We start from the raw sequence: 288358 nt of genomic DNA on the forward strand, positions 1-288358 counted from the left end.
CAGGCATCTGAGGCAAGCATAACATGGGTTCCAATGGTAATTTAGCCACACATCTATGCCTGCTTTTGCTGTTGTCCAAATCAGTCATCCCCTGTTAGGTGTTTCCCCATGGTGAGCTACTACTGGACAAGTGGTTTGCTGTCCACCAGAGTACCTGATGATGTTGAAACCCTTTCTTTTGCCATCAAGGAAGCCTGTCTCTTCTCTGACTGTAAGAAAGAAAATCCAAATAGGCCAATGTGTAACTACCCAAAGGAAATATACTCTCCTTCACCACCTATACCACATACTTCAACTGAGTGTCACCTATTTTTACCAATTCTAGATTAGTACCCCCCCTCCCCATTTATCTGATGCTTCTAACTTCAGGGAAACACCTGAGTGGGAGGTAAAGCAACTGGTGCTACTGACTTTCAAGAACCAGGTAAAATCAGCAACAAGAAAAAAAGCTGCTACTATCTGTTCTTTCTGCAGAAAAGCTATGAAAGACACAGTTGAAACACTTTTGGGCACTTTCTAAATCATTTGTTGTGTGCTTTTAAAATCATGCACACTTCTGGATTCATTGCTAGTTGAATATGGACAGGATACTTTCTCTGTTCCATAGCCCCAAAGCCCTGGTACCATATGAATTTTATGACATGTGCTTTTGTCAATTATGGTCACTAAAAAAAAAGTCATCTTGCATCCTAGAGGACTGTTGTGGTTGGGGCTAGTACTCCACTAAAGTGGCCATCTGCTCAGGGTTTACTTATTTTTATCATTGGTGGTTAATGGGACATAAGATCTTTTAATCATTTAGACAATATTAATAGGCTTAGGTGGAATGACAAGCCCACAGCATGCTTTTTTATATCATTAGTGGAGAACTCAATGGTCTGGATACAGTTGAACTTCTCTAATCACACTCCACCTACCTAAATTCTTCCTAATTCCAGCATTTGCTCTTCAGATTTCATGCCCCACTGGCCATGTTTTGAATAGCTCCACTGCTTCAGAGGGCCAGCATGGTTGTGTGGGAGGAGGCAGTTTCTCTCTATAGATGGACATTGGGTCATCAACATGAGCTAGAGAATGTGCTTGGAGTCACCAGCCAGCCAAGCTGGTGAATGACTAGCTGCCTTCCCACTTTCTGTAGCTCCTGACTGTAAGAACTGAAACCAGTGTGGGTTTGGGTTGGTTAAACTGATAGCTGCCCATCTGGCAAGGCTTTTCATTGCCAAGAGGGAAAGCTAAATGAGAATGAATGCAGCTCAGGCAAAGCCCTTGTTAAACTGATTTCAGCTGCTTCATTAAAAGGACATCTTGCATACTGACAGCACTGTGGCATAATCTCATGTTCCAGACATGAAGCTTGATAGAAGTGCTTCTGAGAAGCTAGTCTACTTCCTCAATCCATCTTTAGGACCTTCTTTAAAAGTGACTAGGGCTGAAGGTAGTAGAGCATTTGTTTAACATGTGAGGCTCTGGGTTCATTTCCTGCCACCAAACCCCAAAAATGACAGTGTCTCATTCTCATTCCTTGTCTATTTAGGTTACATTCCAAGCCTCCCTATGGATGCCCCAAACCCAGCTAGTCCCAAACCCTACATATACACTGGGTTTCCCTCTATATGTACCTATGATGTAATTTTGGGGGTTGGTAATGGGGTGTGAGTTGAGACACTTGTACTTGCTACCAAGACACTGTTCTACTTTGAGCAACACTTCCAGTCCTTTTTTTCCCTTGAGGTTACTTTTTAGGTAGGGTCTTGAATTTTTGAACAGGGCTGACCTCAAATAAAGATCCTCCTACTTACTGCCTCATGCTCATGTAGCTAGGATGACAGGCCCATCCCTGGCTTGTTTTATTGTGACTGGATCTCACTAACTGTTCTCCAGTCTGAGCTCGAGCTGTGATCATCCCATCTCTGCCTCCTGAGCAGCTGGAATTATAGGCATGAGCCATAGTGTCCAGCCCTATGATATAATTTATAAATTAGGCACAATAAGAAACTAAAGGCAATAATTAATGATAAAGCAATAAATATAAACTAATAAAAATGCTAGTGTCACTACTTTTGCAATTTGCGACCATTATTAAGTACAATACAAGTTACTTGAACACAAGCATTTTGATATTGGAACTGTCAATCTGATAGCTAAGACAGCTACCAAGTGACTCATATAAAGTGTGGATACGTCAAACAAAAGCAGTGATTCTCATCCTAAGAAGGACGGAGTGGCAATAGTCTGAGATTTCATCATACTACTCAAAACAATTTGCAATTGCTAGAATTTTCCATTTAATAGTTTTGGACTGTGGTTTACTGCAGGTAATTGAAACCACAGGGAAAAAATCTATAGTGATAGAAACAAACAAAAAAAAGCTATAGTGTTAAGAGTCTTATGTACCTCAAAAAGTTTTTTGAATGGCCAGGCATCAGTGATTCAGGCCTGTACTCCTAGCTACCCAGGAGGCTGAGATCTGAGAGTCAAGGTTCTAAACCAGCCCAAGGAGACAAATATTGAAGACTCATCTCCAATTAGTCAACAAAAAGCTGGAACTGGAGATATGGCTCAAGTGGTAGAGTGCCAGCAGTGAATGGAAATGTTGAGCAAAAGTCCAAGTTCCTGAGTTCAAGCCTCAGTACTAGTACATGCACATTTGTGTGTGCATGCACACACACGTGTGTTTAAATATACATTGTGTTTAAAACACAATGTGTTTAAATGAACCCATACAGACTGGTGGCAGTCCTGTACTTTATCTAAATAATAAATAATGATGATTACTTAGTTCAACAGGGTGAAATGTAATGTGCTCTCTATGTTTGCAGGCTGCAGCTGGGTAGTGAATGCACTGAATCCCCTTGTGGCATACTTGACTTTGCTCCATTTCTAACAGGACACGTCCAGGTTCCAAAATGAAGGTAATTTGTTTGCCCAGAAGTCTCCTTTTATGATGGAAGAAGGAGTTCTCTTGGTTTTAAATCAAAGTCGGAGCTGGCACCTCATTATATTAAAAATATTAAATCAAAAGCAGTACTTCATTGCTATAAAGTACCAAATGCATACCAGCTGCATATAACCATTAAGAACACACAGCTGTTTTAATGATGACTATAAAGAAATTTTAATTGAATCAGGCATGGTGTCTCACACTGTAATCCTAGCTACTTGGGAGGCACAGTAGGAGGATTATGGTTTGAGGCCAGCCTAGCAAAAAGTTAAGGAGACATACCCCTCATTTGAATAAAAAAAGCCAGAGATGATGACACTTACCTATACTCCTAGCTAAGTGAAGTGTAGGTAGGAGGATCACAGTCTGAGGCTAGCCCTGAACAAAAATAGGAAACCCTGTCTGAGAAATAACTAAAAGCAGAATGTGCCTCAAATACTAGTGTCTGCCTAGCAAAGCCCTGAGTTCAAACCCCGACACCAATAAAAAAGAATGTAATGGAATGTTGGATGGCAGTTTCAGATCTAGTCTAAAACTTAGTTTATTTCTGAATTTTGACTTGGCTGGGCAACAGCAAAGTCTTAATTTCCCCAGAGGAAAGGGGAGATGTTACTCATTCTATTTTATGACAATGGGTACTCTAGATCTAGATTGTAAAAAGTCAGTGAAGTCACAATCTTCTGAACCAAATACTCAAGGCTTACAAAAAAGTTCAGCAGGAGAAAGCTTCCTTCCCACGGGCTGAAGCTCCTGCTAACCCACTGCGGGTCTTTGGTTGCCATTCTGGATGTAACACATTGTTTTTTAGGTTTCTTCTCTGGCTTTTAAAATAGTATCTATTTAAACACAAACACACATGTGGGTTTTAGATTCCATCTTTATGAAACTTGGAACATTTCTAATAGAACCCCAGGATCTCACAGGATAATGTGTAAACCATTGCCAGAGCCCCCAGCGTCACAAGTTATTTTGAGGGCCTTTGGGAAGGAGTTATTTGATGAAACGACAGCCTTTTTTTTTTTGGCCTTTTCCTCCCAAATGTCAGACTCAATGTGATCCATCAATATTTATTGAGTGCCTGTGCCCCTAGAGGCATAGCAGCGTGCTTGGTTTCAGAATGAAGGTCATATAATTTTGTAAGACAAATTAACAACCCAGTCTAGATTAAGATTTGGGAGGGGGCATAGAAGTTTAGTCTCAGAAAAAAGTCCTTGGACCTAGGCTTCAGGCAACAGTGGCTTGTGTTTATAGAATCTCACTAAATAGCTTTTACCTCAGAGTGACATTAGAGCATAGTTCTAACTGCCTCTGTTGGGGAATTGCTTTTTTTTGGGGGGGGGGGGTCGGTCATGGGGCTTGAAACTCTGAGCCTGGGCGCTGTCCCTGAGCTCTTCAGCTCAAGGTGAGCACTCTACCAGTTAAGCCACAGTACCACTTCCAATCTTCTGGTGGTTTACTGGAGATAACAGTCTCACGGACTTTCCTGGCCAGGCTAGGGTTGAACCACAATCCTCAGATCTCAGCCTCCTGAGTAGCTAGGATTATGGGCATGAGCCACGGGTGCCGGATGGGAATAGCTTTTTTGGGGGGGAGGGGAGTCTTCAACATGTCAGCCTCATACACAGCCCCACACTGAGCAAAATTATGATTCTATTGAGTAAGGAACGGATTCATTTTCTTCCCGTAACTTGGCTGTTTTGATCCTAAGCAGGAATGCAAGGCAACTGGTAAGTACATGGTCTCTAGCAAATTGGCTTCTGAACTTGGAGAATGGCATCTGGTGGTTCCTATAAAGCTAAGAGGTACCAGACCCTTCCAGTGACCAGGATAGAGAAGGGGCACAGACAGAGACTACCATTTGCTCTTAGAGACTGCCTGAAAGGGAAGCTTGCAGTAAGTTATTGGTGGTGACACAGTTTTCTTAGGAGGAGAGAATGCTGAGCAAGCCTCAAAGACAGAAAGGGAGAACAGTCACTTTTCGAATCACAGGCTACGTAGGAAGGGCAAGAAGGCAGTATTAAGTTGGAATACTGTAAAAGAGGAAGCAATCCTGGCACATAATTAAATGTTTAAATCACATTTGAACTGACAGAATGTTGCTAAGCGTTACAGCCATTGCCTGAACATCGGTGGATTTGAAGCTAGGAATCATACTAGTGTATATTTCCATGTAAGTGGTATTTGGGAATGATCTAAGTATACACAGTATACACAGTGGATTTGTGCATTACTGCATAGAAGATACGGGCTGGCCAGGCAGCTGGATGGAGCAATCATGTTTTTTCTCCACTCCCACATATCCTGGTAGCATAAAAAGGGTAATAACTTAAGACTGGAAAGAGTGGGAAACCTCATCTTTTTTGAAGTCGGTGCTGGTTTTTATTAATACAAACATTTCCCTAGACTTTCTGTACTTCAAATATCCAAATGTATTCAGAAGGAATCATGACTGAGGTTGTTTCCACCACACTTCTGTAGAATTCGGCAGTGGCTTCTTCCTCAGAACTGTGGTCAGAGACAAAGGTGAGTAGCCTTAGTGGTCTGTGTGTACTAAGGCAGATTTGATTCTTGTTGGGTTTGTCTAGTGTATCTACAGATCCATGGTACTAATGAATGTTGGGTCTTTTGAAAGTGAAACACAGGGCTGGTATGCTTGTTGTTTTTGCTTTTGTTTGGGTTGGTTTTGAAATAGGGTTTCACTGTGTAGCTCAGGTTGGCCTAAAACTCAAGATCTTTTAGCCCCAGCCGTTTGGGTGTTATTATAGCCATGGCTATAATCAGCCAGTTGGTCAAATATAGGATAGGATTGCTTATATAGATAGGTAGATAAGTCTAGGTGGCCCCTTCACCCCCATTTGGTTCTGCTCTACTCCAACATAATGAAGGTCAAATAGCCATTGTTAATAACCTGTTTTTTCCAAGGTTATACGGCAGGTCTAGTGAGAAGGATGAACAGTGCACTTGAATGTGAAAACAAAACTTTATTTCCAATCCCCTTTTTGCAGACATTTTCTTTTATTGAGGTGAAATTCATATGATATACAATTGATCACTTCGGAGTGTACAATTCCAGAGGTATTTAGTGCATTTGCCGTGCTATAAAACCACCAGCTCTTGTTTCAAAACATACTCATCACTTCACAAATACACACCATACCCAAAAAGATGCCATGCCCCATACTCCAAGCCCAACCCCTAAATCACCTTAAGTCTTCTGTCTCTGGGTTTGCCTGTTCTGGACAGATATTAATGGAGTTATAGAATATATAACCTGGGCTGGGAAGGTGGCTCAGTGGTAGAGCGCTTGCCTTGCATGCTCAAGGCCCTGGGTTCGATTCCTCAGCACCACATAAGCAAAAAGAAAAAAGCCGGAAGTGGTGCTGTGGCTCAAGTGGTAGAGTGCTAGCCTTGAGCTGAAGAGCTGAGGGACAACGCCCAGGCCCAGAGTTCAGGCCCCATGACCGGACCCAAAAATAAATAAAATAAAATAAAATAAATAGTATATGACCTTTTGTATAAAACTTCATTGTACAATGTTTTCAAGGTTACAGCATGTTTTAGGACTATGCACCTGTTTTTATTTTTGCCAGTCCTGGACTTGAACTCAGGGACAAAGTGGTGTCCCTGAGCTCTTTTGCTCAAGGCTAGTGCTCTGCCACTTGAGCCACAGATCCACTTCTGGCTTTTTAGTGGTTAATTGGAGATAAGAGTCTCATGGATTTGCAGGTGTGCATGTCAGTCCTGCAGCTTGAATTCAGGGCCCGGGTGCTGCCCCTGAGCTTTTTCTGCTCAAGGCTAGCACTCTACCAATTGAGCCATAGCTCTACTTCCAGATTTTCTGGTCCTTAGAGACAAGTGTCTTACTGAGTTTCTTCCCTGGGCTGGCTTCAAACTATGATCCTGAGACCTCAGCCTCCCGAGAAGCTAGGATTTCAGGCACAAGCCACCTGTGTCTGGCTCATTATATTTCACAATGTATTTACCCATTCTAAGGACATCTGGTATTTCTACTTTTTGGCTCTTAGCAACAATTTCACTATAAAGAGTCCTGTATAAATTCTGTGTGGACAAAAGCCTTCATTTCTTGTAGGATTACTAAGTCATATAGTTCGGCTGTGTTTTAACATTTGAAAAATCACTAAACTGTTTTCCAAAGTGGTTACACAATTTTATACTCCTTCCAGCAATGTACACAGGATCTTTGTTCTCATCTTCTCCATGATTTCCTTTTCTCACATTAAATCCACCTCAGTAGCTATGATCTTATATCATATCAATATGTGTCACTGTTATGGTCTGGATAAGTACCTGCCAAAGTGTCTGCTAAAGGCTTAGTCTCCAGTTCATGGCACTGTTGGGAAGAATGGAACCTTTAAGGGGTGACCATAATGAAGCAAAGTCCAGTTACTAGGGAGCATGCCCTTAAAGGATTTATGAAACCAAGGCTTCTTTCCTGTCTTTGTTTTCCAGATGTCATGAGGTAAGCAGCTTCCCTACCCACTCACTCCCACTATGATGTGCTGCCTCACTACAGGCCCTAAACTATCTGAAAATAAAACTTCCAAACTGTGAGCCAAAATAAACACTTCCTTCTAGAAGTTTAAGATCTTGAGTATTTGTTACATTAACAGAAAGTGAATATACTCATTGTGGATTTAATTAGCATTTCTTTAATGACTAAGAATGTTAAACACTAATTCATGTGTTTATTGGCTGATTATGTATCTTACTTGGAGCAATAGCTACTCAAATTCCTTGTCCCATTTTTAACTGGATTACCTTTTTGCTGTTGTGTTTTAAGTCTTCTTCATATAGTAAGAATATTAAGTCATTATAAGAAATGTGACTTAATAAATTAAGATTGAGATAAGATACTGATTTGATCTCTGTTATAAGTTTCCTTAGAATTTCTATTTCTTCTTGGGTCAGTTTTAATAATTTTTGTTTTGAGGAATCTGTTCAATTTCATCACAATTATCAAATTTATTGAACTACAATTGTTTATGTTACCTTTTTTATTTTGTAAGGTTTTTTTAAAATAATATCCCGGCTTTCACATCTGATTTTGTTTTTTTTTAATTAATTTAGCTGAAGATCAAAGAAAAAACTATTTGTTTCACTGATTCTGTTTTTTCTATTATCTTTTACATTTGCCTCTGTTCTAATCTGCATTTCTTCCTTTTGGCTTAGTTTGTGTTTCTTTTTTCTCATCCCTTAAGTTTCATGCTTCAAGGAGAAAGTTTATGGGGCTTAATTTAGGGATCTTATTTCAGATTCTTCTCTTTTAATGTAGGTATTTTCAAGCTATAAACTTACCTCTAAACACTGCTTTCACAGTATCCTGTAAGTTCTAATATGTTGTGGGTTGTTTTGTTTTGTTTTTTTTTTTTTTTTTGGTCATGAGGCTTGAACTCTGGACCTGGGTGCTGTCCCTCAGCTCTTCAGCTCAAAGCAAGTGCTCTACCACTTGAGCCACAGCGTCGCTCCCAGCTTTTTCCATTTAAGTGGTGCTGAGGAATCGAACCCAGGGCCTCATGCATACAAGACAAGTACTCTACCACTGAGCCACCTTCCCAGCCCTATGTTGTGTTTTTGTTTTGATCTACTTTAAAGCACTTTCTAATTCCGCTAGCAATTTCTTGGACTTGTTGATTCTTTTTTTTTTTTGGAGGTCCGGTCGTGGGGCCTGAACTCTGGGCCTGGGCGCTGTCCCTCAGCTCTTCAGCTCAAGGCTAGCTCTCTACCACTTGAGCCACAGCACCACTTCCAGCTTTTTTCTTTTTGCTTATGTGGTGCTGAGGAATCGAACCCAGGGCCTCAGGCATGCAAGGCAAGCACTCTACCTCTGAGCCACCTTCCCAGCCCCTGTTGGTTCTTTTAGATTAGATCAGTTGTCTAATTTCTAGATATTTGCTGATTTCCCAGTTACTTCTGTTATCGGTTTATAACTTTATTCCATTTGATTGTAGAATATGCTTTGTATGATTCCATTCTTTAAAAGGTTTTTGAGAATTGTTTTTTGTTTTGTTTTTGTTTTGTCGGTTGTGGGGCTTGAACTCTGGGCCTGGGTGCTGACAATCAGCTCTTCAGCTCAAGGTGAGTGCTGTACCACTTGAGCCACAGCGCCACTTCTGGCTCTCTGGTGGTTTATTGGAGATAAGAGTTTCACAGATGCTCCTGCCCCAGCTGGCTTTGAACTGCGATCCTCAGATCTCAGCCTCCTGAGCAGCTAGGATTACAGGCGTGAGCCTCTGGCGCCCGGCTCTTGAGAATTTTTTTTTATGGCTTAACACATGATCTATCTTTTGGAAAATTGTATATTCTTCTGTGGTCTGTATATGTTGTAAGTATGTCTGGTTGGTCTAGTGTTAAGTCCCCTGGTTCATTATTAATCTTCTGCTTATTTGTTTTATCCTTTACATTGTAGGTCACTGAGGTTTCTAACTATAATTGTGGAACTATTTCCCTCTTAAATTCCATCAATGATTGTTTCATATACCTTAGGGCTATGTTGTTCTGTGCATACATGTTTCTAATTATTATATCTTTTTAATGAATTAATCATCAATAAAAATGTCCTTTACTTCTTGGTATAATATATTTTTGGTGCCAGTCCTGGGGCTTGAACTCAGGGCCTAGGCACTATCCCTGCACTTCTTTTGCTCAAGGCTAGTACTCTACTACTTGAGCTTCAGCTTTTTGAGTAATTTATTGGAGATAAAAGTCTCATGGACTTTTCTGTGTCATCTGGCTTCAAACCACAATTCTCAGATCTCAGCCCCCTGAGTAGCTGGATTACAGGTGTGAGACACCAGCATTGGGCAAGAGTTTTTGACAGAAAGATCTATTGCATTTGATATCATCTTACCACTACCTCAGCTTTATTTTTGCTACTGTTTCAATGGATTGTTTTCATTCTTTCAAGTTGAAACATATTCGTGTCTTTTGGACTGAATGGGCATGCAATTGCTTTTTTAAAAACCATTCTGCCAGTATTTACCTTTTAGTTTTTGAGTTTAATTTGCTTATCTTTAAAGTAATTGCTAATAATTAAGGACTGACTTAATTATTAATTAAGTTTTCTGTTTTCTATATATCATTTTGCTTCTTAATTTATACAATGGTGCCTTTCTTGTGATTGATGTGTATCATATCCATTTGATTCACTCTTCATTTCTTTATATTTTAAAGTTATTTTCTTCATAGAGATTTTTAGTTTACATTTTAAATGTATAACAGTCTACTTTGGTTACTTTCTTTACCATTTTCCATTCAAGTAGACTTTATTTTTTAGAGTGGTTTCAGGTTCACAGCAAATTTGAATAGAAAGAATGAAAAATCCCTCCACACGTAATCTCTGCTATGTCTCACACCAGAATGATACATCTGCTACAACTGGTAAACCTCCATTGTCACATCCTTATCATCCCACATTAGGGTATTAATACTCTTAGTATTGTACAATGGGTTATGAAATGTATCTACCATCATAGTATCATAGAGAATAATTTTGCTGCCTTAATAATTCTGTGCTTAGCCTAGTCATCTCTTCCTCATCCAAATACCCAGAGACCAATGACTTTGATTAACCTTTTGAAATAACAACAGTCAACATTTATTGAGTGCTTACTATGAACAAAGAACATTTTAATAGCCTACAGAAATTATCATTCTATCAAGATTAGCCAAGGCCACTTAGCTAGAAAGTGGCAAAGTCAGGATTCAAACCAAGTTTGTAAGCTCTGGAGGCTGAATTTTTACCATTTGCTCTGTGTTTTGATGAGGATGAGGGTGGTGATTATGGTGGTTATGATAGGAGTGATGGTAGTGGCGGTGTTTAACATTGATGGAAGCAGTGCTTATAATGTTTTGCCAGGCACCGTGTCAAGCATCTTCAGTATTTTATTTACTGTTTATTCTTGTTATCTGACACATAAACAAACTGAGGCTCAGTTGAGCTTAGAAAACCTCTCTCAAATGCACAGAACCTACTGAATGAAGGCTAGTGACTATCACTGAAAAATTATTACCCATCCACTCTCTCTCTCTCTAGGGCTAGAGATAGCCGATCTATATGTAGGCCTAGGTCTATTCCTGAAAACTGATTAGTTGGTATGGTTTTTGCAATTCAAAATACAGTGGCTTACCCAGATATTATATGGGTGTTTCTTTTATAAGAGCACATATTAAGGTCTGATGACAGTGCTGTCCCATGAGCAGGGCAAACTCTGCCCTTGGCTGTCCAGCCTTGGTTACTGTTTTTCTAGTCAGGGGAAGACTGCCCTCAGGCTTCTGGGTGCATGAGTATTGCTCAGAAATAGCCCCCTAATCGGCCTCATCAGCTTTGAAGGAGGCCACAGCAGGAGGGGCCTAAGTAGGCCAACACTTTAACCTAGTTACGTGAGGGCAGCTGTAATCTGGGCTGATCATGTCTTGCTAAGCACTCTAGGGGAAAATTTCCAAAAGCAGTTTCTTGCATCCAAGTATCCCTGGATCATAGTACAGATACTCCTTTCTTTTTCTAGAAGAGCATGGCCTAAAGGTTACAAGGGCCAAGCTTCATTAGCAAGGCCGCCAAGACTGAGGGAAGGCTGGCTGCAGTTTCCACTTACAATGGAGAACTCCTGGCTTGGGCTTCCTGCCTAAGCCAAAGTGCTGCTTTTCCTTGAAAGGCCCCTGACTCACCTACTCCACCTTGTTTGCAGAAGCAAGGAAATCATCGCCTTCCTGTGTGGGGTCCTGACAGCTACTCACATCAAACTAACAGGTTCTGGACTGGCTGGGCTCTGCTGCCTTTGTGCCCCTACTGCCATCCGCTCACCTCATATCTGGCAATGCCTAGCTTTAAAAGTTCCTGGGGGAATTAGCCTGAGCTGTCTGGCCAGACTGTGGTTGAGAAATAAAGAAAGCAGAGTTGTTGGGGCTGGCTTGGCCTGGCCTGTCTGGCTCCCTTCCTGTCTTTTGGCATGATGGGCTTCCTTATGCAGGTGCATTCTCTCTTCACTCTCATGTCCCACAAACCATCTGTCTCATGAGACAGCTCAACAAAGTGGGCCCCCTCTAGGCAGGAAATAGAAAGTACGCCTCTCCTAATCTTCCACAGAGGACAGAGTTAGGTTTGTGTTTTTTTTGTTCTTTGAGACAGGGTCTCCCTGTGTTGCCCAGGTTCTCCTTGAGCACCTCATTCTCCTGCCTGACCCTTTTGAGTGCTAGGATTATAAGCATTTAACCACCCTCACACTCTTTTAGAACAGTGTTCGAATGAGGTCAAATGCTAAAAGTTGAGTTTGTAATTTTTTACCCCAGAGGCATTTCCTAGGGGTAGATGAGGAAGAGTCCAAGTTAACAATTCTAGTATTCCATCAGCTCTAAGCTTAGGTCATAAGATGCCCCTTATTTTTTCTATCACTGAAAGAGAAACACACTACTGATTAAGCTGTCATGACACTGACTATAAAGTTTATCCAAATTTTAGAGATGTTAAGACATGAAAGAAACATACATCTTAAAACCAAAAATTTACCACTTCTGCCCCCCCCCCCAAGGACATATGGCATATCAGGGCACAAAGTTGAATACAACCAAAGCCCCAGCAAGTGTCTGCTCTAAGAACATGTTTGGTAAGCTTGGTGTGTGAAAATCAGGGGCCCTTGTACTAGACTGACTTTATAAAGTCCCTCATACCTCATCCCATTGGATTTGGCCCAGCTACCTGTGGAGCAGGCAGGGCTTGAGGAATTTAGTACCATTTTCCAAATAGAGACCAGAGAGCTCTCATTTGGCCAAGAGCAGCGGGGACTAAGAAAGGGAGAATCGGGAGCAGAGTTCCCTGACTTCTACAGAACAGCCACTATCGTAAGTGGCTTTTAAAAACTTCCCTGATGAAACAGATATGACTGGAGGTGTCTTAGGTGAAACAAAGGAAGGCCAGAGAGCCACCCACTCTGCTCACATCGATCTGCCATTCCCAGAAAGGGCCTCTAAGGCATCTCCCATAACTCCTGAGGTGCTAAGGAACAACTTCTAACCCTCTGGAGAATGTCTTATTCTTGTCGTATCAAGGTGTCATTTCATACCTTTCAGTGTATCATAACTGTTTCATTTTGGACAAAAGCACTGATGTAGATGGCCAGGTCAAAGATATGACTTAGAGTCTGTAAGCTTAAAGTAAGAGCAAAAAAAGGAAGAAAAAGTTTGGGATTATGATCTTGGGTGAGGCCTGGGCATTAAGATTCTAAATGTTTTTTCAGATGACAACGGCAACAGTTATAAGCTTGTTTTACCAGAGGTGTGGTGACCTGGCCCTGAATGTTTATTTTACATGGGGCACGATGCTAGAGAGCTCAAGTCTTTCTAAAAATGCAATAGCTGAGAGCTCAGAGCTCCTGAGCATGAGAGAAAGAGATGCTGAAGACAAGGCAAAGGTAGAGACCTCTGTAGATTTCTGGGAAGAATTGGCGGGGTGGAGAGCCAGCAGGGGAACTGGTGGCTGGCACACAAGTGGAGCTGGAGTTGGATGGTTATATGGTAGAAGAGATCTGTGGCTCATACTATTGCCCCTGTTACTTGGCAGTGATATATTAAGACAGGATACACCCTCATCACTGAGCCTACGTTGTGAAATGCCATGGTTCCTGACTGGCTGTCACACAGGAGGGGCAGGACTGAAATTAGGGAGTCAGCCACAGAGAACATCCATTGCCAAAATGAATGATCTCTGCTATTTTTCTATCTAGGAGGCTCAAAAGTCCCTGTGTCCAGTGGCTCAGATACCAACAGTGAGGAATTTCAAGGCTAGGCAGAATGGTGATTGGGGGCAGAGTAAGGGTAGGCAGTCACAGGAGTCTTTAAATTTGGATAAGGTCTTGCCTGTTGCCAAAGTTAGGGAACCACATATATCCGATGGATAAACCATTCTGTTTGTCAGATTGATATCTGTGGGTCTCTCTGCTCCTTTGCTGGCCCTAGCAAACCAAGCCAAATAAAAAACTCACTAGTAACCTGGTTATTATCATTCTAAGCTGCTTGCTACCCTACACAGAGGTGAAGGACAAAGTCCATGAACTGGTGAGGCTTCTACCCTGTCAACTCTGGCCACGTGTGGTGGTGTATGCCTATAAGCACAGCACTCAAGAGGTTGAGACAGGAGGATCATGAATGCAAGGCCAGCCTGGGCTACATAGCAACGTTCAGGCCAATGTGAGCAACAAAACCAGACCCTGTCTTTAAAAAAAGCCATGAAGTGCAAGTATGATTCAAGTGGTAGTACAGCAGCCTTGAGCAGAAAAGCCAATTAAGAACATGAGACCCTGAGTTCAAGCCACAGTACTAGGGCACACACACACACACACAGACACAGACACAGAGCCATAAACAAGACAGTTGCTGATGGTTACCATCTGTAATCCCAGCTACTTAGCAGGCTGAGATCTGAGGATCATGGTTCAAAGGCAGCCTGAGCAAGAAAGTCCATGAAACTCTTATCTCCAATAAAACACTTGAAGGCTGGAGTAGAGCTGTGGCTTAACTGGTAGAATGCTAGTCCTGAGCAAAAAGAAGCTCAGGGACAGAGCCCAGGCCCTGAGTTCAAGCCCCAGGACCAGCATAGCATACCCAGAAAAAGCCAAAAAAAAATTCTACCTACATAGTATTCCCTGGAGAAGAAGTGAGGTCTCCTGGATGTGAATATACTGCTACTAAGGTGATAGAAGAGCAACTCTCACCCCTTAGCCAGAGGGCTGGAGAAAGGTTGGGTAAAACAGTTGGGCTTACTGCCCGCCCCCCTCACAAAAGCATCTCCTGGCCCAAAATAGCAATTACACAGAGCCCAGAAGAAAAGCAGGAAATATGTCATGAGTAAAAAGCCTGGCATGAGAGGAAAAACAATAACATCCCAGGCATACACAAGAGAATTCAAGGGAAAAGCAATGGCTTATGTCTTCCTTGGTGACAATGAAATCTCCAACCACTTTTCATGACTCAGTTAGATTCTTGGTTGCCGAGTACCTTCATCTGGCCTACAGTGGATACTGGGGATCAAACCAAGAGCACTGGGCATGATAAGCACTGGCTCCACATCTGAGCCACACTTCATGGTCTTCTAACAATACTTTTATGAAACAAATGCCTTAGACCTTGAATCAGAGACCATCTTTCCCTCAAGGACTCAAGACAGATAGAGCCCAGCCATGAGAGACCTAAGGAGGCAAATGGCGCTTATAGGGAGCACTGGGTGCTTTAAGAGCAAAGTGGATACTGGACTGAAGCTCCATGGAGACCTGCACAAAATGGCCAGCATTGGAGCTGAGACTAGGATGGAGATGGAGAATGGGAAACTGAGAAAAATGAAACAGTTCAAAGGCTAAGTAAACAAAGGAGTTACAAAGTAATGAAAAGGGTTGGAGCAAGAGGGCTCTATGCATGCTTCTTTGGGGGAGTGTGGGAGTAAGAAAGGAAGCTAAAACTACCGATAGCCTGTGTTCTAGCCTCCATATGAGAAGCTCAGATTAGTGAGGAAGTCAGATTTGCATTAGAAAGGCTGGGACATGCAGGAGGCAGACCAAACTATAGGAGGAATGGACCACAGGGCCAGAAGCCCCAGTCTTAGGGAGGGATGGCAGTGGCCTTTGGCAGGCCTCTCTCTTAAAAAGGAAATTCTGTGAAGGCCAGAAATAAACTTCCCTCATTACGTCTTTAGTAGCTTCTTTCTCCCACCCTCTCCCACCTATTCTTGTCTGGCCCCTCATGCCGAGACCACTATACTCCCAGCCTCTGACTCTGTCTTGACACTGTGTAGGGTCTTTCCCATGGCCTTGACTCCTCTGCTTTGCAGTCATAGATTTCACCTTCTCTCTGCCTTCTACATTACTCCCTGGCGCTCCTGCAGTTTCTCTTAAGAGTGGGGTCCCTTCCCTAGCAATCCCAGCAAAGGAAGGAGTAAGGCACACAGAGCATGGAGTCTAACAAAACTCCTTTCCATCTGTAGCTCCTCCATTTCTAGTGAGCCTAAGTGGAATCTGTGTTTCCTAGTCAAACAGACATTAATTAGCAGTCAACTCTGGGAACAGAGCATCCATGGTCGCTGTGGAGGGAATGTGTGGAGAAAGGACAGAATACCATTCCTGGCACAGTTGGAAGTATGGATGAGCAGATGGAGATCCTGGGGTACCAAGTGATGAATGGCTTTTCTCAAGCTGGTACTTTCTAGATCATGTTTACAAGGCCACTCCTGGCAAATGGGAAGATCCACCCACCTTGACTGCCCTATGGCTTGCTGCGTCTCATCTAGAAGCTGCAGCAACTGGCAAAAGATGGAGTGGGACCTCTATGTTGTTGGAAGGCAATGGGTACTATGGGCAGCCTTGGGAAAGCAGGGCTCACTTCCCTGAAGGAAAGGATAATCTTGCTCACACCCTTCCCAGTCCCCCAGCACACGCTGGCAAGGAGGATACTCAGGGGCTGTGGGCCTGAAAGCAACATATTTGGTTTCAAAGTTGTCCTCTTGACCTCAGGCATGAAATGTGGCCTAAAACACCATGGGGCCTAGAGAACCCAAAAATGACCTGCTGAGCCACTGGCAACCCATTGCGAGTAGGCAGAGCATTCAAACAACCATACTGCTCCTGGGGCCAAGCCACTCTTTGAGGGTCCTCCATGGTGTATAAGGCCAACAAACAACCCCTTTTGTTTACTTATCAGGCCTTCTGAGATGGAGCTGGAAAGCAAGGCCAGGACTCTTGCATGTTTTCATAACAGTGAGTGAAGAGAACATTGCCATAGAATGTCCCACAGTGACCGTTTCTTTTCATTCAGGGATATTCGGCAACAGAAACACCTGAGACTAAAATGCTAAGTCCACAAATGAAGGACCATTTATTTCCAAAGGTGAATGCAGAGAGTACTTTCATACAATCAAAGATTTTTACAAAACACATTACAAAATACCCAAAGAAGAGAGCAAACTGGGTGGGAGGGGGGCATAGAGCACCCAAGAACAAGACTGACAAAGAATACCTAGGTCTAGGGGCATTAGAGACTGGTTCTGATGGGAGCCACTGTCTGGAGGGAGGAAGGTACAGAGGGTGGTTGGCCCAGGGTACAGCCATCCCAGCTTGGGGAAATAAGGACTGGGGGCAGGCAAGAGGGACAGAGGCATTGCCAGTGTCCCAGTAGGAATAATTATACATCAGCCTATCTAGTTCCTTTAGCTACAATTCTATCCATGGAAATGAAGAAACCTTTCACCACGAAAACAACACTGACACGCAAAGTAAGCAAGAGTTTCCAAAGTAAATCTCTGCTTGAAATGACTTTTGTGTTGTTGGGTTTTTATGTCATGGTGGGGGTGGGGTTGGGTTGTTTGGTACCAAACCACTTTAGAAAAGTGTCCCAGAAAAGAGCAATTGCAAGTGACTGGGTTGTCCTGAGCACGAATCGGCTTATTCTATCTATGTACAGAAGAGAAGGCTGAGTCCTTTCACCAATGTCCACCTCAATGAATGCAGGGCAGCAGGGAGGAGACCCCATACCAGTCTGGAGCATTGCCAAGGACCTGCAGGCTCATGAAAGACCAAAGGCAATACCACTACCTTGTCCTACCATACCTTCCCAGACCTTCCATGTAGGTAAAACCATGAAGGAGTTCCTCTTTTGAACAGTGTAGATAACAGTGGAGAGTCTTTGTGGCAGAACAGGACATTCTGCCTCCTAGGAGCCCAGCTAACCAAGCCCAGGAAACTGACCAAGCCAGTTCTGGCGCAGAGAGCCCTGCCACTACTGTGAAATCTATGGGGGGAGTGTGATCATGACTGTCACAGGACACTGAATCATTAATAATCACATTATTTCTAAACCCTGGTGAAGGCTACTTCAAAACAGATGGTATAACAGCTAGGCTAAGGTCTTGTAGGGCACAGGGCACCAATAGTTCAGGTGAGTGCTAGAAGTCCACCGAGACAGAGAAAGGGATGTTGTGGCTTCAGAACTTCTGTAGTGCCTCATAGGCTGGCAGAGGAACATGTCACCATGCCTCTGAGAGGATGCTAGGCAAGGTCTTGGGCATAAGAAACCAAATACTAGGGTGAGAAAGACTTTAAGTAAGCGTGACCATCTCTCTGCCATTCAGAATGAAGCCGTAAGTTGGCCAGCTCAGGAAATTGTGCTCATTGGCCCAGATCATTGACCACAGCTGCCCAGGGGCATATGAGAGCACTCCTTTCCATTCCTGTGGTTGTCTGAAAGGAAACTGGCTACCTCTATGAATACTCTCTCACACACAGAGCCATCACACACTGGCAGATGGCAGATAACAGATGGAAACAGGGCTGAGGTGGTTTGAGAACAGCCTTGGTACTGGCAGGAAAACCCTCAGGAATTGGGAAGCCAGGGCCCATTGGTCCCCTCAGTGCTCCTATACCAGAGCCAGTAGCAGACTGCTTGTTGGACAAATAGGGGGGCCATCCCTAAGGCAAGCTTCCATGTGTCTGGCCAGGTTATCTCTTTTCACACGGGCTTAGCCCAGGGTAAGAGTGAGTCTCAGAGCACTTTGGATGCTTGCTGCTTCCAATACCCCTAAATCCAGGCCGACTCACTCTGGAGCCTGGGGAAGGGGTACACTATCTGTTCCCTTCAGCTTCCTTGTTTGGGATCCAACCTGTCCTCCTGCATCTCCCCTTTCCCCTTCTCCTGACAATGTATCTGACTCTGGCCTGGCCATCTCAGGAAACATGGCTTTCCTTTTTTCTCTCTTGTTCACTAGAAAGTAGCTGCCCGGATGGGGGTACTGAGCTGTAGCCAGGGCAAAGGCAAGATTTTGGAGGCATGCCAGTAAGAGAAAGTCTCATGACTAGTCATCTGTGTTGTGCCACTGAGATGAGGAAGAAGAGAAGACCTATACCCCAACACCACCAGGGCATTCTGGAGCTGGTCCCCAGCTCAGACATAGATACTCCAACTGTAGAAGCTCCATATTTTTGCAGAGGTCAGTCCAGGACCCCCAGGGGGTCATCTTCCCAACCTCTCCTACAGAGGGCCAGGGTTTATTACAGTCTTACACACAATTCTTCCCCAATTGGACCTATAGGCTACAGCCTGATAGGAAGGTCAGTCAAATATAGCTACTCAAGAGGTACCTCCTCTGGCAGGCAGTCAGTCCTAGGGAGAGAGGCACTAAGAAAAGCTTGGCAGGGCCCTTAGAGAGGACAGAAAATCCAAGTGTCACAGCCCAATTTGCTCAAGGCAAGGCCAAGGTCACATGATGTTCTCTTTTCCTCTCTCCGTGCCCTTGGGTGAATTGCTTCAATGCCACTAGATCTTGGCTCCCACAGTTTCCTCCATGGGTTTCCACTTACTCAGAGATTTGTACAGCTACTGCCTCCGATAGGTCCATTTCTAAAATTGTGCCACTGATCACCAAAGTTCAATCTATATCTGACATTGGCACTGGTCCAGGGCAACTGGGTAGTCACTGAATGAACTTTTCTAGTCTTAAACAGATCTGTTCCTAGTAGAAGTCTGTCTCCCTTCTTGAGGTCCATGTATAATTGAGTGAAAAGTCCCCTCTTTCAGAGTACTTGATACTCCCTCCTCTACTTGTAGGAACTACATAGTCCCTTTGGAGTTCCCTTTCACTCTAGATGTGGGCCTTGGGGGAATATCAAGTAGGAGGTATGGGGTGACCACCCCTGTGTTGAATCTAGCTGCATTGAAGAAACATGGCCCTAGGGAAACAACAGGCAAGAGTTATAGCCTCCCAAACCAGAGTGTGGCCATACCCTGTAAGACCCTATAGAGCCTATGCAACCTTCCAGAATAGGGCCCTGATGAAAGAATTACTCCAACTCAGACATACAAAACCATACAAACACAAAAGAAAAGTAAGCCCAAGCCTCAATCCTAGCACACGCTTCCTTGAAGCTGCTTCTGAGACACAGACAGAAGAAAGACGGGTGGAGGGTCACATGCTTATTATCACCATGAACATGGAACATGATTTGAATCACAGTTTGCTCAAGTTATCACTTGCTTTGATTAATTTACTTTTGACACTCAATTTTCATTGGGATATGTTCAGTTCTCAGCTTTCGTGGGCAGTTGTTAGGGTCCTGCCTGGTGTGGCATATATGGTTTGTTTCGTTTTTGCTTTAGATTTGCCAGTGCAACAGATCTCTAACCCCCTCAATGGGATCTCAAACTTGGGGTGCATGACATTCTCACTCCCCACTCTAGGCAGTGTTTTGATGGAGCAAGGCTGAGGGGCTCCCTGCTTTTGAATCATGGGACAGTAGTGGGAAGAATCTGGCCAATTCTATTTTGGCCATGAGCTGGGAAATCCCTTCACTCTGGACTTGCTGCTGGTATATAAACAAGGCCTCAGTCCCCTTAGGACGGGGACTGTGCTGGAGACAAAAGGGGATCCCAGCAAGAGACTGGAGGTCCCTGGCAGTGGAGAAATGAAATGCCAACTAAACTTGTCACTTGGATGCTGGAAGAATTACTGCTTGTTGTTCCCTGTTTCCTCAACCAGCTGTTGTTAAAGCACCAACAAGCAGGGTGAGGGAGCCAAGACTACTACCTCCCTGTGTAAGGCCACTCAGAGCAGAGCAGGAAGACAGAGCCAAGGAGAGGGAAGGGGGGGGGATTCCTAGCCCCTAGCACCATGCCTAGGCACAAGGAGACATCCTAGAGGGATAGGAGCTGGGGAAGGAAGAATGATGGAAGAAAGGGACAGAGAGGAAGAAAAAAAGAAATACACCAAACATCCTACTGCCCTCTCCAACAATTTCATCAAGGACTGAGTATTCTCCAAGTCAAGTCAGGATTTGCTTCCTTAGAGAGGAAAAAAAATCACCAAAAAAAACAAACCAAAACAAAACCAAAACCAAGCACCTTCAGTCTATTTTCTTGGCTGGAAGCCGGAGCAAATCCAGCAGATATTTACACAAGGGCCCAGCCATGTATGAGAACAGGATGACCAGCTTCCCGTGGGTCATGGTCATGAGAGTCTGGTGTCCCGAGGCCCAGATGCGATACCAGGGGCCGTAGAATGGGTCTGAGATGGCCGGACACAGCATGTTGTTCAAATTCACTTCGGTGACCTGCAGGGACAAGGGAGGGAGAGTGAGCGTTCGCCATCCTTTGGCTTCTCTGGTTTCTGCCAGTTCAGCCATCTTTACCTAGTGGGGGACTAGACAAGGCGGGATTGACCAATCTCCACCTGTTCATAAAGAGATTTCTGTGCCCTAGGTTTGCTGAGTGGGCTGAGACTAAAGCCTTTTGGAGGTGTTGACTGGGTTGTCTGATGGAAAAGCCGTTAGGTTTGGCTCCGTCTTGCTTTCCGGTGGGGGAGAGGGGGTGGGCTCCAAGGCCTTCTCCATTCCTAAGAATCACTATGTACCTAGTCCCTGGAGAGACATTATGGGATAAAAGAGCAGTTAACAACACGGTCCCTGCCTCCACATCCTGTCAGTCCATCAAGTGAGGATGGTTATTTACTGTATCTGACCTCAAAGCAGATGGTGCCCACAAGCTTTTCATGCCATGGGGAGGTCTGAGGAGCAGATGTGACGGACAGAATGGGGCTGAATACTGAGAGGTTCCATGAGGGACGTAGCACCTAAATGGAATCATGAAATGAATGGAGTGGGGTGACTGGAGCCTTCCCTAAAGGAGGCATGGCTGGAGCATAGTATTTATGGTAACATGAGCCACTGATGCCTCTGGAATCCAGGTTATCAATGGGGTCCAGCAAGAGGTAAGGAGGGGTGTATGCAGGTTTGAGTCACATTGAGCCCTTCCATAAGCATGGCAAGCATCGATGCTATTGGCAAGGAACTCAGACCACTTCTGGCCAACCAGAGCAGAGCCGTTCACCAGGGTGAAGAGAAAGTGACCACTTTGGTTACATATTCCCATCATGCAAAGTCGCGCAAGGCTCCACATGGCTGATGCTATATTAATGCCACCTACATAGAACCAGACATGCCACTCTGCCCCTGAAGATGGCCAAGCCACCTGCTTTGCAGCACCCTTCAAGCCTTTACATGTTAAAGACAAGTCCTCACCACCTCTCAGGGAGTCAGGCTGCACTTGGAGACCATGTTATCATGAGGTAGAAAGCGCTTTGCCCTCAAAGGTGAGGTGACCCATCCAGAGCAGTGGTGGAGCCGATTTGAACTTGGGTCTCCTGACCCCATGCTCAGTCCTGATCTCTATGCCACTGGCATACATCTTCATAATATCGGCGATTTGGGGCTTTGGATAACTCAAACATTCTCCATGCTCCAGGCAGTTCAAAACCCCACAGAATGTCATGCTTGTTCCCCAACACCACGTTTTACTGGCCATACTGCTTAGGGCAGTGCCTGCTAAGGGATGTAGGAGAAGGCTCAAAATGGACCCAAGGTCAGAGGCTTCCCCATGAAGTATACAGCAAACCACTGCCTTATTGCAGCTCAGTATTTCCAACCCAAGTGGCTATGATTGAAAAGCATTCTTGCCTCTCCAAGGATGGAAGAACAGCCATTATTGAAGTATTCAAAAACTCTTTGGAGAGGCCAAAGCTGTGGATCATAAATCAGCATCCCAGACACAACAATCTGACATCCTGGCCTTTCACATCTTGTATTTTCAAAACAAAATGATACACTAGCGCCAACTGGGATTATCAAGATTTATGGAGAACTGCAAACAGAGGGGAGAGAAGGGGCTATAACCAAACTTACCAGGCCGAGGATCTGTAGGAAGCTGAAGTGGTAAAAGAACATGAGGCCAGTTGAAAGAAGAGCCCACCGGAAGCTGCTGAGGGGCTCTGGGGTATAAGCACCTGGAGGAAGAGCAGAGATGGTGAGATAGGAGGAAGTTACCCACTTCTTTGCCCACACAGAGGGCAAGGGTTGAAGTCATAGCTGCAATCTGCTCATGGCTCCTTTCAATCCATCAGTAACTGCTACTATGAGAACCTCATTGGGTACATGAGGCCACCTCTTCCTGTGTTCTGCTAGTCCATGCTAGGCCATTACAAAGAGAAGATTTTTGATTATAAAAGTAATACATGCTCAGTAAAGGTACTGTAGAATGTTACAAAGTAGGAAGAAGAAAGGAAAAGTAGAAAAAAATTCCCAATATTCTACTATTGGAATACAAGCCCTGCTAACACATGAGTGTGTCTGCATGCTAGTTATGCCTCAGGATTTTCCTTCCTTTTTTAAAATTGATACTTGAGATAACACTGCTTGTAAAATCATGTAGTTTGCATTAATACAGTTTTGATCCGGTGACATTGAGGATGTATATTATAGTAACTAGGAATGTGAACTTTATTATTTTGATGGTACTGTGGCTTGAAATCAGGGCCTGACCGCTGTCCGTGAACTTTTTCTTCGCTCAAGGCTGGTGATCTACCAGCTCCATTTTTGGCTTTTTCTTGGTTGGGCTGGCTTTGAACCATGATCCTCAGATCTCAGTTTCCTGAGTAGCTAGGATTACAGGCGTGAGCCAGCAGCACCTAGCTGGAATGCAAACTTTGAAATTAGACAGATTTGGGTTCGAATTGGCTCATTTGACTGTGGAAAAACTCCCCAAGTCCCATTTTCCCAAAAGCCTGGCTCAAGGAGCACGTTCAATGATTGTTAGATGTCTTGTGTCCATTATGCCTCAAGTAGAATATCATTTCCCAGCCACTGAGTATCTCCTTCCCAGGAACCACTGAGACAGCTGCATTCCCTCCATCACCGCTGGGAACCACCATTCTGGAGGCCTGGCTGTACTCCTGAGCTTACAGAGCAGGGATAAGGTTTAAAGTGTACTATCACTCTAAACATAGACTTGAGGTGGTTATCTGAGGAAGTTAGAGACCTGGAGCTAATTCATCCCAAGGAAGCAGGGGTGACATCATATCCTAGAGCAGTGTTTTCAATTCACCCGTGCATCCTATAGTTATTAAGTACCATAGTCTGAAGTAAGCCTTCTGCAATCTAGACTCACAACAATGATTACAATACAGTGGAGCTGGGTGTTGACTGACGTCTGTGACACATGTTACAGAAAGACAAAATTCAGCTTGAGGGGGGCACAGAGCAAGAGATGTATCTTGGTGGAAGTAATATTGCAACAGAATCATGAAGGACAAATGGGACTTCAAGAAGAGCCTTCCAATGCAGCCACCTGTATACAGGTAGAAATGAGTTGAGGCCATCCCAAAAAGAATAGGTAAGAATTCAGTGGGGCCACAGAAGAGAGCAGAAGGCACATGGGTGAGACACGGGGATTGCCAGGGCTGCTCTGCCCCTGGATGGGCCTTGTGGGACCATAGGAATCATGCTGAGGGCTTTGGACTTCATGACATACAGCAGGATTGTGAGCTCACCTCAAATCTAAGCAGATGATAAGAAGCAGGGACATGGCCAGAGTGTAAGAGACACGGATGAATATGAACACTGGCAAACCAGAAAACCCAGAACCCTTCTAAGAGGCAGCTACCACTCACCTCCACCAATCACTGCCCTGCAAAACTGCAGAACAAGAGGTGCTTAGTTTTATTGTTGTGTTGTTTTGATTTGTTTTTTTTTTCAAGAGAAACTAGAAATATGAACCTTTATATGGAATTTCCTTTTTTTAAATGTCAGCAACTAATTCCAAATATTTTAAGAATGTTCAGTAGACCAAACAAAATATATCTTAAGACTGGATGGATTTCAGCCCTTGGGTGGCCAGCTTTCAGCTGTACTGTAGAGCAAAGAAGACAGCAAGTGGCAGATGAGTGCTGGGCTCACACATGTGCTTGTATAAGATCACCCTACACAAATGTGCAGGGGATGACTGGAGCAAGAGAGAGTAGAGGTCCAGTGGCAAAAAGATAGATATAGGAACCTGGAGAGAACAAAATGGCTTCTGAAGACAAGAGTAGAGAAAATCACCAATATGGTACAAGGCTGGATGTTGAGAGTAAGGAAGAGGAATCACAGACATTCTCAAGGCCTTGGCTTGACCCTTACTGGGTTAGTGATACCCTTCCTTGCAATGGAGAAGAGGCAAAGGCAGATTGCAGCTAGAGGTAGGGAAATGGTGAAGTCCACTTTAAACACGTTGAATTGAGGTGTGTGTAGAAGAATGTCCATGTGAAAATGTGCCTATGGTGTCCCATAGGAAACAGGGTGCAATGAATAAGTGTAGGGACTGGAACCTGACCAACTTTAGGACCTTGAGAAATCTCAGCCTTTCTTGAAATCACCTTTACTCATCGACAAAATGGAACAGTACTACCTAATTCACAGGATTGTTGATCAGACGAGATACTAGGTTACAGTGACATGGGATTTAACAAATGCTGCTAATAGGTCATGGTGTATCTGGGATTTAATGGATTTTGATTATTTTTATAATGTGAGTCACAAACTCAATGAAGAGGATGAAGTGAACATCTAGATGTGGATGATGCAGCACACAGTGGTAAACAAAATCATGGGAACTTTTGTACTCTGATATTGGAAGAAGGCCAGGTATACAACACCAAAGTAACATCATATAAAGCGGGGGAGGTAGATGGGAAGAGAGGAAGGAGATGGGGTGACTAAAGCCAGGAGAGTCTTCTGTGCAGGAAGCTCAACTTGCTTTAGGAACAAGAGAGAGGCTCGTGGAACATGTGAGTCAGAAGGGCCTCTGAGGACATAGATCTTGTTTCTCCATTTTATAAATGGAGAAATTGAGGGTGGGGGACAGGCAATGTGACAGCCAATCATGACAACAGAGCTCTGGGGAAATGGGCTCTCAGATGTGCTCAAAGGCCCTGCTGCCACGTGTCTAGACCTCCAAGTTGAACTGTCTCTTTTCTTATCTGCCTACTCTCTAACCTTAGCGTGCTTTGAGACCCAGTTCCTTGTCACACTCTTGTCTTCCCTGCATCCAGCACAGGCTTGATTTGCAAAAATGCATTGAGGGGTTCACCAAGAATGTATGCACTTGCCTGTCTACTGAGTGAATATTGTCACCTTTGCTGCTAGGGACACACAGAAGAAGATGGGAGGGACCTGGAAAGCTGGCAGGTGCTCAGGTTACTACTGCAGGCACAACCCATTGCTAGATCCACCAGCTATTATTCCACAGGCTCCCTTCCTCCCCTAGGCTCCTGCTAAGCTTCCACTAGTGGCATCTGGGCAGCACTGCAGGCATCATGAGCCAGGAGCAGGCTTCAGAAGAGACTTGAGAGTAGATGCTGTGGGATAGTGGCCTCAGCCAAGAGGTAGCTCAGCAGACCTTCCTGGAGAAGGCTTCAAGTGTGGGACAGCCTTTCTCTCACCATGCACCATCTCTGCATCACTGTGGCCCCTGACCCTGCCATGCATCATGCTATGAGGGAAGAACACTCAGAAACTAACAGAGGACATGTTGCTCAGCACTCTCAGTACACCTTGCCCAAAGCCCCACATTCACCCCATTCCTTCCATGTTGCATCATCTGCCCAATATCACGCTGAGAGCTCAGAGGAGGAGGGGCGGTTCTGAAACTCCACTTCACCTCAGCAACGAGTACATGGTAAACATGCAAAAACAATTCTTGTATTGGCAAATAAATGGTACAGGCTTGTATAACTCCATTTGGCTCAATACTACAACTTTGAAGACTGTGATCCTATACCTTAAAAAATAATATACTGTCCATATTTGCACAAAGAATTTTATGTCTATATTGTTTATAGCACTGGAAATCTGGAAACAAAATGAAGAGGTAAGTAAACTATGATGCCTCAAGATTGTGCAACAGCCTACTACCATTCAAACAATGACCAAATTATGTAGGTGTGCAGAAATCAGTCCTGGTTAGCAACAGCTAATGTAAGGCAATACATGGAGCAATACAAACATAAAAACAAATAAAAAGCCATGACTAGTGGCTCATAACTGTAACCTTAACTACTCAGTAGGCTGACATCTGGAGGATCTAGGTTCAAAGCCAACCCAAACAGAAAAGTTTGCTACACTCCATTTCTAATTATCTAGCAAAAAGCTGGTTTGAAGGCATAGCTTAAGTGGTACAGCACCAGCTGAGCAAGAATACAAGACTTTTGAGTTCAAGTCCCAAAACTGACTAAAAAGGAAAAAAAAAAAAAACTACAACTCAGTAGCTTACAATCAAAAGCCTTGAGGGGGGCTGGGAAGGTGGCTCAGTGGTAGAGCCCTTGCCTTGCATGCCTGAGGCCCTGGGTTCGATTCCTCAGCACCACATAAGCAAAAAGAAAAAAACTGGAAGTGGCGCTGTGGCTCAAGTGGTAGAGCGCTAGCCTTGAGCTGGAGCGCTAGCCTTGAGCTGAAGAGCTGAGGGACAGCGCCCAGGCCCAGAGTTCAGGCCTCACGACCGGACCCCCCCCCCCAAAAAAAGTCTCACAAAAAAAGCCTTGAGGGTCAGACAACATTGGGTTTGGGTTCTGCCTTTGCCACTACCTACAGGAAGGTACCTGAGCAATTCTTACTCCTTTTCTAAGTACATTGTCCTGTGTGTGACCTCAAAGTAGATCCATGTTTCAGGGATAAAGAATGGAATATAAGAAATGTCAAAAAGTAGAAGTGGCAGTTGAATGTGGTGGCTTAGGCCTGTAATCCCAAGTACTCAAGTGTTGAAGATTGGGAGGACTGCAATTCCAAGGTCAGTCTAGACAAAGAATTAGCAAGATCCCATCTCAGTCAACAAGCCTAGCTTTTTGGTGGTGGTTCATATCTATAATTATAGCTATGTCAGAAGTACTACAGGAGGGTCACACTCTGAGGTTAGGCTCCAGGAAGAAATGAAAGACCCTATTTCGAGGGGAAAAAAAAACAAAGCAAAAAGGCTGTTGGCATAGTTCAAGTAGTAGAGTGCCTGCCTAGCAAGTATGAGGCCCCAAGTTCAAACTCCAGTACTATGAGAAAAAAAGGAGTCATGGCAGCTTGGCTGTCACAGAGACAGCAGCTGTTATTTTTACCAGTGACCACAATCATCCGAAATCTCATAAAGATGGGAAGGAGGAAGGGAATCTGGGGAAGAGGTGGCCTTTGTCTATGAAAGGAGACTATGGCTTCCACTATCCTATCACTGCTGTTAGCTCTTTTTTTTTTTTTCTGCTAGCAAGATAAGATATTCAATTTCATTGAAAAATAAATAAATACAGAGAAGCAGAAGCCTGAGCACAGATAGTCAACTTGATATATGCAAATTGTACTCAACTCATATCATTCTCTTTGCTGGATACCTGGATATGGCCCGTGAGATAATTCTAGTAAAAAACCAGTTTCCTTCAAAAGGAAAAGAAACTTAAACGCTTCCAGAAATATTAGACACATAAAACTTTCTGTTCTACTTTAAGGGAAAAAAGTGACATTTTCTGCTAGTATCTGCTATCCCAAGAGTATAGAAGCACGTTATCTAGAAAGGTACCAATGTGTGGGAAGTGGGGGCAGGGAAGGGAACCAAGAAAATAGCTTTCTCTAAGCTCCATTTCTGCCAGAAGGAAGTTTTTTGAGTGTTAGGAACCAAGATGATTATATTAACCCAAGAGGTCTCCTTGGGGACCTTTCTCTCATGCTACATGACCACTCTGGGAGGACATACACCAAAGATAGAGACTGGTCAGAGTAGCATCTCCATTCTCTCATTTTCTTCCTGCTTTCTTTGACTCATTCACTTGTTTGCTCTAGTCACTCATTGGACATCTTTGATGGGCTGAGAGTCACTCTGCTTGTTACAAGTGAATGGAGACCTGCTGTAGCAAGATCAGCATAGTCAGTATCATTATAGATGCTGAGGAAAAAAAGCTGGAGGAAGGGATGGTTGAGGTGAGATTTGAAGAGCACTGGGAGTGGGAGTGGAGCCATGGAAAGGTTTTCAACAGGAGAGTAAAAAGGTCAGGTTTCTATTTCATCCACCTGGATTGCTTCAGCAGCAGCATGGGCTGGAGGGAAGTGGGAATAAAGACAGGCCCAGACACTGCTCCAGTGACAAATAATTTGGTAATTTGCCGAGCATGAAGAGTGACATCACTGGTGATTTCCAGGTCTGTGGCTTCAGGAACTGAGAAGAGTTCATTTGGGGGAGAGGTGAGTTCATGCTGGGGCATGCTGTCACTGAATGCCCCAGAGGCTACACCAGCACGTCTCCATTAGGCTGTGGCTGTCTCATGTAGCACTTACGAGAGAGGCATGGCCTGGAAACAGTCATGTGAATAAGATTAACAAGGAAGAGTCATTGGAATGTGATTACAGGATCAAAGATGGGGCTTGGAAAATGGCAACATTTAAGGGGTTGGCAGACTCAGGGACCCATAGGAGAAGACTGACAACAACAAAATTCAACATGCAACCACAGAACTAAGAGAGAGGTATATGCTAGAAGATGAGAGAGTGTCACAATTCAAGAACGACAAATGAAGGAAGGAAGCAGAGGAGAATGCAGTCATAATACTCAGTATATGTCCTATGAAGTTAAGAAAATTGAGGGGAGTGGGGTTGGGAGGAATGAGGAGAATGATGGAAGGGGGCGACACTGATCAAGATGCATTATACTTATAAGCTGATTGGTGAATAGCAATTCCTTTGTACAACTACTTAAAGACAATAAAATATAATTTTTAAAAAGGGATTGATAATGTTAATTGTTCAATAGCTGATACCAACCAATGAATCAGGGTAGCCAGTAGCCATATGTGATCATTTATATTTAAAGAAACTATAATGAAAGTAAGCAAGTATTTGGGTCCTCACTCACATTAGAATCATTTCCCTCTACAGATCCTGTCCTCTCAGCTACCCATTTACATGGTCATGCCTGATACTATATACTTACAAGTAGCTGTGGCCCCTTCCTAATCTGGAACCAAACATTCCTCTTCAACCATCACTACCCTCTCTTTCTTGTTCAGTTACTCTGTGGCCTCCACACTTCTTCCTCACTGGGGTATGTGAAGCTATTGGTCCTACCCATTTTTTTTTTTTGCTGTCTTCTTCCCACCATAAATCCCATGGCCCAGAAGACATCTTTGATGCTACTGTTCCCCTTATCCGCAACCCCCTCAGCCTTGGCTAAATCTCAGGTTCTCTCATCCTATTGTCTATCCCAACCAAGCTGAACATGGCTAGAGATAAACAATAGCTCTGACTGTTCTCCCCTCAAATTCGTGAGCACAAACCTCAAGTGCACCATTCATGTTGCCAGGCAATCATACTCTGCTTCCCTGGGTCCATTCACTCTCTCCCTCTCCTAGGCCACGATTTAATATCATCCCTTTCTTTCCTTTAATATTTCTATCTCAGCCACACTCAAATGATGACCTTGCTTTGGCTTCCTGCTTCACTGAGGAAAAAAAAAGAAATCAGATGAAAACTTCTCCAGCGCTCATGATCACATTTAACCTACTATCTGCATCAGTAGGTGCCCAATGTTCTCTGCTTCTTCCCTGTGGCCATGGATGAACTGCCCAGGGTCCCAGGCAAGGTCAGTAGCTCCTGTTCCCAGATGCTATCCCAAGTCTGCTACTCAACCAGTCCATTGCAGTCACTGTTTCTCTTTTTCTTAGATCAACAATTTTCTCTTCTCTACTTGATTATTTCTATTAGCATATAATCTAAATGTACTGCAAATGCCGCATTTGAAAACAAACATGTGACCTCATTTCTGCCTCCTGCTGCTATTCCATTGTTTTACTTCCATTTATAGCAACACTCCTTGAATGAATTATCTATAGGGGTACAGGCCTAAACGGTGGCTACCAGCACGTGTGGCCATGCAATGCTTTCCATGCATCTAGGTTCAAATGTGTAGTTAGTGTCAAACCCACCCTAGGTTTCCAAGGCAATGTAGAGTTAAATATCCCAAGAATGATTTCATGTGGATTATATTAGACTGATCATATTTTGGACCACATGGACTAAATAAGGTATACTACTAAAACTGATTTCACCTGTTTGTCTTCCCTACATTAGTGTGGCCCGGAAATACTTAAAATGACACATCTGAGTCACTTGGTGTTACTGGACCATACAGTGGTCTATTCTTTCTATACACGATTCCTCTCTTTCTATATTTCTCAAGCAACTTTGCCCCTTCCATCAAGAGAGCTCCCATCAAGGCCTCAAATGACATTTTCATTATGAAATCCAATAACCAGTTCCTAAGACTTGTCCTATGTACCTTTTCATCCTTGAAACACTGACACTTGGCTCTGGGATATATTTTCTCTTTGTTCCCTTGCCACCTCTACATCTGCTCTTTCTCTTGTTCCTTCTCCTTTCTGGTTCCTCTCCATGGCTCTGACCTCTAAACAGTGTGCGGAAAATTAGGCTGCAGACTTCAGGGCCTTATTCTATCTACTTTGATTCTATAGTTGGCATCCTTCAGTCTTGTGGCTTTAGTATGATTGATACGTCAGTGTCTACAAAATTTACATCTCAGCCTGGACCTCTGTACTGAATTAATTCCAGGATCATATTCTTCATAGCCTATGGATAAGATTTACTGATATTGAATAAATGAACCAAGCTTCTTATCTTGGCTCCTGTGGTAGATCATGATAGTTGAGTGACTAACTCTAACTCCTAGTGACTAACTCATACCTTCCCAGAACCTACAACCTTAATGTGCTTCCTTCCCTGATTGATTTGGCCATGTGACCCAAATGTGACTTGTTTTGATCAATGAGACATCTAAAACAATTCAAACCAGGTTCAGGCATTAGGACAGTTTGTTTGTGGTAAGGACCACTTTCTTTCTGTATCCTCTTTACATGAGGGAGAGGGCACCAGGGTAGGGGAAGAAAGAGAGAAAGGAGGGAGAGGGAAAGAGAGAGAGCACAAGCTCTCTGATGTTACTCCAATAAGGGCATTATATTCCATTGCTAGGTGGTTCCCCTGTGATTTCATCTAACCCATTTGCAAGTAGCATCACACACTGGGTGATAGGGCTTCACATAGGAATCTTGGATGGGCACAAACATTCAATGTATAGCAAAGAATAACTTAGTCATGCAACAGAGAACTAATGTCACTGTTAAGTCAGTAGGTTGTAGGAATGGCTGTATGCAACAATAGTTCATTGAAATAGCACCCTCTACTTACAGCACAAAAAGCAATCAACTGCCACAAAAGCCCTTCATCTTTCTTCTCTCAATAAATGGCTATCCATGTAATGTCTAACGTTGCCTCTACCACCAGCCACACCTAGACTAAGCCAACATCATCCACCTCCTTGATTTTTCCAGAAAGACCTTGCATGTCTCCCTACTTCTACCCTTGCCCCTACAATGTAATGTCAGCATTGCAACCAGAACCTTAAAAACTTAAAGCACAGCATGCATTTCAGTCTTCTGCTCAAAATGTTCGTTTCTTCCCATCACTCAAGCAAGTAAGTGAAAAAAAAATCCCTACAAGGGTCTACAGGGTCCTCATGATTTGCCCCACCTCACTAATTTTCTTTCTTTTTTTTTTTTCCGGTTGTAGGGCTTGAACTCTGGGCCTTGTCACTGTCCCTCAGCTCTTCAGCTCAAGGCTAGCGCTCTACCGCTTAAGCCACACCACCACTTCCAGTTTTCTGGTGGTTTATTAGAGATAAGACTCTCATGGACTTTCCTGCCCAGGCTGGCTTTGAACCGCGATCCTCAGATCTCAGGCTCCTGAGTAGCTAGGATTACAAGCGTGAGCCACTGGCGCCTGGCTAACCTCACTGATTTTCGGTCCTACTACTTTCACCTTTTATGTGCTTCTGGTCACATTGGCTTACTTGCAGTTCCTGGAACAGTCTAGCAGAACACTTCTGCCTAGGGCCATTATACTTATTTCCTCTTCTTGGCATATCCTTCCCCCTGAGAGCAAGTGGCAAGCCTTTGCTCATATGCCACATTTGGAATAAAAATTTCCCTGGAAATGAAGTGACCTCACTCAAAATTGCAGCCTTCTGTATCCAACTGGCAACTCTGCCGCTTACTCTGCTTTCTCTCTTCCTCTTGGGCACTAGTCATCTGACTTACTACACTGCTTTGCCACCTCTTTGCTCTTGCTCTCCTCCCATGTGAAATGTCAGTTCTTTAAGAGCCTGGATAGCTGTTGTGCTCATGGCTTTTTCTCCCTGGTAACACTGCCTGACACAAACAGGGACCTGGTAGATACTCATTGAAAGAATGGCATGAGCAGGCCAGCACGCTCTGGAGCTTCATACAATTCAGAATTGCTGATTTCCCATGTGGGAGAGAGGGCAGGGAGAGGGTGAGGGCCAGTTCCAGAAGAATTCTGGTTATTCCACTAGATATCTTGGACATCTCAATTTGCCTTTGGATCTTGTTAAAATGCACATTTGAGCCAGGCATTTGTGGTTCACATCTGTAATCCTACATGGGAGGCTGAGATCTGAAGATCACAGTTTGAAGCCAGCCTGGATATGAAAGTCTGAAACTCTTATCTCCAAATAACCACCCAAATGCCAGAAGTGGAACTATGACTCAAGTGGTTAGAGAACTAGGATTGAGTAAAAAAGCTCAGGGGCAGCTCCCAGGCACTGAATTCCAGCCCTAGTGCCAGAAAAAAATATTTAAATGTGGGCTTGGATGCAGAAGATCTGAACAGGACTCAGGCCTGTGCATTCCCCCTCCCCCACTCCACAGCTCTCAGAGCATACAGTGAACAGCACAGGCCAGAGTTTGCCATATGGCTGCATACTGAAAGACAATGGTCAGGAGAGCAGCGAGGAGCTGCAGGTAATGAGTGGGTGGTGATGATACTCAAAAGAATGGAGAACACTGGAGAACATTCAGGTTTGGAGACAAGGGGAAAATGCCCTGTTTAGCTCCTGGTCATGAATCCATTCCATTTTTAGTACTCTCTAAATAAGACATCTCTATTTATAGCCTTTGTTATGGTTTGTCCCCCATGACGGCTTGATAGCAGCTAATGAGTCCAGTCACTAAAAGATGATTGGAACACAATCAATGATTGGACATAATCAATGGATTACTCCACTGATGGATTCACAATCTGATGGCATGATAGGAAGGAGGGAACTAGTTGAAAGAGGTAGGCCACTAGGAGTGGGTCCTGGAAAGACATACCTTGTCCGAGCCACTTCTACCAGTCTCACTGCTTCTTGGCCGCCATAAGGTAAGCAGCCTTGTTCCAACCTGTCCTTCTGCCATTTGCTCTGCCTCAGCAGAGACCAGAAAAAATGAAGTCAAACTTGACTTTGGAGTGAAACCTCTGAAATCTCCTTTTCAGTTTTGTCAGGTACTTATCACACAGAAAAAACTGACTAGCAGAGATTTAGTTATCTAGAAGATATTTCTGTGTGGCATAACCCCAAGTAGCTCGCATCTACTTGACTCCTTGTTCTTGATTACTGAGTGCATTTTCATGTTAACTTTCCCTTCATCCAGGCATTGGACCAAACAACCCCCAGGCTCTTTATCGCCTACCCAGATAAAGAACGTTGGGTGTTTGCAATGGAGGTCCATCTAATCAACCTCCTATCCTGAGGCACAGGAAACTAGTGGAAACCAGGCCACGTTTCACCACTAAAATACCTAGTTAGAGCACTAGCCACTCAGCCTCTGACTAAAACATCTCAAAGGTATACCTTCAGCCCACGAGGGTCACAGAGCTAGCCTTCTGCCAATGGTGCATAAGGTGAGGGTCCTGGGATGGCAATAAAAAAATCCAACAAGTGGGCCTGGCATAGCGAAAGTACTGAGGTCCAAAGACCCAACTGCAAGCTTCTGCTGTTCCCAAGCTGCTAGGTGACTTCTATATGAATCAAATGCTCTCTAAGCACCAGTGGCCCTCTAGTAGGAAAAGCCCAGGTCCTCCCTATCATGCAGCAGCAATGTAAGAATAGAAAAGCTAACAGAGCATGAAGATACCCTGGAGAGAAGGGCTATTTAAATGTAACACACCACTGTACCACAAGCATGTGATATACTTAGTATGAGCAGAGTCCCTGGTGAGCTTTAAGCAGGGAGAAGCCAACCCCTGGATCATTTGAGGCAATGAGGCTTAAATTTCAGTCTATACCAGAATCCCTGAGGATGGAGCCTCTTAGACTTGAACATGCACCAAAAGCTGCCAAGCAGCTTGTTAAACATAGCTCAGAGGACCCTACCCCAGAGGGTCTGATTGAGTCAGCCAGGGGAGGGGGCCTCAAATTTAGTATCTTAGAATCTGCATTAACAACAAGTTGCTGAGCTAAGCTGAGGCTGCTGGTCCAGGGAACACACTTTTGAGAATCACTGACTGCTCTTGGAAAGTAGTGGGCCCTCTCATCTGATATTGGAATCCTGAAGATAGGCATAGATTCTGGAAACTCTGAGCCACAAGCACCCCACAGTGATCCTGATAGTGAGGTTTCCTGACAACACAGGAGACACTGATTTGTAGGAAAGTATTGCTGAGCCCAGTAACTTCTTCCTCAGTAAGCAGCCTAAGACCTCAAATACTCACCTACCCACCCCCCTGCATAATAAGGCTCAGCCCTTGGCCAGTTTGGTGGTTTTATGTTTGTTTTGTTTAATTATTTATTTATTTATGTCTTTCGTGGGGCTTGAACTCTGGGCCTGGGCACTGTCTCTGAGGTCTTCAGCTCAAGGCAAGCACTCTACTACTTGAGCCACAGCACCACTCTGGTTTTCTGATGGTTAATTGGTGATAAGAGTCTCATGGAGCCAGGTGCTGGTGGCTTATGCCTATAATCCTAGCTACTCAGGAGGCTGAGATCTGAGGACCACGGTTCAACGCCAGCCTGGGCAGGAAAGTCCATGAGACTCCTATCTCCAATAAATCACTCAGAAAACCAGAAGTGGCAGTGTAGCTCAAGTGGTAGAGTGCTAGCCTTGAGCTGAAGAGCTGAGGGACAGCACCCAGGCCCAGAGTTCAAGCCCCACAACAGACACACTCAAAAAAAAGATTCTCATAGACTTTCCTGCCCAGGTTGGCTTTGAACTGTGAGCCTCAGATCTCAGCCTCTTGAATAGCTAGGATTGTAGGTATGAGCCACCAGTGCCCGATCTTTGCCAAGTTTTTAAAGGTCTCTGGCTCATCTCTCACACACTCACCTCTCAGGAGCCTTTAGGTTTTAGTTTAGTTCCTTCACTTTTCCTCTGTTCTCACCTGTCTACAGCAGGGAAGGTGATGTAGGAGGAGAACTTTCACAGCTCCCTTAACACTAGCTAGACAGGAGAGATAATGCAATCTCCTGGGTGGAGGAGAAGTGGGATGGCAACCTGGATGTTGAGGTCACTATGACCTCAGGGGCCGGTCTTGAAGCTGTCCATATCCAAAGTGCTTTGGCTTTAACTGCTCCGAGAAATGAACAGGGCAGGGGCTCCAGCCCAATTCTTCTCCTGGAGAGAAGCTGAAAGCCCACTCAAGAGAAAAGTGGTCTGCCCATACCAAACCACAGTAGGGCTCTCAAACCCTAGTTTCCCGAAAAGACCCCCAAGGACAGCTGAATTGCGTGTATTTCAAAACAACCTTCCTTGGTGTCTAGGGTAGAGGGTTGATCACCAATTCTGAAACTGGAGCGCCGTCTAGTGAAAATGAGAGGGATTTTCCAGAAACCTCCAGTCAGAAAGAGGCTAAATGGATGGAAGGACTCTCTTCTTATTGTATGCACGTATGTCTCAAACACATAAAATGAAAGGCAAAGAATTGCAGAGGAAGCACAGTTAAAGCAGTTATGAAAATACTCAAACCTTTTTGTAACAATGTTTCTTTCTGTTTCATGAGATCTGCCAGCAAATCCTGCCACTGCCAATTTCAGAGCACTGATGAACATAAGCGGTATTGAGGGAACAGGAAGCTGGTCGTGGTTGCTAGTGATGACAAAGTCACAGATATGGCTAATGGAGCTGCTGCCACAGCCTGCATTCGTGTGTCACATTTCTGTTGGGGGTTACTAAAAATAAGAAGGTGGTTTCCCCTGCCTAAGTAAAAACAACCACAACTAACCAAGCAGCATTATGAGAACAGAGTGCTCGGTAGCTCGCCACTCTGCAGGTACTCTCTCTTCCCATCCTGCTAAAACCTGAAAAACCAGTGTCAGCATCAAGAAACCTTTCAAGACCTTTCCCCTCTGCTGACCTTCTCAACTCTCCACCCCACTTCACCGTCATGGGAGCTGCTTTACTTCCCTAGGAAATCACACCACTCTGCACAGAGGCTGCTTTTTCTGATCCTTCTATATCCACTGCAGAGAGGACAAGAAAATGCCTCTAGCCATCCATTCTTGCTTCCAGATTTTGACATTTCCCCCTTTCTCCTTTCAAGATTTACTTCTCCAAGTGATCAGTGTTAATGTTGCTGACCTCCAGGTCCCTATCAGATTCATCTAAGACTGTCACTTGAATTACAGTCTTCCTTTCCACATTGTACCTGCCTTTTTCCACCAACATTATGGAGGAATTTCCTCACACATGTGGGCTCCCTTTCCAATGTGCTGACCTCATAGTCCCTTGGACTTCCTCCATTCTATGGGTCAGCTCTACCACACTACATACAATGGGCCACCTGTCATCACTCCAAGAAGCCCCACCTCGGTTGGGATCATCTGACCACAGCTCCCACATGTCCATCCTTCACATTCTCATTTCAACAGTGGGCATGCTCCTAGACCTCCTCATGACCTCTGACCCTCACATAATCCCTTTGTTCCTCGGCTTTTCTCCAGCCTTCTGTCTTTCCACACTAGTTAGGACCCCTTGACCTTGAATTCTAGCACAAGCCCCCTCAATTTCCTGATGGGTAGAAGGGACTTTTCCCCATATCTCCACACTTTTACCTACTCCCTCACTAGCTCAGGTGGCTTGTTGAAGATGGGAACCTAGGAAACTGCTGAAACCCATTTTATTTGAATAACAGACAGGGTCTTGATATCTTGGTAAGCAGAAGCTGTACACAGTGCCCCCTTGTGTCAGGAAGTGTACATCATCTCACTGAATGCTCATTACAAACTTAGAAAATGCTGCTTCTTTGTATTGTACAGATGAAGAAAGTGAAACAGAGAAGCTAAGGAACTTAGCCAAAGTCACACAGCTAGTAAGGAATAGCACAGAACTTGTGAGCAGGGAGTCTAGCTTCATAGGAGGCAGTATCAGTACTTATTACATATGTCGGTAGGGCCTGGATCTTTGGGCAGCCAAGCCTATTTATCTCTCTCGCTAGCTCCTCAACAACTTGGACAGGATTGGGAACAGGTGTAGCCTGCTTTACCACAGGCCACCTTAGATTCTCTTGAGTACAGAAAAGAAAGCTCACTTAGATGTCCACTCCAAAGCTGTAACCTGTATCCCTGGGAGCTCTCAGCTGATAGTCAAGTAAGTACCTCTATTCCATTCTACGTCATAGTTCCTTGGACAACTTGTCCTTCATCAAAGATGAAAGCAGGAAAGTGGTGGCACAATTACAAAACTCTGTCACAAACCTCAAACATTCCTCAACTGGTAGATCATGAAACATTATAGGTTATACTTAACAAAATCCTCACACTGAATGGTGCCTCCAAGCCACATTCTCTGTTCCTCCACTCAGGCTGCTCTACCAGACATGTGCGTGCATTACCTATTTACAATGGCCTACCATGTGACTATTTTCTTCTTCTCTTCCTTTCCCTTTCCTTCCTTTCGCCTCTCTCCTTCCCGCTCTTTGTCTCCCTCCCCCTTCCCTTTCTCTTTCTTTCTTATTTTTTCCTCTCTCCCTCCTTTCTCTCTTTCCATTCCCTCCTCCCTCTAATTTTTTTTAATTCTATGATCTATTTAGTCTAGCCTGAGTCTCAAAAGTTGGAATTACAGGCATGTACCACCACTCCCAGCTCAAAATATAGAATATTTCCATCATCATAGAGAATTCTACTGGACAATACAGACTCTAGATTCAACAAATCCTATTTCCACAGTACCTTTCCCCTTTGTCATCCTTTCATTCTCAACATCTGTCACCACCTCATAATATACTCACTCACTTGCTTTCTCCCTAGTTCCTTAAAATTTCCCACTCATTACTGGCCTGCATCTTAGTATCAGAATGTGGCTGACCCTAAGACAGAAAGGAAAGGGAAGAAGAAATAAGGTAGAGGGGAGGGAAAGAGAAAACCTCTTCTCTGGGCCCACAATGCTCCCTGACCTGGGGACATCATCCTTAGTACTTGTCACATCTTTCTTTTTGTCCCTACTTCTCCAGATGCCTGGTTTAACTGCTTTCCTCAGATCCCATATGGTTTGGTAACTACTTCGTGGGTGAAAATTTCTGTTGCCTTCATTTCCAGGACACAGTCCTTCTATTACTTTGTTTCTCCAAGTCCTATTTCTCTCCCACTTACTCCAAATCATGTATCCCCAACTGATATATCAATGATACTGAAGTTGGCTTCTAGATCAAGACCCCATGAACAGCTCCAGAATATTCTATCCTGCTGGACATCTTAATCTGTATAAGTTAAAAATACTTCAAACTCAAGTAAAACAATTTCGCCAGTACTACAAAAAAAAGTTGGTTGAGGCCATGATCTTGGCCTTCATAACCTCCAGAACTGTGAATAATACAAGGGTTGTTCATAAGTTATCTAATTTTTTCATTTTTAAATAATATCCAGAACAGATGAAGAAGAAATTTCCTTAAACAGGCTCCTTTTAGTGTGCCCTTCCTTCTGTTAGTGATACTCTATCTCACCCTGTCATCCAGGCCCAGGGACTTCACTGTCTCCCTCATCAATACACACTACCTCATTATAACAGTAATTATTAATTTAATAAACAGTTGTTATTAATTCATTTAATTAAAATAAAATATAAACATCCCATTTTAATTGTTATCTTCTGCAACTAACAAGATTAAAAAGATGCAACTACTGCCACCTAGTGGGCAGACACAGACAATGCGTTATGGCAGTTGCTTTACTCCAGGCATTTAAGTATAAGGAAAAAGACACAGACACATGAAGAACTACTTCAGGCTGCCTAGGAGAGTTGAAGGCTTCCAGACAGAAGGTAACAGCTGTGAGTTAACTGGTCAAGGAGATACAGAATCAGCCTGATCCCAGGGAGAGAAGTTAGTGTGACCCTGGAGAGGGCAAGCTAGAAAATGGGTGCACAAATTTGTTCATTCAGAAGGTAAAGTGATGGAGCTGGAGTCCAAGTGATAGGAAACCAGGTCAGAGACAGACATACACAAAAGTCACACAATAAGTGGTCTTGAATTGCATATAAAGAAGCCTGATCTGCTTCCTGGATGGGATTTTTAAGAGGTGGAGAAAAATCTAATCAGATTTTCTTTCTTTCTTTCTTTTTTGTTTCTTTCTTTCTTTCCTTTTTTGTTTCTTCTTTCTTTTTCTTTCTTTCTCTCTTTCTCTTTGAAAAGTGGCTCTGCAGACATGCAGAGATGACTGAAACAACAAGCACAGGATAGAGGAGGTAGGGTGCAAACTAAGGGCTAAATCTGTTAGCAATCTTGAGAGTTTGACTCTTCAGAGTCAATAGTCAGTAGAGGGGATGAAGCAGAGAAATGAATCCCAAATGCTGCTTAGGTCTATAATTGTGGTTCTAGATGGAGAGAGAAGCCACCAAAAAGAAAAAAGAAAAAAAAAAGGACATGGGAAGAAAGGAAAAAGGACAAGTTGGAAGAGGTAGACACATTACTTTGAAATACCTATGGTGGTACTCCCACCTGTATTAGCTCATGCACCACACCACCTCCTATGCACCAGGCAGAGAAAAGGAACCCAAGGAGACTGTTCCAGAGATCTAAAAAAACCAGGAGTGTCCTAAAGCCCAAAGGAGAAAGGGGTATCTGAAAGAAAGGAAGTCAGACTATAAAACCAACTGACAAGCATGCAGTCAGTATATCCAGGTGCTGTGGTTTTAGAACAAGCAAGGTGTAATCCCAACATTGGCACCCCACAGTCTAGTTAGAAGACACATGTGCCATTAATGAGAGGCAATAGGACAGTGGTTAATAGTAACAATAGGATCAGGTGGTAGTGGCTCATGCCTGTAATCCTATCTACTCAGGCTAAGAGCTGAGCAGAGAAGTCTGCTAGTCTCCATCTTCCATTAACCAGCAAAATATGCTAGAGTAGAAGTGTGTATCACACTTGGAACATCAGCCATGAGCAAGAAAGAGAATGACAGTGTGACAGTGTGAGTTCAAGCCCCAATACCAGCCAAAAATAACTGTAGTAATAACAATAAGGAAACCAAAATATAAGTGCCAGGCCTTGGTCTATAATGTCATGTACACATTGGCTCCATGATGTTCAACATGCCTCACTTTTACAAGAGACCACAGATGCAATGAAATAAGTGCAATGACTAGTTGGCAATTGGTAGAACCAAGTGTGAACCCGCAGTCTATCTAAATCTAGCCATTTTATGGCATGATGATGAAGCCAGAATGCCTCATTTCATATGCCAGGATGAATTCCTGATCAAGTGATCCTGACCTTTGAGGTACTGAAGATACCTTGGGCAGTTTGAAGTAGAGACCCACTCTTAACATAGAATATATATATATATATATATATATATATATATATATATATATATATATGATTACAAAAGAAAAACAATTATGTCAAGATACAACTATCTGTTTTTTTGTTTTTGTTTTTGTTTTTACTGTCATGGTGCCTGAACTCAGGGCCTGGGTGCTGTCCCTCAGCTCTTTAGCTCAAGGTTAGCACTCTACCACTTGAGCCACTGCACCACTTCCAGCTTTTTTCTGCGTATGTGGTATTAAGGATCAAACCCAGGACCTCATGCATGTGAGGCAATCGCTCTACCACTGAGCCACCTTCCCAGCACAACTATCTGTTCTTAAATGTGGAGGCAAGTATATTTTGGAGATTTCTGCACGGTAGTAATGCAAAAAAGAAATTATCCGTACTGTCAGCATTTGTAGCAAAGAGAATCCTGTATTTCAGTTGGAGTAGATTAATAATGTAGATGAAGATGTGATTTCTGTTTACTCATTCAAAGTCAAGGACCCCAGTCAATGTACTCCCATCAGTCTAGGGATTGAACGAGATGGAGATTTTCATGTAAAATGCTTACCCAGTACCTAGGACATGTAACATGGACAGTAACAGCTGGCTTAGAAGATGTTGAATTGGCCGGGTGCCGGTGGTTCACGCCTGTAATCCTAGCTACTCAGGAGGCTGAGATCTGAGGATCACGGTTCAAAGCCAGCCCAGGCAGGAAAGTTCGTGAAACTCATCTCCAATAAACCACTCGAAAACCAGAAGTGGCACTGTGGCTCAAGTGGTAGAGAGCTTACCTTGAGCTGAAGAGCTCAGGGACAGCGCCCAAGCCCAGAGTTCAAGCCCCACGACCGACAAAAAAAAAAAAAAGATGTTCAATTGCATACATGCAATGAGTGGTGTTTGAATCCATCTTGGAGCAGAAGGTCTTTCACTGCTTCATTCAACCCTACATAGCATGCCAAGAACAAAAAATAAATTGATGTCCTCAGAAACTTAAATACAGAAACACATGATCTCTGTGAGAAGGACAACAGGGGTGATCAAGGCAGCTGGACAGGACAGAGCTTCCTAGAAAATAAGTCTGTTGAGGTTTCTTTGGAGAAATGACTGTTTGCTAAGCCCCTGCCTGGAGGACATTCCTGGGATAAGTCAAAGCATTTTAAGGGCCCAAAGGCATGAAAATCACCCCTGAAAACTCAGGGAGCCTAAGGATCAGAGTATCTACAGAGTGCAGATGACAAGGAAGATACAGCAAAGAAAAAGAGATTACAGGAGGGACAGAGGTCTTTTTGTTCACTGATGACAAAGAAGACCTACTAGAACGTCCCAACCAAAAAGTACTATGGTCCTACAGAACTAGCTTTTGGAAGGGCTCAGTGGTAGATAGCACACTTGCTTAGCATGTGGGAAGCCATGGTTCCATCCCTACCATTTCACAAAAAAAAAATTAAGAAAATAGCTTTGAGAGCTAACAGAAGCTATTAGAATTGATCATTAAGGCAAGGGAATGATGCAGGCTAGAGATAGGGAGACCACAGGGAACTAATTGTCATCATGGAAATAAGAGATGGCAAGGAAGGCTTGACCCCAGACAGTAGACCTAGAAAGTATAGGAAACGCTCTAATTGATATAATAACAGAGGACTTTTTTTGTGTGGAATCTGGAGCTTGAACTCAGTGTTTGGGAACTGTCTCTAAGCTATTTTGCTCAAGGCTAGTACTCTAACACTTGAGCCACAGCTTCATGTATGGCTTTTTTAGTGCTTAATTAGAGATAAGATTCTCATGGATTTTCCTACCCAGGCTGGCTTCCAACTGCAACCCTCAGATCTCAGCATCCTGAGTAGCTAGGATTACAGGCATGAGCCACTGCCTCTCAGCTAAATATCATTTTATATAGTTAATCTATTTTTGTGAGTCTGATACAAGAATGAAAACCAGGATCTCCTTTATGCTAGATACAGTCTACTACTGTGCTCCAACCCCAGTCACTCTTTTTTTTTGGGGGGGGGGGGGTCCGTCATGGGGCCTGAACTCTGGGCCTGGGTGCTGTCCCTCAGCTCTTCAGCTCAAGGCTAGCACTCTACCACTTGAGCCACAGTGCTACTTCTGGCTTTTTTCTTTTTGCTTATGTGGTGCTGAGGAATCGAACCCAGGACCTCATGCATGCAAGGCAAGTGCTCTACCACTGAGCCACCTTCCCAGCCTCCAGTCACTCTTTTTATTTCTAAAATTTCCACTTGCTTTCCTCTTCCTCAAACTATGTACTCCTCTCATGTGCTTATTTGTCTATTGAATAGGTCTTTTCAAAAAAATTGAGCTGGGCACCCATGGCTCACACCTGTAATCCTAGCTACTCAGGAGGCTGAAATCTAAGGATTGTAGTTCAAAGCCAGCCTGGGCAGGAAACTCTGTGAGACTCTTAGCTCCAATAAACTACTCAAAAAGGCTGGAAGTGGTACTATGGCTCAACTGGTAGAGCACTCACTTTGAGCAAAATAAGCTTAGGGTCAGTTCCTAGACCCAGAGTTCAAGCCCCAGGACCCACAAAAAATTTAAATCTCAGGATGGGCACCACTGGCTTTGTTTGTAACTCTAGCTACTAAGGAAGGTAATATCTGAGGATTGAGGCTCAGAGCCAGCCCAGGCAGACAAATCTAAAAGACACTCATCCCCAATTAACCAACAAAAAGTTAGAAATTGAGGTATGGTTCAAGTGATAGAATACCAGCTGTGAGTAAAAAAGACAAGCAAGGGTATGAGCCCCAAGTTCAAGTCCGAGTACTGGCATGAAAATAAATTGAGTCACAAGAGGCCTTTATACATAATATCATGAATAGAACCTTATATACTGGTATTTTCCCCTAGTTTTGTTGTCTTGTAGCTTTGTTCATGATTTATTTTTACCATGCAGAATTTTTACATTTCTATATAATTTATGTCTTTTATTTTATGGTAAGCCAAGCACATACCATCACCACCACTGAGATAGTCAAGTATATGCTTTTTTTAGACTGTCTTAAGAAAAGATAAATAACATTTTACTTATATAGCTGTTCCTTTGTAATCTGTGAGGATACTTCAAGGAATCCATGTGGATATCAAAATTGGAAATGTCCCATGCCATTGCCTAAAATGGACTAGCATTTACATATAACCTTCCCATAACTTCCCATATAATTCATTATCTCTAGTTACTTACACACTGAACTATTATAATGCAAATGTTACATAAATAGGTGTTACAGTATATTGTTTAGGGAATAACAAGAAAAAGTCTGCACATGTTCAGTACAGACACATTGTTTTGAATATAATCAAGGTTGATTGAATCCAGGAGCCAGGGACTATATGCACAGTGGGGGAACACTCTATATGGGAGGATACCCAAAAACAAAAAACAAAGTGAGGGCTGCCAGGAGTTGAACTGCAGGGAGGAAAGCTCTGTTAATGGAAGAAATAGGGGCTGGGAGGGGCATTTCCTTATTATCATTTTCCTTGTTACCTTTTACAGTTTGAACTAAGATTTATAAAATTTGTAAGTGTCCTTGGATTTACAAGAAAGGATTAAACTTTTCAACTGCAAGCTGAAGTTGAGCCCTTTCTCAAAACCTTCTTTGGCTTTCAACTGCTTTAGAATCAAGGTGACACTCTGATTTGGTTTCTAAAGCCCTTCAGATCTCACTTTGTGGCCCCCTCAGGCTCAGGCGCACCTCCCACATTTCCCTTACTTGCTCTCTCCCTTGCTCCAGTACATTTTCCCCATCTAAGCAAGTGTTCACCTACCCTAATTCTTCTAATCATTCTTTTAATCTCATTTAAATGTCACTTCCCCAAAGTTCCCAGGCTAAGTTAGCTTGTTTTGATCTAATCTCTCACAAAAGCCTATTCTTTTCCTTTAGAGTATTCCTCTCAATGGACCTGTCCATTCCTGTGGTTGGTTCATATATTTCTCCCCCATCTGACTTAGCAAGTACAGAGTGGTATCTAACATTTATTCATTAGAGTCCTCTAGTGGCCAATGCTGAGCCATGCAGAATGGTAACACAGGATGTGTCTGTGGTGTGCTATGGACATTCAGGTAAAGATGGTGAGTGGTGGAGTGGTGATCAAGTAATAGATGGATAGTTAAACCATGAAAATACAAGTGACTGTCAGAGAATTTTGGGCTGGAGTGGTGAGCATACTGCAGAAGTCTGGGGAAATGGACACATCTTAGACGACTTCAGAAAAACTTGCAAAGGAGACTTGTAGTCAGGGAAGCAGAATCAAAAAGGACCTGGCCTAGAAGCAGAACATCTCCAAATGGAGTGATCAGCAATACAAGACAAGCAGAGTTTCATATTAAAGACTGGTTAGTCTGGTGACATGGACTTTGCTGGCAATTTTTAGCAGGCCATTTGTATTAAAGTCCTAATGGAACAGGGGAATGTCAGACTGCAGCGCTGTTCCCAGGAAGGCAAGGAAACTGAAAAGAGGGTCGGTCACATGGAGGATCTACACAAGTGTCTTTCACAGTTATACAATGGTTATGAAATGGTTTACTATGCTAAATCATCTTTAATCACTATGTTCTTAAAGTGTGTTAAATAGCCAGTTCTTCAAAGCCATGATTTCATGATTACAAGGTTCTCTAAAGAACAAACCTAATTTGTGTGTGTGTTTGTGCCTGCATGCGTGCTTGTGCATGCACATGTGCACACACACCCGTACTGGGGCTTGACTTTGAGGCCTTCAGCTCTTGCTTACCTTTTTGGCAGGTGTTCTACCATACTGCTATTTCTGGCCTTTTGCTGGTTAATTGGAGATAAAAGTCTTGTGACCTTTTTAGCCTGGGCTGATTTCAAACAGGGATCCTCAGACTTTAGCCTCCTGAGTAGCTACAATATATTCCATACATAATAATACAGATGTCTACACAGAGAAGGCAAAAATCATTCTGCTCAAAGAGCTGAACTTTGGGAGGTAGCTCTTTTAAGATATTTGGTTGAGGAGAAAAAAGGAAGACAGCATTGTGTGGGGTTAGGAGAAAAGTGTTTGAATAAGAAGGACTGAAACATCTTTATAGTCTGAAAAGGAAGTCATGAAGAGAGTTGAAAAAAGCTAATAAACAAGAGACTATGTGATGGATGGAGATTCCGAAGGAAGTTGAGAAGGGTGAACTTAGCCCTGGATGGGAGCACCATCACTTCTTTGAAGTTGGAAGGGAGGAAGCTAAAAATATAAGTGGGTAAAGAAGCTCATAGATGGTGAGAGAAGTACTGAGGGAATTCCCACCTGAAAACTGCTATTTCCTGTCATTTGTTAAGAATAGAGGGGACAGCTGGGCACCAGTATCTCATGCCTGTAATCCTAGCAAATCAGAAGGCTGAGAGTTGAGAATCACAGTTCAAAGTCAGACTGAGCAAGAAAGTCTGTGAAACTCATCTCCAATTAACCACTAACCGCCCCCCCCCCAGGAAGTGGAGCTGTGTCTCAAATGGTAGAGAAGTAGCCTTGAGCATAAAAGGTCAAGTACAGAGCCCAACCCTTGAGTTCAAGTCCCAGGACTGGGAGAAAAAGTAAAGACAGGGAGTCTGTATACAGTGGTCAGGAAGCTTAAAGTGTGAAGAAAAGGCTTATACCTGACTTTTGAGAGCAAAGTATGTGGGAGTTGACCAAAGATGAGAAATAAATGATCAGTCATATTAACAATACTGATAATAGAGGACATGAAGATTTAGTGGCAGCCTTAATCACAAAGACTTGAGAGATTTTCAAATAGGCCAAAAGTAAGTACATTACAAACTGATGAAACATTGATTCCAGTTGGAGCTACTGAGAGGAAAGTTACAGTAACTGGTCACAGAGGCAAAAACTGATTGTGAAGAAAGGAAAGGTAGAAAGGAAGCTGAAAGGAGTGGATATTTGGATCCAGGAAAGGACACAGCAGCTTATGATCTTGGGTAGAGTCATCTTGAGGGAAGATGAGGCCAAGGAGAGTGAAGAGTAGGGTACTGATGCTAATGCCATGAAGAAGCATGAACCTTGAGAAGCTAGGGGTGGACTACAGAGCTTCACTGCAAGTCTCTCAGTGAAGACAGGTGCTGGTTGACGTATAATGTAAATATTGAGAAGAACAGGCTACAGACTTCTAGAAGTACCAGAGAAGTAACCAAGAGGTCAAGTGACAGTGATAAGAAGAAATACTGGTAGAGAGAATGGTGAAAGAGAAAGCACTGTCCCATGAAATTGAAGCAAAACAATGGTCTAGGAGACTGTACAGCCCTGGGCACCCTGTAAGACAGAAGGAGCAGACTTTTGGTGAGACATAGGAAGGACTGTGTTCTGTAGAGACATGTTGGTGAGGATGAGGGTGGTTTCCAAGAAATATAGCCTGTTAATAATCATTCTACATTGTTTACTTTCTAATATCGCTATGCTCCCTGTACATAATTAAAGTGTAATTTGTCCAGATCCAATAAAAATGAAAAAATAAATAATGTGATAATACAATGCATAAAAGAAATCCAGATCTACACAGCCAAAGGCAAACAGTTGAAAGGAAAGAGAGATGGGGAACAAAAGCCAAGGTAGGTAAAGAAGAGAACAGTGTGGATAAGAGACATCACATGGCCTGAGGTCACATGTAGGGGGCAAGGGAATGAAGAAGGATTGGACTCCCATTCAGCATCACTCCCTCACTCAAGCTACTGAAATAAACAGGCACACAAGAAGACCAATGAGATATCTATGACACTTTGTCGAAGCCATCTGCTTCTGGAAAATGACAAGAGTCTTCTAGAAGATAGAACTTTCAAACTATTAACTTTCTTGGTTTATGAAGGAATTATCTTTTTACCTCTCACTTCAGACTACTTCATGGCAGGATCCAAGGCTTAAGACTAAAGGTGAAATTTGCCTTAGGAAGAAATCTAGATTATTTTCTCCATGTTCATCATTTCTAAATGAACACTAGATGGTAGCAAAGAGCTAGAAAGAGAAATAAACCCTCAAAATAACTGTAAGCTGGCCAGATAGACCAAGATGGGGGCCATCAAGTTCTAGGGCATAGTGTATGCTCCTACCCAGGGTCTAAAATCAAAGATCCTCTCCATGAGATCACTCTACCTTTCCTGCCAGCTAATTCCTCCCCTGAGCTTGGGTGTGGATGTGATATTAGTAATATAATGTCTCTCATCTCTCTCATTCCTGCTGCTATTTCTCCTCTTACCAGTTGGAAACCTGGGTGACCAGCAGGACCTACTCTAAGAAACAATTATCTTCCTACAAATAGTAATGAAAAAAAGGAACATTAGGCTGTGAAAAATGATATTCCACTCCCACATTACTCTCTGCAGTGCTTTCCCTGCTGCACTATAATTGCTTATCATCCCCAAGAGACAGAGAATACTCATGGAAGGTCTATGTCTTTCAGGTTTTCCAATTCCCTATTGCTACAAGTGCCTGGCACAGAGGAGACAGGAGTTGTTCAACAAGTAAATGTTGAGTGAATGGTTTAATTGGTGCAGTAGATGAGGGGATAGGGAAGACTCCTGGTCTGATATGGTTAGGAGACAGCTGTCTGGCCTTCCTGACGGTACACATATGTGAAAGGACACTGATGTGGGTAGGAATTTAGCCTGTACTTTGAACTCAGATCTGTTACTCACAAGCCATGACTTTCTCCTATGTAGAGAAAGATTTTTCCAACAGGCTATTTGGGACAGTGAAGGAGACAAATCATGCCTAGTACACCTATTTCACACATAGCATACTCTCTATAAAAAGTAGTTACTGATATTTACTGTGGTTTTCATTTTTGCTCTGGATCAGGCAGGGGGAGGAGAAATAATCACTAAGAGCAGGGAATAGTTTGAAAGGAAGACAGAATCCCAACTTCATCTCCTTTCCCTCCATCCAGCAGAATGTTGCTGAGGAATTAGCTGTGTTTAGAGGCTGGAATCAGCCTTGTCTGGAGAGTATTCCTTCCCAGAGAGTTTTGGAGGGGGAGGAAGATGGATGGCTACTTGGTATTTTCCATGTCAGACCAGTCTAGCTCAATTATTGGAGAGCTTTTTATGGTGACCTCAGAGTAGAAACAGGTTTAAAATGACAGCCATGCAGATCTGGCCATAATTCCCATAACACAGATCAGAAACCAGGAACAGGTGAGTGGGAGGGACCAACCTGGCCACTTGGGTCCATTCAGAATGAGTGTATCTTGGAGACCTGACTATTACTAGGAACAGCCCAACTCTCTCAGATGCTAGACTGTCAGCTTCTCGTTAAAGCTCAGGGGAAAGTGCTTTTAGAGCAAATTATAGGAAAGTGTTCTTTGACAGCATGAGACACTCTCCCCCCCCCCACACACTCCTCCCCCCACCATGACCATGAAGGGTAAAAAGTAGTGTTAAAGAACATTTGGAAACATTTATAGAAAAGAAGCCTGACAGGCAAAATCAAAGCTAAGCAAAACAAAACACTAGGAAGTAGGTACTTTATAAAGGTGGTGTGGGGGTCAAGGGGAAAGGGGTGGGCAAATGAAGAGTAGAAAAGGGAAAGAATGCAGTCAAGAATCCAATGTATGTCCTACAAGATTAAGAAGAGTGAGGGAAACAGTTGGTCAGGGAGGGATTGGTGAGAATGTTGAAAGGGGTGACATTTATCAAGATATATTGTATTCATAAACTTTTGTTAAATGGCAACCCCTTTGTACAAGTAAAAGATAGTAAAAAATAAAAATAAAAACAATAAGAGTCCTGACAGAAACCAGGGCACAGGACGCAAATCTTCTGAATAACCAGAAGCAGAAGAGCCAAACTGTATTCCAATGAGTTCCAGGGCTGAGGCACCTTCATGTCATTTTGTAGAGAGATTAAAAAAATAATAATAATGAAACCTTACTGCATAGAGTGAGTTAGAAAAAAAGTCCCCCAGGAAAGTCCCAGGGCAGAATGATTATTAGGAAAGACTGTAAGAGAATGTAGTCAATTTATAGGCCCTCCAAGAAGCAGAAAAGGCACTCTCCTTCTTTGTCTCCAATGGCAGAAGAGGAAACTCACAGGGTATTGTGATGTCACAAACAGATCAGCTACCTTTCCAGACTATTTCTACCACTCAGTAGTCTCTATCTCTTGACAAAATGCAAGTTTGCAGTGGATTATTTTTTGTGGAAGATACTGCTCTTCCATTTTGTTCTTTCCCCAATCCCATAATCCTCCAGTCCTCACAATTCTTAGCCCTCCATTAACCTCTCTATTGTCTGAGATAATAGAACCAATGAATAAGAACACAAGGTCTTGTTCCTGAAGGAACTGAGTGCTTTACTGTCACTACACCACACTGTACACTAAGGCAGGGGGAAGGCACAGGCAAAACAGAGTGGCACAGTAAAAGGGATACCATGCAAACCTCAGGTTATCACCAAGAGCTCAAAGCCAAAGCCTTATGACAGGCAATCAGCAGTACTATGGTCATCCCTAAGAGATTGTTCTGAAAAGTGCCTGGAATCTTCACAGTTGGTATCAATGCCCATATTTCCCCAGTGCTGGAGTCTACATCAAGCATGCTGGAGATACCCACCCAACACAGCAGCTCAACTTCTTGGTACGCACACAAGGGCTTATGGTGCTCCAAACAGAGGCAGAGGTGAGGTGTGAGAGAGAGCCATAGGGAAGTGGTTTGCTGGCCTTACCTCCTTTCCAAAGCAGGTAGATGGGCACCACATAGAGCATGACATGCTGAATATAGTAAACCTCCAGTTCAAAGGGGAGCTGTGGGGACAAGATGGAGAGATATATCAGAGCAGGACTCACTGAGACAGACTGTGAACCTCAACGCCTTTTATCAGACCTATGTTGTAGCCACCCTAGGCACTGGCTTTCACCACTAAAGAAAGAAGGACCCACACTGGCATCAGGTAAAGTATATCTTACACTTATCAAACTTGAGAAATACTCTGCTGCAAATGTTTGGTGAAACACTGAAGGAATGTTGACAGGTATGGGGGTACATCTATAATCCAAGCATTTAGAAGGCTGAGGCAGGAGGATAACAAGTTCAAAGGCAGCCTGGTCTACATAGTGAGACCCACCCCCCCATCTTTAAAAAATAATCAAGAAAAGTCTTGTATACTATATCCTTTTCATGGTTTTCCATATGCTTTATTGGTATAGTAATGATGAGTGGTCTCCAAGAAAAGAAACCTACTTAATATTGTTTCTCTGGGGTTCCCAAAATTATTGAACAAGTGACTTTCTTTGTATGTGTGTACCAGTCCTAGAGTTTGAACTCAGGGCCTGGGTGCTGTTCTATAGCTTTTCAGCTCAAGTTCAGTGCTTTATCACTTGAGCCACAGTTCCATTTCCAGTTTTTTAGTGGTGAACTGGAGATAAATGTCACCCAGACATTTCTGCCCAGGCTGGCTGCAAAACATGATCCTCAGATCTCAGCCTCCTGAGTTGCTAGGATTACAGGCCAGGGGCTTGATAAGCAAATGACTTTTTAAAAACATTTACAGCCAGGCATCAGTGGCTCATACCTGTAATCCTAGCTACTCACAAGGCTCAGATCTGAGCATAACCATTCCAAGCCAGCTTGAGCAGGAACGTCTTTGGACTCTTATCTCCAATTCATCATATACACATACACACACACACACACACACACACACACACACACACACACACAAAATAACAGAAATGGAGCTGTGACTCAAGTAGTAGAGGACTAGCATTGAGCACAAAAGCTCAAGAACAGTACCTAGCCCGTGAGTACAAGACCCAGGACCAGCAAAATAATAATAGTATTTTACAAAAACTAAAACACCATCTTACATTACTTCTTGTTCTTGGCAAGCAGACAGAGGACTATTTAAGTTTATTTCTAATTTGACATGAAGAACATAGGAAGGAGAGTTTATTATCCTTGTTTTTCAGATGGTAAAATAACGGACCACTAAATTCAATCAGGTCTAGTTCTAGGAATGAAAACACTTGTGTGTTAGTCTAGAGTTTCTTGGTCTTCAAGTGAAGCCCAGCACATAGGCCAACAGAAGCATTGCTTGCCAAAAAGAACTTGACCCTCACAAATTCACACCAAGTCCACCTCACTCACCTCAAGTTTCAGCCACCTCAAAATGGAAGCCTGGTCTACCAAATCTGATGAGTGTTTTGACCAGGCTTAGGATATCCTGTTAATTAACTCAGCTGCAGTCTGAAAATAGCAATGGCTGAGTGGCTAACTCAATTCTGTGGAAAAATAGGAATCTGGCAGCTGCCAAGATACTGTCCTTATGAGGAAGACTTCATCCTGTAGTCAGACACACACACACACACACACACACACACACACACACACACACACACACGAGATCCCAGGCAAGTTCAAAGAGACAGGACTCCCAAGAGAAAGCCATCCATTGCCTCTCTTTTCACCATGATGCCAGGGGGATAAAGACTGTAAGCTGATGAGAGGAGGTGGTTACAGGCCTGCAAGCACAGGAGCCCCAGCTTTCCTCATACCCAGGGTTGCAACCAAAACAAGCCAGAGACCCTGGAATGGGATAAGCTAACTGTGGACCCTGAATATAGACCGTGGCTCTGGCTCTTGAAAACAGAAATCCACATATAATGAAAAATTTCCAGGGACCCAGATGATGCTTAGTGGTTTCTTTATTTCTACGGAGGGGAATCTAAGAACCCAGACAAGGAGATGGCCATGATTCCATCTGTCTCTGTGGAATATGTCAGATTTGCATGTGGGCTCTGACACTGGGCTCCAAAAGGAAGTAAGGACCCTTAGTAACATGGTCAAGGAGGATTCCATTATTTTCAATCTAGATACAGCTTTTATGCTTTGCAAATGTATTTACATCTATGGCCTATTTGATGTCTCTCATTTGACAAATGAGCAACCTGAGGCACAAAAGGGTTCATTGCCTCCACTCAGGTCCCCTAGCAAAACAGGGAAGATGAAATCTCAGGAATGCTCAGCTCTCTAGTTGATCTCTTCCTGTAATAGGCCTAGGAAACCAGGCTTCTGTCCACAGACACGACTAAACTGGGCTAAGGGCCTGTGGTCCCTAGTCCCAGTGCACCCTTATGTAGTCCATCTGTCCCGCACCCCCTCTCAGGTTCTGCTGGTCAAGTACTGACCTGTATTCACAGTCCTACCTGCCTTTCCCTCCCTTCCAGCTCTTCTAGCAAGCAAAGTATATGCCTCAGTTAAGCATGGAGTGGCAGCTGGGATTTTGAAGCCTGTCACACTTGTATTCAAGATTTTACTCTGCTACTCAACAAGCCTATGGCCATTGGCAAACCATATAACTTCCCACCATAGTGTTGCATAAGTAACATGGAAATAATGATGTCATTATGAGTATTGTATAACTTTAAATGTTTACACACACACACACACACACACACACACACAGCTGAGACATATAGTGGAAGAATATGTGCCAAGAATGGTCATTAACATTTTGAAACTATTGAAGTATACTATATTATCCTGATTTATCTCCATGCTAGAGATGACAAACCTGGGTACAGAGAGGTTAACCAACACACTGAGGGGGAACATAACTCATTGGTGACAGGCTCTGAATTCAAATCCAAGCAGGCTGCTCTAGAACTTATTAGCCAGTCTACTGTTGGCCCTCCTAGGTATCTGTGGAGAATTGGTTCCAGGAGCAGCTTTGACCCAGGTATAGAGATATGCAAATGTCCTAGACCCTTAGATATAATGATACAGTGCTGTGTATAACCTATGCACATCCTACAGCTTGTTTTTAGAATATGTAAAACAATCAATACACTGAAAATACTATGCAAATATTGGTGACAGTGAATTATTTAGAAAATTGTAACAACAAAAATTTATGCATGTTCAACAAAGAAGGAATTAAGTATTTTGAATCGAGTTGCTTGAGAACATGGATATGGATGGCATCTGTGGCTATAGAGCCACATGATAACCCAAGGCTCACTACCCCTACAAAACCACGAACATATAACGTGTCGTATGGCATGGAGCCACTGCTATTATAAACCATTTGATAATGGGTGGTAGCAGGATCAAGACTGGCACATGTCCCTTTTTGTCCTTCTGAATGATGACTTAGTCTAGTCTCGTCCAGTGTGAATAACTTTTGCCTTTGTAGCCTGTTGTGCCCACTGTTGCTCCAACCCAACATCAAACTGATGATGTCAGCCTCCCAGCTTCTGGACCTCTTATGACAAATCTCTGTACCTGTGTCAAAGCCTTAGCCACGGTCTCTTTTCTATCCTCATGAGTGTGTCCTCTGAGGGCTGCTCTGCCTATTCTGAGTTTTCTACCTGAGGTGGGCAGGGTGGGAGTGGGGCTAAACTGTACTAAAGTAGGTATAGGTGCTTATGGCAGCCAGAAACAGAGAAGAGAACAGGTAATGAGGAAGTGTGGGAGGCAAAATGAGACTAAAGAGAGGCAAAATAAGATGACTAAAATAACAGGAAGAAGGTAATCAAATGGGGCTAAGAATCCACATTTGTCACTTAATATCCAATGATATTAATGACTTGTGTTATGCACAATGCAGTACGTTAATATTTAATGATTTCAGCTGTACTGTGAAGTAGAAGCTATAATTGACCTGAACTGACAGATAAGGAAACTAAGGTACAGAAGTTCAAGAACAGGCATGGAATAGGTACAATGGAGTTCCAGCTGTGGAAAGGCACTTATTTATTCAGGCTGGATACAAAGAAATTATTAGGGAGCCCATGGACTTCCTTTTACCCTAGTTCATAAAACATGTCTATGAAATACCATAGCTCTCCCAAAAGAACTGAATTTCTACCCTGCACAATTAATGGCTAGCACTTAAATGTGCATAAACAAATATCTTTTTAGTGAGAGGTATCCTTATTCTCCAAGGAATACTTCAGACTTTGATGCAAATAAAAGTCAACTCTTTTCCTGTCCAGGATCCAGATTGATCTGACAACAGCTACCTCAGCATTCAGCCCAAGTTCAAACCCAATAGCTCAAACTCATGTACCTGAGGCAAACTGGTGGGTGAAGTTAGCCTCACATCTGCCCTGGCCCCCAAGACTGGGGCCCTGTGTCTGTCTCAGGAAAAGCTGGTAATGACATCTCTAAGGCAACAAGTAATAGAAGCTCTGAAGATTATGATGAAACTTCCCCTTCAGAATAAAAAGGTCCCCATTCAGGTGGTACCTTCTGCCTCTGTCCTGATCAGCAAAGCCTCAAAGAGCCACCAAAAGACATAAAAATATTTAGCATAGTGAAAACATTGTATCTCATAAGATCATCAACATTGCCAGGCAGAATTCAGCACTGATCTTGAGCCAGAGAAATTTCTGGAACTATTAGAGAGTTTCTGGGCAATGCACACTCCATGGACTATCATGTTGATGGCTGTCAACCTTATAATACCATAGATGACATCAGTAGTGGTACCGTGGAATGGCCAGCAAGGTAAGAAGTACAAGAGAAAATATTTCAATAAAACATCCTCTAACAAAAAAAACCTCAAAAGCATTCAAAGGTTAGATGTTTCCTCTCATATGTGGAAGCTAGATATAAATTATAAACATGTATGACAAAACATACGGGGTCATATACATATATACATATATATATATATATATATATATATGTAATATGCAGTGGGAGATTCCAGTGGTACAACTCCTTTAAAGAAACAACTTACATAAACAACTTACAGTTCAACAAAATGAATACCAGGAAGCTGGAACATGTGTTGTCTTGGGAGGTAAAAGGGAGTAGAGCCAGATGAATGGAGATAGTAAGGCTGGGTTAATGCAGTCCTATGTCATGTATAGATGTGTGTAAAATGGAACCAGGGACTTTGAGAGGGTGGATGGAGTTGGGAAAGATGAGGAATAATGGTGGAGGGATGTCATTGATCAAGATGCCTTGCACTCATAAACTGACATGTTGAATTTAAACTCCTTTGCACAACTACTAAAAGATAATTTGTTTTAAAGTAGTAGTTTTGTTGAAAATGAACTACACAATGTGTCGGTGGGGATGGGAGGTGAAAGCTGGGAGAGAATGAGGGAAGGGGTAGCACTGTCCAAAAGAAAATAATCTACCTGACTTAAGAAACAGTAATCCCTCTGTATATCACATGCATAGGAACAATTTAAAAGTTCTTAAAAGAAAAAGGAGTAGTGATGGTGGTGCATCCTAGTATTCCTAGCTTCTTGGGAGGCTGAGATGTGAAAATCCTGGTTTGAAGCCAACCCAGGGAGCAAAGTGCGAGAGACCATTATCTCCAATTAACCACTAAAAAGCTTTGGCTCCAGGCATGGAGTGCTAGCTAGCCTTGGGTATTGAAGCTCAGAGACAGTCTAGGCCCTGAATTCAAGCTCCAGCACCAGCACACAAAAAAGTAGTAAAGTATACTTCCTTTGCCCCAACAAATCCTTCCAGATGCTTCTCCTTCTTTCCCCTACATATGCCCTCAATCCCACCCCAACCGGGGTCAGGATAGTGCTTATGATGTGGGAGCCCCGCCCTGGTCGGTGATTGGCTGGCTGGGAGTGGCAGGCTGACCTAACAATGACTAGGGGCGTGGCCACCTGTCCTGGGGAGGGAGGGCGAGTATATATAGGAGTGGCCCAAGGCCTGGAGGTCAGAAGGCTTCAGGCAGAGAAGAAAGGAAGATGGCCAGAACCAAGATCCCACAGGGAATGGCTGCTGCCACCTCTACCCAGGAGGGGTCCTCACTCCTGCGAGGGCCACTCAACAAACGCGGGAAGAACAAGAAGAAGGCCTCGTGTCCGCGTGGGTCTAAAGGGAAGGTGAGGTGACCCACACAAGGTCGGACCCTTGTTCCCCTTGACCCCTTCCGCCCAAGAGGCTCCTCCCTGGCCCCCCCTGGCACAGAATGGTCTCAGCCCTCACCCCTTCCTGTGAATGCCCTGTTCCTATGTCCCCTCCACACTCTCCTCTCCATCAATGCCTGTCTAAGGTTCCTGTGGTCCTTCCAGGCCCCGACAACACCTGCTGTGGTGGGTCGTCTCAGGCGCCAGGGCCAGCGTGGAAAGTGGAGAGCAATGGGCACCAACAGACCTGATACAACCGAGTCCAAGACAGAGACAGGACCAGCACCAACCTGTGGTCCCCTCCCTAATAAGCGCCTGTGTAAAAGCAAGACGTCAAAGGACCAGAAGAACAAGAAAAGTCACTCCCCTTAGACTCCATCTAGGCAGTCACTAACGTGAGAGCCAGGCCAGGGCTGATCCTTGGGACCATCTCTAAGGTCTCCACTGCCCTGGCAACTGGCAGGTGATCTGCCTTGTCCCAGCACATGTTATTCCAATGGGGACACAAATGAAACAAAATCCATCCAGATCATCTCATATGCATTTCTAGGTGTTCTGTGCTGGTGGGGAGGGGAAAGGAAGGAAAAGGGGAGAAGGGGGTCAGTGGGAATGGAGGGAGGTGAGTCCTCTGTAGGTGATTGTGGAATCGACAGGTACACAGTGAACCAGACATGGAGGAATAGGACCCATAGGAAGGGAGAGGAAAAAGGATTTTCTCCCTTAGCACTTTGCCCCATAAAAGGAAAGGATGCTCCTGTGTGTGTGTGATGCTCGTGTTTGTGTGTGTGTGTGTGTGTGTGTGTGTGTGTGTGTGTGTGTATGAGTGTGTGTGCGTGCACGCGCCCGTGTTTATGCATATGCGTACGGAGTGAGATCCATGTGAACAGAGCTGCTAGAGGTGTGATAGTGGCGTTCTTCCACAAGTGGGGTGAAATGTCTTAAAGAGTTCCCATACATAAAGATGAAACAGGTCCTGTCTAGGATGTGGACCTAGTGGGATGAGCGAGGACAAACAGAGAGGATAAAGTAGGTTGACTATGATCTCAATATCTTATGTACATCTGTGAAAATGGAACAATGAAACCTAGTGAGATTGCTTTGGGTATAGGAGGGTGGAGAGAGAGAGAGAGAGAGTGATCTTCATCAAGATACACTGCACACTATCTGTATATATGCACGTCACAATGAGCAATGAATGTTCTAAGTGTGGTGGTATGTGAGGGGACAGGTGGTTTGTGTGGTGGTAGCATTTCCCATGAAATAGCACACAGTCAGTGCCCCAAGGCACCTTCCTCCAACCTAATGTTGTAAGCAACTAAAGGCCCTCAAAAGGACCCAGGATGTTTTGCTGGGGTAAAGGTCAAGGGGGAGGAGGATAGATGAATAGAGAGGAAGAGTGGCCAATTACAGTCATAATGTATACATAAATTGAGGGGACGGTAGTGTTAGGAGAGATGGAGAGACTGATGAAAGGTATGACATTGATTTACATGTATTCATAAACAACTGAATGTTGAATGGAAACCCCTTTGTACAACTACTTACAGTAAACTTTAAAACTTTTTAAAGAGCAAAGTCAAAAGCAATACAAATGCTTTAAACTACAGAGGGTTATTGGTTTGTTTGCTTTTATATTTCTTCACACATTCAAGTCAATGTCATCTTTAGAATGGAAAGAAATAGTGGTTAAGTTATGCTGAGTCAGACTGCCCGGGTATTAGGTATATGAACCTTGTTTCCTCCCTCTTCATAACCCTGAGAAACGCTTCACCATACTCTGCCATGGGGATCACCAATACCATTGTGCCCTGGAGTAGTAGCAGTCCAGTCACCAGAATAAACCCAGATTCACCTGCCATACATTAATTCAAATTCCTAAGGCTCTATATGTTTGGCTTTTCTTTCTATTTTTTTGGTTTTGGGGGCAATACTGGTGTCTGAACTCAGGTAATATGCTTGCGAGGCAGGTACCCTACCACTTAAGCCTACATGGGGAGATGCATTTTTCTGTTGTTTTCGGATAGGGTTTCTCATTTTTGCCCTGGTCCATGATCCTCCTATTCATCCTTCCTAATCACTTGGGATAACAGGCATGTGCTACCACACATAGCTCTTATCAGGCGACAGAGATCTTGGAGTTTTTTTGTTTTTTTTTTTTTTGTTTTGTTTGGGCTAGCCTTAAACCACAATCCTTCTTATCTCCACCTGATGATTAGTTGAGATTATGGCTGTGAATCATCCCTTATGGTCGCTTGTGTGATTATTTTTTGAGACAGATTCTTACAATGTAGGCAAGGCTAGTCTCAATCTTACTATTTTCTTACCTCAGCCTCCCAATTGCTAGAATTACAGGTATTTAACACCATGCCTGAGGTGTGTCTGGTTCTACATTCTCTGATTGGTCTACTCCCATCCCAGTCCTTGAAATTTTTCTATTTTCTGGATCCTACTGGCTATCTCTAGCAAAATCTTCTGGTCTTTAAACTCTTCTCTGAATATGCCTTTTACTCTCTTGCTTTAACACAAAGTTTGCTTGACCTCTGAGGATACTGCCTTCCCCAGAGTTCTCCTTTCAAGGACTGGGTATTTTTCTTTTCATGTCTCCTTTATGATACTTTGCCAGAAGGCCTCTCCTTTGATCTTTAAGGTTGCTTTTAAATGTCTGTCTCTTCTAGAGTATTCTCTCCACTTTCTTGTAACCACTGCCCTGATAAGCATCTGAAGTCATTAGGTCATAGCACTTACTCTATGTCTTTTGCTCAGTCACATATTCTCCCCCATGCACATGTGCAAACTTGCTTCTTACCTTCTTGTCACCCCTTTCCAACAGGCGCCTGTCAAAATCCCCATGTTTCTGTTATTCAGCAACAACCTCGCTTCTTCACTGCCTTCCATCTTCCTTCAGGTCTCATCTCTATCTCATGTGCATCTTATTCCCATGGTTAGACTTGTGATCACTCTCCATAACCCCACTCTCCAGCTACATGAATCTAAAAATTCCTTTTCATATCCCAAGACAAGCATTTTTGCAATTTCACCAGTTTCTTGGTCCTGATGCCTTCTCTTTCTTTCTTTTTTTTTTTTTTAATTTAATTTAATTTTATTTGTGAACATACTGTACAGAGGAGTTACAGTTACATGGGCAGAATAATGCATACATTTCTTACCAAGCATTGCAGCCTCCTCCTTTGTTTACCCTTCACATCCCTTCCCAGCCTCCCCCCTCCCCCCCAATCCCAATCCTTCTCCTTTCCCCCCCCCCCCCGCCCCCCCCCACCAACGTTGTAAAGCTCGTTTTGGACATGACAACTTGTACTTCTCATTGTGATGCCTTCTCTTTCTGATCCTCACCTCTCTCCTGCCACCTCTTCTGTATTCCCCCAGCCTCTATTTCAAGATTCAGTACTTTCTTTTCTCTACCTGCTTCCTTTTGTCACCTGGCACTTCCTTTCCCATTGCCCTGGTAATTGCATTCATAGTTAACCACACTTTTTCCACTCCCTCAAAGTGTGGCTGGAGAAAACCAGAAATAGCCATGCTGTTAATTCTGTAAACTCAAGAAAGCAAACTTGGGAGTGTGCTGTTCATATTGCTGAATGTCTGACTCCATTCCCTAGGTCCTTCACTCTCTTCTTTCCTCAACAAGTACTTCCCAACTCCCCATTTTGCCCCTACCCCCCCCATCTTTCCTGTTGCACTGGGGGAAAAGAGCAACTATTGGCAGAGAGCAGAGAGCATGTGTAATCTTCCTCCTCTACATGTCCTTCCTTTGGACAATTTTCAGGCTTCATCTTACTTGATTACCAGCAGCATCTGATACAGTTGATCATTCCCTCATCCTTAAAATGCATTCTATACTGAATTTCTAGTACATCAATGGCATTCACTCTCAATATTCCTTATGTATATCATCTCTAAGTACAAAAGGGGCTCAGAACCATTTCATTGGTTCTTTTCTCTTTCTATTACATTCACTAAGTAACCATATCCATGTCTTGGCTCTAGTTACATCTATACTACACTGATAACTCCCAAATAAATTTCTCCAGCCTAGAGTGAGTCTCTTAAGACTGTGAGTGATTCTGTGGCTTAATTGTTGACTTGTTACGCAACTGTGGGCAAAGCACTTGATCTTGCTGACAATTTATCTGTCAAATATGAATGATGATACTCTTATCTCAGACAGGTGATACTCTACATCATTAGCGTGTGGTGAAATTAGGTAAAATAATGTATGTGAACTTCTTGGTCCAGTATTGATACATAATATGTACTCAATAATATATACTATATAATATATATACTATATAATAATATATATAATAATATGTACTCTCATAATCATTACCCTCTGCTTCAATATCAGTCCTGCCAAGTATAAATAAAACTAGACTTTGAATCCCAGCCCTGCAAGGCTTAATACAGGAAAGTTGGAGTGGAATGTTGGAGCTTACAAAGTCTCTAACATCAAATGCTGCTGGTAATCAAGCATTGTTCACTGGAATCAGGAGCTGCATGCCACACACCAGAACATTTAGAAGATGATCTACAGAGTTAATAGCTTCCTCATTCAATCCATTCTTGTCCATTTTGAGATAACAGTTTCTCTCAGGAAGACTCTTGATTTCTTAAAGGAAAATCAACATTGTTCACCAATGGTATTTCTATTCTGTCTTCTCATCAACAAGAAACACGGAGGCATAGCTGGGTGCCAGTTAACATGCCTGGCTCTTGATATATGACAATACTGTATGTTAACGTGATATGATAATACTGTATGTTAATGATAAAGACATACTGGTGTGGGATTTCTGTTCAATAATCCATAGGCTAGTTTGGGGGTCTAGCACAAAGAAAAGAACACAGATGTAGCAGAAGATCATAGGGGGGCCTGTGGGTTCAAAACTGACATTGGTTTTATTTTTCTTTCAAAGAGAAGGAAAGGCATGTGTATATCAGGACAGAGTTCTTGTAGACAGGGGTAGAATGGAGTCTGAGAGACCAGGGAGTGGTGGCAGAAAGTTTTATGTCAAGCTCAATGTCCAGGCAGTGAGAAAAAGAGGGATGGGCCACACTGGGGAGCAGGAAAGGAAGGTGGATTGTATGAACCAATAAACTCATTGGATCAGGACTCATACAGAAACAGGATAAGATGACTTTGAGGCTGATTGCTTAGGTGGCCGTAAAAATGTTGGGCCTATTTCCTAAATTAGGATCAAAAATTAATAGCACAGATTGGAGGAGGTGAAGTATAAGAAAAGATGCTGAATTTGGGATGCCAGTGTGAAAGCCTAATGTCTCAAAAGTCAATAGGAATGTGGGTCTGTACTATAAGACAGATGGAGATGAAAAAAAAAACCAAGCAAATAATGCAAATGATACAATGTATGACTAGGCTACAAAACACATACCAATTCCTATTAGAAAACACAAATAAAGCCAGCCATGTTAGCTCAAGCCTGTAATCCTAGATACATGGGAAGTTGAGTCTGAGAGGACCATAGCACAAAGCAGGAAAAAGTAAAACATTTGGGAGACCCCATCTCTACCAATTGAGAACAACGGCATTTACCTATTAAATCAGCTATGCAATATAGGTGCTGGTGGCTTACGCCTATAATCCTAGCTACTGGGGAGTTTGAGATCTGAGGATCATGGTTCTCTGCCAGCTGGGGCAAAGGATATATATATATATTGAATATATTTTTATTGTAAAAATACTGTACAGAGGGGTTACAGGTAATGAGTACATTTCTTATCAAGCATTGTTACCCCTTCCTTTGTTTTTTCCCTACCATCCCTTCCCTCCCCACCTCCTCAACTTCTCTAGCTCCCCACCCCCAAAGTTGTAAAGTTCATTTTCAACATAGTGTCTTGTACATCTCATTGTTACAATGGGTCAACTTGTATCCTTATTTCAGCATTTTATTTCCCTTCCCCTCCCCAAATTAGAAAAATGTATACACAAGATGCAAGGTACAAATCAAATACAGTGACAACAGGAGTTATACCATGGGGTGAGAACATACAAAAGAAACAAAAAAAATCACACAATACATTATAATCTACAGCAAGAAAGATAAAACCTCTTGTGTCCATATCTTGAGGTTCATTTCGCTTAGCATCATCTTATATGGTCATATATACATAGCTTTTGACCTTTTCTGCTTGACTCAGACATATACTAGTTATTGCAAATAAGGGAAACCATGGAACCTATGTTTCATTGGGCGTGGCTTACTTCACTTAATATAATTTTTTTCCAAGTTTTTCCATTTCTTAACAAATGATGCGGTGTCATTCTGAGGAGGCATAGAATTCCACTATATGTGTGTGTGTGTGTGTGTGTGTGTGTGTGTGTGTGTGTGTGTGTGTGTGTGTGTGTGTGTATACATACACCAAATTTTCTTGATCCATTCATCTACTGAGAGACATCTGGATTGGTTCCATATCTTAGCTATGGTGAATATTGCTGCGATAAACATAGTTGTGCTGGTAGCTTTAGTATGGCCTTGTTTGTGATCGTTTGGGTAAATGCCAAAAGTGGGATTGCTGGGTCATAGGGGAGCTCTCTAATAAACTACTCAGAAAAAGCCAGAAGTAGGCCAGGCACCAGTGGCTCATGCCTGTAATCCTAACTACTCAGGAGGCTGAGATCTGAGGGTGATGGTTCAAAGCTAGCCCAGGCAGGAGAAGTCAGGAAAGTCCATGAGATTCTTATCTGCAATAAACCATTCAGAAAACCGGAAGTGGTGCTGTGGTTCAAATGGTAGAGTACTAGCCTTGAGCTGAAGAGCTGAGGGACAGCACCAAGGAGCAGAGTTTAAGCACCATGACTGAGAAAAAAAAAAGCCAGAAGTATATTATGGCTCAAATGGTAGAGTGCTAGCCTTGAGCAAAAAGCACAGGAATAGCACCCCCAGGCCCTGAGTTCAAGCCCCTGGACTGACAAAAAATAAAATAAAATAAATCAGCTATGCAAGAGGTGGTAACTGCACTCCTTGGGCAAAATGCAAGAGCCTGCATTGTATTCATAAACTGACATGTTAAATTGAAGCTTTTTTTTTTACAACTACTTAAAGATAATAGAAATAAAATGAAATCCCAGAAATGGAAACATGGGTGTTTTTTTGTTGTTGATGTTGTTCTTGTTGGCTCTGGTTTTGCTTTTACTTTGAGTTGTTTTTCTTCTGTGAGAGGAAAGGGGTGGGGGAGAAAAGGGAGTGGTGCAGAAAGGTAGAGAGGAAGGGTGATCAAATGCAATCATGTTATTCAGTATATACTATGTGGAAAATGACCTGTGTAACTTGTGGGCAGAGATGGGAGGGTGAAACCAGGGAAAAGTAAAGGAAGGAAGGCTGTACTAAAGTTACCAGCACAACTATGTTTATCGAAGCATTGTTCACCATAGCTAAGATATGGAACCAACCCAAATGCCCCTCAGTAGACAAGTGGATCAAGAAAATGTGGTATATATACACAATGGAATTCTATGCCTCCATCAGAAAGAATGACATTGCCCATTTGTTAGGAAATGGAAAGACTTGGAAAAAATTATATTAAGTGAAGTAAGCCAGACCCAAAGAAATGTATGTCTCATGGTTTTTCTTATTTGCAATAACTAGTATATGTCTAAGACAAACAGAAAAGGTCAAAAGCTATGTACATATGACCATATAAGGTGATGTTAAGCAAAATGAACCCCAAGATAGGGACACAAAAGGTTTTATCTTTGTTGCTGTTTTTAATGTACTTATAATGTACTGTGTGATTTTTTTTGTTTTTTTTTTGTATGTTCTTCCCCCATGGTATGACCATCATTTTCGCTGTGATTCCAGTGCCCTGAATCTTGTATATACATTTTTAAAATTTGGGATGGGGAAGGGAAATAAAATGATGAAATAAGAATACAAGTTGATCCATTCTAACAATGAGATGTACAAAACACTATGTTGAAAGCGATCTTTACAACTTCAGGGTGGGGGGAGAGGAGTTGGGAAGGTGGGGTGGGAAGGGATGGTAGGGGAAAAACAAAGGAGAGGGTAACAATGCTTGATAAGAAATGTACTCATTACCTTAGTCATCTAACTTTAACCCCTCTGTACAGTATCATTGTAATAAAAAATATATATTAAAAAATGATGCAAAGTGAAATGAACCCCAAGATATGGACACAAGAAGTTTTCTCTTTCTTGCTGTTGTTTTTAATGTACTTATAATGTACTATGTGATTTTTTTTGTTTCTTTTGTATGTTCTTCCCCCATAGTATAACCCCTGTTTTCACTGTATTTGATTCCGGTGCCCTGCATCTTATATATACATTTTTCTAATTTGGGGAGGGAAATGGAAATAACAAAATGTTGAAACAAGGATACAGGTTGACTCATTGTAACAATGAAATGTACCAGACACTATGTTGAAAACAAACTTTACAACCTCAGGGTTGGTGGGGAGGGACAGAGGAGTTGGGAAGGTGGGAAGGAAAGGGATAGTAGTGGAAAAACAAAGGAGAGGATAACAATACTTGATAGGAAATGTACTCATTACCTTACTCATGTAATTTTAACCCCTCTGTACAGTATTTTTACAATAAAAATATTTTTTAAAGTAAAGAAAGGGGTAACATTGTCCAAAAAACATAATGTACTCATTACCTGACTTACGAAATAGTAGCCCCTCTGTACAGGACCTTAATAACAACAATAACAATATTTTTAAAAAGGAAAACTAAAAAGAAAATAATAGAAGTGATTTTAAAAAGACTTAAAAAAGGAACAACCTGACTCACACAGAACAAAAAGGGCTGGAATTGTGGTTCAAAAGGTAGACTACTTGTCCAGCAAGTGGGAAAGTCTGTGTTCAATTCAAATTAATATATATCATTTCTGTATAGTTTATGATCACAGTCATATAATAACATGAAATATTTTGTAGAGTTGCTAATAAAATGGTCCATATTTTGGATTATCTGTTTCCTCTTATTAGAAGGGGTAGTTTTCATATTCTTTTTATTTTGGGTGGTGCTATAATTTGAATTTAGGGCCTTGCTCTAGGGGTAAACAAGCACTCTACCATTTGAGTAAATTTTGCTTTATTTTTCAAGTATGGTCTTGCTTTTGCCAAGGCCACATGGCCTATGATTCTCTGATATACTTTGGCATAATTGGATGATAAGTGCATGTCACTACACCTAGCTTTTTATTAGATGGGGGCAGATTCATGAACATTTTGCTTGAATTGGCCTCAAACTTTAATCTTCCCAGTCTCTGCTTCCAGAGTACCTGGGGTGACAGGTCTGAGCCACGGTGCCTGGTATAGTCGTATGTATTTATAGTACAGGAATTTTTAATCAAGAGATGCATACAGCTACTAATTAAAATTAATGTTAATGTTTTCCACTTTCCACATGCTCCACATAGTATCTGAGCATATTAAGAAATCAACATGGCCGAGCTTGGGAATGTATCCCAATGGTAGTGCATTTGCCTGGTATGCACAAGGCTCTAGGTGTATGAACCCCAACATTGTAAAAACATAACTTGAAATGGAGCTTTCTTAGCCTCTACCTTCAAATCTAATGTTCTTATTTTATCAGCTCATGGCATCCATTCCAACACCTTGAGTTAGGCCTGAATCCATCTTCCTGACAGGAACACCACCATGGCCAAGTCTGTGGCTGGGGGTGGGGCCACAGGTCTTTGCTGATGAAAAAGATCCTATCAGGGCTACTATTCACCCACTTCCTCTCTGCCTTGTAAGAGCAGGTAACAGGGTTGTGTTTGCCATGTGTCCACTCCCTAATGTCAAACAAAGCATTTTCCACAAATAAAAAAAATACAGCTATTCTAGCAAGCATATTTTCTGTTGTAAAAGACAGCCACCCAGACCTACCCACCTCATTCATATAGGCCCACAGACCTGTATGGAATAGCAGTTTTGGGTGTGTCAGCTACTAAAGAGTCTTTAAGGCCTTGCTTAACTGTCTTTTTGAAGCAAAATTAAACTGAAACTTCAACCTCTTAGATTCTCTCATTGTTTACTGACTTTAGGGGAAATGCTGCCAATCCTCCTGAAAAGCCACAAAGCACAATTCTAAAGTCTAGTTGTCGGTGACAAAAGTAATTTCTGGCTAGGCACAGTAGCACACATACGTAATCCAAACTACTTGGGAGGCAAAAGGAAGGGGGTTGCAATTTGAGATCAGACTGGGAAAAAAATAGCAAGGTGTATGCTACCCATCTATAGTTCCTGCTACACAAGAGGCAAAAAAATAACTATGTCAGACCCACATCTGAAAGACAGACTAAGAGGAAAATAAAGCCAAATGCTAGTGTCTTAACCCTGCAATCCTAGGTATTTGGGAAGCTAAGAGCAGAACTATCACAATATGAGGCCAATCTAGGCCTTGAAGGAAAGTCTGAGGCACTCTATGCCAAATAATCGGGACAATAATAGAACTAGAGGTGTAGTTTAAGTGACAGAATGCCATCCCAGCAAGCTTGAGGCCTAAAGTTCAAGACCTAGTATCACCAAACAAAAGGAAGGAAGGAACAAAGGAGGGAGGGAAGGCAGGTGGGAAAGCAAAATGATAGGAAGTAAAAGGGCTGGTGGCATGGCACTTGCGTAGCTAATGTGAGGCCTTTAGATCAATCTCTAGTACTACCCCCCGACACACACATACATCATTTTTCTTTTTTGTTTTTTGTTTTTGTGGGTCATGGGACTTCAACTCTGGGCCTGGGTGCCGTCCCTCAGCTCAAGGCACTCTACCACCTGAGCTACAGCATCACTTTCGGTATTCTTGTGGTATATTGGAGATAAGAGTCTCACGGACTTTCCTGTGTGAGCTGGCTTCGAACTGTGACCCTCAGATCTCTGCCTCCTGAGTAGCTAGGATTGCAAGCATGAGCCACCAGCTCCCTGCACACATCATTTTTTTTTTTTTGTCGGAAGTGGTGCCTGAACTCTGGCTGTGGGCTCTGTCCCTCAGCTCTTCATCTCAAGGCTAGTGTTCTACCCCTTGAGCCATAGCACCACTTCTGGGTTTTTTCTGCTTATGTGGTGCTGAAAAATCGAACCAGGGCCTCATGCATGCAAGGCAAGCACTCTACCACTGAGCCACCTTCCCAGCCCCACAAATCATTTCTGATAGAGCAAGAAAATAATCTCTGATGTTGCAATAATTATGCTTAATAATACTTATCCTAATAATGTTGATAACTATATCAGCAGCTGATATATAAGTTTTCTAAGGGCTACAGCATAACTATTCTGTGTATTCCTGAGCGTCAGTGGTCGGGAGAATGAGAAAATGATGGTCACAATTTCTATTATTTGCCAACTTGAATGGGCTAAAGTGTATGTTTCTTATTAGGAGACAGACTTTAAAAGAGATAAATGCAAAATGAAATGAAATTCAATATGGCTAATGTCCTTAAGAAAAAGAAAAGTTACGATACAGAGACACATGGAAGGCCCTAGGAAGATACTAAAGGAATAAATGGCCTTTGCCAAGGGAAAGAGGAACAAAAAACCCTGCTAGCACCTTGATTTTAGACTTGTAGCCTCTCAAAACTTTAAGGAAATAAATTTCTACAATTTAAGAAACCCAATGTAAAGTACGGTATGTATTACAACAGCTCCAGCAATCTCATACCTTCAACAGCCATATACTATCGGCCAACCCCTGTTCTAATTGCCTTACCGGTATTAACTTTACCTTTCTTCATACCACCCTATGGGATACCTCCTATTGTTTTGACCACGCTGACTTCCCCAGTAGCCAAGACAACAGATGTGGCCTACCATGCCTGGCCAGCCCCTATTGTTTGTTTCAAATGAAGAAACTGAGGCACAGAGGTTAGAAAAATACTGGAAAAAATTAATGCCTATCCCAAGGAGAAACACTATGGTGTACTTACAGGAAGAATGCTACACCACCATGAAAATGAAAGTATAAAAAGCAAAAGTGAACCATATTAATACAATGTTGCATAAAACAAGCACAAGCACTAGAGGAGAGGATCCAAGATGGCGACAGACCAGTAGGGAAACACCACAGCTCTCTCCAAGTAAATAAGAGAATTGAGGTTCCAACACGCAGTTCCCCCAAGAAGTTGATAAAAGCAAAAAGGCAAACACCAAAGAAATATAAGAACTGAAAAAAGAAAAAAAAGACATCAAAACTTGCTCAAAAGCGTAAAAAACGTTAAGACCCCCCCCCCCCTCCTCCACCTCTGGCCAGCTCCATGCTGCAAAGCTCCAAAAGCCACCCAGCCCACAGCTGCCTGGGACCTCTGCGCAGAACCACGAGCATACTATAGAAGTCCAGCGCAGAAAACTCCCATAGCACAGGACCCAGACAGTGTAGACAGCAACAAGAGACCAGAGACAAGGTACCATGAAACTCAGTCCTGGAGCTCCCAACGCCACCCTGCTCAGCCCACAATCTTTGTAACACAGTGCAGTGGCAACCAGCATTGACAGCACAGAGATACAGCGATCTGCCACAGCACCGGTGGACAGCCCCTAACCAGTTCCAGGATTAGTAAGTACTCTGCAGGGGACACCTCTCCCCACGCCTGCCATGGGAACCACATGCAGGATCCAGAAGCCTGTGAAGCAATTCCCACCTGTAACTGTGCAAGGGCTCCAGCAACCCCGCATGTGTGCCCTAGGCAGGGGAAAGAGCAGCCTCTGCCTCCAGTCCCTGGCTCAGTGCAGATGGGAATTGTGCTTAAGTTCAGAGTGCCCCCAACCGGCTTGGAACTGACAAGCAATTGTACCCCAACGGGGATCCTAAGCCACCTAAGCCACCTAAGCCACCAGTACCGCGAAACACGTGTGTGCTCCAGAGGCAACCCAGGAAAGAATTCCAGTGAGAGCAAAGAAGAAATGGAGAACAGACGGTTAAATAAAGAAACGATGGGGATGGGAAGGTGGCTCAATGGTACAATGCTTGCCTTGCATGCATGAGGCCCTGGGTTTGATTCCTCAGCACCACATAAGCAGAAAAAGCCGAAAGTGGTGCTGTGGCTCAAGTGGTAGAGCCCTGAAGACCTGAGGGACAGCAGGTCCAGAGTTCAGGCACCACGACCTGACCAAAAAAAAAAAAAATAGAAGAAGAAAGAAACGATGCCAGAATTGACCAAAGTAATAAAAAGAGTTACAACAGCAACTTCAAGAGTACAAAGAAGAAATATCAAAGGAATTCCAAGACCTAAAAAAAAGATGCTGTCAAGAATATACACAGTATATGCCTCCTTAAAAGATGAAAACACTTTGAGAATCCATATAGAAACCATAATTGGATCAATTTCCACAATGCAAACCACAATGGAAGCCATAGGTAACAGAATGAATGAGATGGAAAGTAGAATATCAGGAGTTAAAGATAAACAGAGGAGCTGGAGAAGAAAGTCATACATCTGGAAAACATATTCAGCAATTACCAAAGGGAAGTCCAAGAACTGGTGGACAATGCCAAGAAATTTGATCTTCACATAATTGGGATTGATGGAGAGGAATACCAGAATAGAGGGATGCAACACTTATTCAATAAGATTATTACAGAAAATTTCCCTAATCTCAAAAGAGAAAACCTCACATAATAGAAGCATACAAAACAGCTAGAAGACAGGATCCTAGAAGAAACACTTCTAGACACATAGTGAAGACACTAGACCTAAATTTCAAAGAGCTGATTTTAAATGCTATAAAATCAAAGAAGGAGCTATACTACAATAGAAACAAAATTAGAATCACTATGGACCTCTCCATACAAACACTCAACACAAGGAAAGCCTGGAAAAATACCATCTAAGCCCAGAAAATTTACTGCCAACCCAGACTGGTATATCCAGATAAACTAGCATTCACATTCGATGAGAAACTACATTTTTTTGTTTTGGGTTTTTTGGGTTTTTTTCCCATCAGTCATGGAACCTGAACTCTTGGCCTGGGCACTGTCCCTCAGCTCTTCAGCTCTACCACCTGAGTGATAGTGTCACTTCCAACTTTTTCTGCTTTTGTGGTGCTGAGGAATCAAACCGAGGGCCTCATGCATGCTAGACAAGCACTCTACCCTGAGCTACCTTCTCAGCCCTAAAATTTTTAATAATAAAAAAATTAAAGGAATTCATGAGCAAGAAGCCAGCACTACAAAATATACTAAATGGAGGAATATTGCCCAAAGAAAAAAAGACCAGGGAACCACATCAGACAGAAACCGAGTGGAGATTTCGCTTTATTGATATGAAATGCCCTTCTTTGTTTTTTCTAACTGTAATTTGAAATTTGTTTTATTTTACATTAGTGTTACTACCACACCTGTTTATGAGGGCCATTTTCTTAGAAGACTTTGTTCCAGCCTTTCACTTGAATAGTTAATACTTGAAAGCCTCAAGGCCATAGTTAATGAAAGACTAGGAAAGACAGAGGAATTGTTGCAGATTCGGTAAGCTAAGTAGACAGGATAACTAAGCAGGCTAGAGTAGATTCTGTGATGGAAATAGAGTATTAGTGAAAAATGCTGGTGAGTATAATTAAGGCCAATGAACTAAAGCAGTTTAGTTTAAAGCATTACATCTCTTGGTAATGATACTAAGGTTCTGTGGGTTTTCAGCCATAGGAGATGCTGATATGTAACAAGTAGCTCTTTGAAATATTTTTGTAATTATTCTATAAATCTAAACTTACCTCAATATACAAAGTCAAGGATCTGTGTTTCTCCAAAGTCCCTTAAGTAGACTATAAGAGGGCACAAATGTCACAAATTTGAAATGTATTATGGTATTGAAATTAGTTATCATAATCCTTACAGAATTCCTTTTACCCTGTTACTGTACATTCTTCAAAGTACATCTATGCCTCAAACTTGAAACCAGTTAGTGGTCAGTGGTCTTTGCGTCTTGGCAGATACTTATTTAGTATATGGGAACAATTTATCCCAGCAAGTATACCTTTAGGTTGTTATGTTCTGCTGCCTCTATTTATTGAATTTGCATTTTTGTTGTTATCTTTGTGTTATTGCATACATTCTTTTCACAACCATGCATCAATAGCTTCAGAGATTTGTATAGGTATAAAATTTGAGACAGAAATGTTAATGAATTATCTCAGAATTGCTAACATAAATATAAACTCAGAAGAGTAATCCAAGAGTAATCCATTAAGTACACACTTGCAATTTTAACAATTTGTTGCATTAGTATGAAACTCTGTAAAGAGTAGCTGCAAGAACTATGATGTTTTTCTTAATGGCATTTCCACAGAATGTTTCAGGACATATTTAGTAAACTAAGGGTATGGATTTTAAAAAAATTACTACCACAGACTTTGTGTCCAGAAACCTAGACTTTGTTGTATAAATTTGGAAAATAAATTAAATTCTAAAAGACTTAATTTGCTCACTAATAAAGCGGAGGTAATGAAATTCTTAAATCACAGCAGTAGTGAAGATTAAAATAAATACTTAGAACAAATACAAAAGTTTCAATAAGCATCTTATAAGAAGTAGTTATTGCTTTCATTGTCATTGCCATTGTATTATTGTGACATAATGAAAAAATTACCTGTAACAATGTGCATAATTAAAAAAAAGAAAGCGCAAAATAAAGTACTAGAAAATAACACAAACTATATGCAACCTTTGTATAAGGGCCAACGAACATCTAAAATGAAATCGCCTATTTAAACCTCTATATCAAAGGGGAGCACCGTGGCTCATGCCTGTAATCCTAGCTACTCAGGAAGCTGAGATATGAGGATCGCAGTTCGAAGCCAGCGTGGACAGAAACATCCTCATGAGACTCTTATCTCTAATTAATCACTCAAAAACTGGAAGTGGTGCTGTGGCTCAAGTGCTAGAGTGCTAGCCTTGAGCACAAAGAGGCTCAGGGACAATGCCCAGACCCTGAGTTCAAGCCCCACAACTGACCCAAAAAAATCTCTATATCAATATCTACATAGTCATACCTACAGAGATATAGTTAGGCCTGAAAAATAAAATTTTATTTATTTGTTAACAGCAAAATTCACTCTAGTGGTAATCTCTGGGCAGGTAAGGAAGTACGCAACAGCACTCAGGGTTGTCATGAAGTTACTGGCAATGTCATGAATGAACACTTTAATCAGATTAAAAGGAACATATGCATAGACCAACAGTGAAATATGTTACAAATCAAGGATGCTGCATGTTATTATTCTACGTATGTGTACCCAAGGTACATTTAAAAAGCAGGTAGAGGGCTGGGAAGGTGGCTCAGTGGTAGAGCACTTGCCTTGCATGCTCGAGGCCCTGGGTTCGATTCCTCAGCACCACATAAGCAAAAAGGAAAAAGCCAGAAGTGGCGCTGTGGCTCAAGTAGTAGAGCGCTAGCCTTGAGCTGAAGAGCTGAGGGACAGCGCCCAGGCCCAGAGTTCAGGCCCCACTACCGGACCCCCCCAAAAAAAAAAAAGCAGGTAGAGGCCCAATGAAACAATATGCCCTTGGTCTCAAGGCTTATTAACCATATGAGGCAGGACTTAAAGCTAAGGAATCCAGAATGGAAGATCTTATCCAGTGCTGTCTCTCACTACCTGCATTCTGTTCCACTGAGTCTCCTCTGAAATCTGAAGCCTTATCCTACCCAACTACCATAATATAGGCACTACCACACCATGGAAGTGGATACAGAGGCCCTAAATTTGCTAAATCTCTACCCTAGGCAGAACCACAGGTTGAATATGGTGAAGAAGGAGGGTGTTTGAGTATATAAGGAGGTACTTCAAGATTATGAAATTCAGCTCGGAAATAATTTGACTTTTTACACAAGGAAGCAAAGTCAGTGTTTGCCAACTTTCATCACAGAATTCAAAGAAAAGGCTAATGATTGAGGTTGTTCAGAAGCTTCCAAGGGAATCAGGACAGCTGAAGTCAAAGGACCATAGTGTGTGTGTGTGCTTGCAAGCATGCATGTGTGTGCATCCATGCATGTGTATGTCAGTGTGCACTTGAGCCAGCAGATTGACCTGCCTCTACAGAATGATGTGCCCTAGCCTGGCCTTCCTGTTTAGGGACTTTTCACTCTTCTTGTTTCTCTGCCTTATGGGTTAGAAATTTATCATGGCAATTTAAACCACATGGAACGAGAAAATATGAGAAGGAAGGTATAATATTGGCCTGGTGCTGGTGGCTCATGCCTGTAATCCTAGCTACTCAGGAGGCTGAGATCTGAGGATCAGGGTTCAAAGCCAGCCCGGGCAGGAAAGTCTGTGAGACTATCTCCAATAAACCACTAGAAAACCGGAAGTGGCGCTGTGGCTCAAGTGGTAGAGCGCTTGCCTTGAGCTGAAGAACGCAGGGACAGCACCCAAGCGAAGAGTTCAAGCCCCACAACCGACAAAAAAGACAACAGAACAAAACAAAAAAAGAGAAAGGTATAATATTCCCAGTTCCTGCCAGGTCAGGCAGTATATGCCTCCTCACACCCCCCCCCCCCCCACACACACATCTTAATGCCTTCAAAGGACTTGAGCAATGGATGAGTGTGTAGAAAAGCCAACCTCACACCGGCATGAAGGCGAAGACAAAAAATAAAGCCTTTGATATTTGGTGCTCAGCCCAATGGACACAGCTGAAGGGCTCTCAACTTACCCCCATCCCACAGTTCACCAAGAAGGGTCTCTGGCTAATGTACTCCCTGCAGGTCATTGCTTTATGACAGTTAGTGGGCCAGGAAGTCATTGTGAGGCACCCCCCTCCAACACACAAACACACACTGCCCTGCTACCTCCAGAGTCTCCCCACTGGAGGAGGCTCAATGTGAAGGTAAACAGCCTATAGCCCCTTGAATCCAACAGATATGGATGCTAACTTGACCACATCCTGACCAGAGTACACTGTTTACTTCTCTACTTCTTTTTTTTCCATTGAACATTTTATTCTCTATCTCTCCCAAGCTTTAAGCTTTCTCTCAGCTTCTCTCAGAGCACAGATAAACTTCAGCCAGCAGCAGTTTTCAGTAGACCCAATCCAGGCAAAATATACAGAGTCTTAATTTATATCAAATTTACTAGAGAAAGAACCTTCTTGGCCCTTAGGGCCTAACACTTTACATTTTAACAAAGCTCCCTGAGGGTGTCTGGATGCAGGGACATTCAGCTATACCACAACTTGGTGCTGGTGTCTCACACCTGTAAGCCTAACTACTCCAGAGGCTGCAATCTTAGGATCAAGTTTGAAGCCAGTCTGGGAAGGAAAGTCTATGAGACTTCTGTCTCCCATTAACCACCCAAAATTAGGAAGTGGAGCTGTGGTTCAAGTGATGACTGCTAGCCTTGAGCAAAAAAAACTCAAGGACAGCACCCAGGACCAGAGGTCAAGCCCCAGGACTGGCACAAAAATTGGAAAATTTCTAACCAAATATTAAATAAAAGTGGCAAACCAGAAAAATTTATGGATACAGCATCATCCACTTGTTTCTTTTTTACCAAAAGTAGATTTGTGATTTGCTAAGTCAGATAAATGTGAAATTTGATGTATTATATTGTATTATATGTATGTATGTAGCCTACTAGGGCAATGGAAAGGAAGTCAAAGCCCAAGATTTCTCAGAATCTAAAGAAGGTAACTTTCATAAAATACATTTCAGTATAAGGGTATACAAGAAACAAATTCCCTCCTCCCCTACAGTAGTAACACAATCCAATCTCAGATACTGACACTGAGTTAGGGCAGAGGGAAGAAAATAGGTATCAACTAAAATCTTGGAACCACAAATCAGCTCTCATGTGACTTGAGTAATCAAAAAATCATACACTGAGAATTTCATTTGACATGACTCCAAAATGGCAGCCCTCAAATACAGGAATCTAAGATTCAAGACTTAATTCCTATGAATAAAATCCCAAGGAAACCAAGCGTCAGCAGCTCATGCCTGTAATCTTAACTACTCAGGAGGTTGTCATGTAGAGGATTGCCATTTCAAGCCAGCCTAAGCAGAAAAAGTCCATGAGATTCTATCTCCAATTAACAAGCAAAAGCTGGGCTGGAGGGCTGGTACTGGTAGTTTGTGTCTAATCCTAGCTACTTAAGAGGCTGAGATCTGAGGATTGTAATTCAAAGCCAGACAGGGAAGAAAAGTTGTCAGAGTCTTCTAAAGTCCATGAGACTCTTATAACCAATAAACTACTCAGAAAAAGCTAGAAATGCAGCTGTGGCTCAAGTGGTAGAGCACTAGCCTTAAGCAGAAGAAGCTCAGTGACAGTACCCAGGCCCAGAGTTCAAGCCCTAGGACTGGTAAAAAGAAAAGAAAAAGATAGGCTGGAGGCATAGGCTCAAGTGGTAGAACATCCACAAACAAGCAAGCTGAAAAAGCATGAGATCTTGAGTTAAAACCATAGTACTGCAAAAAAAAAAAAAAAAAAAAAAGGAGGAGGAGGCAGATGGTGGCACATGCCTATAATCATAGTTCTGGGGAAGTCAATGCCAAGTATAGAGAGATTGAAGACAACCTAGACTATATAGCAAGACCCTGTTTCAGAAGGCAAAAGAAATGAAAGAGGAAGACATCTCCTGAACAAAGAACAACCAAGAGTCCCAGCAGACCATCACTAAAGAGAATGCTAGAGGATGTATTTTCTAGAAAGCAGAACATAATGCCAGAAAAAGGTCTGAAATGGCAATTTAAAAAACCTGTAAGTATATTAGTTGTTATTACCATAATTGCCTGGCACTGGTAGCTCACGCCTGTAATCCTAGCTACTCAGGAGGCTGAGATCTGAGGATGATGGTTCAAAGCCAGCCTGGGCAGGAAACTCCATGAGGTTCTTATCTCCAATAAACCACCAGAAAAACTGGAAGTGGCATTGTAACTCAAGTCGTAGAGCACTCGCCTTGAGCTGAAGAGCTGAGGGACAGTGCTCAGGCCCAGAGTTCAAGCCCCATGACTGACCAAAAAAAAAAAGATAGACTGTATTATTTTTCAAAAAAGGTTCATTTTCTACAATTCTAGATGTACAAGTGGAAGAAGACTCGACCTTGGTGATAGCATTCTTACTGGCAGACTCCCAAGACAGTACAGACATCTAATGGCAATAGTCAGGGTATGCAGTATATATGTGTGTGTTTCATATCTCTGTGTGGTCTATCCTGTTTTTTTGTTGTTTGGGGTTTTGTGTGCGTGAGTGCGTGCGTGCATGTGTGTGTGTGTGTGTGTGTGTGTGTTGGTTGGTTGTAGGGCTTGAACTCTGGGCCTGGGTGCTATCCCTGAGCTCTTCAGCTTGAGGCTAGTGCTCAACCACTTGACCCACAGTGCCACTTCCGGTTTTCTGTTAATTGGAGATAGAGTCTCACTGGACTTTCCTTCCTAGACTGGCTTTGAACTGTGATCCTCAGATGTCAGCCACCTCAGTAGCTAGGATTACAAATGTGAGCCACCAGCACCTGACTTCTATCCTGTTTTTATAAACCAGTGATAATCAATCATGGTAGCTCCACTGTAAGGAATTTACTATTAATCATTTTCCAAAGGCCTCACCTCTAAACACATAGATTAAGTTTCTACCTTACTACCTTGCAATGAGGATTAAATTCAACATTGAAGCCTGGTTTGTGTCAGGAGGGACTTTCAAAATCAGATCATCATAAAAAATTAAGTGATACACATTTAGGAAGATACAAATAACATTCTATGAAGTATTATTTTAATCAAAAACTAAAACAATGAAATTGTATGACAAAATCACAGTTAAGGGTAATTACAGTGTCCACAAATAAAAGATTGAGCTCATACCTCTACCTGAAACAATATATTACTTCCCTAGAGATATATCACAGTGAAATAAGAAACATGACAAGCCCAAAACTTATATAGGAAAATTTATAACTGTATTATTTATAACAGCTGAAAAGTAGTGATAATCAAAATCTACATCTACTGATTAGAAAAAGCAATATGGCATATTCAATGAAACTGAATAATATTAATAAACAAAAAGAAATAAAAGACAAATCGATGCTACATACCACTAAACCTTGAAAACATGCTAAGTAAAAGAACCTTGAAAATATGCTAAGTAAAAGAAGCCAGTCACAGGAAGACAAATACTACCTAATTGTATTGCAGGCCAATTCAAAGATAGACATTTGGTGATTACTTAGAGTTGCTGGGAACTGTTGGACAGGGAGATGTTCACTAAAAGAAATGGGTTTCTTTTAGACTGACGAGAAATTTCTAGAATTTATTGTGGTTTTGTTGGTACAACTATCCACATACTGGTGGCTCATGCCTATAATCCTAGCTACTAAGGAGCCTTATTTCTGAGGATCTAGTTCCAAAGCCAGCCTAGTCAGGATAGTCCGTGAGACTCTTTATCTCCAATAAACCACTCAGAAAACTAGAAGTGGCACTGTGGCTCAAGTGGTAGAGCGCTTGCCCAGGCCCAGAGTTCAAGACCCACAACTGACCAAAAAAAAAAAAAAGACTACGCATGGTTTAAAAAAGTCTTAATAAGAGAAACTTCAAAAACAAGAGTTTTAAGTTCCCACATGGGAACTTGACTTCCCTCCTTGTCTTTTCCCCTCCCTCCCTTCCTCCTTCTTTCCCTCCCTCCTTTCCTTCCTTCCTTCCTTTGTTCTTTCCTTTTTCCTTTTTTCCTTTATTAAGACAATGGCTTAATAGAGACCACTGTATTCATAATGTAATTTCTGTAATGGAAACCCCTTTGTACAACTACCTAATAAAATAATAATAAAAGTTCAAAAAAGAAAACAAAAAATATCTCATTATGTAGTCCAGGCAGGACTCAAACTCAGTCCTCCTGCTTCTACCTCCCACGTACTGGGATTATAGGTGAGAACCACCATGCCTGGTCCCTGGCCTTACAGTAGCATGGTGTTATATGAGATACATGTTTCCACTAGCTTGTGCTAGCTATTGGAACTAGTTTGGTGGCCAAATTGTCCAGGGAAGTGAGCTCCTCTATTCTGGTTGGAAAGTGGGAATCCTAGCTTTCTCTCTCTCTCTGTCTCTCCTTTAACTCACTGTACTTCTTGCTCTCCTGTGTTACCAGTGTGTAGCAAAGTAAAATTAAACATATATGGTGCCAGGAGTCAGAGGCTCACTCCTGTAATCTTGGTTACTCAGGAGACTGAGATATGAACACTGCAGTTCGAAGCCAGCCCAGGCAGAAAAGTCTGTGAGACCCTTATCTCCAATTAAGCACCAACAAAGCCAGAAGTGGAGCTCTGGCTCAAGTGGTAGAGCACCAGCCTTGAATAAACATTCAGGGACAGTGATCTGTCCCAGACTTCAAGCCACAGGTCCAGCACAAACACACACACACACACACACACACACACACACACGCCCCCCAATATGCGAGAGGTGGGGGAGGGAGAGCAACCAAATACAATAGCAATGAACATCCTTATTTACTCCATTAAAGAAAAATATCCTCTTTTTGTTCTTCCTGTGAACCTAGTTATTATCTTTAATCATACTAAAACGCCTTGCCAATCAAACACTGAAGATGGCATTTTTCCAGAACAGCTCTGTCCATGCATCTGTCACTGGTAGCTCCTAGACCCTGTTCCACAAGGAAAGCTGCCATCCCCTTGCTCCAGTCTGGAAACAGAAGAAGGCCCATCCTTATGGCCCTGATACATGTGACCTTCAGCCTAGTCTGTAGACTAAGAAATGGCAATTGCATAGAGGGAGTCTGGCATAAGACACAAATGGGAGTTGGCCAGTTATTTCAACACCATGGAGATGACTTAACAGCTGACCTTTTCACTCAGTCATATCTTGAACACACACTCCAGGTATAACCTTGCCTGCATCCTCCTCCCAAATACAAATGGCATATATATATACATCTACATCTATCACCACCCTCTTGATGGATTGCTACAGTTTAAAGTATTCACTCTGTCCCTCAGAAAGAGGATATGGGAAGCAGTAATTAATGTCTGCTAAGAAAACAACTCTAGAGGCAAACAGCTATGGACAGATCATCATCTTGGCCAAAACAAATCACCAACTTAACAGATACCCATATGACTGATGACACAAAATATGCAAAACATAGCTAAGACAAGCTTACTATTAAGGTTTCCTCCTGGTCTGGGATTCATTGCCTTTGGTGGAAGAGTAAAGAATGCTGCCTGGTAACCAACAGAGCCAGAGGCAAGATTTCTCCACCCTTCTGTCAGCCCTATTGTGTCCCTACAGGAGGCCCCCAGTGGGCAGCTTGTTGGCCAGGCTGGAAGCAGAAGAACCAACCAGCACCTTCTTCTCAGTCCACCAAACAAAGAGCCACATGTAAGTTGTCACCAAGTGTGAAAAACACAGCTTCAGCCAGCCTGGGCAAACTCAGCTTCTTAGAGCTAAATGCCCCCGCCCCCGCCCCACCATCCATTGCTGCTGCCATTTTGAATGAACATAATTTACAATTCCCAGAAATACTTGAGAAGCCATCTACTCACTTCTGGTGCCAAGCCTGGCCAGTTTTACAGATTCTCATTTAGCAGGTGTCTGCTGCTAAATCCGTAGCAGCTGCTAATTGCTTTTCCACCTTACAACCCTCAGACAGAATGGAACATCTGCTGTTCCCTCACTTCAGGATAAAATCAAATACGTTATCATTTTTCCTTTAGGTTTCATTTTTTATTTAAATGTTTTCCCTTGATGTCTGGTGGGCCAAGCCAGAAGAAAGGAAACTTCTAAGGACAACACAACAGAATGAGCCTGTTCTGTGTCCCATACTTCATGCCAGGTTGCAAGGTGTTTCAGGCTACTCCCCAGAAAGTAAGGCTTTAAGCCTGTGACCACTCAGGGACTGTGAGATTTTATCTACAGAGCCAGGACTCAAAGAGCCCCAACCCGTCAAGAGCTGGGAGTCTGACAATCTGAGTGCTGATCTGAGACTGCCACTCACTGGTGATACTACAGTTACAGTTTGGATAAATGTCTCTCCAAAGCCTTCAAATTGAAGGCTTGGTCCGCAGTTGATGGTGCTACTGGAAATTGTGGGACCTTTAAGAGGTTCTACTTGGCCTACTTGGAGCATGTGGGTCACTGAGGACATGCTCTTCTCCTCCTGCTCTCCTTCTCTGTTTGCTGGCTGATAAGACATAAGCAGCCTCTTTCCTATACCCATAATGCACTCCTACCATAATACAATGACAGGCCCCAAAACAACAAGGTCAAGCAACCACTGACTGAAACCTCTGAAATCTTTACTCTTTTTAAGTTGATTATGCCAAGTATTTTCTCTCTGCAAGAGAAAGCTGGCTTAAACAGGATATAAGCCCTTATAAGAAACAACTCTATTCCCCTTTCCATGACTGTCTAAAGACCAAATTTGAACAGTTACTTGTAAGCCACAGAAAGCCCTCAATATGCTAGCATTCTTACCTCAAACTTTCAAGCTTCTAGAACTATCAGAACTAAATTATTATTGCTTATGCCACCCTGTTCATGACATTTTGTTACAGCAGCCTGAGCTGATTAACATATCTAACTTTTTTTTGATTGTTTGTGGGTCTTGAATTCTGGGCTTGGATGCTGTCCCTGCGCTCTTTAGCTCAAGGCAAGTGCTTTACCACTTGAGCCACACCACCACTTCCATAACACATCTAACTCTTAAGCATACTAGCCATGCAATAAACATTTTATTCAGCTCCTACTGTATATCAGGCCTGAAGTATTTTTTTATTTCCTTCTAATTTCCTGAATGCAATACATTATCATTGTAGTTCATTTAAACAATTAGTTTTGATCTTTTAAGTGTGTCTAAAATTCTATATTTTTAGACAGTCTACCTCTCACTTTCTCTCTTTTCATCCAGATGGTCTTGAGATCCTCATCTCTGCCTCCCAAGTGCTAAGACTATAGGCATGTGCCACTATTACAGAAAGAGACCATCTTTATTACTGGGGGAGGAGGTCGGTCATGGGGACTGAACTCTGGGCCTGGTTGCTGTCCCTCAGCTCTTCAGCTCAAGGCTAGCGCTCTACCACTTGAGCACAGTGCCATTTCAGGCTTTTTCTGCTTATGTGGTGCTGAGGAATCGAACTCAGGGCCTCACATATGCAAGGCAAGCACTCTACCACTGAGCCACCTTCCTAGCCCCAGAGACCATCTTTTAATTTTAATATAACTAGCTTGGAAGCCCTGAAGCATCACAATGCTGCCTTGGAAAAAAGGGATATTTTCCTACCCCAAGCATTCTAATGTATGTCTAGGTACCTCTATATTAAGCAATATCCTGCTACCCTCAGTTCCTCTATTCTATAAGGGCATCTACAGAACCCTACAACTAACAACATGCTTAATGGTGAAAGGCTATTTCCCTTCTAATGAAGAATGAGACAAATGTCTGTATTTTTACTTTTTTTTTGTATGTGTCATTCCTAGGGCTTGAACTTAGGGCCCGAGCCCTGTTTCTGAGCTTTCCTGCTCAAGGCTACTGCTCTACAACTTGAGCCACAGTTCCATTTCTGCTTTTTCTGAGTGTTTAGTTGGATATAAGCGTCTCGGGCACTTTCCTTAGATCTGTTTTCTGAGATCTAAGGATCACAGTTTGAAGCCAGCCCTGGATGCCAGGCATGAGCCACCAGGCCCAGCTTGCATTTGTTACTTCTATTCAATACCATACAGAGGGTCTAACCAATTTAGCTGAGTAAGGAAAAGAAATGGCTCCCACAATAGAAGGGACTATTCTGATTAAAATATAACACATGGGAATCTGAAATACCATGGTGAAATCCCTTGGTATAATTAGTATACGCTTAAAAATAAAAAGAGAATGACAGAAGAATTGAGGGGCAGGTAACAGCAGTTTCAGGAGTGTGAATAGAGAGAGGGAAGGGCAAATATGATTGAAGTATATAATATGCATGTGTGTAAACAGAACAATAAAACTTGTTGAAATTGTTTCAAGAATAAAAGAAAGAGATGAGAGAGTTTGATAAGGTACACTGTAGGCATATATGGAAATATTACAATGTAACTCCCCTGTACAATTAGTATATGCTAAGAAAAAAGAAATAAGAAAAGAAATGCCTCCCAGATCGAATGGGAGAAAGTAAAATCATCTCTATTCAGAAGCGATATAATCTTTTATATAGAAAATCCTTAGAGGCCCGCATACCATAAAAATTACAGTTAATAAGTGAGTACTAAAAGGTGATGAGATACAAGATCAAAAGAGAAAATGAACTGTATTTCTAGAGAATAGCAAGGAATAATCTTAGAATGAAATTAAGAATTTCATTTACAATACCATCAAAAAGAATAAAATGCATAGGCACAAATATAAAAGAGCTGAACAGCCTGTACTGTCAAAAGCACAAAACATCACTGAAAATTAAAAGAGAACTGAATAAATGGATAGACATCTTATGACAGTAGATTGGAAAATTTAATACTGTTAAGATAGAAAAACTCAAATTAATCTGCATTCAATGTAATTCCCATCAAAATCCCACTTGGCTGCTTTGAAAAACTAATAATACAAACCTGCAATAGGTAGGGAAAACATAAGGGTCCGAGAACAGTCAAAATGATATTGATAAAAGAGAACAAACTTCAAGAACTCATATTTCCAGGGGCTGGGAAGGTAGCTCAGTGGTAGAGTGCTTGCCTTGCACTCATGAGACCCTGGGTGTGATTCCTCAATACCACATAAGCAGAAAAGGCCAGAAATGTTGCTGTGGCTCAAGTGGTAGAGCGCTAGCCTTGAGCTGAAGAGCTGAGGGACAGTGCCCAGGCCCAGAGTTCAGGCCCCATGACAGGAAAAAAAAAAAAGAACTTCTAGTTACATGTGTGGTAGAACATACACTTGCAACCCAGCACACAGGAGGCTGAGATCCAGAAGATTGAGGTTCAAAGCTAGATTGGGTAAAAAAAATTCATGAGACTCTATCTCCAAAAACTGGCAAAAAGCAGGGCTGGAGGTATGGTGCATGTGATAGACTGCCAACTGAGTAAGCATGAGGCCGAGTTCAAACCTTGGTGATGAAGTGACGAAATCAAAAATTTGATTTCATTTACATAACAGCAGTGGGAAATGTAGTGGGTTAACTGAGTCACAGCTATCCAGTTCCCGGTCAGGTGCTGGGGGCTGCTGGTTTCACAGACATCCTGAAGCCTAGCCATGAGATGGGGGGACTGTCCACCCAGCTCCAAGGCCAAAATGTGAGATAAGCCATCCTCTGAATTGCAGATGCAAGGCTCAATGGGGAGGGCCAAGAGGGCCCTGCCTTGAGAAAATGTAGCTATATCTTGTTGTTTAACCCCAGGGTAGCTCTGGAGATGCTGTGTTTATATATAATACTTTGGTTGGACTCCACCCAACATGTGACCTTTGTCTTTAGAAGCTTGGTGCAAGCTCTGTTCTGGGCTGCAGAGCTTTGTAATTGGCCTACTGCAGTCTGCTAGTGCTAAAATAAAAAAAGACTCCAAAATTCGACCTTTCAATGTAGGTTCTCTATTTTCTCGTGGCTGGCTTATATCTGGTTTAAGGTATAATTTTACCGCACAACAGTATTACTCTCCCCCCAAACGAGTATCTCATGTTTGAATGCAGCTTGGGCAAGACCTTGCTTCAAAAACCAAACCAAGGGCTGGGAAGTTGGCTCAGTGGTAGATCGCTTGCCTTGCATGCCTGAGGCCCTGGGTTCGATTCCTCAGCACCACATAAGAAAAAAACCGGAAGTGATGCTGTGGCTCAAGTGGTAGAGCGCTAGCCTTGAGCTGAAGAGCTGAGGGACAGCGCCCAGGCCCAGAGTTCAGGCCCCACAACCGGACCAAAAAAAAAAAAAAAAAAAACCAAAACAAAAGCTTACAGAAAGCTACAATAACCAAGACAGTGTAGTGCCAACATACAGCGGGGAGTCTAAAAATAAACATTTATGTTTTCAATTTTTTTTATTAATTTCAGTAAGAATGCCAAGATCCTCTAATAGGTCAGTAGTTGTTTCAAAGAATAGTACTGAGGCTGGGAATGTAATTTAGTGGTAGAGTGCTTGTCTAGCATGCATGAAGCTCTGGGTTTGATTCCTCAGTGCCACATAAACAGAAAAGGCCAGGAGTGGCCCTGTGGTGGGAGTGGTAGTAGAATGCTAACCTTCAGCAAAAGAAGTTCAAGAACAGTGCTCAGGCCCTCAGTTCAAGCCCCAGGACTGTCAATAACAAACAAAACAAATCAAAGAATAGTACTGAGACAACTGGATGTCCACAAGTAAATAATGAATTTAAGCCAGGTGTAGGTGGCTCACACCTAGAATCCTATTCACAAGGATCAGATCAGAGGCTCACAGTTCAAAGCCAGCAGTAGCAGGAAAGTCCATGAGACTTTTAACTCTAGTTAACCACAAAAATCTGGAAACGGCTGTGGCTCAAGTGGTACAGAAAAAAGGCTAAGGGACAGCAACCAGGCCCTGAGTTCAAGTGCTAGTACCAGCACAAAAATGCAAAAGAAAACCCATAGAATAGTTAAAGTATTAAAAAGCATGTAACTGATATGGTACAACATTCAAAATACAGGTACATTTCTGTACCTGTTTGTTCAAGGACAGGTGTTCAAGGACAGAAGTTTAGAAGTTACTAGGGAAATACAAATAAAAGCCAATAAGAGTGATATTGCCATCCCTCAAGAAAGGCTACTATAAAGAGAACGTATAAAGCTTCAATACTAAGAGATTGCTAACCAGATATAAAATGCTATCACAACATAGAGAAATACTCGGGCAGTTCCTCAAAAGATTAAACATATATTATCATCTAGCATGTTCCCTCCTAGCTATGCAGCTAAAAGCAGACATTCAATGAGGCAATGTTATTCACAGTCACCAAAGGCAGAAATAATTCAAATGACCACCAGCAGGTGAATGCTAAACAAAATATTATACGTCATATAAAGAATCTAATGCACCCTTTAAAAGGAATGAAGTACTGACCTATGTTACATGGATGAACCTTGAAGCGACGCAGTAAAAGAAGCCAAATGCAAAAGGCCACATAGTATAGGACTCCAATTATATAAAGATGTCAAAAATATGCAAACTCCTAGAGACAGTGGATGCTGGAGACTGAGGAGGGAAACAAGGCTGTGACTGCTAAGGGATACAAGACTTCTTTGGGGGATAAATGAAAAAATTCTAAAATTAAATAGTGCTAATGGGTGTAAAGCTCACTAAATTGTATACCTTAAAACAAATTCGTAATATGTAAATTAAATCTGAAATTCCCTTCCAAAAAGTGACTGAATAAAGAGGGAAGAATATTCAGAACGAAGGCAGAAGATGGGAGGATGTGAGGAAGTGGAAATAGAGGGACAGGCATCCAAGGCTACATTTAAGACACTATCTGAAAAATAAAAGCAGGGGTTAGAGGCATGGCTCAGATGGTAGAGTGCCAGCCAATGAGCAAAATCAATAGATACCCAGTTCAAGTCGTGGTCTCGGACAAAATATCTAAAAGCAAAAAAAGGACTAGCAGTTGAGGTCCTGAGTTCAAACTCGAATACTGAAAGAGAGCTCATGGGCTGGGAAGGTGGCTCAGTGGTAGAGTGCTTCCCTTGCATGCATGAGGCCCTGGGTTCGATTTCTCAGCACCACATAAGCAGAAAAAAAACCAGAAGTGGTGCTGTGGCTCAAGTGGTAGAGCACTAGCCTAGAGCTGAAGAGCTGAGGGACAGTGCCCAGGCCCAGAGTTCAGGCCCCATGACCGGCCAAAACAAACAAACAAACAAACAAACAAAAACAGAAAGAGAGCTCAAAGACAGAGACAGAGGGAAAAGATCAGGGTCAAAGAGTTTCTTTGTGTGGTGAGATTAACTTTTCAAAGCTATCTCTACAAAGTTACCCCTTTGACCGACTTCCCTTATCTCCCATCTTCCTTCAAAACCAGTCAATGAGCAGATATTACTAATCCTATTTGGCAATCTGTTACAAGGTAGGGTGACTTGAACTCATTAAAACCCCAGGTCCTAGCCAGAGGCAAGATGGGATTATAGCAAGGTGTTCACAGTGGAGTTGCCTGAAGTCCTCCGTAGAAATAAATATGTTTTGAAAGAGGCTCTGAGGATTTGTGCAGTCAAGGTTGAGAACCCCTGGTTCAGAGACTGGAGAGAGTGAAATCACTCTGAGATAAGACTACACGACTTTTATTACATAAACAAATATCCCTTGGGATAGTGGCTTGTGGTGCCTAGGGACCATTTTTCCAGAACTAAGGCAAGCCACTTGCTAGTAATAACTAGCCAGCTTAGGGGCAAACAGGCTGCCAGGTGGCACTCACTACTCCCACTTGCTAAATGGGCTCAGGGGCTTGGGCCTCTTGAGAAACTCAATAGTCTGCAGATTTTACTTCCAGAAGCAAATGAAACAAGAGTAGGTCTAATTCTCAGGTCAGGAAGGAGGAGAAGGGACTGGCCAGTTCCCTAATCAAACAGACTAGGTGTAAAACACAAAAAAACAAGGGCAGTATTAGTCAGTGTAGGCAAGAAAACCTGCCATGGAATTTTAATCTTACTCAGCAAGGTTAATTAAGAAACAAAGCCCACTTCATGTCACCCAACAGCTAAAGGAGCTGGGGCCAGACTCTGCCAAAGAACATCAAAGAGGGCATAACAACAGGAAATTCTTGAAACTATTTAAGGTGATATTAGTAATAACAGTAGCAACAGCATGTGAAGGCTGGCATGGTTGTGCATGCCTGAAACCCCAATACTTGGAGTCTGAGGAAAGAGAATCCCAAGTTCAAGGTCAGCCTTGCTAAATAGTGAGAACATGTCTCAAAGACAAACAAAAAGCAGTAACTGGTCTATGTGACTGGCAAAGTTTTAAGTGCTTTGCATACATTATATCCATTCAATACAGATAAGCAAATGTGGACAGCAAGTCAGGTACCTTATACAAGATAACATGCTATACACTGAAGATGGACCATGTAACCACAGACAGTGTGGCTTCCAACTCATAGCAAGCAGAGACAAATGTCTTCCAGAACATGTAGAAAATAATAATAGTTGGTACTGTTCTATGCTTTTGGTTTTCTTCTTTCTTTATTTTTAAATGTTTTTATTATTAATATATATTATTTTCATAAAAATCATGCATATTTATAGATATACATGAAAGTAAAAGGCATAAAAGCCTGCTGCTTCTTGTTGTCTTTTCACTGTGTAGAAAAATAATCACCTTTGAATGGGCAATAGGTTTTGTTTGTGTTTTTTTGTCAGTCGTGGGGCTTGAACTCTGGGCCTGAACGCTGTCCCTCAGCTCTTCAGCTCAAGGCTAGTGCTCTACCACTTGAGCTACAGCACTACTTCCGGTTTTCTGGTGGTTTATTGGAGATAAAGAGTTTCACGGACTTTCCTGCCCGGGCTGACTTTGAACCGTGATCCTCAGATCTCAGCCTCCTGAATAGGTAGGATTACAGGCGTGAGCCATCGGCGCCCGGCAGCAACAGGTTTTTAACAGATGATACTTTATTTCAGAAATTTTCACTACTATGTCTTTTGTTGTTGTCAAGAAATCAACAGTATTTTAAGTGGTTGGAAACAATAATTCACTTGGAAAAATACCTTATGATCCCTTCTTCACACCCAAAATCCCAGGACAGATTGAAGAGGGACCACTAGAATTTCCCTGAACAACATGGAAATCCAGGATGGCAGAAGAACTCAGTTGTCCTTTTATTTTGGTGAGAGAACAGAATGAATTCAAGTTTGCTTGTTTGACTTGTGTTCTGCCTGTTGAGGCATTCTTCCAGCCCTGCTTTTTGCTGGTTTAGAAGACAGTTTCATGGACATTTCTGTCCCAGCTGGCTTCAAACCATGATCCTCCATCCAGATCTGAGCTTCTTGAGGGGCTAGGATTACAGGTAGGAGCCACCAGTACCTAGCGATTCTTTTCTGTGACTATGTATCATCTCCTACATGGTAGACCCTGCAGAGTGTCAGTCTCAAAGCAAGAGTCAACACCCACAAGCAAATAGTTAAGATGCCCAAGAGAGCACTTGGAACATAGGTTGAATGTAACACCCAGCCAAACTATGGAATGTTAAGCAGCTAGAAGAGAAGAGTTGTCTTCATGTCTAAAGAGATTTCAGATTGTCCACTTTTAGGTTAAAGGGAAAGCATCCTGAAATAATGTTTATAGTAAACTTTCAACTGTGTAAGAAACTTTCATGTAAATAAACCAATGACAATAAATATGAACATCTTTATCTGCAGATAGGAGCAAAGTTAGAGAAATGTGGAAATATACACAAACCTTGAACAGAATTTGCTAATAGATATTGTGTAAAACTGATCACAAGAGTTCATGTGGCTTAATACAGTGACATACTGAAATTACAACATAAATTCCCTTAGATTATATTGCCTTAGGATGCTGTGGTCATCTTAGGTTGTGGGAACGCTTGCAATTCTCATAATACAGCCCATCCTTAAGCAGTACAGGACGAAAATGTGTTTGAATATCAGCCTGAATAATTAAGAACAAGTAGCTGGGAACACCGTGACTTTTAGTAAGAGAAAGACTGAATTCCAATTCATTGCGATTCTGTCATTTCCCTAGAAATTGGTTTGGACTAGAAACCCCAAACTTCTCAAAACAGCCTTCCTGTACCTACAGACATGCTGCATTCATCTGATCAGACACACCAAGACCTTTGTAGAAGACAGAAAAACCATTGTGTCTCAGTCAGTTCTTCAGGAAGTTAAGGCCTCTTTTGAAACCAAAATTTCTCTATTTGAGGACCCTCAGGAAATCAACGGGATATTCTGTCCCCAGCTCAAGTCCAAACTCCAAACTATAACTTTTTAAAATAGCTCAATTTCCCAGTCACAGAAATAACTTTTCTAGGTCAATTAGCACATTTCAATGTGCCAATTAGCAAGGAGTGAGTTTCTCAAGGGTTGGTGACAGCAAAGTTTTCCCTGCAGCCCACATGGGGACAAGGTGTGTACATTACAAAGATGCAGGCCAAGAATATGAAGATAATGTTCTTGAATGGTAGACAGACACCAAATAATGACAAAGGCATTACTAACCTCTTCCATTTGGGCTGAAAAAATTGAGATATTCAAAAGAACCATCTGACAGGGAAGAAGAACTGGGCAAAGACGGAAGGGTGGTAAGAGGAGAATAAAGGAACAAATGTATTTGATCAACAAGGACACACAATAACGGGCAATTTCAATAATGAGATAATATACTGAAGTCTTGGAGAAGAAAGAAGCTTGATAAAAGCATCATTATTACTCCTCTTAAAATTCTAGTAGAAGACAGATGGCTGCGAACATAAATACAGGCTAGGATAGTGTGTTCTGTCTGAGAAGGGGGCTGAGACAGTATCGTCTTTCTTCTTTTTCTCAGAATACTTTATTAGGGTTAGATGACAAAGGGTGAAAATGACAGGACGAAGGAGGCAACATGAGGCCAGCATCACACATCATAGCCAGATGTATATGTATATATACATACACACATGTATATTTAAATGCATGTATATATTTGTGTGTGTATATGTGTGTGTGTGTGTGTGTGTGTGTGTGTATATGTATGTATATGTATTTTTTTGGTTGGGTCGTGGGGCCTGAACTCTGGGCCTGGGCGCTGTCCCTCAGCTCTTCAGCTCAAGGCTAGCACTCTACCATTTGAGCCACAGCGCCACTTCCGGCTTTTTTCTTTTTGCTTATGTGGTGCTGAGGAATAGAACCCAAGGCCTCATGCATGCAAGGCAAGCGCTCCACCACTGAGCCACCTTCCCAGCCCCTATATATGTATTTTTTTGCACAGTCAAATGCACCGATATGAAACTCAGTATAACCATCTAGACGAAAACCTCATGACTATAACAATGAACTCAGAGTATACTGTACATCTGATTTGAAAGCTATGAACTATTGACAGCTGGACTATGGAGACCTTAATTTCCAGTCCATAGATAGGCTTACAACAAGCAAAGTAAGAGGGAAGGGAGATAGTCTGTGTCAATCCTGAGACTGTATACAAAATTATATATTTGTGGGGGTGGAGATGTAGCTAAGTAATAAATCACTTGCCTAACATATGTGAGGCCCTTGGATCCATTGTTTGCCTCAGAAAAACAAAATATGTTGTTATGTAGTTTTCTGCAGCTACTCCAGGAGCCTATGAGCCAGTACTTACAGAGGGAATCTACAAATGGCATACAAGCTCCCATGACTCTGTCATGGAAGAAGAAAAGGGCTTTGATGTCACAGGAGACTTAGGTTCAAGGCTCATCCACCCAGGCTTCTTCAGCAACTCATTTGGGTCAATTAGATAGTTGTTGAGCTCTCTACTAATTTAATAATCAATGGACCTGTATTGTGTTTCTCCTCCTTTCCTTCCAACTAAGAAAAGGACCCAACGTTGGAAATCAGGTTGAAGACACTTCAGTAGAAAGAGGCCTCAGGCATCCTGACTGTAAAGGACATTTGTAACACTAAGGCCATTGAATACATGGGTCTTCTTCAACCTAGGGTGTTAGTTTTAAACACACAGAACAAGGAGAAACTGAAACCTGGGTATTTTCTAGCTGGTCTGCAAATTTCAGTGGTAATGGGTCATAGGGAAAAAAAAAACACATATGGAAATTGGAGCGATGGCTCCAAGTCTTTTAGCTAACTGCAGCAAATTCTCTAACTCCTTTTACTGTTTTTGCATATTCGAGTGTATGTGTGAAGTTTATGTATGCTGGTGGAACTAGCACACCAACTAATTAGTTTTATTTTTCTGGCTTCCTTATGACTACTAATTAGAAAAAAAAGGATTAAAAAGGTAAAGAGCCAAGAAGGAAGGGCAAAAAAATTCAAAAGCTGCCTTCTTGCTTAATTGGATCATGAGATTTAAAAAAAAATGCCTATCTTCCCTGTCTCATTTTAAGTAAACCTGAGCTCATCAAGAAAGGAAAGAAAGCAATCTAGAGTAGCAAGAGAGAAACCATGTTCTCTATGAAGTAGTACAGGTGCTTAAGGAACCTCTAAATTCAGTGCTCAAGTCCTATTCCCAATATGAATGCCTTTGGAGATAGGGTTTTCAAAGAGAGGATTAAGTTTAAAAGAAGCTATTAAATGTGCTCTAATATAATGTGATAAGTATTCTTTTGAGAGAGAAAACTGACCACACAATAAATAACACCAAGGTGTGTATGCAGACAGATGTTGGGGAGGAGGCAGTAAGTAGGTTATCTCTATCAAAGAGAGAAGTCTCAGGGGAAGGCAATCCTCTCATATAGTCTATTGTCTTAGAGATATTAAGCACTGCTGTACCTTACTTCAGAAGTTTATTATTATTTAGTAAAATCATCTATAAAATATTTAACAGCATGTGGTACAAAATAAACATTCAAGAAGTAACAGGTGAGCTAAGCATGGTGGGCATACCTATAATCTCAACACTCGGGAGACTGACACAGGAGAATCATGTGAGTTCAAGCTAGTCTGGGATACATAAAAACGAAGTGGCAACTGATGATGTTGCTACGGCCATTAAAGACCCAGGGCCTAAGAAAACACCAGTAAATCCAGGGAGATATGAAAATGTAACCATCAGCTCCCTAAATGACTAAGGTATGAGACCACACCCCCTGGGGCCTTTATTTTTTGTATTTATACAACTGGAATCTTAACTCCTACTTCTATGCTCAATGGCTATTAAGGAGAAAGTTACTTGGCTTTCACTGGGGGGAAAGGTTCACAGTAATAGAGGAGAGAAGGCAGACTGTCCAGAGGAACTGTATCCTCCTCAACCAATGGCAGAGACTGTTCTGTCAGAGTTCTAGGCTGGAAGCAATCATATTCTTAATCATTGGCCAGTCCAGGAAGTGATTTTCTGCTAGGCCCCCTTACCTTGAATCTGATAGGGCTGCTGAAAATGAAGAAAGCAGCTGTACTCTCTGCTGAGTAAATGGGAACAAAGTGAGTGGAGTGATAACACAAATAGCAGGTTGCCTCCCCAGGCAAGAAAGGATTCATGTCTGCTCGGACAATGCTTCACAGCCCTAAGCCAGTAAGAAATACTGCTGAGCTGTGTGAAATTAGCCAGTTTTTTTTTAAAGTGGAAGTTTATTCAGTCAATTGGGAGTTATTTGCACCATTCTGTGGTATATTACCCCTGCTGCTCTGAGATCAAGGCAAGAGTGCTTGTAAGTTTGTCCATTTCTTTTGTGCTAGGGATGGATTCCAGGCCTTTGTACATGCTATGCATGCTCTTTACCCTGGAGCTGGACCTACCAGCCCTAAGGTGGTTTTCATTCTGCAGTTCAGCAGGAGAATTCATGCAGGTCACATTATACAGGATGTAGAATGAAGAGCACTGGGGGCTATAGTAACTGCCTGTGACTGGTGATGCCAGTCCTCAGAGGAACATTGGCCAGAACATATCCTGCCTATTAAGACAGGGACAGCATGTCCTTCCCTTTTCAACCTGACAATGGTCTACCTAGAAAGTAGAACCAAAGGCTCTGGGATAGAAGTTTCCAGGCCTTGTAACCTAAACCTGGAAATCCAAATTACCATACACAGGGAGTATGGGGCCTGAAATAATGCATTTCTAGCAAGTAGTACCCACGTTACTATCCTTGGGCCACACTTGAAGTTACATACTTAAAGTAACAGTTATTAGTGCCTGATACACTGATTATCCAGCAGCAATCCTAACCCCCTCCCCCATGGCACCACATGGTTACAAATGTTCATTCTGTCATCATCCCACACCATACCAATCAAACCCTCCAAGTTTGGGATTTGGCAAGCCTCTGGGTTTTTTTTCTCTTTGTGGTGCTGAGGATGGACTTTGGGCATGCTACGCAAATGATCTATTTCTGAGCCATACTCCCAGTGAAGCAAATTAGTTGTTTGAAGTCTACTGAGGGTTCAAAATCACTGCTCCATATAAATGCTTTCTCTTTTCATTCCTACTGTCAAGGCACATGAATCTATAGAAGTACAACTGCTATGAGGACATGGCTGGTGTATGTAGGGGAGGACATGAATACATCCTTCAGAAGGAGCAATGCATAGCTGTCATTTTGGCATCAAGAGGCCCAGGCTCTAGTTGTGTCTACCACTTAGAATTGCCATGATTCCCCAAACAGTGGTATTGGGTTTTTTTTTCCCTGTGTAAAACAAGCAGCCCTAATACATACCTGTTATATGAAATGACCTTACAAAGTATAAAATGCCATGTAATGAAAAAGATTGCCATTTCGAGAGCTAAGCTATGAACTTTGTGTATGAGGCACATTTAAGTCACTGAAGCAGAAAGCTGTAGTTAGAGGTGATTTCTTTCCCTGAGCTTTCTAAAGTGGCCTGTTTGTATTTTCTCAGCCCCAAATAGAGGAGTGTGAGAACTCACCACCTCAAGCTTCTAAAGCCAACTTCTCAGGAAGCTGGTTTATCACCTGCACTCTACCACAGTAGGATTCTCCCTGCTGCCATAGGATATGAGTGGATGTGTGGCCCATGCTCAAAGGTACCCTTAGGAAAGTAAACAGCTTTTGAGCCTGCTGCCAGATTATCCTAAGCATAAACATCTGAAAGTCTCTATTATAGGACCTCAGTCTATTTTCTTCCAACCAAACTTCTCCAAGAGCTTCTGAAGATTTCTTTGATCTATACTAGTTCTGATCTAAACCTTAATTGCAGTCCCAGAATTCCACCACTGAGCTTGCCTGTACTCAAACAAGACTGGGTCATTAAAATATAAAAACACACTAACATATGCAAATAGTCATGTTTGCATTTGGACTAAGAATCACTGGACCACAAACCGGGTGAGAAAATCCTGTTTTAGATGTCACTGATAAGATTCTAGAGGAAGCTACTCACCAGTCGGGTGTTTACCACAGGAAACAGCAGTGCCAGAAGAGCTCCATTCAACATGTGCATCTGTAACCTAGAAGATAAAAGTAGATCAGGTTCACATATCATGCTCAGACTCTGATGTAAATATAGCAGAACTGCAGGTTAAGCCAGACCATATGGGAAAGAGCTGTGTATCCATGTGACTGTCTGAAAAACAGTCTTAGAGTTTGCACATCTGCCAAGTCAATTCAAAGCAGCATCGTTTGAATTCACTGAAATGTTCTGAAGAGCCCTGTCACTGCTTCAGATAGCCCAGAACACTTCCTGAACACAATTTAGTTACAGCACCTCATTGCATAACAAGTTCTGTGCTCCCTAAACACTCAGGCAAACCTAATCAGCAGCTTCAAGAGCTAATGCATTAGTAAAGGGTGATACAGAACTTCGATGCTCCTTGGTCACAGCAGAATCCAGTTTCTTAGATTACCCTTGTCCATTTACAAAGCTTCAGCCAGTCCTCTTCTCAGACAAAGCACTGGACAGAAAAGGGCTTCAGAGTTTTGTGAACCTTGTTTCCCCACAGGCCAGATATGCCAGCAAGAATTGCTGCTGGTGATAGGGCCATCTGGCACCCCTCCAGGCTTTCTTGGATCTGTTTTATATAATGGGCTCTGTAGCGTAAAAGCAAAAGAAAGCTTAAGACATGGTTCAGTGGTAGAGAACTTGACTAGCATGCATAAGGTCCTGAGTTCCATTCCCAGCATGGGGTGAGGGAGAAGAAGGTGAAGATCATTACGTAGTGATACTGTTTCCTAGATCCAATATCAGACTACTAAAAACCCATCATAAGTCAAGAGCTATTCACTCAGGAACACAGTCTACTTCTGAGAAATTAGAGGAGGGATTTAAACAGCTTTCTTCATCATTCAAGGCAAATTGGTCTTTATTATTGATGGAGACAGAAAGAATGATAGTTTTGTTCCAGCTGAAGAAAAGCTGATTTGATGGTTTAGGACAAAGTCAACGTGCCTCTCACATGATATACAATACTGAAGACATAGTGCCTCACATAATGCTCTCTCTCTCTCTCTCTCTCTCTCTCTCTCTCTCTTTCTCTCTCCTTCCCTCCCTCTTCAACCCTCTGATACACAGAAGTCCCAGCAGAAAAGGACATGCCCTGATGAAGAAGGCAGGCAATATAGTCCTCTTTTGTAAGACTAAGACATTATACAAAGACCCCCAGAGAACTGCCCAGAAGCCCCAAGGCTGCATTTGATATTCCCCAGTGTGTTTGTTCCAGCTATTCTTTATCACCAAGGCCTCTAAAATGGTGATACTGTGTACTTAATATATTCAAGGACAGTATCTAATTAACTGCTTCATATGAACTAGCTCAATTAATTTTTACAAAAATCATTCAAAACAGGTAGAAAGACTCTTCTCACTTTGTTGATAAGGAAATCTAGTTCAGAAAAGTAATTATCACAAAATATCCAAGATCTTCCCCAGGCCTCAAACTCTTACATCCCTCCTTCTGCCTTATAGCTGAGTCACTCTCCTTGTCCTCAGATAGCAAAACACTGATGATCTTTGCTGATCCTTTTAATTGCAGGTTCTCCCCACCTCCTCCTGAATTCCCTGTCCCAGTCTTTTGGATTTTTTTTTTTTTTGGTCAGTCATGGGGCTTGAACTCTGGGCTTGGGCAGTGTCCCTGCACTCTTCAGCTCAAGGCAAGCGCTCTACCACTTGAGCTACAGTGTCACTTCTGGTTTTCTAGTGGTTTATTGGAGATAAGAGTCTCACGGACTTTCTTGCCTGGATTGGTTTTGAACCATGATACTCTCTGCCTCCTGAGTAGCTAGGATTACAGGTGTGAGCACCGGCGCCCGGCTGTCCCAGTCTTATTTCCACTAAAACAACTCAGAAAAAGGTGCTGTGGCTCAAGTGGTAGAACACTACCCTTGAGCAGGGACAGCTCCCACACCACAGTTCAAGCCCCAGGACCCACACACACAAAAGAAAGTAATGAGAAGGCATAACGAAGAATGTCACTCTGCTACCTAAGGCTACTGCACAGCTTCTGGAAGTTCATTCAAGGGTGTACCCAGTAAGTATTGCAAGCATAGGGTGAAGTAGAGGCTAACCTAACCCTGACTCTGGACCCTTCTCTATGCTAGTGACTGCATCAACAGTAAGCCTGGGAGAGAAAAATAATTACATGGATATCCAAGGTGAAGCTGGATTCTGGTGCCACACTTTGCCATTAACCTCAAAGGAATGTTGGCATTTGCACAAGGCCAACTAGATACTTGGGTACGAAAAGTTACATCTTGCAGATGGTGGAATTGATCCTGTTAGAACTAGCTCAGGATGTTGAGGTGTTGCATAGGAATTAGTACATCAACTCAAAAGGAGCTCAACAAGGCGAGGTTTACTTTTGCAGAAGGGTGCACCATCAGCTAAAAATCTGGCAAGCAAGCACACAGAGCAAGGAGGCTGCTCCTTTTTTATCCCTAACCCTGCAAGCCCTGCTCTCTGCTCTGACTGGCTGAGCTCAGGTTCACAATTTGCAAAATGATGTGGTTTAATGAATAGAGTATAACTAAAATTTAAGGAGCGTCTAACAGGATGTCTTAAAGTGCAGCAGGAAAAGGATGTAACTAAAATATAATTAACAAGGGCCAAGGCACCTGGCCAAAGCAAGAAATTTTCCGAAAAACAATTCTAATAAGAAAGGAAGCAAACTATATTATAACTATATTATAAAAAAGACACTTTTCTCATAGTCCAATAGCAATGATAAAGAGGATAAAATCAGTATCAACATTAAAAACAAGAAAATTCCTTGCTGGTAGTAGAGTGCTTTGCTAGCATGCATGAAGAGAAAAAGCTAGAAGTGGAAGTGTGGATCAAGTGGTAGAATGTTAGCTGTGAGCAAAAAGAAGCTCAGGGACAGTGTCCAGGCCCTGAGTTCAAGCCCCAGAACTCACAAAAAGAAAATTCCTACATAAAGGCAACACTTGGCCCACACATAGTACTCATGCCTGCAACCCCAGCTATTCAGAAAGCAAGACCACAATTCTGTAATTATGGGATATTGCTATTATCCAGCCTGGACAAAAAAGGGCAGAAGATATAGCTCAAGTGGTACAGCGTAGCAAATACAAGACCCTGAATTCAAACTTAGTTACTGCCCCCCCCCACAAAAAAAGAAAAGAAAAGTCAAGCCTATTTCTGAGTTCTCAAAATTCAATTATGCCAGCTCCATATATGCCAAAGGGTAGAATGACTGTCTTTAATACGCAAGGAGGTCTTGTATATTAGTCATTACAAAATACCTAACAAAAGGTTGAGGGGTGTGGCTCAAATGTTTGCTTAGCATCAACTAGTCCCCAGCCCTATCACATTCAAAAAAATCTAACACATAATGAACATTTCTACATACAAATCACTGGGCAGGATATTCAAATGTATCATCTCATTCAATTCTCATCATTTTTTATTACAATGATCTTCATTTCATATGAAATCCAAGATCACAGATAATAAGAGAAGGAGGGAAGAAGGAAAATGAATGAATGGAACAAAAGAAAAAACATAACAAAGGAATCATGCCAGAGAGACAAACTTAAAAAGGAGAGAGGAAGAAGGGAAAGGGGAGGGGAAAGAAAGGGATGGGAGGGGCAGAGATGGGAGAAAAAGGCTTTAAGTAGACTTGCTAGCCTTTCAGACTGTAGAAGTGTGCTCTTCCCCAAAGGGCTACTCATAGATAGCAAGGGCTAAGTTAGAGTTGTGATGTTTATATGCAAACTAACCAGCCCACAGCCAGACTTCCTCCACCTGACCTTACACTAAAAAGGCAATACTCCTCTACATTACTCATCTCAGAGCCAGGTACCAGGTAACTAGGAATATCTCCCTGAGTTTAGAGCCTATGGAAATAATTCAAACTAGACAAGTATGAACTCTTTACCCAGCCCTACTTCTCTCTCATGGAAGCTTCAATAAGGATGGTGGCCTAAACCTTCCCCTTCTGCCTCCAGTCTTTCCCATCTTGATGTCTTTCCCATATAACCCTGCTTAGAGTTCCAGATCCCTGTGAGTATAACCAACTTTGTTTTCCTCAGCTTTACTTCTACCACCTCTTAGGGATATACCTAACTGATCATCACATAGAAGAATACAAAACTGCCATTACTACTCTCACAAATATTTCCTGTAAGTAATTTTAGTTTTATATAAGCTACTGTGCTCAGTTGGCTTAGTCAGTAAGAACATGTAACTTCAAATAAAGATATCAATTCTCATGAATATAATCTAGACTCAGAACAATTTAATTTTGTCTACAGAGATAAACTGAATCCAAAGTGTATATGGAAGGGCAAAGAAATAGGAGTAGCTGAAGTAATTTTGAAAAGAAGATAGATGAAAAAATCATACTACCTGATTTTAATGCTTACAGTAAAGATAGAATGAGCAAAGTAATGTGGTCTTGGCCAAGAATTGACACATCATTCAATGGAACAGAATACTATAGTCAAACCAACACTGATAGGGTCATTTGACAACAGTGCAAATGATATTGTAGAAATTAGATATCCATATGTAATATAGTGTACACACATAAGCTAAACCTCACACCTTATATAAAGGCTGTCATAAATCTAAATAAAAATGTAAAGCTATACAATTTTAGGAGAAAAATCTTCAATCTTAGGAAAGTAATTCTTTGACATAACATAAAAAATGCATACAGAAAAATACAATAAACAATCAAAATTTAAAACTGAATCTGAAAAATGCTTGTAAAGATAAATAAAGCGAGAGAAAATGTGTACACTTGAATCTTCAAACTCAACAATTAAAAAATCAATTTAAGCCGGGTGCTGGTGGCTCACGCCTGTAATCCTAGCTACTCAGGAGGCTGAGATCTGAGGGTCATGGTTCAAAGCCAGCCCGGGCAGGAAAGACCGTGAGACTCATATCTCCAATAAACCACCAGAAAACCGGAAGTGGCGCTGTAGCTCAAATGTTAGAGCGCTCGCCTTGAGCTGAAGAGCTGAGGGACAGTGCCCAGGCCCAGAGTTCAAGCCCCACGACAGACAAAAAAAAAATCAATTTAAAATAGAAAGATGGGACTGAAGGTTGTAGCTCAGTGCTTGCCACATGTACACAGCACTGTGTTCAATTCCCCACCACCAAAAAGTGGGGCGGGAATGCAAACTAAAACACAATCAGAAGTCATTCCTCACCTACCAATAGAATTGCTAAAATGAAATAGTGACACTAGAAATGGCCAGGAAGGCTGTAGAGAAACTGGAACTCTCATACATTTTCAGTGGAAGTATAAAATCTAAGAGCAATTTAGAGGAATCTGGCAGTGTCTTCTACTCCTGGAGGTTTACCTCCTGGAATGAAAAATTGTATTTCTCCCAAAACTGTACACAAATGTGTACAGTAACTCCATTCATAATAGCTAAAATGTGGAATACAACTGTAAGTCCATATGTCCTTTCCTCTCGTGAATGAATATACAACTGTGGTACACACATACTATGGAAAATCAGTAGCAACATAAAGGTTTAGAAAACTGCTTCATCTAACCACATGGACGAATCTCAAAGGCATTATGCTGCATGTACAAAACCAATCTCAAAAAGACACATGAAGTAGTGTTCCATTTATATTCTCAGAATAACAAAACTTCAGAGAAGAAGAACTGATATGTGGATGCCAGGTTTTTGGGATGTGGCTATATGTATGAGGAATTTTAAGAAGTGATAAAATGTGGTGCTCATCATATAATCCACACGCATGTTAAAACTCAAAGAACTGTTGGGTTCAGCTCCATTCTTTTAGTCAATATTTAGGCAGCACTTTTTAAAAAGTGAACTCAAATATTGTTCTTCTTTCAAATGTTAATTGGCTATTGTACTGTATAGTTTTCGTATTTTGACTGAAACCCTCTAACAACTCTGTAAATTTTAACTCATTTTAGTTGATTTTCAGTACTATTTACATAGGATTGATTTTTATGGATATAGTAGAAGAAATGTTCTGTATTTTAATAAAATTCACTTGTATGTGTGTTGTAATCTCTAAAATAATGACAAGGGGCTGGGAAGGTGGCTCAGTGATAGAGCACTTGCCTTGCATACCTGAGGCCCTGGGTTCAATTCCTCAGCACCACATAAGCAAAAAGAAAAAGCCGGAAGTGGCGCTATGGCTCAAGTGGTAGAACTCTAGCCTTGAGCTGAAGAGCTGAGGGACAGCGCCCAGGCCCAGAGTTCAGGCCCCATGACTGGACCCCCCCCCAAAAAAAATAATAAATAAAATAATGACAAAACAGCTTCTTTAAAAAAAAAACTCAGAGAACTTTATACTATAAAAGAAACTTTAGTATATGATACTATTCAAAATATACATGAAAATCAAGACAATAAATTCTCCCAGTCTCCAATGTTAGCTTTCACATCTACTGAGTATTGTTTTAAGTCATCTAAACAATGCTTTCTCACCCTAGTCCATTTTATCTTGAAATTTTCAAACAGATGAAAAAATATAAAAGTAATATAATATGTACTCATGTGTTTCACATCCTATTTTAATCAATTTTAACATTGACTCAGTTGAAGCCCTTTCTGAATCATATTCATCTGCCCCACCCCCACCAGAAAGAACCTCAATTCTAAAAATGTTTCCTTTCTGTTCACATTTTATACATTTATTGCATTCATATGTATTCATAAACCATATATAGTGTTATGTTTATCCCATTAAATGTGTGGTAGTGTAAATACATACATAGTGCATCTTCCATAAATTATACTCTTTATCCATCGTGGCTTCTTCTAAAGATCCATGTTAATATATACAGTTCTTCTTCATCTGTTTTTCATTGCTATATAATATTTAATCCTATGAACATATCATATACTATTTGTCCATTATCATGTTGATGCATATCAGAATCTACTCTTTTCCCATTGGCCAGTTATGTTAAGATTTACTTTCTGTAATTTGTATTATAAATAAAATAGCTCTACTTCTATCATCCTGGAATCCAGGATCTTTCTGCACTGATGTTGTTTCTAAGTTCATGTCCTAAGAGCATACTTTTCTTGTGACAGCATGATCATGTCACATGATAAAAAATACAATTTATACTTTACACTTCAGAACTCACAGATCAGAAAGCATGACAACTAGCCATGTAGCTCATACCTATGAGCCTAGTTTCTCATCAGACTGAGATCTGGAAAATAGAGGTTCAAAAGTCAACCTGGGGCTGGGAAGGTGGTTCAGTGGTAGAGCGCTTGCCTTGCATGCTCGAGGCCCTGGGTTCGATTCCTCATCACCACATAAGCAGAAAAAAAAAGCCGGAAGTGGCGCTGTGGCTCTAGTGGTAGCGTGCTAGCCTTGAGCTGAAGAGCTGAGGGACAGTGCCCAGACCCAGAGTTCAGGCCCCACAACCAGAAACCAGACCCCCCCCCAAAAGTCAACCTGTACAGAATGGGGTTAATTGGGTTAATGGGGTTGCATCTCTAATTAATGAGCAAAAAGCCACATGGAAGCATTGTTCAAGTGGTAGAGCCCAAGCCATGAACAAAAAAACCAGGAGACCATCCTGATATTGGCACAAAAAAAAGAGAAAAAAAGACAAATGTTGAATCTAGGTAAGATCATATGTCTTCATGTTTACTTTTCTATACATCTGAAAAATTTCAGAATAAAAGCTGAAACACAAAAAATGAAAAAGTAAGAAAAATCACACAAGAGTAACAGTAGTACAAAGACAGTTCCTGGTTCTAGCCAGTGGCTTCCTACTTCCTTATTCTGGCTCAAATGAGGTTCCAGAGCATATCTTTCCCCTTTTAAAGTTCAGGATGTTGGCAAAGGCTTCTATCTAGAAGGTACTCAAGTGGTGAGAGGTTACCTATATAAAAATGACCTTAATTCTGAAAATTTCCTTATGTGAATGAATGAAAACAATTTCATTCTGAACTTATAATGGTGACATACAGAGATGGTGAAGTAGGAAGAAAAGGATAATGCTACTCATTATCCACACTCACTAAGTGCTTAGCATATATGTCAGCTTCCATGCTATGAGATTTACATCGGTCATCTCATCTAATTGTCACAACCATTCAAGGAAATAGTTACTATTAATAGAATCCTTTTCAAATGAAGTAGAAGCTGAAGCTTTTAGCTTCACTTGAGATCATAAAGCAAATAACAAGCACAAGGAGAGCCAGGGCCACCTACTTCTGGTACATTACTAGATAACCTTCAAAATACATGTAGCCAATAAACAAGATATTGAATGATCAGGGTGTTGTTTCAGCACATTATACTGTATTAATCCAAGTCAAGCAATATCTCTACTGTCATTTGAAATAAGATTTAAAGGAATATTTATTAAGATGGGGAAAAACAATTATGGTCTATTAACTTTTAAAATATGCCAAGGTAGCATATACAGAATAATCATACTATTTCTGAAAAATGAAACTAATGAGAAATTTAACTAACATCTTAACTAGAATCATCAGTCAGTTTTATTGTTGCCTTTATTGCTTTCTGTAATGTTTGATTTTTTCCCCTTTTCCATAAGCAGTCTATCTTTGTAATAAAAACAAATGACTTCTACTTCATCATTATCAATTGCACAGCTCCTATATACCATGCCCAAACCTTTTCTGTGATGTTCTATTGCTCTTTTTGTGGAATTGCTCTTGCCTAATATATAGCATAGAAGATTGCTCCCTTGGCTTTCATTAGGACTGGGTGGCCTGACAAAAACAGGCCCCAAAAGATGTGTCCCCATTCTTCTACTGAGTACAGTTTGCCATGGTTCTCAGAATGGAAATAGTTATCTTAGTCTCTACCATTCCTTTTATCTGGAAATGTTGTACATCCAAAGACTTGTCTACAGAAAGCACAGCAGCCCAGGATGAAAAAAATAAATAATTAGAAGCAGTCTTGCTCCACAAACCTTCTTCAAGCACATTTGGGAGACTTGCATATATGTGAGGAGGAAGGTAGCTTTCTCTGTGCAGTTGAAATGGAAGAAAATCCTGTAATTGACTTGAAAACTTCCTCCTTGGCCATGCCTTAAGGAAAGAATATAGATGAATGCAATGTAGGACCCTGACAAGTGGCAATCTGCAGAATTATCATGTATTGCTTTCTCTCCCTTGACACAAACTGAGGCTGCATAGTCCCAAGGTAACCTTCCAAACATATTACTCAGCAATAAGTCCAAACTTAACCAACAAAGCAACTTCCTCAATGATGAAACTTTTGAAAATATCATATGACACAAGCCAAATCTTAGTTCAGAATCTATCAGTATCCACAGTAACTGATCTGATGAGCATTGGGAAGAGGGGTACTGAGATGTAAACTATTCCAACACTAAGAACAGATTCAATCTGAGTCCCATTTACAACCTCAGGGCAATCCCAGATAGCTGAGGCTTTCTAGGAAAAATCCTACTGTTTAAAAATGAGAGGGTAGACCTGTGTCTGGAGTCAAGATAGAGGAGTATGCCCAAAAGCCATGCCCTTGGAAATTGTGGATGACTGTGGTGGGGCCTTTACAATGGGTACCATAGGTGGCGGCATCTTCCAAGCTAGCAAACGTTTTCGAAATTCTCCTGTGGGAGTGAACCACAGAATATGAGGGAGTTTGACAGCTATTAAAACCAGGGCTTCCTAGTTGAGAGGTAGCTTTGAAATTTGAGGTGGTCTGTTCTCCATGATTGACTGTATTATGGTTCAAGTCAGAGGAAAAGAAGATCTCTGGGACTCCATCACTTAGTGGTGCCTTAACAGGAGCCATCCTGCCCACCAGAAACAGACTGGTGGCCATGGTTAGGTCAGCAGCAATGGGAGGTATTCTCCTAGCTTTAATTGAAGGAGTTGGTATCTTGTTGACAAGATTTGCCTCTGTACAATTTCCCAAATGTCCTCAGTTTGCTGAAGACCCCTCCCAATTGTCTGTAAGCCAGTTGGGGTCCTCACCTTTTGGAGACCATGGACAATAGCAATAGATATTCTTTCCTAGGATTTCTTTGAATGAGCTGTAGTTCAAGAAGGATTTCAGATCAAGTTACATACAATCTGTTTTTACAACTACAGGTGGGACAACTGTGGACAAATAGGTTGTGGAGAGATATTTAGCACTTTTTTCTATTTAAAGGAACCATGGAAGGAGGATACATGATGCTGTGTTTATTTATACACACCTGGGTTGCATTGTGATCAGAGTCAATGTCCAATAACATTAAAAGAAAAGCGCTTATAAGAAGAAGGACCAAAGGGCAAATAACAGTGAAACATGATCATCAATTCCTTGTGGACTTCTCTACCTCATTATATGTGCACAGTTGATGAAACAATAAAAAGCTCCTCGAGCTTAAAAAAAATTGGAGGGTATATGGCCAGGTGCTGGTGGCTCACACCTGCATTCCTAGCTACTCAGGAGGATGAGATCTGAGGATCTTGATCAAAAACCAGCCAATGCAAGGAAGTCTGTGAGACTATCTCCAATTAATCACCAAAAAAACAAAAGCTATGGCTCAAGTGGTAGAACATTAGCCTTGAGCACAAAAGCTCAGAGACAGTGCTCAGGCCCGGAGTTAAGCCTCAGGACTGGCACACACAAAAAATTGGAGGGTATAACAAATGTAATCTAGAAAACAGGCACCCATCCAGCTAATAAGCTATCTGAATATAAGGTCCAAAGGCTAACAGGGTATCAATCCTGCAGTGCCATGATCACATGTCAAGGTGCCCTCATTTTTACCCTCATCTACTCCCAAGCTTTCCTCAGCTATCTTGACTCCCACCTGGCCTACTATAGTCTCTCCATCCAGCAAGGCATCTCTGCAGCCACGATGAAATTTCATCTCCTCTCCTTCAAAAACCTGTCTGGACTGAGTGAGCAGATACAGATGAGCAAATAATCCCACTTGCAGTGTAGATCCATTCCTCTCCACATGCACATAAAGAGGAATACATTTCAAGGCTTCAGTGTAGGGGAGAGGTGGGGCTGTGCAATCTTAAAGGCAGCAAATTTATACTAACGCCTCTGCTATGCACATCTTTTACCCAGGGCAGGACTAGGGGAAAGAGTTCACTGCCATCATACAGTGCCACTTATTCATTTCCACAGGTTCTCTCTTCACATTCAATTCCACAGGTTCTCTCTTCCCACCCCTACTGCTCATATGTAGGTAAACTAGTACAGTAATTTTTCACAGTCAACTAAACTGTCTGACCACTACACAAAGCCAGGAAATCATAGCTGCCATTCCCTTTTCCTTCAAGATATCCCAGCTCAGAGAGAATTCCAAAACACTAGCCTCTCTGAGAATTTCTCAGTCCCTTGTAAAACCTTCATCTGAAAAGTATTACTAGCTGGGCAAGGCGGTATAGACCTGTAAGTTCCAGTGACTCCAGAAGCTGACAAGGAACAACCATCTGAGCTAGGAGTTAAAGACCATCTTGTGTACAATAGGGAGACTGTCTCAAATGAATGAACAAAACGCCAGTGGCTCAAGCCTGTAATCCTAACACTCAGGAGACTGAGATCTAAGGATCACAGTGCAAAGGAAGTCTGTGAGACTCTTATCTCAAAAAAAAAAAAACACTAGAAAACCGGAAGTGTCACTATGGCTCAAGTGGTAGAGCACTGGCCTTGAGCTGAAGAGCGCAGGGACAGCGCTCAAGCCCAGAGTTCAAGCCCCACTACTGACAAAATAAAGCAGCAACCAGCACAACAAAGAGCAAGCAGAGAATTGGAGACTTCTATGGTGGGACCCATGGAAAGCCTTCTACTATCTGCTGACCATACTTTTCTTCAGCACGGATAAGAAATCCAACAGAGTGATTGGGAAACTTCAGAGTTCCTTTGGTTCAAAGGATTGATGGCTTCAGTAGCCCCCAGATTTGAGATGTTAGCTTTAATGAAGTTTCACATGGGAGAAAGGACAATGGAACTGGATATGCCAACCCAGCTCCATGAACAACATTGAACGTATCAGAGATATGTTTCTCCTACTGCCAGCCACTGAACAGACAAAAGACCCTGGGTCTGTCCAGGTCTTAGCCAATATGAGGGCTGCCAAGGCGAGAGCTGGGAAACCAAGAGTTTCATCTGCACACCACTGAGAGAAAAGTAGCCTAGGAACAGGGAAGCACTGTTTACAGATGGCAGGACCCAGATCTCCAATTGCCAAGTGAGAATTTGCATATTAAGTCTGCAGAAACATCTAGCTCAGGCTTGTGGCTTCTCTGATCTAGTCTGTGGTCATTTAATAACTTAAATGTAAGGACTTTATAACTTTGAGATTGAATAATACCATCTATAGGAAGCAACCCTAGTCACCAGTATGTCTATATGCGTGAAGGAAACACTGGCTAATGTTAAGATGCCTCTGATGCGAATACATGGGAGAGTTGCAGAGTTTTCCTAAGCCTTGAAAGAAAAAGACAATCCCTTTGCTGATGCTTAGGTCACAAGGGATGAGTATAAACCCTGTGGGTTACCATCCTTTAAAAAACGGAGGGCCCACCAATTGTAACCTCTCTGTATGGTATTTTCACAATAAAAAAATAAAATAAAATGCAAGGAAAAAGCAGAATAAATTAAACAATAACAAAAAACAGAAGGTATCAGTATGACAAAATATAGCTTCTATTATCCTCCTGTTTAGGTCAATGACATTTTATGGAACACAGACACACTCATTCCTTTGCATATCTTTCTTACTACAGTGAAGTAGTTCAAGTAAAGATCAAAGAACCCTGAAGGGCCAGAGCACTTGCTATCTAGCCCTTTAAAGGTTGCCAACTGCTGTTCTAAATCACAATATGCCCAAGGTTTTTTGTTTAAAATAACACTTGGCTAACAACCACTACATAGTGTCTCCTAGCTTTCCATGAAAATAGAGAAAACAATAAAATTCCCCACATAACTGAAAACATAGACTGAGAGTCATACTACTGCCAAAATCTGGGACAAATCTCCATCTAACAATAAGGCTGATACTAAAATAAGAAAGAAAAAAAGTGACCAGTTCGTGCAGCAGCTTCCAGAAACCTGAGTGACAGGAAGATCCTCAATCTTTGTGCCATCATCAGCCTCATGGTTTACCATCTGGTAATCAATAAACAGAACAGCCATCCCTCTTTCACATGACAATCAGCCACTACCCAAACTAATGCATATCCATTTGGAGACTCTCAATTCTCCAAGTAGAGAGTAAAATATGGTGGGGTTGATCCTAGCATATTACTTAAGAATGAAGTTTTCACAAGTAAAACTTGAATAGCCATGCATATAGAAAGCCCTGGGTTATGACATATATCATGCATTAAGCAATTCCAGATGCTTATTATTAGGGCTACATATTCCACATTGGTTCAACAGAACCCACTAGAGGACTAGCGCACAAAACTAGAAAACAAGTTAGAAGCTATGCACATCAATCTGCCTACTAAAAGTGCAGCTGACACGTAGCTCTAATCAATATCATGGAAAACATAGAGAATATATAAAGGCAGTCTACATTATCTGTCTATGACTAACAACAGATTCTCCTTTGAATATGCAGAAACACACAAAAAAAATACCAGTGTCAATGAAACCCTCCAGCAGCACAAGAAAAATATGCATCATTCTGAAGACTGGGAGAAAGCACAGGTGTCGGAATTTAGTGCATGAACCAAACGAAGTGTTTTAGAAAACTGTATCCTTAAAAGTATTCAAGAAAGCTTGTACTCTATGAAGCAGGTGTAAAAATAAAAGACCATAAAACATATTAAAAAGAAAAACAAACTGCTGTGTGCCAGTGGCTCATGCCTATATACTTAGCTACTCAGGAGGCTGAGACTTGAAGGATCAGCAGCATTCAAAGCCAGCTTGGGCATAAAGTCTGCAATACTCCAATTAACCACTAAAATGCCAGTCTAGAGATATGGCTGACAGAAAACCAGGTATGAGGAAGCAAGATGAGTAAATGTAAGGTCCTGAGTTCAAGACATGGTATGAGGAGGAGGAGGGAGAGGAGGAAGAGGAGCAAGAGGAGGAGTCAGTAAAGAAAAATTATAAAGAAATCAATACTATAATACCACAATTAAATTTCATGCTGGAGCAAGTCATGGAGTTACATCCCTATATTTCCAATTATGTGGGAAGCAAAATTAGGAGGATCACAATTTAAGGACAGCTTAAGTAATAAATACAAGACCTAATCTGAAAAACTAAATGCAAAATGACTGGGGCATGGCTCAAGTGCTAGATCATTTGTCTACCAATCATGACACTCTAAGCTCTCTTTACGACAAAAACTCAAAGGTAAAAAAACTACAGTGGAAATGGTAAAGAAAAAAAAGCCATCAGATTCAATCAGATTTATTGTATGGAACTCAAATTGGAGTCTCTCACAAGCATGCAGAGGGAAAGAAAAGTTTAAAAGGCACAAAGAACCAGGGAAAAGTACAGTGAGATGCATGAGAAAGTTAAGTGTTCTCTAGCTACATAGTGCAGCACAGACCTTGTTCCTTTGGGTTTCTTATTTGTTACAAATAGGTAGTATTCTTCAATGAAATAGATGAAGCAACCCAAAATTTTATATGTGACAATAAAAGACCTTGAATTGCAAAAACAATCCTTAACAGAAAGAAGAGTGCTGCAGGAATATCAATATCAAATTTCAAACTCTACTACAATGCCATAGTAATCACAACAGCTTGGTACTGTCACAAGAACAAGTGAATAGAACTGAAGAACCAGAAATGAACCCACAGACCTATAGCCACCTAATCTTCAATAAAGGAGCTAAAAAATAGAATGGAAGAAAGACAGACTCTTCAGTAAATGGTGTTGGCAAAATTGGTTAAACACCTGTAGAAAACTAAACCTAGATCCTTATATATCACCCTGCACCAGAATCAGCTCCAAATGGATCAAAGACCTCGAAGTCAAAGCAGACACCCTGAAAACATTACAGGATGGAATAGGAGAAACTGTAGGGCTTCTTGGCACAGGCAAAAATTTTCTTAAAAGAGACCCAGAAGCACAACAAATCAAAGAAAGGTTGGACAAATGGGATTGCATGAAACTGCAGAGCTTCTGCATGGCAAAGGACATAACTAGCAAGATCAGTAGAAAGCCCACGGATTGGAAAAAGATCTTCACTAGCCACACAACAGACAAGGGTCCCATATCTAAAATATACTTAGAATTCAAAAAATTAAATCCCTCCAAAACAAATCCTCAAAGAAACTACGGCCTGATTAACAAATGGGCTAAAGACTTAGAGAGATTTCTGTGAAGGGGAAATAAGAATGGCCAATAGACACATGAAGAAATGCTCAACTTCTTTAGCCATAAAAGAAATGCAAATCAAAACAACATTGAGATACCACCTCACCCCAATTAGAATGGCTATAATCAAGAAATCTAAAACAACAGATGCTGGAAGGGATGTGGCCAAAAGGGAACACTACTGCATTGTTAGTGGGAGTGTAAACTTGTTCAACTACTTTGGAAAGCGGTATGGAAGTTCCTCAAAAGACTCCACAAAGAGCTCCCTTATGATCCAGCAGTACCACTTTTGGGTATTTGCCCAAACGATCACAAACAAGGTCATACTAAAGCTACTAGCACAACTATGTTTATTGCAGTATTATTCACTATAGCTAAGATATGGAATCAACCCAGATGCCCCTCAGTAGATGAATGGATCAAGAAAATATGATAGATATATAGAGAGATAGATAGATAAATAGATATACATTCTCTCTCTCTCTCTCTCTCTCTCTCTCTCTCTCTCAGAATGGAATTCAGTGCCTCTATCAGAAAAATGACATCACCCCATTTGTTAGGAAATGTAAAGACTTGGAAAAAATTATATTAGGTGAAGTAAGCCAGGCCCAATGAAACATAGGTCCCATGGTTTCCCTTATCTGTAATAACTAGTATATGTCTAGGACAAACAGAAAAAGTCAAATGCTATGTACATATGACCATATAAGATGATGTTAAGTGAAATGAACCCCAAGATAGGGACACAAGAGGTTTTATCTTTCTTGTTATTTTTAATGTACTTATAATGTACTATGTGATTTTTTAAATTTCTTTTGTATATTCTCCCTCCATGTTATGACTCCTGTTTTCACTGTATCTGATTCCGGTGTCTTGCACCTTGTATATACATTTTTCTAATTTGGGGAGAGGAAGGGAAATAACAAGATGCTGAAATAAGGATACAGGTTGACCCATTGTGACAATAAAATGTAAAAGACACTATGTTGAAAATGAACTTTACAATTTGGGCAGGGAAGGAGGAGGTAGGGAGGTGGGGAGGGAAGGATGGTAGGGGAAAGACAAAGGAGGGGTAACAGTGCTCAATAGGAAATGCATTCATTATCTTACTGATATAACTGTAACCCCTCTGTACAGTATCTTTACAATAAAAATATATTTAAAAAAGAATAAAATAATGGACAAAGTTTTAAAAAAAAGAATTGGTGGAGCAAGTTGGCTCATAAATGGGACTGGGTGGGTTTCCTAAAAGTAATTGGGACAGCTAATTTATTTTGAAGTCAGTAGTAGGATAATAAGCACAAAATAATTTCCAAAGGTTGACTGTCTTCCATCATTATGCATTTGGGACTAGTTCTAAGACATCCTTGAAGATACCAAAATCCATGGAAGCTCAAGTCTCTAGTATAAAATGGACATTTGCATATAGCCTACAAACTTCCCCTACACTTTGATTAAACTGTAGATGACTGTTGCTAGGTAAACTGTGGCTATACGCTGTCAGGAGAAAATGATGAGGAAAAGGTCTAACTGTCCAGATGAAAAATTATAAAGTATTTTCCATCTGTAGTTGGTTGAATCTATAGATATGAAACTTGTAGACACAGCATGCTATGGGAATAGGTTTTGTACAAAACTGAATGAGCAAAGGCATTTTGTATCTTGGATATTAAAAAGTACTAGTATAAGCCAGGTGCCTATGGTTGACATCTACAATACTAGCTACATAGGAGGCTAAGATCTGAAGATTGGAGTTCAAGGCCAGACTAGGCAGGAAAGTCTGTGAGGCTCTCAATTATTCACTAAAAATGCTGGAAATAGCTGTAGCTCTAAGTGGTAGAGCGCTAGCCTTGAAAACAATAGCTCAGAGACAGTGCTCAGGCCCTGAGTTAAAGCCCCAGGATCGGCATTAAAAAAAGTGCTAGTGTATAAGCTCTTCAAGAAAGAATGATTCAAATCAATCAAATGAATAAAAAGAAAGGCCTCAGACCAAAAGAGACATCAAACAGCCCTGTAAATATAAACAGAACACAACCAACAATCCTGGTACCACTATTAAGCAATCACAGAAGAAAAGACCCAGGAAGGGAAGTATAGGAAGTCTTCAGGGGCAGAAAGCCACCCAAAAAACTAAATCCTATGAGTTCGATATGTGAGATCAAAGGCACATCATGGCCAAGGTTGCTATGGGGATGCCCAGGTAGAAACTTGGTCTGTTTATACTTCACATCCTAGTTGTTTCTGCAGAGGTAGTCTTCCTTTCCAGTAACGTGCTACATCAGCAGTGTTTCACAAGTCATAGGCCAACTTAGGAGCATGGAAAGGAAACAGTCTGAGACCCAGCCAGCACATTAGCAAACCATCATTCCCATTGTTAAATGTAGAGAATCCTGTGGAGAACCCTGTCCCCTTTCCACTGTGAAAAGAAGTGGTAGCCCCAATTCACCATGGGGTATGCCATAACCCTTCCCTGCAAGGACTGGGCATGTCTCCATGAAGAACATGCTTAACTGGGCCACCAGGAAACTCACACATAGCAGGCACAGCAAAGGGCCAATGAACAAAGCAAAACACAGGAAAGGCAGTGCTAGTCAATGGGACCATAGGTCCCACGGATAGAAAGGCCTCAGCAGTGCCTATTTGTGTACACTAAGATTAGTATGGCTTTAAGTAAAAGGCTTTTGCACTTTTTGCATGTTCACTGATAGAAATTACTTCAACAACACAAAGCAAGTGACTAGCAGTATAGGAGTCAGTGAGACTTTTGATCAAATCCATATGTACCATGCACAAGCCATTGAAACTTTTTGAGCCTCAGTTTCCTAGCTCCAACTAAGAATAATAATAGAGCTCCTCCAACAGGTTTGTTAGAAGCATCAAGTAAAGGAATCATGCACATGGCTCTCCACCCGATGTAGCCATGAAGTTAATCTGATGACACATCTTAGCAGGTAAAGAAAAGCAGCTAGACATGGTATCACATGCCTATAATCCCAATACCCAGGTTGCTAGGCAGGAGGATTGAGAATAATCTAGCCTAAGATACATAGTAGATTCCAGGTGAACCTGGGCTACATGGTAAGATGCTGTCTCAAAAGGATTTTAAAGGGACTGGGAAGGTGGCTCAGTGGTAGAGCGCTTGCCTTGCATGCCTGAGGCCCTGGGTTTGATTCCTCAGCACCACATAAGCAAAAAAGAAAAAAGCCGGAAGTGGCGCTGTGGCTCAAGTGGTAGAGCACTAGCGTTGAGCTGAAGAGCTGAGGGACAGCACCCAGGCCCAGGGTTCAGGCCCCACAACTGGATCAAAAAAAAAAAAAGGATTTTAAAAATTGCAAGCCTGTTACTATGTGATCTTAGCTAAATTATTCAGTTACTCATTATTTCTTGGCTCCCAATTGCTTAATGTATATTATAATGTATTTCTTGTTCAAAACATTATTTTAAATATCAAACAAGGGCAATTTAAGCCAGTATATTTTGAAATAGTAAAGATATATTAATATAAGGCAAATTTATTATTTTGAGCTGTCTACTTTCTAAAATATTGTTTATTTTCTGCTTTTGGGTTTTGATAGCAACATAGTTTGAATTCAGGGCATCTCGCATGCTTAACTTGCTTGCTCAGCTGATGCTCTTCCACCTGAGTCCTGCTTTCCAGCTCTGTAATTGGTTATTTTAGAGACAGAGTCTCACAAACTTTTCTGCCCAGGTTGGCCTCAAAACATGATTCTCATATTAGGCTTTTGAATAGCTTGTATTATAGGCCTCCAGCACCTGACTGTATGATCTGTTTTGTGTGTGTGTGTGTGTGTGTGTGTGTGTGTGTAAGACACAGTCTCACTATGTAGACAAGCTGGCCTTGCAATCCTCCTGCCTAGCCTCCCAAATGCCAAGATAACAAGTATGTACCCTATGCTCAACTAAAATATTCATTTTTAACTTCATATTGTACACAATATTTCCACAAAGTGGAATAAAATTCTCCCATTTAAAATGGGAGTGTACTATAAAACTTTTGATTAGGGCTGGGAAGATGGCTCAGTGGTAGAGTGCTTGCCTTGCATGCCTGAGGCCCTGGGTTCGATTCCTCAGCACCACATAAGCAAAAAGAAAAAAGCTGGAAGTGGCACTGTGGCTCAAGTGGTAGAGCGCTGGCCTTGAGCTGAAGAGCTGAGGGACAGTGCCCAGGCCCAGAGTTCAGGCCCCACGACCGGACCCAAAAAAAAAAAAACAAAACAAAAAAACTTTTGATTAATCTTCAAGGAATTATGACAAAAATCAATCCAAATGTGATTTATGATTACATTTATATAACATACTTGAAATAAAAAATTACCAAAAAAAGGAAATAAAAAATTACAGAGATAAAGAACAGATTAGTATCTGCAGGAGGTCAGAGATGGAGTGTAAAGGGGGAGGTGGTGAGTATTGCTATAAAAGAGGAACATGAAGGATTGCTATGGTGATGGAGCTGTTCTTTAGATCAAATTACATCAATGCTCATTTCCTGGCATGGGTCCTTTACTATAATTCTGCAAGTGGTTAGCATAGAAGGAAACTAGATAAATGGCACACAGACTTTCTCTGTATTTTTGTACAACTGCAATACAGTACTAGGCTTCACACATTCTATAATTATATCTAATTATCTCAAAGTACTAAATTTCAAAGTGATGTGGAGTGCATAATAAAATCGAAAAAGCACAGTAAGTGAATGAAAGACAACTGAAACCTAGGACTAAAGTGGACAAGGTTAAAGGAATACTCATCTTGAGAGATTATGAAAACAGGGCAAGGGAATCAATGAAGATAAAAGCATAAAATTAAATAATAGGAAACACAAATACGATAAGGTAAAAATCCAAAACAATGTTCTATGTACTGACCAAAAATATCAATAATATGTTGACCAAGAGGATTAAAGTCTAGATTAAACGACCACGAAAATAGACCAGATTAAGTTCAAGGAAAAACACCTAAATTCATACAGGTTGATAAGTTTTAAATTTTAAAATAAGAGGGCATTACATACTCTATTAAATTTAGGGCAACAAATTTAAACACAAAAAAAGTGAGAATTTTCCTAACAAATACAAGTAACCTAAAAGATTTGGAAAAAATTGATAACCATAGAAGACACTGAAAGGTTAATTATGGGTCTGGTATATTCACTAAAAAGGATACCAAGACCAAATGGGCTTTACAGGTGAGCTTTGTTGGATATTTAAAAGATTCATATTGTCTAAGGGCAATTAAAATATTCCAAAGCAGAGAAAAAGAAGGAATATTTTGTGGTGTATAACTTTAATCCTCAAGTCTGATGAAAAAGCATATAAAATGACTGCAATGTCACTCATGAATACAGAAGCTAAGTTCCAAATAAAATGTTTACAAATAGAAACTGGCAATATGCTAAAATAGTAGTACACTACAATCAGCAAGATTACTCCAGTAATGTAAGAGTAGTTCAAATTAAGAAACTCTATTAACATAATTCATTGTATGTGAAACTATTAGATTGAAGCCACAGGTTCCATTGTCATCACTGAATGAATGAATGAATGAATGAATAGCAATCTAAAAGAAAATTAAAACCCAGACAAAAATCTCTTCAGTAATTGTGGAAATTAAACAGCAACAGCAACTATAAAGGCAAACAACATTTATATTTTAAATCAGGCAGAGTAGGCCACTGGCATCATTTTTATTGAAGTTTTCCTGATTTTCTAGTAAATGTAACAAGAAAATTAAATATGGGCTGAAAATTTGGCTTCAGTGGTAGTGCACCTGACCAACAAGCATGAAGTCCTAAGGTCAAACACCAGTGCAAGGAAGAGGAAAAGGAAGAGGAGGAGCAGGAGGAGGAGGAAGAAAAGGAAGGAAGAAGAGATTAGAGGAGGAAGAGGAGAAGGAGATAAAAAAGGAGAGAATAAAAGACAGAGGAAGAAGAAAGAGAAAAGAAGGAAGGAAGGAAAGCAGGAAGGCAGGCAGGCAGGCAGGGAGGAAGGGAGGGAGGGAAGGAGGGAGGGAGGGAGGGAGGGAGGAAAAAGAAAGAAATGCCTAGTATAACTATTGGGGAAAAATTACCAGAACAAGCAAGAAAATTTGATAAGGTAGTTAGATATAACAAATATTTATAAAATCAATAATCTTTTTTATATTCTAACATAAAGCACTTAGTGATAGAAAGGGAAGAAATATTTTACTCATAACAAGAAAAAGGGCTGGTAATTTTTGAGAAATAAATGCATCGAAAAGATATAGAGCAGGTAAAAAGAAAAGGACCTAACTAATTTAAAGTCATAAAATCAGATTAGAAGATAAGGAAAGAAATAGCATGTTATATAAAAAGACCTGTACTACTTAAAAACTAAAATATAAATTTATTGTAATTCTAGTTAGAACCCTAATAGGGAAATCTAAGGAAAATGCCATAGAATGGACAAAAATACTTTCAGCTACTATCATCAAATCAGTGTACTTACCATATACACATAAATAGATGAAAGAGAATGATCAATAAATAAACCCTAGTATATAAAACATGAAATAACAAAGATAGCTGTTCAGTTAAGAAGGAAAAATAAGAACTACAAATGGTTGGGCTGGGAAGGTGGCTTAGTGGTAGAGTGCTTGCCTTGCATGCATGAGGCCCTGGGTTCGATTCCTCAGTACCACACAAACAAAAAGAAAAAAGCCGGAAGTGGTACTGTGACTCAAGTGGTAGAGCGCTAGCCTTGAGCTGAAGAGCTGAGGGACAGCGCCCAGGTCCAGAGTTCAGGCCCCACAACTGGACCCCCCCCCAAAAAAAAGAACTACAAATGGTTGTTATGAAATAATTTAAAATAATGTATGTAAATCTAGTCCTGGGGCTTGAACTGAGGGCCTGGGACTGTTCCTGAGCTTCTTTTGCTCAAGGCTAGCACTCTACCACTTGAGCCACAGTACCACTTCCTGCTTTTTCTGTTTATGTACTGAGAAACTGAACCCAGAGCTCAATGCATACTAGGCAAGCACTCTACCACTAAGGCACATTCTCAGCCCATTGCAGAAGTTTTATAAAAAGAGAATCATCTGTGTATAAGAAAAAGCCATAAACTGGGAACTGCTGGCTCACATCTATAATCCTAGTTACTCAGGAGGCTGAAATCTGAGGACTACTATTTGAAGCCAGCCCAAGCAGAAAAGAATATGAGATTCTTATTGCTGGGGCAAGGGTGCTCATGTGGTAGAGCACTAGCCTTTAGCCTTGAGTTCAAGCCTAGCGACTGGAACAAAAAAATATACATAAAAATATAAGAATGTATTATCAGCAAAGCCAAAGCATATGGATTTGGGGGAAATATCTATAACAACAATGACAGATAAAAAGCTATTATCTAGCCAGGAATGTATGGTTATTGCTTGTAATCCTATCTACTCTGGAGGCTAAGATCTGAGGATCCTGTTTCAATGTCAGCCAGGCAGAAAAATCCATGAGATTCCCATCTCCAATTAACCAGCAAAAGACTGAAGTGGAGCTGTGGCTCAAGTAGGAGAGCACCCATCTTGAGTGTTAAAGATCAGGGATAGTGCCCAGTCCCTGAGTTCAAGTCCTAGTTCTGGCACACAAATAAATCTGGCAGCCATATTTATACATGTATACAAACATGCTAATAAATTTAGAAATCACACACTAAACACCTCCATATACAATATGATCTTTCTTATTAAAAAAGTAAGGCAATAAACTAAAATTATCTCTTGGGAGTGATGCTTATTTTCTTCCTTATGTGTCTATATTTTCTATTTCGATAAACATTACTTTCAACATAATGAAATAAAAGCAATAAATGTTACTTTTAAAACATTACACTAAATAATTGAGTTCATTTTGAAAAGTCAGGGGGGAAACAAATTGAAATACATCCCCTTTCTCTTAGGAGCTGTCCAAGTAAGAAATACATGAAGTCAGGATCCATTACCCCTCAACCCAGCAGGAAAGTTACTCACCTAAGGCAAGAGACTAAGTGGCTATTTCAAAGAACTATTTGAAGCAGTAAATGGGTATTCTTCCCCTACCTAACACTTTAATGACTTAAGTAAATCAGAAAGCCATTTGCACTGCTCTCAATTATCCAAGGAGCTGCTGAGCTTTTCTTCCTGTTCCTGCCCTGTGGCTGGCCACCATTTCCCTGCTTATGAACAGCTCCAAAATGGGGGCCCACGAAGGAGAAAGACATGAAATGAATTAAGTCGATTTACCTTCTCATTAGCAGCTCTAATGAAAGGTCTGATGAGTGAGTTGGTCACAACTCATGGTTAAAATGAGGGTTTTGGGACTCTTGCTAATTTCATTTAAGTAAACTTGCTTTCAGAGAAACAAGATTTGCTTGCAATACACTTTAATGGATTCGACAACTTGCTATTTTTGAGAAAGCCAGGACTTGTAATAAGGTGATATTTTTCTTTCCTCACTTTAATTTGCACTTTAAGAGAAACTATTAGGACACCGAACAAAGCCCTTGAACATGAAGAACCATATGCCCAGGGGAGAAGTAGGGTCACAAGCAGATTCTACAGAGGAAGGAAGCTGTCTGTCTGGTCTCCAACTCTACAGAGCATCTTGAACAGGCCAGCAACCTTCCAAGGGAGCATGTCATGGCTATGTAACTACAAAGATTGGCCCACCAAAAGCCACACGTCCACATACAGCATTTCCCTATGCCATGGGCAACTCCAGAGACAAGTTATTAGCCTAAGATGTTCACAGCACATAAACAATAGTGATCAAACAAAGTAGCCCAGTTAACATTAGCAATAGAGCAAAATACAAATTTCTCTTACTTGAAAACAACGATAGCTCCTGGACATGGGGGGCAGGCAAGAAGGAAGATCTGCAATGAAAGAATTAAAAATTGATTAGCAAGAGAAGCAAAGGTTGACTACAGTGAGACAGCATTACTTTAATAATAACATACAAACAAAAAAGGACCAAAACTCTCAACAAAAACATAAAAAAGGAAATTTTTCATGTTTTATGCATTAGTTAAAAATCCATTTTTTAAAAAATGTAAATGGCAAGCAAGCAGTTTTCCAAAATACAAGTAGATGTTTGTGCTCAACCATGCACGCACATACATGTGTGAGGAGAAAGAGACAAGAGACTCATTTTCAATGCTTCAACTTCAATATGATAAAAGCCTTAGATGCTTTTAACCAAAGGCAGGTAAAAACAGACTTAGTCATAGTGCATGCTCACAAGTGCCACCTGGTTTGCATCCCATGGGGGTAAGTGGATTTATCAATACCCAACAGTGCACACTTTAATAAAAAATATACAAGTTAAATATAGATGTCAGATAAACCAGAATGTTTAGTATTGGTAAGTCTTAAGTGTTGCATGGAATATTTAAGTATCAGTATTACGTATTTAAACTTGTTCAATGTTTGTCTGGAATTCCAGTGGCTCTGTTGTTTTTTGTTTTGTTTGTTTTTGTAATATTGGGGATTGAACACAGGAATTTGTACATGTTAGGCAAGCTCTGTACCATCTGAACCATGCCCACTCCTAGTCTTATATTTTATCAAGCAACCCTACAAAACTAATAACCTGATACCAATCCCCCTACCACCACACACACGCCTTGATCTAATTCTTTTGTTTCTGGGCAAGTCTGGGTCATTTATGACAGTTGCATTCTCTGCTCAGAAAAGCAAACAAAAAGAATCCTATCTTTCAAGACCAATCAGATCCCCACTTCTTGGTGTGACCTAAGTCTCAATTACAACCTTTGAAAATGTGCTGTTTGATCTTCACTTATGCAAATTTTTCAAATGCCACCCAGAAGTAAAATAAAAAATATCTTAGCAAAACTTGTTAAAAATGCAGATTCCTAGGTTCTCCCATTAAGAACTTGGACTCCACAAGCCTGAGACCCCAGATGTTCAAACACTCCTGGTAGCAAATTTGCTGCAGGCTTGATCTTAGGTTGGAATACTACATGAATTGAAGACAGTGAGCCTCAAAGAATGCAACTCAAGTCTGTAAAGCTCCTTTACCTACAGTGATTGAATGGTGCAGCTTAGCAATCACTGACCTGGGTCCCTGTCTGGCTGAGCATTTTGATGAATATAGATTATCTGCATTAAGGACTTGTTGACTTGGCACATAAATGTTCTTTAATATTTTATTTGGCAGCTCTTTCAGAGTGTACCGTTAGAAGAATAAAGATACTAAAAGAAGAGATACCTTAGCTTAGTTGCTCAAATCCCTGCCAAGAGGAAGAGAAAGAAGAATGGAGAGAGGGACTTAAAAAGAACATCATCAGGAGTCCATGACCCATACAATACCTCACCAAAGAACCCCTCCAAGGAAAGAGCCATCCACAAGGTGGACTACCCCCTGCAGATCAATTTGATTAAGTACAAAATCAAAATAACTGTAGATCTACAATCCTTATTGGCAATCACAAATCCAATATACTCTAAACACTGAAAGGTTGGTTTCTTTTCAAAGGTAATGTGGCAAACATGACTTGAGTGGAGGTGAATCTATTTATACTACATTTATTCCACTTGTATACTGAATATTCATGTATTTTCCATTAAAAAATAATATATTTGATTGCAGAGCACTGCCCTAGACCTCACATATGTAAAAGATTCTATCATGCATTGGATTGCCTTTCTAAAGGCCCAAAGATTCTGATTTTTTGAGTGTATCAGACATTACTGGATTTACATAAGGATTGTAGACTTGGAATTTCAATTATGCAAATATTAACTCACCCCCTAGACCCAGCCCACCTCTCAAGAGCAACTCAAGAAAGCAAGCAAGCAAGCTGTATTCTTTACCCTTGATTCAGCAGAACCAGGAACCTTTGTTACTCACCTTGGGCAAAGGACCATGTTAGAGGTTGCACAAAGTAACCCTGCATAGGCCCATCAAAGGCCACACTCCATGGAGAGGAGAAAGAAAACACTCCATGTTTTCCTTGAGTAGCTCACAGCCTAACAAACTCAGAAAGTTGAATAAGTGGAAGTTCTTATTCCTAAATTTCATCTCATGATTTCTGGACCTTCTAAACTGGGCAAAAGGGAATGCAGAAGATGAAAGGGGTACACTTCCATGGGAAGCATCTTTGTTGCTTCTAGGATCCCCAAAAAGCCATGCCAACAGCCCTGCTAAGCCTCTGGAATACTCCCAGACATTTCCAACATGCTGATCAGGGAGTAAAAATGTAACACTGTGCCTTACAGCTAGCTAAGTCTTACTTTTCTATATTGATAACCAAGACAGGATAAGCAGATTTCTGGAGGATGATTTCCCTAGAACTCCATTTGGCTGATTGTTACATCCAGGAACCTAATAGAGGAAAGAAGCCCCCACTTGAAACATACTCAGCTCTCATATCATTCTCCATCACTCATAGAATAATTTCTTCTGCAATAACTAATCTAGTCATTATTATTATTATCATAATCATTGTCATTATTTTATGCCAGTACTAGGGCTTTAATTCAAATTCTCTTTTTCTGGCTTGGCTTTTTTCCCTTCAAGGCTGGTGCTCTACCTATTAAGCCACATCTACACTCCCAAAAATCTTTTTTTTCCAAATTCATATACTAAGAAATGAACCCAGGGCCTTCCACTTCAAGTCTTTCTGTCACTTGAGCCACAGTCTTAGCCATTTTATTTAAATTTTATTTTGGAGGTAAGGTTTTGAGAATTTTACCCAAGCTGGCCTTGAACTCAAAATCCTCCTGCCTCTGCCTCCAGAGTAGCTAGGATTACATATGTGCAAAACCATGTACAAGTCCTAATCCAATGTTGATTCTAAATGAATTTTTCCCACAGTAATATGCATGTGGCCAAGTCCTTGTAATCACCACTGTAGCCTTTCTCATCTTGTGGGTCTCCTTCCATAACCAAGAGACTACCTTTTGCAATTTTTAAATTAGGTACTGTAGAGTAGCTCTGAAAGAGAACTGCAAATTCATTATATTCAGTTCCCAGTGAACTAACTCATAGCCTCTACTATGAACTTCAAAGATTTCTAATATTGAATCCTAGTGAGGCCACATCTATCTATTAACTAAGGAAACCTCTAAACTTACATTTTAATTTAAAGACTACGGGGCACCTAGCCTTGGTTTGACTACCAGTGCTTTCTTCCTTGAGTGACTTCAAAATAGCTCCAAATTTGGGTAGCATGTGTTTTAGAATGGTATACATCTAAACTACCCCTAGAGCTGCAAAGAGAGGAAGAGACAGGGAAGCTGAGAATGTATCTCAGCATATCCCAGCACCAACTGGCCTTCATAGTCTCACTAAACTCTTCCCAGTTCAGTCTCTGAAGATGCTATAATAACCACTTGCTCATCAGCTGGTAGGTGGGCAGTCATCAGTTTTTTCCACGTCTATCATTCTTTTTTATAAAGGTGATGTACATAAGGGTTATAATTACATAAGTCAGGTAAAGACTACAATTCTTTTTGTACAATGTCACACCTTCCCTTTCTCTCTCCTAGTTTTTCCTCTTCTGTCACCAGCCACAAGTTATATAATTCATTTTCAACGTACTGTCTAGTATGACTACTGCATGTTCATCCTTTGTCCTTCCATTTCTGTGTCCCCCCCACCATTTACCATCCCAAACACATATAAATCAACAAACAAGAAAAAAGAAAAGGAAAAAAAAAAGAAGAAAAAAACTCATTTCTATTTCCTGGAGTTCATTTGCATAAGTATTATTTCATATGATCAGCAGTACCATGTTTTTCAACCCCATTTTACAGATTAAGAAATGGAGGGATAAAAGTTCTGACAAGTTTACTGCTGAGAACACAGGTCCGCTAACTCCTTTTTCAATGCACTTTCCACCTCACACTCAATAGAGACCAAGCCTCACAGGGGCTTTTGTAGGCCGTAGTTCTGTCATATGATCTCATGGCACACAGAGTTACCCAAATGGCTTTGTACTGATGCCACCAGATGGTCGATAAGATCTACTTCCTACAATGTAAGACATCTCAAAACACAAACTCAAGGTCTTTGTCTTTCTGTTAGCACTACTTTGGAACAGTAATTACTGTGTGCCTGAGTAAACCCAGAGATATTTAATGAATCATTAAATAGTACGCAGGAAAAAAGTCCCATAAATCACTTATGCAGGCAAGTTTCAGAGTCCAGTGTTCCCAATGCACACTCATATTGGCTTCGCCCTCTCATCCTTGGCTCTGGCTGGTGCTTACAATTCTTTAATTCTTACAAAACAAAGGCACTTGGGAACTGTTTATTTTTTCCAGAAAATTCCTCAAGTTCCACTGAAAACCAGTTTTTCAGCCTTCCCAGAAAAGATACCTCTACTAAACTGAAGTTCACCTGCTTTTTCCAATGAGGGTTCTAGCTGCTCTCCATGTCTTCCTCTGCCTCTGAACTTCTCTGGTTCTACCTGCCTTCCCCAACCTGTCCTGCTTCCTATTCCTGGCTCCAATCCTATTAGCTCCAAGTTCACTGCTATCATTGCTCAGCAGTCCACCTATTTCTATACCTCCCCAATATCAGACTGCACAAGTCACCGCTTCCACAGCACCTAAAGAAGCTAGCAACATGTTCGCACAAGGACATGCTAGTATTGAGAGGAACAGAAATGGGAGGAAGTTGGTTACTCAATTTAAGCAATGGAGGAAAATGGTGTAACTTAATGGAAGGAAAAAGGCAAGTAATGCAGAAGATTGGTACAATTTCAATCCAGTTTCCCACCAGGGAGATTCCACTTTCAACAATAGTGCCCAGATAGCTGGAGATTCACAGGGACAAGTACTTCTGCTCATAACCCACCATAGGAAACATTTAATTCTTTCATCTGCACAAAGTCTGTCCTAAGGCTCTGTTTATTAATGTTCATATCTTTGGGCCCTTACCATCTCTCTCTCTGGACTACAGTAATAGTATCTTTCCTGGTTATCCATCTAGCTAGGTACTCAGCCACAAGAAGGGTCTAACTAAATGATGTTCCAGATTTGGGGCATGGTGCTAGACATAAAGTTACTGCCTAACAGGCACAAGGTCCTGAGTTCAAACCCCATAGCTACTAGAAAACAAAAAGAAATGCCATCTGATATGATATTTGAAGTCCTCCCAAGGCTTACCAGTAGCTATAGAAAAGGCTGAAGTTCCTAAGCATAACAGATAAAGCCCCTCCCAGCTCTAGCCTCTGCCTGTTCTATCATGAAAGCCTTCTGCCTTTGGCTAAGCTATTCTAAAATGACATGCCTCTACGACTTATTTGTAAAAGCTCCATTTCAATCAGTTATATGAATACATAAATGACCAACCAATAGCACAAGTGTATATTTTTCATTCCTTTCCTGTTTCCTTATTACATAGCTATAGTACACTTTCTAGGTCTTCAAGGCAATAGAGCCATTGCTTGGCATTCATGAAAACTTCCATAGAGCCATGCTGGCTCACACCAGGAGGCTGAAATCTGAGGATCATGGTTCAAAGCCAGCCCAGGCAGAGAAGTCCCTATGAGCCTCTTATCTCCAATAAACTACTCAGAAAAGCTGGAAATGGCACTGTGGCTCAAATGGTAGAGCACTAGCCTTGAGCACAAATAGACTGAGGGACAGGGCCCAGGCCCTGAGTTCAAGATCCAGGACTGGCAAAAAAAAAAAAAAAACAAACACACACATCTGTAGAGTTCAAAAAGCAAAAATGCTTGACTACACAGATCTCAATCCTCTCTCCCAACCTCCAAATTACCTGGGGCAATTTTTATTAATATTTTTTCCAAAGTTGATCTAATCACTGACTATGAAACAAAGAACATGAAGGTCCAACAATTGTCTACCAAAAGTTATTTAAATTGATGCTACCTTCAAAAACACTCAAGAATGTGTCTTATAATTTTAAAGACAAAAACATACACACAAACAGTATGTATTATTTTAATTCCTATGTCTCAGATTACCAGAAATGTTAAAATATTTTCTAACATGGTCATTACCCAGCCATATTCTTTTTTGAGAATGGGACCATCTGTGCACTGTCTATTTTTAACTGGTGCATTCATTTCTTACTGAGTTATAAGAGCTATTTATACATTAATGATTGCATTAACAGCTATGAACTGTATGACATTTATTGCAAACACTTTTCCCAAGTTGTCATTGCCACAGCTCTGCCTATGGTAGTTTTCTGATATATAGAAGATATTCTCTATGGCCATTATGTAATCATACGGTTTTGTCATTTCCTTTATGGATTCTGTCTCTGATATCATGCTTTAAAAATCTTTTACAAATCTAGGATTATAAAGAGTCTCCTTTCCTGATGCCAGTAGCTCATGCCTGTAATGCTAGCAACCCAGGAGGCTGAGATATGAGTATTGCAGTTCGAAGCAAGTCTAAGCAGGAAAGTCCTTGTGACTCTTATCTCCAATTAACCATCAAAAAAGCCAGATGTGGAGCTGTGGCTTAAGTTGTAGAATGATAGTAGCCAGCAACAAAGCCCACGGACAAGCCCTGAGTTCAAGCCTCAGAAAAGGCACACACAAAAAACAGTTACCCATTGTTTTCTTAATATTTCTGAAAGTTTAATTTTAATCTCTAGATCTCTAAAATGAAATGAAGCATCATTTCTCCAGTGAAACTTCCCTGTACTCCATGGTTCAATGTTAGTCTTCATGTCCCTGAGTTTACCTCTGAAAATTTACCATTTCTGTCAAGGAGCTTACAAAAGAGGCTCTTCTGAAAAAAATTTAGACAAAAGGGAAATACGAATGCCTATTCAGAGTTAAACTCAAAATCCCTTACTGAAAGAGTGGATCAGAGCCTGCTTGATAAACGCATAAACAATTAATGGGGTTAGGTGGCCATGGAGGTACAGAATCAGGATAACTAAAAAGGCATTTGGGGGACTGTTCACACTTATGTAAATGTCCTGAGCTCATATCATCAGGTCTTCTGAGTCCAGTGGAAAGCTCAATTTTATTAAAATGACAGCTCTCGCTACCAGTGCCTCATAACTGTAATCCTAGCTAGTTGGGAGGCTAAAATCTGAGGTTAGTAGTTTAAAGCCAGCCTTGGCAAGAAAGTCCATGAGACTCCTATCTCAAATTAACTACCAAAAAGCTGGAAGTAGAGCTATGGCTCAAGCGCTAGTGTGCTAGCCTAGAATAAAAAAGCTAAGGGACAGTGGCCAGACCCTGAGTTCATGCCTTAGTATTAGTACATGTGCATGCATGTGTGTGCGCATGTGCGCGCGCGCACACACACACACACACACACACACACACACACACACACACGATGGAGCCACAAACCTGTGGTTCATTCATGCAATGCTAGCCACTGTGGACACAGATCTTAAAGCTCATGGTTCAAAACCACTCTGGGTAGAAAAATTTGTAACACTTTATCTCTAAAATAACCAGCAAAAAGCAGATTTGAATATGTGATTCAAGTGGTAGAGTGTTGGCCAAGCAAGCAGCTGAGCAAACCTTAGTACTAGCAAATGAAAAAGACTAGAAACATGGTAGGTATCATTGCTAAGTAGTTACATAGGCTTGCTTTATTTCCATTTATTTACTTATATTTATATAGCCCTATGTAACTCAGGCTGGCCTGGAACTCACAATCCTCCTGCCTCAGCCTCCAGAGTGCTGGGTTTTCCAGGCATGCATCACTACTCCCAGAGTTTAGTAAACGCTTTAGAGACAAAACACTTTCATCCACATGCTGTCTCTGATACCAGCACTGTGACCTTGGGTTCGAGATGGGAGGAATCTTCATCTGTAAAACAGTAATAAAAATAGGGCTGACCTAAATGTCTTACAAGGTTTTGGAGAGGATAAAATGTGGTTAAAAACAAGCAAACCATTTGGCCCAATGTCTCACACATAACTAGCATTCAATATATAGAAGCTATAATTGTTGTGATTTCAACAGAAACTCCATCACTATGGTGAGCTATATTAGCAACAGCTCCAGTTCAACTTGAAACTCACTTAACTTCACTTATACTAATTGCATTAATATCATTTGTATATATGACTTGGCTTCCTTTGTTCAGCTGCCTACAGAGAGAAAATATTTACCCACTTAAGACTGTTTCTTTATCTGTCAAAGATTACAAAAGTACTATTTCATAGGGTATACATGACAACTGCATGCTTAAATATAATTCCATTCAATGAATGGTGCACAATAAAGAATAAAATATGGATGCACTCTTGATAGCGTCATCCTTATTGAATGGCCGTTCTCTTCTCCTCCCCCAGAAAATTCCATCCAAGTGCATGGCAACTTTTATTTCTCCCATGAAGCTTCTCCAATAATAACTCTAGACAATACCTCTTTTCTCCAGCAGCCTGGACAACTCATCTGGTTCTTGAATTTCATTTCATTTGGGATATTAAATGGCTCTCTATTATCACACACAGTTGTTACAGTTACATAGAATGTCATGTAGTAAACTAAGAGCTAGGATCTGATTATCAATCTCTCCTTCCTGATGAATCTCAAATTGCCTTTGGTGAGCCACTAAATCAAAGCATCCTTTGCAAGGTTATCAAGGCACTCAATGATGTGGCCTTCAAACAGTTTGCCAGTTTTACCTCCCAGAATGCCTTGCTTTCCACATGAACCTGTTACTACATTTCTAAACCAGAAAAAGTAATGGTGCATAGGTGCTACATCCCAGACTCAACTGCTTTTTCCATACAGCTATGAAATGCCTTCTGGACATTTCTATCTGGATAGTGCTCAAGCACCTGAGAGGTAACATCCATAAATTTCAACATGTCACCTTCCTATTCTGCTACTCTGGGAGACAGGCAGAGAAGGGAGGAACCTCCATATAAAATTCCTACTGACAAACACAGAGAGAAGGAGTGAAAGTAAGTGATCAAGATACAAACAATGCAGCATTAACTATACCAGGGACCACTGTTAGATGCAGCATTAAAAATGAAAATATTGCATTTTTGCATATGACACTTGTTAAGTAGAAAGGGGAAAACAGTCATTTGTAGTGATCAAAGCTGACCGATACCACTTTCATCAAGTGACTAAGTGTACCATCACAGTAGTAGGACACATCATTACAAATCTCCTTATATGATGCATCCAGAAGGACACACCATTTCTGGGGTTATTTTGCCCAAAAGTATAACCTTAATCAAATCATGAAAGATATCAGATAAGCTCAAGCTTATGACATTCTGCAAAGAAAACTAACTGGTACTCTTCAAAATTATCAAAGGCTGGATCTGGGGATATAAACTTTTGGTAGAGACTTTGCAAGCACACACAAAGACCTGAGTTAGATCTCTAGCAATAGGAAAAACAAAATAACAAAAAGAACAGCAATGAACAACCTTCCCCGACTCCTCCCAAATACTCAAATAATCCCTACAAAATTGACAAGGTCTGGAAGAGACTGAGTAGTTGATGTGGGTGAAAGGAAGCAGGCACAACTCAGTGCAGTGTGATATCACCAAAAGGAAATAAGTAAAAATTGTGGTGGGACTTGAACAAAGTCTTTGGTATAGTTAATAGTATTATACCAAGGTTAATTATGTTGACAACTGTACTATAATTATATAAGATGTTAACGTTACAGGAAGCTGGGTGGAAAATGCACATGAACTCATTAGGCTTTTTAAGTCTTTTTTTTTTTTTGTTGGTCGTGGGGCTTGAACTCTGGGCCTGGGCGCTGTCCTTCAGCTCTTCAGCTCAAGGTGAGCGCTCTACCACTTGAGCTACAGCGCCACTTCCGATTTTCTGGTGGTTTATTGGAGATAGGAGTCTCACAGTCTTTCCTGTCTTTCCTGTCCGGGCTGGCTTTGAACCATGACCCTCAGATCTCAGCCTCCTGAGTAGCTAGGATTACAGGCGTGAGCCACCAGTGCCCAGCTTTTTTTAAGTCTTTTATATGTCTGAATCACTTCCAAAAAGTTGAAGTGATAAGGCATCTTATCCAATTAGTTAATCTTCAAAACTTAGCGCTACCTTAGATGCCTTCTTTTTGAACCACCCCATGTTGTCACTTCAAATTTTCTTATGTGTCCCTAACCTGCCTCACTCTTTTTCAGTTCGTTCTCTATCATTTTATCAAACAAATACAGCAGTTTCCTCTGTGACCTCCTTACTGTCATGTTCTTACTCTTAAAATAGCATCCTGGTCATGTTACAATCCTCAAGAATTTCAGATGACAAGTTTATTGCTGTCCTGGTCAGAATCCCAGTGAGTACAGAAAATGGCAAGCAGATTCTAAAATTCATATTACTTCTAGGAATTCCACATTCCTCAAAACTTACCACAGAGCAATAGTAATAAAGTATGGTACTGACACAAAGACAGACATACAAGCAGAAGATAAGAATTCAGAGTCTAGATATAAACTCTTTTAACTAATTTCTAACAAGCATACCAAGACCATAGATATTCCTTTGTTGTAGTGGAGATAATTTACAATCACATGAAAAACAATGACATTAGAGCCCTACCTACAGAATCATTAACTCAAAATCAAAGACATGATTTGAAGAGCCAAAATTATAAAACTTGTAAAAAATGTTATTTTCTTAATTTTGGATTTGACAGTGAAACCAAAGATATAACATCATAAAGTACAAACAAAGCTAGGTGCCAGTGGCTGCTGACACTTGTAATCCTAGCTACATGGGGCTGAGATTTGAGGGTCTGGGTTCAAAGCTAACCAAGGCAGGAAAGTCTGTGAGACTCTTATCTCCAATTAACCACCAGAAAACCAGAAGTGGCACTGTGGCTCAAAGTAGTAGAGTATCTTGAATGAAAAGAGCTCAAGGACAGAGCCCAAGTCCTGAGTTCAAGCTCCACAACCAAAAAAAAGTGAGAAATGAACATGTGGTTTTAGTGGTAAAGTGCTACCCTTGAACAAAAAAGTTCAAGTATAGCACTCAGACCCTGAGTTCAAGCCCCAGGACTAGCACAATAAAAAGAAAAGAAAAAACCCAATTCATACTAAGGTCATATGAAGACCTGGGTTTGATCTCTAGTGCTGTGTAAGTGTCTATACATGTGTAATACATATGTGTGTGTGTATATATATATATATATATATATATATATATATATATATATATATGTATAGTAAGTGAAAAAGGCCACTCCAAAAAGATGGCATATAGCTAGGCACCGTGGCTCATGCCTAGAATCTTAGCTACTCAGGAAGCTAAGATTTGAGGGTTGCAGTTCAAAGCCAGCCAGGGCAGGAAAATCCATTTTATCTCCAATTAACCATAAAAAGCTGAAAATGGAGCTGTGGCTCAAGTGGTAGAACACTAGTTTTGAGTAAAAAAAGCTTAGGGACAGGGCCTAGTCCCTAAGCCTAAAACTGTTTAAAAAAAAGAGAGAGAGAGATGACATATTGTAAGTCTACTGAATGTGTGTGTGTGTGTGTGTGTGTGTGTGTGTGTGTGTATACAGTAATTAGAGACACTTGTGGCTAGGAAATTTAACAGGTAGGGATTGGTAGCTAAAAGGTATAAAGTTTCTTTGAGGGGTGATAAAAATGTTCTAAACATTTTGATAATGGTGAGGGCTACATATACATATGAATAAATTCAAAATTGTCCAATCAAGTACTTTCATTTTTTACAGTACCTTGATATATAGTCCAGGATGACCTCGAGTTCATAATACTCCTGCCTCAATTTCCCCAATGCTGATATTACAGGTGTGTGCCACCACATCCCACTTTCCACCATACACTGTTAATGACTAAATTCTGTCATAAGTGAATTAATATGCTTATGAACCATTTTTTAAAAAATATTACAATCTTTCAGTAACTGGTTATTACTGATGGATAACCTCCAAGTCTTTCATGTGGTATGTAAGTCACCTCCACCATCATCATTGTTTGACCCCCAACAAATACTTTTCTATGCAACCAAGATAAATGCCACCAATACCATCTGCCTTTGCATTTTCTCACCTTTGTCTTACTCTCAGGGTTCATTCCTCCTCCCAGTTCATCTTCATGTTTACAGCCAGCTTTCTTCCCAATAAATATCCTTTCCCATGCAACTCTTACCCATTCTTCTACCCTTACTTACTGAGCTCCCCTAACATTACTCAGTGAAAGAATAAAGGTAAGAAGCTCTCTCATGTGACAGTTTCCTGTACCAGAGACTAATCATTCCCAATCTACAAGTATACTTCTTCCTTCCTTCCCTGGTAATAGTAACCTCACTGCTTCCCTTCCCTCGCCTAAGTCCCTGGGACCAGTTTCAAATTGTCATCATTTACATATCCTCAAACCTTTAACTTGTCAAAGAAACCACTGAAATGACATTGTGCCAGGGCTGCCGAGTACAGTTGTGTAGGTTGTACACTGCACAACCCTAGTGGCGCCATTCAATTATAGTCTATGTGAATGGCACCCTTTCCTAGGGTTGTGTAGTGCATAGCCGTTCGTGGCAGTCCTGCCTGGAAACACACCTAGAATTTGGGAGGAAAGCCCCCCCCCCCAAAAAAAATACCGATACAATGAGACAATTGCTATAACTCACTGTAACTACCGTATATTGCAGTTAAGATGCAGGAAATTCTCAAATCTTGTCATGAAGATGAGCTGAGTATGACCTGTAATCTCAGCACTAGGAGACTGAGTTAGGAAGTAGAATTAATTTAAGGCCTACCTTGTGAAACTGTGGTAAATAAATAAGTAAGTAAACAAGCAACCAACTAGAGGGAAAATAAACTGAGAAGGATAAACATGGTCATAGCACATGAGTTTTTTTCTTTATTTTTTAGGTGCATCTTTATTCTTTTTTTTTTTTGTGAAAATACTGTACAGAGGGGTGACAATTACATGGACAAGATAATGAGTACATTTCTTATCAAGCATTGTAGCCTCCTCCTTTTTTCATGAAATTAAAAAATAGATATATAAGACTAGGGAAAGGGCTCAAACACAAGGCCCTGAGTTAAATTCACAGTGTCACAAGAAGAAAAAAGAAAAGGGAAAGGAAAGAAAGAGGAGAGGAAAGGAGGGTAAGAGAGAACATGGCTATAAAGTGATCAGTGAGCAGGTAGCATATACCTTGTCAATACCATGGATAAGGGATTCCAAATGATGCATAATTTATTATTTATCAATTATTCAGGCAGGTGTGTTGCATACACCTGTATTTCCAGCTACTTGGGAGACAAAGGCAGGAAGATCATACCTCCAAGGCCAATCCTGGCAAAATTCATGAAACCCTCTACCAAATGAAAATACAAATAAAAATGTGGGGTTGTGGCATGCTCTGGCCTGGGGCCAATCCCTAGCACCACAAAAAAAAATTATAAGTTCCTTATTTCTAGAAATTTCCATTTAATATTTTGAGGCCTCAGTTAGCACCAACAATTCTTTATTGACTGCTTACAATGTGCCTAGGTCTACAGGCAGCATGTTGTAATATAATTTCATAATTTCATCCTATAGCAGCAGTGACACTGTCCCCCTAGCTACATATGAGGAAACTGAGCTGCAAAAAACTCTAACATTACACAACTGACCCCAGAACTATCTGACCCCAAAGGTCATGTTTGCAGTCAGTAATACCTCTGTCTACCATAAGATAATTTGTCTTTTGTGGAGTTCTCTCTGACCCAACTTCCTATAGTGTCTATCACAGTGGCCAACTCAGAAAAGCTCCCGAGATCCCCATCTCAGTAGGCCTCTGATCCCTAGCCCCAGCACAAGCTGGAGAGAAGTGGAGCAGAAATAGAGGGTAAAGAGCTGTGAGTCTTCCTCCTCTGCCCCATTTCACAGAGGATCATGCTGTTACTTTGACCTCAATCCCAGAAAAATATTTAGAACCGGATGACCTGGTTGGCTTGAAACTAATCAAGAAAACTTGGAAGTAATAGAGCCTAGGCCAAACCATGGAAGGGAGGGATGGATAGCTTCCAGTTCCCTGCAGGAAGGTGACCAACTGGGTCAGGGTCCCAGCCACGTGGGCCTTAAAAGTATTTGCAAAGCTCTGCCATTGATGATCAAAAACATGGTTATTGTTTGGAGGGAGGGGGGTTGAAATATGTGCATTTTTAATGAATGTAGTATTTATACTTGCTTTGGCTTCATTTTTCAAAATGACATAAGAACAGCTAACTCCTGCAATGTTGCTAAAGGTATAAAACACCCAATGCCAAGCCAGGTGTGGGCCATGCCTATAATCCAAGCCCTCAGGAGGCTGAGGCAAGATGATTGTAAGTTCCAAGCCAAACTCAAGTACATAATAAGACTCTATCTCAAAAAACAAATAAGTAGTTAAATAAATTAATACAATGACTAGTGCTTGCATCTCCTCTTGGTCCTAGAGGAGATCTAGTCCTAGGAAGGGGTTTACAGGCGGACTGCAAGGGCTTTCTAATATAGACTTCCAGATTTCTAATCTGCCATCAAGGATGACAAACACAATAGCAGAATCCCCAACCACTCAGCAGGTTATTTTCACAGATAAAGAGCTGATAGCAAGAAAGTAGAAGTTGTTAATATTCTTATCTCTGCACTCAAGAATTGAGGAAAGGAAAGAACTCTATCAATGAGTATTAAGGAAATGAAGCACATTAATGTTTTCTTTCAGTCATCACGACTTCTCCTTTTTAGGGAGCTCTGTGTTTTGCTATAACCAGTAAATAAGCTTTTGAAAGCCAGAACTTTGAAGTAAATGTGGATAAGGAGAAAGATATGCAAGGATCAGCTTGCTATGCCAGAATTACAGATGTGCATTGGTGTAGTAGAATATGTCTGCAATCCCTTCTACTCTGGAGGTAAGGCCTAGCCTGGACACAATCAGTATAAGACCCTCTCCAAAAAAACTACATAGCTACTCAAGAGACTCAGACAGCAAAGATCATGATTTGAAATTAGCACTGGCAGAAAAGTCTGTAAGAGTGCTTCTTCAATGAACAAGCAAAATGTGGAGTTGGAGCTGTGGTTTGGGAGTGAGAGTGCTAGCTATAAACAAAAAAACTGAGCTAGAGTATAAATCCCTAAGTTCAAGTCTTACTGTAAGCACAGAAAGTGAGGGGGTATGGCTGGGGGTGTGGTTGAACTGGTAGAGTACTTGAATAGCAAGTGCAAGTCTTGAGTTCAATCCCCCATACCAAGAGGGAAAAAAACGATTAAAAAATGAAGTGCCTAGCATAAGCAGAAAGAAACTTAAGAAGGTATTTTTAAAATTTTTATTTAAAATTTTTAAAAACGATTTTGTGAGGTATCCTTTGGGTATTTTATGTCTCTATGTCACATTCCTATAATGTCTTCAGGTTTGGACCATGGACATGCACTGCTTTTATGTTTGAAAAACATGATATCAAGGAGTATAGCTCAGATAAAATGGCAGCTAGGGAACTGGAGACTTTAGAAGGGAATTTCCCTCACAATATTTTGCAATTCTTTGTAATGGCAAAGATCACTTTGAGCCTGTTTAGCATGTGAAGATTTATAGGTAGGTAAACTAAGGTATATAATATGTAATATATTTCTCCCACCTATTGCAAACAGCCTGGGACACAGCTTCTGGCCTTTGCTGTACAATTCCACTTTTCAAAATCCTCAGTGCACAGTAGAATCACCTACAGTGATTTTTTTGTGCCAGTCCTGGAGCTTGAACTTAGGGCCTAGATGCTGTCCCCCCCGGGCTCTTCTGCTCAAGATTAATATTCTACCACTTGAGCCACAGCTACAGTTCCAACTTTTTAATGGTTAATTGGAGATAAGAGTGTCACTGACTTTCTTGCCTAGGCTGGCTTTGAATTGAAAACCTCAGAACTCAGCCTCCTGAGTAGCTAGGATTACAGGCATGAGCCACTGGTATCTGGCTCCTATAGTAATTTTAAACACCAATTCCTGCTAGAAGAATGTGGCATACAACCAGTCTAGGCTATGTTATACCCTATCTCACAAAAACAAAACAAAACAAAACAAAAAGAGTAGAAACTTGCCACACACTGACCTGGCCTATATAAGGCTGATCCCCAGTATCACAAATTATTTTGAGTGTCAATCCTGGGGCTTGAATTCAGGGCCTCTGCACTGTTCCTGAGTTGTTTGATCAAGGCTGGTGCTCTACCACTTACACTATCACTCCACTTTTGGCTTTTTGGTGCTAATTCAAAGATAAGATTCTCCCAGACTTTCCTGTTCAGGCTACCTTCAAATTGTTATCAAATCTCAGATCTTCTAAGTAGCTAGGATTATAGACATGCACCACCAGCACCCAGCCACAAATTATTTTTAAAAGAGCAGAGTGTGATGTCCCAAGCCTGCCATCTCAGGTACAGTTGGGTAGCAGGAGGATAAGTCTAAGGCCAACAGAGTGAGACTCTACCTTAAAAATAAACTAAAGCAGCCGGGAGCCAGTGGCTCACGCCTGTAATTCTAGCTACTCAGGAGGCTGAGATCTGAGGATCAGGTTCAAAGCCAGCCAGGGCAGGAAAGTCTGTGAGACTCTTATCTCCAATAAACCACTAGAAAACCAGAAGTGACACTGTAGCTCAAGTGGTAGAGAGCTTGCTTTGAGCTGAAGAGTGCAGGGACAGCGCCCAAGCCCAGAGTTCAAGCCCCACGACCTACAAAAAAGAAAAGAAAAGAAAAGAAAACCTAAAGCAAATTAGACTGAGGACATGATCAAGCTCAAGCTCCTACTTAGTAAGCTTATGGTCCTGAGATCAAGGCAGTAATGCAAGAAAGAAAGAAAGAAAGAAAGAGAGAGAGAGAGAGAGAGAAAGAAAGAAAGAGAGAGAGGAGGAGAGGGAGGGAGGGGGAGAGAGAGAGGCGGGGGGAAGGAAGGAAGGAAGGAAGGAAGGAAGGAAGGAAGGAAGAAAGGAAGGAAGGAAGGGAGGGAGGGAGGGAGGGAGGGAGAGGGAGGGAAAGAGAGAGAGAGAAAGAAAGAAAGAGAGAAAAAAGAGGAAGGAGGGAGGGAGGGAGGAAAGAAAGAAGGGAAAGAGGGAAGGAAGGGAGGGAAGGAAGAGAGGGAAGGAGGATAGGTGTGCAGGCAGGAATGCAGAAAGGCAGGCTTCAGTCACTGTTTCTAAAACTGAAAGTATAGCACATATGTATAGTATATGCTTCTTGTTGCTACCACAACAAGAAGCAAAAAACTAAGAGCATAAAGCAAGGGTTCCATAGTTTAAAACCAGAAGGCAAGAGAAGAAAAAAAGTAGAGAAATATGCAAGCAGTCACTGACAAATGGGAAGGAAACTAGAGAATAAATTTGGCCTGTCAGAGAAATTTTCCAAATGTTATACCAAATTCCTATTCCATATCTTAACATGTCCTATGGGCTAAAAACAACCCAGAATTGGCAAACTGAACCCTTAAAATCTGTGCTTTTCCTAATCAACCATCTCCAGAAAAGAGGGAGGAATGTTTGCTTTTATGGAGAAACTTCTTTTCCTTCCAAAATCCGGTCTTCCCTACCCCCAGCATGTACCTGACCCAATTGCAAAGCACAATGACAATAAAACATGAAATCTCATGTGCTTGGACTTTTAAAATTCGTCTTCTGTCTGTGCTCTGACCCTGGAACTTGGGTTTTGTTTCCAACCAAGGAAGGACTGACATGGATAAAAGGATGCTGCATATTGAAAGTCACCAAGTTGGTCTTTTGTTCTTTTTTTTTTTTCGTGCAGGAACTATTCTAGAAAGTAGACATCAAAAGAAAAATTCAGTCAGTGATGAGCTGAAATTAGACAAAATATGATGAGACATAAATGAGGACTGAGGAAAAAAGGAGTTTTTTTGTACATGAAGGGGCTCTTTTCTCAAAACTGCCTCAAATTACAGCACTTTCCACATTTACTCCATGCCAAGAAGCTCCACATCACACTCAACCCCAAACACATTTGTCAGATTATAAGGAGAAACAGAGACAGATGCAAATGACCCAGAGTTTGCTGGCAATTATGAGGGGAAAGGAGATGAATGCTCCTATACTATATATTCACTCAGTTTCCTTGGCCCAGAAATACACACACACACACACGCACACACACACACACACACACACACACACACACACACACACACACACGAGTTCATTCAGTAATATTAAGGGATGGAAATACACACAAATCTGTAATGGTGCAAACTACTGGTGCCTTGAAGGTATCCAAACAAATGTACCTTTACTATAAGAATGCAACAAATGAGTATCATGTCAGCACTAAAAAAGTTACAGACTTCAGTTAGGCATGCTGGCTCATTCATGCACATTCCAGGTACTCAAGAGATGGAGAGTGGGAGAATCTGGTTCCAGGCCAGTCCAAGGCAAAAAGTTTACAGGACACCATTTCAATGAATGAATGGTGGTACATACTTGTCCTGCCAGCTACATGCAAACTGTAAGTAGGAGGATCACAGTCCAGGAAAAACATGAGACCCTCTCCATGTGAAAAATAACAAAAACAGAAGGCTTCTGAACACAATTCAAGTGATAAAGAGCGTGTACATCAAGTACAGGATACCTATGTTCAAAATCCAGGGCTACTAAAAAAACATGGCAAGTTACATATTTTCAGATTAGAGGTGTTAAATTTACAGTATGTAATTTTCAAATGACCTCAAGGCTCCTCCTAGTTCTGTAGGAACTACATGGAACACACTACTATTATAGAAACATGTATCAAACTATGTGTTTAATAAATACTAAATTAGTTCAAGAACTCAAAGTGGTATTAACAAACATACTAGCAGAGTGATTTTAGCAAATTGTAGAATCAAGAAATACCCAGTGAGCATTTGCCTATGTTTTACACCCTCTAAAAACATTCAATCTTAGGATAACAAAAAGCCATCTGCATTGCTTACAGTTTATGTAAGCAACACCAAGGGCAAGCTATACTCCTAGAGCTTTCCTCCAGGTACAGCAGTAAATGAACAAAACATAAATTGCAGAAGGCACTTTCTTTCTTTCTTTTTTTTGGGGGGGGGTCCGGTCGTGGGGCCTGAACTCTGGGCCTGGGCGCTGTCCCTCAGCTCTTCAGCTCAAGGCTAGCGCTCTACCACTTGAGCCATAGCACTACTTCCGGCTTTTTTCTTTTTGCTTATGTGGTGCTGAAGAATCGAACCCAGGGCCTCGAGCATACAAGGCAAGTGCTCTACCACTGAGCCACCTTCCCAGCCCAGCAGAAGGCACTTTCTGCATGACTTCACATTCCAGTTTCCCCCTCTAAATAACAAGACTAGTGATCTCAGGATAGTGATAAGATTGCCTCAAATATCCCCAGAAAGATAAGCTGCTCTATTGCCCTTGGACTTTATGAAAATACACACCTCTATGGGCTGGGAAGTTGGCTCAGTGGTAGAGTGCTTGCCTCGCATGCATGGGGCCCTGGGTCCGATTCCTCAGTACCACATAATCAGAAAAAAGCCAGAAGTAGCACTGTGGCTCAAGTGATAGAGTGCTAGCCTTGAGCTGATGAGCTGAGGGACAGCACCCAGGCCAGAGTTCAGACCCCAAGACTGGACCAACCCCCCCCCCCAAAAAAAGAAAGAACATATACACCTCTGCAAGTAAATACAATGGTCTGAGAGTCTAAAGCCCTAGGTTCTAATCCCAGAATAGCTACTAACTAAGGTTTGGGAGAAGGAAAAAAAATTGAAACCTTAGAGCCCACAGCTGGGAGTTTTCAAAATGGTTTAGAAGCTCTGGGTATATCATCAGGTTGAGACAAAGCAAGCTATTTTATGCATAGTTTTATGAATAATAAAGTAGTGAGAGTTGCAAATTGTTTGCTTACATGCTCATTTTTATGACAGAAACACTTTTGTATATTTTTTATTGTAAAGATACTGTACTGAGGAGTTACAGTTGCATGGGTAAAGTAATGAGTACATTTCCTTTTGAGCATGACAGAAACACCCTTTCTCACTTGAATTCCTATATACTTTCTAGAGTCAGAAATAAAAGGCTTAAATTAAATCACAGATACAGAGGTTAAAAATTCTGTATAAGCTAAATAATATCTCCTTGAGTTGGACTACCTCTTATCTGCGGAGCACAGGAAAACCCATCTATCATGTGTATAACAGATCTCAGGAGGTGGAGAACCTTGGCATCGATCCTTCATTCACCTTTCAAATCACACCTGCAGACATGATGCTGAGTGAGAACACGGCCACAAGGAACACAGATGAGGTGTTTGCGCCTTTAGTGCATTCTAATAGAAATGCTATAAAGCATGTAAAAGCCACTACATGAAAACTGGTCAGTTCTGACAGCCTGAACTAGGCATCAGCTAAGGGTATGACAGGGCAGAATAAAGAGAACACAGGTAAAAGCCTATATAATTCAGAGGTTGCAAAGACATTCTGAGGACACAAAGTAGTCTTCGGACTAGATAATACAGAATACTAAAGAAAATATGGTAAGAAATGATACCAGGGAGATGAGCAGAGAAAAACCACAAACCTAGGGGGTATGTACCTGGAATCACAGGAATGAACTCCTGGTTCTTTTCCTATTTAAAGACATTTTAGGATCTGTGAGCAGGGAGTCAGTTGTCAGCAAACACTGAGTAGGTGAATGAGGATGAATAAAGTTGAAGTCATTTATTTGCATATATGGAATTTGAAAAATGAATGGTGTTGAAATTTTAGAAGGGTCAGAGATAGTAATCAAAGGGGTGAGTTTGACCAGGATACATTATATGCATGTATGCAAACATCATAATGAATCTCTCCCTTGCATAATGAATATATGCTAATAAAAACACTTTTAAAACACACTTTTAGTAATTCTGGCTGTAAGACTTTCCTTCTATTTCACTTCAGATTTAATAGGCTTTTGTAGGCTGCTCTGGGAACCTGACCCACAAGAAAAATATTGTGTCCATGGGAAAATGCAATCTGAATTCTAAACAGACTTCCAAAGAAACTTTTGGAACAAAATCCATTCAACAGTTGTTGGGGAATGCCTGGAAAGCAATGGAACAGGGGACCTTGCTTTACTCCAGAAGGTCAGTATTTAAACAAAACACTGAACATTATAAACCAGTCTTTTAAACACAATATCTTTATGTTGGTTTGTAGTTTTAGATTTCTGTACTACTATCTACCGGCATTGCTCAGTGCCTAGTCTTGGAATGACCACATAAGCCTTCAGGTCATTGTAGAGAACAGTCATTCTGAAAGTTGAGTGTGCATAAATATCACCTTGAATGGAAAGAGTTAAAATTCCGATGCCCAGCACCCCATTTCCCCCAGTACCTGCACCCACTTGGTCTGGGTTAGAACTAAGTAAATCAGCATTTTATTGCACACATGGTGACTGTGGGATAACAAGTCAATCCTGAGAAACACCACCATACATATTTTAGTCAGCCAAGCCCCAAATCCTGAACTGAGAATAGATACAAAGGGCTCAGCATTAATGCCTGCAGGACACCAACAGAAAGGAGTACAATAATTTATTAAGAGCAACCAAGCCAAATCAGGCAGACTGTCATTGTTCAGACAGCAACCTCCACAGATGCCACAAAAGGAACTCAAAGGGGGCATGTAGAGCATTCTTTCCTATTAATACAAATGGAAGAAGGACTAGACTTAATTGCTTGCTCCCCCCTTCTTTCATCCTCCTTACCTTGCCTGCCAGATGTTTTCATTTTGGCAGCTCAATGCCGCTGTGGTAAGGAACAGACGCCAAGGCAGAACAGTCTTCTATTAATCACATTAATGCTTGCTTTAATCCATGTATAATCACAAGTCGATTGGCAAGAATAATGAGTGGAAGTCAAAGGCAAAGCATGGACAGAGAAGGGAAATGGTCTAAAGAAGGCCCCCTGTGGGTGGAGAGCAGCAAGGTGATAAATGAACAGTCAGGACCCCTGCCTCTTTCCATTCACACTATTTACCAGGAACAGGACTCAACGTATCTTCAACACTGAACTGGAGAGAAATAGTCAGGCATCTGTATTTTTCCACTGGCCTCCGAATACCTACTAGAGTCTTCCACACTTAATGTTCACCTTAACTGTTAATAGACTGGTTGGATCAAACCAGAAGTCTCTACACTTGTAAACATAGGAGCTAGATCTCATCTGATTGTTTCTATTGTCAAGAAAATAGATTCATCTAAGTTGGCTCAAGAAAAAGGTTTATGGTAAGAATATATTTAGCTCATGAGCATCCTAGGACAAAAAGAGGCTGAACTTCCTGACTGGAGGTTAGCTGTGAGGAAGGGCTTTCTATCCCTCAGGGCACTACTATTTCTCCCCTACATGCTCCATCTTTTGTCCTGGTCTCTGGCCCTTCACATCAACAGCTGAGACACAGTCCATTATGACTTCTTGACTTCCAGTTTGGATGATCTCTGATGCAAACTGCCTTATTTAGCCCTCACACATTCCTAATTCTAATTTCCTAGGAGAGGAATACAAACAGCCACATTTATTGTGTCAAGCACATGTGGCTCTCAGGTGATGGATGAGCAGTCAAAAAGATAGGTGGGCCTACTCTTAGTCCAGCCGAGCCAACCCAAGAAGGCAGTCCCTCTGGTCTAAAAATGTCTGCTGCCATACAGCACAGCAGGCACAGACAGGTTTACCTTGAAGGGGATATAGACTAAAGTTCCATAAGATATATATATATATAGATATATATCTATACAAACACACACACACACACACACAGAGCAAGCTTGATGCTTAGCATATAATTTGAGACACATCCCTTTTTGAGCAAAATCCATTGTGTGTGTGTGTGTGTGTGTGTGTGTGTGTGTGTGTGTGTGTGTGTGTGTGTGTTAGGGATGAAATCCAGGGGCATGTACATGCTAGGCAAGTACTCTTATCACTGAGCTCCACTCTCAGTCTAAAATCTTACCTTCTTATGACAACAGCTAGAACCTGACTTAAAAGCTTAGTCCCCCTCACCTCTATTAAGTAACCTTCTCTAAACTCCTAAGATAATCTATGTGATAGTCCAGAGAAAAACACCATGATACAAGCTCCCCTAGGTGAAGTGTGAAGTAGAAGTGAGCATGAGACACGAGTGTTGATAAACTAACACCCCTGACATTTTGCCTATCTCTGCAAGCATTATACCCTATGATCATCTTATCTTCCATTAAATTGCACCAGGTGCCATGTGAGGTCAGTGTTCAGTGTTATCTAGACCAAGGCAAGCAGCAGCCCAAACCAACAGATGCCAATGGAGGGCTTACCATTTTCAGATTATGTCATTCCCAGGAGAGATACACACCAAAAACTAAAACAAGCTATGTTGACAGCCACCAATAATAGCTGTCTATATTTCTACTTCTTGGCTACGCCTTCCCCTATATAACCTTGTTTCTACTAGCAATTCACCATTGTACCAATAGTAAATGCCACACCTGATGAGAGTTGATATGAGACCTGCTAATGCAACTGCTCAGGACAAAGGAAAAGACAAAGAAACATTGAGAAGTAAACAACCAGAACCAAAAAATTCTGATAGCCATCTTGCAAAATGAGTAACAGATTAGGAGAAAGTGAAAGGTTGTGCTGCCTTGAAAATGTTTCTAAATCTTGGAGCAGCAGCTACTACTAGACATGAAGAAAGAGATTCCAAATTAGGTTTCAAAGACCAGAGCACAAAGACCTGAACCACCTGTGAAAGAATTTTGACATGTAGTCTTCCCTCTTTCTGTAACTCTTAGTAGTAGTAACTGATTTTCACCTTACAATTCCAAGTAAGTTAGTCAGGCTAACCTGGGGAGAGTTATATTATGGTGGTACCCAACAGTAGTAAGCAACCTTTCTATCCCATTTGTCACCTGTCATCTCTTCTTCAAAAGAGCCCTCACCATCCTTTCCACACAATGGGCTTGCACAGCTATTAAAATACATTACAAAGGGAAAAGGTTTCAGATTATAAGGAATCATTTAATTAAAAAAAAAACAAAGAAAGTGTGTGTGTGTGTGTGTGTGTGTGTGTGTGTGAGAGAGAGAGAGAGAGAGAGAGAGAGAGAGAGAGAGAGAGATGAGGGAAGGAGGGAGGGAGGGAGGGAAATGTGCCAACAAAAAGCTAAGGCAAGTGGAGCACCAGTGGCTCATGTCGTAACCCTGCCTACTCAGGAGGCTGACATCTGAGGATCATGGTTCAAAGCTGGCCTGGGCAGAAAAGTCCCTGTGAGACTCTTTATCTCCCTCCAATTAACCCCTCAAAAATGGAAGTAGAGCTATGGCTCAAAGTAGTAGAGCAGTAGCCTTGAGTAAAAGAGCTTAGGGACAGCGCCCAGGTCCTGAGTTCAAGCTTTGGGACAAAAAAAAAAAAAAAAGAAAAAGTTAAGGCAGTTAATAATGATTATTCCCATCAGATGGAGTTATAAGGGGATTTTCCTTTTTTTTATTTTTGTCATTTCTGACTTGCTGGAATTGTTCTTTCATTACATGGATTTCTGAAAATCAGAAATCACTTTTATTGGAGGAGTAGATGTTATCACTGAAAATCATTTTCATTTTGTTTTACTTATAATATTTGAAATTTGAAAGTGGACACTTGAGATGTGTTAGTATTTTTTCCAACAATGTAGGTACTTGAAATGTGTGTTAGTAGTTTTTCCCACAGTACTAGAGATTGAATCAGGGCTTTGCACATTGTTAAGCAAGCAGTCTACATTGAGCTACACCCCTTTTTATTCTGAGATATCAAAGCTGACCTCAAAATGACCATGTAGCCTAAACTGGCCTTGAACTCTCAATCCTCCCACATAAATCTTCTGAATAGCTGGGATTACAGGCATGAATCACCATATTTGATATGCTAGGTTTATTTTATACTGCCCAGGAAACTAGTTAACATTCCACAATGTGCTGGGAGCCATCCACGTGCTGATAGCTCATGCCTGTAATTGTAGGTACTCAGGGGGCTAATATCTGAGGGTCACAGTTCCATGTCAGCTCAGGCAAAAAAAGTCTGTGAGACTCTTATCTCCAATTAACCACCAAAGACCTGGAAGTGAAGGTGTGGCTCATGAAGTAGAGTGCTAGGTTTGAGACAAAAAGGTAATCATGAGTCCAAGGCCCTGAATTCAAGCTCCAGTACCAGCACAAATAAATATGCTCGGAGTCAGATAAAACGGCTATGAAGAGCTTATTCCTTTGTTACTTTAGTGAAGACATTCTGGTAGCTTGAAATCAACCATAGAGATTGGCAAATGTTATAATTAGGGCCTTAAACACTTATCAGTACATCACTGTTGCTATATCAAGAATTGTGAAAACATATACTCAGGGGTGATTAGTTAGCAAATGCTAATCAAAGCCTGCAATCAAGAACAACTGCAACTCAACAAGAAAAACAAAACGTATTATTTTTGGTCAGTTGTGGGGCTTGAACTCTGGGCCTGGGTGCTGTCCCTGAGCTCTTCAGCTCAAGGCAAATGAGCCACAGCACCATTTCCAGTTTTCTGGTGGTTAATTAGAGACAGTCTCACAGACTTTCCTGCCCGGACTGGCTTTGAACTGTGATTCTCAGATCTCAGCCTCCTGAGTAGCTAGGATTACAGGCCTGAGCCACCGGCGCCCAGACAAAAGCTATTTAAGTGAGCAAAAGACATTCCTCCAGAGAAGATATACAAATGGCTAAAAAGCATATGAAACAATGCCCAATACCATGAGTCACTAGGGAAATGCAAACCACAACTACAATGGGGATATTCCATTTGTGCTTACCAGAATGGCTGCAATTTTTTAAAACAGAAACTAACAGATACTGGTAACAATTTGGAGAGTTTGGAACCCTCACACATTCATTACTAGTACAAATCCACAGTTATGTTGCTGTGGAAAACATCTTGGCAGTTTCTGGCAAAGTGAAAGAAAATTACTATAGGACTAATCAATTCCACTCCTAGGTATGTATCTCAAAGAACTAAATTCAGAAACTCAAACAGATATCTCTATGCCAATGTTCATTGCAGTATTATTCACAATAGCCAAGAGGTGGGAACAACACGTGTCACTGACAGATAAATGGACAAACAAAATATAGTATATCCATACAACAGAATATTTGGCCTTAACAAAAGGAATGAAATTTTGATGCATGCTGCAACTTTGAACACTCTGGAACCTTGATCATCCCTAGCTAAGAATCCGCTATAGCTGAGTTGACAGACCAAGGACACTGGACCAAGCTATTTATTGAGAAGAGGTCAAACGGATTGTTTTTGCCCAGGAATGGCAATCTTCTTTATCTCAGCCTCTCAAGTGACTTTATCATATTCTTTAAAAATACTGGTCCAGCATGCCTAAAACCACTAAACTGTATATTTTAAGTGAATGAATTATTTTAGATATGATTTATATTTCAAAACAGTTGGTATATTAGCTAGATATGGAGGCAAATACTCAGGAGGCTGAAACAGAAGATCACTTGTGCTCAGGGGATCAAGAGTAGCCTAGGCAACATATCACCATCCCATCTCAAAAAAAAGCTACTTTTTTGTCAGTCTTTGGGTTTAAAATCAGAGCCTGGGCACTGTCCCTGAGCATTTGTGCCCAAGGCCTAGCACTCTACTACTTTGAGCCATAGCTCCACTTTCAGTTTTCTAGTGGTTAATTGGAGATGAGTTTCACAGACTTTCTTATCCAGGCTCACTTCGAACCACGATCCTCAGATCTCAGCATCCTAAGTAGCTAAGTTTACAAGTGTGAGCTACTAGCATGTTGCAAAAGCAACTTTTTTAAAAGCCCATAATCAAGGCACACAGAAAATCCTAGGAATGGTAGAACTATTCTCTATTTTATTGTGGTTTACATACAATTGTATGCATTTGTCAAAACAGAGAACAAAGGGGTGAAATTGGCTGCATGTAAAATAACTTTTTTGTTTTGTTGGTCATGGGACTTGAACTCAGGACCTGGGCACTGTCTCAGACCTCTTTTGCTCAAGACTAGTACTCTACCATTTTGAGCCACAAAATTGGTTCCTGTTCAAGATGGGCGGATCAGTTTGAAATATCATTTGGTCACTCTACCATTGCATGAATGAGATGGAAGACTGGTAGGCTCAGCACCCTTCATCCCTTTGGAATGATACCTTAGGCTCAGGAACCTCAACAGTTCTCAGGTTCACACACGTAACAGAGGGTGTGAATGTGCCTTCTAATTATAAGGTAAACAGAATCTAGCTGTTAGAATACTGTCATATGCAGAACCTGTAACCCTTTTATATAGATGATGGATGGAATAAAAACAACTGGAATGCCCATTGGCATACAGATGGGGAAGATGGTTGTTTTGAGCCGGAGTAGTAAATGTTTACATAGCAGAATTTGGTTTTCATTGCTTTCAGTGTAATACCCTATCTATTAGGTAGAAGAATCTAGCCCTCCCTGACTTCTAACTACCCAAGATTAGTATTAGCCACTAGACTAGAATCTAGTAACTATAGGCAACCAAATCAGTTTAAGTCAGTTTGCAACACATAATTTTTGAAAAATCTGTAAAGACAACCATGTTTCCAAACTAAAAATTCACTTCAAGTAACATGGTAATAGAGAGAAGAAAGATCTACATCTCCATTGGGACTTAGGGACTGGTAGTGGTCAGTAATAAGCTCTATGTTTGTTGCTTACTTATGAAGTAATGCTATAAGAGAGTGTTTCACAGGTGTACTTCCCATTTTAGCTGCGGATGGTATCAGTGGCTTATCAAAGTGCCATGAACATATTTCACAATATGGATGCAAGCATTTCTTTAAGTCCACTTGATAGCTGAGGCCCAAATAAAGTTTTAAGGTATGTCTTCCAGCCACCCAGGCAACATTGTTAGGTAGGTCAGCAGAAGGAAGTAAGTGAAGAATTGGTCCCATTTCTCCAGTCCTTGGGCTTGAATTCAAGGCCTGGGCACTGTCCCTGAGCTCTTCTGCTCAAAGACAGTACTTTACTTCTTAAGCCACAGCTCTACTTCCAGCTTTTCAGTGGTTATTTGGAGATAAAAGTCTTGTTGACTTTCCTGCCCAGGTCAAGCTGCAATCCTCAGATCGTGGCCTCCAGAGTTGCTAGAATTTCAGGCATGGCCACAGATACCTGGCTGGTCTCATTTTCTTAAGTACATTACCCTGCATTTCATCACCTTCAAAAGTGATTCTGTATATAACTCCTTAAAATACATAAAGAGAAGCTGCTAGGACCCCATGCTAACTGAATTAATAAGCCTTAGTCTGTGAATACCATGACACTGGTTCCATTTGTTTAGTTTTCTTACAAGAGGAGCATATTCAGTTATACACCTAAAAGGAGGTTGAAGCCTGAAAAATAACTAATCTGCTTGAAGCAAACCCAATACATAAAAATCAACAGATACATAACACACAACAGATCAAAAGCCATGATTCATATTAATGAAAGAACTTATGTAAGAGGTTCTCCTCTCTGTGGAATTCATTATTTTTGGCCAGCAGACTCCTTACTCTTAAAATCAAACATAGGTTTGTATCACAAGCAATTTTAAAGTATATATTTCTTGTCATTTTTATAAAGACATAGCAATGGAAAAGAGGAAATTGGAAGGAGAAAAAGTTTGAATTGGCTCTTGGAAGGCAGTTCTCTTATTCTACCCATGAATTTGTCTCTGAGCTGTTCACGATGATCCTGCCTTTCTTTAGCTTGTTAAGATCCCCATGAGGACAGTAGATACTTGGAGACCCCCTCAATTTGACTCCCACATTTGCTTGGCAGTCCTCCAGCACCCTCCACTCTGAGCCACACCCATCCTTCCTCTACAACACTTGACTCACTGGAAGCTTTCTTCTAGATAGTACAGAAAATCGAAATCCAGACCCACTGAATGCCCACAGTACAGAACTACTATGTCAAAGCTCATTAGTTTTTGAGGGAGGAGAGGGCATAATTGATTTCTGGTGCTATTGCAGGGTGATTAAGAGATTAACCCTAAATCTTTCCTTGAAGCCAAGCCAGCAGAGATTTTCAGTATGGATAACTATGACCTTCACATATGGAGCACACAAGATATCCCTGACTTTAATCCTCAGAAAAGCCAGGTAAGTCAGACATTATTATCCTCTATTAAATAGACAGGTAAACTAAAGTTCAAAGAAATAAACTTGCCCAAGTCCAAACAGCAAACATGTGGCAGAACCAAAGGTTTAATCCATTAACTGTTTGAGTCTAGTATCTAGCAGAATTCTGCAGTAAAGATGTATTGCCAAAGCCAGGTGTGGTGGTGTACATCTGTATTCCCAGCACTGGAGAGATTTGAGTCAGGAGGATAAGTTCAAGACCAGCCTAGGTCACATAGCAGACTTGTCTTTTTTTAAAAAAGGAAAAGATAAAGAAAGAAATTGTGTTCTTAGTTCTTAAATTAAATCACTTCTGTGATCAGCAGAGAAATTACTCAAAGAAAATTGCATTTTGCAAAAATCTTAAGTGTACAGTTGAAGGAAGTTTTTCTGTTGTTTTTATTTTCCCCTTTCTTTTCTCCTCCCCACTCCTGTGGCAAGTCAGACAGGAACTTTGTTTTCTCTATCTCCCTTAATGGGAACTCACTAAGAAAGTTGCTTTTCTAAGATAGAAAAGTTATTAAAAACTAACAATTATTCAAGTGAGGTAAATGCCCACAGAAGGCTGCCTTTTCTTTGTCTCTAATTGGGATCCCAGTCCACAGGGTGCTTAAGCCTCCATTGCAAAACCTAATAGCAAAGAGATTTTACTGCTTGCTACATCCCAAGACCTCATCTGGGCCGAGTTTCTTAAGAAAATCAGCTATGATGTACCTAGACTGTGTTTTCCCATATGGGAGCTTGTTCTTGTCTCTAAGAGATGCCACCTCACTGAAGTCTGGGATGGGGACAGAGACTGGGTTCTTGGGTATTTGGTGGAGTATAAAATAGGAAGAGTCCCTTTAGGTAGTTTTTCTTTAAAATGAGTCCAGAGATCTTTATAATAATTGCTGCTAATTATTAAGCCCAAGTGCTGAAGTAATGACACAGTTATAGAAATGTAGGCAATGTACTAAGGAAAAGGCAAGGGCAATAAAATTAAGAAGGAAAAATATAAATGTTCAATCTAACTGAAAGTTAAAAGACTAAACTCATGAACAGTGATACCTGCCTGTAATCCCAGCACTGGAGAACCTGAGCCAGGAGTATTTTCCAAGCAAGTCTGAAGTGAGCCTAGGCTACATAATGAAGCTCTGTATGAAAGACAGAAAGAGAGAGAGACAGAGACACAGAGAGAGAGAAGGAGGGAGGAAAGAAAGAAAGAGGGAGAGAGGGAGGAGAGAGACACAGAAAAGGTGAGATGGATTAAATAGATAAGCAGATAAATATTATTATTTATTGACCCTTAAAAAAAAAACAGGCGCAGGGCACTGGTGGCTCCTGCCTATAATCCTAGCTACTCTAGAGGCTGGGATCTGAGGATCACAGTTCAAAGCCAGCCTGGGCAGGAAACTCCATGAGGTTCTTGTCTCCAATAAACCACCAGAAAAACCAGAAGTGGCACTGTAGCTCAAGTGGTAGAGTGCTCACCTTGAGCTGAAGACCTGAGAGACAGTGCCCAGGCCCAGAGTTCAAGTCCCACACCAACCAAAAAAAAAAAAGCAGGTAAGGAGGAATAGAATGGATCAGCTCCCAGGCTATTTCTGAAGAATCATTCAAGAATCCAGAGTCACTGAATGGCAATTGTGCCTGTAGCTGAACAGGAAACTAGGCTGCCTTCCTGGGCATAGGTGCAGCTACAAGCTCTCATTGCTCTCCACTGATGCATACCACAGGAAAGCACAATAAGTGGAAAATGATTCAAAAATAAGTCACTTGTTTTTTGATGTGTCTCACTTAGGGGTACTTCCCAGCCTATCCAATAAATGAAGAACCGGTATATGCTCATCTTATCCCAGCATCTTGCTTTGTCCTGGCGAAGGTGACCTTGCAACATTTCTCTCTTCTTTCACTCCTCTTTCCATGAATCTTTAATGGTTCCCTGCTATTGACCATTTCAAGCCCACAGATCTCCTCTTAGAATTCCAGCCTTTGTACTCTGCCTGTACCCCCTTATCAATGTGGCAACATGGAGTACTAATTCCACTGAGTACCAAACTCACAGTCCGTCTTCCTGTCCTTCTCCCTCTACCTCTCTCTCTCCTCCTCAGGTTCTACCAGAGTCTTAGCTTGCTCTCTAAATCTCCTCAATGTCACAAATTCAGTGGTACTATAGGTTACCATCAATATTCAGATTCTCATGGTGGTTAAAAGTAGGCTGTACCTTTAAATACTCAGTGCAGAATACAATTCTGCACTGTCCAATACTATAATCTACCTATGGCAATTTACAAATAAAGCATCAAAAATTAAATAAATAAAAAAATTAGGTCCTCAGTTGTAATCAGCACATATCGAGTACATAGTAGTTACATATGGTTAGAAACTACTATACTAGATACAGCAGATATAATATTTTTCTTCACCAATGAAACTTCTAGTACACAGTGCAACTCTACACTATAAATACAAGACAATAATAGTCTAATGTAGGCTAAGATTTTTTTAATCATCACCAGTTAAACTTGATGATTCAGATTTTATGCAAAGGACATACTAGGAGTTAACGAAAGCCCACCTTAAGTAATCAACTTAATACCTCTTATCAGCCATCACAATCAGTTCTGTAAACATCACAAAGAATTACAACACAGTTGAAAAATAGGTTACAGGAAGACCTTAGGGACCTTTCAACAAAGCACTAAAATGGTAGTCAGTCCACTGTACACTGCTCTCGGCTATAAAGAAATCATGATCCAGTCAATCCCTTGAGAACAAAGCCACAGATACGCACACAAAGGAGCAGAGTTGTGTCAGGAAAGAAACGTGGTAGTTCTGTGATTCAAAGGCAGAGAGATCATATGGAGTGGGAGGAATTGGAAAGAGCCACCAGGCCTGTACATGTTCAGACCTGGAGTGGGCACTAAAGGATGAGTAAAGTTTTGACAGAAAGAGTTAGAAAGATGGAAGTGGGAAAATGCATGAGCAAAAGATGAAGGCAACTACAGCCCAGGGTACACTGAGAGAAAAGTGAGCCAAACAGGCAATAGCAATTTTCAAGTGCAAGTTGCAATCATTTGAAATCACTTTTTTTTAAGCAGTTGTCCATTTTGAAAAAGATTTCACTTCAGTGAGAATAGCTGATTTTAGCAAGGACATGGTGGAACAGGCTGTCTCTGTTCCCAGTGCTGGAGGGAATGAAAATAAGCACAACCTTGTTGGAAAGCATCATTAACCTTCTTAACAATTCTGTCAGCTGACTCCGTAATTCCACTTCAAGGAAAATAACCCAAGAAATAATATGAACACAAAGATTTATACACAAAGAAGTATGTTGTAATGTTTTTATAATGGAAGAGAGCACTGGAAGATTATTAGATAAACTATGATCTAGTTACAGGGAGTACTATACAGCTATTACAAATTATGCCTATAACAAGTTTTCAATAACATACATAATGTTTATGAGAATGCTTAAAAACAAGCATACAAAGTTGGTAATATAAACTGTCTACCTGGCAAAGATGATGATTCATACCAGCTGTGACCCTGGGCTCCTCCTCATTTATAGGAGAACAGCCTAAGATTTGACATGTTATTGTTTGCCAACTTCCTCCTCTAACGAACCCTATGCCTCTTCCTTGTAGTAATGACTAATGGAAATTTCCCTCTAAGAAGGGGGAGTTCGGGTGATTTAGCAATTAGTGAGTTCTGGCTAGAGAGACAGTTTGAAGATTTAGGTAGTATTCCTTGTCTCCTTGTTGTAGGTTCTCCATTTACGAAGCTTTCTCTTATCTTCTATTTATTGTCCTATTCTGAAGTACAAAGGGAAAACAGAGAGATGGTTGTGGAGAGGTGAAGCAGAAAAAGACATAAAATGAGCATATAGAAAGTATGCAAAGCTTCTTCTCAAGAATCCTCAAGGATCCACTAGATCTGCCTACTTTCAGAACTAGGTCCTGAAAGACCCTGAGACTTATCCCCAGAAACCATGGACCACGAGACTGGTTTTATTTTTAGAGAAAAGGTTATGGGGCCTGGCCATGCTTCCACATATCTATAATCCAGCTATTTCAGAAAGGGGAATCATGGTTCCAGATCAGGCAAAATTAGGGAGACCCTATGTTAAACTAAAAATAAAAGGACCACGTGCTTGCCTAGCAAACAGGAGATCCTGCATTCAAAATTTAATGTTGGGAGGAAAGTTAAGTGAGGAAATGAAAAGGAAGGGAAAGGAAATGGGGGGAAAAGAGTAAAGAGGGGAGGTGAGAAGGAGAGGAAAGGAACTATCTTTATAAAAGAAAGCTTCTACATCTGTAGGTTTACAATGCCTTCACCACCAGCCTTAAGCCCACTTTCCCAGATGCACTCAAAATAACCAGTTCATACAAATGATTGTTTACTCATTCTCTCAAGCATGAACATAGTCAAAGGGTGAAAATGATCTGAAGAGTAGTTTCCTTTCAAATAACACATTACCAATCACAAAGATTAATCATCTACAGAATGAGAAACTCCAAACAGGTCTGGACGGCAGAAAAACAGTGAACAGGATTCTAAGTTCATTTTTCCCCCTTTTAAACACATGGCACACTTTGTATTTTAACCAACTATGACTGTGAATTTCATTAGGAGCACCTCAGAAAGCAGAGTAATTTGCATAGAACTCTGTTTGCTTTTTTCCCTTTGATTTTATTTATATTGTATTATATTGATTCAAGAAGATACAGGAGTCACTAAGGTGCTTAATTATTTAACAGATCCTACTTAACGTTTTATATTTTAACATATACCCATGCCAACAGTTGTTTTCATGAGCTTTCTAAACCATTAAGCTGCACAATTCTTCTTCTAAATCAAATATAAGTAATTTGTTGTCATAGCAATGCTTCGTCCTACTCCAGAATAGTTCAATACAAGCTTTGTTTCAGCAGGCAACTATCGGTCTACCAAAAAAATGGTCATTATCTTCCATCTTCTTGACAAATGTCTCATTAAATTTAGCTGCCTGGCTTCACAATCATCAGGAGATCTCTTCTTATGGCACTTTCTAGCACCTGTACAGGAAGGGGCTTTCAGGTCCTCTTGGGAAATGCCTGGAAGCATATCCCAGCTAAGTCACAGCATGACAGCCAATCTTGCCACTCATGATGACAGAAATCAGCATAATCAGCCAGCTTCACAGTTGATACAGTGCTGTCATCCACTATACTGTAACGGAAGTACCCCTCAATGATGCTTATTCATTTCAAGGCCCTATATCAGGTTGGCTATTTATCTGTGCACCTGAATAGTAAGTCACATCTGTTCTTCCCTTTCTTCCCTAAGGTTGCCTTCTGCTTTTCTGCCCTTTGAAGTGGTACACATTAAGCTAATGTAGACCAAAGTTAAATAAGCTGCTGGAATTACAAACAGAAGCAACAACAGATAAACACACAAACATACACCATACGCCACCTAGTCAGTGCCAGCAGTAATTAATGCTTATGTCATGTTTACAGGATATGTTACAGTTTACCAAGCAGTTTCAGAAAAGTGATCTGACTTAAACTGAACCTCTTGTTTCTCATCCCCTATACACATACATAAAGATGTTGGATCAGGATGTATGGACCAAAAACCTTATCCTTGGCCTTCAGTTTATCCATTTCAAATGTGGCCAAGTAATTGGTGTTTCCAACTGCAGACCCTTCAGGCCCTGACATTTATTTCATGCAATCATAGTTGGCACTTTCTCCAGCCTAAGCTCTATCAGCTTGGATGTTTTCTCATACTGCACTCTTATGAAAAATGCAAATGGGAAGGACAAAATCAGAGAGGAGGGAGAGAAGATTTCTTGATATTAGCCAAGTTCTTTAAAAAGACCTTGGAGCTTGGAGACAAACTGCAGGAATTGTCCATTTTTTTAAATCAATTTCTATATTTTAAGTTCTTTATGATCATGTTATTATCATGTTATTTCTCTCTTTGTTGTTGGTTGAACTCAGAACCTGGGTGCTATCCCTGAGTTTTTTTGATTAAGGTTAGCACTCTACCACTTTGAGCCACAGTGCCACTTCTAGTTTTCTAGTGGTTAATTGGAGATGTTAGTTTTACAGATTTTCCTGCCAGGCCTGGCTTTGAACTGCAGTCCTTAGATCTCAGCCTAGGATTACAGGTATGAGTCACAGACACCCAGTTTCCATCCCTGATTTTTGTTGATTAATTGGACATCAAGTACAGCCAACTTTTCAGCCAGGCTAATGTCAAACCACAATCCTCCATATTTCAGTCTCCTGAGTAGCTAACTTTATAGATGTGAGCCACTACCACCTAGCTAACCATGTTATTTCTATAACGAAAAATGCATGTGTGATTTATTTAAAAGGGAAAAGGAACAGAGAAAAAGAAAACTATCATTACATTTCAATGAAAAGATACCAGAAATAGAATACACTAACCTACTCTCCCTTCTTTTAAACTCTTAGAGAAGGAAGGAAGAACAAGGTAAGAGCAGCAGCTAACAGGACTTATTTAGGAAATTCCATCAGAATCAGGAGCTGCCCTAACAGAGACTGAAAATAAGATTTCACAGAACTGCATAGGCTCAAGAACTGGAGTTGAAAAGGTCCATTCCTATTCCAATGTGACCAAATGTAATTTGTCTCTCCGTATGACTTCCAACTTCACAGACTGATTCCACTTAAAAATCTAATAAAATGTTGCCATCCTTTTTGATGCTCAGTCCTTGTGAGCCCTTGTTGTCTATAGATTGTGTTTTCTGTGAAGTGTGAGTAGAGGAGATGATAAATTATTTAGAGCCCCAACCTAAAAAGAAGAAAGGGAGCCAGGCGCCGGTGGCTTACACCTGTAATCCTAGCTACTAAGGAGGCTGAGATCTGAGGATCACAGTTCAAAGCCAGCCGAGGCAGGAAAGTCCATGAGATTTTTATCTCCAATAAACCACTAGAAAACCGGAAGTGGTGCTGTGGCTCAAGTGGTAGAGTACTCGCCTTCAGCAAAAGAGCTCAGGGACAGCACCCAGGCCCAGAGTTCAAGCACCACGACAGAAAAAAAGAAGGAGAAGGAGAAGGAGAAGGAAAAGGAGAAGGAGAACAAGAAGAACAAGAATAAGAAGAAGTCCTACAGCAAATTTAGGAAATAGGAAGAATGCCTAATGGTCAGAACACTATGTAACCAGCTTTAAGTAATGTTTAGAATGCCCTAGAAAGTCAGAGAGAATCAGAGACTCAAAGCTCTATCCCAACTCCCCATCCAACACCCAAAGAACACAAATTTCAAAGTAATTTTATTAATAGAAGCCTCTGGCTCTTGAGGATACTGAGGCTGTTCATTTTATTTGGCCATGTCAAGTTTATGAAATTAATGTAATTCTTTAACTAAGAAGGTGCAATATTTACTTCAAATGGGTTTCTTCCTTAGAGCTCAACATACAATTTGTCAAGTCTACCTAGAGTGATACTTGTGTTAACACTGCCACCCATATTGATCTATCCATACAGGCTAAGTTGTTGTGTGACTGCTACATTAAACATTTGATCAATGGGTATAACAAAGAAATTCCAAAATGATACCTAATAAAATAGCCTCCAAATACCTGAAGTAAAAGTTGACTGATACATCTATCTACTTCTGTAGTATGAAGTACTGACAACTCTTCAAGTGATTGATAAGTTAACAAGACCAAAAAGTTGGCAAAGCTATTTAAAAATGGCTAAATTAAAGTGATCTAGTAGGTCATGTCCTCATACAGGGCCACAAAATAAAAAATTTCTAAAAAAGAGAACACAGAGATTTCTAAAAAAGAGAACACACAGATCTCACTCTCTGATTACAGTGTTCTAAGTTAGAAATCATAAATCAAAAGACAACTAAAAAGAGTTAGAAGTTCAAAAATAACTTTCCAAGGGGGAAAAGGAAAGTGATAAAGGTGTGGTCCATTAGACTATATTGTAAATTTGTGTGGAAATATAACTAATATTATCCCTCTTGTATAACTAATGTAAGCTAATTAAAAAACTTTCTAGGTAAATTAAGAAATAACAACAGAAAATGTGTAATTCTTAAAACTAAGTGATAATAAAATATCATAACAACGTATCAAAATGTGTAGAATGGCAAAAGGCTAAGGATGTGGCTTGAATGCCTAGGAAATGTGACTCTCTAGGTTCAAATATCTCATGACAAAAAATTCAGGATAAAGATGACACAGAAAAATTTGTGAAATGAGCTAAAACAGTATGTAGCAAAAAATGTTAATCTTGTGTGTATGTGTGTGTGTGTGTGTGTGTGTGTGTGTGTGTGTGTGCGTGCACGCACGAGTGTGCACACGCCAGTAATAAGGCTTGAACTCAGGGCCTGGGAACCATAGTTTAGTTTTTTCCACTCAACATTGGCACTCTACCATTTGAGCCACATCTCTACTTTGGGCTTATTTTGCTGGTTAATTGGAGATAACAGTCTCATGGACTTTCCTGCCCAGTCTGGCTTCAGAGCATGATCCTCAGATTTCAGCCTCTAAAACAGCTAGGGTTACAAGCATGAGCCACCAGCACAGGGATTAAAACTGTTAACCTTAAGTACTTACACTCAAATGAGAAAGTGAAAATAAATGAGCCAAGCCTCCAACCTAGGTTAAGAAAAGAACAAAGAAAAAAATCCAAAGAAAGTATGAAGGAGGAAGAAAATTTAAACAGAAACAGAAATGAACAACACAGGGAGACACTGAATAGAGTATCAAAGTCCAAGTTGCTTCCTATGAGAGAAATAAAATTTAGAAACTACCTAAGATTTTTTTTTGCACTACTGAGATACTGTAAAACTCAGGGCCTGTTTATTAGATAAGGACTCTACTACTTCAACCATACCTCCAGCTTAATTTCTTAAAGGAGCAATAGTTAGCCTTACAAGGAAGATACTTTTTAAATTATTTGTTGTTTCTATAATCAACAAGATATTAACAATTTTAAATCTGTAAATTTGAAAATCTGAAAAACATTACCAATACACTAGATCCTGGTGGATTGGATTATGCATGTCATTCTAGCTACAGAGATCAAGAGATTTTTGGTTTGAGGCTATCCTAGGCAAAAATGTAACAACAACATATCTCAAACAATAATCTCAGTCTGGGGGTGCATGCTTATCATCGCAGGACATGGGATGTCATAGGAAGGAGGATCAAGGTCAAAATAAAACATGGAGATGAACTTGAAACACCACTCAAAAAACAAAGCCAAAAAAGGAGCTGAGTGCATGGCTCCAGTGAAAGAGCACCTGTCTGCAAAGTATGAGGTTCTGAGTTTAAAAACACAGTACTGCTGCCCGCCTAAGATACAAATTATAACACCTGAGAAATTCTTCCCAGAAAGACAACACCAAATCCTAGATAGTATGACAGGTCAGTTCTAATAAATATTTAAGAAGCAAATAACTAGGATCTTGTGGAAACTTTCCCTCAATTTAGAAAAAGAGTATGTTTAGAAAAAGAGTATGCAGTATGTTTCAAGAGTCTAGCATAAACCTGATGACAATAGGGTTTTTTTTAAAAGGAAAAGTACTGTGAGAGTCACTCATAACACAGCTACAAAACTACTGTTAAGTAGACAACCCAGAACAATGACTAAGATGGTATCATGATCAAGAAGACTTCACTCCTGGAATACAAGTTGGTTTAACAGCACACAATCAAGGAAATTGCCCACATTACATGATGAGAAAATAGGCCAGGCACCATGGCTCACGCCTGTAATCCTAGCTATTCAGGAGGCTGAGAGCTGAAGACAACGGTTCAAAGCCAACACAGGCAGGAAACTCAGTGAGATTTTTATCTACAACAAACTACACAAAAAAGCTGGAAGTGGTACAGCTCAAGTGATAGAGCACTTGCTTTGAGCAAAAGAAGCCCAAGGACAGCACCCAGGCCTAGAGTTCAAGCCCCAGGTCCTGCACGTGTACACACACACACACACACACACACACACACACACACACACACAAGAAAACAAAAGCAGTATGATCATTTCAACAGATAAGAAAAAAGGCTAAGATAGGCCTGAGAAGGTGGCTCAGTGGTAGAGTGCTTGCCTTGCATGCATGAGGCCCTGGGTTCGATTCCTCAGCACCACATAAGCAGAAAAAGCTAGAAGTTCTGTGGCTCAAGTGGTAGAGTGCTAGCCTTGAGCTGAAGAGCTGAGGGACAGCGCCCAGGCCCAGAGTTCAGGCCCCACAACCGACAAAAAAAAAAAAAAAAAAGCCTAAGTTAAAAATGTAGCATGGCTTTAAAAGTTTTTTTAGCCAACTGAGAATAGAATAGGTGACTCACATCTATAATCCTAGCTACTCAGGAGGCTGACATCTGAGGATCATGGTTCAATGCCAACCCGGGCAGAAAAGTCTTCAGGAAACCCTCATCTCCGATTGATCACTCCAAAGACAAAAGCAGCATTGTGACTCAAAGTGGTAGAGCACTATCTTTGAGTGCCCAGGCCCTGAGTTCAAGCCCCATGACTGACAAAAGAATAGAGAAACAGAAGAAAGGACTTTTTATAAACACCTAAAGAATAGCAATGCAAACTCTATAGCACCATCATATACAATGAGGAAATACTGAAACATCCTTTAAGGGACAAACTATTGTCATGCCTACTGGACATTATACTGAAACACTCAACCAGAACAGTAAGACATAACACACACACACACACACACACACACACACACACACACACACACGGTGGCTGCAAAGAGAGACTTGTCTTGTTTACTTATGATTACCAGCAAGGAGAATTTCAAGGAATCCATAGGTAAATCAATTACAATTAACTTAAAATCATTTAGCAAGGTTGTGGGATATGAGCATGATGACCAAAAATCAATTGCATTACTGCATCTCTAGACTTGGACAACTCATAAAATCACAACTCCATGGCATTGAAAAAGGGAAGCAAAATAACTAGAGATTCATCAGAGTAATTGGTTAGGCCCTTAGGCTCTGCAGTTGGATTGCCTTGATTATAATCAGAGGTCTCCTCTACTAGCTATGTGACTTAAGGCAAGTTTTATACCTTATGTATTAGAACTCTTATGAGGATTAAACAAGTGAATATATGCAGAGCACTCAGATCAGCTCTTGGCCCAAACTAAGGGCTAGGTCAATGGCAGCTGTTAGTATTACTATGAAGTATTACTATGCCTAATAGGCCTATTACCTAGTGCTCCAATGTTCTAACTATTGGACTCCAAGCCATCTCTAGGGTAAAGAGTGAGCAAGTCACCTGTCACCTGAGCCAGTGAAACACACCTATGTTTTCCCAAAGGCTGGGCACTGAACTCCCACACCCAGGATACAGCTCATTACCCACACACCCTGCTGCTGTCTACAGTCATTAGCAGAAGAACATACCCTTCTCTCTGGAGATTTCTGTCCCAATCTTCCCTATTCTACTGGCAGCAAAAGTCAACAACTTCAAACTTTTCCAGAGGGCAAACACTAGAGTTCCTCTTCAGCATTTTAAAAAAAAAAAAAAAAAAAGGCAAGCAGCCAGGTGCCGGTGGCTCACGCCTGTAATCCTAGCTACTCGAGAGACTGAGATCTGAGGATCATGGCTCAAAGCCAGCCTGGGCAAAAAAGTTCATGAGATTCTTATCTCCAATAAAAACCACTACAAAACCAGAATTGGCACTGTGCACTAGCCTTGAGCTAAAGAGCTGAGGGACAGTGCCCAGGCCCAGAGTTCAAGCCCCACAACCAACCAAAAAAAAAAAACAAAAGGCAAACTTGAGCTCTTTCAGACAAATGCCAAGAGAGCTTTCCTAAGGCATTAATTAGAAACTAAGCTATTGTTACAGGCTTCACTGGAGTAGTGGGCATTAATTGTTATTATTTTGAATAACTAGTATGCACCATAAAGTGCTCTCAGGGCTTTTGAGTAATTTGCTTAATTCTCCCAATAACCCAATAAGATCCGTACCCCATTTTCCAAACAAGAAACTGAGTGACAGTGATTCATTCACTTACTTAAAGTCACATAGGTCCTGAGGGATATATATTAGCTTCAAACTCAGATCTTACTCCACAGTCACTAAGCCAGAAGAACAGACAAGATAGCCTGGTTCTTGAAATGAAAAAGAATTGCAGGTCTGTGCATGTGAAGCTGTGGATCTCTTTGGCCTAACTGGGATTTGAACTCAGGGCCCTATGCTTGCTAGTAGGAACTTAAGCTATACTTCCAGTTGAAATTGTGGGTTTCGATTTTCCTTTCTGCTGAGACCACAGAGCAAAATTAAAATGAGAATACAAGCAATAATCATGGGAACAGAAGACTGAAAGGCAGCAAACCAACACATACCCAAGTTCATGTTTGTGAAATGCAGATGAAATGCTAGATCCAGTCCATATCATAAGTGAACAATATGTAAAAGTGAAAAACATACACAGAAAAACACTGCCACTCTGCGACCTTGCCTCCTCCTCTCCTTTTCTTGACTCTTGGATATGCACAGCAGGAACCTGCACTCTTGTGAGTATCCATAGACCTAGCTAACAATGAAGTAAATCAGCTTGCTGCACAGCGCTGGGAGCTGAAGGACAGAATGTGTATGCAGTTCACGTTTGGATGCCATCTGCCTTTTAACTCTTTTGTTGTGATGTATGGTAACATTGCTGGACTCACTAGCAGGACTATCCTGAGCCTATCAGCGATGAATAGCCCAAGGACTTCAACCTGCAAGCTATAAGCAGAAAGTTTAATATTTGTGAATCATTAGGGTGCCCCCTTCCTGTCCTCAGGTAAACGATCTGCTCCTTCTAATGGCAATACCTAATCTGTTGGGCCTTACAAGAGCCTGGTGACATGCATGAGCCTATATAACAAGAGAAAACAGCCTGGCTTTAGGGACAGACCCTTAAAGTCTTGCCTGGTATTAGCTGGTACAGAACCCATCCAAAATAAGGATCTCTGGACACAAGAGTACACACGTGCATGCGCACACACAAACACACACATGTGCACACACACACACACACATACACACACACACACCAAAATATGTTTCTAAGATCCAAATATGGTTCTAGACTGAAAATGTGGCTTAGTGGTAAAGTGCTTGCCTAGCATGCATGAAGCCCTGGGTTCGACTCCTTGGTACCACATAAACAAAATAACATCAAGCTACTACCTTCACTAGGTTTTATAAATTAACTTTAGTGACAAGATTTTTTTTTGTGGGTCATGGGGCTTGAACTCTGGGCCTGGGTGCTGTCCCTCAGCTCTTCAACTCAAGGCTAGAGCTCTACCACTTGAGCCACAATGCTACTTCTAGTTTTCTGAGTGGTTTATTGGCGATAAGATTCTCACGGACTTTCCTGCCGGGGCTGGTTTTGAACTGTGATCCTCAGATCTCAGCCTCCTGAGTAGCTAGGATTACAGGCCAGGAGCCAACGGCACCCAGCAACAAGATTTTTTTTCATGACAAAATAAAGGTAAATTCCTGGACCTATTTATGTATCTGCTTGCTCTTAAATTTTGCATAGATAAAAGTTGAATGTCCAAGCTGTTGTTCGGATTACTTCTTTCCTAGACATCATCATCAACCAAACCCTAGAGTAAAATAGAACACAAATGCTAATGATTCTAACATAAGGTGATAAAACATGGACATTTCATACATAGTTAAATGTCCTGTTACCTTTCAGCCTTTATTTATAGTTACAAATACATTTAGAGACTACAAGGCTTGCAATTAAATAACAGCCTTTTTTTTTTTTTGCTTTGGTGCCAGTTCTGGGGCTTAAACTCAGGGCCTAGGTACTGTCTTAGAGCTCTTTCGTGCTCAAGGCTAGCACTCAACCACTTGAGCCACAGCTCTACTTCTAGACTTTTTTGGTAGTTAATTGGAAATAAGAGTCTCACAGACTTTCTTGCCCAGGCTGGCTTCAAATTGCAATCCTCAGATCTCAGTCTCCTGAGTAGGTAGGATTACAGGAGTGAGCCACTAGCGACTAGCAATAACAGCCACTTTAAGGAAGTATTTTATGATGAGGGTAAGGAACTGAAAAGAAATTCCATTTTGTTCCAAAGCCCCAGAAGAACAAAAAAAATTTAAGTAGCGTATAACCGGCTAAGCATGTAAAAGCATTTGATGTTAACCAATCCATCTAGGATGCAACATTACACTCTCTCCACTTGAATGTTTTCCAATGCACTTTATCTTTCACCCCATTCTCTGATTTTTCCATTCTGTCAGAAAGCAGGAAATGAACTAAAGTGTCACCAAATTCCATAGCTGGAAGCCATTATCTGAACCTCTGACTTACACAGGCAGTCACTGAATCTAAGAGCAGGGAAGTGACTTCCTCCACATTGCTGGGATTGGCAGGTCTCCTGACACTGCCAGCCTTATAGTGGAACAGATCTGTATGCAGGACTCTTCTAACCAGTTATCTTTTTTTCTCCCCACCCCCTTTCTTAGTTATTACTAAAAACTAGTGCAAAGGGGTTGCATTCCATAAGTCAGGTGATGAGTACAATGCTTCTTGGACAATGTCACCCCTTCATTTGTTTCCCCCATTTCCCCCTCCCATCCTTGCCTATAAGGTCCATAGTTCATTTTCTACATAGTGTATACCATAACTGCATTTATTCACCCTTCTTCTCTCCATTCCTATGTCCCCTTTTTGCCCCCCAAAAAGCAACAAAAAACAATATAGCAATAAAAACAATGAAAAAACATGTTTCCATCTCCTGGAATTTGTTCTAAGTAGTATCTGATATGTTCAGAAGAGTTATGCCTTTGGGATCCTCTCCTAAGTGCATCCTCTTTTAGTCTGTTTGTGTCTAAATGCATTCAGCCCTGTGTAAGTTATCCTATCCAGTTATGTTTTAGATCTAGCTTCCACATATGAGAGAAAATTTGCCGTTTGTCTCTCTCAGCTTGACTTACCTCACTTAACATGACTTGTTCCAGGTACATCCAATTTCCCTAAAAATGACATTATTCTTTCTAATGGATGCATAAAATTCCATAGTGTATAGGTACCACATTTTTTTAATCCACTCACTCTACTGTAGAGCATCTAGGTTGTTTTCATAACTTGGCTATTGTGAATAGTGGAGCAATAAACATGGATGTGCAAGTGTCCTTACAAAATCCTGGCTTGTGATGTTTTGGGTAGATGCCCAAGAGTATGGTATGGCTAGATCATAGGGAAGGTCTATGTAAGTTTTCTGAGGAACCTCCAGACTGCTGTTCAGAGTGGTTGTACTAGTTTACATTCCCACCAACAGTGCAATAGGGTCCCTTTTTCCCCCACATCCTCTCCAGCATTTGTTGTTCTAATTCTCAATGTTGACCAATCTAACTAGAGTGAGGCAGAATCTCAGACTTGTTTTGAGTTGTGGTTCTTTTATGGCCAGAGATGTTGAGCTTTTAATCATGTGTTTATGTAATCCCATTTGTCCAGTCTCTCTCCTATTTGCTGTGCCCCTAAGACTTCAAAAAGTTCTTGCCTAAGCCTATAAGTTCTAATGCTTCTCCTATTCCATCTTGCAGTAGTTTCAAAGTTTCAGGTCTGATGTTGAGGTCTTTGATCCACTTTGCATTGATATTGGTACATGGTGAATAAAAAGAGATCCTTAGTTTTCTATATATGAATGCCCAATTTTCCCAACACCAATTATTCAAGATGCTATCTTTTTTTCAACACATATTTCTGGTTCTCTTGTCAAATATCAGATACCTATAAGCATCTGTGTCTTCTAGTTTGTTCCACAGACCTTTGGGTCTGCTTTAGTGCCAATACTATACAGGTTTTGTTATTATAGCTCTATAGTGGAATTTGAAGTCTGGGATTCTGATACTACCAACATTGCTTTTGGTTTTTGTTTAAAATTTCCGTGGCTATTAAAGATCTTTTGTTGTTCCATATGTTTTTGTCTATCTCAGTAAAGAATGTCATTGGAAATTTGATTGGGACTGTGTTGAATATGTAGATCATCTTTGGCAGTATGGACATTTTGACAATATTAATTTTAACTATCCATGAACATGGAAGGCCTTCCCATATCATCTTTGATTTCTTTCTTAAGAAATTTGTACATTTCAGTATAGAGGTCTTTTTCTTCCCTGGTTAAGTTTATTCCTAAATATTTTATTTTTCTTTGGGGCTATTTCAAATGGAATTGTTTTCTTGATTTTCCTGTGATTGTACACTGCTGGTATACAGAAAAACCACTGACTTCTGTGGATTGATTTTTTTTATCCAGCTACTTTGCCAAAGATACTGATCAGTTCCAGGAACTTGGGAGTGGAGTGTCATGGTTCCTTTAGATATAAGGTCATGCCATCTTCAAATAGAGATAGTTTAACTTATTTCTCTATGTGAATCCTTTTTATGCCTTTCTCTTACCTTATTGCCTTGGCTAGGATTTCCAGTTTTATACTGAAAAGAGATTGGACATCCTTGCCTTATTCCTGATTTTAAAGGAAATTGTTTTATTTTTTCAACATTTAGTCTGATGTTAGTCTGTCATATATAGCCCTTATTATGTTGAGGTACGTTCCTTCTATTCTTAGCTTCTCCAGAGCTTTTAATATGAACTAATGTTGGACCTTTTCAAAGACTTTTTCTAAATCTATTGAGATGATTATGTGATTCTTATCTTTGGCTCTGTTAATGTGGTGTATTGTATTTATTGATTCATGTATATTAAAGCAGCTTTGCATCTCTGAGATAAAACTGACTTAATCATAGTGCATAATATTTTTGATTCGTAGTTGAATTCTGTTGGTATTTTATTAAAGAGCTTTGTGTCTATGTTCATCAGAGAGATTGGTCTACAGCTCTCTTTTTATCATTGGGTCCCTACCTGGTTTGAGGATGAGTGTAATACTGCTAGCCAGTTATCTTAAAAGACTTGCAGAAAATTATCAAGAGGTTTCTCCACAATAGAAAAATTAATTGATAAGGTCCTTTAATGATATTTAAAGTTTAGCACGAACTGAACATTCTTAATCCAAAGATTCAAACCCAAAATGTTACTTAAGCTCTCTGAATCTTATTTTCCTTCCCTGTAAAATGGAGATATCAATAGTAGCATCTACCAATTGGGATGTCTGGCGCATGGTAAGCATTCAGTAAATGTTATTTGTCATTAGTGTCATATCCTGCTTGTGTGGGGAAAGGACTCTGAGAAAAGCAACTCAACATATCTATCTTCAGTTACACTTGCCTTTTCTAGGAAAGTCTCAGACTTATTTCTGAATTTCTGATGGGGAATCTGACAGAGAACAGGCCAGAAGATCCAGTGAGATGTTTGCACAGGTACATCTGTTCTCAGCTCCACACATAAAATCAGGTACCTCTTGCCTCTATGGTAAGTTGCAAAAAGGAAAAAAAAAAGAAGAAGAAGCAACAAGGGCAGAAGAGTCAACACATAAAAAAGCACTGCAATGGAACCAAGCAGAACAAGAATCCATAGTGGTCCCAGTGCAGGAAAAAATTGGCCATATTTGGGTCTCCTGTTTGGGCCCAGAAGTGGGTCCAAGCTGGTGGAAGCTCAGTTGCTATACTAGCTAGATCCACACAAGATTCCAAGGAAAAAGAAAATTTGACCCCCACCCTCTTTTAACCACAAGGAATTCTGGAAGCACAAAGTAAAAAATGGAATTCTTGTTAAAAATTTAATATGGATCATTAGGTTCACTTGTCTTTCCAATGAGCCAAAACAGAATGTAAAAAGACCTAAAAGCATGGTGGCCAGATATACCAATCAGGGCTCTGTCACTCTCTAGAGATGTGATCTTGGGTGCTCCTCCCTTCAAGGTTTGTTTCTCTATCTGCAAACTAAAGGTCATTAACTACAGGAAACTCAAATTCCCCCAGAATTTGAGCATTTTCTCCTCAGATAATCTGTATATACTGGCTACCTAAAAGTATAGTAATCTGACTCTAAATGAGCCTTGAGAATAAGTTTTCAGAGGACAACTCTAAGTAAAACTCTTCTTTTGTCTCTCTCATATAGTTCTGAAGTCATCGCTTAATATATGCTAAGTGATCCAGATTCAGCACAGATCGTGCATACCAGACAGGTCTCAATCAGCTCTCCCACCAGATTTTTTGAATATGGAAGATTTTGCCACTCCTGTGCTTTTCACAAAAAGAAGCATTGCACAAGAAAACAAAGCCCCTTGTCAGTCTTTGACAATCATTAACAGTTAGGTGGCAGGCACTGTGCTCAATACTCTGTAAATGAGCATAGATAACACTGAGTATTGGCATCCATCCTACAACTTGTAGAATTCCGAGTGAGTCTGTTAATCTAGCCTGATGCAAGCCAATAACAAAAGCAGCTACTATGCTGCATTTCTGAAATCACTTTTGACAGATGAAGAAATTAGCATGCAATGATGAATACTTTATACTAGTATTGTGTCCCCAAAGCTGTGAGATTCAGAGAAGGAAACATCTGTGTTTAGATATTACATGTGCACATGCACACACATGTGCATGCAAGCGCGCGCACACACACACACACACACACACACACTATACTTCTAGAGGCCAGTTTCGGCTCAAAAGATATCCAATATAGTCTTCTACATAAGTGTTAATTCATAATCTTGCCCACAGATTAGACTCTCTTGAAGTGTTGAAAACTATGGCTACCTTTTCCATCTCTACTTCTAGACTCAAACTTATTGGTATGTCCAGCAGATGACACAGAGGGCTACAAAAACCACCAAAATTCCCTTCTAGTCACTCACAACACTGTTCTGCCAGCTAGTATTATAAAAGCACCACTGCCATATTTGTGGAAAACAAAACTTAAACAAGAAGGGGTACATACCTGCAAGTGTTCTACCATTAAGATACATCTCCAGTCAATGTCCTCAACTGTTCCTAAGAACCTATATGTTGTTCTGGATGTTTCCTTATTCTTAAAATTTCTTAAGGTAGTGAGCACCCCTACGCTCTCTGAAGCTCAGTAGTGTCAGTGCTATCTCTCTCTCTCTTTCCTCTCTCTTTCTCTGTATCTCTCTCTCTCTCTCTCTCTCTCACACACACACACACACACATACACATTCATGTGTTTTTCTAATTCCTGCTTAATCAGACCTTGCCTGTCTCTTAGCTATTCTACTATTTATATCCTCTCTTTTTAGCTGAACTTCCTAGCAGTAAGTATCTATCTTGGTTTACAAGTAATCCCCTATGACCCACATTGCCTATCCCACTACTCACCAACCACGAGCCATGCAGGCAGCAAGGTACTGGGGGCAAATTTTCCTGAGTATGTTTTCTCAGTTGCCCAAGAGGACTTGGCTTTCTTTGTCGATTGAATAGCTTATTAAAATTGTTCCTCTATGAGACAAGGATGTCCACTCTCTGCACTTCTCTTCAATCTAGTAGTAGAATATCTAGCTACAGCAATAAGACAAGATGCAAACATAAAAGGGATCCAAATAGGGAAATGAAGTAAAATTCTCCCTCTTTGCAGATGACATGATCTTGTATTTAAATAATCCCATGGACTCTACTCCCAAATTACTCAAGCTGATTCAAAACTTTGGCAAAGTAGCAGGGTATAAAATTAACCCTCAAAAATCAATGGCTTTTCTGTATGCCAACAATGAGAAAAGCGAGGCTGAAATTAGGAAAGCAACTCCATTCGTAATAGCCCCACAAAAAATAAAATACCTAGGAATTAACCAAAGAAGTGAAGGACCTCTATGATGAAAACTTTAAAAACCTGAAAAAGGAAATCAAAACAGAAATTAGAAAGTGGAAAAACCTCCCATGCTCCTGGATTGGAAGGATCAACATCGTGAAAATGGCAATACTTCCCAAAGCTACCTACAAATTCAATGTGATACCTATCAATATTCCAACCTCATTTTTCAAGGCAATAGAAGAGGCAATCCAAAAATTCATATGGAACAATAAAAGACCCCGAATAGCAAAAACGATCCTTAACAGAAAGAACAGTGCTGGAGGAATATCAATACCAAATTTCCAACTGTACTACAAAACCATAGTAATCAAAACAGCTTGGAACTGGCACAAGAACAGACCTCAGGACCAATGGATAGACTTGAAAACCCAGAAATGAACCTACAGACCTATAGCCATCTAATCTTCGATAAGGGAGCTAAAAAAAAATAGAATGGAAGAAAGACAGTCTCTTCAGTAAATGGTGCTGGCAAAATTGGTTAATCACTTGTAGAAAACTAAAGCTAGATCCTTATATATCACCCTGCACCAGAATCAACTCCAAATGGATCAAAGACCTTGAAGTCAAAGCAGACACCCTGAAAACATTACAGGATGGAATAGGAGAAACTCTAGGTCTCCTTGGCACAGGCTGAAATTTTCTTAAAAGAGACTCAGAAGCATAACAAATCAAAGGAAGGTTGGACAAATGGGATTGCATGAAATTGCAGAGCTTCTGCATGGCAAAGGACATAGCTAGCAAGATTAATAGAAAGCCCACGGATTGGGAGAAGATCTTCACTAGCCATACAACAGACAAGGGTCTCATATCTAAAATATACTTGGAACTCAAAAAATTAAATCTCCCAACAACAAATCTTCAAAGAAACAACTGCCCAATAAACAAGTGGGCTAAAGACTTAAAGAGAAACTTCTCTGAAGAGGAAAGAAGGATGGCCAATAGACACATGCAGAAATGCTCAACCTCCCTAGCCATAAAAGAAATGCAAATCAAAACAATATTGAGATACCACCTTACCCAGTTAGAATAGCTATAATGGAGAACTCTAATAATAATAGATGCTGGAGGGGATGTGGACAGAAGGGAACCCTACTGCATTGTTGGTGGGACTGTAAACTTGTTCAACCACTTTGGAAAGCAGTATGGAGGTTCCTCAAAAGACTCCATATAGAGCTCCCCTATGACCCAGCAATCTCACTTTTGGACATTTACCCAAATGATCACAAACAAGACCATACTAAAGCTACCAGCACAACTATATTTATTGCAGCATTATTTACTATAGCTAAGATATGGAACCAACCCAGATGCCCCTCAGTAGATGAATGGATCAAGAAAATGTGGTATATATAAACAATGGAATTCTAAACCTCCATCAAAAAGAATGACATTGCCCCATTTGTTAGGAAATGGAAGGACTTGGAAAAAATTATATTAAGTGAAGTAAGCCATGCCCAAAGAAACATAGGTCCCATGATTTCCCTTATTTGCAATAACTAGTATATGTCTGAGACAAGCAAAAATGGTCAGATAAGTTGATATTAGGCGAATTGAACCTCAAGATAAGGACTCAGATGATTTTTCTTTCTTGCTATTGTGTCTAACATATTTATAAGATATTTCTTTGTTGGTTTGTATGATCCTCCCCCATGGTATAACCCCTGTTTTCACTGTATTTGATGTTGGTATAATTTTTGGAGGGGAAGGGAAAAAACAAATTGTTTAAATAAGGATACAGGTGGACCCATTGCACCAATGAGATGTACAAGATGTTATGTCGAAAATGACCTTTACAACTTTGATAAGGGGGGGAGGGGATTGTTTAGGGTGTAGGTGGAGATGAGAAGGGATGGTAATGGGAAACAAAGGAGGAAGCAACAATGCTTGATAAGAAATGCACTCATTACCTTGCCCATGTAATTCTATTACCTCTGTATGGTATTTTCACAACAAAATTTAAAAAAATTGTTCCTCTAGGTTGCAATCATCATTTTTATTGCTTGTTTTTTTGTTTAGGTACACATGATTGAACCCCAAAGGGGCTCTCACATGTTAAATATATGCTCTACCATTGAGCTACATCCCTGACTTCCTTTCTTTCTTTAAATTTTTCTTAGTTATTCAAAAAATATGTACTTACAGCAAATTGAAACTAAAGAGAAATGCAGTAATGAGTGTCTACTCCCCCAATCACTCAAGAGAAAGCACTTGGCATATGTTCTTCTAGACTTTTCCAATGTGCTCATACACATTGTGTACATAAAGGAGTTGGTTTTAGAAAGAATGCATTATTTAAAAAAATCATTGTTTTCCAACTAATTTTTTTGTTTTAAAAATATACTGTGAACATATTTGAATGAGAATATAGACATCAGTTTCTTTTTCTTTTTTTTTTTGGTGGGTCGTGGGGCTTGAACTCTGGGCTTGGACTATGTCCTTGTGCTCTACCACTTGAGCCACAGCACCACTTCCGGTTTTCTAGTGGTTTATTGGAGATAAGAGTCTCATGGACTTTCCTGCCCACTGCGATGCTCACATCAGTCTACTGTGTAGATAAGATTACAGATGTGAGCCACTGGGGCCAGTTTCAGCTTCCTTTTTTAAAAGTTGCACAATATCCGATTGACCAGGCCTATCATCCTGCGACTGATAAGCTGGTTCAGAACATTATCTATTTACCAACACTGATACCATGAATGTCTATGTATGCAATTCTTTACATATTAACATTTACAGGGTAAATATTTACAAGTGGGTGGAGTGGCTGGCCATAGGGACTAGTTTTTTTCTCAGAACCACCTTGTCTGTCTTACTCTTCACATCTCATGATGTGCAACACTATTTCCTGGTTCATGAAACTCCATCTATTCCTAGGTCTCATAGTACTTCCTGGATGGCTGCTCCTCCACTAAGCCATCTTCCTGGCTCCAGAAATCACCATTCTTCCAATCTTCTCTCTCTTTCTTTCATGAGGCTCTCACCATGTTTATCTTCTCTGAGCAAATGCCTCTTATGTAGACCATTTCTAATCCCAAGCATATTGCAATTGCCTATGGGACATTTCAGCCTCAAACTTTTCAATGTCTCAAACATATGAAACTTAACAAATCCCCAAATAAACTCATGACCTTTCTCTCTAAGTGAGTGAAAATAGGAAACCAGAATGTACTATAAATTGTGGAGTATAGAAAAAATAGATAAAACATGGATCTTGCATTCAGGAAATAGCACTCTATGGAATGGAGGAAGATACATAAGTAATTCCATAACATGAGACCAAACAACATGCTTAAATAGATGAGTGACTAAATCTGGCTTTGAGGCTTGAAGAGAGCTTCTCAGGAGTATTTGCATTGTGTCTTCAATGGTAACTACCGTTTTTGGGTTTGTTTGCTTTTTTTTTTAATAACATTGTGGATGTCTTTACTATTGTTAAACTCTCTACTCTGGAAACTAATGAACTCATAGAAAGATTTGTAATTTCTTTTTTTTTTGTCTTAGGGACTCAAACTCAGTACCTGATTCTTTTGATTATTGGCTGTCAGTCTACCAACTGAGCGACGCCTCCAACTCCAAGATCTATAATTTCTAAACAAAGTATTTGCATTGAAAGTGGACTATTTTCTCACACTTAGCAGTGTTTTTCAAAACTAAGTGGATAACTACTATTTGAACAACAAGAGAAAAGAGGATGCAGCATAAATCGAGTACAAATTCAGAGATGCATGGAAGTTTATGTTGCTCTGTCTAGAGCACATCGACAAATAGAACTGGACCGCAATGTAGAAAAGGTTGGGACCAAAACCATAAATGGTCCTGAAACCTACCATTAAAAACCACAGGCTTTCTCTAATGAGCTTACATATTTGCTATTCTTAGACTATGTGCCAAGTTTGGCTAATTGATATGTGGCTGCCTTGAATATTGGGCTAAAAAAAAAGATTTTAAACCTCCAAGGATACTCTCTGGAAAAGCATGACTATGGCTGATTAGCACATCCGTCAAGGACATCATCAAGTATAAGCATCTCAGTGTCTACTATCTCAGCTATCTTCAGTAGGTAGCTATCAGAGTTTTTTGAGGAAAGCAATGACACGCCCAAACATGTATTGTACTTGTATCATCCTGGCAGCAATAAGAAAGATGGAAGAGGAAGACATACCTACAGGAAAAAATATTGAGTTAAAAGACTGATAACGAATAAATGATGACAATGGTGGTGGTGGTGGTGGTGATGGTGGTGGTGGTGGTGGTGGTGGTGGTGGTGGTGATTTAAAAAAACAAAAAAAAAAAACAGGATGAGCCGGGCACTGGTGGCTCATGCCTGTAATCCTAGCTACTCAGGAGGCTGAGATCTGAGGATCATGGTTCAAAAACCGAAGTGGTGCTGTGGCAAAAGCGGTAGAGCGCTTGCCTTGAGCTGAAGAGCTCAGGGACAGGCGCCCAAACCCAGAGTTCAGGCCCCATGACCGACAAAAAAAAAAAAAAAAAAAACAGGATGAAAATAGAGCAGATGAATTAAAGAAGAAAAGAGAGAATTAAAGACAAAATTAAGTCAGTTACCAGTAGTTCATGCCTGTAATCCTAGCTACTCAGGAGGCTGAGATCTAAGGATTGCGTTTCAAAGCCAGCTAAAGCAGGAAAGTCCAAGAGACTCTTATCTCCAATAAACCATCAGAAAACTGGAAGTGGAACTGTGGCTCAAGTGGTAGAGTGCTCGCCTTGCACTGAAGAGCTGAAGGGCATAGCACCTAGGCTCAGAGTTCAAGCCCTACAACCAATCTCCCCTCCCCCCCAAAAAATGGACAGAATTTAAAACAAAGACTCAGCAAGAACGATGACTGTGATGATGGAAGGAAAAAGGGGGATGGAAAATGTACCAAAGTATGTAACCCAGGTCATTAGATGAAGTGTGATGCCATTCACTGAGGAGTTCTCTGGATCAAGTATCTTGACACTCCTTGCTATTCTTTCTAAGCCACTTGACTTGAGATACATGGGCCTCTGAGCACACTATGAGGGAAAAAACAGTCTCAACACAGTGCCACATATAAAATTATCTGTCTCCCTTTGCCAATTAATAAGAAAGTATGCATCAATATACAAGTCTGTGCAACTTATCTCTAGCAAAATGCCAGAAATGGAGCTGTGACTTACATAGTAGAGTGCTAGCCTTGAGCAAAAAAGCTCAAAGACAAAGCCTACTCCCTGAGTTCAAGCCCCAGGACTGGCACAAAAAGAGATGATCCTTCTCACTTAATGCTTTATTTACAAGGCACTTGCACACATCTTACTTCAGTTCTTTCTCATGCTCAACCTACAATAGAGGAAGAATAAGGATCTTCCTATCTTACCAATGTTAACAGCCCTACCTTATATCTTCTAAGCATTTTCCAAGCCTTCTGTTCAAGCACCTAACCAGTCAAAATTATTCAGCTTTATCAACCAGTTAGTAATGAACCTACAGCTAGGACAGGAACCTGGTCTAACTAACACATAATCCAGCCCTCTTTTTATTCCACTGAAAAATTTACCAAGATACAGTAATGTCTCCCATAGGCTAGAAGATTATTTTGACCTCTTACACCTTTGGCCTTTGTTGCTTTTGTGAGACAAATGTTCTGGGTTGATTTTGGTCCTTTTCCCTTATGTCTCATACCGTTTGTTCACTAAGATCAGACGAGGCTGGGTGTGGAGAGCTCATGCTTATTATCCCAGCTACTGAAGAGGAGAGATGGAGACAATCAAGAACCATGACTGACCCAGCACAAAGATGGTGAGAGTTTTCTGAAAAATAACTAAAGCCAAGAAGAGCTACATGCCTAACTCAAGTGGTAGACATTTGCCTAGAAACATGAGCCCTATGTTCAAACATCAATACAGAAAAAAATATCAGATGCAAACCTCTATTTGGCAGAAGGAAACAATGACATCAGTTGCTATCCACAGCTGAATGAGTCTCATTTCTAAACAACCAGTATCTAAAGGCAAGTCTCATTGGCCCTGCACAAAGGCTCTTGTGAACACACACACACACACACACACACACACACACACACACACACACACACACACACACACACACCTATACCTATTTCCTTTACTATCTGCTCAGGGCAAACAGCAAGCAATCCTGGCATTGAGTCTGGGCTCCTCTGAGGAAGAAAAAGAAGCAAAGGCAGAAAAGCCAAGTTGAAAACATAGTGTAATACCTATCAGGTAGACAGGTGGCCTGCAACCAGAAGACGATTATTTCCCATATTTCATGGACAATAATGCTCAATAAAATCCCACAAGATTTCTGGGGCAGAGGATGCAGCTTAGGAGTAAAGCACTTGCCTAGCATGTGCAAAGTACTAAGTACAATGCCTTGTACCAAAAAAGTTCAGTTTCTCGGGCTGGGAAGTTGGCTCAGTAGTAGAACGCTTGCCTTGCATGCTCGAGGCCCTGGGTTCGATTCCTCAGCACCACATAAGCAAAAAGAAAAAAGCCGGAAGTGGTGCTGTGGCTCAAAGGGTAGAGCGCTAGCCTTGAGCTAAAGAGCTGAGGGACAACCCCCAGGCCAAGAGTTCAGGCCCCACGACCAGACTCCCCCCCCCCAAAAAAAAGTTCAGTTTCTCTAAGAGTAGGCAAGAGCCAAAGTATTGTTCCTTCTAGGCTGCAATCATTGCAGGTGGAAGGAAGCCATCTGTGATATGAGAGTGAAATTGGGAAGCAGGAGACCCAGATCTCCTATTTACCTATGTGACTGAGCAATCAATCAACTCACTGAGTCTCCATCTTTGTTCATACACAAAGCTAAGGAAAAAGGAGATCTTCTGAGCTTATCTCTGAGGTTTCTTTCAGCTCTGACTTGACATCACACCGCTGTTTCAACCATCTGAAAAAAAAAACTTTGCTAGAACATCCTGTGTCTACAAGAATCAAATGAAAGAATTAGATAAAACAAAAATGACCTTTGTGCAAGGCTGCAAATGCGGTAATACACAGACAGTAGACTTCACAGCAGGTCTGCAGCATATTTAATAAGTGCACAGAAATGTCACAAGTGTTGCAATTTGAATACTGGCAGCACAGAGAGAGTAGAGGCAGGACAATCTTTTGGTGACCAGCCAGCATGGGTGACAAATACACCACCTGAAAACAATGTTACAAGTAAAATTACTACTACTTAGAATTTTGATGAGAAAGTACAAAGTAACCAAAAATTATCTTGAACTCCATGTCTGAAATTTGACCCTTTTTTTCCCCTATCTTATCCGGTTCCTGGTTTACAATGTTCAAAGGATCTGAGGGAGGCCTCAAATGAGCAGGAGCACCAGTTGTCTTTAAAGTCTATATCAAAAAATGAACTAAAATAAAAGAAAAGAAAATGAGAAGCCCCATGACAAGGGAAGACAAACAAAGAGATTTATAAGTGGCTGAAACTAGTATTTAATCCCACTTCATTGGGAACTGACTGTGGAAAAAGGGGATAAAATAAAAAAAAACAACAGGTGCAGAACCACAGTGTACTTTGCAAATTGTTTTTCAGGACAGACCCAAAGCAGGGAGTAAGACATTTGGGAAGCTGATCCAAGCAGGGTTTCTATGTATGTCCATCTGAGCAAATAGAGCACTAGCTGGGAGATATAGCCACACACGACCCAGAGAGTCAGGAATCTCTGAGACATGCAGGGTTTGCATTCTTTCCTACAAATCCAACTCAGCCTTGACACAAAGGTCACCTGTGACTCCTTTGCCCTGTCCAGGGAGGTCAGCTATGGGGCCATAGTCAATCTGTTTTCTTCATCCACTAGTCAGAACCCTCACAAGCATGCAAGGACTTATGAACTTGGCTAGTGCTACCATGCAGGGATATTGTTAAGACCAATAAACTGGAAGCAGAGTGGAATGAGCTGCCTAGCAGCAAAATAGAGCCTTGATGGTAAAACCAGCCCCTTTCCTCAGGTGTCCATATTCCTCCAGGACTAGAAGCCTAGGAAATTGGGAGGAAATATCCATGTGAAGCAAAGCCGCAGCCCAAGGTACCCATTGTGAATGAGCTCAAGATAATGAAACACTTGTGCCCTTGCCCCTCACCAACATATCTGTGAGGTACAAAGAGTTAAAGTACAGGCTCTCTCCATTTTCCTCCTTTTCTTCCCCCTCCCTCTCTCCCTCTCTAAGTACCTGAGACTTTCACAGAGGAAACTCTTAACAAGTGCAAACCCAGCAGAAACAAGTGCTGATATGTTGCACTCTTCCCTAGGTCTTACAACAAGAGAACTGCAACAGCTGATTTCTAAGAGTTGCTGTTTGTCTTTCTATACATGTGTACTAAACTAGCCCTCCCAGGGAACGGGGATTACCATAGAAAATATGGTCTTATCTTTCTCAATTTTCATCTTCAAAATTTCAAATAACTGCCTAATTTCCCCACCATGGCAGGGACAGGGTGGAGTATTCACGTTCCTTGGCTGTAAAGTTACATGACACCAGCGCTAAAACACTGCATTTTAACAGGGTCTTCAATTAGTCATCAGTGGCTTAGAACCCAGAACACAAGTCTGTAAAGAGAGGTAACCAAACCCCAAAAATATAGGAGGCATTGTCTATTTTTTTTCTGTCCATTTGTGCTGAAGTAAAGAAACACACAGTGAAGTCTTTTCTTTAAGTAGCACATTTTCACTACAGTGGTGCTTGTCCTTCAGCTAAGATACTGGTTCACTTTAAACTTGCCTTTCTGGACCTGCAGATATAGGTCAGAGATACAGTACTTACCTAGATATATAAAACCCTGGGGTCCATCCCAGCATAGCCGAAAAGAAATAAAAAGAATAATAAACATCCCTTCTTTCTACCCATGAGTAGCCATGTCTACACTAAAAATTATTCCATCTTCCATCAGAAAACATTAATGAAAAAGTAAAATATAAATCCATGAACCTGTCTCTGCCCCCCACCCACTCCAAACCACTTCTTTTAACCTTCTCTCTGATACTCACTGGACTCCCAGATGACCAATTTCAAGATAGTGTGTACCTTGCAGACCTACACTGATACAGAGCAAAAAGAAGAAAATCAAAAGGTTCCTGGAGGGGCTGGGAAGGTGGCTCAGTTGGTAGAGTGCTTGCCTTGCATGCATGAGGCCCTGAGTTCGATTCTTCAGTACCACATAAGCAGAAAAAGCCGGAAGTGGCGCTGTGGCTCAAGTGATAGAGGGCTAACCTTGAGCTGAAGAGTTGAGGGACAGTGCCCAGGCCCAGATACAACAGCCAAAAAAAACAAAAAAGGTTCCTGGATAGGGCTGGAAAAGTGGCTCAATGGTAGAGTGCTAACCTTGCATGCATGTGTCCCTGGGTTTGATTCCTCAGCATTGAATAAGCAGAAAAAGGCAGAAGTGGCACTGTGGCTCAAGTGGTAGAGCACTAGCATTGAGCTGAAGAGCTGAGGGACAGTGGCCAGGCCCAGAGTTCAAGCCCCATGACCGGCAAAAAAAAAAAAAAAAAAAATCCTGGATCATAAGGGCTCAATAGCTATGTGCATATGATTATAGAACATGATGCTTATCAAAATGATGGGGGGAAAAAGAGGTTCCTGAAAAGCCACATTTCCTGTCACTGAAAGCCACCTCCAACTGCTTCATAAAGGGTTGGGTAATTTAAGATAACTTTCACACTACCTACACAAAGCTGTCCTTAGGCCTCCAATAGCCAAGCAACCCTGTGACTGTCCACTCCCCAGAAACCATCATTGGTGCTCCTCTCATAGCTTCATGGAAGCATTATTTCTGCCAACTTCTTGACACAAAGATGTCATGGAAATTTTTTTTAGTTGAGATTTTTGCTTATTTTGTGGCACTCAGGTTTGAAATCAGGAGTTTGAACTGAAGGCCTCTTGCTTTATAAGCTGAGCCCATGCCTCCAGCCCTGTTTTGTACTAGTTACTTTTTAAATATGTTTTTTTCTTCCACCAGATCCATAATTGAGCTTCTAGCTACCTACTATAGGCTTCCTATCATCACTGGGATCACAGGCATGAGCCACTGCATCCAGGTTCCCTCTGTTTAGATGGAGTCTTATGGACTTTGCTATCCTGGCTGGTCTAGTACTATAGTCCTTCTGTTCTTGACCTCCCAAATAGCTAGGATTACAGGCATGAGCTACCAGTGCCTAGCTTCTTAGTTGAGATTCTTAAATCTGCTTTCCTACGTCATCCTTACCAGTCTCTCCCAATATCAAACACTCAAGCTCACAGCAGCAGCGACTGTTGCCCTTATTTCTATTGTCAATATAGTGGCAGTAATGGTGATTGTTGATATCAGCATTTCTACCACAGCTAAAATATACTGAAATGTACTATGTCTAGACATAGTGCTTTACTAATATTTTCTCATTTGTCTCATGTAATCCTCATAACAACTCTGATATGGGTAAGTATGATTTTTCCAATTTACTAACATGGCAACACGGTATAAGAGGTTAACTTGCCAGAGTTACATACCAGTGGGAGAACTTGAACCTAGCTCTGAACCCTTGCAGCATACCACTGCTGCTTTGAAATGCACAGTAGTAGTATAAGTGCTACTAAAACTGCTACCATTTATAGAGTGTACACGATAAACCTGGATTTCTGCCCAATGCTTGATTTAAATGTTTTTCATCTTTATTGAAGTCTTATTTAGTAAATAGCACTAGGATTTTCATTTTACAGATGAGTAAAACTGAGGTTTACAGCAGTGAAATAATATTCCTATAGACACATGATGGAGGTCAAACTCAAATCCAGGAAACATAGTACAAAAGTCCTTTCAACTAAGTTGAACTTGCATTAGGAAAAGGAGGCATGACTACTTTCCTGCTTGGACAGGATTAGGATAGTTTCCCAATTCAGACATGGAGAGTCCTGAGAATTTAACAAATGAAAACTAATGTGGAAGCCTGTTTAGCTCTTCAGTGTACATGCCAGCAACTCAGGTTTGGCTAATCTAAGAGGATCAAACTTCTTTCCAAAAATGTCTCCTCAAACCCATTTTCCCTTGACCAATTTCTGAAGCTAACACCTCACCACCAGCATCTGCTAATAAATGTTTACCCAGGGCTCCCAGAGCAACAGTTAAGGTCTTAATGTGCAGTCTGGCTCTATGCCTTAATCAGCACCTGAATGAAAGGTTTCTTTGCTAGCAACAGCCAAAGCAGAGTCAGCCAGTCTTTCTGCAAACACAGCTGGTCGACTGGCACAGGCAATTCAACTCACAGACAGCAAAATACACCCCAAGGTGACAGCACTGCTGACACGGGTTGGAGATGGTGAAATTGAAGGCATCAGGATGGAATGAAGATGGGCTTGTCCTTCTCCACCTCTGTAGATGACCTAACACTCCCTCTCATACACACCTAGACACATGCACACCAGCCACAGCTCACACTGTTTCTGCCAAGTATTCCAATCATCTTCTCTTCCTTCCTGGCTTTTATCATCTATGTCCTTCCCTCAGCACCACCCAACTCAGTACAAGACTCATGCTATAGGATGAATAGGGCTTATTAAGAGGCTCACAAATCACCAAGGATCTCAGCCTGACAACCAGTCCTAGTGCCCTGACACACCATGCCCAGTTTTGCAGGCCCCACCCTATGGAACTAGTGAAGAGCTGAGTAATAGACTAAAAAGTACTCAGAAGGGGAAGTGTCATCCCCCGCCCTTCAGGTGAATGACTGCATCTAAGTACTTCGGGAGGAGACTTGTGTACCCCTGAGGGTCAGAAGGCAAGGTGGAAAGACATTGAAAAGTACAATTCTCATGGTCAGGCAATGGGAGGGACGAGACCAAAATCTAGCCAAAGAACATGGAAAAGGCTATGTGCTTAAAAACACTACATGTGAGGTGGTGATTCATGCTTGTAATCCTACTCATGACACTGAGATCTAAGTATCGTAGTTTAAAGCCAGCCCAGGTAGGAAAGTCTGTGAGACTCATCTCCAGTTTGCCACCACGAAGCTAGAAGTAGAGCTGTGGGTCAACTGATAGAGCTTTTAGTCTTGAGCACAAAAGCACTGAGTTTAAGCCCCAAGTCTAGCACCAAAAAGAAAAGAAAAAAAACTAGATGCAGTCTACCAATTAGTAAGTTAAGGTAATTAAGTCCTTTAAAAAATTCATTGTTTAAAATGATCCCAGTGGGAGTTGCAAGAATGGCTCAGTTAGTAGAGCATCAACAAATGAGCAAAGCATCCAAGTTCAAAGCTACCTGAGTTCAAGTCCCAGTCTTACCCAAAAAATAAATAAAATGATCCCAGTAGCATCTGTCCACTTAACATTCCCATTTCAGCATGAAACTTCTAAGCAGAACTGTTTCCTCCTCAGTTCCCTATGGTGTCACATCTTTCGGGAAATGGGAGAAGGAATTATTTGAGAGCTTAGAATAGTCTGGAAGGAAGAAGGCTTGGATAGAGGAGTCACTCACATGGAGAGACAAGGAAACAGGAAAAACAATACGAGAAAGACATAGACACAATTCCAGCAGTGAAAAATGAAGGCTGGGAGGGAAGGTGAGACAGCACCATATTTTACCTGTTCTGCTGTGGCGTTTACTCAGGACAGCAAGTAGGCTGTGAGCCACTAAAAAGCATTTCCTAGTTGCATGTGGGCTAACTGCCATCTCGGCATTCTTATTTTCTGTTCACTTAACCTCAATGTTCTGTATATCTGCCCTTGACAGCATGGGCTCTCGTTGGAACAGCCCAGAGAACATAATTCTCTATCTTATGTCCGCTACTGACAATTCATGGGCATCCGCAGTTCTCTTATCAACAGTTAGAAATGGCAGAGCATTTCTAGAGTCTCACTTAGCTTGCAGAGGGAGAAATAAGAAGAAATGAGCTCCTGATAATAAGACACAAATGATTCCAGTTGTGCTTGGGACAATATACCATAAAAGAGGAAGGGACTCTGCCTTTGCAGTCACTGTTTCTTATACCTAGAATTATCTTTTTTATTTTTTGCTGGTCATGGGGCTTGAACTCTGGGCCTGGGCACTGTCCCTCAGCTCTTCAGTTCAAGGCAAGTGCTTCTACTACTTGAGCTACAACCCACTTCTGGTTTTCTGGTGGTTAATTGGAGATGAGTCTCATGGACCTTCCTGACTGGGGCTGGCTATGAACCATGATACTCAGATTTTAGCCTCCTGAGTAGCTAGGATTACAGGCATGAGCCACCAATGCCCAGAATACCTAGAATTATCTTATTTCCTGTATCACCCTCATTCCTTCACATAACTTTATTGAGCATCTATTACAGCTAAGCCCATTCGAGGCACCAGAACAAAGAATGAGATAAACAAGGAGTTCAGGAGTCTCTGTTAGCAATAATAATAATAATAAGTATACTATATGATCCAGTTCAGCTCAATTACCTCCTCTAGGAAGCTTTTCTTAAATATATTAGGAAAAGGCTGTCTCCCTCTATGATCTACTTCTGAGCCACTTCTTGCCTCCAATGCTGGACACTTACAGGCATTCAGAGGTTTGCTGAATGAACACAAAATGACTAAATACACATGAGTATTTAAAACCAGAGTATCATAAACGGTTGATTATTTACATGCATAAGAATTGAACAATAAAACATGCTGAAAGTTGTTTGGGGAAGGGGAAGGGAGGAAAGGGAAAGTGATAGTAGAAGGATGATTGATCAGGATGCACTGTATAAATGTGTGGAAGTGTGACAACCTATTCAACTAATGTATAATATACAAAATTACAGGGATTTATAAAAAAGAGTATCACTGGGCACCAGTGACTCACACCTGTAATCCTAGCTACTCAGGAGCTGAGATCCTAGAATTGTAGTTTGAAGCCAACCCAGGCAGGAAGTCTGTGAGATTCTTCTCCAATTAACCACTAAAAAGCCTGAATTGGAGCTGTGGCTCAAGTGGTCGAGTGCTAGCCTTGAGCACAAAAGAGCTCATGGACAGTGCCCAGGCCCTGAGTTCAAGCCTCAGCACTGGTGCAAGTATGCAAACGTACACACACACACACACACACAAAGTATCACCAAAAGTTAGTATGTAACATCCAAGTGTGAAAATTTCCTCATGTTTGTCTACAGATCTTAGAGAATGGAAGGAGGGAGTCTACATGGTTACACTTTGCTAAGAAAACTCATATTACTCTAAAGTTCCCTTAAATTCCATTGCATAATTATTTGGGAATCTTAACCTCTACTAATTTGGGCCATGCTACCCAATGCCCACACCAATCCTAACATGTTGCCAGAAGACCCTGACAGCTCACACCAGTTGGAAGGAACACTTGAGCCAACATCCCATCTAATACTTTGACTACCAAGTAATGTCTGTCAATTTGGAGCCCCAACTTCATCAGCATTAGAACCATAGGGAGTTTGTTATAAACACACACTCTCATCCTTACCCTTGACCTGCTTAGATTGCTGTGTAGAGAGCCAGTTTCCAAGGATCCTCACAAGGAAAACTTTTCACACTCAGAGTTGTTGGTTATTGCTTGGCCAATAACTAGCAGGAAAGGAACATTTAAGGAGAGACTCTCTCAGTGTAATAAAACATAGAGCAACAAAGAAAGGGAACTGGTGGTATAACTCAGTGATAAAGTTCTTGCAGAGCATGCACGTGGCCCTGGCTTCCATCCCAGCACTGGAAATAAAAAGACAAACTTTTAAAAAGGACAGGAGAAGCTGAGAAATCTTGATCTTCTTGTGGAGTATGTCAATGAGACGTGTTAATAATGAGCTACCCACTACAAAGTACAGGAGGGGAAAGAGGAATTGTGAGTCACTAGCCTAATAACATTCTTTTCATTTATATGATATTAAAGAAACAAGAAATCAAAGTTGGCATATCCACATATCTGCCAAGGGATTAAGACTGAGATCCAACAGCATAACTTCCTAATCATGATGAAAGCAAGCAGATACTTTGGGGTAAGAGTGGGCCTTGGTTCTAATAACCAGCTCTTTGTGATAGAAATTCTACAAAAAGATGTGAGAGCTAGAGCTGACTGCCTTTCTACTCTGAGTATTTCAAAATTAAAAAAGAAGCAAACAAGAAGATTCTCTTCCTGGGCATACAGGAACTATGTGAGCCCTCAGGGGACCACAGGGAGGGCCACTAGAGGGGAGAAAAAAAGGAAAGCAAAAAGTCAACTCTATCAGGCAGTCGGGCACCATTATCCAAGCAAACATTAATCAATTAGTGTGCCGGTAACACATTGTATTCAGCTCCACAGGGAGTTCCAGTACTGTACGGTTTTCCTTATAAAAATTGCTCCTGCTAACAGTGGCGACTGAAGAACCATGCAAAAACAAGCAACCAGACCAAACACAAGATTATCTACCTGCATACAAAAGGATTCATTAAGGAGCTGGGGATTTGACCCAGGGCCTCATACATACAAAGCATGCACTGACAACTCAGCTATACCTCCTTCCCCAGCCCCTTACCTAGGACTTTAGGAAGTATTCAAAGGTCTGGGGAAGGAAGAGAAAGAGTATTATTAGAATGATGAGAATAATTGGAGTCAGGTCAGTATCATCTACAAAGGTTTCACAAAGAAGAATCTTCAGAATATCCAGAGGACAGGAACCAAAATAAATCCTATGAAGACTAAGAAGTAGGTGGTAAATCTGTGGCAAAGGAACAAAAATCCAAGGAGCCTGTGGATCAGTCACTGAGCTGAAGCCAGCAACATATGGTTATTTTAAAAGCAAACACAATGCTGGCTTGCACTAACAGGTGCACAGCATGGAAAGGATGAGAAGAAAATCCATCCTCTCTGTTGGTGTGAGCTAGACCTCTGGTAAAAGTGCCCAGTTTTGCATACTGTGCAGTACAAGGACATGCAGACTTGGGCATGCAGCCATTAAAAGCATCAGCACCGATGAGAAGAATGACTTCACTAGCTATCAAGAAAGGTGAAAGGAGGTGAGGCTTGACTGTCTTTGAATCTCAAGCAAAGCACATTGGTCACCTGCCCATTCTGATCAGCTTTGCCCAGCTACTCCATACTCCAGTTAAGTGATCATATATTTATCAAAAGATTAAAATGCTTTGTTTCTATGTGACCCATTTCATGGTGAAGACTGAGATAGGAAAAAGTTAAAGAATTTGTTCAAATTCCTGTAGCAAGCCATGGGTAAAACAAGCATCATAATTTTAAATCCCAGTGCTGCTATGGAGTATTTCTACAAATCCACTCCTCCTCTCATTATAACAGATGTCCCCAAAGACTGTAACAATGGAAGATGGGAAAATGCAAATTTCCTTTGGGGGTGGAAATAAAACAAACTAAAGAGGAAAGTCATGCCTCACTGCCGAGGCTCATATAAACATCATCCCCTTGTGTCTCCCTGGACTGACAACACAGGATACAGCCCATCTGATAAGCTGTCAACAGATGGCTGATCCCTCATTGTACCTATTACCTACAGATGCCAATTCCAAGCAGGAACAGTAATCAGTGCTCCAGACAACAGATGGGGAACGAGGAGGTGTATCTGCTCTAAAGTCAAGAGGGAAAGTAAAGAGCCTAGTTTTCACCTCCATCAGGTTTTCTCTGAAAGAAATCCATCACGTGGTATCTGGAATACATCAGTGTGAGCTGCAAAGAATTACCATCAAAAGCTCAGGAGTTTCTGAGTAGAGGCCAATCACCACCTTTACCAAGGAGGTAAGAAAAACCAAACAGGAAACACAAAGCAAGTAAGCCATATATGATGAAAAATCAAACTCTAAAATATTATAAGGAAGACAAAAAAAGGAATAACAATGGCTAACTAAAAAAATAATAGGGTTCAGTACTACTGGCCAAAAAAACCCCAACCATCTAGTGACTCAGAGCTAAAGGGTCAATAGCACCAATTATTACTTGCCAAATGTCCAGCTTGGATACAGCCTGTTCTATGTGCACAGACATGGAGGGTTAAATGGCATATGCTACACCCAGCTAAGTTCAGTAGTTAATCAGGAGATGCTGGCACAAACACACACAGAACTTACAGGAACTGGACAATTAAACAAGACATGCAAAATAGGATCTTTTCATTAAGACAAATTACAACCTAACTGAGCTCACAAACTTCATACCACTAGTTTTTACATTAGACAAACTACATAGAGTTTTGTTTTTGATTTGAGAGTATTTTGCTATACAGCCCAGGCCGGGCTCCCACTGAGTAACACAGTCTAGTTTTGAACTTACCTTCCTGCCTTAACCTCACCGCCCAAGTTCTGGAATTACAGGCAGATACCACCACTAAGGTACCACCACTACACCTAGCTGAGAATTTTAATCCTTCCCATAAAAAACTACATCTTTACAAGAATCTCTCCTTGCTTGCTTAAGCATGGTTTTCTTCTCACTGTGGCAGCTCAGATCTAAAGCCATCCACCTATGCCACTAGCTTGGCAGAGATTTTTAATAAGCAGCACAATTTTAGCCATATCTGCTAAAATCATGAGCAAAAGGAGACTGACTGGCTATGCTTTAAGAAATTATCACTGGTATGTATGGTAGAGACCATGGATATTTAGCAAGGTTTTAATTGTGCTATGCTAACCTTCACACTAAGTATGAAAACCCCTAAATATTTTCAGCTATGAGATGGTGCTACAGCAATCCTAGAGCCATATCAATATACAGTCCTAGACGTGTGAGAAATCAGACAAGACCAAAAAGAAACCCAATAGCAGGAAATCGGATCAGGAACAGAATTCAGATACAACTTCTGCATTTCCTTACCCTACTCCCGTTAGAAGTAATCAAAGTCAGCATGGCAGTGACTAACCCCTTAGAAGTAATCAAAGGCAGCATGGCCGTGACTAAGGTCTGTGTACAAGGCTTTTGGAATGAATATTTGCAGACTGAAAAATGGTGGGCCAAAAGGTAACAAAATTCCCTCTGAATTCTCTACTTACTAGCTAAGCAGTATCATCCTTGTGACAAACTTACATCCACTCTGAGGAAGAAAGCCATACGTTACTGCTGCATTATAGCCTAATTTGACTAATTCATTTTTAAAACACTTCTTTTTTTTTTTTTTGGCCGGTCGTGGGGCTTGAACTCTGGGCCTGAGCACTGTCCCTGCGCTCTTTAGCTCAAGGCAAGCCCTCTACTGCTTGAGCCACAGTGCCACTTCCGGTTTTCTAGTGTTTATTGGAGATAAGAGTCTCACGGACTTTCCAGCTGGGGCTGGCTTTGAACTTCGATGCTTAGACCTCAGCCTCCAGAGTAGCTAGGATTACAGGCATGAGCCACCAGCGCCCGGCCAAAACACTTCTTTATATTCTATCTCGCCCTTGAAAGAGACAAGGTCATAGGAAACATTTTAACATGCCTTTCTTCAGGCCTAAGCTTATCTATCACAACCCTAAATAAGATAAATGCGTATGAGAGTGCTTTATAGATAGTAAAGTGCTAAATAAAAGTAAGGTATTATTAACCTCACCTACTCTCATTAGTCACTGCTACAATGTGCCAACCATCTGTTAATTTTTTAAGCACTCACATCAACTTTAAAAAAAAATCCATACATTCCTACTTGCAGGGAACAGCCACACAAAGGGTATAGAATATCAAAGGCTAGGTTCCCCTCCTTCCCCCCTCTCCCCCCCCCCTCGCCTACACACGCGCGCACGCGCGTGCGCGCGCGCGCGCACACACACACACACACACACACACACACACACACACACACACACACACACGGTGATAGAAAGCAATGTTTTGGGATAAAGGACAAAGGAATATACTCCTGGTAGGGCTCAAGAATTTCTCAGCATGACTCTGCTCCCTTCCCTCAGTGTTTAAGCTAAGTGCAGGACAGGAGAAAAACCACAGGTGTCAGAAATCAGTGCAAAGTCTCCCAAACATACATCTAAGTGCTATCATCCTCTGCATGTGTAAGGCTTACTAGAAGCCACAGGGATCACAACATACATGGGGGCTGGCTACCTGACATCCACAGAGAAAACACTAGTTTTAATAACATTCATGGAAAAGACACTGGTTTTCTTTTTCCACAAAAGCTGGTCAGAAAGAAAGGCCTTCAGAAGAGCTCTCTGACATATCTTCATCTGCTGCGTATGGAGAAAAGAATCACGGAATGTGTACTGCCAAAAACCAAGAGTACAGCTCTGCATCATTCTGCAGATGAGCAAACTGAGACCCAAGAAGTGCTCTTTTCCCAAAGTCACATAACTCATTAATGCTAGCCTTAGGCCTCCTAAATCTAAAAGCCTCTTAAATCTTCCCTCTAAAATCACGGTGCTGCCAGATTTGAAGTCATCACAGCCACAGCAGCCCTTGAGATTGAATTTAGTTCTTTGTTGACCTTCTAGATATGTGGTTGCCAGAGGCCTCAAGACCCCTTTGTAGAAGGAGCACCTCTGACCCTCACCACCTGCCACCCTAAAAAAGCACTCCTGTGCAGAGAGCCTTCCACAGCAGCGGCTGAGATGTGTTTTTTCTGGGTAACAAAAAGCCCATTCATAAACAAGAAAGAAAGAGGACTGGCTCAAACTTACACAGAAGGTCTAGCTGGGCCAGCCCTGGATTTCCTGTGAATGGCATCACTTCCCAAGATGCCCTCTCTGAAACAAAAAGACTGCCCATTCCATCTCCATTCCATGCTTATAGCCACCCAGTCAATAATGCCTCATCATTCAAGCGATCCACACCTCCTTGCCACATGTGCATACTGGGAGAGACCACAGGTCATTTACTACATTTTACAGATTAGGAAACTGAGGCCAGGGATGTGCCACCAAACATTAGTTCCTAGGAACACAGTTGCTAGCAAGTCTCTGAGCCATGAATAGACAGTACAGTGCTCATCTGCCTCTCTTGCCTTGCCTCAGGGCTGTCCCACCACCCACTACCACCCTCAACTTGAGACTGACAGCCTGTTCCAGATGCTAATTCATCTGCTGGATGCAGGCAAGTGACCTATCACTAAGCTCTAGTGAGGCAGTAAAATTGAGATAACAATCTTAACCTCCTGCCCCATATAAGGTTGTCACAAACTGTCTACAAATATAAAAGCAATAAAGATGCTAATGATAGGTTTCTAAATTGCCCTTAAATAAAACCCACCAGTTTTCCACAGGCTGAACTGTAAAAAAGATGGAATCACTGTCCCATGCTCCCTTTTTTCCTCTTCTTCTTCCTCCTCCTCCTCCTCCTCCTCCTCCTCCTCCTCCTCCTCCTCCTCTTCGTCCTCCACCTCCTCGTCCTCCTCCTCCTCTCTCTGCACAGGCTGAGTACTGAAAAGCAGTTTCACTCTTGGTCTTCACCCAGATTATTTTTCTGTATTTGGAAATTTCTCTTTCAATCCCTTTTTGTTTTCCATAGCATAGCTAATAGCTAGAAGTTTGGAAGATAAAGAAATCAGTTCTCTGATCACCCCTGGAGACCAAATGTGTGATAAGATGGAAAGGTTCCCAAAGAGTAAGTAAATACCCTTTCATCAGAGATAGGAGATAGAGATCACCAGCTCCACATTCCCCAGTGAGCCTGGTCTGCTTTAGAGAGCTCCTGGTAGGCGTCTGGGGTTGCTGTAGCACCTTAGAACTCAAAGACCTCGCTCACCCTAAGATCATAAATTTCCAAATGAAAGTCATTAACAGAAACCCGTAAATTATTTCCCCAAAATACCACAGTGAAGATAAGGAAGCTTACATGACCACCTCCCGGGAAGGAATAACACTAGGCCCCTGAGAAATTAAGTACTGGAAAAGACAAGAGGGCCGAGCCACTGAAGTGATTCAGAAAGGGCACCTGGCTGGGGCTGGACTTCCTGCTTGGGGAAGGCCAGGCAAGGGCAGCACTGGAAAGGTGGGAGGGGCTTGGGGCTTGCATGTTGCCCTTCTAAGGTTCACACACAAGCTTCCTCACCTCCACTGTGGCGCTGACACTTGGTGCAAAAGTGAAAAAAAAAACAAATCTGAAATTAACACAAAGGTAACCACTAACTGGAAAATCATTTTTAAGGGTCCCATTTTCCATAGGGATGAAAGAAGTGTATCTACACTGTGGAGCTTCCTGAGCACACAAATGAGTCTTATCACTTAGGCTGCCCAGGAAAAAGTCAACAGACTCACATGCATCATGGTGACCAGGTGACAGGGGTTGAGCAGGTAGATGACGGTCCTGGTGGCGAACTTAAAGCCCACCTCTACCCCGAAGGTCAGGCACAGGGCTACTAAGAGCAGATTCTTGCTCAGGCTCTCCTTGCCTTCCTCTGGCCGCTGGGTCACCTGCTGTGGCTGGCTGCCACGGCCACCCCTACCGTCCTCCGTTCGCCTCAGGATGTGCCGCAGGGCCACCAGTATCTCCAATAGGGCCAGAGTCAGAACCACCACACTTTCCAGCAGCCGCTGCTGCCAAGAGAGGAAGGCAGCACAGTCGGGGCCCCCATTGCCTGCAAAACTGGGGTCCACGCCCCCATAGAGCCAGTCCAGGAGACTTTCGTAGCTATACCGGGACATGATGTAAAGTGGCTCTTGACCACCGTGCGGGAAGCAAGAGCGAGATGGAATAAGAGCTCAGGGTCGCCTGGGTGGTGGTACATGTAAGGAGGGCACCTCCCGCCACCCACCTCCCTTCGGACACCGGGGCACCTAGAGCAAGAAGGGATGGGCAGCTACACGCAAGGCCCGGGGTAATGTGCTGGATCTAACTTGTCCCCACGGCTGTCTGGGGGAGCCCCCCGCGCTTCTCCAGTGGCCACCAACGAGGCAGGGTTGAAAGGAGCCGTTGGCCAATCTAAAAGGAAGGAGAGGAGAAAAAAAAAGGTCTCAAAGAGGCAATTGCATCGGGAATTAACGAAGCAGGGAGGGGTAACTAGCATGGGCAAGGAAAGGGGAACCGGGGTAGTGGCAAAGCAAGCAGGGGTTAGGGAAGCCAGACGCCGAGAGGGTAAGGGTGGAGGCCGAGGGGACCCGGCACTGCCGAGGGTGCAAAGTGGGAAGGGGAGGGAGGCCAACAGGGTGAGAGCAAAGGGACACGCGGAGGCTAGGAGAGGAGCCGGTAGGGCCAGACAGGCAGGGAGGGCGACAGGGATGGCAGGGGTGCCGGACTCCACGTCTCACGCTCTGCTCAGAGAGATCGCTTACTCCTGCAACCGCGTGGCCGTCTCTGTCCCCAGCTAGCAACTTCGCCGCGGACGGCCCCTCCAACCAATTTACAGCCGTCCGGGTCGGTCCAGCCTCCCGCCTCCCGGGTACACCCCCGAGCCCCCAGCTCCACCCCCGGCCCCAGACGCCAGCCCTCCGAGCAGCACCACCCTCCGCCCGAGGCCCGCCCGGGACCAGCCCCCCTCTCCCTGGCAGCAGCAGGAGGAAGCGGAGAGGGAGGGCGGAAGGCTGAGCCAGCCCAGAGCCGGGTTGCAGCGGCCCCCACCCTCCGCCCCAGCACCGCGGTATCTTCCCGCGCCTCCCGCCCCGGCTCCAGGGACGGGCCGCCGCACCCCACGGGGGCTGCACTTACCGGCAGCCTGACCCCGCGGCCCAGGCTTGGGCGCGATCGCTCGGTTCCTTGTGCTCTCTGCGCCCCAGCACTTCGCTCCTCAGGCGGCCGGGGCCGCAGCCACCGCTGCCACCACCGCCTCCGCGCAGGGCTGCACCTCCCCGTCGTCTTCCTCCCCCCCCCCCCCCAGCAGCAGCGGCACTAGCTTCCTCCTTCTTCCCCTCCCTCTCTCCACCTCCTCGCCGCCACCTTCCCCCCGCCCTTGTCCCTCCCCACGTCCAGTTCAATCTCCCTACCACCTTCCCACACGTCCTCAGGCCACCAAAACTCCGCCTTGCCTGCCCTGCGGGGTCTCCCGCAACCCCCCCTCCCAGCCCCCCTTTCACCGTTCACACTTCCCTGCCAAGCTCCTCGGCCCTCCCCCTCCCACCCAGTTGCTTCCCTCCAGAGACTCAATCTCCTCCTCCTCCTTCTCCCCCCTCCTCCCCCTCCCCCTCCCCCTCCTCCTCCCCCTCCTCCTCCCCCTCCTCCCCCTCCTCCTCCTCCTCCTCCTCTGCCGACGCTGTCGCCTCCGCCTCCTCCTCTTCCTCCTCCTCTTCCTCCTCTGCCTCCTCCTTGTTCTCGTGGCCTGCCTAGTCTTGTCTCCTGCACTCTGAGCTTGCACGCATGCACGACCGCCCTACCCTTCTTTGCCACGGTGACACAAGTCGCCTCCCCTAGGGGGAAGCCTGGTTAACCGACTCCGCCTCCAGTGCCCCGCTTTTCCAGTCACTTCTTTGGACACTGGCACATAGTAGGCACCCAGCAGTCCTCACTAACTTCTGGCAGAACGCAGAAGACTGGCGCGTGTGGAGAACTGCAGCGGGGCAAGCTTGGCTTTGGGGGTATTGCTGAGACTGGCTTTCTAAACCCGTCCCCATTTTATCTGCCGCGAAATGGTAGATTTACTTAAAACCACGAAAGTGAGGGTGTCATCTCCCACCCTTCTTAGTCATGCCCTACTCCCCCACTTCGTGCCTGAGCTTCCTTTTCCTGCTTCTCTCCCTCCAGCTCAGGTTTGTGTTTTTCTTTCTACCTCCAGCCACACAGTTCAGCGCTGCCCGTCCTCCACCCCACCCCTTTCCCCTCTCTCGGGTCGCGCCTTTTGTGGGAGACTAACAGGAGGAAACGCAGCTTCCCCTGACCTCTTTCCCTCCTCCCTCCCTGGGAGAGAGCAGCTGCTTCCTAACACACACATGTAAAGGGCATCCAGGACAATGTGAGTGCTGTCCAGGAGCAGGGTCTCCTCTTCACAACTGCTTTCCACCTAGCACTGGATTTGATTTGCTTGGGACAAGGAAATAGGAAAATGACTGCATAGGAATCCACCTCATGTTGCTTTTATATTTATTGAGGACTCACAGTAAGAATACCCAGCAAGACACTATTAGGCACCTTGCCTAGGAAACACTTTCAGATATTGGCAGCCAACTAGGTTCAAAACAAAATATAATCAGGCTATTGCCCTCCAGTCCTTTCCAAGTCTAGCTTTTTTCTGACAAAGCTACATACTCTTGTCTAATGCCAAGCTTTGTGCAGCATCTACCATAGGTATGATAGTCTTCGGGTGCTAATTAAGAAAGAACAGCAACAAAGAAAAATTAATTCAGAGGCTCATTCTTTTGTTCTCCTTAGATGTTTAGGTAAATCCTCAGCAACATAACAACGAGATCTCCTGGCAATGGCGTGTAGCATCTGGAGACCTCAATTCCTATTTTCCCAGAAGTAAGAATGAGCCTATAGCACTCCTTAGTTTGCAAAATGACTGTCTTTAATGAGTATAGCTAGGCCAATTCTTTTACCTGAACCACAATTTCCTCTTTTTTTCTGGTAAATAGCAAAGTGTTATTAGGATTTAGATTCTAACTTATCCCATTTATGCCAGTTACTTGCTATGTCACCTTGGGCAATTTACACAACCACTCTGTATCTCTATTTCCTATTTAATAATTGAAAGATAGTATTGCCTGCCTGCTTCATCTACTTTGTAGGGCTGTGCACATTTAAGTGAGTTGAATTTTACAGAACATTATGTAGTATCTTGTGCATACACATTAGCCACTAAATGCTACCTGTTGTTAGATAATATGTACATTTGCAAGTGAGCTTATGTATATGGACACACACACACACACACACATACACACACACACACACACACACACACACACACAAATCCAACGTTCTCCTGGACATCTGCATAAACAATCCTACACAACTTTCAAAGCTTGTGGAAAATCATACTCTTCCCAATTCCCTACCCAGTTCCCAGAGTTCCCTCCCCCCTCCAAGAGTCTATAGCATTTTTTGACCACTACTCATTTTATTCTGAAATACATACTGTCTTCCATTCTTCTCTCTTTGTGAATCCTGCCTCCCATACTCAGCTTTTTGAAAGCAAGGTAAGGGTCTTAATTTGTTCTAAAAGTCCCCTTCAACACCTAGCATATTAAACATATAGTAAACATTAAATAAACACCAGGAGACTGTTGTCCCATAGTTATGAAAAAGGAAAGAAAGAACTGAGCTCAACTGGTGTGCCATTTCAGAAATGAAGAAAACTTCAGACAAATGTCCTGATCATTGCTTTGCTGGGACACAGTCCAGAGTCGTCTTGTCTCCAGACATTAACAAAAGCAAATGAACTTTGCTTTTTAAGGAGAGCTTTGTAACATACAGTAAAAAGGGAAACCTGGTTCAGTTCAGAGACCTTAGTGATAATTTTCCAGGCAAACTGAGGGAACAGGACTAGAAATAGTCTGTAAGACACCTGCTGGGTATGTGGTTTCTATGAACTCAGGCTTTTCAATCCTTGATTGAATTTGTTTTTAACATTTGTATATGGGACAAAAGTTTGAACTCAGGGCCTTGGACTTGCTAGGTAGGGGTTCTACTACTTGAGCTACCCCTCCAGCTATTATTTAAATCTTAAGCCAGAAAGCTGATCTGGCTTAGTCATATGAGTCACTTCCCTTGAGGAAACAATGTCCTAAATATTTTTGGTCTAAAGTGCTTTCCCAGTTGTAAGCCTAAGTGACCTCCTGTGGTGTGGTGTGGAGAATGAAAAATCAGAAGTTATTATTTCTATATATTGTGGGCAACCTAAGGGCTCAGAAAAGTGAAGCGACCTGCCCAAGATCACACAAATTAATGAGAGAGCCAAGGCCCAGAACTTGAAGTTAGAATCTGTGACCCAGTGTTCTTACAACAGTATCAAGCAAGAGCCAGTGCTTTGTCTGTAACTTGGCCATCTAACCTTTACTCCTCCTGCAGTTTATTATTTGAATCCACTCCTGTCCTCCTATCCACAATAGACCTTGAAATCAAGCTGGGTGCTGGTGGCTCATGCCTGTAATCCTGACTACTCAGAAGGCTGAGATCTGAGGATCTCATTTCTAAGTCAGCCCTGTTAGTAAACTCCTATGAGACTCTTACCTCTAATTAACCACCAGAAAACCAGAAGTGGCACTGTGGCTCAAAGTTAGGTAGAGCACTATTAGCCTTAAACAAAAATGCTCAGAGACAGCACTCATGCCTTGAATTTAAGTCCCATGACCGACAAAAAAAAAAAAAAAAAAAGAACCTGAAAGTCAGATGCATGTGTGAGCTCCCACAAAGCAAAATACAATGCACAATCCCGATATTATATGAAGTGTTATCAGTAAAAATAAACTGCATGTGTATGGTGGAAAATTAAGAGGGAGGTCTTTGTCTTAATCTGTCTGCTCACTGTTTCTCCCGCTCCCATTCATTCAACCCCAGCATTCATTTCAGACATATTCACAAGCCTCTATTATGTGCCTAAGAACGTTGTAGACCCACAAGCAATTCTTGCCCTGGAGGAGCTTAAAATCCAGCTAAGGCATGACTCAGAAACTTATATAACAATACAAAAGGGTATATAAACCCTAGCCCAACAGATGAGACCAGGGGAGTGGAGAACAATTCGTAAGGAGTCCAACACTACACAAAAGTCATCAAAAGTCTTTTGTGAGGACAAAGATCAGCATGGCTGGCATCCTCAAAGGAAGGAGAAAGCCTTCTGTGGCACTGGCAGTGCTAAGTCTTTTTCTGGTTGTTGTTACACTGTATACATATATGGAAACACTCAGAGGTACAAACTTTAGAGTTGTGCACCATGCTTTGTAGCAGTCATACGTCAATTTTAAGGAGTTCAGAAAAGAGAAAAATATTCTCCCCAGGAGTTGAAATTATCAGGGCTATTATGGGGAAAGAGCAGCCATTTGAAGATTTAAATAAATGCAATCCAGTAGTTGTTAGCTCTGGCTGCACTTGAACATTCCCTGAGCAGCCTTTTAGAAATACTGAATTTAGGGCTAGAAGTATAGCTCAAACTGGTAGAGGGGCTGCCTAACAAACATAATGTCCAGAGTTCAAACCCCAATACTACCACCAAAAGAAAAACAGTAAGTCTTGGGTTACACACCAGGGCAACACAGTCAGAAATTCTGGAAACAGAGCTTTAAAGTGGGAATAATTTAAGCCAAGATTGAAAAACACTACAGGTTTAGTCACGATGGTGATCAAAAAAGATACAGTATCTCAATTTACTCTCTGACAAAACAGCCCTGAGAGGTAGTCACACATATTTTACAGATATTATAGGTATTTTACAGATGAGAAAGATGGAATCTTAGATCATACTTCCTGTGCATGGCAAAGGTGAGATTTCATCTGAGATCTTCTAGCCCCAAACCTAATGACCTAAGCCCATATACAACATGGACTGTCAACAGGGCATATCACTTGGAGACGACAGTAAACCTTTTTTCCTTAATTTCATTGGGGTAACAAAAACAGGCTTAATACTGATATGACTCTAATTCAATCAAATTATCATTCTTCTCTATACTCCCCATCAGAATTCCCTGCTTAAATCCCAACATAACACAGAATGAACACCACTACTCCCCAACTTCTGCCATCCTTCAATCCCAAACTATCCCAGGCCTTGGGCCCTAGTTGCTTGATCTTTGTGGGCTATTCCCAATTTTTAGATCTTTCTCCTTTCTTTCCTTATCTTTTCTTTCCCTTTTCGTTCAGACAAGGTCTTGTTATATGACCCAGGCTGGCCTGGAACTGTCAATTCTCTTGCCTCAGCATCTTAAATACTAGGATTATAGGCTTGACAACTAAGTCAGGGTCCAATTTTCTAGATTTCCCAAGTCCATTGCTACATGCTATCTCTTTTCCCTTGGTAGAAATCATTTAACTATTTTATTTGACAGTCCTGTGGCTTGAGCTCAAGGCCTGGGCATTGTCCCTGAGCTTTCTTTTGCTTAAGGCTAGCACTCTACCACTTGATCCACAGTGCTACTTCTAGTTTTTTTCTGTTTATATGGTACTGACGAATTGAACCCAGGGCTTCATGCTTCCTAAGCAATTACATTTGCAGCCCCATATAACTATTTTAAATGGTTTTAGTGGTATTGATGCAGCTTTTACACTTTCTCTTCATTCAGTGTTGTAAGCTTAAGGCAATGATAACTTGAGTTGCAATATGCAGAGTTCTTTAATCACAGCTGTGATAGCTAGGGATGTATGTGCTCAGCATGTGGGGCCCTAATTTCATTCCCCAGCAGTAGGAAAAGTAACATAGCTGTGAGATTTAGATAATCACAAAGCTTGCATTCTATCTCCTGGCTTGACTTTTACTGATTTGTTTTTTTTTAAGAGATAGGATATTGGGCTGGGAAGGTGACTCAATGGTAGACTGCTTGCCTCACATGCATGAGGCCCTGGGTTCGATTCCTCAGCACCACATAAACAGAAAAAGCTGGAAGTGGCACTGTGGCTCGAGTGGTAGAGCGCTAGCTTTGAGTTGAAGAGCTGAGGGACAGTGCTCAGGCCCAGAGTTCAAGCCCCAAGACAACAGAACAAAAAACAAGAGATGGAGTATTGTTATGCTGCTATGGCTGGTTTCAAACTCCAGTATTCAAGTGATCCTCTTACCTCAACCTCCCTAATACTTTGGTCTGTGGGTATGTGCCACAGTGCTTATTTTGACGGTTTCCTTTCCAGACCAATGTGCTCCAACATTTGAACTGTATTTGTAAGTGTCCTGTAGTTTCCAGATAACAAGCTACCTTTACGAGGTAGCTCCCTAGTATCTGGTGGGTACTTTGCTTACTTGATTGTTTCGATTCCTGAGTTCTAACTGTTAGAAATGCACAACTCTCTTGTGCCCGAAATGAATGGACTCACAAGAGATATAGGAGATTTTGGTCAAGGCGATTTACTTTTGTGCAAAAAGGTGCAATACCATGACTCTACCCAGAGCTAGGCAGGCACACCAGACCGGACAGTTTGCTAGGCTTTTATCCCAATTCAAACTGTCCCTCCTCCTTATCAAGGACTTAGGCTCACACCTAAGTACAATTGTTTACCAAGATTGGAAAGGGGGCCATTCTTTAGTTCCTGTCAAAGGTTTACTTCTCTTCCTCCTCCTCCTCCTCCTCCTCCTCCTCCTCCTCCTCCTCCTCCTCCTCCTTCTCTTCTTCTTCTTCTTCTTCTTTTTGCATCATGACTGTCTAGGAGTGATATAGCTATAGGTGGATGACAAGGTCAGTGGAAAACTCCCACTAATCTTCCTTTTCACTCCATTGATAAAGATTTGTTTTAAAATAAGCAACACAGTTGGTAATTACAATGTATTATTTTAACCCTTTCATCACAAGATTTATCTCCCTAACATGGTAGCAAATAATTCCAGGAAATAACAATACCAAAAATATTAATATACAAAACGTACTCATCACTTATAAAAAGACCTGTCCCCACTCTTTGAGAAAAATATAATAAGAGGTAGATATTACCTGGGTTCTAACCTTGGGCTTTCCACTTACTATCTAACCCACTTCCTGCTTTACTTGTATTAGATTTGATAGAAAGGCATAAATCCTAAACTCTCCCTGCTTCACAAGAATATCTTCAAGATAAATAGGATCACACACAGCAATATAATTGACCTATCATCTCAAAAGTTGATTGCCACCACTCCTTGTTACAATTATAGAAAAATCAGGCTTTAAGGGAAACTATATGAAGCACAGATGTAGCTACATACTAAGAAAAGAAATAAAAGCTTTGGTGGAAGTTCCAAAACATTTTTGATTTGAGAAAAGTGACTTTATTTTCTTTTTTGTCAGTTGTAGGGCTTGAACTCAGGGCTTGGACATTGTCTCTGAGCTTTTTTGCTTAAAATTTACACTCTACCACTTTGAGCCACACTTCTGTTTTTCTGGTGGTTAATTGGAGATGAGTCTCATGGGGGCTTTTCAGCCTGAGCTGGCTTCGAGCTGAGATCGTCAGATCTCAGCCTCTTCAGTAGCTAGGATTATAGGCACGCGCCCCCAGCACCTGGCTGTAAGTGACTTTAAACAGACACTGACATTATTAAATGTTTTGTTTATAAGCTAGAATGCCCAAGCCAAATTGAAGGAAAAGTTCAGGGCTGATGAATTATTCCTCAAGCTTCCAAATGTAAACCTTCTTTTAATTCCATTAATTGATTATTATAGGCGGAAGGGTTTCTTGGCTTACACTCTTAAGCTACCACTTTGTCATCAGAAACTCAAATTAGTATCTTTTGGCTATTTAAATCATGAAGCAGTCAGCCAGTTGTCTTTTTTCCAGGGGTTCCAAGAAAAGTCTGTGGTTAAATGTCATGGCTCACACAGAGCCAAAAACTTGCTGTGACACACTGGGCAACACAGAGAACTCTTGAGGACTTGCCCTGTCATTGACATTGCCTAGGAATGCCTGGCTGGGCAGGAACATCCTGTGATTGAAAGTACAGTATCCTCCTTATCTGTGGGAGGTACATTTGAAGACCCAGACTGAGCTCTATATATACTATGTTTCTTCCCATTCATACTTAGACATATTTTAATAATTTTTGCATCTGAACTAGGCATTTATCAGTCACAGTGACGATGACTTTTACGGTTGAAGGTGTAACAGCAAAACCAGCACAAATTTCTTTTACTTCTTCATGATTTCATAAATAAAAGATTCATTCTTACCACAAATCTCAGCAATTTTGGTGTATCTTTTTTTTCTTTCAGCATATATTTCCTTTTGATTATTTCAAAAATGCTTACCTTTTCATTTAAAGGAAGTACTTAAGAGCTTGTGCTTAGTATATTCAAATTGTTGCACATCACTAACTCTTGTACTTTGGGGCCATTAGTGAGTGATTAAACACAAGTACTTGATACTAGCACTGATACCAGGCCTTTCAATCGGATTACTGAGATAACTACTTAATAATGAATAGGTGAGTACTGTATGTCGTGTGGACAGAGTGTAACAGGCAGGACTGCTACCTGATTTCATCATTTTAATGAGCATTGTACACAATTTAAAACATTGAGATTGATCATAGGTGATAAACTGCACAAAACAACATCACAGACTGCAGGAGAGGGGACTGGTGAGCAAGACCCCTTAATTGGGTTCAGCTAGCAAAAAACAAATCACTCTTTTGGATTTGAGCAATTAGTCTCTGAATTCCTTTCTAGCTTGAATGTTCCTTCAAAACAACTAGGAAGATTCATGTGAAAGAACTGGTCTTACCAATTTTGAACCTATTTTCTCTTTTCTGTCTAGACCACAAAAGAGTAATGAAGGAATCGTTCCACTGAATAGAGACATAAACATTCATTCCACACTAAGCTCGCCACAGATGTATGGAAGTTGGAAGCCTCAGAGTCTTCCTGAGGAAGATTTTTTCTTATGGGCTGTTGTTTCAATAACATGTATTGAGGGCTTCTAAGTTTCCAAGACTATGAAAAACCAGATATGTTATTGCCAAAATTTCACAGACACCTTATTGAGGAAACATTAGGATACTTAAATGTATATCCTTTGTTTTTGCTGAGGTTGAATGTTGGAAAAAATATTTTCAGCCCCTGATGTTAAAACTACATTAACATAAAAATAAATTATGAGCTTTGTCTCCTGAATGGATATTTGAATAGCTAAGTACATTAACATATTGAACTTGAAGTTCAATATGGGTTCAAATCTTTGCCAAGGATGAGTTCTTTTAGCCCCAGGTAAGTGACTTAATCTCTCAGAGCCCTTTTCTTCATCCATGATATGTTATTCTCAGTATCTTTCCACCTTAGAGGGAGGTAGTGAGGACCAATGAGGTACTATGGATAGAAAGTCAGTAGCACCTTATCTGGCAAATAAGTACATCAATAACTTTAAGCATTTCCCCTCTTCGATTCTAAATATTCATGTTTTAACCCTAAAGTAGAAATCAAGACTACCCCACCCCAAGTAGGTCAAGTGGGACAATTCCTATTGAATATCTTTCATGTCTGTAGCCTCAGGTGGAACTGACATCCTACCCTGCCACCATATATCTGGCATGTTATTAAGAATCACATCATTTCCTTCAGGGAAGGGAGACGAAAAGTAAGGGGGGGAGGGGATGCCCAACATTTGCTACATGTGTGATTGATTTTGAGATGTGGGCAAGCTGGCAGTTTGTAGTTGCTCTTTTCCTGAATGGTAATTCTGTCAGAAATCAATATGCTGAAAGGAGTTTTGGAAAGCTTGCTTGGGAACCCCAGGAGGATTCTGAGAGCCATTGGCTACATCCATGCCAGCCCTTGGCAAGCCATTTATGTTACCCTGCTACTCCATTTGAAAGGTGTCCATTCCAGTTGCTATGTTGCCATGATACATTTCTCCTTGCATGTAACAGGGAGGCTGTGAGGTTGGATCCATGGCCCCCAAAATGGAGTCAGATGGGAGGAGGCAGATGCTGTTTGACTTGAAATTACTAAAAGGTACTGATAATAACATACCCTCACAAGGATCAAGTAACTATTTATTTTTAGAGGTCATGGGGCTTGAACTCTAGGCCTGGGCCTTGTCCCTCAACTCTTCAGCTCAAGGTGAGCACTCTACCACTTGAGCCACAGTGCCACTTCCAGTTTTCTGGTGGTTAACTGGAGATAAGAGTCTCACAGACTTCCTGTCCGGGCTGGCTTTGATCTGAGATCCTCAGATTTCAGCTGAGCCACCAGTGTCCAGCGGGTCAAGTAACTTTGTATCTCTTCTGAGAAATCTTGGGAAGGACTATGGCAATAACAATCAGTTTCCAAATTTACATTTGGGTAAGAATCTATCTACATGCATTATGAACAATAATAGTATAATAACAAAATAACAATTCCCATTTACTCAGTAGTTATGTGCTGTTATTCCAACCCTGTGAGGAAACTGAGACATAGAAAGAGGAGGCCAAGTTGAGAGAGAGAGAGAGGCAGACAGACAGAGCCAAAGACAGAGACAGAGAGACAGAGACTGAGACAGAGAGAGAGAGAGAGAGAGATCAGGGGAAGGCCTCAATGGTAATGAGAAGGGCAACTTTCCAAGCCAAATCCATCTAAGTTCAGTGTGTTTAGGTCAACTCACACCACCCTGATTTCTTGTCCAGTTTCATATGACTTGTGGCTTGTTCTTACAAGATGCAGGACTAGGTGTGGAAGACCAGATTGTGGATAGAATAGTCTTTCTTTTTGGGAATTGGAGTAAAAAGGCAAGCAGGTCATAGGGAGTTTGAGCAGGATTTCAGCCTGTTTATTTGATTCATCTTGAGCACAATTTAGACCTCTTTCTACTCTGAAAGATGGGTAAGGTTTTAAACTTGCTGCTTCAAATCAGCAAGTATTTAGCTCTTTCAATGACTCATTTGACATACCTGGCATCTGCTTTCAAAGCACTTGGGAATTGAATAGTTTAAGAGCAGTTCTCACATGGATAGTATTCTCCAGATTTTGATGGATTTGTTTCTTAGGAAACAGAAGGAGAAGAAGAGATAAATTATGAGATAGGAATACCCATTTTGCCTTTGGAATGGCTCCCAGCATAAAAATCACATATACAATCAGGGGTTCAAAATAAATATTTTACACTCACTGTTAGTTCACCCCCATGCATCCCAGCCACTTTCTAGAGCCTTGTCCACCTTAAACTACTCTCTGACAGAGCCTTAAGTTCAGTGCTACTTCCTGCCACCTTCTTCCACCTCTTTTCTTTCTCAGTTCTCCATCTGTTTTGTCCTCCAGATTTGGTCTCCAGACACCCACCTTCCCCTGTAAGGGATGCACAGCATGGCCATCAGTCCATAGTACAATTACAGATGTTGTTTCTTTCCATACTTGCTATTTATTTTAATCTGCCTTAGAACACCTTGCAGAAACTCTGTCATAAAAGGTGCAATTTGTCATCGAAGCAGGTGAATGATGAGGTGCATTGATTGCATGAAACTCAGATGGAGAATTTCTACTTTCTCCTTTTGAGTGCACCATCTTTGACAGTCTGTTGCCTATGACTTCTCCAGTTCCTCCAATATTGTACAGCATAATTTAGTACAATCTTAATAATTACCATGAAAGTTCGGAAACAACTATAATAAACTATGATTGCACTTTTTAAAAATAGTCTTGCTATACAGCCCAGGCTGATTTTGAACTTTATATCTTCCTGCTTGAGTCTTTAGAGTGCTAAGGTTACAAGCCTGAGACACAATACCAGGTTTATAATTGGACTCAAATAAGGCAAATATAGCTGTTTATATGGCTCAGATATAGATCACTTACCTAGCTAGCATGTGCAAAACCCTGGGTTCTATCCTTCGCACCCCTGCCCCCCAAAAGCAAATACACATGGATAAAGGGCACATGTGACCTCTATTTAGCATTTTTTTACAATTACTTGTAATGTATAACTTTCAAATAAAAAGGTTAAAACAACTAAAATGTTTTCGTATATAGGATTTTGTCTGAAATTTCTAATTGAAAGATACCAACAGATTACTGGGTTCCAAATGAAAAGGTTAAATGAAATGATTGTGATGACATTGGCCCAACTGTATGCATATTTCAAAACTCAAGATGTGTGCGTCTTTAAAACTGATAAATTTAATTATATGTAATTTGTACTTCAGAAACTGACTTGTAACCACTCTGTTTTAGCAATTTCAAATAAAAATAATAAAATGAAACTGAAAAAAAGAAACAATTGTGAGTGCAGAAGTCATCCTCTAATGAGTATTCAATTGTTTTCATACAGCAAAAAGAAAAAGAAAAAACAGCCCAAATAATATATAGGGAATAGTTTATTTCTTGTGGCACTGTGCTTTTTTTCTTTTACTTTCTTTTCTGGTAGTGCTGGGTGTTGAACCCAGGGCATAACACATGCTAGGCAAGTACTCTTCTATTGAGCTGTACCCTTCACCCTGACCCTGGGCATTGTTTATTTTTTGATTTGCATTCTGTATTTTTCCCCTTTCATCTGAGTCCCTGCAATCACTGAAGTTTATTTTAACTACACTATATGGTCTGATTTGGGTGGGATTGGTTATGTTGGACTACACAAAAGGGCACTCCCAAAATTTTGAATTTTAGGAAAAAGTACTTACCAGCATTCTAAGGCTATTTGTATCTTCTGGGCCTCTACCCTTCCATTTGGCCTCTCTTTTCTTTTCCTTCTCTGCCATATCGTCCTAAAATTAGATTTCATCCTGCTTTCTATAGGAGACAAATCATGCTTGTCTGAAAAGGAAAACATCCCTGGAGAGATTAGACTCTGACTAATTCTCATTTCCAGTATCTAAAGGCAGAGGATTAGATTAAGAAATGAATAACATAATACTGTGCTCCAAATTATACTCCATGAGATCTCTTAATATATGGCATTTTTAATGGAGGTTGGCCTAGGTGGTTTTTAGAAGTAAATATTGACTACTATGTTGGTCACAGGCCCTGAAAACATAGGAAGAGGACAAAAGGAGTCATTTAGATTTAGGGCAGATAACTTCCAGTTTTGCTTTCTTGTTCTGAACTAAACATTCTGATTCATAAATTTCACACTGATGCGTATGTTTGTGCAACCTAGGGATGAGCTGGGCAAATATACTGTTTCATTGTAGCTAGAATGTATGGGTGAAGAGTCAAATGTTTAGAATTAAGCAAGATAAGCCTGATTTCTCACTTCTTCTTTCTTTCAGACACTCTTCTAACATGTCTCATTGCTCCGTCTTCTCATATCTAAGCTCATTTTCCCACAGTCTCTCCTTCCATTTCTCCTTCTCCTTGGCCCAGAGAATTACATTTACTTTTTTGGGTGCTGGGATTGGAGCATGAACTCAGGGCCTTATATTCAGCACTTAGCTTTCCCTGCTCAAGGTTGGTTTTCTACTACTTGAGGCACACCTCCACTTTTGGCATTTTGCTGATTCATGGGAGATATGTCTTCTGGATTTGTCTTTTGGGGCTGGCTTTGAACTGGGATCCTCAGATCTCAGTCTGTTGAGTACTTAGGATTATAGATGTCAGCTACAGTGCCTGGCAGTTACATTTAGTTTCAGGTTGTTTATAAAGTGCCTCCTAACTTGAAAAGTTGGCAGATATTTTTGTCAGTCTCCTATCCTTGGCCCCTCTGGCTGCTTTGGATCTGCTTGCTTCTCTTGAGTTACACAACCCAGCCATACCACATGGCCCATACATTTTCCAAAGTGTCCCAGAGTCACACATCTGAATCTTGATGGTTATGGCTCACAGAAGAAAGGAGTAGATTATGACTCGCCTGTGTTAAGGGGACGCCAACCCTACCAAGAAGCACAGTTGCAATGGGGTAGCTTGGCTACTTCCTTACTTTCCATCCCACTGCTTATTCCCATCTGTCAGCATTCTTGCCTATTCATCCAGGCAGGCAAAGAAGCACTTATTAAGCTTCTAGAATTATTCTAACAACCATCAAAGGCAACATTAGAGGTCTATACTGGAAAAAAATACAATTGGATGCCAGTGACTCCCACCTATAATCCTAGCTATTCAGGAGGGTGAGATCTGAGGATCGTGGTTCAAAGCCAGCCTGGGAAGGAAAGTCCATGAGACTCTTATCTCAAATATACCACCAGAAAACTGGAAGCGATGCTGTGGCTCAAGTGGTAGACTGCTAGCCCTGAGCTGAAGAGCTGAGAGACAGCACCCAGGTCCAGAGTTCAAGCACCACCACCTACCAAAAGAAAAAAATACAAGGGAAAGAGATAGTGTTCTCTATTAAACTGGTATTATAACAAAACCCCAGCAGTCACTGGCTTATCACAGAGTCCTTTTTGTTTGTAAAATGAAGAGTGAAATCAGAAGGAGGAGCTTTTAGGAAATCAGAAGATAAGCTGGAGTCATGTTTTATAGATTTAATTATTCCCCTCAATCAAAAGGAAATGATGACCAGAATCTAAAGTAACCATTTGCCAAAGTGCATGAATACTTTTGTGTGGTGTCAGTGCTTGGATTCTGAATGAATATTGTCTCTGTAAAGTTATATCATGGCAGTTTTGGAATAAGAGGCTTTGAGGAGAGATTTTCAATTTGAGATGGGCCCTTGTCCAGCCTGGCCTTGAACTCCTAGGCTAATGTAATCATTCTGCCATAGCTGTCTGAGTAACTGGGACTATGGGTGCACATCACTGTGCCCAGCAGAATAAGAGAAATTTGATACAAATTCTGGCTCCTTCACTTACTTGCTCCACTCATGCCCCCCCTACCTCACCTTTTTTGTTGGTCGTGGGGCCTGAACTCTGGGCCTGGGCGCTGTCCCTCAGTTCTCCAGCTCAAGGCTAGCGCTCTACCACTTGAGCCACAGCACCACTTCCGGCTTTTTTCTTTTTGCTTATGTGGTGCTGAGGAATCGAACCCAGGGCCTCATGCATGCAAGGCAAGCGCTCTACCACTGAGCCACCTTCCCAGTCCCTCCACTCATGCCCTTTATCCCATCTCCTTTCACCTACTTGAAGAATATCACTGTAGACTGAGGAATGTAGCTCACTGGTGGAGCACTTGCTCTGGGTTCTACCCTCACCACTGGAGAAAAAAAAATAACTCTAGAATCTCTCTTCTCAGGTCCACAATAATTCCCTCCCCCCACTACATAGGATAATATGTGCTATCTTAAGATTAAAACTCCAATCACCTCATGTCTCCCTCTACCTGCCTATTTTTCTTTTTCATATTAGTATAAAATTTCTTGAAAGAACTGTCTATAGTCACTCTTTCTAATTCCCCATCCCCTCTATCTTAAATTGACAATTTGTGATTTGTCTGTATCACTGAATCAAGATAGCACTACTCAAGATCTCAGAAGAATGTCCATGTTTCAAAAAAAATAGTCAATTTGTAGTCTTCATTTGCCTTGAGATTTTTAGCAGCATTCTGAACATATCATCCTTCCTCAAGTGCATGCTTCCTTTGGCTTCTAGGACATGGTTTTCTCAGCACTTTTTGGCTGTTACTCCTGAGTGTTTTGCTGATTTTTCCTCTCATTCCTGAACCCTAACTATAGGTATGACCTTCAAATTTAAATCTTCTTTCTACTCTTTCCCCAAAGGACCTCACGCCTATCTTACTCCACACACACACATACATATATGTATACATACATGCACATACATCTATGTGTGTGTGTGTGTGTGTGTATATATATATATATATATATATATATATACAAACACACTTTTAAAAATTCTCCCTTCGGTTTCAGATATATCTATCCAAATATTAAATTATGCAACACTTCATCTTAGATATTTAATAATAAACATTTTCATTGTAATGAGTTTGCTATCGATTGGAATACAAGTATGTTCCTCAAAAGTGACATGTTGAAACAATCACCAAAGTGATGTTATTAATGAGTTCAGGCTTTCCATCCTTGTGAAAAACTTTTTTTTTTTGGGGTCCGGAACTCTGGGCCTGAGCTCTGTCCCTCAACTCTTCAGCTCAAGGCTAGCGCTCTACCACTTGAGCCACAGCCCCACTTCCGGCTTTTCTTTTCTGCTTATGTGGTGCTGAGGAATCGAACCCAGGGCCTCATGCATGCAAGGCAAGCACTCTACCACTGAGCCACCTTCCCAGCCCCCCTTGTGAAAAACTTTAATGCCATTATTTTTAGTGTCTTCAGATAAGTCAGGCATGGTGACCCATAGCTGTAAACCCAGCACTCAGAAGGCTGAAGCAGGAAAATCATGAGTTCAAAGGTAGCCTAGCAACATGGTAAAAATGCCTCAAAAAAAAAAAAAAAAAGAAGAAAGAAAGAGAGGAAAAGAAGGGAACAAGAAAAAGAAGAACACGCTTCAAAGAGCTGCTTTGTCTTTAACCCTTACATTTTCTATCACCAGATGATGCAGCATTCAATGCAGCATTTTGAAAGCATAGACCTAGCATTCAACAGCTATCAGACTTACCAGAATCTTGACTTTAGACTTTGTAGCCTTGAGAACTGTGAATAGTATAGTAATAAACTACATAACAACATGTTGGCCAGTCATGGACTGAATATTTGATGTTGCCAATACCCTATAGCCTAGGTTTCTAGAAATCTACACCGTGTAGGCTTGTGTAAGTACAGTGTATCTGTGTGCGTGTGGATTTAATATATTTGCATAACTAAGACATTGCCTAGTGGCACATTTCTTAGACTATATTTCCACTGTTAGTAGTGGCACACTACTATAAATTTATTATTTATCAATCACCTACTGACAAGTATCTTGTTATAGCTATTCAGGCTAAGCCCATGTCCAAACAGATTATCTATTTCTTCTTTTCTTAAACCTACTTCTTCAAAATTTTCCCATCTTGCAGGTGGCAGCTGTATCCTTCCTGTGGCTAAAGGTAAAGCCACTGGAGTCCTTTTGTTTTCATGTTCTATACCCAAGATATCTTCAAAACATGTTAGACTTTGTGTCAGAATGTGATTAGAGTATATCAAGCATCATCTGACTGCTCTCACTACCTATCTGATTCTAGCCTCTCTCATGCCTGGTCTCCTTATTTCTGGTCTCCTCACTGGTCTTCTTATTTCTGCCCTTAATTGCTTACAATCTATTCTTACTCAACACAGCCCTGAAGTGACTCACTTAAAATTCAAGTTAGATCACATGATTCTCCATTGACTATTCTCCATGACTTCCAAGTTCACTCAGAGTAAAAGCAATTATGAATGAATGTTTAGAATGTTGATGTATGTGTGGAGGGAGAATCAGAGAAGGACTTTGGTAGAGAACACCTGAGCACTAATCAGCAGCAAGCAAAGTCATGATCCCTGTACATATCTAGGGGCAGAGTGTTCTAGTCAGAGGAATAGCCAGTACAATGGCTCCCAAGTGGCCACATCTAGCCAAGGAGACCAGAGTGACCAGAGCAGAGTGTGATAGTCACAAGAACTGCAGTGATGCTAAATCAAATAAGATCTTATTTGCTTTATTGTTTCCTGTGATAATTATCTCTAGCTGCTATATTATGTTATTTGATGAACATCTATCTTTCCCACTAGAATGAAAACTTCAAGAGGGACTTTGTTCTATTTGTTGCCTGCTCATCAGTATTAGAAGAATGCCTGGCATATAACTTTCGGTGCCAGTAGCTCACACCTGTAAAGCTAGCTACTCAGGATGCTGACACTGAGGATCATAGTTTGAAGCCAGACCAGACAAGAAAATATGTGAGACCATTATCTCAGATTACCAAAAAGCCAGAAGTGTAGTTATGGCTCAAGTGGTAGAGATTAAACCTTAAGCTAAGGGATGGTGCCAAGGCCCTGAGTTCAAGCCCTAGTACTAGAACAAAAATAAATTAATTAATATCTGCTAAATTAGTAAGTGCTTTTTAATAAAATCTTTACCAAGTTCTGTTCATATAGACAGTGTCATACAGAAGAAGCTTTTATCAATATTTAGATAAAAGTATCTGAAAAGTTCAGGTCACCCTAAACAACCAGATACACTTGGTATGTATGCACTACTACCATTTGAGCCATGTCACCAGTCATTTTGAAATTCGAATTACTTGTTAGGGTTTCTAGGTTGTTTTTTTTTTAACCTAGGTTTGGCTTCTTGTATAGATGGTATTACAGGCCTGAGGCACCATAAATGGCTTATTTCAGAGGATGGAATCTTGGTATCTTTTTCTCCAGGTTGATCTCAAACTTCAGTCTTCCCAATCTCTAATTTTCAAGTAGCTAGGATTATAGGCATGAGCTACTCTGTCTAGCTGTACCTGCTTTTTAATATTTTGTCAGTTCTGGAGTTTGAATTCAGTGTGTTGTGTTCGTTGCTGAGACACACACCCATTCCTTTTTGCACTGATTATTTTGAGATAAGATCTCATTTCCTATACAGATGTGTGCCAAGATCATGATCTGCCTATTTTTCACTTCCAGTATTAGTGGAATGTCAAGCATGGCACTGTCATGTCCAGCTTCTTCTGTTGAGATGGAGTATCTTGGGTTTTTCTTTCCAGTATTGCTTGGAATCACTGTTCTCCTGATCTTAGCTTTTCACATAGCTAGGAAGACAGACACTACTGAATCCAGCTGCACCTACTTTTTGTGTGTGTGTCAGTCCTGGGACTTGAACTCAAGGCCTGATCCTTGACCCTGAGCTTTTTTTTAAAAATTTTTTTATTGTGAAAATACTGTAAAGAGGGGTTACAATTACATGGGCAAGATAGTGAGTACATTTCTTATCAAGCATTGTTGCCTCCTCCTTTGTTTACCCTTCACATCCCTTCCCATCACTTCCCATCCTCCCCCCACCAAGTTGTAAAGTTCGTTTTTGACATGACAACTTGTACTTCTCATTGTTGCAACAGGTCCACCTATATCCTTATTTAAATGACTTGTTTTTCCCCTTCCCCTCCACAAATTATACCGACATCAAATACAGTGAAAGCAGGGGTTATACTGTGGGGGAGGGACATACAAAGCAACAAAGAAATAATCTTATAATTGTGTTAGAAACAAATGCATGAAAGAAAAAAACATTTAAAATACATATCTTAGGGTTCATTATCCTAACATCACCTTATCTGACCTTTACTGCTTGACATACATATACTAGATATTGCAAATAAGGGAAATTATGGGACCTATGTTTCTTTGGGCCTGGCTTACTTCACTTAATATAATTTTTTCCAAGTCTTTCCATTTCCTAACAAATGGGGCAATGTCATTCTTTCTGATGGAGGCATAGAATTCCATTGTGTATATATACCACATTTTCTTGATCCATTCATCTACTGATGGGCATCTGGGTTGGTTCCAGATCTTAGCTATGGTAAATAATGCTGCAATAAACATAGTTGTGCTGGTAGCTTTAGTGTAGTCTTGTTTGTAAACATTTCCACTTTTGACCCTGAGCTTTTTTATTGAAGGCTAGAGTTCTACTATTTGAGCCATAACTCTATCTCTGGCTTTTTCAGTGATTAATTGGAGATAAGAGTCTCACAGACTTTCCTGCCTGGGCTGGCTTTGAACTGTGATACTCATATCTTAACCCAAGTAGCTATAATTATAGGCATGAGCTACTGGTGCTCTACTTTGCACCTGCGTTTTATGTCTTATCCTCATACCTGGGAATAGGGACATGAACCTTGTACAAATGAGGAAATGGTGAGGCTTAGATTTTAAGAATCTTTCTCAAGGCCAACTTGTTAGTAAAATTGTTTATTTCTTCAACAAATATTAAGCACTTTCATCTGAAAATCACAGTTCTAAGTACTGGAAATATAAGTGTAAATGAGATACATCTGGCTTTCATGAAGTTTAACATGCAGTGGAATAAATTATCTTATAATCAAAAGATCCTTAAATAGTGTTTGACTGTAGTGGATATGCTGATCATTCTAGAACAGATTTTTTTTAAAGGCACAGGTGGCTCACACCTGAAATCTCAGCTACCCAAGAGTCTGATACCTGGAGGATCATTGTTCAAAACCTGCCTAGGCAGAAAGGTCCATGAAACATGGTTTTCAAAATAACCAGCAAAAGGCCAGAATGGAGGCATGGCTTCAGAGATAGAGCATCACCTGTGAGGAACAAGCCAATCAAGATCATGAGGCCCTGAATTCATCCCTTGGTTCTGGTACAAAAATGAATGCAGATTGTAATTCAAAGATGGGCCATATTTTCAGCTTTTCTAAAAAGCTCTCAGGTATTGCTATTCCTACTGATCTGGGGAATCATACTGAACAAGGTCCTAGAGTGAGTCAAGGAAATAGAAACATTCAGTGGACCCATATGCTTCCATGTGACTCAGTCTAAGTGGAAGTGAAAATTACAGCAAATAAAACAAATTTGATAGCTGGGTGCCTGTGGCTTACTCCTGTAATCCTAGCTACTCAGGAGGCTGAGATCTGAGGATCGTGGTTCAAAGCCAGCCTGGGCAGGAAAGTCTGTGAGATTCCTATCTCCAATAAACCACAGAAAACCAGAAGTGGCGTTGTGCTCATGTGATAGAGCACTCACCTTGAGCTGAAGAGCCCATGTCAAAAACGAACTTTACAACTTGGGGGCAGGGAGGATTGGGTGGGGGGGGGAAGGGAGGATGGGAAGGGATGGGAAGGGTAAACAAAGGAGGAGGCTACAATGCTTGATAAGAAATGTACTCACTATCTTGCCCATGTAATTGTAACCCCTCTGTACAGTATGTTCACAATAAAAAAAAATTCTTGTAACTCACAAAGAGGCAGAAAGTGTCTTAAGCTTTGCTCTGAATGGCATAGTACCAAATGAGAAATTTAAAAATGATTATTGGCAAGAGATAATGAAAAAATACTCAGCTGGTTTCTTTGTTGTCTGTCAGGGTAAAAAATATGTAGATGTGACAAACAGTAAACTAATAATGGGAAGAAATAGATGGCAGAGAGATCTGTTGAGAGTGGACTGATGAAAAAGATTGACAAAACAGAGAAGGAATCCGCTATTTACAAACCACACTTATAATTTTATTTTTAGTTTAATATTTTATTTTTTTTAATTTAATTTAATTTTATTTGTGAACATACTGTACAGAGGGGTTACAATTACATGGGCAGGATAATGCGTACATTTCTTACCAAGCATTGCAGCCTCCTCCTTTGGTTTACCCTTCACATCCCTTCCCAGCCTCCCCCCTCCCCCCCAATCCCAATCCTTCTCCTTCCCCCCCTTCCCCCCCCCCCCCCCCCCCCCCCCGCACAGACGTTGTAAAGCTAGTTTTGGACATGACAACTTGTACTTCTCATTGTTGCAACAGGTCCACCTGTATCCTTAAACAACTGGATTTTCCCCATCTCCTCCACAAGTTATACTGACATCAAATATAGTGAAAGCAGGGGTTATACTGTGGGGGAGGGACATACAAAGCAACAAAGAGATAATCTTATAAATGCGTTAGAAACACAAGCATGAAAGAAAAAAACATTAAAATACATATCTAAGGGTTCATTTTCCTGACATCACATTATCTGACCTTTTCCGCTTGACTCATACATATACTAAATATTGCAAATAAGGGAAACCATGGGACCTATGTTTCTTTGGGCCTGGCTTACTTCACTTAATATAATTTTTTCCAAGTTTTTCCATTTCCTAACAAATGGGGCAATGTCATTCTTTCTGATGGAGGCATAGAATTCCATTGTGTATATATACCACATTTTCTTGATCCATTCATCTACTGAGGGGCATCTGGGTTGATTCCATATCTTAGCTATGGTAAATAATGCTGCAATAAACATAGTTGTGCTGGTAGCTTTAGTGTGGTCTTGTTTGTAAACATTTGGGTAAATGCCCAAAAGTGGGATTGCTGGGTCATAGGGGAGTTCTATGTGAAGTCTTTTGAGGAACCTCCATACTGCTTTCCAAAGTGGTTGAACAAGTTTACATTCCCACCAACAATGAAGTAAGGTTCCTTTCTGTCCACATCCCCTCCAGCATCTGTTGTTGTTAGAGTTCTTGATTTTTGCCGTTCTAACTGGGGTGAGGTGATATCTCAATGTTGTTTTGATTTGCATTTCTTTTATGGCTAGGGATGTTGAACATTTCTTCATGTGTCTATTGGCCATCCTTCTTTCTTCTTCAGAGAAGTTTCTCTTTAAGTCTTTCGCCCACTTATTTATTGGGCAGTTGTTTCTTTGAGGATTTGTTGTTGGGGGGTTTAATTTTTTGAGTTCCAAGTATATTTTAGATATGAGACCTTTGTCCGTTGTATGGCTAGTAAAGATCTTCTCCCAATCCGTGGGCTTTCTATTGATCTTGCTAGCTATGTCCTTGGCCATGCAGAAACTCTGCAACTTTATGCAATCCCATTTGTCCAACCTTTCTTTGATTTGTTGTGTTTCCGGGTCTCTATTCAAAAAATTTCGGCCTGAGCCAAGGAGACCTAGGGTTTCTCCTATTCCATCCTGTAATGTTTTCAGAGTGTCTGCTTTGACTTCAAAGTCTTTGATCCATTTGGAGTTGATTCTGGTGCAGGGTGATATATAAGGATCTAATCTTTGAAGATTTAAATAACTCGGAGGTTCCGGGAAGATGGCGGAGGAGAAGCTGGAATCTGAACAAGCTCTCGCATAGAAAGCAGTTTTAGAGTTCCAGTGAACAGTCCTAAGCCAGAGAATCACACCAAGTGTGCCATCACAGGACAGAGAGTTAGACAAGAGAGGGAAAGCCAAGGCAAGAAGACACATCTGAGCGCTTGCTTGCCAGCAGCCGCCGCTGGCTGCGGCGGCAGGGTCGCGGCGGAGACCGCAGCCGGGGCCCTACCTGAGCGCTCACACAGAGAGTCCGGGACGAAGGAGCCAGACGCAGCGGGCAAGCGGATTCTACTCAACACCAGCAAGAACCGACAAGGAGCGGACATCTTCATCCTGCAGTTTGCAGACCAGAGACGACCCAGGATCCAAGACTCAGCGTGAGTAGAAGCCCGACTTCCTCACTCCTTCTCAGGGAGCAGAGGAGGGAAGGCCACCCCTCCCCCCCCAGCACCGGTGATCTCCATCTTTGATACCGACAAAGCTCGAGGAGCTGCCAGCTCCAACTCAGGCCTTGGAATAAAACGAGTCATTTAGCAGGTCACAAGAACTTAACGGCGTAGTTTAATATTTTAAATTATCTTTAAGACAACATCCCTGATAAAAAACAGAAGAAATGCAGGAAGAATCAAAGAAAGTAAAATCAACCACTACAAATGTCACACTAGTAGGTTCTAAGTGAACTTCACAAAGGATGAGTAAGTTCCAAGTACCTGCAACTATTCTGAGCAGAGTACAATATTTTATGACTTAATATTAGAAGGGAATTGGAAGGGACATCTTTTCACCTTGAGAGAGAGAGAGAGAGAGAGAGAGAGAGAGAGAGAGAGAGCAGGTACTACAACTTGATATGGGAGCTTCTACTTTTTTTTTTGTTGGTTGCGGGGCTTGAACTCTGGGCTTGGGCATTGTCCCTGAGCTCTTCAGCTCCAGGTGAGCACTCAACCGATTGAGCCACAGCGCCACTTCCAGTTTTCTGGTGATTTATTGGAGATAAGAGTCTCATGGACTTTCCTGCCTAGGCTGGCTTTGAACCGTGATCCTCAGATCTCCGCCTCCTTAGTAGTTAGGATTACAGGCATAAGCCACTGGCACCCAGCAGAGCTTCTACTTTTTGTTTATGGATGTCACTCTATCACATGAGCCATAGTGTGACTGTATTTTGCTGGTTAATTGGAATTATGAATCTCATGGTTTTTTTCTGCCTGATCTAGCTTGGAACCATGGTCATCAGATCTCAGCTTCCTAAGTAACTAGGATTACAGATGTAACTGGCACCTGGTTCTTTTTTTGGAACTTGATTGTTAGACTCAAGTCACAATATGGCCAACTCATACTCAAAGGAAATGACACAAAGGTGTGAATACTAGGAGGTCAAGACCATTGGGAGCCACATTTGAAGCTGCTTATTACCATACTGTCTGTCTTCTTTTCCCCAATAATTCATGACCCGTCTACATGTAGTGTATATGCACCCACTCCTCAGGCCCTTCAAATCATTACAGCATCAACTCAAAGCCTAGGAATCGTGTCATCTTAATTTTATTGCATATTGAAATAACATTGCGGATGAGTTGCACTATGTCCAATAGATTGTTAAAATTAATTTATGTGCTTCCTTTTTTACTTTTTTAAAGCATTTATTAGGTATACAAACAAGATGTGATGTTTCCATACATGCACATGCTATGTTATCATATTCAATACTTGTGTTTCTGTTCCTTGTCCTCTTCAACACCCTTTTAATTTTTTTAGTTTTATATGGGAAGTATCATGACCTTTTCATATGTACATTGAATACACTTTGATGATGTTTCCCCCTTACTCTCTTTCCTCCTATATCATTTCCACTGGTTTCCTCCCTCAAACAGTATCCCTTTTACATTTATGTCTGTTTTTTAATGTTCTAGATAACATGTATGAAACAAAGCATGTCATATTTGTCTTTCCCCATCAGACTTATTTCACTTAATGATAATTTCTCATTTCTTCCATTTTCCTGGAAATTACATAATTCTATTCTTCTTTGTGGCTTAATAAGGCTTCAGTATTTATTGATACTATATTTTCTTGATCCATTCCTTGGTTGATGGGCATCTAGTCTGATTCTATGGTTTGGCTATTATGAATACTATGGGTATACACATGAGTATGCAGTACATCTATTATATGCTGACTTACTTTCTTCAGGTGTATAGCAAGACCATAAGGTAGTTAAAAATCTTTGGGAAAGCTTCCATACTGATTTCCATAGTGGTTACACTAATTTTCTTTCTTACAGTGTGTAAAGGTTCTTTTTCCTGCCTTCTGGCCAGTATTCTTTTTTTTTTCTCTTGCTGATAGCCATTCAGACTAAGGTAAGAAGTAATCTCAGCACTCGTATTTTACTTTAAATAACAAGAATATAACTCATCAAACCTTTGCTTGCGAATCTGTTTAGCTATAACACCACGTTCATTAATCAAATATTCTGCTTTCCATGTGACTACAAATGACAATGCTACTAAACATTCTTCCATAGCAAAGTAAGCATCTCTCTTCCTCCAGTTTCTAAGAACATGTAGCACATTTTCTATTTGTCTGCTCAAGGCAATTTAAGCTATCTTTAATACACTCCTCAAAACCCTTCAATTTTTCTCACTGTCAGACTCCAAACCTACTCCCACGTCAAAATGTATTTATAAACAGTCCTGTATCAGATATCTATTGCCGCATAACAAATTAGTCTCAAATTTAGAAGCTTGAAATAGAAATGTTTATAGTTTCACCAATTCACTTTAGAAATTTAGTTGCAGCTTAGCTAGGTTCACTATTTCAAGATCCCTCACAGGCTACAGTCATCTCAAGGCCAAACTAGTGAAGAAAATTCTTAAATGCTCATGATTTTGGTTGGTTGTTCATAGTTCCTCATGAGCTTTTGGAATTATGGCCTCTGGTTATCAATTAGTATTGGCCAAATACTACTCTCAATTGCTCATCGCATAACCATTCTCACTGGGAATCTCCCAATATTCCAGCTTACTCCTATAGATAAGAAAGAAAAAAGCCAGACATACAGAATATATTTAATATATATTTAATAAGCTAGTCTTAGGAAAGTAATTCTATCACTTTAGCCTTGTGCAATTTATTAGAACAAAGCTATTAGATTCAGTCCACATCAGAAAAAGTAATTATACAAGAATATAAAAAGTGAGGATTACTGAGAGACATTTTAAAGTAGTCTACTGCAGCAATAGAATTATCTCAAAATGAAACAAAGAGAAAACAATTTATAAAATAACTGAGTGGAAGTTAACTGTGCGTCAACTAATGTGTGTAATTGGATGTCCAAAGGGGAAAGAAAGGTATATAGAGAAAAAAAGTATTGGAAGAAATAATTGTCCCACATTTGGTCCAAATGATAAAGCTACAGATATACAAAAACCAAAACAAGCTAACAAAAACAAAAGCAAAAACAAAATAAACAAAACTTACCTAAACTCCAAATCAAGAAACAAAGTAACAATCAAGCACAATTTTCTCAAAACCAGTGATACAAGAAAATCTCAGACAGAAACAAAATCATGTTCTGTATAGAGAACCAAAAATAAGGACGGTAAATAATTTTTCATGAGAAACCATACAAATAAGAAAACCCTGAGCAACATCGCTAAAGTATAAAGTTATTTTCACTTGGTATGGAATTTTAAGTCTACATTTTTTCAATGCTTTAATGATAAGATCCCATGCCCCCACACACATAAGGTGTTGGGTGAGCACCACATGGAGACTTTGGCTTTTTAACCTACCTAGCTGTAAGAAGTAAACCCTCCTTTTGTCCACTGGGAGAAGGCTTATGGTAGAGTTAGACTGGTGATGAGTTTCCTCCACCCTGTAGAAGTACTCATGTTATCCAGACAGAAGTGTATAAGTGAAGACGTAAGAGAGACTTGATTCCATTTCCACTCACAGATAATAAGTATTCCCCACTCTGGAGTATCAAAAGAGACTGAGTGTCAAATCTGCATAGCAGTAATGTGGCAGAATATGACCCTTTACTTTCAGAAAGAAGCCAGCTACAACCAAGATTTAAATAATATTTAGTCTTGGAAAATAATATCTGACATATTCCAATTTCTATAAAATTACTTGTCATACCAAGAGTTAGAAAGATCTCAAATAGAATGAAGTAAAGTTTAATTAGTAGATGCCAACGCCAAGACAAAAGAGATGACAGAATTATCTGATAGTTTGAAAAAATCATTATGACATACTTCAATAAGTAACTACCAATGTGATTACAATAAACATAAAATCAGAAACTGTCAGGAAAGTCATAGATGATATTTAGAAGAAAAATGGAATTTTAGAACAGAAACCAAAATAATAAAGAAATAAAAATCTCAAAGGAAAGTTCAACAGCAAAGTGGAGGGGACAGATGAAAGAATCAGTGAAGTGGAAGCTAGAATAGTAGAAATTTCCTAATCTAAACAACAGAGAGAAATATATTGAAAAAAATGAACAGAGCCTCAAATCATCTCATAACAGAGCTTCAAAATGAATGAAGCAAAACGATGAAATTTCAAGGAGAAATAAGCAAATGTATAGGTCTAATTGGATAGTTCAACATCTCCTCTCAATAATTCATAGGACAAGTAGACAATCAGAAAGAACACAGTTTAACTCAATAATGCAATGAATCAACTGCATTTTAGTGACATCTCTAGAATGTTCCACCCATCAACAGCATGATACACATCTTTTTCAAGTGTACATAGAATATTTACCAAGAAGCCAGGTGCCTGTTGCTCAAGCCTATAATCCTAGCTACTCAGGAGACTGAGATCTGAGGATCGCAGTTCAAAGCCAGCCCTGGCAGGAAAGTCCATGAGACTTTTAGCTCCAATTAATCACCAGAAAACCAGAAGTGTCTCTGTGGCTCAAGTGGTAAAGCACTTGCCTTGAGCTGGAGAGCTCAGGAACAGCACCAGACCCAGAATTCAAGCCCCACAACCACCCCCCCCCCAAAAAAAAAAACAAGAATATTTACCAAGATATACCACAGTCAGCCATAAAACAAGTCTCAGTATTTTTCATATTTTTTATTGTAAAATCACTGTACAGAGGGGTTGCAGTTACATGAGCAAGGTAACAAGTACATTTCCTATCAAGCATTGTTACCTCCTCCTTTGTTTTTCCGCTACCAACCCTTCCCTCCCACCTCCACAGCTACACTCCCTGCCCCCTTGCCTAAATTGTTTTTTTGTTTGTTTGTTTGGTTTTGGTTTTTTGGGGGGTCCGGTCCTGGGGCCTGAACTCTGGGCCTGGGCTCTGTCCCTCAGCTCTTCAGCTCAAGGCTAGTGCTCTACCACTTGAGCCACAGTGCCACTTCTGGCTTTTTTTTTTTTTGCTTATGTGGTACTGAGGAATCGAACCCAGGGCCTCAGGCATGCAAGGCAAGCACTTTACCACTGAGCCACCTTCCCAGCCCCCCTTGCCTAAATTGTAAAGTTCATTTTTCAACATAGTGTCTTGTACATCTCATTGTTACAATGGGTCAACCTGTATTCCTATTTAAACATTTTGTTTTATCCCTTCTACTCCCCAAGCTAGAGAAGTGCATATACAAGATGCAGGGCACCCACATCAAATACAGTGAAAACAGAGGTTATACCGTGGGGGGAGGAACATACAAAGAAAAAAAAAATCACATGGTACATTATAAATATGTAAGAAGCAATTGCAAGAAAGAAAAAAACCACTTGTGTCCCTATCTTGGTGTTGATTTCGCTTAACATCATCTTATCTGGTCATATGTACATAGCATTATATCTGAAAATTTTATTTCAAATTTTTGTTTATACAGTGTAACTTTCAAACATATTTCACATATTTTATTTGCAGAACCAAAGGAAAGTCACTCTACATTATCTGTTTTCATTGAGAGAAGGTAAATATAAAGAATAATTGCTATTTTGTTTGATTCCCCCATTTTTAACTTTGGAAAGAAATTAAAATATGTAATTTTTATTTTTCATGCCATACTACATCTAAAGTTCTTTAACTTATGCCTTCAGTTTGCAAACATTGAGGGATAGTGCCCATAAATATTCAGTTAATTGAATAAATTAAGGCCAAATACACTTGAAAGATCCTTTGATAATATTCCTTGTGAGATGATATTCTTACCAATTTATGTTCAAAGATGAATTTGTGTAATTAAAAATAATTTTCAAAATGCTTGACAAAAATACTATCTTGTACTCAAACTGTCTTATACTCAAAATGACATTGTTCACAGGAATGCACTACCAGATTTTCTTTTACTCATAAAGGTTTTTTTTTAAATGTATGTGTGTGTGTGTGTGTGGTAAAAATGTTGTACAGAGGAGTTACAGTTACATGAGTAGGGTAGTGAAAACATTTTGTACCAAGCATTGTTACCTCCTCCTTTGTTCCCCCTACCATCCTTTCCCTCCCCACCTTCCCAACTCCTCTGGCCCCTCCACCCCTACATTGTAAAGTTTGTTTTCAACATAGTGTCCTGTATATCTCGTCATCATAATGGGTCAGCCTGCATCCTCATTTAAGCGTTCTGCAATATCCCTTCCCCTCCCCAACTACAAAAATGTATATAGAAGATGCAGAACACCAGCATCAAATCCAGTGAGAACAGGAGTTATACTGTGGGGGAAGAACATAGAAAAGAAACAAAAGAATCACATAGTGCATTGTAAGTACATTAAAAACACTAACAAGAAAGAAAAAACCACTTGTGTCCCTGTCTTGGGGTACATTAATTTGCTTAACATTACCTCATGTGGTCATATGTACATAGCCTTTGACCTTCTCTGCTTGTCCTAGGCATGTGCTAGTAATTGCAAACAAGGGAAACCATGGGACCTATGTTTCTTTGGACCTGGCTTACTTCATTTAATATAATTTTTTTCTGAGTCTTTCCATTTCCTAACAAATGAGGCAATGCCATTCTTTGTGACAAAGACTTAGTGTTCCATTATATATATATATATATATATATATATATATATATATATATATCTCACATATTTTCATTTTTTCTTTTTTTATTGTGAAAATACTGTACAGAGGGGTTACAATCACATGGGCAAGAAAATGAGTACATTTCTTATCAAGCATTGTAACTCCTCCTTTGTTTCCCCTTCCCATCCCTTTCCATCCTCTCCCCGCCGCCCCCCCCCCCCCAGCAAAGTTGTGAAGTTTGTTTTCAACATAACAACTTGTACATCTCATTGTTGCAATGGGTCCACCTGTATCCCTATTTAAATGATTTGTTTTTGCCCTTCCCCTCGACAAATTATATCGACATCAAATACAGTGAAAGCAGGGGTTATACCGTGGGGGAGGGACCTACAAAGCAACAAAGAAATAATCTTGGGGGATGTCGAAAACGAACTTTACAACTTCGGTAGGGGGTGGAGGGAAGAGGGATGGGGGGGGTGGGGGAAGGATGGGATAGGAAGGGTAAGCAAAGGAGGAGGCTACAATGCTTGATAACAAATGTACTCATTATCTTGCCCATGTAATTGTAACCCCTCTGTACAGTATTTTCGCAATTAAAAAAAAAATTAAAAAATGATCTTATAAATGTGTTAGAAACAATTGCATGAAAGAAAAAAAAACATTTGAATACTTATCTTAGGGTTCAATTCCCTAACAACTTATCTGCCCTTTTCTGCTTGACTCAGACATATACTACTTATTGCAAATAAGGGAAACCATGGGACCTATGTTTCTTTGGGCCTGGCTTATTTTACTTAATATAATTTTTTTCCAAGTCTTTCCATTTCTTAACAAATGGGGCAATGTCATTCTTTCTGATGGAGGCATAGAATTCCATTGTGTATATATACCACATATTTTCTTGATCCATTCATCTACTGAGGGGCATTGGGGTTGGTTCCATATCTTAGCAATGGTAAATAATGCTGCGATAAACATAGTTGTGCTGGTAGCTTTGGTATGATCTTGTTTGTAATCCTTTGGGTAAATGCCCAAAAGTGGGATTGCCAGGTTATAAGGAAGCTCTATGTGAAGTCTTTTCCAGAGTGGTTGAACAAGTTTACAGTCCCACCAACAGTGCAGTAGTGTTCCTTTTTGGCCACATCCACTCTAACATCTGTTGTTTCTAGATTTCTTTTTTTCTTTTTTTGTTGGTCATGGGGCTTTAACTCTGGGCTTGGGTGCTGTCCCTCAGCTCTTCAGCTCATGGCGAGCGCTCTACCACTTGAGCTACAGCGCCACTTCCAGTTTTCTAGTGGTTTATTGGAGATAGGAGTCTCACAGTCTTTCCTGCCCTGGCTGGCTTTGAACCGCAATATTCAGATCTCAGTCTCCTGAGTAGCTCGGATTACAGGCGTGAGCCACCAGCCCGGCATTAGATTTCTTGATTATAGCCATTCTAACTGGGATGAGGTGGATTTTAACGTTGTCTTCATTTGCCTTTCTTTTATGACTAGAGAAGTTGAGCATTTCTTCAGGTGTCTATTGGCAATTATTACTTCCTCTTCACAAAAGTCTCTCTTTAAGTCTTTAGCCCAATTATTAATCGGGCAGTTGTTTCTTTGAGGATTGTTGTTGGGGGATTTAGTTTTTTGACTTCTAAGTATAGTTTATATATGAGACCCTTGTCTGTTGTAAGGCTAGTGAAAACCTTCTCCCAGTCTGTGGACTTTCTATGGATCTTGCTAGCTATGTCCTTTGCCATACAGAAGCTCTGCAATTTCATGCAATACCATTTGTCCAAACTTTCTTTGATTTGTTGTGCTTCTGGGTCTCTATTAAGAAAATTTTGGCCTGTGCCAAGGCACCCTAGAGTTTCTCCTATTCCTTCCTGTAATGTTTTCATGGAGTCTGCTTTTATTTCGAAGTCTTTGATCCATTTGGAGTTGATTCTGGTAAATGGTGATATATACAGATCTAGCTTTAGTTTTCTACAAATCTTTAACCAATTTTGCCAGCACCATTTACTGAAAAAGCTATTTTTCTTCCATTCTATTTCTTTAGCTCCCTTGTCAAAGATTAGGTGGCAGCTGGGCGCCAGTGGCTCACGCCTGCAATCCTAGCTACTCAGGAGGCTGAGATTTAAGGATCAAGGTTCAAAGCCAGCCCTGGCAGGAAGTCCGTGAAACTCTTATCTCTGATAAACCACCAGAAAACCGGAAGTGGTGCTGTAGCTCAAGTGGTAGAGCGCAGGAACAATGGTCAGGCCCAGAGTTCAAGCCCACGACCGACAAAAAACCAAAAACAAAACAAAACAAAAGATTATGTGGCTATAGGTCTGTGGGTTCATTTCTGGGTCTTCAGTCATATTCCATTGGTTCTCAGGTCTGTTCTTGTGCCAGTACCAAGCTGTTTTGATTAATACGGCTTTGTAGTAGAGTTTGAAATTTGGAATTGATAATCCTCCAGCGCTGGTCTTTCTACTAAGGATTGTTTTTGCTATTCAGGATCTTTTATTGTTCCATATGAATTTTTAGATTGCTTCTTCTATTTCATTGAAGAATGAGGTTGGGGTATTGTTAGGTATAGCGTTAAATTTGTATATGGCCTTTGGCAGTATTGCCATTTTCACGATGTTAATCCTCGCAGGTCCAGAAGCATGGGAGGTTTTTCCACTTGCTTAGTTCTGCTTTAATTTTCTTTTTCAGATTTTTAAAGTTTTCATCATAGAGGTCTTTCACCTCTTTTGTTAAGTTAACTCCTAAATATTTTATTTTTTGTAGGGCTATTACAAAAGTGGTTGCTTTCCTAATTTCAGCCGAGCTTTTCTCATTATTGGCATACAGGAAAGCCACTGATTTCTGAGGGTTGATTTCATACCTGCTACTTTGCCAAAGTTTCAGATCAGCTCAAGTAACTTGGGAGTGGAGTCTATGGGATTTTTTAAATACAAGATCATGTCATCTGCAAAGAGGGACAGTTTTACTTCATCTTTCCCTATTTGGATCCCCTTTATGCTTGCATCTTGTCTTACTCCCCTAGCTAAGCATTCTAATACTAGGTCGAAGAGGAGTGGAGAGAGTGGACATCCTTGTCTCCTTCCTGAATTTAGAGTAAATGGCTTTAACTTTTCACATTAAGTATAATACTGTCATATACAGCCTTTATTATATTGAGGAATGTTCCATGGATTCCTAGTTTTTCCAGAGCTTTCATCATAAAGGGGTGTTGGATCTTATCAAATCTTTTTTTTTTTTTTTTGCATCTAGTGAGGTAATCATGTGGTTTTTATCCTTGCTCTTGTTGATGTGATGAATTATAATTGATTTGCGTATATTGAACCAGGTTTTCATCCCTGAAATGAATCCTGTTTGATTGTGGTATATGATTTTTTTGATGAGTTGTTGAAGTCGATTGGCCAAAATTTTGTTGAGAAGTTTTGCATCAATGTTCATCAAAGAGATGGGTCTATAGTTCTCTTTCTTTGATGAGTCCCTGCCTGGTTTGGGGATGAGTGTTATGCTGGCTTCATAAAAAGAGTGTGGTAGTGAACTTTCTCTTTCAATTTCATTGAAGAGTTGAAGGAGTATTGGTGTGAACTCTGCTTTGAAGGCCTTGTAGAATTCACTGTAAATCCATCCGGTCCTGGGCTTTTCTTAGGTGGGAGGTCTTTTATTGCTGCTTCTATTTCAATGCTTGATATGGGTCTGTTAAGTTGGTTTAAATCATCTTGGTTCAGTTTGGGCATGCCAATATTTGTCCATATCTTTCAGATTCTCAAACTTATTAGCATAAAGGTTTGAGAATATCCCCTTATTTTCTGAATTTTGGCTGTTTCTGTAGTGATATTTCCATTCTCATCTCTGAGTTTGTTTATTTGAGTGTGTTCTCTTTTTTCTCATAAGATTTGTTAAGGGTCTGTCAATTTTATTATTTTTTTCTAAGAACCAACTTTGTTTTGTTAATTTCAGTATTTTTTGAAAGATCCAAACTATCTATGTAAAGTGTATTCTTTGGCTACAGTATAAAAAGTTTAGACATCAACAATAGAAAGATAACTTAGAAAATCTCTACATCTTTGCAAATTGAATAATAACCTTTTAATTAACCACTGTGTCAGAGAAGAAATCAAAGGGAAAGTAGGAAATGTTTTGAATAGAATAAAAATAAAAACATATAAAAGTAAGTAGGATGCTTGCAAAGCAGTATTTAGAAAGACACTTAAAACACAAGACAGTCATATTAGAAAAGAAGAAAAAGCATCAAACCAACAACTTGTTTTTCTTAAGAAAATAAAAGAGCCATGTATGGTAGCATGTGCCCATAATCCTGGTAAATGAGATGGTGAGACAGGAAAACCAAGAGTTCTAAACCAGCCTGGGTTACAAAGTAAGACTCTGTCTCAACAAAATGCTAATCTATTCTGTCAGAAAGAAGATAAAAGTAAGTAGAATGGGGCCAAAGGCAAGGGATTACTAAGAAAGTTGAAACTTCATGTGAAACTTTTTTCAATTATACCTCAATAAAACAAAAAAAAAGGGCTGGGAAGGTGGCTCAGTGGTAGAGTGCTTGCCTTGCATTCTTGAGACCCTAGGTTTGATTCCTCAGCACCACATAAGCAGAAAAAAGCTGGAAGTGGCGCTGTGGCTCAAGAGGTAGAGCACTAGCCTTGAGTTGAAGAGCTGAGGGACAGCACCCAGGCCCAGAGTTCAAGCCCCACAACCGACAAAAAAAAGTCACAGCAACTGAGCTAATAGGGTACATCCAGTTACCACTGAGATTATCTGGAAAAAAAGGAGGCAAAGCTTTTTTGAGCTTTGTTTGAGACCCCTTAGTGATGGCATGAGATCATCATGATCAAAATTGCTTCCGGTTTCCAGGAATCCTGAGGGTGGGTTTGAAACCTCAGCTAGTTCCACACCAGTGTTGAAGCATGAAGCAGAGCCTCTGGAGAATGAAGGTATTTCCCTGGAATTTAGCAACTTCAACTCTAAGAATCTGGAGCCTTATTTATAGTCAGCAAACATGAGGTTGGGGCCCTCTTGTGAAGCCTAGCAGAGGTTATGGGCCCTAAGAAGGAGCAGTAGAGTTTTTATTGAGTATCAAATGGCCTGGTGTGATTTTGGCATTCACGACTGGCCAATGAACTAAAGCATCTTTGTAGTACAAATCCTGGTAGCATGTAACTCTACAGTCAGTATTTCTCAGCTACCTTTGACCTCTACCAACTGATTCCTTGAGAGGCAGCCTCAGACTCCAGAAAATGTCTGCAAAATGCATCAGCAGAAAGTACCTCTGGAAAGTGGTGAATAAAATGGGAACACTCATTTTTTTCAGCATGAAAACATGATATTCAGTTACTGAAGCATTTGGAAGGAAAAATCAACTTAGGAGTTTTATAGGTCTAACCTAACAGTAGAAGGTTATTTGTAGTTAAGGTTATCTTCTTTCCAGTGTATATCTGGGTGATATCTATGTTGTTGTTTTAATTTGGGGCTAAATTGTTCCCCTATCTTGGAGAAATATCTAAGGAAAGCAGTGAGCAGTAAGCAATAATAGTTAACTTTAGTCTGGGTGCTGGTAGCTCATGCTGATAACCATAGCTACTCAGGAGGCTGAGATCTAGAGAATTCAGGACTCAGCAGCTGGGGAGAAAAGTTCATGAAACTCTTATTTCCAAAATTTCTAGCAAAAAGCTGTGCTGGAGCCATGACTCAGGTGGGAGAATGCCAGCTGAACAAATATGAGGCCCTGAGTTCAATGCTTGCAAAGCAAAACAAAATAATAATAGTTAATTTCTGAAGGGCAAATAAAAAGCTTTAAGCTACAAAATATAGACAACTATAGGTATATTGTGAATCTTTTCCAATAGTAACACAAACGTCATCAGACACCCATAAAATTATGTCATCACCTCAATAATATACCATCATCTACATTTTGGAAAATAGTATGTGTGAGGTCATAATAAGACCATTACTTTGCTTATTGATTTGTATTTTCTATTATTCATCATCCTGTTTGAGAACGATTTCTGAAGATAAGAAATGTTAGTGGGACATATCACCTAGCTTCTACTACAGACCTGGAAGAATAAAGATCCTCCTGTCTTACCTTCTCTTGGGACTAAGTCCATACAATGACTGGCAGAGAGACAGGACTGGTGAGTATTTAGTTTTAACAATGCTTAGCTTCAGCTGTAGTGTACTTTCTATGTAGTTACTATGAATAATGTAAGGTATATTAAATAGGTAAGTTTCATCAGGTAGCTGATGAAGAGAACACCACACTATTCAGGCAGGAGAAGACTGCACCATGCATGGTAGAGAGGCATGGCTGAAAAGGAAAGAGCGACTCACCCCTGGGCCAGGACTTATCTAGGCCAGGGACAGGAAGAGGTATGGCCAGGTGGGGGAAAGGTGTGGCCACACTGGATCCAGACAGGATCTCAGGGTCTGGGACCCTCCTAAGGTCAGATGGGAGGCATGTGATCAGCGATGGCCCAGGATGTGACCTAGCAGGAGGGGAAGGTGATTACTTCCAGGTCTGCCAGTTACCTATGTAACAGATAACTTAGCCAAGAGGGAGGGAGGTGTTCCTGTTCAGACCTTACAAAGAACATTGGATGCTTTCTGATTGGCCCTGAGATCCATTGGTTCATGTCATCATCCAAACCTTGCTTTTCAGTTTCATCTTGATTCTGGAAGCCCTCTCCACCATAAATCCTTTAAATAAATTTTTTTCTTGGCTTGTTTTGATTATGCTAACCATTATTTGCTGGTTTTAATCAGGAAACATGATAACACAACTGAAAGAAAAAAAAGGGAGAGATGGAGAGAAAGTCCTGAAAACCCACCAAACCTAACCAAACAGGAGCCAAATATCTATTTTGTTTAATAAAATACCACATCACTACCAGTGCTGGTGCCTCATGGTTGTAATCCTAGCATTCAGGACTCTGAGATCTGAAGATACCAGTTGAAAGCCATCTCAAGCAAGAAAGTCCATGGCACTCTTATTCCCAATTAGCTGCCAAAAAGCCAGAGTGGAGCTGTGGCTCAAGTGGTAGAGTGCTATTGCGCAAAAGCAGCTCAGAGACAGCATCCAAGTCCCGAGTTCAAGAGTTCCCCCCCGCCACACACACACAATACATCACTCACTTTTAAAACTGGAATTTAAAAGTACTTAAGTTTGGGAGAAAAGTTAAGAATTTGTAACAGATATTGTACTGTATAGTCTTCTAGTTTATTTTAGATAGATTATGCTCCTTCCTTCAAAGATTTTTCCCAGAGGAAAAGTCATGCCTGGGGGAACAGAGTTTTGGTTTTCCTCTCTTGCCAATAATAATAAGGTTGGATTTACTAGAAAGTACCAATGATTCTGTTTAGTGTATGAGTAGCAGGGGAAAAAGGGAGAGCAACCCTGGCTTTGGATATGCGATAGGGTGACTCTAAGATTCAACAACTCTTCATCTCTCTTTTTTTGTGCTGGTTCTAGGACTGGAATTCAGAGCCTGGATGTATTTGTTTTTCTTTTCATGACTAGCACTCTGTCTCTTGAACTATAGCTCACATTTGGTATTTTGGTGGTTACTTGGAGATGAGTGTCGCAAACTTTCCTGCCTGGGCTGGCTTCAAACTATACTGTCTGAACTAGCTGTGAACCATAATCCTCAGATCGAAACCTCCTGAGTAGCTAGGGTTACAGGCATGAGCCAACACCACCCAGCTTCTCCATCTCTTAATTGAGGCTTTTTATAAATCTTTTCTGTTGGCTGTGAAGCATGCATCATAATTTCTATTCAACTTTATGTTTTCGGTGAATATAAAGTAGCTCTTTTGCAGGGCCTGGAAGGCATAGCAAAGGGAACATTCATACACCACTATAAGAAAGAGACATACAATTCAATGCATATTCTATAAAATTGGGGGTTGAGAGGCTTGAGAGAGAATGATCAAAGAGGTGACATTTATCAAGATGCACAGAGCTCATAAACTTAAATGGAAACTCCTTTGTGCAACTACTTAAAGATGATCAAGGTATTTTTTAAAACAGAAAGAGACAGACAAGCTATTGCAGCTGAAGAGTGACTGGCTTGTCATCCTAGCACATGCTTTAAAGCAGTCAAGTCTAAATTCTCTGTGTGACCATTTCAAGACTTTTACAACTAACTTGTTCAAGTCTGCTGTTGTCCTTTAACTGCTTTACAGATATGTCTGTGGCCCTGCCCAAGCAGTCACTCTTTCTCTGTCTAATAGGGTCTGATTCACTTAAGTATGACTTTCAGTCAGTGATATAAAAAGGAATCTGGACTAGCCATACAACGGACAAGGGTCTCATATCTAAAATATACCTGGAGAACTCAAAAAATTAAATCCCCCAACAACAAATCTTCAAAGAAACAACTGCCCAATAAATAAGTGGGCTAAAGACTTAAAGAGAAACTTCTCTGAAGAGGAAAGAAGGATGGCCAATAAGACACATGAAGAAATGCTCAACCTCTCTAACCATAAAAGAAATGCAAATCAAAACAACATTGAGATACCACCTCACCCCAGTTAGAATGGCTAGATTCAAGAACTCTAATAACAGCAGATGCTGGAGGGGATGTGGACAGAAGGGAACCTTACTTCATTGTTGGTGGGAGTGTAAACTTGTTCAACGACTTTGGAAAGCAGTATGGAGGTTCCTCAAAAGACTTCACATAGAACTCCCCTATGACCCAGCAATCCCACTTTTGGGCATTTACCCAAATGATCACAAAAAAGGCCACACTAAAGCTACCAGCACGACTATATTTATTGCAGCATTATTTACCATAGCTAAGATGTGGAACCAACCCAGATGCCCCTCAGTAGATGAATGGATCAAGAAAATGTGGTATATATACACAATGGAATTCTATGCCTCCATCAGAAAGAATGACATTGCCCCATTTGTTAGGAAATGGAAAAACTTGGAAAAAATTATATTAAGTGAAGTAAGCCAGGCCCAAAGAAACATAGGTCCCATGGTTTCCCTTATTTGCAATTACTAGTATATGTCTGAATCAAACAGAAAAGGTCAGATAAGTTGACATTAGGGAAATGAACTCTAAGATCTGCATTCAAATGTTTTTTTCTTTCATGTGATTGTTTCTAACATATTTATAAGATTATTTCTTTGTTGCTTTGTATGTCCCTCCCCCACGGTATAACCCCTGCTTTCACTGTATTTGATGTTGGTATAATTTGTGGAGGGGAAGGGAAAAAACAAATCGTTAAATAGGGTTACAGGTTGACCCACTGCAACAATGAGATGTACAAGTCATGTCGAAAAATGAACTTTACAACTTTCGGGACGGGGGAGGGGGAGGAAGATTCGGTGCGGGGGGGGGGGGGGGGGGGGGGAGATGGGAAGGGATAGGAAGGGGAAACAAAGGAGGAGACTACAATGCTTGATAAGAAATGTACTCATCTTGCCTATGTAATTGTAACCCCTCTGTACAGTATTTTCACAATAAAAAAAAAAGGAATCTGGGGTTTGGATGAAGTAACTTAAACCAGGAATTCTGCACAAGTGCAGTTCTTGTCCACAATGATCTCTACCTTCTCTGACCTTTTCTTTGTCATGGATGTTAATCAGCTTCAGGACTAACATTTCTTAACTTGTGACTTTTCTTCCCCATGCAAGATTTTGGAAAGCATAAAGAATAGCTCATTCCAAGCACATTCATGATTCAAAGAAATTAATATGTGACTGAAAATAGCTAACATATTGATTGCTGTGTAGCAGGCCCCATGCTAAGCAGTCTGCATGCATGCTCTCTTTCAATCATCACAAGAATCTTGTTAAGTGAAGTTGTTAATATGCACATTTCACTAATGAGGAAATTGAGGCTTAGAAAACAGAAGTGATTTAACCAAGGTCACTCAAGGAAACAGCACAGGAAGAAATAAAAAACAAAAAACCAGTCACCAAATTAGAGCTACTGGTTTAGGCTCTTTTGGCCTGCCCATGGCTTTTCCCAGATGTAAGACAATATTCTGCTCTATTAATGAAAAACAGCAATCCACATTAATTTACAGATCTCTAGCAGCTGTTTGAGGTTTCAAAGACTCTTTGATACTAAAAAGTGTAATTATAAACCAGTAGTTTGTGTAGTAACTGGTAAATGCCTGCTATGTATATAATAAACACTGAAGAAAGTATCCACATTATTGTTAGTATTAATAAAAAACAATGTTCATTGAGTGTCTAGTAGCTATTCTGGGCATTTTCAAAGATTCTGACTCATAATCCTTACAACCTTTCCTTGGCTTAGATGACGACTGCATTTTGGGGGCAAGATTTTTATTTCAGTTTTTATTTTCATGTTTTTTTTTCAATCAGAATTTTTAGAAATTACAGTTTAACTTTATTTTACATATTTATTATTTATTGATAATTTTTTTTTGGTCCGGTCATGGGGCCTGAACTCTGGACCTGGGCACTGTCCCTCAGCTCTTCAGCTCAAGGCTAGTGCTCTCCCATTTGAGCCACAGTGCCACTTTCAGCTTTTTTCTTTTTGCTTATGTGGTGCTGGGGAATCGAACCCAGGGCCTCAGGCATGCAAGGCAAGCACTCTACCACTGAGCCACTTACCCAGCCCTTGATAATTATTTTTTGTCAGTCGTGGGGCCTGAACTCTGGGCCTGGGTGCTGTCCCTCAGCTCTTCAGCTCAAGGCTAGCACTCTACCACTTGAGCCACAGCACCACTTCCGGGTTTTTCTGCTTATGTGGTGCTTGAGGAATCGAACCCAGGGCCTCATGCATGCAAGGTAAGGACTCTACCACTGAGCCACTGAGCCACCTTCCCAGCCCCTTATTTTTTATTTTTAACAACTGAAAAAACTAAAGTTTAGAGTAGTTAAGATTTTCTCAAAGTCACACTGATCTGGTACCAATTTTTTTTTTTTTTTTTTGGTAATGGGGTATGAACTTAGGACATTGTGCTACGCAAGCACTCTGCCATTTGATCACATCCCCAACCCCAAACATATATTTTTGATAACACCCTGTGTTAGATAAGTAACACAAAGTTTGCTTCATATAGATGAACATGAGAAGGAATACCACAAGAGTACCCAAGAAACAATGCCTGCAGTTTGAGTTCAGCAGAGAAAAAAATCATTTAACAATGTCAACCACTTGATCAGACTTCACAGATAACTTGGAGAAAAGATATTCTACTTGTCCATCAAACATTCACTTTTATGCTGGCCCTACCTCCATTCCACTCCAGGCTATAAGACTCAGTCTTACTTTTTTTCAAGAACCTTCTTGCTTGGGTATAGCTAATGATGATCAAGGCGATGGAATGAAGAATCTTAAGGTATATCCATATTTCCTACAGTTATAGGGAGTTTTAGCTACATGTGACAGCACAGATTATAAATTACATTTACCAATATCCTTTTTACCTAGGTGGGGTCATATGACTAGATCCAGTCAATAGTACATAAGTAGATACATGTAATGAGGAACCTAAGCAACTTCATTTCACTTAAGACCCCCATCTCAGTTCTGCAATTTAACCCTTGACCCACTTCAGTCCCAATGCTAGGAATTAGGACAGCAAGCCTTACACAAACAATTTTCGGAATCACAGATGGTGTTTTCTCAAGACAGTATGTCAAGGTATCTGAAATTGCAGAACTGCCCCTCCTGGGGTCTGGTGAGCATTATCTAAACCAGACACCCTGCAGTTTAGCACCTATCCTCTTGAGACTCCCCTGTGGTGCAAGCCAACCAGTTTAAAGTACATCAGCCCCCTTGATCTAACCAACAACTTGTTTCTGGCCCTTTCCTGCTTTGTAGTGCACCAATCATACTACAGAGTTGTTTTATGATTTTCCCGCGGTTTGTAGTCATTTGTTACAAGCAGTTATGATGTATGCAAAGCCCCTGCCTTCCCTAAAAAATGTATAAAAAGTGCTGTAACCCTGGGCTCGAGGCCTCTCAGTGTCATGGGCTGCTGCCATGTATCAGGGAGACCAAGCTCGAGCTTGCAATAAATACTCCTTTGCTTTTACATTGGTGACGGTCTCTGGTGGTCTTTTGGGTAAGGATTTCCAAATTTGGCTTCACAGTAATTTGTAGGTTGCAGCCTAAAAACAGAAGCATGCCTCTCACTCACTTCTACAGGTCAGTGTTGACATGTTAGAGTAATAAAGAAACAGAAGTCAATGTTGTTGATATCTTCAAACCTTCATGACAGCTCTGGATAACTCCCCTCATTACTGACTAAAAAATTAACTTCTATTTAAGCCAAGATAGTTTGAAGTCTGTTTTATTAGAGTAGTTAAGCATGTAATTAATACACAACTGATGAGACTATTGCTTTGGAAGGATGATTTACTTAGGTTCTCTTGCTCAAAATATTTAGTGCAAATATCTAATCCAAGATCCTTATTTTAAATGAGCCACAAGGAGGTAGAAAGGACTTGTTCAAATCTGCACATTTAATAGAGTTAAGAATTTTTACTCTGTTTCTATTGAATGTGGATATCCTCTTTATTTATGTACTAAGCATTAGTAGAGGCCAGCAAAAATATCCTTTCTAAAAATATCAAACACAGCTTGTCCTTTCCAGATAGGCTTGTTTCTAAAAGCAGATCTGTGGCAGTCCCTTGATAGGCTAGCATATTGGTGCACTGGGATGGTTGATATTTCTTAAAAGCAATGAGATGAAGTTACCAGCCATACTGTAAGAAAATGATACCCAATGTGTTCAGTAAAATTTTTCAATTTGTTTTTTATGGGACTGCATATAAAGATAAACCAAATATCCAGCAGTGATTTTGAAAAAAGTAGGGAGTTCCAGAATTGGGCTGAAGTTAACACTGGTTTGGTAAGATTCACACTTGTCTGAAAGTATTCAGCATATGCACTAGAAATCAGTTACATGTTTTATGTGTATATACAACAATGGAGGTTTAAAAATATTGAAGTAAAAATATTGAAATACATTGTGTATATGTATGATGATGACTTAAAAAATCTCAGTGAAAGCTGTTGATCAATAGGGGGTTGGTAGGGAATGAGAAAATAGAGAGGATTAATGTGGTTAAAACACAATGTACACACACTTGAAACACCATGGTGAAACCCTTCGGTAAAATGAAAACACAATAAAAAATGAATGATACAAAAGTAAAACAAGCTTTGTTAGGGGTTGGTATCAGAAAGAAGGGGGAAGGAAAATGGAAAGGGTGTATGAGGATGAATATGGTAGAAATGGTTTATATAACAATAGAATTATGGAATATATTGAAATTGTTTTAAGGTGGAGGGGGACAAGGGAGAGTGATGGAGGAAGTGAGTTTGATTGTGATAAATTGTATTCATGTATGGAAATGCCAAAATAAAACCCTTGCACAACTAAGGTGTGCTAATAAAAAAAACTCTTTTAAAAGAATCTTTTACATGGACAGCATGCTTTGAATTAACTTATTTTGAAACAGAGCATCAAACCAAACACATATCATTGTACAGAATGCCTTAAACTCAGATAATCAGGGAAGGCAATGACTGTCAACAAGCTGAGGTGAATGACAAGGATGGTATACTTGGGCCAGAGAAAAAGGATGTGAAAAAACTCTGATTACTAAAGGATGCTATAGATCAGGTTGCATTCCTCCTCAGCAATGACATCTCCTCATTTTACCACTTTGTGTGGTGTCTCTTAAGAACCACTCAGCCTTATTAACAACCAGCCTCAGCATGATTGCTGTGGGTATGGGGCAGTAAAAGTTCAGTTCGGATTATAGCCTCTGGAGATGGAGAGAGCTCCATTTGTACTCCCAGTTCTTCCACTTACTAGCTGTTTATTCTCCATTTGTTCAAGTCTCAATTTTATTATCAGTGAGATACAGACAATATCTCTGCCTTCCTTGGTAATTGCAAAGGTTGGATGAGCAATGTCATTATCACTGTGCTTATATGTGGTGACAGGTTGGAACTTATCTGGGCAGAATGAGCAAGAACCACCAAAGGATTCTCCTCATAGTAAGGGCAATAGTTCTTGTTCCTCAGGTAGGACAGATTTTCCCAGTAATTTTGAAAGGATGAAGATTTCTAGGTCACCACTGCCAGAGGTTCTGATTCAGTAGTCTGAGAGGCAGCATTATTTGTCAAGCATTCTAGGTTATTCTGATAGTTGGATCTTAAGGGCCATACTTTGAGCAAGATAATGACTTGCTAAGATCCTAGACTCCATTCCTGAGATCTGGGGAAAAGTTGTTTGATGATTTTAACAAGCCAGTGATTCTTGAAAACAGATAAAAACCAGCCTATCTTCCCACTTGTGAATGGAGGTAGGACGTGGAAGGGCTCCCAGCTATGGGTTCTCTCAGTTCCATTAGGCTATATATGCAGGATTAAACTTTAAAATGGAAGTTCCTTCAGCTGCTTTTACCTGCTACTTTCTGAAAGCTCTCTCTCCTTCCCCTCTCTCAGGAGACAAATAATTGCTGACCAGACAGAGGAAGCTGTGATGGCTATGGTTGATTAAGCTGTTAAGTGAAGAACACTCCACTTAACAATTGTCTTGTTCTCATCAAAATGAAGACTGTAGAGTGGCTGATAATGGGATAAAGAAGGTATCTCCTTTGGATGCTGCATACAGCCCTTATAGTTTCAAATCCCAGCCTCCCTTGATGCCTGTCTAGGACTCTTCAACTAGAATATTTGCTCCTTTTATCCTGAGATCAGAACCAGCAGCAGTAGACTAACCATCCTCTTTTCTTTACACAAGACTTCACAGACTGATTAACTGGATTTAAAAAATAAAAGTCTTCCTTTTTATTTGGTTCACACAGTGAGAACAAGCTTGAAATTGCTACAAACTGTGTGAAGACTGGAGATTGATGAATACTGATTTGACACCCATCTATTTTGCTCCCAATAATGATTAAAAGCTGACAGCAGCAGCAAGTGATCATGGGTGGAAAAACTTAATCTCCCATGTTGGGGAAGGGATCGTGGAATAGGCTGCGATAAGCTACTGATTCTTCTAGAAGGCCCTCAATTTGCTGATGGAGCCTTTGTCTACATTGCAAAATGAATCTTCAGAATGAAGAGGCCTCTACTAAGATATACCAATACTAAATCCTGTTCCTCAAGAAGTTCCTTCTTCATAAACAAGTCACTAGCAACATCTTTCCTTCTCCAAGAGCCCATTAAAGAATCACATAGAGACCCAAAGAGTCTGGATTTTCTCAGAATTAACAGTAAGCTTGATGTAAAGCTGGCCTTTCTCCATTTTGTTGAAGGAGGACAAGGACTTCTAGTAGTTTATAGAACAGTTTATTTGCTTTATTCTAATAGCTTATGGACATGTACCAATCCATGACTGCAGAGAACTATATTCAGCACAGGCAACTTAGCCTTATCTCTCCAACTCATGTGTGTACTATCAATCCCAGCTAGAGACCACAGTTCACTGGACAGGACATACTACATTTGCTTGATGATAATCACAGGGATACTGGCCTAGGAGTAAGAAGATTTGTGTTTCAGTTTCAGCTCCATTATAGTGGAGGTAAGCAGCCACAGAAGTAGGTGCCAGAAGCTCATACCTATAATCCTAAATATTCAGGAGGTTGAGATCTGAGAATGATGGTTTGAAGCCAGAATGGGCAGACAAATACTCAAAACTCTTATTGCCAACTAATCAGAAAAAAAGCCAGAACTGGCTCAAGTGGTAAAATGCTAGCTGAGTGAAAAACTCAAGCAAGGGCATGAGGACCTGAGTTTAAGCCCAGTATCTAGTACTGGCTAGACACAAACAAAGAAATGAATGAACAAAAGAACACTAATGGCAATGCTTAGTTAAACAAAACTTGGAGGTTTAGAATCTGCAGTTTTGGCTAGCAGATTTAGCTAGCTCTCATTAAATACTGATGGTAGCAGTAGAGAAACACTGACCCAAACAATGCAAAACAGAGTTATAATAATGTCTTCTCTCTAATAATTTCTCTGCCAACATCCTCCCCACAAACACACACAAGCACTCCAAAACCATGAAGCTTCATTCATAGTTTACCTCTTTACCTTCCTATGTATCCCTTTGATGTGTCCAAACATCAAAAATCCTTAGGAAATCCTGGGAATTCCATTTTTCACAGTGAGAAATAAGTCTTGAGAAACTGCACTCTGAAAGATGACATTAAAAGGCTTCACGTGGCCTGAACTCTCTGAGCAGTGGTAGACTTTACAAAGCCACCCAAAGGAGCAGTGTTAGTGCTCTCAAGGAGCAGTGTTAGTGCTCTCAACCTTGCATCCTATTCAGGAGACCTACTTGTAAATTTCAAGACAATGTGGACATTATGCAACTCTGCTTGTAGCTGGTTTACCTTTGTCCTTTGAGTCAACTTGATGACCTTTAAAAATAATATTAGAATATAATGTATTGCTTATGTGTGCTAAGCATTTACCACATTCTCTTGCTTATCACTGGGAGATAGCATATTATCTCCATTTTATAGATGCAGAAACAGGAACTTAAGTAGGTTAAGTGACTCAACACAAGACACATAGCTAATAAGCAGGTCTCATTGGTGAGCTCAGACAGCAACAAGGATTTGAATTCTAGCAGTCTGATGGAAGAGTCTATGCTTCTAACAACTCTGCTAAACTGCTTGCCTTTGGTGCTGCTGGAGGTTGATGGTAATTTTACTCAAAGCCAAGACCAAGTTACCCAACAAAAATTTATGTGACTAAATCCCATTAACTGAGGAACTCTGTTTGGCTCTGTGTCTGACTTCCTCTTGCATTGATCTGCTGTGCCAGGATGGCTTATAACTGCATAGCCTAGGTCTCTCTCTTGGCTCGGCTCACTCAAATTGTTATTTGGTTGGACTTCCTACTTGTATTTCATTTTTCAGCTTCTCCTCTGATTAAAGACTTTAAACTCTGAAGCTCCTATACAGGTCTAACCTCAAGCTCAACCCAGATTCCTTGTCCAGGTCCTCAGCATGAAGTAGTATTCTGGGATCTTGCTTTTTCTGCCAAGAAGAGGAAAACTGACTTTCTTGTTCCTTCTCAGAAGCTTCTCAAAGATGTGCTTCTGGTGATCCCTCATACTCATGCACAATACAATCTCTCAAGCCTTAAAAACAAATTGGTTGCCTATACCATACACAAACAAGCCAAGACAACAGCAAGGACTCATTGGTGACCCAGGATGGGACCTTGTAGCTGTAAAAGCACTTGATGACATTTGCCATCTAACTAGCCATTGAGATCCAGTCCAGGTAGTGCAGAGACAGGAAGAGGAAGGGGCTAATACAACTATTGTTGTTCCTGGGATTTTTGATTTCTGGGGAGAGAGAATAGATTTTTCACTGAACCAATCAAGTTATTGCCTTGTTCCATGGTAGAATTGTTTGGAATACAGTTGACTATAGAAGAGATGTATAATGTTTGGCCATATAAAAGAGTAAAACAAACTGGTCTAGCCTCAGAGAAAACTAGAAGCTTTAACCAATAGTGTTTACCAATTGCAGTTTAGAGCAATAATAACAACTCCAGGTTATTTTTGAAGAAAATGTGCTTAGTTCCAATTGCTATGGAGCAAACCTGATTTTGCTCATTTGGATTTTTTTTAAATCATCATGACATCAACGTAGTTTTAGGGGCTGTGTAGATTAGGCCACTTTTACCTCTGTTTGCTACTTTGACCATATCCTTCCCCTCCATAAAACCACTTAGTAATTCTCTTATGAGAACATTAGAACTACATCTGACCCTTGGTCTATTTACACAGAACAGATGTATAGACAGTAGGGCCTCAATTCCTGGGTTCTGATTACTTACCAGCTGCATAATCTTGAGCAAGAAACTCAACTTTTTGTTTTTCAGTATCCTTCTCTATAATATGAGAACAAAAATATACTTAATATATTGAGCTGTGTAAGATGCATGGGACAGTGTGTGATAATAGTGGGTGCTATATAAAAGTTAAATATATAGATAATATATAAACAAATATCTACTGAGTATCTATGAGCTCTTCAGAAGTTGACAAACTTTTTCTGTAGAATGTGACATTGTAAATATTTTGAAGCTTTTCAGGCCCCATGATCTCTGTAGCAACTACAGTACTTAATTCTATGATTGTACTATGTAAACAGACATGAATGAGATGTAAATGAGTTGGTATGGTATATGCCAACACAAGTTTATTTACAAAACACACTAAGCTAGGTGCATGACCTGCTGACCACTGGAAAAAATAATACAATACTATTTGAAATAGATTTGGTAAATTGTTCTGTTTAGGATAGAAGGCAGATAGTCAATGAAGAACTCATACCTTAGCAATTGGGAGATGTCTAGGAGCAGGGGTAGATGTGGGGGGGGGGTGTCACCTACTCTAGAAGTTCAATGAAAGCTTCTGTCATGAAATAGCATCAAATGAAGACTAAAGACAGACTTGTATACATGAGAGGGCACATGCGAGGTATGCTGCCTCTGACATCACCCCCAAAGACCAAGGATATACTGTAATCCCTTATTTTACCCTTCATTTTATTCAAGGAAAAGCAATCAAGGTTTATTTTTTAATCCAAACTCTCTGTTTAGACTCTATAAGTCTAACCATCCCTCAGTATCCATGGGCCCTTTTCAGAAGCCAAAATCAGTGGACTATTTAATCTTCTTTATAAAATGGCATAATCTAAAGATGAATAATCCCAGATTATTTATAACTAATACACATGTTGTAACATATTGTTCAGGCAAACATGACAATAAAAATGTGGTATTAAGTATAGATGGAAATTTTTCCCTTCAAATTTTTTAATTTGTCATTGGTTAAATTCATGGATAGAAAACTTGTGTATACAGAGGGTCAACTGTACCATAAACTGCTTGCTTACATACAGCAGAATTCTCAACTACTTTTTAATCTAGGACCGATAGTCCTAGATTAAGATCTTGGAAAGTTTGATGCCTGGTGAAGAATCACTTTCTGGTTCATACTTTTCCCTGTGTCCTCCCTTGGTAGCAGTGGATAATTATCTCTGGGTTTTTTGTGTGTACTGGTTCTGGGGTTTGAACTTAGGGCCTGGGTACAGTCCCTGAGTTTTTCTGATCAAGGTTTGCACTCTATCACTTAAGCCACAGCTCTACTTCTGTTTTTTTGGTCATTAGAGATAAGAGTCTCAAAGATTTCCTGCCTTGACTGACTTCAAACTGCAATTCTCAGATCTCAGCCTTCTGAGTAGCTAGGTGTAATCCATCAGTGTCTCACTCTCTCAAGTCTTTTATCATATATTTTTTATTATTTCATTTTGTGCCAGTACTGGGGCTTGAACTCAGGGCCTTATGTTCTCATTTAGCTTGTTTTCTTTTCTTTTTTTGGGGGGGGGTGGTCCGGTAGTGGGGCCTGAACTCTGGGCCTGGGTGCTGTCCCTCAGCTCTTCAGCTCAAGGTTCTACCACTTGAGCCACAGCTCCACTTCTGGCTTTTTTCTTTTTGCTTATGTGGTGCTGAGGAATCGAACCCAGGGCCTCAGGCATGCAAGGCAAGTGCTCTACCACTGAGCCACCTTCCCAGCCCTTTGCTTGTTTTCTTAAGGCTGGCACTCTACCACTTGAGCTACACCTACACTTTGGGCTTTTTAGTGGTTAACTGGAGATAAGAGTCTCATGGATTTTCTGCCCAGGTTGACATCTAACCAGGATTATAGAAATTATAGGCGTGAACCACTGGCGCATGTGTGTGATCTCTTTTATAAGGGTAGAAATTATAATACAGTGGTTATGAGAATTAAAGTATTGAAGATAACCTATTTTGAATATTGTCTTTTATATTAATATATAATTAATATGTTAATATTGCTATTGTGGCTTTTATGCCAGTTAAGTTTCGTAGGGAACATTATATTTCCCTTTTATTCCTATAAGCATTGTCTCCTATAAGCATACTTTATTATGAACTAAACGTCTCATTTCTCCCCTCAAAATTAATGGCTTGAGATTTCAATCCCTCAATATTGGGATGTGCTATGATGAGAGCCTTTGGAAGGTGATTAGGTTCTGATGATGGAGCTCTGTGATGGGATTAGTTCCCTTTTAAAAGAGACTCCAGAGATCTGTCTTGCTATCTTTCTGCTACGTGAGGTCACAAGGACAAGTTGGCAGTTTGCAACCATGCTGGCACTCTGATCACAGACTTCTAGCCTACAGAATTGTGAAATTGTTGCTGTTTATAAACCATGAAGTCTAAAGTACATTGTTTCACTCTCCAAAGTGGAGTAAGAAATATTCAAGGAGTACGATTCTACTATTTTAATAAGCTCATAAGACAATGGTTAATATTGCTTGAGCACTCAGGTTCCAGAATTTGTGACACATGAATCCTCAAAATCTTAACATATCTAGTAAACACGGGAAAACTGAGGCACGATGATGTTTTAACAACTTCAAGGTCAAGACCAGTAAATGTAAGAGCCTGGATTAGAATATTATTGGTTTATTGGAATCAACTTCTAAGTGTTTAGCCAATTGACTCCTGTCTCTCACACATATTAAATCATTTTAATCACATCATTTTCATTCTTCCCCACTAAAAAGAAGCCTTCTGTTGAGAATTTCCTTATGCCACAGCCCTCGTTTCCAAGATAACTGCCTCTCTAGACCATCTCTAGCTTACTGCATGATTAAAGATGCAGTCTATATTCAGTAATCAGGGACTAGCAGTACGCAGCATAGGAATATGTGTTTATTAGTACTAGTACTGTGAGTGTGCAGTGTATTCAAGACAAAAATCTAGGAAGGGGCTGGTATTCAGTGGTAGTGTGAGTGCTAAGCATAGATGAGGCTCTGACTTCAATCTACAGCATCACAAATAAATAAAAAAAAACAAGATAATGATCTAGCATTTGCAGAAGTCATTGTATATGTCAAATACCATGCTATATTCTTACATACATTGATTATTTCATACAATTATAATAACATCACTAGGCTACTACTGTATATTCCCATGATATGGGTGATGGAACAAAAGCAGAGAAAGCTTCAGTAGTCTTGTGTGATCTCAAGAGATGAAGTAAAACTTCTTTGCTCTTCCTAGAACACTCCTGAGTGGTTCCCTTCCCATGTGAATTCTCATCATTAAGGAAAAACTGTTTTTTTAAATTATTATCAAAACCCCAGTTATCCTGCAAGAGGTAAAATATTCAGTCTTCTCAAGGCTTCACACCTCAGTTGGAATGAACATCCTGCAATTCTACTTCTGAGGGCTAATTTTGACAGAGATGTGTAGAGACAGCAAGGACATATTCAGCAAGAAAGCAGACTTTTGGACAACATTTACTGACTAATACAATATGGGTAAGAGCCAGAGAGCTGGCTTTAGGTTCTGTTTCCAAATTGCTCACTTGGAGGAATCAGCTTCTAACTACCTAAAGCAAATCAAAAGAAAGAGAGGGCTGGGGAAGTGGCTCAATGGAAGATTACTTTTCTGGCATGGGTGAGATTCTGGGTTCAATCTTCAACATTGCAAAATTAAAAATGAAAAGAAAAAAAGGAAGAGCTAAAATAACTATTTTCTGTCTACTACTAACTAAGCCTTTGATTGATGGCTCAGGAATCAAGCCTGAAATGGTGTTCCAGGTTAACATTTTGCTTAAACTAGTTGAGAGAAAGAGTGAAGAAGAGTATAAAGAAATTCTCCCTATGAGTTACATCTTGGGTCATCCCTACCCTATCCACACCTCCCACTGAAAATAGAGATGGAAAAATTGAAAGTAGCTCTGCTTGACAGGGAGCAGGTGGCTCTTCAGAATAAACCTGAGATTTAGTGACACTCTTGTAGACCACATACCTTCTGTTACATGTCCATAAAATCCTCATTTTGAACATGTGCTTTACCCCATCAATTCTAATCCTCACTCCCACAAATGCACAACCTGAAGTTCATGGTGCCCTGGCTCTGTGATCCACAGAAAAGTGCCTAGGCCTACAAGGAATCTGAAAGTTTACCTCTGAGTGTGTGTGTGTGTGTGTGTGTGTGTGTGTGTGTGTGTGTGTGTAAATGTAAACATGTCTCGATGTGTCTGGTTGTCTTTGTCAGTAGAGGGAAGTGAGTTAAAAGGAAGAAGAGTAGGGAGAAGACTTCAAATAATGTTTGGGGACCAGCTCTCAGAGTGATTTAAATCAGAGATCTGCAAACCTGATTTTGTACAAATGACTAGATAGTAAATATTTTAGGCTTGCTGAGCCATATGGTCAGTCTCTATCACAACTATACAACTCTGCCATTACAGCATGAAAGCAGTCATATATACTAGGAAAATGGATGACCACAGATATGTTCCAATACAACTTTATGCATAAAGTTATACAGTGAGCTGGATTTTGGATTGAGGGCTATCTAAATTAATGGGGAGGCCGAAGATACTGAAATGTGTGATGTTTATTTGGGTTTTGACTGAGTTAAAAGGGTTATAAGTTCAGAGGTTATAATTGTAAATACCCAAACATGCGAGCAGAAAGTCACACTATAGAAAGATGTGAGAGACTAGGTCTGGAGTGTTCAGGACTTGGCTCTCATAGTTCTGTTTGAAACAGAAATTTTTAAAGGAGCTTCATTCCTTATCTTTATCTTTCAATTTCTTAAAAGTATAATGCATTTTTGTTGATGGAGGTTAGGAGTAAAGAGAAAGACAGAGAGATTTACAGTGACTTGAGGTTTCTGATGAGCTGGGATCCAGTCAGCTGCCTTATATTGACTTCCACTAGCAGCAGAGCAATCTTGCTCACTTGCATTAGTTAGGGCTTAGCTCTTCCAGATCCAGCAAACTTGCCTACCAGGGTCCAAGGTTCTTAAGTGGCATGATTGTATTCTTGCAAGCCTGGAATCTCAATGCCCCTATAATACGCTTCTGTAATATACTGATAGAGTGTTTTACTTCAAGAACTATGAACACACTAGGCCTGGGATGTAAATGATTTTGCTTTGTGTGCTAATCATAGCTGCATGGTAGGTTGTTGCTGTTTTTGAAAGAAGATTGGAAAACATGTGGGGGCTGAATGAAAAAGTATGCATGCTTATTTAGTGAGGACTTTCTGTGGACAGGCAGTAAAGAAGAAGAAGCACCAGAATATTTGCCCTGCTCTGATCTAGGGATCTGGTAAGGACATGAAACAAATGAACCGTACTTGTTGAGTTCTGTCTACTTGAACCTGGCTGGCTCATGAGAGACATTCCTTCAAACATCTGAGAGAACTAAGTGATTGATTGAGGAGATGCTCAGGGAAAGCCTATATTACCTGTGGTACAATTTAGAGCATAATTAGCCCAGGGTGTCTTATAAACAGAGTAATGTGGCCACTAATTGTGTAGTGTCTGTATTTATTGGCCATCTCCTACCTGCCAGGCATTGTGTTGGCACTGAGGGAGTCCAATGGAGACAGATCTAAAAAAGGATCATGTTTCTGGTCCTGGGTCTTAAAGTCAGAGCTTGGAAGCTGTCCCTGAGCTTTTTTTGCTCAAGGTGAGTGGTGTTGTATTGCTCTACCACTTAAGTCATCACTTTACTTCTAGCATTTTGGTGCTTAGTTGGAGAGAAGAATCTCAAGGACTTTCTTCAGCTTCCTGAGATTACAGCTTCTTGAGATTATGGGTGTGAACCACCAATGCCCAGCTAAAGAAGAGACTTGATTACAAAGTTTCATTGCAATTAACCTAAAGATGCAGATCTAAAAATTAATAGGTGAACCATAAATCAGACTTGTGTGCATCATATACAAATACATTAGAAAGCTAAAGATTTGATCCATACCTGTAATTCCAGCAATCAGGAGGTTGAGGCAGTAGAATGGAGAGGATTTCATTTATTTTCAACAGGCAATACTTACAAATGATCCAAAAGATGCAAAAGTATAAAGTAAGGGATTTTCCCCCCAATCCTAAATGCCTAACAATTGTGAACAGTTTCTTAGGTACTCTGTTAGGAGTTAGTACAAATATAGGAGAATGAGCATATTCTTATCACCTATTGTATCATATCACACGCATTGTCAGTATACCTTTTCCCATATATCCATACATTTTATTTATTTATTTATTTTTCGGTCATGGGGCTTGAACTCTGGGCTTGAGTGCTGTCCCTGAGCTCTTCAACTCGAGGCAAGCACTCTACCACTTGAGCCACAGCGCCACTTTGGGTCTTCTGATGGTTTTTTATTGGAAATAAGAGTCTCATGGACTTCCTTGCCTGGGCTGGCTTTGAACCGTGATCTTCATATTTCAGCCTCTTGAGTACCTAGGATTACAGGCGTGAGCCACCATCACCCAGCCAATCCATACATTTTAGACAAACTTCCTCTAAGTATATCAGGACACTAGCCATTTTAGCTTTATACCATTCCTTAGTGTGTATTGTCCTTGCTTGTTTAACCTATCTTCCTTCTGTTGACAGAGTAAGTCTTAGACAATATTTTGAGAATGGATAATTTTTAAACTTGTAGAAATATATTTACATGAGAGATTCAAAATGGAGTAGGCATTTGTAACATGCTGCCAAGTTGCCATGCATAGAGAAGTTCCATTGTACACATATTGTGTTCTTAAATGTCTTCATATTTCTCTTTGTGAAATGATGAGTGAGATCCTGGAGTTGGTATGTACCTCAGTGGTAGAGTACTTGACTAGCATGTGCAGAGACTTGGGTTCTATCCCTGATACTGCCAAAAATTAAAAAAAGTGACATTTCATTGGGAAACTAAATTTTATTTCTCATAACGATCAATGTTGAACATTTTTTATATGTTTAAAAGCCCATTTGTATTTCCTTTTCTGAGAAGTGTTGGTTCAATTACCCAGTTTTCTCAACTTAGGCTTTTTGTCTTCTGTTTGTTTTGGGTGCTGGTCTTGTGGCTTGAACTCTGGGCCTGGGTACAGTCTTTGAAGGTTTTCTATTTTGGTTTGGTTTTTGCTCAAGGTTAGCACTCTACACTTGAGCCACAGCTTCGCTTCTGGCTTTTTGGTGGTTAATTGGAGATAAGAATCTCATGGCCTTTCCTGTATAGGCTAGCTTTGAACTGTGATCCTCAGATCTCAGCCTGCTGATTAGCTAGAGTTACAGGCATGAGCCACCAACACCACACTCAACAGTTTTTTATTAATTTATAGGAACTCTTTATATGATGAAAGAAGGTGGTTCTTTATGAGGTAACTTGCTAGTATTTTTCCCAGATTAAAAGTACTTTAGTTTAGTTGAGGTGCTTTTTAGGAAGTGACTTTATGGAAATCTCTTTTTTGCTTCTCTGTGTAATAGGTAGGTTTCTTACTTTCATGTCCCTCTCCTTATATTGCCAATCCTACTTTTTCTCTATCCCTTCCTAAAATATAACTTGGTATATGAATATAAACTTTTTAAATTAGCCATACTAGAGTTTGAACTCAGAGCCTCATGATTACTTAGCTTGCTTCCTCACTTGACCACTCTAGTCATACCTCCAGCCCAGCTTTTTGTTAGTCAATTGGAATTGGAGGGAAACATATGATCTGCCACTGAACCTTGTATTCTTTTCCATTCCTTTCCTATGTCTACCTTGCCTTGCCTTGCCTTGCCTTGCCTTCCCTTCCCTTTGGCAAGGGTATGAACTCAGAGACTTGTGCTTGCCAAGCAGGCATCTTATCATTTAACAGATACCCCAAGCCCTTTTTGCCTTAGCTATTTCTTCAGATGGGCTCTTGTGCCTTTTGTCTGCGCCACACTTGGATTATGCATGTGCAAACCTCTTACCTATGTCTCCTGCATAACTGAAGTCACAGGTGTGTATCATCACACTTGACTTATTTGTTGAGGTGGGGGTCTTGCTAACTTTTTGCTGGACTGACCTTGAACCATGACCCTTCCAATCTTAGCATTCTGAGTCGCTGGGATTATATTTACCACTATGCCTGGCCTGGAGTAGTGTTTCAAAAGTATGGCCTAAGAACAAACTCTATCAGAATCTCTCAGAGATCTTGTTTAAAATGCAGATTCCTCACCCTCTCCTTAGAGTGAAGGAACCAGACTCTGCAAATGGATGGTCCTTTGAAATCGATATTTAAACGTATTCAGGTAATTCCAATACATACTAAAGAATCTCACAACCTAGGAATATCAATGGATCTGTGTTTAAAATAAACTGTTTTAAGTTCCAACCTCTAACAAGAGAGGCTGTGACTTTTATTTTTGCAGTGCTGGAGATTGAACCCAGAGCTTCATTCTTGCTAGGCAAGTACTCTACAATTGAGCTACATCCCCAGTCTCTTAAAGAATATTTGAATTTCACTTGGAAATTTTGTAAGATTTTGAAATTTTGAAATCCTCAGATTTCAGGACTCAAATACAGCTGTGAAGATGGAGGAAGTAAGGAAGAAGAGGATTCTCAAATTAGATGTCTTTACTTTTTTGATATATAGATAAGAATGACCTTTCCATTTTGTCTGTCTCTCTTCCTGTGTATCTTTCTATCTCTGTGTCTCTCTGTCTCTTTTTCCCTTCTTGTTTAATTAATATAAGCAAATCACACATTATCTTGAGGAAGAAAAGTTGTCACTAAAGGGTAAAGTGGTTCATGCAGCAGAGCCACATACCCCACAGGAATGGGTAGTTAAGAAAGACGATTTGCTTAGCATTCAGTTTTTTTCACAGAACAGGGTAAACTGTCACTTGTCACAGCCTCAGATTTTGCTCTCTGGAGGCCCCAAGCTCATTCTTTCAGGCTACTAACAACTTCCCTTCTTAGAGGGGCTTCCTTTGTTGAACAATGTCTGCTGTTTCTTCCCAAAGAACACACAGTATGGTCTTGTTACTCACTTACAGGAGTCTTTTAACTGTTTGTAAATCTACCTACATAGAAAATACCACATGAACAGATCACATGGACTGGGGGGGGGGGGGGGTTCTAGGAAGTGTGAAGCAGAGCCCACTGAAGCATAGCTTTCTAAAACTATAGTCATAGACTCTGAATGTCTGAGTCATTCACAAATATGTTAGGCTCCCTAGTCCCTAAGCTTTCATCCAGATCTAGTTACCCTGTGTCCATGGAGGGTCTGCCTGGACAAACACCCTGGAGAATTCTGACATACACTAGTCTGGAAGAGACTGAGTCTGAGTTAAAGATATTCTAGAGGGCTCCTTCCTATGTTAACTGATGAGATCCTACAGTTTCCATGGGAGTCCTTTCCAAGGGAAATTAGTGAGCTCAGTGTAATACAATGTGGCCCATATGTGTGGACATAGTCTGTCTCTAAATGATCAGCCCAAGACAATGATTTGTCTTTTTTCAGATCAGACTGTATCAGGAAGCATGGTGGGAGGTCAGATAGACCTGAAAGATGAGAAAATATGATAGTATGACCTGAGAGATGACAAAATATGGTAGGCTAGCCTAAGAGCTCTTCAGTAGATTGACTTTCTAGATACAGCATATCTGAACCCTGTAAAATCTAAACATAGGTTTAGAAATTGGCAATGGACAGCCTGCCACTGCTCGGGGGGAGGAGGGGGAAGGAGGCTCAGGTGAACCAGAGCCTAGTTAATAACACACCATCTGGTCATGGCAGGCTGCCTAGATTGTAGCAGGCTGAGTGAGTGTAGAAGAAAGGTGCCCTTTCCCCAGCTCTGTTCTCCAGCCATGACTCTCTACCTCCAGTTACCTCAAAGCCCAAATCACAGGCTTTTCTCTGGGGAACTGACTGATGGCAGTGCAGGTCTTCTCTGCCCTGTTGCTTTTCATTTAGTAGGCACTCTAAGAAGATGTGGTAGTCAGCCTCCTGTCAGAATGTACAGAAGGGACCAGGAGGCAGAGTGTGTGGGTACACAGAGAAGGTGTACAGCTCCGCTCAATAGCCATTGCTGCATCTTTGTGGCAAGAAAGATATACTATGGCTTGTTTCATTGGAAAAAATAGTGTTCTTCCAGGATACTGTCTACATTGTTGCCAAAGAATCAAATCATCTGTCCGTCCCAAAAAGAACCATTGGGTGCCAACGGAATGTACAAAGTCAAATAAACAAATATAAAAGACTGCTTTCCAGTTGAATATCAGTGCTTCCAACTGTAATCCTAGCTACTTCGGAAAGAGGCTGAGATCTGGAGGATCATAATTTGAGGACCCTGGGCAGAAAAATCTGAGACTGTTTCTCCAAAATAATCGGAGAAAAGCAAAGCTGAAGCATGGCTCAAGCCATCAAAGTAAGCCAAGTTAGAGAGCTCAAGATGGCTTAGGTAGAAAGCTAACTTCCCCTAGTTCCTCAGTTATTAGTTCCAGCTCTGTCCCTGCCTGAAATTTTCCCCTTAGGTTCATCTTTGCACCTGGTGTGCATTCTCAGTAAGACTGACCTTACTCCTAAGGGGGAGAAAATTGCTTTAAGGAGTGAGGGTATCTCAGATATTAAAGTAGCATGTGGCCCTCTAAAGCACAACAGTACATCACTAGATTTACACTGTGTATGTGGTGTTCAGATTTTCAAGGGATAGGGAAATAGGGAACTAGAGGGAAAAATGTGCCTTAGTGGAGCAAGAATGAAAGAAAGTTGAGAAATATTGAGCTACTAGAAGAGCAAAGAACACCTAACTCAAGGCCAAATTCAATCCTCTCTCTGCTTATTTGCATCTTAGCCTTCTGTTTCTCTGGTCACTGCTATAATAAGCTAGAAAATAACATTTCCTCCAGACTGTCCCAGCTGAGTCATTTAGAGGGAAGCAGTAGGTCGAAGGATGAAGAGCAGGGCAAGATCTGTGAACAGTATCTGTCTAATAACCCAATTAGAATTTCAAAGGCTGAAGCCCAAGGCCTAAATTCACTTTTTATAAAAGCATCATATCTTTCTAATTCATAATTCTAAATCATAATTCATTCTTTCATTCTTTCCTTTCTTTCATTCTTTCCTTCTTTCTTTCTTTCTTTCTTTCTTTCTTTCTTTCTTTCTTTCTTTCTTTCTTTCTTTCTTTCTTTCTTTCTTTCTTTCTTTCTTTCTTTCTTTCTTTCTTTCTTTCTCAAATTAGAGGGCACTCAAAAATTGAAAAGTTTTTAGAATAATGCTTGCTGTGGGTTGGAGGTGCCAGATAACAAGGGGACTGAACACTGTCCAGCTGGGGCATTGATATCCTGACTGAACATTCTTTCCTCCTGATGCCTTATGTGAAACCTGGATTCTTGAGAAGCCCTTTTTTGTGGAGATTATTTGTTCCCCTACAACCTATTATCTTCCAGTCAATCGGGAAAGTAACCTCCTTGTTCCCTAACACTTCTTCCAGAGGCCGGCTCTTCCACTTACACATTGAAACATCCACTTCTGTCAAACTCAAGGTTAGCAATATTATGTTTCCCCTGTTTGTTATTGTTGTCTACTGAAGTTCCTTCATCTAATGAATACACAGGCACCTGCCTTTTCACCTTTTGCTTCATCCCAACCTTAACATCCTTCTTGGTGTCCATTCAGCCTTTTGGAAAAGCAGTCGTGTTTTCCTTCCTGTGTTTTAGAGAAAAGAAAGCAATACATGCGTATGTCCATATAGATAGTTTTTTCCCTTTTTGAGACAGGATTGCGGGCCAGCTTGGAACTGACTCTGCAGTCCTGGTTGGTGTTAAGCTTATGTTCCTCTGACTCAGCCTCCTGAGCGCTGAGGATACAAGTGCACACCACCATGATTTGTTACAAACTGACATTTTAAGAACACAAATAAGACCATCCTTTCAAAATACTCCAATTGTTAGTGCAGTCTATAACCATTTAAGTTTTGCTTTTGGTTTAATTGATCACCCACATTAGTAGAAAATAATATCACATAGAAAGAAATGGGGAAATGAATTCATTTATAGTTTTGGCCAGAACTGGGGCAAGAAAAGTTCTCAGTCTGTATTCACTTTATTTGTAATACTGTCACAAATTATAGAAAAGATGAAACAAAGGCAAGGCCATGTGCACAAAGTGGTAGTCTCTCAGGGTTCCTGCAAGTAGGTGGCCTGTTCTCACTCATAGTATGGGTTTTCACAGAGGAATCCTAACTCTTGGGTCCCTGTTACAGAATGGTTTTCTATATTCTTGAGTTAAAAATTCTTAGTCTCTATTCAAGTGTGGATAATGAGACCCCATGTGCTCTTGCATCTGCATATGCCTGGTCTCTCTTCGAGGGTTTGTGGGATCTATATCAGCTCTGTACATGTTAGACAACCTGGAGGTCGGGGGGGGGGGGCGTCTCTGAACTCACCAAGGAAAGTTTGTTTCCCTAATTCATGGTTCAGTGGCTATCTCCTATCCTTCTAGTCCATAGCTGAAGTTCCACTTCAGAAGCATTCCTTGACTCTATTATACAAAAATACTTCTCTAAGCTGAGCAATGGTGGCTCATGCCTGTAATCCTAGCTACTCAGGAGGCTGAAATCTGAGGGTCAGGGTTCGAAGCCAGCCCAGGCAGGAAAGTTTGTGAGACTCTGAACTCCAATGAACCACTAAAAAACTGGAAGTGGAGCTGTGGCTTAAAGTGATAGAGTTCTAGTCCTGAGCAGTAGTGCTCAGAGACAGCACCCAAGCCCTGAGTTTGAGCCCTATAACCAACAAAAACAATTCTTTACATTAACTCCATCCAGCTACTTTCTTTCCTATGATCCTACTTGGTTTTACAGCATTATCAATAATTATTAAATGATTTTGTGTGTTATTTCTGTCCTCCAACTTTAAAGTGACAAGTTAAAGGGGATTTTTATCTAATTTTGTTCATTACCAGGCCTGTAGGACCTAGAATAGTGCCTTGCATGGAGCAGATGTAGCAGATGTTTTACCGTGGTCTGCATGATCCCTGCCTCTTGGTATTCACACCCTCTTTTCTTGAGTCTGAGCTAGGCTCCCATTCTCATTTGGTAAATAGATGCATCAGAGGTGATGGATTTTACCTCGGAAATGAAGTAGCTTTCATGTTAAATGTCTTCTTTAACTCTTCTGCTCAATCCCTCTAGAGGAAGCTAGATACTACATTATGAGCTGCCCCATGGAAAGGTGGGAACTGCCCCATATAGCAAGAAAATGCTTTCTACAGCCAGCTTCCAGAGATGCCCCAAGGCTCTCAGGAGGTATATTTGAAGTTGTGCCCTCTCACAGTCAAGGGTTGAGATATTTCCCTGTTCAATAATTTGATTGTAGCCTTGTGAGAGAAACTGAGACAGAGACAAACAAGGCCCACTCAGATTCCTGATCCACAGACACTGAGATAATAAATATTTGTTGTTTTAAGGTATATATTTTGTTACTTAAAAATAAAATAGATCCTACCAAAATACCTGAAATAATAAAATTATTGAATAATAAAATAATGAATAATGAAATTATTTGTGGTCTTGAAATCCACGTGGACTCCTCAGCTTTAATAATCCTACTTTTCATCCCGTTTCAGTCACATATGCTTGTCTACACCATCACCTCTGTTGTTACCTGGAATTGCTCTATTTTTACAATCTACACTGTGGCCATTCTCTTTCTTCCACTTAAGAAGGAGGAGCCCTCAGGATTAATACTGCGCAAGAAGGAAAACATTGGGGCAGAAATTGAGCTGCAATACAGCCCCAATGACAACTTAAGCCTGCAGGGAATCCCTGAAGCTGCAATGACCCTTAAGTATTATTCTGAGCTAACCCAAGATGACTACTCCTGGCCTAGTCACTAAATATTATCTTCTAGGGGAAGGGTGTGATTGGGTAATGCAGCTGTCTGTATGACCACATCCCTGAAGGGCTGGGAACACAAGTAAAGGCACCATGTGACATTGTTCCTTGAAACTAGGGAAATAACTTCTCTGCATGGCTATCAGCTGGGAACACAGAGACCATTCCATCTAAATCTAGAAGCCTCTTTCTGTATATGTTCCTTCCCTACATGGCACATACACCACTATTCATCATCCCAACGATACCAAAGTCCCTTCAGTTCCTTACTTCATTGTTTTTCTATGTTCCCTGACCAGGAAAACCTGCCACTTTAAGTGACTTCAGTAGCCTTCCCCTTTCTTATTCGTGGGCGCTGAACATAGGGAAATTGAAAAACCATACACATTGGTGTTGCTAAACACTTGTGATCTCCAAATTCAATTGAGTTCTCAATGCTACCAATTTTAATAAATTAGTTTCCACTGTCAGTCTTTCTCACTCAAAACTCCAGTAATTTCAAACCTCTATATTCTTCAGAGCACTCACCATCCAAAGAGATGACCCCATTTCTTGTTCAAGAAGAAAATTGTTATCTAAAGAGAACTTGTACAACTTCTGAGCAACAACCCTCCAAGCGGGTAAAACCTATTGATTCCATCTCCCAAATAAATTTCAAATGCATTTCTTTTTCAGTACTTTTCCAGGTCACTGGCTTTATACTTGAATGGTTACAATGGGCTTCACTTTAGACATTTGATGCTCCTATTGCAGTAAAATATGCTTTATTTTCTCTGCCTTCACACAATTTCTGTTATCCCAGAATATTTTCCTTTTCTACTAACCCATTCACTACTGCTGGTATCCTTTCTGTTGAGGTCATAGCTTAACTGACTGCTCTTTAAAGACTCATTTCACTCTCCAAAGTACAGTAATATCCCGTGGCATGTGTTTTCATAGAAACCTGGTACATATTTTTTCTTTGCATTAGTTATCTCTTGTTATATAATATGTGACTTGTAAATTTCAAAGAACAAAGATCTATTATGTTGGGTTTTCTGGGTAAAAAGTGATTTAGTTGGGGATTTAGCTCAGTGATAATGTGATTGCCTAGCATGCCCTGCCCAAGGTCCTGGTTTTTTAAACTTAACACTGCATAAAAGAAACAAACATGTTTCCAGTTTAGTAAAAGACTGCTTAACTGGGTAATCCGGATCTAAGATCTCATGAGATCTCAGATATCTGGGACCATAGTCATCTGAAAGTTTGACTGGGAATGAAAGATGTACTTGGGAAATGGTTCACTCACATAGGCTTTGACAGTAGATTTATTTTCTTTCTACCTAGATCCTTCAATAAAGTTAGATTTTTTTTTTATCAGTCGTGGGGGCTGAACTCTGGGCCTGTGCGCTCTCTCAGCTCTTCAGCTCAAGGCTAGCAACCTACCACTTGAGCCACAGCACCACTTCCAGGTTTATTCTGCTTATGTGGTACTGAGGAATCAAACCCAGGTCCTCATGCATGCAAAGCAAGCACTCTACCACTGAGCCAACTTCCAAGCCCTGTTTTTTTTTGAATATCATACTATGTGAATGATCCAAAAGAGAAAGGAAATTTCACTGACTGTATAATCAAGTCTCAGTAGTCCAACATCATTACTTCTATGACCTTCCTTCTATTTATTAGAAGTGAGTCATTAAGTTCAACCCACACTCAAGGAGAGGGAAATGAAGTTGTACTTCATGAAGAGAAGGGAAGGGAAGAATATTAAATAACTTGTTTCTAATATCTTCCACAGTGCCTGGAGCATCATGGAACTTTGTGATGTTTTCCCTGAGCTAAGGAAAGAATTAAGCAAGGAACTAATACTTTATTAGAACGAGAGAGGAGATACTATACAACAATAATATATAAACCATTAGCCTCTTAGATCAAGCTAGTGAACTAGATTAAGATAGGAGAAAAATAGAGTCTAAGGAGAGAAGGGTTAAATAATGCACAGCATCTGTCTTCAATGTTTCAAAAGTTGTTCTGTGAGAATGCCTTCCTTCCTTCCTTCCTTCCTTCCTTCCTTCCTTCCTTCCTTCCTTCCTTCCTTCCTTAATTCTTTCTCCTTTCCTCTTTCCCTTCCCTCCTCCCTCCTTCCCTTTATCTAGTCTTTTTTCATTCACTTAGGTACATACGTGATAGAGCCAAGATTTGGGATTTCTAGGAGCTACTGAATTCTGTATTTTGAATTAATTTATTTGAGAACAGTGTCTCCCTACATAGCCTAGGTTGCCCTGAAACTCATTATGTAGCCCAAGCTGACCTTGAAGGCATAATTTTTCTGTCTCAGCCTCTAGAGTGTTGAGATTATAAGTGTGTGGCACTATACCTAGCTCTCAAATGCACTGTTCTTGAAGTGATCACACAGTGGATTCATTTGATCACTGTGCAATGGCATTGTCAGGACACAAAGAGCCAGAATAGTGAGAGGGTTTCCCATGCCTGTATCTGACACCTAATATAGTTTCTATCCAATTTCCAGTTATTAGTCAAACTATTTCCAGGCCTGTGACTGAATTTGGGGTGACCATGCTTCATTGCAATGGTACAACCTATAGCCTCAAATGTTTGGAGTTGCTACTGACTGGTTTCCAGTGCACTAATGTGCTTCTGGACATTGATCTTAGGTACTTTGCCTTGATCCTTGTTCTTCATCCCCCAAATATTCTGCAAACTAAGGATAAATCCAGGCTGGAAAGGTGGCTCAGTGGTAGAGCACTTACCTTGCATGCCTGAGGCCCTGGGTTCGATTCCTCAGTACCACATAAGCAAAAAGAATAAAAGCCGGAAGTGGCACTGTGGCTCAAGTGGTAGAGCGCTAGCCTTGAGCTGAAAAGCTGAGGGACAGCGCCCAGGCCCAGAGTTCAGGCCCCACGACCAGACCCCCCCCCCAAAAAAAGGATAAATCCATTCTCTTGTTATATGAACTAGGGTTGACTGCTTGCAACTAAAATCCCTGACTAATATAGAAAAGTAGAATTATCTGCCCAAAGTAACTCAGCAAGCAAATTATAGGTTTGTTCCTCAAATGTGTGCATATCTGCCTCCACAGCCAAGTCTTCTATCCCTTTTCACCCTTCCTTCATGGACAAGGCTTTCTATCCAAACAAGTTTTTGTTTTTCTCCAAGGTCGACAACCCCTCCCCTCCCCCTCACCCCTCCAAAAGCATATCCTGTAATCAGTGTAATAATCAGAACTAAATGATAAAACTGTGGAAAACAACTCTAGGTTCTTGGGGTGGGATGCAAGGTCACACTGAGACAAACATAGCACTACTTTACTTCTTGTCAGGTGAGCAAGGGCGTACACTCATAATTTATAAACCAACTTGCTTGAGATTAGTGCTGTTACAAAGGACTAGAAAATTGCTATTCAAAGCATGGTCCTACAAGGAAGAGATCGCATCATACTAAGGAAATTGGCAAAAGCCACAAGAAAGTAGCATTCATAAGAGGAACTCCATAAGACAAACTGTTTACTTCAATAAGAAAATTAAAAAGAATAAAGGACAATGTATTAGTAGATATAAGTAGATAGCCTAAGGACCTATCAACCAATTGCAGTATACAGTTTTACATTTTCCTAATTTAAGTAAACTGCAAAGAATATATGTTAATAAAATATACTTTAGATAGTTACTGATATTAAGGACTTGCTCCTTATGTCTTTTAAATGAGGTAGTTTTCTTCTTTTCAGAAAGGATATTTCTATGAAACTCACACTGGCCACCATCCTCCTTCCTCAGATCTCAGATACTTCAGTGCTGGAATCATCAGTGTTTCATCACATCCAGTATTTTTTTTTTTGTCGATCATGGGGCATGAACTCTGGGCCTGGGTGCTGTCATTGAGCTCTTCAGCTCAAGGCTAGCACTCTACCACTTCAGCCACAAGCACCACTTTTGGCTTTTTTTTTTTGCTTATGTTATATGGTGCTGAGGAATTGAACCCAGGGCCTCATGCATGCAAGATAAACACTCTACCATTGAGCCACCTTCCCAACCCACATCCAGTATGTTTGTTAAGATGTGGTCTCACTAACATTTTGTCTAGGCTGGCCTTGAACCATGATACTCCTGATTTCTGCCTCACGAGTAGCTGTGATAACAAGTGTACACTACCACAAGTGGTTTATAGGATGTTCTTAAGGGGTAGACCTAGAAGTGGTTAAAAGCCACATAAGCAGGGCACTGGTGGGTTGCACCTGTAATCCTAGCTAATCAGGAGGCTGAGATCTGGGGATCACAGTTCAAAGCCAGTCTGAGCAAGAAAGACTATGAGTCCATCTCCAGTTAACCACTGGAAAATTGGAAGTGGAGCTGTGGCTCACGTGGAAGAGTGCTAGTCTTGAGCAAAACAGCTTAGGGACAGCACTCAGGCCTTGAGTTCAAGCCACAAGACTGACAAAAAATAAGTTACCAGGGGCTGGGAAGTTGGCTCAGTGGTAGAGCGCTTGCCTTGCATGCTTGAGGCCCTGGGTTCGATTCCTCAGCACCACATAAGCAAAAAAGAAAAAAGCCAGAAGTGGCACTGTGGCTCAAGTGGTAGAGTGCTAGCCTTGAGCTGAAGAGCTGAGGGACAGCACCCAGGCCCAGAGTTCAGGCCCTACGCCCGGACCCCCCCCCCAAAAAAAAGTTACCACATGATATTAGCAAAGGTAAAAGCAGGAAGGGAAATGTTTGCCCAGAAAGGAGATGAAAGATTTGACAAAGAATGAAGATACAGCTTGTTTTATGCCATAGCAACTTACTTTAACTTCCTATGCTTCAACCTTCCTTTGTAGAATGATAATAATAGACATATTAAATGTATTAATTATGTGCAAAGGTCTCAGAACAGGCCTAACACATAATGGGTGTTTTTGGTTTATTGAAGATGTGAAGTGGACCCTGAGATGGAGCCCCAGCTCCTAGGATTACATTTTGAGCTTTACCTTTGTTTTAGGGATTTTAGACTTGATGGGCCTAGTTCCCAGAATGAAAAAAATGCATCTGGTCCCCCTCCCCTTAACAACCTAACCCACTGTTGATTGTTGAGTTAAAGACTGACCTATAAAACAGGTAGGTTGTAATCTGGCTCCAACTGGCAACACCACTTGCTTATGATAAACTCTGCCTTTCACTCACCAAAAGGTAGATCCCTGCCGTACTCACTAAATGTGCATGCCATTTTAAACTAAGGTGATAGGCTAGTTTAAACAGCCATTACAGAAAAACTGTAACCTCATTGACCACCTGTGTGTGGTCTGGTATGACTGTACAATCCTTTATGTGTGTTACAATCCCATTGGTCACCTGCGCATGACCAGGCTCAACCTCATGGATTATGCCTTTAAAAACCAAAGAATGGCAGCTGCTCAGGGCCACAGTATCAGCTCCCGAGCCTGTGCTGCGGCCCTGACTGGTCAGTGTAGGATCCTTCTCAATAAAGTTGCTTCTTTGTTAACAACTTTGTTGTGGTGGGCTCTGTCACTCCGGACAACTAGGTGGGCTTGCCTGCCTGAGTAGGGGACTTCCTACTACAGCTGGTCTCACTTTGCCGCATAGTTGGGCATAAAGTTTGTTGTGTAGCCAGGTTAGCCTTGAACTTGCTGTCCTCCTGCCTCAGCCTTCTAGACACTAAGATTACAGTTGTGTACCATCACACCTGGACAATTTAAAAAATTATATATGAATTCACTTTTACTATTTAAAGTGGGAAATGATTGACAAGGGAATTGGTGAGGTACTATATTTTACAAGAATGGGGACAGCATGAACAAAGGGCAGTGTAAGGAGTTCAACTGATCTATGTTCAAGAAAGACTGAGTGTGTGGTAATCAGAAAGACATGGGGGGACCTAGAATGGCAGATTGGAGATTGTCCATGGAGAGCCTCTATAATACCTAAATATAACAAACTATAGGCCACCACTGAAAACTGAGATGAAATAGAATAATATAGAATCATAATGCTGGGATAACTAGTAGGAAACACATAGTTCAGGCTACTTATTTGACATAAGAGGGAATTAGTACAAAGACAATCTAGTGACTTGTTTAAGGTAAAAAAAATGGAGGGAGAATCGAGGTAGATGGCAGAGGTACAACTAGGGTCTAACTGAGCTCTCTCCAAGAAAACAATTTTTACATTCCAAAAAAAGTTCATGGCTAGAGAACACTACCAAGTGAGCTACAATAGTAAGAGACACTATCCAGAGAGGAAAAATTGAGCTAATTTGCTTAAGAAAGATTTGTGCACTCGTCAGTGCAAGTGGTGGCAGTAGCGGTGGTTGCAGCCAGACAGGTAAGAACAAAAGCGCCAGAGACAGGTTGTGCACAGCTCTTCACTCATCTCCAGCACAAACTGGATGACTAAGAGTAGAAATCCACATCTTGCTGGCCACCAATGGACGCAGATAATAAACAGTCTGAAAAACCAAGGGAAAGCATGAGTACCAATCCCCCCCCCAAAAAAAATCCTCACTCCTCTCCACAGAACAGCATATGGAAGGTAGTGCCCCCCCCCAAACCTGAGAAGAACGCCATCTTTGATGCTGACATAGTACTACCAGAACACCTAGCAGATAACTCAGGCGGAAGAAGCAGAGACTGTGGCACCATTTTTCAAGAGGGCAAAGCAATCTGATCTGTGAGAGTCAGCTCAGCCCAGGGAAAGGCTGCCCCTCCCAGGAGGATGTGCCCTCTTTCAGGGCTGGACAACTTTACCTGGGAACCCAGCAAGAGGCAGCCCCACCCCTCTGTGGGGAACAAAGAAATTCCATTCATATCACAGCCAAAGCAGCAGGTTAGCCAGCTACAGGAGTTGAAAAGCCAAAAGTCTGGAAAATCACACATACACACACACACACACACACACACACACAAAAACCCTGGACTGGCTGACACACACACACACACACACACACACACACACACACACACACAAACCCTGGACTGGCTGCAAAAGCCAAGAGCAGCTCCAGGTGGGGCCAAAAGTGAATAGCAGGATCTAGCACCTCTGGGAAAAGCCACTGAATTCAGACAGGCCACAACCCCATCCACACTCAAACTCATTCACAGCGACTCCAAGCTACAAAAACCAGCCACCTCCTCCCTGCATTACACACAAAGCATATTGCTCTGTTCCTACACTAGTCTAGGAAGGGGGACACAAGGACCCCAAGTCTGTAAAGCAGAACTTTTTCTGCCCAATCAAACTAGAAACAAAATAAGCCTCAAGAAAAATTGACCATCGCCTCAAGAAAAATTGACCAAATTGACCATCGCAAGGAAACCAAAGGAGTCATCAAGAGGCTGGATCGTGGACATAGAGTAGACACAAGGTTCCCTGAATAAACTGAAGTTTTTTCCCCTAATTATATTTTTTTCTGTTTTTTTATTATTGATTTTTTCTTTTTCTTTTTTTCTTTTTGTTTCTCTTTTCCCCATTCTATTTTTTTCTTCCTAATTGCTGTTCTGATCATTCCTGGATACATAGCCTATTGTGATTAATAGGCTGCCTCCTTAATTGTATGTATACTTAATTCAGAGTTTTAGTTGATTACCCAATACTGTACTGTACAACCTTAGTATTTTAAATTTCAGTATTGCTACTTTATGTATGTATATATAATTTTAACTTTTTTACTTCTTTGTTATTTATAGATTTTCTTCCTTTTCTTTTTTCTGCTTTTCTTTTTTTATCTTTTCCCTTTTTGCTTTCTTTGAACTCAGCTTTTAGTTTTCTTCCTTCTGATCCTTTCCTTCTCTGCATCCCTGTAATCTAATTTTCTCCCCCTATTTTTTATTACATCTCTTAATCTTTCCTCTAATTTCACCTCAACCTATTTTCTTCTATTTCTAGTTCTTACTCTTTATTTTCTTTAGTCTGTTGATTGCAAGTTGTGTGTAGTTGAGCCAGACAATATCTGTATTCATTGTGACTGTGTCAAAGTGGCCTATCGTGTTGTCCTTTCAATCTGAATCTTTTTAAACCTCATGACAGATTTGTTCACTGATTAGAATTATATATAATCCCCATGCCTGAAATACAATATCCCACCCTTAAGAAAGAAAAGCAGAGATAGTTAGGGGAATACCTATCTATGAATTTGAGCTCTAAAATTGGTGCAAATGCAGGTCCCAGAGGTGGATTTTTGTCTTAAAACTTGCTCTGTGGTGGTATTGGATCTACTCACATGTCCAGAAAAGGAGAGATAGAGGGAAAATACTTATATTTGATTGTGAACTTCCAAAGTCTGTGCAACTACAGGGCTCTGGGTGGGCTCTGGTATGGAATTGGATCTACTTTTATTTCAATGTGAACAGAACAAGCCATAGAAACACAAGAAAATGGCAAGACAAGGAACCTCAACTCCCACTCAAAAATAAATAGGGAACACAGCAGTCAATGTAAAACCAAGAGAATAGTTCTCAAAATCCTCTACAAACACTACTGATAAACATGCTAAATGAAAAAATTGAAGGCTATGCATGAGCATGAGGGGGCTAACCAAAGATTAATAGAGGAATTCATGGAATCCACAAACAAAGCTGAATAAATTACAACAAAAAGAAAAGTAGTCCAATGAAAGTATGGCCACTCAGGTAAAGGCTTTGTGAGTGAACACTGAAGCCAAATCAAGGAAATAAAAAAGTCCATACAAAATTTAACACAAAGTTTCAGCAAAGACATTGAAGCCATAAAAACTGAACAAGAAGTAGGAAGGGAAAATTTTAAAAATGGAAGTCTTTAAAGTAGACTATTTGATGCAGAAGATAGAATCTCTGGAACTGAAGATAGCCTAGACTTCATAGAGAAAGAACAGACATTTATTCAAAACGAATCCAAGAAACAAGATAGAGCACTTCAACCGAAAGAAGACACAATGAGAAAGCCTAATTTAACATTAATGGGTATGGAGGAGGGCCTAGAGAAGGAAGCTAAAGGACTAGGAAATCTAACAGAATTCTAGCAGGGATCTTCCCAAACATCCAGATACAAGAAACCTTTAGAACCTCAAACAGACCAGACCAGAACCAGACATCCCACTGTCATATTGTAATTTGCACAGGATCAATAGAGATCAAGGAAAGGGGGATAGGGGCTTAGCCTAGCAGAAGGGCGCCTTCCCTGTACGCGCAAGGCCCTGGGTTAGGTCCTTAGCCCTGTAAAAAAAAAAAAAAAAGAGATCAAGGAAAGGATCCTTAAAGCTGTAAGGGAAAAAATATCAGTCACCTTCATAACTAAGGGACAAATAAAACCTTCCTCAGCAAAGAAAAATTGCAGTATCTCCACCAAACCAGCATTACAAAAGACACTTATAGACGTCCTACACATAGAAAACCAACAAGAACATGTTAAAGGCAGAGAAATAGCCCCTAAACACCGAATCAAATAATCATAGTAAGAAATCAGGAGGCACAGCCCCTACGAAGGTGGATAACATGGCAGGAACTACCAAATATCTCTCAATTCTAACTCTCAATATTAATGAACTTAACTCTTAAATTACATAGATTCACTAGTTGAATCATAAAGCAAGATTGATCCATCTGCTGTCTTTAATAAACACATCTTGCCCACAAAAAACAAACAAACAAACATATTCTGAAAGTGAAAGTGTGGAATAAACTCTTCCAAGCAAATGGCCAAAGATGCAATGCTAATATCAGATAAAGTAGACTTCAAGTTAAAATTAGGGAGAAGAGATAAAGAATAACATTACATACTAATAAATGGATTGTTCCTAGAGAAGAATATAACAATTTTAAATATCTATACACCAAATTCCAGATCACACAAATTTATCAAATGAAGTCTACTTAACCTAAAATCACATATAGAGCCAAACACATTGATTGTTGGTGACTTTAACACCCCATTGTTGCTACTAGACAGATAAACCCAGTAAAAACTCAAAGAAACTTCAGAACTAAACAATTACATAGATCAACTAGATTTAACAGACATTCAGAATATTTCACTCAACAGCATCAGAATATACATTTTTCTCAGTAGCACATGGAACATTCTCCAAAAAAGACCACTTTTTAGGTCACAGAGCAAATCTGTACATATATAAAAATATTGAAATCCTTCCCTGCATTCTCTCAGATCATAGTAGAATAAAATTAAAGCTCAACTTCAAAAGCCACCATAGAAAAATCTGTAACTCATGGAGACTGAACAATTCATTGTTGTTGGTTTTTTTTTTTTTTTTTTTTTTTTTTTTTTGCTGGTCGTGGGGCCTGATCTCTGAGCCTGGGTTCTGTCCCTCAGCTCTTCAGCTCAAGGCTAGCACACTACCACTTGAGCCACAACGCCACTTCCAGCTTTTTCTGCTTATGTGGTGCTTAGGAATCGAACCCAGGGCCTCATGCGTGCTAGGCAAGCACTCTACCACTGAGCCACCTTCTAAACAATTCACCAGTTGAATCACCAGTGGTCACTGAAGAGATTAGAAAGGAAATTCAAATGTTCATGATATTTAATGAAATTTAATATACAAAATATCAGCTCCTTGGGACACAGCAAAGGCAGTACTTGGAGGAAAATTTATAGCTCTGAGTTCCTACATCAACTAATTAGAGAAATCTCAAATGAACAATTTAGTGAGGCACCTGAAGCAGCAAGCCAAACCACAGTCCAATAGACAGAAACAAATCAGGATTAAAATCAAATCGGGATTAGATGGATTAGAGTCCAAAATTAACAAAATTGACAGACCCTTAGACAAATCTAACCCAAAAAAAGAGAGAGAGAGAACACACCCAAATAAATAAAATCAGAGATGAGAATGGGAAGATCAAGTCAAACAAAAGCAAGATTCAGAACATTATAAGAGAATACTTTGCAAACCTGTATGTTAACAAATTTGTGAATACAGGAACAAATGGAATAATTTCTAGCAAGTATTGATATACCCAAATTGAACTAACAAGATCTCAACCAATTAAATAAACCGATATCAAATATTGAAATAGAAATGTCAATAAAAGACCTCCTACCCAAGAAAATCCCAGAACCAGATAGATTCACAACTGAATTCTATAAGGTTTTAAAAGAAGAACTCACTCTAATAACATTCAAACTCTTCAATGAAATTGAAAGTTCAAGATCACTACCTAACTCTATGAGGCCAGCGTAACCTCATTCACAAACCAGATAAGGACCCATCAAAGAAAGAGAACTATAGAGACATCTCTTTAATGAACAGCAATGCAAAACTTCTCAATAAAATTCTGGCCAACCGGCTTCAACATCTAATCAAAACATTCTTACACTATGACAAAATAGGATACATTTCAGGGATGCAAAGCTGATTTAATATACGCAAGTCAATTAATACAACACATCAAGAACTGTGGGATCATCTCAAAAGTTTCAGAAAAAGTATTGGACAAGATCCAACACCACTTTATGATGAAAGCTCTGGAAAACTAGGAATCTATAGATAATTTCTCAATATAATAAAGGCTAGCTGGCACCGGTGGCTCACACCTGTAATCCTAGTTACTCAGGAGCCTGAGATCTGAGGATTGTGGTTCAAAGCCAGCCAGGGCAGGAAAGTCTTTATAACTCTTATCTCCAATAAACCACCAGAAAACCGGAAGTGGTGTTGTAGCTCAAGTGGTAGAGCATTAGCCTTGAGCTGAAGAGCTGAGGGACAGCACTCAGGCCCAGAGTTCAAGACCCATGACCGCTGGGGGGGTGGGGGGAAGGCTGTGTATGACAAACCTATAGCCAGCATTATACATAATGGTGAAAATTTTAAGACCATTTTCTCTAAAATTAGGAATGAGACAAGGATGTATGCTCTTTCCATTCCTCCAATATTGTATTGGAATTCCTAGCCAGAGCAATAAGGCAAGAGACAAACATAAAAGGGATCCAAATAGGGAAAGAAGTAAAACGCTCCATTTTCTCAGATGACATGATCCTGTATTTGAAGAACCCAATAGAATCCTCTCCCAAGTTATTCGAGCTGATTGGAAACATTGGCAAAGTAGCAGGGTATAAAATTAAAACACACACACACACACACACAAAACAGTAGCTTTACTATATGCCCACAATAAGAAGAGCGAGGCTGAAATCAGAAAAGCAACTCATTTTGTAATGGCCTCAAAAAAAATAAAATACCTAGGAATTAACCAAAAAAGTGATAGATCTCTATAAGGAAAATTTTAATAATCTAAAAAAGGAAATTAAAGCAGATTTAAGGAAGTGGAAAAACCTCTTATGCTCTAGGATAGAGAATTAACATGGTGAAAATGACAATAATGTCCAGAGCTATGTACAAATTCAATGCAATACCCATCAATATCCCAACAGCATTCTTTAGTGAAATAGAAGAAGCAATCCAAAAATTCATACGAAATAATAGAAGGTCCTGACCAGCTAAAACAATCCTTAGCAGGAAGAACAGTGCTAGAGGACTATCAATACCAAACTTCAAACTCTATTATAAAGCTGTATTTATAAAAACAGCTTGGTACTGGCACATGAACAGGCCTGAGGACCAATGGACTAGAACTGAAGACCCAGACATGATCCTATAGACTTATGGACATCTATTCTTTGATAAGTGAGTAAAAGAAATATTATCTCCCAAAGTAGTCACTTGGGTGAAAACTGGCCTTAGCACATATCAGCCAATAAACTAAGGTTAAAATTTTAAAATAGAGAAAAATGTGAAGATTTATTGTAGGGTTTCTATGCACCAGAGAATTTACTCCTTAATCATCCTAACAATTATATACATTTGTTGTAAAAATCACAATGAATATCCACAAGCTCACCTCATCCTTGCTTAGGAGCTTAATCCATTCAAAGGTTCCTTGCTATTTTAAAAGATTTGAGAAGTCAAAAAAAGAACCGAGAGGAATTTACAAAAGAGTAAATTTACCCGTCTAATTTTTGTCACCTTAGATGGATATTTATTGGGTGTTCTTCACATTAACAGCCATCTCCTTTTAACTTAGGCATCAGCTGCTTCTAAGCCTCCTATACCTTCTCACATGCATAAGCCTCTCCAAACTTTGGTGAGGCAAATGCCTCACAGACATTTGTACTTCTTGTACAATTAGGAAATAATAGAGGTAGGATTTGAATTATATCACAAATGGCTGAAATGAAACAAGATTTTCCCACTACATCCTGTCATTCATATACACCTCTGCCTAGGCTTCTCATGTGTTAACCACAGCATAGAGCCAGGCACATAGAAGATGCTCAGTTCCATTCTCTGTCTGGCTCATAAGCCTTCTTAACAAGGAAACATTGTCTCTTTAAACTGAAGTCGCTAGTTTTACGTTGGTGAAAATTCATACGCTTCCCTTTAAGAAGTAAAATTCTAAGAACACCATCATATTTCAGGGAAACTACAAAGTTCTGAACACAAAGTCAATACTGGCATATCAGCCAAAGTAGAAAAATGTAACACAAATGTCTTCCCACTGTTTCTCCTTGTCATTAGCAAATGGTTGGTCTGTCTGAAGGATTCAGTTCCCCCATGACACATTAGCAAGCAAGCCTCCTCCTTTGCTATGTGTATGGGACATGGAGAATTTCCCGTGGCTCAGGTTCCTACAGCTCTTATCTCTCTGCCTCTTTGGCTCTCCCTTGTCTGATTCCCTGTTGATTCTGATCATTGAAATTGGCTCACCTGGATCCCACGCACAAGAAGAAAAGTTACTTGAGCCTGTCCCTCAGCTCCATGATGTCTTTTATCCATTTTCAGCTTCCTATACTATTCCCACAGCACTGATGTTGGGAGTGGGTAATGTGGGGGAACCCCTGTTACTATCAGCCTTTCTTTAGCTTAACTGGAAATGGATCTATTGATTGCACAGAGGCAGAGCCCATCAATTCAGGATTCCCAAAGAATGCTCGCCACCGTGAGATGCTTAGTCTTTCCCGCTTTCCACATAAGGAATATTTTTCCCCTTCTCTTTAAATTGGTGTGTTCTCCATCACTTAAGCTCCCATCTTCTATTCTCTTTTCTTCCTTTGACATCACATTCCCCTTCTCCATTCCTTATTTCCCTTTATTTTTCTTCCTTTTTCTATTTCAATATTCACATTTGTTTTTTTGCTTGGAAACATGATAAAGTTTATAGGCAAACCCTGTGTCCTGGTAGCATGTAGCTGGAAACACATGTATATTTTTAGGAGAGAATGTGCTTATTAGAAGGGCCATACAGAGGGCATGCTGAGTGAAATGCACAAGTGATAATGCTATAAATTTGATGATTTATGTTTAAGGCTCCACACATGATACAATGAGTTACATTATAGATTGCACCTGAACAGGAAGTTTTTTTTTTTATATACTTTCACTATATAATTTTGTCATCAATTAACCAACACATACTAAAATAGAAATTCTGCATATGCTTGTCCACATGGATATGGCAGGCAGGAAAACACATGTGTGGCATGGCCTCCATCATCTATCCCCAGGGTCTATTAGCTTTCCAGAAGTGGCCTTAGTCTCAAACAGGTATTCCAAGATACTTTTCTCATTTCGTACAGTTGATGCATAGGAAGTTCACTTCTTATTCCTGCAAAAAAGCTCTGAACACCACTACTTACAGACTAGTGGTTGAAAAAGACAGAACACACACAAAACAGAACATCATATTGCCACAAAATTAATCTGTACCAATACAGATGAGCCTAGAGGATAGTATGCTGTGTGAAATCAGTCAGGCACAGAAAAACAAATGGGACATGCTTTTACTTACACGTGGAACTGAACAGATTGATTTCATAGTATTGAGAGTAGAATGATGATTACAAGAAGCTGGGAAGGTGAGAGAGGGTGGAAAGATGATTGTTAATGGGTACAGGTGAACAAGGGGAATAACTTACAATGTACTAAATATGGTACCACATCTGTGAGTGACAACTAATTGCATATTTCAAAATAGCTAGAAGAGAGTATTGTAAATGTTCATAACACAAAGAAATGATAACTGTTTAGGCTGGGCATCATGGTTCACCTCATTATCCCTGATATTGGGAAGCACAAATGGAGGATCAAGGTATGATACCAGCCAGAACAAAAAATTTATAGAACCTTATTCAAAAACAAGCTGGATATGGTGGCACATACCTCTAATACTAATTTTTTGTGATGTAGAGAAGAGAATATCAGTCTGAGGCTAGACCCAGGCAGAAGTACAAAACATTGTCTGCATACAAAACTAAAGCAAAATGTTTTGGGAGCATGCCTCAAGTGCTTGCTTAAGCATGAGTCCCTGGAAAAAAAGTAACTCCACCATCATAAAAAGATAAATATTTCAGGTGATAAATACGCCTGTATTATATTACAATTTAATTCATGAATATGTAAGCATATGTCAATCAAAAAATTTAAAAACTATATTGAACAAGGATGTATAAGTATCAAATATTTCTATAATTATATATTACTAGTTATTACATTACTATATTAGCATTAATACAGTCCTGACAATAACCCATATGACATTATGAGTTATTTTCTATCCCTTAATAAATTATCAAAATGTGTGACAGGATAATACTTTGCAATAATAATCAGATTTAATTGTTTTTTTATTTTTAGGAAGTTGACTATTATGTAATTTGAGGACAGAGTTATTAACATGAAATCCTTTCCATATGTCACAATAACAATGTAGGAAGTCATTCAAATTATTTCAACGTCTTTTTAAAATTTTAAACAGTATTACAATGTTCTCAAGGGAATCACATTTAACTATGTCACTTTAAAAATATTTTGACCAGGATTTCTTTCAACATAGTTTTTCAAACACTATTTCTACTTGAACGGGGGCAAAGAGAGAATGGATATAGCAACAGCAAAAGCATCGGTGATTAGTGGAAACATGTAATGCAAGGAGTTACCAAAAAAAGTCTTTATGGAGCAAACATTTTCTTTTTATTTGAATTTATTTACATCTAAGCTATTTTTGCATAATAAATAAAAGCATATTAATATGTATAAAAACTAAAAATACAAAGGTTTAAGATGTATTAGTGTGTGTGTTCTATCTAATTCCACAATGCTTACATTTACCTGAACTTTCTAATGGCATTTATACCTAACAATTTATTCTTAACATGAATCTTACCATGTTATTCCCAGAAGATGCTCTTAGTAAATACTGGACAATAATAAGGAATAGTGATATGTCAAGGTATGTAATATTGATGTAAATGTCACAAATGACATGATCCTCACACCTGACATACATGTCATGATCACATACATGTCACAAACGTTACACATGTCAGAATCAGCATGTGTCAAATGACATACATGTCAGAACACATGACAAAATTGGCACACATGTCAAAATGAACGCATGTGTCCAAAGCAACACATGCCAAACCTGACACATGACAAATTGACAAACATGCCAAAATTGACATTCATGTCAAAACTGGTATCTAAGCCAAAATCTACACACATTTCAAAATTGACAATATGTCACAGTTGACACACGCCAAGAGTGACATACATGCCAAAATCGACACACGTCACAAATGACACAAATGTCAACATTGATACAGTGCAGTAAATGACACACATGTGAACACATAACAAAATAGACACACATGGCACAAATGGCACATATGTAAAATTGATATACATGGCATAATAGATCTACATGTTGCATTTTATGCAGATGTCAAAATAGACGCATTTGTCACAATTGGTACACATACTGAAATTAACACACCTGTCAAAATTGAAATACATGCCAAAATTGACTTGTCAAAATTGACACACATGTTAAAACCAGCAACATGTAAAAATCAATACACTTTGCTAAAATTGACACACATGCAAAAATCAACATAAGTGCTAAAATCGACACATATCAAAACTGACAAATGTCACAATTGATGCATGCCAAAATCAAAACACATGCCAAAGTTGTACACGTCATTATTGACATGCATCTCAGCATCAATATCCATGTCACAATTGACACACATGTCACAATTGCCACATATGTGACAAATGACACACATGTCCAAATTAAATGACACACATGTCCAAATTGACATCCATGTCAAAATCAACACCCATATTGAAATCAACAACCTCAGTTGACACACAGGTTTCAAATCACACACGTGGCAAAATTGACACATGCCAAAACCTACACATGTAACAAACAATACACATTTCAAAATCAACATATGCGCCACAAATATCACACATGTCAAAATTGACACACATGTCAAAACAGACACATCATAATTTATACACATGCCCAAACAAAATGTATGTCATAATTGACACAGATGCCAAAACTGACGCATGCCACAATTGAGACACATGCTGAAATTGACATGTTGAAATTGACAAGCATACCAAAATTGACACACATATAAAAACCAACACATATCACAATTGACACAGGTGCCAAAATTGACATGCATGTCAAAATCGACACATGTCACAATTGCCACCTCACAACTGACACATGTCACAATAGACACACATGCCGACATGAACATACAGGTCATATCTGACATGCATGCCAAAATCAAAACACATGTCACAATTGACACACATGACAAAACCAACAAAAGTCAGAATTGACACATCCTGAAATCAAAATTCATGTCAAAGTTGATGTAAATCATTATTGACATGTATGTAAGTTTCAACACCCATATCACAATCAACAACCACCTTGTAATTGGCACAGATGTGACAAGTAACACATATGTCCAAATTGACACCCATGTCAAATCAACATACACATCAAAATCAACACACAGTTGACATGTTGCAAATTAAACACATGTCAAAATCGACACACTTTTCGATAATCACCCAGGTCAAAATCGAAAATATATGTCACAAACAACACTTGTCCAAATGGATGTGCCTATCACATATGGCACACATGTCATAATAGACACACATTTCACTCATGACGTACACTTCATGATAAATATGAATGGCACACAGGTTGTAGCTGACACGTCTCTGCATGTCACACATGTCATAATTGACACAGATGTCATGACACAAAACGTGATACACATATGCAATGTGTCATAAATGTCATACATGAGCTATATATGACATACTTGTCATGTGTGTCATGCATGCCATTTGTGACATTCCTGCCACTTGCAAAACACATTTCATACATGTTATGTGTGTATGTATGCATGCATGTGTGTCATGTGTCAGATACCATGTGCACATGTGCCAATCATGTAATGTATGTTATGTGTGACATACCTCTCATGCACATGCCACATGTGTTTGCTGTGTCACACAAGACACATATGGTATGTGAGAGATGGATGTCATGAAGGTGTCACAAATGGTATGCATGGCACACATGCCATGCATGTGTCATCTGTGTGTCATGTGTATTGTATATGTATGACATACATGTCATGCATGTATGCTGCCGGTCACATATGAGATATATGACACATGCATGGCATGCATTACATAACATGTATGACACCCATGTGTAGTATGTGGCATGAAATGTCTGGAACAAAAAATCAATGTCCTAACTCACTAATGAATATGACACACATGACATGTATTACATTTGTTTTATGTATGGCATGTGTGACACACATGACATGCAAAAGACATGGCACATATGATATGGCATGCTTGGCATATATGATATATATTTAACATGTATGAATGTATGATCCGTGTGGCAGGTGTGCCGTATATGTGTCACATATGCCACATATATCATATATATGGTATATGTGGTGTATGTGTGGCATATATTACAATATGACATATACATATGGCAATAAATAATTTATTTTGTATTTTCAATCAATGTATATTATATTCATGTAGTAAATAACCCAATGAAATCCCTTTGTACAATTCCTGTATGCTAATATTATTTTTAAAGGAAAATTTTTTTTAAAACCCTATGTTTTTCTATCTCCAAATACTTGGGGATTTTCTGCTTCACTCTCTAATTAATGTTTAGTTTTATTCCACTGTTATTTGAGAACATATTTGATTTGATGTCTTTTTTTTCTTTTTTTGGTTAATTGTGGGGCTTGAACTCTGGGCCTGGGGGCTGTCCCTCAGCTCTTCAGCTCAAGGTGAGCAGAGGCTCTACCACTTGAACAGTGCCACTTCTGTTTTTCTGGTGGTTTATTGAAGATAAGAGTCTCACGGACTTTCTTGCCCAGACTGGCTTTGAATCATGGTCTTCAGATCTCAGCCTCCTAAGTAGCTAGGATTACAGGCATGAGCCACTGCCACCTGGCTGATTTCTATTTTGTTTAATTTGTTAAAATTTGTTTTCTAGTGCAGAAATGATCAACAGTAGTGGTTTTACTGAGCTTGATAATGATTTGTGTTCTGCTATTGTTTTGTAAAATACTCTGCAAGTATTAATTGTATTCAGTTAACTGGTAGTGTTCTTCAGCCTAAATATGCATTCACTCATTTTCTACCTGCTGGTTCTTTCAATTACCAACTGGGAGGTTGAAAATTTTAGATATTATAAGGAATCTATTTCTTTTTGTAGTTATGTCATTTTTTTCTCACACATTTGGTAGTTTACTGGGCACATGTGAATTAAAGCCTTTTACATCTTCTTGCATATGGGTTTATTTTATTGATTTTTATTATGAAATGTCTCTTTAATTTGTGATTATTTTTCTATGAAGTCTGATTTGCTTGAAATCAATAAAGGCTCTCCAGCTCTGTTCTATAAAAAGAATTTATGGCATAACTAAGATGAATTAAGCCTTTGACTTGTCATCTCTGGTCTCTGGTGTGTGTGTGTGTGTGTGTGTGTGTGTGTGTGTGTGTGTGTGTGTGTGTGTGTGTTCCAGAGAGAGACAGTTGTGTGTAGGTGCATGTGTGTGTCCTTTTTTTCTTTAGTATTTTTGAGGGGAGTGCTGGTCTAGTGACTTGATCTCAGGGCCTGGGTGCTGAGTTGAACTCTTATGCTCAACGATATGGCTTCAAAAATCCTCAGATCTCAGCCTCTTGAGTAAATAGGATTATAGGCATAAGTCACCAGTACCTGGCTCTTTAGTTACTTTTATATAGGCTCTCATGTTTTTGCCTCAGGGCTGCCCTGTCTTGATTCTCTTACTAATGCCCTCCTAGCTAGGACTATAGGTGTGAGCCACCATACCTGGCCCTGACAAATTATTTTTTTTGTCAGTCCTGCAGCTTGAACTCAGGGACTGGGCACTGTTCCTTGACATTGTCACTCAAGAGTGGAGCGTTAGTGCTTGAGCCACAGCTCCACTTCCAGCGGTTTTGGTGGCTAACTGTCTCATGGACTTTTCTGCTCAGGCTGGTCTCAAATTATGATTCTCAGATCTCAGCCTCCTGAGTAGTTAGGATTACAGGTATGAACCACTGGCACCAAGCAGTATTTGTCCTTTTAATGTAGTTTAACATGAGGATATCCAGTTCCAACTATTGTCTTGCGAATGACAATATCATTCTTCAGGTATTTTATGTTAGAATATTACTCTAATTATCTATCTCTATATGTATCTATCTATCTATCTATCTCTCTATCTATCACCTATGTATGTATGTATGTACGTATGTATGTATGTACCTACTCTATCTATCTATCTATCTATCTATCTATCTATCTATCTACCTACCTACCTACCACATTTTCTGTATTCATTTATCAGTTAACCAACACCTAGGTTGACTATTATAGGTTGGCTACTGTGACTAGTGTTGCTATAAAAATTGGTATGCAGGCATCTCTATTGTATGTTGATTTACTTTCTTTCAGATGTATGCTAGGAGTGGTGATAGATCATATGACAGCCCTGTTCCAGTTTTGTGAGGAACCTCCATTTAGTTTAGTGTGATTTTCTATGCAACAATAAACATGCCTCTTCTATCCCCAAATCTGTCATATTTAAGTTATGCAAGCAAATGCCTGGGTAGCAGATGGGGGAGGGGAAGCAGTCACTGGCCCAGAACTTCAACAACCACAGAGTTCTGGAAGCCTCTTCAAGGCTATAGAAAGGACAAATAAATACTTAGTTTCAAGTTTTCATCAATCCCTTATGTATAGTCTCTAGATATACTTTATGATTTCAGTTCCTGGATCTTGATGTAGTCAGTTTCTTCTAAAGTTGTCCTGGGGATCCACAAAAGGAGAGAACTCTGTGATTGTCATGATTCTTGAAGATGGAGTAGGAATTTTTCAGATAGAGAAAGACAGTAAATAATAGATTGGTAGAAATAATACATTCCTAGGTAGAAAATTATTTCTAGGGACTTTTATATAGAAAATATATTGAGGTAGAAATACACTAAGTAGAAATTATATGTGCGTGTGTACCCAAGAAGATATGTATTAAAACACTTTTAAGTAAAATGTAAATTTTTAATAACTGATTTCAAGCAAATGTAAAAAATTTAAAATTTTAATAACTGATTCAAGTGATTTCAACTGATTTCACTGTGTTTCAGAACTACTTGATTAAAAATGTTTTAACATTTGAAGTAGATAATGAGTTTTCAACCTTCAGATTAGAATATGTTATTCTGAGCCGGGCACTGGTGGCTCACGCCTGTAATCCTAGCTACTCAGGAGGCTGAGATCTGAGGATCACGGTTCAAAGCCAGCCCGAGCAGGAGAGACTGTGAGACTCCTATCTCCAATAAACCACCAGAAAAACCGGAAGTGGCGCTGTAGCTCAAGTGGTAGAGCGCTCGCCTTGAGCTGAAGAGCTGAGGGACAGCGCCCAGGCCCAGAGTTCAAGCCCCACGACCGACAAAAAAAAAAAAAAGAATATGTTATTCTGAAAAGGACAACCTTAATTTGGTACTAACACAATGAAGTGTTTAAATTTGGATTTTTCTGGAAAATCAGCTTGTAACACATTTTTGGTTAGATAGTAGTATGTAGGCTGTATAGAGAAACCTATTATTACAATCCTTGGCAATCAGAGCACTAATCAGAAGATATGAAAACATTTCATGGAATTTGCTAGCACTTCTGAACCAATCATTGGGAAATCATCTGGAGGCTCTATCATGGCAACCTACTCAACTTCTTGCTCTGAGTAATAGAAAATATATTTAATAGTTTGGAAAAATAAATATTGAGGGCTGGGAAGGTGGCTCAGTGGGAGAGCGCTTGCCTTGCATGCCTGAGGCCTTGGGTTTGATTCCTCAGCACCACATAAGCAAAAAGAAAAAAAAAGCCTGAAGTGGTGCTGTGGCTCAAGTGGTAGAGTGCTAGCCTTGAGCTGAAGAGCTGAGGGACAGCACCCAGGCCCAGAGTTCAGGCCCCACAACTGGACCCCCCCCCAAAAAAATAAATATTGAGCAGATACTTTACAGGATTCTAGGGTATTTCATGGAACCCAAACAAAACTGAAACAAGAGTGAATGCCCAGTCCATTTTCTGTTGCTAGAAATGCATATATCCACCTGTTTTATAAGGAATATAAGTTTATTAGATAAAAATCCAGGATTGATGACCCTATTTGGCCTCTAGAGTGGGTCATTTGGGTATATCACAGTATGGTGGATGATAAGGTGATGAGAACGCATGCCAAGGAAGAGATCACACAATGAGGCTGGAACAAAGAAGGATTCAGGGACTAGACTTTTGCTTGTAATAACAGACTACTCTCATGGGAGCTAACTAGGGTCTTTCAAGTACAACATTAATTTCTTCTAAGAACTGTAACCCCGATGACTTTCACCAAGCTCTATTACTTAAAGATCCTTTTACCTCAGTGCTACCACTAGAGACTGAGGTTCCAGTACATGGTCCTTTGGGGGACAAACCCTGTCCACACAATAGCATGGTAGAATAACAGAAACCAGGAATGTTTAGTAGCATGTCCTTGGGGAGCAGGGATCAAAAGCTGAGGGTCAAGCAGGCTATGTTAAACCTAATATTTTCTAGCCAATTATTGCCATACAGGGATTTGGCCAAGTGTTACCAGATCTAGTTTTGCCAGAATTGTGAATTCTTATGTTATATTCCTTGGATTTTAAATACTAACTAATAAATCAAATTGGAAAAAAACTCATGAATTGCTCAAAGGGCCAAATAAAACAAGTCTTCACCTTCCACCTCCAAGTCCTACCACTGAAGTGACTCAATTCCAATGATTGGTTTTCTCAGCTTTGCTCCAGTCAGGGTTCATATTTCCTGTAGAGAGAATTTGGTGTGAGCCATGAACCTACCCCAGCCTGTCTAACTCTGATGCAGGATCAGGTCATTTAACATAGGCATAGCTACCAGAAGGGGTGGTATCCATTTTTAAGTAGAGAATGATGTGATTCTCTGAGAATGATGATCATGGATAGCCCATATTAAATGCTTACTATGTGCTAGGAACTTTTTTATAATGGACCTTCTTAGCTCTAAGTTTCCCAATGGCCTGATGAGGGAAACTTTTATTCCCACAGTACAGATGACAAACACAAAGTTCTGAGAGTAGTTTGTCCTCTCTGAAATGCAGGTTGAAATTCAATCACCATTGTGAGATAGTAAGAGGTGGGAGAATGTAGGGCCTTTAAGAGAAGAGCAGGACTCTGCCTACAGGAAGGTATTTAATCCTCCATGTGATTAATGAGTTGATGGGTTAACAAATTCCTTGAGAGGGTCTGCTATAAAAGCCAGTTTGGTTAGGTTTTCTTTCCACGTGAGGCCCTGAGCTGCCTTAGGACTTTGCCGGCAAGAAGGTAATCATCAGATGCAGGCTTGAATCTTTGGAACAGAACAGAATTGTGAGCCACAATTAATCTCTTTTCTATGTAATGTATCTGGTCTGTGGTACTGTATTATTGGCAACAGAAAAAAAAGGCCATGATGGATTTGCCTATTTGTCATACAGCTGAAGGTAGGAAGACACTGCAGTTTGCCCCCTCATCTCTTGCCTATTGCCATTTCCTCTTTCTTAAGGAAAGAGGTCTTGGAATATGACACCATCTTAAGTGAGAGGTTTTAGGATGACCTAGGGGCCATTGGTAGTCCAGATTGTGACAAACAGGAAGCTGAGACTCAGTCTGGGTAACTCATTTGCTTAAGGTGACAGATTTAATAGGATCCCTCCATGCTTGTGAACTCTCCAAAACAGTCTTCCCTTTTCAACCAGTGAAACCCAATATTCATGCCTGCCAACACCTCATTTGTTTTAATGGGTTCTCATTATGATCTTTGGCCATTTTTTTTATTTCAGTCAGACTCTTACTTTCAATGCTGTGTATTTATCTTTTCTTCTAAAATCTGCTTGTTTATCTTTGAAGACCATGGGGAGTCCTGGAATGCTTGCTTCTTCCAGAGCAGAGCACATCATTTTCCATATGCAACACTTTTTCCATTTGTCAGAACTCAGCAGTGATGGAGAAAACCCCAACAGCTTTCCAACATCAACATGGCCAGGATGCATGTAAAGTTGTACATAAAGAGCTCAGCCATTGAACTCCACTGTCACCCTTGCCACATTTCTAGGCAAGTCTGAAAACATGTACGCATCTCAGAAATGAAAAGAATGAGTTTGGAGAAACCACTAGTACATGGGATAATCTCAATGACTAACTTGGAACTTCAAGACAGGCAGAGGTATATCAGGCCTGATGGTTCATTTTGTGCACTTTGGAGAGATCCCCTTAGATATTAGGCCTTCTGAGAGAAGATCATAGTTAAGGAAGGGCCTAACCTTCTGTAGAAAAGTTAGACTATAGAAATAAGAGAGTGTAGTGGACAAAACCAGAGTTATACAGCCCTTTTAGCCACGCAAGTTTGCCTGCCTCCTTGTGTTACCCTCTTGTTAAAACTATGAAATGAACCTGTTGCTGGTGGGGAGATTTGCCCAGGAGATTTATGTTCTTATCAGCTAACCTTGACTCAGACTCTCTCTTAGTCCTGGAAAGATAGAGCATAAATAAGCTTTAGGAAATCCAAGAATCTTTTGAAGGTGTATATAAAATATGGGGCCAGGTGCTGATGACTCATTCCTGTAATCTTAGCTACTCATAAGACTGAGATCTGAGAATCACAGTTTGAAGCCAGCCTGAACAGGAAAGTCTTTGTGACTATTATACCAAATTAACCACAAAAAGCCAGAAATGGAGCTATGGATCAAGTAGTAAAGTGTTAGCCTTGAGTGGAAAAGCCAAGGGAGAGTATAAGGTACTAAGTTCAAGCCCCAGTATACACACACACACACACAAATGTAGGAGCTGGGTGCTGGTAGTTCATGCTTGTAATGCTAGCTGCTCAGAAGGCTGAGAACTGAGGACCACGGTTCAAAGCCAGCTTAGGCAGAGAAGTATGTGAGAATCATCGCCAATTAACCACCAAGTAGCTGGAAGTGGAGCTATGGCTCAAGTGGTAGAGCACTAACCTTGAACAAAACAACAACCAAAGGAAACATTAAAAAAAAAGTAGGGGGACTGGGAAGGCGGCTCAATGGTAGAATGCTTGCCTTGCATTCCTGAGGCCCTGGGTTTGATTCCTCAGCACCACATAAGAAAAAAGAAAAAAGCCAGAAGTGGCACTGTGGCTCAAGTGGTAGAGTGCTAGCCTTGAGCTGAAGAGCTGAGGGACAGCACCCAGGCCCAGAGTTCAGGCCTCATGACTGGACACCCCCCCCCCAAAAAAAAAAGCTTAGGGATAGCACCCAGGTCCTGAGTTCAAGTCTCAGGACTGGCATACAAAAAAATGAGGGGATATGAATTGCCCTTAGAAGAGTGTTTAAGGATCTGATGAGGTAGTTAATGGGCCCACGTTCTAAAAAAATAAATACAAACACTGGTCTTAAGATTTAAGGTGAACAAACAAGAACACATCTGATTGTGTTACTTCAGGAACATGCTGGCCCTGAAAATCCACATGAGGTTCATGGATAAAGCTGCAGAGAGTTGGTGGGAGAGGTAGGCCATCACTGCAGGAGTTAAAGGAAAACAACAGAGGAGGGCAGCTACAGAGGTAGAAGAGATGGAGATGTCAGGGCATCTGGAGGAAAGATGGGGTCCAATCAGAGACAGATATTTTGAAATAAGTTCAGCAGAAGAGCCAAAGCAAAAGCACTCAGCAGGCCTCAGCTGAGTTGCTGAGATGGAATCAGGATGGCAAAGAGCAAAAGCTGTCTCAAAGAAGATTTGTGTTTAACTGTGATATTTAATATTCGTTTGCAAGGCAAACAGTAGCAATCAATGCAGAAGTAAGGGAGCAGCTGCTGCTTCCCAAATGCTGTCAACAAGACAGAAAATGTGTGAGGTGTTATGAAGAATGGCTGTAATTATGCCAGAAGAGCAATTCTGGTAGGATAAGCAGGGTTATGACTATCAAATTCAGTCTCAGGAGCAAGCCCTCTGTGTGTATATTCATGTGTAAGAGCATAACAATGAGTGTGTGTGTGTGTGTGTGTGTGTGTGTGTGTGTGTGTGAGTGTGCATACCTGTGTACAGAAATGCAGACAGCTGGAAGGAAAGGAGAGAATCTGAAAAGGGAGTCATGAAAAGGAAGGGAGAAAGTAGGACAGACATGGAGAGAGGAAAGGAAGAAGGAGAATAGAAAGGGTTTGCTTTTTGTTTTGAGGGTTAATGGGCAGTTACCTACCATATCTTCTGACAATCTGTATAAAGCCTGCTATAAGCCAGATGTGGAAAGGAACTTACGTATAATCCCAGCAAATAGGGAGGCTGAAGCAAGAGAACTCTGAGTTCCAGGCCAGCTTAAGCTAAGTAAATCAATAGGGTTATACACATACACAAAAACCCAATGTTAATGACTTCACTTTCTTCTTGCTTTCTAGTATTGGGGCTTGAACTTAAGCCTTCACTCACTCAGCTTATTTGCATAGTGGGTGCTCTACTACTTGAGGCACAACTACAGTCTGGCTTTTTTCTGGATAACTGGAGATGAAGTCTCATGAACTATACAGGCTGGCTTTGATTTTAGCCTACTGAGTAGCTACCATTACAGGCATGAGCCATCAGTCAAGTGCCTTTTGTGCAAAAGTAACTTCAAGAAAACTTTCCTAGTCTCTCCTCTTCCAAAGAAATTGGTTTTTGTTTCTTTCTTTGAGATAAGATCTTGTTATATAGTTCACATTCTTCTCTTTGAGATAAGGTATTGTTATGTAGTCCACACTGGTCTGGAACACTTGACTTTCCTAATTCAATTATTCATATGGTAGGATTTATATGTGCTATGTGCCACCACTGCCTGTCAGATTGCTCACACCCTTTTCTTTTCTCTTTATTTTCTTCCTTTCCTTTCCTTTCCTTTCCTTTCCTTTCCTTTCCTTTCCTTTCCTTTCCTTTCCTTTCCTTTCCTTTCCTTCTTTCCTTCCTTCTTTCCTTCCCTCTCTCCCTTCATCCCTCCCTCCTTTCCTCCTTTCCTCCTTTCCTTCCTTCCTTCCTTCCTTCCTCTTTCTTTCCCTTCCTTCCTTCCTTCCTTCCTTCCTTTCTTTCTTTCTTTCTTTCTTTCTTTCTTTCTTTCTTTCTTTCTTTCTTTCTTTCTTTCTTTCTTTCTTTCTTTCTTTCTTTCTTTCTTTCTTTCTTTCTTTCTTTCTGTCTGTCTATCTTTCTGTCTGTCTGTCTTTCTTTCTTTCCTCAGTACTGGGGTTGAACTCAGAGCCTTGCACTTCCTAGGCATGTGCTCTACCACTTTAGTCATGACCCCGTCTCCTTTTCTTTTAGTGTGTTTTTAGGTAGAGTATAGCATTTTCCCCTGGGTTTACCTGGGATTGAAATGGTGTAACCTCTGTATCTGTGATAGCAGGTGTGAACTAACATGCTTGTTTATATTTTTAAGATAGCGTCTCACTAGTTTATTACCCCAGGTTGGGTTGAACAGTGATCATTTTATGTCTGCCTTCCAATTAGCTGGAATTATAGGTCTGTCTCACCATAACTCAACCTTAAAATACTTTCTTAAAATTCCATCAACACAAAAATCTCAAAGCCAATATTTGGTAGAGACACCAATTAGGAATTTTGAAATTTTCCAATAATACACTAAGGTAGAGATATTGTTATTCTTTCCAAGTCTACAATCCCAGATAATCTGGAAGAAACACGTAACCATGAAACACTGAAAAAGCAGGACAAACTCATCATGCCCAAAGTGGAATTTCTATTTTTTCTTGTCATGCTGGGGATCAAACCCAGGGTCTTGCACATGTTAGGCAAGTAAGTACTCTACCACCGAGTCACACCCCTAGTTCCCAAAGGTAACTTTCTGATATAGTGTCCCCACACCATGCCTGCTCCACTCAGCTTTTCCCATTTCATTAAATGGCAGTGACTTCCTTAAATTTCCGTGTTGTCCTTGAATATTTTCTCTGTCTCTATTTCTTGCTCATCTCCTGAATCTAATTTATCATCAGTTCTGCCTTTAAATTATAACCAACCTGATCATTTTAATCAGCTCCATTGCTATTACCTTGGTAAAAAAACATCATCTCTTGGCTGGATTATTGCATGATATTTTCTAGCTGTCAGCTACTGCTCTAATGATTTCACCCTCAAAGTCAATTCCTCACAACAAATATTTGTTTTGCTTGCTCAATCATCTAGGCTTAGCAGGCTAGCTTTACTTTAGGCTTAGAGTCTTTTTCCCCCCTCTATATATCTCCTCAGTCTTGGGACCAGTGGCCATCTGGGGCCTGTTCTCCTGGCAGATGGCAGGTGCACAAGAGGCCACTCCAAATAAATCATACACATTTCAAATCTCTGTTAGCATCATATTCACTGGCATTCCATTGAGCACAGCAAGTTACACGGTCATGTTTAGTATCAATATGTGACAGAATATATTCTGCTTTATCTACGAGAAATATGCAAAATCAGACAAAGGCATATATACAAAGTTCTAAACCAAGAAGGGAGTGATAATTGAGAAATAGAATCAAATCTACTGCCCTCTATTTGTTCTCATTGTTTTGTCCCTGTCCTTCTAGCTTGGGTGGGGAACCTTTTTTTCTACCAAAGGACTTGTGAATATTTATAATATCATTCACAGGTCATACAAAATTATCAATGCAGGCAGACAACTCTGGACAACTGACAAAAAAGCATATGGGAAGCATATGTGTCTCTTCTATCATGAACAAAGTGATGGTACAGAACTTATACAGCCCTGGAGCCAGATGCTTCTATCCCTAAAAGAAATCCACTCATAAAGTCCTTTCTTCCCTTACTTATTTATTTTTTTGGGGTCCGGTCGTGGGGCCTGAACTCTGGGCCTGGGCGCTGTCCCTCAGCTCTTCAGCTCAAGGCTAGCGCTCTACCACTTGAGCCACAGCACCCCTTCTGGCTTTTTTCTTATGTGGTGCTGAGGAATCAAACCCAGGGCCTCGAGCCTGCAAGGCAAGTGCTCTACCACTGAGCCACCTTCCCAGCCTCTTCTCTTATTTAAAATTTTGCTCAGATGTTCTTTTCTCAGAGAGGCCTTCACCATAAACACTACTTAAAATTGTAATCCTCCAATTATTCCCATGCCTTCTACCCTGTTAGATTTTTCCTCCACAGCACTTATCACATACTGTGTAGTTTGGTAAAAAATAATAGCACAATTTTGGGTTTTTAAAAAGTCAATTTGTGTGTATGTATACTAACATATGAGCACTATATTATCACATAAAATATACTAGTGTTTATATATATATATATATGTGTGTGTGTAAATAGTGTAGTTGTTTTTAAAGATGATGAGCATTAATCTCTTTTTTTCAATATGTATGCATACAAGTTATTTCATTCACCCAACGAATTGAGTCTATTTTTTCTTCTCTTGAAGTTAGTCTGCTACTATGACTTACTTTGACTGGTAAAATGTTGTAGAAATTACGTCATTGCCTAATTCCAATTCTAGCTTTTACAAAGTGTGGATATTTCCTATTTATTTCTGGTTTAGCTAGCTACCACATAAGAAGTGAGTAAGCTCAAACTAGCCATATAGAAAGTCAACACAGGTGCTGGGAAGGTGGCTCAGTGGTAGAGTGTGTGCCTTACATGCATGAGGTCCTGGGTTCGATTCCTCAGTACCACATAAGCAGAAAAGGCTGGAAGTGGCGCTGTGGCTCAAGTGGTAGAGCACTAGCCTTGAGCTGAAGAGCTGAGGGATAGTGCCCAGACCCAGAGTTCAGGCTCCACGACTGGCAAAAAAAAAAAGAAAGTCAGCACAGAAGACAACACAAGAACACAATGGACAATGAGAACTGAGGCACTAGACAGAGACTCCCAGTCAAGTGATTGCAATATTGCTGCAGTTGCTTGAGGGTACAGACTTCATGAAACAAAGTATTCTCATGGGTACTACATTGGGATTCTCAACCATTATATTGGAATTTTTTTTAAAAAATTTTATAGTCAGACTGAGAAGGTGGCTCAGTGATATAGTGCTTACCTCCCATGCACGAGGCCCTGGGTTCAATTCCTCAACACCACATAAACAGAAAAAGCCGGACACGGCGCTGTGGCTCAAGTGGTAGAGTGTTAGCCTTGAGCTGAAGAGCTGAGGGACAGCGCCCAAGCCTAGAGTTCAAGCACCACGACCGACAAAAAAAAAAAAGGTAAAAAGTAAAATATATACATAAAATAAAATAAAATAAAATTTTATTGTCAAGCTGGGCACTGGTGGCTCATGCCTGTAATCCTAGCTATTCAGGAGGCTGAGATCTGAGGATCGTGGTTCAGAGCCAGCCCAGGCAGGATAGGTTATGAAACTCCCTTCTCCAATAAACCACCAGAAAACCGGAAGTGGTGCTGTGGCTCAAGTGGTAGAGCACTAGCCTTGAGCTGAAGAGCTGAAGGATAGCGCCCAGGCCCAGAGTTCTAGACCCATGACTGACAAAAAAAAATTATTTTCAAGGTTATACACAGAGGGGTTATAATTACATAAGTAAGGTAGTGATTGCATTGGGATTCTTTTTTTTTTTTTTTTTTGGGTCCAGTTGTGGGGTCTGAACTCTGGGCCTGGGCACTTTCCCTCAGCTCTTCAGCTCAAGGCTAGCGCTCTACCACTTGAGCCACAGCGCCACTTCCGGCTTTTCTCTTTTTGCTTATGTGGTGCTGAGGAATCGAACCAAGGGCCTCATGCTTGCATGGCAAGCGCTCTACCACTGAGCCACATTCCCAGCCCCCTGCATTGGGATTCTTAACTCACAAAATGAACAAGTATATCCAGTTAGTTCTGTAACAATGGAAAACTGGAACAACAGAAAATGTGTGGCCAAAAATAGTTTAGTGTAGTGTCAAGCTTGTGACTCCTAGATAAAGCATGCCTAGATACCAGCTACATTACCTTAGGTAAGACATTGGATCTTACTAGACTTTATATTCCTATCCTTTAAAAATGTGATTAGTATTATCTCAAGTCAGAGTTGTGACTGAGCTTGAGACCTTGAGCTTGCTAGGAAAGTGCTCTACCACCTAACTCACTTTTTGCACTGGCTATTTTTTTTATTTTTGAGATAGAATTTTGCTTTGTGCCTGGGTCTGCACCTAGACCGTGATCCTCTTTTTTTTGTATCAGCTCTGGGGCTTGAACTCAGGGTCTGGACTCTGTATCTGAGCTTTTGTACTCAAGGCTAGCACTCTGTCACTTGATACTCAGCTCTACTTCGATCTTCTTTAGTGCTAATTGGAGATTAGAGTCTCATAGACTTTCTTGTCTGGGCTGGCTTTGAGCCATGATCCTCAGGTCTCAGCCTCCTGAGTTGCTAGGATTACAATATGTTCCACTGGCATCTATTTTTTCTTGTTTCCTGTGGTAGCAGAGATAACAGGTATATGCTCCACCACATCCAGCTTCTTCCATCGAGATGGAGTCTCAGGGATTTTTCTGCTCAAGTTGATCTGGAGTTGTGATCCTCCTGATCTCAGCTACCCACATATCAGGGAGGATAGGCAGGTGCAACTGTGTCTAGATATTGGTTGAGAAAAAATCTTGAGTATATGCCTGGCTGGCCTTTGCAGTCAATCTCCCTCACCTTAGCCTTCCAAGTAGTTGGGGTTACAAAAGGGAGTCATGGCATGGCACAGCCCCAGAAATGTGATTAAGTGAATTCACATATATAAAGCCCTTAGATATCTGCTTGGAACATAACAAGAGCTATACAATTATTATCATTGATGATGATAATGATCCACACTCTTATTTCATACATATTTAGTCTCTTGTATTCTTTTTTTTAGTCTCTTTTATTCTTAAGGCCCCTGAAGAACACCAACAACAGAAATGCCAAAAAATAAAAAATAAAATCACTGCCTCTCCCAATATTAGTCTTTGTACAAAGCATGTACTCAGAATTTTTGGATTCAAATAGAGGCTTCAAATCATTTCTAGCTAGAAAAGGGAAGAAATTAGAGCACCCCCCCCCATACAATTTTCCACTGTATTTCCATTTTGCGTAGGCAAGTGTTCAAGTCTGCATTCTTTACGCATGTATCTACCGGCTGTCATGGGAGGCATAAGAGGGCAACTTAGAGAAAGGAAATACCCACAGATAATCTGCAAAGTGGATAATTCACAGGCAGAATCAAGGGCTGACTTTAGTAAATTACTACTTCCCAAGAACTCTCAGTGGTCTGAAAAGTTCATGTGGCCTCTGCAAGTTCCTACCACTGCTTAAGGGGAATAGGACAGGCCCTGAGAGGATTGGCTTCAATATAAAATAAAGTAGATAATAAGTATTTCCACCCTTCTTGTCACTCTCATGGAAATGCAAGCTGCCAAAGCTGAGGGGAGGTGGGTGTTGAGTGTTCATCTGACTAATCTGGAAAGCAGCATGATGCAGCCTGTGCTCAGGTGGTAGGAGGCAATGTGAGGAAAGAGCTGGGCCTCTGAACAATGGTGTAAAAATAAATGGGTCTTAAAAGCCACAGAAGATATGGCCTGAGCCAGAAGTCAGAGAGAGAAAAAGAGAGGAAAGAGTTAGTGTGAAAGATGAAGACAGCCAAGGCCTTCTTCTGGCCTTTTTGATCCTCCCACCATTCCCTATGTTTTGCATTGCTTCCCTCCTGCCAAGTTTCCTGCCATAACCACACACACTTCCTCTGCTTATTATTCTCCAGCCACCAAAATAATAACTCCCCTTCCCCAGAACCACTCCCCCATCTATTTGAAATGAGCATTTCCTTGAAGATTTAAGACCATTCATTCTAACTGAACCCCCAAAGCATGCCCGGACAAGAGAAGCAAGAAAACTGCCTCTGGAGAAGGTAGATAACGGGTAGAGATAGAAGAACTAGGAAAGTTCTGGAATACAACTGGCATCTGTAGAAAGAGGGCAGGGGCAAAGTTGGATGGCCCAGGCCCAGTTTGGGCAGTTGCCTGGTTCTGAAGGAGTCCTGGTGTTGCTAGCAACACTTAGGGATACAAGGTGGTAGAGAGGGTGTGTAGCTCAGAAATGCCAGGCTGGTGCAGTGAGAATGGTGAAGGGTCAGCATGTAGCATACTGGGAATGGAAAAACAGTATTATTAAAAGCCCTCTCCCTAGAGATCTACCAATTGCTATGTCACTTGGCTCTGTGTGCATTCCAACAGGGCCACTCTCTGCCCAGCACATGATGTTGCGAGGAGCAAAAATAGCCTCTGGTAACTGCAAGAGGCTCTGTTTATAGAGTTCCGGCCTTCACACCACCTGTGAGTTATTCACATGCAAGCAATCTTTTCTGTAGAACCAATTGGCTCTTTCTCTGAAGGGCCTCATGGCCAGAAAAGGCTGATGGCATTTTGAGACTTTTCTATCTTAATTTTATCCACAGGACCCCTACAGTGGCCCACCAAGCCTTGCCCTTCCTGGATGTACTTCCCAGAATATTTCTCCATGCCCTCTCTTCTGCCCAAATTTCCTCATCTTCTGCTCCATTCTCTCCTTTTTTTCTTTTGCTAGAGGCTGGTTAGAAATCTGAACCAGCTGCAGCAATGCTAATCCCTTGATAATGTTGCTGGTGCAGCCTCTCATCTTCCTGAGAATTAGCTTGACAGGCTAACTGGTGGCCCATCCCAGTTAATATACTTTTATTTTGAAAGGGGGAGACTAAGATTTTTAACCTAAGAAGTGATTGGTAGTGTGGATTTCAGGCACGCAGGAGACTAGGAGGCTATTTTTGCAACATGGGGGCTTTCTATTGGCAATTTGACTCACTAATCTATGTTGGCAACCAACAAACCCTGCCTATGTTGAAGACTAGCCTTATGCCCATCAAGTCTGAATTTAAGGCTCAGATACAGACTTGGTGACTAGCAAGCTAAGTAGGCAAGTGAAACAAGAGCTCCCATCTATTTGAACTATAGGATAGCTATGCAAAGAGAGATAAACTGCAAAGGGCAGCTTGCTTCAGTGCAATGTAGATCAGAGGAAGTTAAGGGGACAGAGGTGAATCATGGAATGAGTGTTTGTCCTATTCAAACAGGGCAGCTGCTGCTCTTCTCCAGCCCAGTGCTTTACCGTGTCACTCTGCCTGCCTGCAGTTGGCAGAGCTGCCAAGTTTTCAAGAGAAGCTGAAAGAGCTGATGTTTTTAATACCAAATCTCCTTGCTTTTCTAATGCTGTCATTTGACTGAAAAATAACATTCAAATATTAAGCATGCCAAGTGAAACATATCTTTGGGATGCATTCAGCTTGTGGGCCACCTCTGCTGGAGACTATCCAAAAACACAACCTCAAACAAGAAATCAGCCCAGAATTCGGTTGTTGATTTTGTAAACATTTATGGGCAATTGATTTTACTTCCTTATTTCAAAATATTATAGATATATGAATTGTATATATTTTGGAGGTAGAGATGTGACACACATATACACAATATATATCTATATAATGAATAAGAATCACAGCAGGGTGATTAGTATATTCATTGATGCATTCTATGTCCCCTATATTAACTATTTTGAAATATTCAGCTAATTGTTTTCATCCATAGTAACCCTACTGTGTTAAAGAGCATTAGAAATTATTTCTCCTATCCAACTATGCCCCTATACCTTTAACCATGCTCCCTCTAATACTCATCTTCCTACTAATCCACTCCTTCCTTCCTTCCTTCCTTCCTTCCTTCCTTCCTTCCTTCCTTCCTTCCTTCCTTCTTCTCTTTTTCTTTTCCACTTCTTCTTCTTTTTTTCCTCTTCCCCCTCCCCTCCTCCTCCTTTTCTCTTTCTCTTTTATATATACTAGGGTTCGATCTCAGGACCGTTATATTGCTTGGCTTGCTCACTTGGCTGGTACTCATCACCTAAACCCAGCTTTTTGCTGGTTGTTTTTGGATGTGGAGTCCTGTGAACTTTTCTACCTTGGCTGGACTCAAACCATAATACTCCAAATCTCAGCCTCCTGAGTAGTCAGGATTATAGACATGAGCCATAGGTACCTAGTAATCCATGCTCTACTTCTATAAGATCAACTTTTGGGTGGAGGGGGGAAGATGGGAAGGGATGGGAAGGGAAAACAAAGGAGGAGGCAACAATGCTTGATAAGAAATGTACTCATGGGCTGGGAACGTGGCTCAGTGGTAGAGCGCTTGCCTTGCATGCCTGAGGCCCTGGTTCGATTCCTCAGCACCACATAAGCAAAAAGAAAAAAACAAGAAGTGGCGCTGTGGCTCAAGTGGTAGAGTGCTAGCCTTGAGCTGAAGAGCTGAGGGACAGCGCCCAGGCCCAGAATTCAGGCCCCATGACCAGACCCCCCCCCAAAAAAAAGAAATGTACTCATTACCTTGCCCATGTAATTGTAACCCCTCTGTACAGTATTTTCACAATAATAAGAAAGAAAGGAAGAAAGAGAGAGAGAGAGAGAGAGAAAGAAAGAAAGAAAGAAAGAAAGAAAGAAAGAAAGAAAGAAAGAAAGAAAGAAAGAAAGAAAGAAAGAAAGAAAGAAAAAAGATCAACATTTTTAGATTCCTCAAATGAGTGAGATCACATGGTATTTGTCTTTCTGTGCCTTATTTTACTTAACATGCTATCTGCCTGGTACATACATGTTATCACAAATAAAATATTCTGATTCTCCTTTTGAGTCCAGATAACTTAACTTGAGCAACCTGTTGCATAACAGTGATTATATGTTCATGAATAGAAGTGGGGCTCTCCAACTGGGAACAACTTCTATAGCTCTTTTTAAAGTCTCAGGAAATGTGTTTTGAGTAAGGTTTAGCAAGTCACTCAGTTGAGTCACTGTTCAATTTTCCACAGAGGGACTGCTTGCCCTGTGGTTTAGCTGTGAGGATTTTAGTCTAACTCATGTCTTCTGTCACTCATTATATTATATTCTTGAATGGTCCCTTCCATTCACTTTCACCAGAGTATACCCAGAAAGTACTGCCTGATGGGACCTGGAGTCAAAGCATATGACAGTCAGGAAAGCAAACCCTCAGGGAAGACAATTTCCAAATCCATCCCAAGTCCCATCTCCTTGTGAGTTTCTTCCAGAGCAGAAAAGAAGGGATCTGGGGCTACTTTTAGCTCTAACTAGTAGAAGTTGGAGGAGGAAGTTTGCTTGGGGAAAGTTTTTTTTTTTTTCTCATGTGACCCATCCCCCACCCCAACAAAAATTATTTCCACTTTCCCAATTTACCTCTTTCTTTTTATTCCTCTTACCTTTAAAAATTGTTTAACAAATGCCTTCTGTATACCA

General features: G+C 40.8%; 1 protein-coding gene and 1 pseudogene across 5 annotated transcripts; one reads left to right on the forward strand and one right to left on the reverse strand.

Annotated features, from left to right (window-relative positions):
* Positions 1–16790: 16790 nt before the first annotated feature.
* Tmem164 (transmembrane protein 164) lies at positions 16791–190801 on the reverse strand. Of its 5 annotated transcripts, XM_042690035.1 has the most exons (8): positions 190292–190384; positions 189278–189941; positions 119237–119286; positions 95096–95162; positions 51084–51162; positions 22663–22763; positions 20828–21036; positions 16791–20767 (listed from the first exon to the last, which is right to left on the reverse strand). In XM_042690035.1, exons 2-7 carry the CDS (start codon positions 189662–189664, stop codon positions 20830–20832), a joined length of 891 nt encoding a protein of 296 aa, XP_042545969.1. In that variant the 5' UTR covers positions 189665–189941; positions 190292–190384; the 3' UTR covers positions 16791–20767; positions 20828–20829. The 5 variants fall into 5 exon arrangements, with proteins under 5 accessions (XP_042545969.1, XP_042545968.1, XP_042545974.1 ...); XM_042690034.1 differs by lacking the exon at positions 190292–190384 and adding an exon at positions 190665–190742 and having other exon boundaries at positions 16791–21036; XM_042690040.1 differs by lacking the exons at positions 189278–189941; positions 190292–190384 and adding an exon at positions 190665–190801 and having other exon boundaries at positions 16791–21036.
* LOC122116376 lies at positions 104608–105122 on the forward strand (annotated as a pseudogene).
* Positions 190802–288358: the final 97557 nt, after the last annotated feature.

Source organism: Dipodomys spectabilis, unplaced genomic scaffold, assembly GCF_019054845.1.
Source record: "Dipodomys spectabilis isolate Male_0828 unplaced genomic scaffold, ASM1905484v1 ptg000132l, whole genome shotgun sequence".
In the NCBI taxonomy this organism is placed as follows: Eukaryota; Metazoa; Chordata; class Mammalia; order Rodentia; family Heteromyidae; genus Dipodomys; species Dipodomys spectabilis.

What these genes read in the sequence shown, in the direction of transcription:
- Tmem164 (XM_042690034.1), bottom strand. Translation starts at nt 189,664, where the DNA reads ATGTCCCGGTATAGCTACGAAAGTCTCCTGGACTGGCTCTATGGGGGC. An exon ending in GGAGCTATCGTTGTTTTCAA is followed by an intron (nt 95,163 to 119,236) that starts GTAAGAGAAATT and finishes TTTATCTTCTAG; the next exon opens with GTTACAGATGCACATGTTGA. An exon ending in CTGTGGTAAACACCCGACTG is followed by an intron (nt 51,163 to 95,095) that starts GTGAGTAGCTTC and finishes TTGTCCCCACAG; the next exon opens with CTCCCCTTTGAACTGGAGGT.